The 258120-nt window shown below is 47.3% G+C and overlaps 6 protein-coding genes, 3 long non-coding RNA genes, 1 other non-coding gene and 1 pseudogene across 36 annotated transcripts; 5 read left to right on the forward strand and 6 right to left on the reverse strand.

Moving 5' to 3' along the window:
- Positions 1-28338: 28338 nt before the first annotated feature.
- Positions 28339-46959, forward strand: LOC130149673 (aprataxin and PNK-like factor; annotated as a pseudogene).
- A 23224-nt stretch (positions 46960-70183) lies between these two features.
- Positions 70184-71140, reverse strand: LOC130149674 (olfactory receptor 14A16-like). The gene has a single exon (XM_056339574.1). It carries the CDS (start codon positions 71123-71125, stop codon positions 70184-70186), a length of 942 nt encoding a protein of 313 aa, XP_056195549.1. The 5' UTR covers positions 71126-71140.
- A 7879-nt stretch (positions 71141-79019) lies between these two features.
- LOC130149675 (T-cell activation Rho GTPase-activating protein-like) lies at positions 79020-87406 on the forward strand. The gene is made up of 4 exons (XM_056339575.1): positions 79020-79099; positions 86755-86821; positions 87047-87181; positions 87266-87406. Exons 1-4 carry the CDS (start codon positions 79020-79022, stop codon positions 87404-87406), a joined length of 423 nt encoding a protein of 140 aa, XP_056195550.1.
- An 8904-nt stretch (positions 87407-96310) lies between these two features.
- On the reverse strand, positions 96311-216480 carry LOC130150571 (butyrophilin-like protein 2). 4 transcript variants are annotated; one of them, XM_056341655.1, is made up of 9 exons: positions 216270-216480; positions 212956-213090; positions 211887-212225; positions 210235-210498; positions 209347-209601; positions 207735-207788; positions 207551-207571; positions 207164-207196; positions 204833-206389 (listed from the first exon to the last, which is right to left on the reverse strand). In XM_056341655.1, exons 2-9 carry the CDS (start codon positions 213038-213040, stop codon positions 206262-206264), a joined length of 1179 nt encoding a protein of 392 aa, XP_056197630.1. In that variant the 5' UTR covers positions 213041-213090; positions 216270-216480; the 3' UTR covers positions 204833-206261. The 4 variants fall into 4 exon arrangements, with proteins under 4 accessions (XP_056197633.1, XP_056197630.1, XP_056197631.1 ...); XM_056341656.1 differs by having other exon boundaries at positions 212956-213108; positions 216270-216479; XM_056341657.1 differs by having other exon boundaries at positions 206297-207196; positions 212956-213108.
- LOC130150574 (uncharacterized) lies at positions 105551-109669 on the forward strand. The gene is made up of 4 exons (XR_008822280.1): positions 105551-105742; positions 107098-107192; positions 109417-109470; positions 109634-109669. It is a non-coding gene; the product is annotated as an uncharacterized LOC130150574 (long non-coding RNA).
- LOC130150572 (butyrophilin subfamily 1 member A1-like) lies at positions 110921-128376 on the forward strand. 23 transcript variants are annotated; one of them, XM_056341660.1, is made up of 15 exons: positions 110921-111002; positions 113608-113628; positions 114388-114408; positions 116239-116259; positions 117013-117033; positions 117793-117813; positions 119644-119664; positions 120418-120438; positions 121198-121218; positions 123049-123069; positions 123823-123843; positions 125813-125833; positions 126246-126266; positions 127319-127345; positions 127689-128376. In XM_056341660.1, exons 1-15 carry the CDS (start codon positions 110996-110998, stop codon positions 128213-128215), a joined length of 813 nt encoding a protein of 270 aa, XP_056197635.1. In that variant the 5' UTR covers positions 110921-110995; the 3' UTR covers positions 128216-128376. The 23 variants fall into 23 exon arrangements, 3 of the variants coding, with proteins under 3 accessions (XP_056197635.1, XP_056197634.1, XP_056197637.1); XM_056341659.1 differs by lacking the exons at positions 110921-111002; positions 113608-113628; positions 121198-121218; positions 123823-123843 and having other exon boundaries at positions 114273-114408; XM_056341662.1 differs by lacking the exons at positions 110921-111002; positions 113608-113628; positions 114388-114408; ... (2 more) ...; positions 121198-121218; positions 123049-123069 and adding an exon at positions 118997-119017 and having other exon boundaries at positions 117678-117813.
- LOC130150576 (uncharacterized) lies at positions 116481-123802 on the reverse strand. The gene is made up of 3 exons (XR_008822283.1): positions 123722-123802; positions 120317-121073; positions 116481-117668 (listed from the first exon to the last, which is right to left on the reverse strand). It is a non-coding gene; the product is annotated as an uncharacterized LOC130150576 (long non-coding RNA).
- On the forward strand, positions 156376-156460 carry LOC130150900 (small nucleolar RNA SNORD45). The gene has a single exon (XR_008822425.1). It is a non-coding gene; the product is annotated as a small nucleolar RNA SNORD45 (small nucleolar RNA).
- Positions 194689-204833, reverse strand: LOC130150573 (butyrophilin subfamily 1 member A1-like). Its single transcript, XM_056341664.1, has 9 exons — positions 204776-204833; positions 203584-203604; positions 202940-202960; positions 201735-201755; positions 199239-199259; positions 197234-197254; positions 196801-196821; positions 195720-195746; positions 194689-195376 (listed from the first exon to the last, which is right to left on the reverse strand). The coding sequence occupies exons 5-9, from the start codon at positions 199243-199245 to the stop codon at positions 194850-194852; spliced, it is 603 nt and encodes a 200-aa protein (XP_056197639.1). The 5' UTR covers positions 199246-199259; positions 201735-201755; positions 202940-202960; positions 203584-203604; positions 204776-204833; the 3' UTR covers positions 194689-194849.
- Positions 216481-225625: 9145 nt separating the features above from the next.
- Positions 225626-232538, reverse strand: LOC130150575 (uncharacterized). 2 transcript variants are annotated; one of them, XR_008822282.1, is made up of 7 exons: positions 232514-232538; positions 231922-232010; positions 231688-231765; positions 231376-231605; positions 230581-230787; positions 230097-230226; positions 225626-229654 (listed from the first exon to the last, which is right to left on the reverse strand). It is a non-coding gene; the product is annotated as an uncharacterized LOC130150575 (long non-coding RNA). The 2 variants fall into 2 exon arrangements; XR_008822281.1 differs by lacking the exon at positions 231688-231765 and having other exon boundaries at positions 231376-231485; positions 232514-232535.
- Positions 232539-246026: 13488 nt separating this feature from the next.
- Positions 246027-258075, reverse strand: RUSF1 (RUS family member 1). The gene is given in 16 exon segments (XM_056341654.1): positions 246027-246286; positions 246639-246716; positions 247909-248038; positions 248040-248071; positions 248924-248994; positions 249097-249154; positions 250803-251044; positions 251951-252000; positions 252002-252022; positions 252498-252599; positions 253658-253763; positions 254129-254161; positions 254577-254622; positions 256445-256559; positions 256957-257034; positions 257799-258075. Coding segments are annotated over 16 exon segments (1494 nt in total). The 5' UTR covers positions 258006-258075; the 3' UTR covers positions 246027-246161.
- Positions 258076-258120: the final 45 nt, after the last annotated feature.

Consider the following 258120-nt stretch of genomic DNA (forward strand, 5'->3'; position numbering starts at 1 on the left):
CTTCTTTATTTCCATAGAAATGTTTCTCAATAAAAATAAGAAAACAGAGCATTCTACAGGAAGAGAAAGGCCTTCAGGATAGATTTTTCAATCATTAAGAATGGATAAATTATTACCTTCTGATATTGCATCCAGCTCCTTTATTGTCTCCGCATCTGACATCCTCCTGAAAAAGGCAATGTTGTCTGGATATCTAGTTGGATTACCACACCTAAAAGGCTGCACTTTTTAATGTCGAAGTGATTCAGTTACATGCTCTTTCCTTAATGCTGCACTGAAAGAAAACAGACTTTCTCAAAAAAATGGAACAATTTCAATATTTTAAAAGCAAAAGTTTTATGGATCAGAAACATGTTTTTCTTGAAGAAGTATGTAATAAAATCTTTAATGCGTTCAGAACAACAGCCTGTACGTAAATAACTTTTGATAGAGTTGAGAACATAGACGTGTCTAATAGGTATGGAAAATGATAATCACTGTAAATATAATGGCATTTTATACTGGCATAGTTGTAGGTTCTACCTCTCTCTAACCATTCCCGAAGACTTGGCCTCACAGCCAGAGCTGCCCGTGACCAAAGATCCAAGGCCCAGGTCAGGTACAACCAGGTGTGTAACCTTAGCTCTAACTGCTGAGCAAATTACAATGTGAGAAAGCAATGAGAGGATCTGTAGAGTAAAGCCAGGCACGACAGGAAAAGTAGAACTGTAAATAGAGGGTTGCTGAGATAAGGATCCTTAGCAGTTAAAGGGGAAAAGAAAAACAACATATAAAGGTATAAAAACTTTCAGGAAAAAACGGGGAATTGGAGGATGACAACTCAGTACCATCAAAGATCTCTTCCAAGGAGGAACAGAAATCAGCCTTCCCCAACTGACTGACACGTGTCTGGCCAGCAAATACTCTTCAGGCGGGGAAATACTGATGCTTGGCTGGGTAGCTTGTTAATCCTAGTGACCTTCTGTGTGTTCTAGCCAACAAGAAACTGATTTCTGCACTTGATTTGGATGTGCTCTGTATGCAGCGTGCTCTTAGTGTGTGGTAAAACGTGCCCAAACAAAGTGAATCCTCTGCAATCACGGAGGGAAAATAGCTTATGCAATAGGGGGTCTACAAGTGCAGTACACAACCTGGCTGCAATAGAAGTGAAGAGGTCTGGCTATACACAGTAGAAATATCCGAGTTTAAAATATTGAAGGGGTGTTCTTTGGACAAAAAAATGAAGTTTTACCTTCAAGGAAAGGAAGCTATTTCTTCTTTAAAACAATAGCAAATATATAATCTATATTTTGAGGTCTGCAAAAAATCTTAAGATAAACCAAAATGTTACATGATGTAGATACTTGCAATTGCAAGAATTCTAATTCAATGACCCAAGACATCCCCTTCAGTCTTAAGTTCATATTTTTGTCATATCTGGTTCTGATTTATGGTCAAACAAACCAAAATCCACAAGCTTTGCAACATTCGTCCACCTTACTCCTCTAAATTTTATACTATCCATATCCATTTTTGCCTTGGCCTGAAGTTCATCTACACAAAAAGGGCCTAAAAAGGAACAGACAGGTCAGGAAAAGACTATCAATCATAGCTGTTTTTTTGAAAGAATAAACAGAAGATGTCATTAATTATTCTTAATTCCTAAATGTAAAACATTATTGACGTATAGCTGATTGATATATGTCTGATTAGCAGACAGATAGTATAAAGATTACAAAGCAGGAACCCAGTGGTGAAATAAATGAATAAAAAGTCAGGTAATTCAAAATTAATGTCCCAATTAGACTTCCAACAATTTGGAAGTATGGACATGCACAAATAGCAGTAACTCAAACATTTTTATATTGCTTTTTGGCAATGCTTGAGTATCTTATTTTATTTTAGTTTCTTTGAAGTAATTATAAATTTTGGTTCAGGAATTATTTCTTTAAGGGCCCTTTATTGAAAAGTTACTGCAGCAAACCATATGTAAGCACAATCCTGCTTAATAATTTTTCATAAAGATGATGACTGTAGAAACCTAAATTGGAAGATACCATGCTTTTACAGCCTGAGAGGGGTATTAGAAATGTGTTAGCACTGCTTTTGTAGCTGGCTTCATAACATATCTTTTCCTGTACCAACTCTGAAACTATTGCCAAACCAGGCATTCATGCAAGTACCATAACTTCCTAATTGGAAGTATCAGGTATATAATCTCAATTGTATGAAATCTGTTTGCTGCATAGAGAGGTCCCTGTTCCATGGGCATGGAATCTGCCATGGAGTTGACACATGACTGTTTTTTCTTCATTAGAAATAAAAGAATATCTGTAGCTTTCACGACCCATGTACGAACGTGCTGTGGATCCACACAATAGTATCACTGTACATTTTCAAATGCCTTAAATGACAGCAGCAGCAGCCAGAGATTATAATTTCAATACCAATGTTTTTAACTGTTCCACTACTGATAACTGTTAGCAATGATCTAATTAGTGCTAAAGTTTAGTGGACAATCACAGTTTCTCACTCCCACCCACCCAGAGGCAAAAACCATACCTAGCCAACCTGCCAAATCTTCAACTATGGCTGATAACAACATTTCTACAGTTAGTTATTTTCAATATAAAATCTACAGTATGTCAAAAACCTCAGGGTACATAGAACATCATAAACTGATGCAAATTAAGTGTGAAATCAGATGATGAGGCCCCCGTAGATGTTTCCACATTTAATTCAACTAAGTTATCCTGAATGGCCTGTTGCTGTATATTTCTCCAGCTGCAACTAAAAATGCATCTAAGTAGCTACAACATAACCATTAAAGTGATGCCATGAAGATCATGAAGTACATGTCTTGTCTGACAATGTGCTTTGGCCCTGAAGTTGAATGTTAATGAAAATGCCTTTGATGCCCTATTTGTTTAATGTGGCACTGCATATTTTTCCCTCTTGCATCTATCTTAAGCCAGTACTTGTAAAAATCAAACAGTTGAGGCCAATGAGTAAATCAATTTTTGTTATAGCTGAAAAGGAAACAATCATGCCAGGGCTGGGTCCTTGATTCTCATGGCAATTAAATGGAAAAATGCCTGAGTATCCTCTTTAGAAAACAAAGGGAAAATATAATAAATACCTTAGAGATACTTCCTCTCAGTATGAGTAACTTACTAGAAGTCCACAGAACTCATTTTCCTTTTGAAAGCCGTCAGGGCTGATGAAGTTTGTACTGATGTCAATGCACACTAAAGAAGAAGTGGTCTGAGCTGATTAATGAAGTTAGATTAAATTAGCCATTTAGATGGAATTCAGTTGCTTTGCTGCCCATTATTAAATCATAACAGACCTTACAGAGGAGCTACGTAACTGCTTCCCAGGTCAGAATGCCTCTAAGCCATCCTAAGGTACTGAAACTTTGTAAACCACAGTAGTGAAATGAAAACACTTGATTTCATTTGCCTCCACAGCTAGGCAATGCCAGAGAACACTCATACAATCTGTCTGAGACTTGACTTCCTAACAGTGAGATACAAGTAAGATCCAAAAGGTATGGGCAGTGTGATTCTGCCCCCAGGCCTTGAATCCAAAGGGACTAGGAGATGCTTCTGTAAGCGTGTAAAGGCCCATCATTCACTGGAGAGACATCACCAAGTAAAGATGTGTTATTTGCAAGTTCAAATTCAGGAATGAGGACAGCACTGCCTGGGGTACTATGCCAAGAAATAATGACCACACAATTCAAGAACAACAAGCTGTAGTCTCGACCTTTTATTTCCTATAATATATATCCTGCAGGATACATGTTATTGATGGAACAAAACATAGTTGTGCTGCAACTGTTGAAAGAATCCAATGGTAAACCAAGAGATCAATACCTAAGTAATAGAGATGATTCATATATTGGTATAGCTAAATTGTAAAAGAGGAGTATTTTAGGTTTTGATATTTACTATAAGATGTTTTGCAAAATACTGTGTGAACTGTATTTTAATGGTGGTTTTATTTACCCCCAAAGTGATGCTTGTGTGCCTTGGTTTTTGTGTTACTTGTTTTTTATAAAGAGCATTATTTATAAGCTTTTCTCAAATACAGGGAGAGAAACGTGTAATTATTTGGATCAACATTAAAACCATGGAATACTTATTCCTAATTCATCTTTATTGTAATTGTTCACAATCTTGCCATAGTTTCTAGATTAAATGGTAGCCATAGCAACTACATATCAAGTGTCAGATAGAAATCAGTACCAAATCCATGCACCATAAACAAAATTTAAGATAGAGCTAGGAGAAAAAACTGAGGAATATTCATGCATCATATTTGTCATATTGAGAAGTTAAATTCATATACATTACCTCAGCAAATTATAGAATCATAGAGTCATAGAATTGTTTAGATTGGAAAAGACCTTTAAGATCAAGTCCAACTTAGCACTGCCAAGCCCACCACTAAACCATGTCCCTAAGTGCCACAACTACAAGTCTCTTAGATACCTCCAGGGTTGGTGACTCCACCACTTCCCCGGGCAGCCTGTTCCAATGCTTGACAACCCTTTTGGTGAAGAATTTTTTCCTAATATCCAATCTAAACCTCCCTTGGTGCAACTTGAGGCCATTTCTTCTTCTATCACTTGTTACTTGTAGAAAAGACTGACCTTCACTTCACTACAAGCTTCTTTCATGTTTTATATATAAGGAACCATTGCAACATGTTACTCTGATGATCAAAATTCAGACCTGAGAACAACTCTGAACAATAAAGGGTAATAGCTGTGTACAGAGCTTCTCTTCAGGATAAAACAGCATCTGTCTCCACCAAGTGACCGTTTTACAGAAAAGTAATTTTACGTATGTAAAAGCATTGTCACATAGACATGAAATAAGACAAACTAATTCAGCCTCAGTGTAGCAATATATGTATTTAAAAAAACCCATAAAACAAAAAGAGGGTTTACCTCATTCTGTTCTCAATAAACAAGTGCTACAATATCAGTTTCAGAGAGTTATGACTACATTTAAGTTCAGCATAGTGGTAAAGGCAATCTTGCTGTAAATACTCAATTTTCTGAACAGAAATTCTCAGTCATGGGAAGCATGAAAAGAACAGTCCATTTAAACAGAACAGCTTCCAAGACTGTTCTCAAGGCACAAAGGACACTATTTTTACCTAGCTCTATAAAATGACTTTTTATCACTCTCTGGCATAAGCAAAAGTCTAACCAATTCTTAAACCCTTGCTAGTGTAACAGCCTGGCCTGGCTTTTTTTCATAACACTATTCCCATGGGAGATCAGAACTATTCATTTTGCAGCCTCGTTTATGGCCTTTTAGCACAACAGAGAAAATACAGGAGTATTAACAATCATTCCCTTACTGAACTTTCATTTAAAGATACCGATTAAGCAGCTTTCATAGTTAGTTATTTATATATATAGTTAGTTGAGAAGTGTGCTTGTTCTCAAAGAAATAATGAATTTTACCCAGCTAGGCAGCTATACAAAAATCCAGCTCTGAATCAGGACTCAGTATCTCAAAAACTGAAAGACCAGTTCTGACCTGTTGTAAGAACTGAAGATGCTCACAGCCTTATTTCACCACTCACTACATTTGCTTATCTAATGGTCTAACTGGAATTACTGAAATGCAGAGCACAGCCACACTGAAAAAGCAGGCTATTAGCAGGCCAGCAACCTAGTTTATCTCATCCTTCTTTGTTGTGTTCATTTCTAATCCCAACACACATATGTGATGGGTCAAACTCCTTGAGAACCAAACTAACAAACCAAACAAGCTGACACAATCTCAGTCTAAGCACATTAATGTTGGGAAAGTTCATCACATCAGCTCACAGGTGGTAAGTTGAAATGAAAACTTTTATAATGAAAACTAATAGTTTTTATCATAACATCAAAGATAGGTTTTTAAAATTTAATTCCTGATTATAGCATGCATTTTCACGTCTTTGAACTCAAATCACATTGGGACTGGTACTTTTTGAAAAGCTTTGGAAAAATATACCAGCTTAAAGCTAATGTTAGTTAAGGATACTGCTAATTTCAGAGTTGACATTAATCTTTTTCAGGGAGAGAAGAAATTTTGAGAAGTTACTACATGTCAGCTCAGCAGCAATTAATAGAGTGTCCATTTCCATTTGAGTTTATGACAGTCATGTAGAGCTAGGTTTCTACCCCTTAGACTCACTGCTTCATCATTAACATCTACCTGCTCTCAGAAGAAATTTTAGATAACCAGTTTCACTGAGTTTTCAATCGGTTAGTCTTTCTCTGTGTCAACTTGCCTAATATTATGGCTGTATTGGTGCCATTTGATTAGTTTATTCATCTCATTAATTCAAAAGACACTATTAGTAGGGGGCTGGCATGCAGATCATTCTTTTTTGTGGGGTAATGTTTACCCCAAAAAAGACATATGGCAAGGGGTCTGAATATTCTTTGGGTTTTGTTAGAGGTCTGCTCAATTAGCATAATCCTTTCTCCTGCATCCAGTAAAACACCAGCATTCCTCATTCTGCCTCTTAGCACTTTTGTAGGGGAAATTCCCATCATAAAAGAAGATCTGTATAGGCAAAGGGTGAATGATCTTCTTCAAAAATACTAAAAAATTGTTTATAGCACCGAAGTCATATCTCTTTGGCTTCTCACAGGTATATCCTTAGCCCTTGATTAGCCACTGCCGGACCTGCAGTGGAGAAAAGTAGTCCTATGAAGTTTGCATGTGAAAAGTTTTCTACAGAGATCCCAGGGGGGAAAAAAATCCTGTAGGTGATTCTACTATGACAACTGCATGGCCACTGGGAAAAACCCTAGAATAATCAGGGGTTCTTATTGCCGAAAACCAAAACCATAATAAATCAAAGCTTGTTCTGACGAGTCATCTCAGATAAGCTCTTTACTTCTCTGTACAGTCAAATGAGTTATCACTTACCATAGAAATATACCATAGACTAGGAAGTCCTCCACATCAAAAAAACGGTGACTTTTCTCAGACAGTTGAAAGGCCTGTTAATAGGAAAAGAACATAAATTTTGACTAGATTATCAGCAGTATGGGATTAAATGCATAATAACATAGCAATGATTCCTTGAGTAAGCTCAAGCATGGGGAGAAGCTACAGATACCAGATTCCAAAAACTCCTGATTCCTTGAGGGATTAATAACAAGAAATAAGTGTCCACCTGGCCAATGTTAATACACATGATGTCAGTGGTGAACAAGATTCATTTAACCTAACCTGTGAAAACTAGCTCAGTGCCTGAGCAAATCTTACAGCCTTAAGCAAGGGGTCCTCACACTGCACTTGCACTTTGAGTCTCAGCGGTACCACTAAACAACTACGAATGCTAAGTGGACCTTACATCTCCAAATCTTTTGCCTCCAGACCAAGGACAAAGCATAAGGGAAAGGCATTTTTTGAGAAGGCAGAATACATGCTACTGTGATACATCTGTTCTGTGAAATAACAGAGGATTCTCTACAAATTTCTGTGCTTTCATAGAGCATTAGAAGTAAAGTGTCTGTTTACTAATTGCACATTAATTACCAGAGTACTTATAACACAATCCTATACTGTAATCAGCAGCATATGAAAATTGCAAGCTATCTAGCAAATGAACTTGAAACACTCCAGATGCATGTGTTAAAGTCCAATTGCAAAAGATTAGAGTTAAAAGATTCATTCCAGGGAGCATATAATTAATTTTAAGTCACACTGAATTCTATAAAATTGCTTTTGTGTTTAAAATTAAACATATACTTCAGTGTTGCTCCTTCGCAGCTTTTAAGTCTGATCATCCAGTTTGCTTGGCAAAACTCTTTGAAATCATATCTTTGATTCCGAGCCAGCAAGGTGACTTCATTCCTTTAGCTTTAAAGAGTCATTAATTACATTTCAGATACTTGGTCATCATTGGACACATTGGTAGCATAAAACCTGATACTTTCACATGTCCAGTGTAGACACTAACAATCTCATAAAAATAATTTCAGATGGAAAAGGTTTATCTTGCTGTTGGAATGCCATGATCTGTCTTCTAAGATCTGCTTGTAAGAACTATTCCAAAAATCAATTATTCATGTAGTAAAGCAAGTATAATCTTCTAGCTTGAAGTTTTCCTGAGGGACTTTCCAAATTTTCATTTAGTGTGTTTCATATAGATCCAACTTGAATTTCTCACCTGCAAAAATCTCTATTATGTTATAATATTGTCCCATGCTGAGACCCCTTTGCATCTAATACAAACCCAGCCGAAAAGACCGATGAGACGTCAAAATGCCAAAGAAAGTGGGGGAGGGGGGATGCAGTAAAGATTGATCCTCATTTATTCATTTATTTCAAAACATGCTTTCTTTACTGATCTTCAGATGTGTCATGAGGTGATAAAACTTAACCCAGCTTTGATACTTTACTGATCAAGAGTTTCATTCTGTGAAATGAAACATTGTCCAGAACTGTTCCACTGATGCTGTATTATTTTTATTATGCACACAAACTGCTCAGTAACCATAAATCTTCATATTTCTTAATAGTGCTCATTTTAACCCTAATGACAATGTTCCATCTATCTGTAATTACTTTTTCTCCTTAAAACCAAAATACCATATTCAGCCATACTGCAAGAAACAAAAGACATTCCCAATTCTTTGGCAGTTTCAATTTCTTTTCATCCTACTTTTGCCAGTATTCTCCCAGTCAGCTCTAAAACAATTGCAACTTTAGAAAATATTGTGTGCCACCGTGGAAGGTAGTATCAGAATGACAGTTCTCTTTGGACTGGCATTCTTTCATCATTGATATTACCTCAACTTTTCAGAGGCTAATTGGCTCAAATTTCAATGTCTCATCACATCAGTATATCCTGGGAAATCACTGTAATCTTCCCACTGATTTCAAAACATAATCAACATTTGCTTGGTCCTTCTGAAGGGCTACATTCACCGTAAAATTTCCACTGGTATACCTCCTCTGAAGGACAACTGTTTTTGGAGAATGCCTGTGGTAATAGGAAAACATTTATTAAACAGGCAGATTACAGTGAATAAAATGGAGGTCAAAAAGCAGATAATGATGGTCAACAGTCAGCTAATTCAGTACAGCCCTCCATCAGTTGCTATATATTGCCTTTCTGTTCTTTTATTCTATGCATGTTTTTATACCACATTTATCAGGGTAGTATCTGAATTCCTTCCAGTGTTACACAGAGCAATGTGACGGGCATCTGTCAGATATTGTTTGTTCCCTCATCTTCTCCCTGGGGAGAACTGTATGTGCTGAGGAGCATTCTGCTTTGGGAAGGCTTGATTTTTTTTAATCAAGCACCACTAGTTACTGCAGAAAGGATGTGGAATAATGACTAAAAGGTGATCCAGGAACAAAAGCTGTTAAACACTCCACAATATAGGAAGATTAGAACAAATCAAAACTCAAGAACCAAAAGTGTTTGAGGTCCATTTCAACTTCAGTGTAAACAGTGGCTTAGAAAAGATACACAAGTGCTTAAACTAAAGCCTAATTTGTTTCATGTTTCATTTTTTTAATTTAATTTAAATTCATGTTTCCTTGTTTTAAACACAGTATGAAAAGCAAAACAAACTAAAATTTCTATACCTTTTCATGGTCTTAATTTTTTTTTCTAAAGGCTACAGGCTCCCTTTTGTCATAAGACTATCTACGATGCACCCCCCCACATCACCTTATGATTAAAACGCAGACATGAGAAGGATTGAGCCTGAGGCTATAGCCTAAATCAACATCTTTACAATACGCTGCAGAAGAGCTCAGGTACAGTAGTACCCTGTAAAACAAAGGATAACAGCAGGCAAAGTTTGCTTCATTCTGAAGGTAAGGATTATTTTGCAGCACCTTTCTTGTGTGCAGACTGAAGATGTAAAGATGCCTCTGAAGCAGACGGAAGCCTCAAAGAGCACCATCTAGCAGGTTCTTTTTAGTACATGAGTAGGAGTTAACAGAGCCAGCTATGGTTAAAAACAGTATACATCTGGCCGGTGTGTACCAAGAAGCTTAGTGTCACATTTCTGACACCAAGAAATGTGACACCATCTATTACACCTGTTTTTACTTAAATAGTAATATTACTATAAATAATAATATTATTATTATAAGTATTAATAATACTTAAACATTACTTAAATAGTAATATCCCAGACCAATTCTGGATGCTTTCTGGATGCCATCCTAGTGTTTCTTGCCATAACTGCTCAGGCAGTTATCATGCTTGCTGTGTGACTGGGCCACTATTAATCTACATCAGTAAGCCCATTTCTTATGTGACAGTGTCACTCAAAGTATGCCTGCACCACAAACTCTTTTATGACTTTGTACACATAACTCTCCAGGTATCTCTAGTACTGGAAGAAGTTAAGCTGTGCAACTCAGAGCTCAGTAGAGGCTGGTGATGCAAAAATATACTAATCTTCTGAGTTTATGTTAAACCATGGATTTTCGTGTGTTTTTTCCCAGCACCCAAGCTCAGTAGTCTGAAGATGATTTTTAACAAATCTACACTACATAACCATGTTGATACATGTAAGAGGAAAAGTCTTCCCTTTACATGGAAAATCTGAGATATAAGAATTTAAATCTGCAAATATTTCTCTAGCAAGGTACAATTTTCCCTATTTCAAAATATCTTACATAATAAAATATTTTACAATAATATAACTAGGCTTATTTTGATTACAGTGCCACTATTTAAAAGCTAGTCAAAGTAGTGCTCTCTTATAACAACTACAGTGGACTAGATTAATCATTTCTAGGAAATCAGTAACAGCTAAATAAACAAACTTGAGCACTAATAGAAATCAAGTGCTAAAACATACAGTTTGTACTATGATTACTTACAGGGTTTGCAGAGTCCAACTGGAAAGCCTTATTAGCATCACCTATTGCTTCTTTCCAGTTTTCTATTACCAATGCAGAATAAGTGAGAGAAAGCAACAAATAAAACTGCAGACATTTTTCTTATGATCAGATGTTTTTTACAATGAAGTCAGAGCATTTAATACATACCGTTCAAGTATACAATATTGGCATTTTTAACAACAAGGTTTCCTTGATAGCACCTGAAAGTTCTTTTCTAAAAACCTTGTTTGCTTTACCCTAATGAAAACTACTTCTACTCTTTTTCCTGTGAAACCATTATATCTAAGCATGTCTACTCCAAGTGCCTCCTCTAAGACACTCCCAGTTAGTGTCTTAACACAATCCTTTCAGATGCCATTTCCTTACCCAAACATGAAGTTGTACAATATGTTCCAAACGACTTATCAACTTACTGCTGCCAAGAGCCAAGGTCCCATTCCTGTCACATTCTCCCACCTGGTCTCCAGTTAACTCATCTCTTAACTGAAGCATACAAAGTCCCCTAAGTGAGTTTAATCCATAGAAGACAATACAAAGTACCAGACTGAGAAGTGATGTTACAAATGCAGAAAATGCTGCAACCATAGCTTATGCCACGTTAGACAGCAGAAAATCTATACAGAAACGAGGTTTTGGTAAAAATGATGTTATGGTGTGCAAGACCCAAACTCTAGGTTTAACTTCTGTTGAAGTTGGGTACTCGTCTTTCTCTGATGTCTTTCTCCCACGCCTAATAAAGGTTACACTTACAATGCCACCTTAGAGTCCATTAATTCCACCAGCCTAGTTTCATGACATTTGTGGGAAGTGAGGCTCTGTGAGTTTCTGACACTTTGACCCTTGGCTGAAACAGGCCAATAGGATCAAACTCCTAGATCAAGATGTGGAGTGTAATTGCATGAGCTGCTTTTCCTTTTGGAAACAAGCTACAGGTGTTACCGAAACCTTGGAATAAAGAACTTATCAACACCAATGTGATGTAGATAAGCAGACACTTCTTCATTGACGGCTGGGTGCATGAGTGAGTCCTCTCACGATCCACGCACACCGAGTTTCAAAATCATACACCTTATATAGAACTTATTCGTACATATTCATTAAGTATTCATGCATAAACATAGTATTTCCCCAAAATCATTAACATACTCTCCTCCCATATCCGATTCTGTGCAGTAAAGGTTAGAAAGGTCTGGAAATGGGTCTGGGGTATTATTCGGGTAGGTGGTACATGAGTCAGTGGTCGCGATCTCCCCCTGCCGGAATTACCTTTCACTTAAGGTAACTGTTTCTTGGCAGGTAACTACGAGTTGCTTCACTCGACTCTCCCCAGTTCCCATTAATTCTACATTTTGACATTTTAGTACGTTTTCCTAGGTTACATATAAACAATCATCTTTAAATCTTAAGTCTGTTATCTAAAACATTCCTACTAGGTGATTCTGACCAATTCCTTCAGCCTTGGTACGGGGTTATACAGAGGATTTCATAGCAGCTGTTGCTGTACAAATACAAGTTTCATTAAAATATTTCTTATAACTCTATATTCCTATTAAAATAATTCTACATTCCTAATCAAATGTGGTTAACTAATTCTAAATATTGGCAGATATTTAACACAGGTACTCTTGAAAGAAGACAGAAAATAAATGAACCACAGCTGACAGACATCAGTCACACTGCCTTCTGTAATACTGGTAACAGCTTATGCATAACACTGGCAGGACAGCCCACAGCAGAACTTGTACATACCAGAGCAGAAGATGCCCAATTTTCACTGGCACCCACACCAGGCATACTGTGGTTCCAACAAGATGGCATTACATACACTTGCTGCAAATCTTTACTGAATTCAAATTTCAAAAGTTAATTCTGAGGCAATGCTCATGGTGGCATTGCTCACTGCAAAGTAAAATCCAGAAGTAAAAAATCAGGCATGTTTGAGCCAAACTTATAACCCGCACCTTTTTAATAAGTTGTGACCGCTAGCAACCAATATGGCTCAATAAATACTTGGTCTACTGCATCAGAGATATGGGAAAACAACACAGAGAAAATGCACGTTGTTCTTACCACTAACGCCTACAGTTCAAAAAGAAAAAACAGACAGCTGGAAACAAAACAAGAGACCCAGAAAAACGCAGCTACACTTTCACAGTCCCAAAATAAACTGAAAGACAATGGAGTGCAGAACTTCCAAGCCCCAGTTTCGAAGTCTTTGGAAAGGAGAACCACTGGTGTTGCAATGGAGTTTTTTCACTGATGTATGGTTGTCCCTGACCACCCATCTAGCTACTGATACCCTTCTGAGAAGGGGAGTACTCCCTTCTCTCTCCCCATTGCACCTTCTGCACATCTGCAATGACTTATAAAGCCAATATATAAAAAATACCTCATTTTTCATCTTTACTTGATCTTCCCAGTTATTATTGTCATTATTATTGATTTTAGATTTTAAAAATACACTTCATAAAAACACAAGTAGATTTATATAGTATTTTAACTTAATTAAAAATATCAAAAGATCATGCTGAATAAGGACAGCAAACATAATGTAAAAATGAAGAGAATAAAATCTAAAACCTGGCATATGAATGCATGTTATAGATAGCAAATACACCTATAATATATATTCGATTATGAAACAATATGGAAGTAATACTTAAAATGCAGACATTTGTAAGAAATTATTTGTACAATTTAGTCAAAAAGTTACATAATGCCTTTCTGAAAAGGACTACTATCTGCAGTAAACACAGACACGTCTATACTGATAGTCTTTGCTACTGTAACACTAAAGGCTTGGTGAATGGCACAATATACTTCATGTTCATGAACCCTCTGACCTAAATAATCCCGAAATTCATATGTGGAGCCAGCCAAATAAACATACTTAACAAGATCAACCATGGCTGCAAACGTTAGCGTCGTTTTGATACCTGTAGATTTGAGTCCTGAGAGCACAAGTAGAAATGACAATTACATGCATGCACTACTGTATTGCCTAAGTATGTGAGTATTTAAAGCTGAGACTTTTAATATCTGTTTGAGCCTTGTCCAGCCCATTGGAAAAAACTGGTAACTGTGTCAGTCAGATCTATACCATTGTCCAATCTGTACATCAACATTTGAAAATTAAACTGTATTACTGTACACATGTATTCAACAAGAAGAACAGAACTCACTCAAAACCCAAAGTAGACTCTAAGGAAAAAGTTTTGCCACTTGTAACAATTGTTGGTAATGAAATGTTTCTGTTTATGAATGAGAAAAAGCTGCATACAATCAGTCAGTCAAGATTACCACAAGAAATTCCATAAAAGAGCTGCTATGCTTATATACAGTAACAGAAGCAGATACCTCCAAGGGAGGATGAGGACAGACAGACTGAGAGCTTGTGAGCCTTTTCTGCAGACATTCTTTATTTCTTTAATTCCCCTGTATAACCCTTTATCAACATTGTAAAACATAACAAAAACTTATAAAAAGGTCTGTTCAACAAGATTCTCATATAAACTATTTTTAAGTTTTATTATTGCTTAAAAACAAAAGGCAAAATTAAGCAGAAGTGACTTTTACTTTCAAAAGGAACCCATGCCAATTTAACTTGTCCAAGCTGCACCAAAGTCCCTGCTGTCAGAAGCATTTCTTCCAGAAACTTTCAGACCCTGGACTGATAGCATTTATATCACTGGAAAGCAGTGTCCTATCTACACTTGCAGCACATAAATCTGTGTTACAGACTGCACAAAGTCTAATCTTTTTCCAAGGTTGGTTCTGAAATTATTAAAAGTTAATAACAACAAATTTTTAAAAATGTGTTCTTAAAGATTTAGCTGTGTTTACACAATGAACATTTTGCATTCATTTTTGCATAAACACAGGATGCTTTCAACTACAAAAGTTGCTTTACATGCATCTGCAAAAAACAATCTAATAGAAGATCAATTTCTACTTTAAATATTTATTGCATTTAAAAAAAATAATATTTATTATACTTTTACTCATATGATATTGCTGAGTTTAATCTGAGGGAATGAATTTTCTGTTAAAAGATCATATTTTTAAAGTATTTTCTCCTATGTAATTTGTACACATTAGAAATATAAAGATTAACAAAAATCCCTAGAGTAGTTCCTTTTCAGATTAACTGTCTTCCCTTTGTATCTTAAACTCATACTTTAATTCTCTTGTGGGTAAAACAATAGCTTGGAGTATCAACAGAATTACCGACTGGTAAAGAAGTTACTGCAAGAGGGTAAGCCCACCAGGCTGCCCAGCTGCCCAATTCACACTGTGCTCAAGTACAAAGTGGTCTAAGACCCCTTTTGGAGACAAACAACAACACTGCTGTATATGTGGATGAATGTCAAATGAAAATATTCTTATTACCTAATTTCCCTACTCTTTTTAACACTCTGGCTATGGTAAGAAACAGGAAAAATTGAATGAAATTATCCCCTTAAGCATATTCTTGTACTTGGAATTTCAATATTTGTTGGCTAAATTTAATCAAGGTTCTAGAGAATCTTACCACATTTCACATGTGCATATGCTCTTTGACAAAGTGCTGGTGTTTGGAGGATAGATGTGGAAACACCGCCAACTTGACATACTCTCTGAAGAAAAAAAGACAGGATCATGAACTATAAAGTTATGATTTAAGCAGCAACATTACACTACATCCAATATCATTACACCAAGTAAACATTGTCATTACAAACTTAATGATATTCTTGAGATATCCACATTAGCACCATTGGTCTTTTATTTATTTCAAATTACTGTTCTTATTTACCTCAGCAGGGCTTTATACAATTACTCCCCAGACTGCTTGGACTCCTATGGGGATGATTTATGTTGTCATTCCAATATAATGTTTCTCATAATTGCACTGTGTTTAAAAGCATTAGAACCCAAGGGGCTAGACAAGGAGTTATAATATTAACAGCATGCTCATATAAATCAATTTACTCCCTTGGAGGAGGCAGGGGCCGGGGGGGGGGGCAGGGGAGAAAAAAGAAGTTAGTAGGATTACAGAAGAACTGCAAAGCCAATGCAAACCTACCACTTAATCAGTAACTGTAAATGCATCACAGCAAATTCTGGAAATAAAAACATAAGCAGGAATCCATTTCCACATGTGAGGTATTATGTTAATAACGTTAGTAGACTGATCACAGAAAGTAGGAAAAACATCCTTTCACTGAAAAGATTCAATCCCAGAAAAAGGCAAGCACCCCAAACACTGTAAATGCACAATATTTTTAAGACTTCTCAGACTCCTGTAAGGTCAACCTAACATTAGTAGCAGACATAATTTCATAATTGCATCATTTTAAAGATTCTAAGTATATTGCAGGGATCAAGAAGTAACCCATGAGTTCAGAAACACTGACCACTAAGGATAAAATCTAACGATAAGGGTTATGTGGGTAGAAACCCAGGAAACTTTAGCCTCTCCTTTCCATTACCTACTAAAATATCTCATTTTATTTAAAAAAAAATCTTAAACAATTTTTATGAAGTCAGTTTTTAATATTCTTAATGCAATGTGCAAGCATAAGATAACTTAATATGTTCAGAAGATGGATTACTTGTAGCTCAGTCTGATCTGAGCCTCCAAATGCAGTATTGTTTATTATATTTACTGGTCTGATTTTGCTGTACTGTAGCTATATTCTAAGATGCAGCTGTCAATCACTTGAGGACAAATTTAGTGTAATAAAAAACTACAAGACTGAAACAGGACAACAAATATTAAAAAATATTATTCTGATATACTCCCTGATCGAAAATGTAGCAGCTCACTAAACCTAGGATATTCTTTTCCCCACAAGAGCAGGCTATTATGCAACATCCATAAATCCCACTGCAGATGTACCTTAGGGATAGATGAAACTTCTGTTGCTTTAGTGAGTTCATCCAAACCCTCTTTATGGTGATTCTGTTTTTGTGAGGCTACAGCTAAATTATCAGAATGACAAACTAGTTTTTGCAGTTTCAGTCTCGCCTTTACCTTTTACTTTTTCCTGTGCAGCCATTATATCCAAGCATCTGCTTCAGACGCCTCCTCTAAGGTACTCTTAGGTTGTGTCTATCTCAGGACAGACTCTTAACCTTCTGTAAAGCAGTCTGCTCTACAGGATTAGATGGAAATACGCTGCTTCACAGCAGCTGAAGATCTAACCCCTCAGTCATTAACTAGAAACTTGCTGCTGCTGGGAGAACTATGTTATTGTTTCACATTACAATATCTTCAGTCCTTCTAATAAGAAAGGAGATGTTTCATAAACCTCACAATCTGATTTTAAATGCTGCAAACTTATCACAACACTAAGCCAGAAAAAAATGTATTTCATGCTTAATAAAAAAAAAAAAAAGAATCAGTATTTTTATTTCCAACATCAAATCACACATAAGCTGCAAATTGAACTGCTTAGGTAAACAGGGGTGTTGTCGTGGTTAAATTTTGGCACCTGGGAAATTAGTAGTGTGTTGGATCAGGAATGGTATTACAAAAAAAAAAAAGTTTAATCAGAAAACATTGGGTTGTTCAGCACAAAGTATTTCATTTAAGCAGCTACTCTGGAAGTAGGAAATCTGAAAAATCCAGAAAATATACTGCATGACAGGTTACCTGAAGATTTTGTCCTGGAGCCAAAAATTCCTGCAAGCACAGACACTGTAGCAATTGAAAATCTGCTGGTGGGAACTGCATCAGAGGCAGGAGCTGAGAACATTCCAAGCTTTAAACTTACAGGAAAATAAAAACCAAGGAATACAACTAATTCCCTCAGGAACAGGAAGACCCATAGCTGGAGCTTGGCTATTGATTGCAACGCAATCAGACGTTAAGACTTTTTAAAAGATGTGAGAAGAAGGAAGGTGAAGACTTGGAGGGAAATCTGAGAAGTAACGTGAAAATTAGTCTTCATGCTTTTTAAATTTACAGCCAGGCCTTTTGTAAGAATTTTCTGTTGCACACAGGAGGGGTGTCCTGCCCATTTATACCAACTTTGGGGACAATAGCATTGCCAGCGGTGCTGGCTGTATCCCTCTGAATTGCTATTTATCAGTCAGATCAAAGTTCTCCTCCTTTTCTCCTGTCAGCCGCAGCACACGTCCTCCCAAATTTCCTAGCAGCTCTCCAAAACACTGTTTTTACAAAATACCACTTGTTCAGTATTTTTCCTTTCAGACTCCAGGATCACAGGCCAGTTTCCCTCCTCCGACAACATGGCATTTAAGACCGCCAGACTTCACAGAGCAGTCAAGATTTTTTTTCCACCTTATGGGTTTGGGAGTCCTCAGAGATCACTTTAGAGTCATTGGGTTTTTTTGGTTTGTTTCTGAGGATGGGAGCATCTGGGGAACATCACACGTCACGCAGAGGAGCTTCCAGATGTTATAGGGCAGAAACCACTGTTTTCATCCAAGCACATGGTACCAGGGGGTGAAGCCAGGAACTCTGGTCTCCCGCTTGTCCTCTATTAAACCACTTGTGGGTTACAACTGCGAGCAGCCACCATCCCTCGCACAGCTGGAGAGAGATGCCCCCCGCAGACTCCCAGCCACCTGAGAGTCAAATATAAATGGGCAAACAAGGGGAGGGCCGGGGGGAGGATGGACTGCGTGCTGTGAACTGCCACTGCCGTGCAGCCATACTGCTCTCTGGAGCTGGGCACAGCAGAACACTGCAGAGGATGACACAGGCCTGCACTCCAGCCACCACAAGACATGGCAGCGGGTAGCAAAACCCTGCCCGGGGCACGGCCTCCCAGCTCCAGAGGGCACCCCTGGCAGCGGTGGGAGTTACGTCCACCAGTCATGGCCTGCGCTGGTGGCAGTGGCAGGGCGGCCATGGCAGGGCCACGGGCACTAATGTCCCTGGCAGTGGCAGAGGGGTGGGGGCAGCCTGCAGGGCCGCAGTGTGCTCCCCTGCATAAGAAATAGGTAGAAATAGTCCGTCTTAACTGCTTTGTATCGGCTCATCTCTCCTTACGTGAAGCAGAAATAGACAATCGTAAAAAATCTTCTTTATCTGTTACTATTATTCCTTTTTTGTGCTTTAATACTTGTGTTTTAATGAATGAATATATTATTACTCCCATAATGCTGAAATAAAGTGTTGAAAGTTAATCCATTTTGGACATTAAATCAACAAACATGTCAATGATTTACTCGTGTAATTGAAAATATCATAAATGTTCTAGGATTTAAAAATTATCCACCCCCATTTAATATTCTAAAAATGGTATTTGACGCAAAAAGGCATTATTGTGACATTGCTTTTGCATACTATTGTCATTTTTTCAACTCATCTGGTCTCGTGGCTGGTGCATTTCGGTGTTTGCGAGACCTTCAGAGTACAATGGTAGAAGTGACGACTGAGGGAACAGCCCTAGACCTCCTAGACCTAAGGTAGGAGGTAAATGGGGATGGAATGAAAGCAGCATCAGGCAGAGGGTGGGATTAAATTAATTTCCCTGCAGCCCGTCCACTGGGTGTCAGTTGGTATCAGGTGGTATGGGAGGAAATCAGAGTTCTTTCCTCCTGCCCAGCTGCCTTCTGAAGTCCAGTTAAATATTTGGCTTGAGTAAGTTTGTCCTTCTGAACAGCCATAAGCATCACTGCGATCTGTGCCTGTTTCAGACTGGCAGTGCCCTGTCTTAAGAAAAATGAAAGAACAGCACAAGACTACTAATTGTCACACAAAGAATGTTATGCATATGTTGATGGCTCGGCCATGTTACCTTCCTTAGGAAGAAACCAGGTAAATCACATGAATTAAACAGATATGACATTTATCCCAGTCTTTTCATAGCAGGATTTTAATTTCTTCCCAAACTAGTTTTTAAAGTTAAATCCATTTATGAGCAGGGCCCCATTCCTTGGAAAATACAGTTGTTCAGTGTTAGCTGTGTGGTTTTGTAACTCCTGGCATCTGATTTCATTTTAAAAGAATGAGTTCATCTTAGCATGACGACACATAACAGATAATTTAAATATTGTCTGGATAATTTAAAGGACATAGACTGTATTTAAGTTTGGTTTAGATTGCTACAGTGAATTACATTTGCTTAATCATAAACACCTCAAAATTATTCCCTTTATTTTGTTTTATAAAGGAGCAAAAAGCTCAAAAATTCTCTACAGTGAGGATGCCAAGAGGTTAGAAGGATAGAAAGAAATACCATTTTTCCTTTTTTTTCCTTTTTTTCTCTTGCTTCATGTTAAGTGTTGTATGCTTAAGCATCAGGCTGCCATGGGTTTCCCAAGTGCAGCTGCACACTCCTACAACAAAGAGCTGCCACATTTAAAAACTCAACAAAACAAGTAATTTCAGAGAAATTATTGCTATTCATTCACTAGTCACACATTAATTAGTTCTGGCAAGTCACGAATACGTCTGGTCTCTCACCCTTGTACATTCTTAGCCTCTGTAAATATGCTATATCCTGGGCACGTACAGAGACCACAACACATCCAGGTGTGACTGTTCACAGCTAACTGTCCTGTGTAAGTTATCTGGGTAATGCAAGAGGTCCTGCACAACTGATGCGGTTCTCTCTAGCAACTGGATAGTTAAAATTAGAGTTTGGCATGGCAGGAACACAATTCAAAACCCCATATGCTGAAAAAAAAAAAAAAAAAAAAAAAAAAAAGCACTCTGGGAATACATCTAAGGCATCTAATATCTATCTGCTGCCAAAAGGGGCAGTCCCACTGCTTTTCCCAGACTGAGCAGTCAAACCTCTCACTTGCCCCAATGCTGCCATTTATCTGACACCATGGTAAGGCAGTTCATGGAGGTGGCTTGCCAGAATATTGGAACCATTTCCCTGCAGGACCAGATACACACCAGTGCCAACACAAGAGAGACAACTGGAGCAGAGGTGGGAAAACAGATCTGGCTGGGTTTTGCAGCATCTGGTTCAGTTTAGCGGTACGGTAATACCACCCTGGAAGCGACAGAGTATCTAACACTAACAGGAAATGCTAAATTCAGATTAGCAAATCCAAAATCCCATTACCTCTGCAGAGTTTATGTTCCTGAACTAGCTTTAATCCATATAGGAAGCAGAGGCTAAAGCATTCCCCTAAGAACTGGCACTTAAAAATGCTATTAACAAGAACACAGAAGGACTTACTATTATTTTTCTTTAAATCACAGTGAGAGAGATTTATTAGTGACAGCAGGCCTGTAGTATGTGGGAGACCAATATGGAAATCCATTTTGAGCATGAAGAGGTTCAGACCACATCTTCCATTTTCTAAATAGTACCCTCTCCATCAGGCCCTATTCAGATCAGCAGCATCTACAGCTTACAATTCACAGTGCCTAACCTTTCAGGCCTTAATAACATGCACAAGAAAAAACACATTTTCTTCAGTTGGCCAGAGTAGCAACTATAATACACAACAAGACAGTTCAAAACTATTACCACATCTAGGTTCAGAATAATACCACTGAAATGGCAAAATATGAGTCCTTTCAAACTCATGCTGTAGAATACATGGGTCTAACTCACAACAAAATGCCATTGTATGAAAAATAACCTTCATTTTAGCTGTAATTTTCCTGTCTGTAGGTGCTAGAATTACTCACAGAAGAGGTAGTTCAAATAGAATTAATAAAAAGTGAGCAGTTGTATACAGCAGCCACCTTTAAAGATTAAAATCCTTTTGCCTGTACCAAAGACAGGATCTGTAGGAGACTCACCTTCCCCCAAATTGTAATGTAGATCTCCAGAGCACAGAAACAGGTTGCTGTAAAACTTGGAGGCAATTTGCCTTAGAGCAAAACTGCTAGCCAGTAATGACAGTCCATTTTATGCCCCTGTGACTGAAGAGGTGATTAAGTAAAAAAAAAAAACCCAAGTTATAGCATGGTTAACAGAGACTCTGAGACCCGAACTGTACTTCAGGATATTGAAAAAAACTGTTGCTAGGTTCTTTCAATTATCTTTTCTGTACGCCATTCATATTATTCCCACAGAGAACAAAGGGAGACAGGCAAGTCCAAATGTTTTATGCTTCTTGCAGTATTCTGTGATCAGTGCTCCCAGTACTAAGCAAAGACATGGCTGAAATGGAATGAGTATTCAAAATTCTCATTTGCAAATAAGAGGAAGGAACATTAGATACATACTTTTTCCAAGAATTGAAGTTGGGTAGGGAAAATTCAAATCTGTTACCTTATATAAATGAGGAGAAAATTTTCATTGTTCCAATTCTAAATTGCTGACAGTTGATGAATCTGTAAGTATATTTTCAGTTAAAATTCTCTGCTGAGATTTCAGGTAAATCCAGAAAGAGGATATGGGCACTAAAGTCTGTCTACCCAGCAAGCCACAAGGAAAGTGGTAGAGGTACTCTTTTCACTATCCACCATTCCTCTTGAACAAGTATAAATGTGCAGCAAATTCATAAAACCAGAGCTGGAGGAGATGGGATGAGCGTGACTCTCTAAATGACGGTTAGCAAAGCCATTTTTGGAAGAGGAGTTCATGTCTGTGCTCATTGCAGCTAAAGTTTTTAGGTATTTTATATTAAGTATTAATCAGATATAAGCAAAGCACCCGAGGTGCAGAGACAAAGAATTTGGAATAGCATCTGTCTAGAGAAAGTCCCTTGAGAGCCTTTCCTAGAGTTGCACTTGCTTGATTACTCAGGGAGTTTGGAAGTTTTCTCTTGATGACAGCAGAGTTTCAATGAACAAAATAGAAGAGAGCCATGAGCAGGTGACTACGCTTTTTTTTGGAGATGAGAGATAAGGTTTTAACATCTTTCATGCCTCAGCTTGGAGGGAGACGTGGAATAGATCTCAGCTGCTAAACACACATCACTTGTGCTTCAAAATACAGTATGGTGGTTCTGATTACCTCTACAGGCATGCAGCAGCACCAGATGCAGGCATCCTCTTCCCAAAACACAGACTTGTGCTTAGGTGCCTAAATTCTCCCTGAGTCTCACTTCCAGCCTCTAAGTCCCCTCTCTGATCTAGCAAGTTGTGCTACAGAGACTTATGGCCATAAAAATATTTACCACAAAAATAACCCATAAGTTTATAAAAACAAGAGTTATTATGCAAGTTATTTTTTAAATTTACAAAATCATTCTAAAAACTACAGAGTGCGTTTACTTACAAAATCAAGTATTTTAAGTCCTACAGTTCAGCTAAAATTTGAGCATCTCTGATTGGCTGCCTGCAGCATCCTCCCTCTTCCACCCCAGAATTAAGATAATCAGGCCTCAGAGACAGAATCCAGAAAACATAGAACCTACCAGAATTAAAAAAAAGCTAATTCATATTCTGCTTGAAAAACAGCGTAATAGGGCCTTGTGTTCCTTTCGATGGATCAGCATGTTCTCCTATTAAGTGTTAAGCAATTGAATACTGGTTCTGTCATATAAAATAGACTGAAAAATTACAATTTGTATAAGGGAGAGTAGACAGTTAATTTAAAAAACTGGAAAACAGTACCTTCATCATTTTGAGAGATCTGGTACTGTACAATCCAGTATTAGGCATTGTATGCTTTTGCTTTAAAAAACATAAATACCTTCCATCCCTACATGATGTGATTTGGTATGCTTCCTTGTCAGCTTTCAAAATAGATTTCCATAGCATGTACCGTTGATTTATAGAAACCTGGTCTGGGGTGTGGTGAACATGATGTCTAGCCTATTTTCTGTATGAATTATAACTGCAAGAGCAGGGAAAATGCTCTTACAGCTCTCATCAAACAATACACAATAAACTTTTAATTCCTTCACTTTTCTTGAAAAAAAAAAATGCAGAAGAGTGTTTAGATTGCCATTGTCCACACAGACCCTGGAAGTGCTGCCAGAGGCAAAAGCCATCTGTCCAGAGACCTTGTGTTTCCACACAGCTGCTCTGAACATTCTTTACTCAGAATTAGAGGATGTAAGAGGTACTGTTATAGGTTCTAGGCTCCCTTGCCTTATAACAAAGGAATCACAAAGGATAGGGAAAACATTTATCCCTCATCTCAAGCATCAAGTAGCAAAGGCCTCGAGCTGAACTAATAGAACTTTCTCTCCACCACTAACTGTCACTGGATGTTGGTATTTTGCTCCCAAATGGACCCCTACTAATGAGGAAAAGAATCAGGTTACAAATCTGAGAGCCCTTTGCAGAAAACTCTCAGCTGGCAGCAATTTGTCTCTCTCACTGTCCCAGCCATTCCAGTACTTGAATAAGGACACAGAGAAAAGTCCCAAGCTGTCTCAGGAATTTTTTAGATCAAAGCCAATGTCTCAAGCATTGGAAATAAATGGACATTATGCATGGTGAAGCACTTTTGTTGTATGGTTTTGGAAAAAAGTAGGCTGCTCATTTCTTCACAGTGCCACTTTCTTTTTCAAGACAACACAGTAAACAATGCATCACATACCAGTATCTAATGTTAAGAGCTGGGCACCGACACCCTCCTCTAAAACAAATATTCATATCTTACTGGGCAGCAGAAACAGAAAATTCCTGCATAAAACCTGCCATGCTTAGCTAAGAGCAGCAAGCAATATGCAGATCTCCATAAATTTGAACTTTAATCGCAGCTGGCAGTCACACATTGTTAAAATGCAGATGTATTATTTTCCATGCCTTCCAACAGGTTTCCTCAACCTCATACCATTGCCTGAGTCTGAAGTATTGAACTGCATCCATTTCCCAGCTCTGTCCTGGTCAAAACCAGGTAATGGTGAACAGCAGCATTCGCATAATGTTATATAATGCCTTACGAAGGTGACATTAACCACCCACTCTCAGTACCGGCTATCCTCCCTAGTGAAAAATGGAAGAATAGCTGTTTCAGCCACACATACTGCACAGCAGTGACTGGTCTGAAAATAGTTCAGCACAATTAGCTGATGAAATTGGGAGAAAATATAGAAAACTGATGGTAAAAGCCTTGTTGCAGCTGGCTGTTTTTGATAGTGCTGTGACAATTGGTGCCCCATGTCAGGCATGAACTCACAACCTTCAGATTATGAGATTGAGTGTAATGAGCGGCGACAGCGGTGACAGCTGTGCCAGGGGACATTTGAAGTTTTAAACAGTGATGGCGGTGCCCAGCATAGTGGAGACAGGCAGGGATAGCCTGCGATGCAGATCACGTTGAGATAGGCGGGAAAAGCCTGGGAATCTGGATCAGACACCGGTAAAGGTGAGCCGTTGGGATCAAAGAGAAGGAAGCCCGACTGCCGTGGAGCTGAGAGACTGAGTGTAACGGGCGGGTAGCGGCGGAGTGCATGGCCAGACGTGGCAGCAGCCCACAGCGGCGGCGGGTCCAGAGCGGGTCCGGCCAGACAGTGGTGATGGCTGCGCTGGGGGAAGGCGTGGGAGCAGCGTGGTGTTGCGGGCAGCTCCTGCTGTTGCTGCTGCTACTCGGCCTGGTGGTATTCTTGCTGGCGTTTATGTGCTCGTTGAAGGTGTCTCCACTTGTAGTGCTTCTGTTTGCTCCTGTTGTGGGTTGTAGGTGAAGTTTACTAGTTGCCACCAAGCCTGGTGATCTTTTTCAAACTGAGTGGTGGGGCTTTTTTTGCCTATTATTTCCCTTATTTCTTGAGATAGTACTTCTGATGTTCCTTCCCTTAATATTCCCGCGGCTACAGATTGTACCCACTGCTGAGTACTGGATAGCAAGTGCAACCTTTTTGCTAACGCCCCCAATCTGATGAGATTACTGCTGGAACCCCAAATCTCGGTACTATTTCTTATAATAGTACTTTGGTTACTTCTTTAGCTTTATTGGTTCGGCAAGGGCGTGCTTCTGGCCACCCTGACAAGGCATCCATCATGACCAGCAGGTATCGAAACCCCCCTTTTCTTGGGAGTTCTGAGAAATCAGTTTGTCACTGTTGCCCTGGATAATTTCCTTTTCCAGTTGTCCCCGTTTGATTCATGTTCTCCCTACAATTTTGTCAGTCTAAATATTTATACTATGAGTCAGTGCCCCAGTGGGTCTTATGATGTTCTTCCTTCCTGGGTGACCCTCTTATAACAGAGGGGGCCATTCCTCACATCAAGGTCTGGCACGGCATATGTTCCCACCGCTCAGCGCCTACTGGCTTGCAGCCAACAGCGGAGCTCAAGATTCTTCTTGGTGGCAAACAGAGAGGCCAACCCAGTCTTGCCCTTGACTATGGTAGGAGGCACCTGACCAACCTTATTCCTTGTACTTAGTTGTCAATGCAGAGTTTCATCTGCACATCCCATAACATGTCACTGCCATGGCAAAACACACAGATTTACATTGGTAGTAGAACTACTACAGAGTGCGTTTTATTTCAGTTTTCGTGCCAATATCCCCTGCAGCCCTGCTGACCAAGGGGTATTGTTTTACCTGAACTGGGCAGGCCTCCCTTTTCATTTCTGCTGTAACAGGCAAAGCTTTTTTTGCCTTACTCAGAATTTACTCCTGGATATACGTGGTTAAAGATTTCTTTTACTTCAGGGAGGTCCTCTCTTCCACTTTTCTGTTGAATTAAAGATAAGCTCAAGATTTCAATTAATTGATCATCTTTAACTTCCATTTCTCCTTCTCTAAACTTCTAGATGCTCTCTCTCATCCCAACAAAGATTTAGGTGAATTTGGCATTCCTATTTATTTTCTTATTTGTACTTTAAAGGTTTCAGAATGCTTTTTCCTGGTGGCCAGTAGCTCTGTAACAAATTCTTTCCTCACTGAAGTTTAACACCAAATAAGTTGCTTCTGTGTCCACTAAAAATTCCACCCCGTTTTTCTCTAGACCCCAGCTTTAATTTAACCAGTGGATCTGCTAGGGCAGATTCCCCAGGTCCCTCAATCTAATTCTAATCCAGTCACTGGAACCCCCTGATGGTTCTTCAGCTTTGGGCAATCTGGCTGCCAGTGGCCACTTCCCTACAATATGCCCACAGATCCGGGCCCGCAGGGCAGGGTTTGCTCTTTCACCTTGGCCAGACATCCCTCCTCTGCCTCTGCCTCTTCTTCTCATGTTAGTCCCTCTGCCAGTTATCACTTTTCCCGAAGCCACCGCGGTAGCTGTGACTACAGCACGACCCAGCTTTTCTTCTCTGACCTGCTGTGCATGTGCTGTGCTGCTTCCTGTCAACTTTTCTACATCACGATCACCCAGTAACAATCAACTCAAACCTTTTTCTACTCCTGTTGGGTCGTCCTGATAGTCTTTCACAACCGACTTCCAAGCATCTAAATCTCCCATCAAAGATTCACCTTTATTCTCGCCCGCCCCCCCGCCCCCATTACCTGGGGGCCAGTTCCCGGTCCTGTTGTGCTGCAAATGCTGCGGCCATTGGGATGACATTGTCGGGTCCTTCAGCTCTGTTGTGTCAGCAACTGCAACCCCCTCCTCCCCACTCTCAGAAGGATTCGGGGCAGGAGATGCTCTCCCTGCTCTGCAGCAGTTACAAGTGCCTGCCTCTGCAACAGCACCTCTGCTTTAACCCTTTCGTACCCTGAATGCAAATCTGCTCCTTGTTGCTTTAAGTCTGTGTCCTTACCTATGGTGCCTTTGCAGGCAAACAGCAAACAGCCTGCCATGCGTCCAGCATGGCTCAGCCGCACCTCCCAGCGGGTATGGGGGTTTGTACAAACTCACCCCAAGACTTTAACCCTTCCCTGGGGTCCTTGACTACCCCCACCCCCACCCACCCCCCCACCCACCCCCGCTTCAGGTCCTACATTAGCGCAAGTTTTTATCTCACAACGTGCTTCACCACTGGAGGAGCCACAGCCTAAGGCTCTCTGTCTTTACAATGTAAACACAGCAATCCTATATTGCACAAAAAACTTCAGCAAGAACATCTTTCTAGTTTAGGTCTCATTTTTCCCGATCCTTTTCTAGAGCCATAATCAAAGGATCAGGTGGTATATTAATCCCACCCTCCTGCCACACTCTGTATAGCTTCTCAATGTGCAAAACATATCTGCATACATTACTTCATCCCATTTCCCTTGTCATCTTAAAAATAACATTAACTGTAGCAAGGTATTACAATTTCCTGATCTTCTAAGATATGTAAAGGCCACCATTGATTATAATATTTTATCAATGTTTTCTTATTCACACTCCCACCCAGCGGTCCTCCTATATTCTTCCAGTGAGCCACAACCAAAAGGGCTCACATTCACTATTTCCCCACTCTGTTGACCTCCCATTTCAACTTTATACAATACAGTAAATAATAAAAAATATTACAAGTTGCAGGTTTCAGCACTAGCTTCATAGCTGAACTACGTCTCAGTTGCACAAAACACTCGCAGAAAAGGGCCCGTTACACACTCACTGCTCACTCAGATAGATAGCAACAATACCATTTTATGAGGGACATTCCGACCTCAAACACTGTTATGCCATTCCAGAACATCAAATATCAATAAGAGGTCTCAAATAATACCCGGTACTGAATTTTACAACAGATGACAAAATGGCCAAAACACATTCTCAAAGAGAACGCAAGTTACCACGGCCAAAACACACCCCTCCGGAGAAAACCTGTTACTCCTCAGGAGGCCCCTTCCCACTACCACAGAAAGGAGAGCACCCAAATTCCCACCCCCAGCCTTTCCAGGGGCGAGCACCAGCGCTCTTTACCTCATGTAGGACATCTCCTCACGACTTACAGGTATCCCCAACCCAACTGCAACATACCTGGTCTGCTGATGATGGTCCCTGTTGGTCCCCGCGGTGATCTGGGTGAGTAGGGGAGTCCTCCCGAGAAATCTTGGGGGCACCCAGAGGAGTCCCATCCTCAAGCAGGTTCTGCAGCCGGACAGAGAGGGTCCCACCTGGGTCGCCAAACTGACGTGCAGAACCGAACTCTACAACATGAGGGGAGTTACAAAGAGGTATGTTTATTACGGCGTCAGGTGCAAGGGGATTGCTCCTCCCAGTTTGCACACTCTTTCAACAAGCCGACGATTATTTATTATACAAAGTCATGCATATACGTAAGGTTTCCAAAAATTCATTATTATAACCTCCTCCCTCTGGCGCCTCTTCAAGATGTACTTTTCATCTTCTTGGGCAGTTGCCTAGAGTTCCTGCTTACCTTTGCATACATTAGCAGTCTGTTGTTTAGTTTCTGTTATCTACTAGAATTCTTTACACCTCATCCATCATCTAACCTTTTGTTCAAGTATCTAACCTTTTGTTCAAGTGTGACACATCTGCTGGCTAACGATTAGCCCTTCCTTACTGCCCACTCTGTCCGCGGGGCTGGTTTTAATCTATATCAAGGTCTTTTCCAGCCTGGGCTCTTCTGTGATTCTCTCACTTTGAAAAGAGGAATGATGAGGCAGAGTTTGACTTTAAAGCTTTTAATTCTGAAGAGTGTACATTTTCAGGTCTTTCAAAATGTAACCTGGTTCCACAGAATGCATCTGGAATTTCCTCCTGAGAATACCATGAGAAACATGGAAGGGAATGGCAAGACTGGAACAAAAAACCTTGGAAGTTCTCTGGGAAAAAAAAAAAAAAAAGATAGGCAGCGGCATAGTAAATTGTCTAAAAGAGTAGGTCAGATCTCCAGTAAAGGAAATAGAATCAAGGAAACAAAAAACAAAGAGCAGATTACTGGTTCTACAAGGCAACAAACTCACTGGGGCAGGACTTCCTGATCTTTTGGTGCCCAGGAGGGGATTCTTGAGCCTGATGCAAATCTGGATTACAAGACAGACTTCTGATTCAACCAGAAGTGCAGATACTTCAGAAAGCTCCAAACAGAACAAGCATGAGAGGACACCTTGAGTGTATAGAACAGGCTGTTACAAGTAAAGCAAAAATAAACCCATCCTAAGCTAGCTTGTTATTAAGAAGTACTGTATTAGCTACAGAAGAGAAAACAGTAAAGTCATTACAAGCTTTGATTTGAAAAAAACCTTTTGGCAAACAGGGACTGATGAGAAACCAATGGCATAACAAGAATTTTAAAAGTATAAAAGGAGGAATCTGGATGTTTTGCTAATTGCCAATATGACCTAAACAACGGGTGATGTACTTCAGCAAGTTAAACGATGCAGTGTTCTAGGAAATAAGAAACAAAGGTCCACTTTAAAAAGAAAAGAAATAAAGTCCCCTGTGTGTACAGTACATGTACCGGCAGGGAGAAGAGATCTAAATGATTGAAATGCCCAACATTGTTATAATTGAATTTAAAAAATTGAGTCCGAAATGGATTCACTAAATATTTATTAAGGTAGGAAAGCAAAAGCAGCGCTGGGCGGCCAGGGAGTCGCAGCTCCACCAAGGGCTCGCAAATTCAAGCAAGCTGAGCAGCTCTTTTTATCTTCACCGAGGTCGCTTCTGAGATCTTCGGTACGCCCCTCTGCTTCTTCTGTTATCGTGGTTTCTTGTCAAGTAGGACGTTCCCATGTTTGGTGTAGCAAGATAACATTGTGGACATGTCTCAGGAAGTTCTCAAGACCACCACAGTGGGTTCATTCCTCTTGCTTAACTTGTTTGATCAGCAAATTACCCTTAGTTACTTATTACAACATAGACCCTGTAGGCTTATTTTATTAGCAGCTGAAACTTTTATGAAAGATGAAGTTATTGCATGCTTTGTGATCTGAATATTTTAAATACTTATCATTTGTTATGCCTAAATAATGGAGAATTACTTTTGTTGTAACTTGGCCGATCTGCACTTTCTTTTTTTTTTTTAAAAAAAAAGTATTCAGTCCCCTCTTAAAACCACAACGAGTCACACTTATAAACTCTCTGTTAACCCTTATCTGGTCAGTGTCTTTGGTGATACTTCAATTGAGGGACATTTTTAATTTTTTTTTCTGCTACTCATATCCTCTCAATTCACAGTGAAATATCTGTTGTACAAATGTTTTGTGCAATATAAATGTTCCAGCAAAGTCCCAAAACCCCAGTGCTGAGTTCCTGGTCTCTTGCTAGTTCTTTCTGCCAAGAAAAGATCTGTAATGCCATGTGTTAATATATTGAAGGGAAGATAGGCATCTAGAGGTGCTCCTGAGGCTAGCAAGTGACCAGTGACCTAAGAACTCCATTTAGGAGAAGGTTTTGAGCACTACATAAATCCAGGTACACTGTAAGCACAAAAGATAAGGCTAATCCAGGAAACAGGGGGTCCTGTGATTTTTATTTTTTTAAAAAATATTATCACTATTATTACTTTTGTATTTTTTTTCCTCTTCCCCCAAGGGGCTTGAGCAACAGTAAAAACTTAGGTTGTTCAGCAAACAAGCGAGCACAAGTAAATGGGTTCTTGTGTATATTTGGTGTGCCTATTGCTGCAGATAACTGTGTAAAGCTGTTGTGTTCATTGAGCGCATCAGACTTCCAGTTTTCACATAGCATTCTTTCACATGTCTCAATTTTTGCCCTTCATGGTTATGAGGAAGACATGCTTCATCGGGCATGCTGATCCAGTAGTACAAATGCAGCCCTTAGTTTCCTCCAGCTACTTTTCATTTTGCTCAGACAAGTTTTCCCCACTGTGGGGATGAAGCTGATTTAATGCTCTGACGTGCTGAAGGATTCCTAATGTTTTGGAAGGCAAGTTTTAGTTACAGGTCATGTGGAATAGGAGTCTGCATGTGCACATTTCTTCTTGGATCTTTATTCTAAAACATTTGGCGTCAGTACTTTTGGGAAGTGTTGCTTTATAAGAAAAAAGAATGCTCTGAAATAGCACATAACAAAATCGTACTTTGTTGGAGGAATTTGTAAATAGGAAGTATCAAAACCATCAGCTTTGATCTTCAGGAAATGTGATGAGACTAAACCTGCTTGTTTGCAGCAAAGAAAGGTGCTTTATAGTTTGTCCTAGTATTTGCTTTTAATGCAAGACCACCAAGTAGTCATTCTGCATCAATGAGATAGCTATGTTGCAGTAAAGCAAGCCATTGCAGTTACCCATATTTTTGTCCAAAATGTACAGAAGTGTGATGTGAATGGACACTCTGAAGAAACACGTTGATAATGTATTCAGTTTTTCTTTGTCTGGTGTTTTCCTTGAGGAAAAACTGGGTTTTAGAGTTGCTAAGGAAGAGGAGCTGTTTTGAGTGCTCTTTTGAGTACAATGAGTCCTTCCATTAACCTTATGAAAGGTGTCTTTAGCACTATGTGCTGTAGTGTATGTCTTAAATGAGGACTGTTTTGGTAACCATAACATTTCCTTACAGTGTTCTTTCTAGGTGAGGTTTCATATTCATAAAATGTCGTTTTTGCAATAACTAAATGCTCTTCAGTTTTCTAATCTGTATTTTGTAAACTCCTATTAAGAGATACTTGTCTTCTGTATATGACAGGCACCTTTGGTAGGTGCCTGGTAGAACAGCACAAATTGAAAAGATGAAATGTTAGTTTAGTTGATTTTATTAGACTAACACATAGCTGAAACGTTTAGGGAATAACTTTGTAACCCATAGCTCATTTATGAATTTGAAAACACTGCTTTTGAAAGAATCAAGCTTGATTCACACTTCTCGCTGCAGAGACTCTTCTTATTATCCTCCGTCAGTGTGAGATTCTCTTCCTGCTCTTCCTGTGGTAGTCTGAAGCTTTTACCAAATCGAAAGAAACTGCTGTTACCACTAGGAGGCAAGTGCTCTGTGTATGTTATATCTGACTATATTGATTGTCGAGGAACTTACTCTTTGAATAATGTCTTGTGCTCATTTTCTTGTCTGCTGCTTGTTTTTCAGAAGTTAGAAGAATAGGGAGTTAAAAATAAAAACAAATCCAAACCCACCCCCCCCATTTCAAATTGCATAGTAGGGGTGTGGTACAGCTGAACTCTCATCTCTGAAACTGTAATTCACAATTTTCATCCACAATTCTATTCTTTGGCTAGCCTGTGATACAATTCTGTGCTGACTGGGTGTGTGTGAATCTTTCCTATAACTGTCAAAACCGGGCATGCTCAACCAGCCTTTGGATTTGTATGTGCATTCTTCTAATTACTGTGCTCTTTGTTTATGGAAAGAAGTATTTTTCATTTCACCTTCAGCTTGTAAATCCGACAGCTACAGACTTGCATCTGTCTTTTTATGAGACCTGTTTTCTAATAAGACTTACAATTTAGAACTTATAAACATCTTACACACACTTGTGGCATAACTTCAGGCTTGAATTCTATGGCTTTATAACCAGTGCTGGTAAGTCATTATGTTTTCCCTACCAGTTTCTTAGTAGGCTGAGAAAATAAGCCCTTGAGATGGCAGGGGTCTCCTGCATGTGATTATGAAGAGCCAGGGATTCTGACCTTACCACTTAAATTTGCTTTAGGAAAAGCTTTTAAGATGGAGCTTTTTTGGGGAGCTGCATAGATGAAAACTGTCTTGAATATTTCACTGAGCAATACTCAGCTACTGCTTGAGATAACTGCATTGATTCTGAAGAACTTTGTAAGTTCTACTTGCGTAATTTTTATTTGCATAATTTTCTGCATCACAAAGTGCAAGTACACAAATTCAGAGCTTCTGCGTATGAGAAGGCAACTCTCCTAAAACTTTCTTCTTAAAATAGGCTTTTAATTGGTTGATTTTTGTGCAAGTAAAGCTTAATGATTTTGTTTTGATCAAATTAATAACATATTCCTGTGCAGCAAGGTTTTGTTGTAAAACTAACTTTGGAGTGCAGCTTCCAGCATGAGAGGTGCTGTGCTCTTACAAATCAGATCTCTTGTATTCAAAAAAACCCCCAAACAACCCTCAAACAAACCAAACTCTTAATAAAAGGAAGATTTTTGCAAGAAGGGGTAATGTTTGCTTAATATTAGCTATGCACTTCTCTGCTTCTATTATTTTGCTGGATATTGTTGCACAACATCTAGAAATGGAGTAAGTATAAATTATCCACATAAAGGTAAGATAAACTGTGATGTTTTTACTAGTCCTGAGCATCTGAGGTAGGACATGTTTAAGGTGCTTCACAGGTAATGTATAATTTGAGGAGCATCATCCACTGGCCCAAAGAGTCCTGAAGCCCAGTGATAGGGAGCATACATCAGGACCCTTCCCTTTCTCTTGCTGCTTCCTCCTATACTGCTTTTTTATTTTTTATTTTTTCCCTTTTTTTATTTTCTCTCTTTTTTCTCTTTTCTTTATTCTTTTTTTTTTCTTTTTTTCTTTTTTTTTTTTCCTTTTTCCTTTTTTCTCTCCTGCAATAAGGGCTCTTTGGTATTGGCCAAATAGCTTTTGAAGTAAATTTATGAAAGGAACTGGCTATCCCCTAAAACAGAATAGGTTAGCTGACTGACAGCTCTTAGGCCTTCTTTCCTTCATGACTATGATGCTACATGTATCTTATTGTAGGAGTAAGTATTAAAATGATTTCACAGAGCATTAGCTGCTTCTGTGTCCCTTTGAGAAGATGAATTGTGTTTCAAATGACTGAACTCAAATTCTGGCTAATATTGCTAGTAAGATAGTTCTGTGCATTTAGAAAACAAAGCAAGTAGCCTCTAAAATGACTTGTTTTCATCCCATTTACTTTTAAATGGCAAAAGAAGTAGGCAGCCAGCCTGAACGTGGCCTAAGAAGTGATGTTTTCTGAGAACTTGTCGTAGAATAAAAGACTCTAAATGCAGCCTTGCAATGATGTCTAGTGAAACAGTATTTACTTACCCTACAGTCTGCAGAAATCAACAGAAAAGACCAGAAGGAGGCGTCTGTCACCTGTGTAAATAAGTCTAAGGGACACTGGATCTCTGATGTAACTCCTGGAAGAGTTTCATCTGTAGCTTGCTTGCTGAGTTTCCTGAGTGAAAGGTACTGGGCAAATGGAGATTTAAAGTATTAATACTAAATATCTAATCCGTTTTTGGTGCCTGAAAGGAGGCCTGAATGGTTAGTAGGGCTCACGGTGCTTAAGTAATCATTTTGCAAAAGCTGTAACAGAAGTTTTTTTTTTTCTTATGGCATTAGTTGAAATGCTGAAAATAATCCTGACTGTTCCCTATAAAGTTCATAAGAGGCCGCTGTGGATTTAAAGGAAAGAATGCCTGTGGTCAGTGAGGAAGCTGCTGTGTATGTAGCTAGCTGCATACATGTTTCTGACTTTGTGTTTCTAAATGCAGCTGTAACAAGTACAAATTACAGCAGTAATCACTCTGCAGTTTAAAGTTATCATTTCTCTTGCTTGAGGCAAGCAGTTCACTTTTACAATTTGCACAAACATGTTGATTATGTATACTAGGAATTAGTGGTAAATCACTGAAGTATATGTATATCTTTTGGAAAATCATTTATTAAAACATCTCACATTTCTTGCTTTCAAATATGCTTGGAAAAAAGTGTCTCTGAAACAAATCAGAGGGAAAAAGTAGATTTGCTTTTAGTACAGTATGTTCATTATGACATAATTTTTTGTAGTGTCTTGATCTACCCCATAAATTTCTCCTGAAGTCATAATGTATTTTTCTGTGTTCTTTTTAACATCACTTCTTCACTAAGTGATGTTGTTTATAGCTGCCTTGTCTTGTATGGTGTGTATGCAAACCTGTTGCCTAGAAGCAGTAGAGAAGTTCTTTGAATTATTCACATATGTGTATTCACTACTTGCTCACCCTGGATTCAACTAAGTGTTGTAGAGCAGAAAGTCATGGATGCTGGTAACGTGCTCTCATCACTAACATTGGTGTGGCTCAGCTACACACAGAGTTATGTATTACGATACAACTTCATGTCATCATTGTGATTTGGTATTTCAAATAAAATGCCACAGTAGCCAAGGCAAACCTGAGAGCATAATCAATGTATCGTCCAGGAGACTGCTCCATTGTTTTGCCAATTGACAGGGTCAATAGATAGCACACAGACACCAATACAGAAAATACCCTTGATGTACTGTTTGTTTCAAATTAATGCAGAAAATAAGGCAATATGCACATACAGAAGGATTAGCCTACGATACCCTGATTCAAACAATAAAACAGATAAGCAAGGCAATGCACTTAATCATTACTATTCACAGTTAGCTGTAGTGGTTCAGAAAGATACATCACCCGTTGCCCTAATACGTTGCCATGCTCCAGATCCGTTGCTGTCCTCCAGATCTGCAGTCGCTGGGGAGGCCCTGTTGCATGAGGATCTGGAGAGCCTGTCCTGGCAGCTGGAAAGTCCTACTCAGGGCATCTCCTGGTAGGTGAGGTCTGCAACGTTGCTGCAAGAGGGTCCAGCTTTTATACTATTGAACAAACAAGCTCACATAATTCCGAATGCGGAAACATCTGGTTTCACTCTCCTGTCAGATGCCACCAAAGCCTGGCCAGGGGTTGGGGAGGAACCGAGGGAGTTCCCTTTATCGACTGGATTTTAACCACTGGTTTCCAGACGAGGCCAATCAGCTGGACTCATGGCTTTGACTGCCTGCCTCTAAGCAAGGAAGGATGTGCTGTCTCTTCTCTCGTGATTATAGTTTATCTAAGATACATCTTTTGCTAATGGCCATACATAGTTCACTAATGATCATGCATATTTTGCTAATGATTGGATACTAAATACATACATTTAACGCTGGGTTGTTGGGTTCATCTGGAGGTCAGCTTTGGCTCAGGGCCTGTTGCTCAGGCCCCAGCACTTCATCCCTCTGGAATAATACGCTGGCATTTGAAGTGTTCAAGTGAGTAGTAACTTGCATACGGAACAGAAGTAATGATTGAGACATCCAGCCTGAAGCTCACAGGTGATCGCCAGAGAGCGTGGGAAGGCTTCAGGACTGCAGTTGCTTGGCTGCCATGGGTTGGCCCTTGCAGCTTGAGCTCAGACTTTGCGAGAGGTTTGTGTAGCACTTGGTAACTCCAGAGGGAGTCATGACGGAGCAAGCCACTGAGCAAGATTCATGCTATAGGACTATATCAGTAGTGTATGTGTTGGAGGTCTGAAACTTAAAGCTGATGATGGCAGATATGAGAATTCACGTTTTAACCTCTTGTGGCATGTGCTGAAACAAAACTTTTCTTCTGTTATCCTGAAAGCAGGTCTTACATGCTGCATCAAGTTAAACATTAAAAGCTTCTCTTTCTGTAACCACCAAAAAATGAGTTGTCACTGATTCAGTAACACCTTTCTTACCTCCACTTCTCCTGTTTAAATGGAATAGTCAGTTCTTGATCTATATTTGTCTTTTGCAGGAAGAATCCCGTTCACTTTCAGCCGTTCAGTTCAGCAGTTCAGTCTCCCTAATGACAATGACAATCATGAAACAGTGATCGTAACTCAGGATAACAATGATAACTGTCCTGAATGTCCGTATGGAATGGCTTGTTTTAGGTAAGAAGCACTGTATAAAATGGCTTTTCTTGTTTTACAGGTTAAGAATGTTCTCCCCTGGAGTTGCAAAATGACAATAGGATAGTGATGTTAAATCTTGACTGTGGCCTTCCAAATTTACTGTGGACAGATTGCTACCTTTATGGCACCATGGTCTGTGCAAAATATTTGTGATTTCAACTGGTAAACATGAAGCCTTGATTTTTTGAACTTGTTCAGTGGCCTAGAGATCAAAACTTTTTTATTTTTCAACCTGTAGTAAACTGTTCTTCTTGTATAGAAACAATAATTTATTGTTATGTGTTGTTCTTGATATGTAACTTTTAGTTTAGATTTTGACAAAATATTTGTTGAGATTTTGTACAAAGCCTCTATCTTAGTCAGTATTTGATTTGTTAGAAAGCATAATTTAGGTACCAGCAAGAAAATCCAGTTTATGGCTGACTGCTGTTTCTTTTAGCAGCTGTCGATTTTCTTCAAAAGATCCTTTTGTTCCATTTGTTTCTCAATATCTAGGTTTTACACCTGTATTTAGCAGAGTTTAATGACTGATTTGTAATTGATGCAGTGGACAAAAGGATATATTTTGAGGCAACAGCCCTTCTGTGGGGGCATATTGAAACTAACAGCTGCTGTTAAAGATTGTGCTTGAGCAGAAACATTTTCTCTCTCTCCCTGGAAGCAGGATGATCCTAAAGAGTGTGCTCCTTATAAAGTGTAACAAAATGAGAGTAGCTTTTAAGAAAAAGCCATCTTATGTTCAACTAATGCAGAAGAAGCGTTTCTTTTCTCAAAAACCATCTGTGAGATTAATTTCTCATATCAGGGTGAGAAATCTAGGTTTATACCGGTCATCATATACTTTTCAGGAGTACAACGGACACTGTCCAACACTAAAACTGTCTCTCCCTGCAGGTAAGACAACTCCTGTGCTTAGTTGATCATTTATTAATCAGTGTTTCATTCTTTTTGGGGTAGAAGAAAGGAGGCACCCACAAAGCAATGTTAATTCTTTCCACAAAGCATCAGGTGTCATTTGTAGGGTTTTCATGTTATTTTTGTTGCCTTTATCTGCTGGCTAATACTTGAATACATAATTGTGTGATCTAAATGCTGTGCCTTGAGTTGGGAATCAAATGCTCTGATGCTGACAATACTTGCAGAACATTGAATTAGGCAACTGTTTTTGTTTCAGTACAGTGTATTTAATAGAAAGCTGTACTTGCATGGTTTTATTCAGATAAGTATCCCTTCTAATGCACATGTCATGTACTTTGGGACAGCAGTAGCTATAAAACTAAATCAACTTGAAGTATGTGAATTTGTCACAAGTTATTTGACATAAAAATAATTTTTTTCTACTGAAGAGCATTGTGTTTTTGAAGAATAAGAAAACATAAATAAACTAGTTTTACAAGGCAGTCTTCACAGCAAGGGTATTTCGTGAAATATTCAAAAAGTTCTGCAGTTACAGAAATTAATCTTGTGTTTCAAGCAATGTTGCATGGTATGTCATTCTTAAATAGTGGGCTTTAATTGTTGCTTCTTTTCAGAAGCAGAAATTAGGGCAACTTGAAACAGTTTGCTTCCAAAGTTAGAATTTTTAAAAATTTTCTGCACAGAAGTAAATTAAGCTGAAACTATTTTTACATGCGGCCTTGAATAAAGCCTCTATTACACTAACACAACAGATCAGCATAGTGTAAGTGGGAGCAAGATAAACCTTTAGAATAGCATTGGATAACTGCTTGGGGGGATAGCATAAATCAGTGTGTTCATGACCTGGATCACAGCCTGAATGAGGTGAGCATTTATTGCAGATCCAAGAGTAAGTTGACTTTAATTTTTTTTATTTTCATTGCATTGATGCTGTTTTTTAATAGAAGACATACACACTTGTATATTGAACTTTCTGGATTGCAGCAGCATATTGCAGAAATGAGTGATCTCTCTTTAACAATCCTTCTGTGGCCTTTCCCTGTGATACTTTGAGACAAGCGATTCTTTCCAAATTCTTTAATTTTCCCAAACTATTTGATCTGTAGCCTTATGTTGCAGAATATAGAAGTTATGCCTGGGTATCTCAGACTTGTGATGCACTATGTGTGCATTGCACTTTATGCACCAGAGGTTATGTTCTGGTTTTGGTTTTAGTGAGAGTAAATAATTGAATCCGTTCTTATTATGCTGAACAAATGCATCTCCTCTTACAAATTTGGAAACTATCTCATCTCTTGGTTTTGATCAGCTGTCTTTTTTTTTTTATATAAGGCTGAAACAAAAGGAACTCTTATTGAACTTTTTTTTTTTTTTCACCCTACATTGTGTAAGCTGAGACACTGCAGTAAGGCACTGGTCACAGAATTTTATTTTAAAAAGAAATGAAAATTATTCACAAAATACAAAGGAGTTCTGGGAACTTGTTAGGTTCTTGTTAAGCGTGGAACAAGGTGGCAAATCAAGCTTATACTGTTTTCTTCTTTGCAGGAAGAATCCACAGCATAAGATAGAATACAAGCACAGAGCACCTCCAGGTAAGCTGAATTGTTCAGTATAGCTCAAAGGAGGACGGGGACGGGACGACAACGACCCCCAAACCCAGTAATGGATGCCAAAACCTTGGAATAAAATGCTTTCACTGAGTGAGTAACGCTGCATTTGCAGCTTGCTCTGTATTGCCCTGTACCCTTGCTCTTCGTAAGCATGAGGTGTTGCCATTGTCTGTGATAAGGAAGGTAAGGCTGCTTGGCCGCTGCACACTTACATTCACTTCTTCAAAAGTTTTTCAACTGAAAAAAGATGGTCTGGGTCAGACACCATTGACGTAGTTTGTATGCTTTGTATCTTAGGATTTGACAAAAATGCCAGGTGGCAAGTGGCTGTTTTCATGAGTTTAACAGGTTTTCTTGAAAACTAAGCATGGTATAGTGTGGTCTTACCAGATCTCCCTCTTCTGCTTCCTCCATTTGGAGCTGGAGTATTACAGTGAAAACAGGGAATATACTGAAGTATTTCTCAACATTTCAAATGGATACTGCAGTAAATTATTTCTACAGCTTTTTTTCCCATCCCCATAGCATGTATGTTCTGTTGAGGCTTGGAGGGAATATAATTAAAACTGATTCTGAGCTTATATTCTAAAAATATTTTTATATTCCAGTAACTAGACTTCTTGAAAAACAGAGGGGAATGTACTGTTTACATTTTGTCTGTTCTTAGAGAATTCAAAGATATACTTTGCATTTTTTTGTGCTTTTTCTTAGTTATTGGACTTGGAAGTTTTTTTTTCGATTTAATTCCAATGCAAAGAACAATACTTTAGAGCAGAACAGTTATGGAAATTTAATGATAATGCATTTTACTTTAAAAAATCAGGATTATGACATTCTCCCTGCCCATGGCAGGGGGGGTGGAACTGCATGACGTTTAAGGTTCCTTCCAACCCAAACCATTCTATGATTCTATGGTTATTAAGAAGAAATTGCATTTATGGAAACAATGGTATAAAATATTTAAATGCTTTGAAATCCTGCAATTGTCTGCTTTAAAAACCCCAACCAGTATTGATGACATTTGTCTACAGGTGGCATGGTTCCTAATTGTAAGAACTGTTCATCTGCGTAATCTTTCAAGAATCATTTAGTGCAAAAAAAGGTCTTTTGGGGGTAGCAGAGTAGTTTTTACACTTGTAAATACAGTACAACCATTGCAGCATTTCTTTTAATAAGTCAGACTTCTGTTGTAGCGACCTTTCCGAATAACCCTTATTGCTAGGTTGTACTCTGTCCTGGCTAGTAACATTTCTTTCTTTAGTAACTGAAAGAGGAACACGACAACGAACTTCAAAAAATGATATATTCTGATGTTATGAATGGGCCCATCAGCATGGGATGCAACCAATCTGCTTTGGTTTTGGAGCATTTATTAGTGCTAGAGATGCTTGATAATACCTGAGGAGAAGGTAGCCATTATTTTAATAAAACTCTGCTTCCTTTTTTACAAGTAATAGTGCTGGAATTGAATTTGTGCCAGGCGTCCTGGCTGAGCACACCTGTACTTCCCTGGAAGCAGGCAGCAAAAAACCAAATGTTTTAAGGACAGACATGTGTGACCAAAACAATTCTTCCTTCCTTGAATAGGGTTCATAATAGGATGAAAGGAGCCAATAGTTCATCCACAGCTAGTTAAGGTTACCCCATGAAGACTGATTGCTCTTGAAACATTGAGATATTCCTTCTGCATTGCATTGACCTCTAAATAACTTTCAAATTATACCTGTGCATGTGGTGATGAGCTTTTCTTATATTTACTCTGAGGTATTGATGTTACAGACTTGTTAGGACTAAAGTGTAGAAGAAGGGTAATGCCTTTCAGCTGGGGGCAGCGTTCCCTGTGAACTACATACGTATCCTTCGAACTTTAGTTTCTAGACATCAGTGAGGATTATGTAGTATCACAGGCAAGCTGTAGTCTCTCTTGATAATGTAACCTGTAATACTGTGTACGAATATCTCTTCCATTTACCAGTAGTACACCTAGCTTGCTTTGCTACTGCCAATAATATTAACTTACATGTTGCAGGTGCATGGGCTCCAGTTTTAAGTATCCTTTAGGTCTGGTTTCCAGGCATATTTTGTGTCTCAGTTTCAGCTTCCAAATGTGAAGCTTCCTGTTATTTCTAAAATAATTTAAAAGTGAGCTTTGAAGAGCAGTCTGAAAGCCTGATGATATGCCGTCTTTACTTTCACTGGCCTGAACAAGGCATGAGGATGTGGAACTGCTGCATCTTGAGTGGAAGTGGGAACTGACTTGTCTTCTTTGAGATCACCAAGGTGTGGTTGGGCATTTCCTAAAGAAATCTTCAAAATAGAAAGATCTGCCTTCTAGAGAAAGTAAATTGAAGTGCAAATAGCTGTAGTTTTCTAGACAAAGTGTTTTGGCCCCCATTCTGTTCTGTGACCTACTTTCCACTGAGAAATGTCTTTCCCATCCCATTTCCTTCATCATATATGTGTGTACTTTTTTTGTCACTGAATGCTTGATATGGTTGTATCTGTGCACTAGCATATTCTGAGGCATATTTGTTAGCTGTATGCTTTGCCACATCCCATGATGCAAGTACAAGCCCCATCTTGATCACCACTCCCTTGCAGAAATGTGTGTTACAGCGTGGCCAGAATTGTTAGCACCGTTGTAAGTGCAGCGAGCAGTTAAGATTTTAATAACGAAGCAAGCTGGACTGTGTGCATATCTGAAGTTTAAAGCTAATCTTGAAGGTTTTAAATTGCTGCTGTGTCTTTCATAAGAACACCTTCCTTACCGGAATTGTAGATCCTGTGTGTGCAGCTCATGGCAGGTGGTCAGCCAGGCATGGCTATGGATGGAAAAGTGCTTCTTTTGTAAACATGTAAAACTTTGACACAGAAGTGAAATTCAGTCTGTTAAATTCAACTCCTCTTCCTTAAGAACAAACCAGGGAAAAAACCTGATATTCCACACACAGTGGGAAGAAGGGAATTCATTAATTAAAGTTCTGTTCATATTTCATGATTTCTTTTAACCCCCTCCCCCCCCCCCCCCCCCCATCCCAAATCTTGTTGACTGGCTTGCTTAGTTCTCTTGAGGGCAATGCTTGTAAAAGGTTACACTCAGCAAGCTCACATCTGAGGTGGTCATACCGAGCCATGCAAGATCACACAGGCAGGGTTCCATTAGCCTTTATTTTGTGCTGTTTGGCACAACTGCACTGTTAAGCACAGCAGGATTAATTTCTGTTCAAGTGCACTGAAACTCCACTGGTACTTGCCATGTTTAGTTTTTAACATCATTAGTCTAACTGCTATGAGATGGATTGCAAATTGCCTATAGAGATGGATTGCAAATTGCCTATAGAGAATGTGGTCTATTTTCTGAGAAATAGTCTAAGGCTAATCACTGGGCGAATAACTGTATGGGAAGAAGGAAAAATACTGGAGAAAGGCTAGAGTTATGTTGTCATTACATTGTCACTACTGAATGACCTCAGTACCTTGTTGCTACTTGGATGAATGATCTGCTGTGGCTATGGACTATGCATAATTCTCCTACATACTTCTGTGTATGTTTTCTAGCAAGCTGATCAGGTCACTTCCAAACAGAACCCTTTGTAAAGGGGTGGTCAGCAAGCTTTTTCTCCCCACATGAAGGAGATACTTTCAGGGAATGTTTCAAGGTCATCTTTGTAAATATGGTACTAGGGGAAAGGCAGAATTGTGTTTAAAGAGCAGTTTCAGGGGCTGTGGAGCTAAATTCAACTATAGCAGAAAGAGATGGAGTGGGAAGACATGGAAGAAAGCGTATCATTCGCTGCTGAAGTCTAAAAGCATTGGTGGATGAAAAATATTGTATGCTCCTCGTACATTTGTAGGAAAAATATGGAAGTAATCAGTATTTTTCCAGAATTCCTATTTCTGTTGTAAAATACCCCCTGCAGTGCTGTGAAAGTGAAGAGCAGCTTTTCTTTGCTAAGCAGGTCTTTGGCTTATTATTCTCACAGGCTTAAGCTGAGAAAAGAGATTTTGTTCTGAATGTATTTAGCATCTTTGTTTCGAGCTCTCCCTCCGAGACGTAATTCCTTCTGCACGACCATAGTCCGTGATTCTTAGAAGAAATTCTGCTGTTATGTGTAAACATGGGCATGATTACTTTCCTCTAAAGCCTGGTAAACAGTAAACTAGCAAGCATCATATGGGATTACAGCTGAAATTGACAGTTGACATTTTCAGGATTTTCTGCTAGGTGGTGCACAGTATAGATTGCTACCCGTAGGGTATTTCTCAGTTGTAGTATTGGCTGTGTCATGCATGGCTGACTTTATTCTAGGAAGTCATTCGGTGCCTCTGTAGCACAGTTCACCCGTAAAATTGTGTATCTTTGAGGAACTTGACTGCTGCTGTAAATGCTTTTGAAAACCTTGGGTGAAAATTGCTATAGAGTATAAAATGTTAATCAGACCCTAAGATAATTCTGGAATAGTAACATTCCCACTAGCAGAAAAATGTAACTGACAGAGGATGTGATCTGACTACACCAGATACTGGTGTTCTCGCTTGTTCACCACACGCGTAGCTTGAGTGTCTGGAGCTCTGACCTGAGGTTTCAAGAAGCTGCTAAGAAATACTTGAAGTTAATATAAACATGGATGATTTGGACTTGGTTCTGTAGCTGAGAAGAAAAGACAAGTTTCTAGTTTCATATAAAAGATTATAAGACCTGCTCAACAAATAAATAACTTGTACGAGATCATTGACAGGTTATCTCCAGATGAGATAAGAATGCAGAAACTGGAGGCTGGGAAGAAAAGGAACAAATACAGCTTTACTCAGGCGTATGACTTAAGGGCTGGAATATTAACAGACTGTGGCTAGTTGGGAATTGTGGGCCTGTAAGAAAAAGGGAGGTAGCGTAGGCTGGTAGAGCAATGGTCGTGCACATCTGCCAAAGTCCAAAATAAACTTGTTAAAGGTTCTCAACTACCGATAAGTAAAAGGAGAAGGCAATGCTGCTATGGCAGCAACTTTGCATCGATGCTACCAAGGCAGGTAGATAAGGCTTCTTCAAAAATCAGGATTTCCCTGTCTCTGGGAATTGGTTTAAATATGCCAACATATTTGAGCAATTAAAAGACTACTGCAAGACAAGCTGCCTAAAAAAGTTTAGGAACATGTGGCGAGCAGCATCCATTTCTTGTGAATAGAGGTTCCCAAGTCTTTGATTCCTGCCAATACATAGTATTGTGACATACTGTGAAGACAGAAGGCAATTTAATCACAAAATGTAAGTTGTGCAGAAGATGGACAGGCAGCAGATTGGACAGCAGTGCAATAGACTGAACTAGGAAACGGGTAGCCTGCATCCAGCTCAGGAAAGAAGTGTTCAGCATTTGTTGTTTCCTTAACCTGTGTTCAGAAAGGAAGCACAGACTACTCAGCACAGATCCAAGTTGAGAACATAGGAGGTGAGTGATCTAGCAGATTCTCCTTGCTCACCTGAAGCTCAGAAAGAAGTGAATGGGAATTCAAAGCCATGTCAGATTCCAAAGAGCAAGAGTATAAAATAGCCCTAAGTAAATATGGATGGGTGACGGCAGAAAATTTAGGGTCAGAATAGCTGTCTAGAAAGAGCTAGGGGCTAAATGGCAAGAAAGATGCCTTGTTTAGATAGAGAAGTAGCAGAAAGATGACCAGGAAAATTGTGTATGCCACTCCTTCAGGAAAGGAGAGTTGCCAGAAGACGTTATCTGATACTGTTTTCTTCTGATATCAGAAGATGTTATCAGAAGAGGCCTGGTAACTGTCCTCCAAGTACTGGAAGAAAAGCCACTAAGGAGAACTTTCTTAATTGATCAGACTGGTAAGCCTTGCAGTAGTGGTCAGAGAGGGATGGTACAGCTTTTCGTGAGAGTCTTGAAAATTAAACACAAAATTGTCAGCATTGGATAGAGTGCTTTAGCTGAACCTTTCTCCTGCTGAGGAGAGAGGATAACTAGATGGCCCCTGCAAGGTCTCTTTAGTTCTGTATTTATTATTCATGAATATATGACATTTTTGTCCCTAGAGGAAAAAGGGCTGTGGAGAAAGATGGTGTCAATGGTGACGAACCAAATGATTATGACCTTAATGACAGCTTTAGAGATGATGAGGAAGAGGAGTGCGAACCTACAGACAAAGACTCTGACTGGGAACCAAGTTCAGAAGACAAAGATAATGAAGATGTTGAAACGCTTTTGCAAGAAGCATCTAGATTTGTTAGAAGCAAAAAAGTAGCCACATGGGGACAACATTACAAATGCCCAAGCTGGTTATGTTAAAACATGGATGTGTAAGGAGGGGAATTGCTTTGAAAGCTGCTTTTTCCTCAGTGAAGTAGGCACTGCAAGAGGATTTTAATGGGGGTGAGGGGATTCAGCAATGCCTTTCTATTCCATATGCGGTTTTTTGTTTTATGAAGTGGTGGAGCCAGAGGACTGAGCTCTGAAACTTTTTTGTGATTTTTTTTTTCTCCTCATCTATTTCTTATGCAACACCATTGGTGTTTCATAGTTTGAAATACAATTGTAAAGGTTGTTAATGCTTCATCTTCCTGTGCTTGAAAGAAATACTGGCATTAGGAAAGCCTTTTCTTTTGCTGAAGCACAGTATTATACTGTGTTGGATGAAGGGGAGTTACACTGCACACCTGCAGTATCGCAGACTAATTCTTGGCCATTGCTGGGGAGTTTGTCTAAATTTTTTTTAATGTTCTTTTGAGTTAGTGCAGTGCTACCGGCTTTCCTCTTCGCTGTCATTTCTTTGATTCTCTTGCTGTGCAGGAGTTAAATACAGAATGTGTAAATCACTTCAGAACAGTATATCAGTGTATGAAACGACTTGGTAGTCTAAACAATGGTTATGGTGTATTTGCTGTAATTACAGTAGGACCTCTTTCCATGCCTGTACCTCACTGGAATTGTGTTCAGTCCACAACAAAGCTGAAGTCTTGATGACTGTATTTTTGCACATTTAATCTTGCAACATACTGCGGGAAAAACATCTGCCTGTGTCTCTGTGATTTCTAAAGACTACTGAAGGATCTTTTCTTCCATGTGTTCACAGCATGCCTGAGCTTTCAAGAAAGTAAGTTAAAAAGTTTTATGTGTTTCAGGACAGGTGACTGGAGCTGTGTGAATTTGGCACCTTCTTGGACACAATCTGGAAATTCTGCAGGGGAATTATTCTTGTGTGGCTCTGGCTCCCCTGGGAACATCTGCCCAATGGCAGTTGGAGACAGACATCCAAATACACTCAAGCTTTTCAGCTGGGTGGTTCAATGTGCTCTGCTTAAAATGAAATGGCCATTGCTGCAAGCTGGCATTGGGTGCTTTTGGATGCGGGGACCATCTTCTGCCAATTGTGTGTCAGAACCTTCCCTCAAAAATTGTAGATGTCGAAAATACAAACATTTACGATGGGGAACTGTTGCAAATTTGGAGAACATCAGCTTCTGTTGGCCAGCAGCTTACTGTTCGCTGAAGTTATTCCATACAGAAAGAATCCATTTGTTGTTTTGTACAGTGTCTGGTGATTTCTGTGACCATAACCTTCCTCAAGTTAAAGCATTCTGTATCACAGCATTAGTCTGTGAATGGCTATTTAAGCTGCTCACAGGAGCTACTAGCCTTTACTTTGAAAGTAGAAATAGCTTTTTATTGCTGGAGGCTCCCAGTCAGATCTGTAATCCCAAAACCACATTTGGAAGTGAATTTTGATGTTACATGATAGATCAAGTTTTATTACTGGTACATCAGGACTGAAAAACTTGCGTATGACCAAAGCAGCACACTGGGACAGTCAAAGCTGTCATTGAGCTGCTCTGTGCTGGTAGGTTGAAGTTCTCTCTGTTGAAGTGCATTTCCCTGTTCTTATATTCTTTCTTTAACAGCAGGATGCATTTTTATTCTTCTGGCAGGATGAACTGGTAACTCCAGGATACTGGAATACTGATCAAAACCACTCTGTTGGAGATACAGATGAGACTACTCAGGCACTCAGCAGACCCTCAAATGTCAAGTTACCCAGTATTTGCTCAGTGAGTCAGGAATGCAGCTCAGCTTAGTGAGCTGGGTCTGGAGGTAGTCCTATGATGACACTCTCTCTGGCTATAGTTTATTCTGTAAATATATTGGTGAACTAATAAAAGGCACATTCTGACAGTCTTGTGCCAATTGCCTCCAAAAGGCAGAGGGTAACATTTCACCGCGTAGACTCTGCATCACAATACCCTGTACTACACGCTTATTTGCTCTGAAAAAAAGTGACTGGTGAAATCTTTACCCCTTGCCCCCTCCCCAGAAAATACATTTTGAAATACTGTACTTCAAATGAAGTGAATAAGAAGTGCTTCTCTTCAGCTGTCACCTAAGAGGGTACCCATCTGTTTTAATAATATGGCTAAGATGTGTAAGCCTCTGTTCCCTGTGTGATGGCGCGCAGACCGTAATTTCTCCCTCCTTTTAACTCGTGGTGCTACAGATCCCTCTCAAACTGCCCCCAAATTCTCGTTCCATAACTCCTCAAATGCATCTCCCTTGCTTCATTTAAAGCCTGGTCAACACAGAGTGCCCTCAACCCAGAGCATGGGGAGAAGTTAATTACCTTTTGATTTGTAGCATCCTTTTAGATATTTAAAGGCCTTTAGACAGATCTTATGTTAAGAAGATGCTGATGTTAAACAAGTCCATTCACCCTATGATTAATCCTGTGAGACCCTGTTTCCTGAAGTCCTGATCCTTCTTAGCCATAGCCTCTGGCTACTTTCTCTTTGGGTTATGTCTTTCTGGAAGAGTGATCCTCAGACACTGTTTCAGGTGAGAATGACAGGAGACCCCAGCCCAGGCATGATCCTAGGAGGGGTTTTCCACCAACCGTCAGTGATTGCATTGAGACAAACCTCTGCTGGCCTGTTCATGGGCACGGCAGGTGAGGGGGCACAGAGGCCATCTGGGGTCCGTGTCCAGGTACCTGCCCTGGAAAGGGGCTTAGAGGAGGGAGCTGCTCTGTTGCTCCTGTCACACAGTCCCCTCTTTATTGCCATTTTTTGTTGTGGTTGTCTGAATACACACAAACTCTTGGATAATGACTTAATCTTGGAGTGGGACCTGAAATGGAGTTCTTTAGTTAAACTGTGATTTCATTTTTGAACTAAATTAATTAATTGTCAAATGAATTTAATTCTCTGCTTTTCTTGCCTCTTAATTCTTCACCATCCTGCCGTGACATCTGGGCAGACAGCAAGGGAGTAAGAACTTTCCATAGGCTCAGCTGTGGAATCTCACAAAGTTTATTGCAGGTTTGTAATCCAAGTTTATCCCCCAATGGTTTTGCTGAAGGAGTCAATGTGAGCAGTGTTGATGCTGACAGGGAAGCACGTTACAGGGCTTGGCCGAGTCCCCTCTCCCCGCAGTGGGGTGAAGGCCTGCTGTCCTCTCTGTGGCCACCTGAGGAGGCCTTTGTGGATGAGGTGCCCTCTGCAACACCGCTCCAGTGTTTTTTTACCAGCTCATGTGCCGGTCCCCTTGTGACCAGGCTCCTCTCAGGGAAGGCATCGAAGGGGACTCAAACCGGGCCCTGAGGGGGCCCCTCCGCTCCCGCCCCGAGCTGTGCGCGGCCTCCGCAGCCCCGAGCCTGCCGCCCCCCGCGCTGGGCCTGCGCTGGGCCTGGCCGGGCCCGGGGCTGCCGGCGGGCGGGCGGGCGGGCGGGCGGGCGGGCGGGTGGCCAGGGCGCTCGCCATCGGCTGCGCCCAGAGGCGTCGAGGCCGCCGGCCAATGGGGTGGCGTCTTGCCATAGGAGAGGGAATATGAGGGGTTCCCCGGAGCGCGTCTGCCTGTTGCCAGGGCACTGCGCCTCAGCGCCTCCCCGCGGGCGGCTGCGGCCGGCGGGCGCTGCTCCGCCGCTGTGGCCGAGCCCCCTCGGGGGGAGCTGCCGTCGGCGGGGAGCTGCCGTCGCGGATGGAGCTGCCGTCGCCACGGCAGCGGCTCTTGCCGCGGTGAGGCTTGGCCCGTCCGGTCTGGGGAGAGCCGGCCGGAGCCGGGCTGTGTCAGGACGGAGCTGCCTCAGCGAGTCCTCCCCGGGAGAGGCAGGAGCTGGTCTGCGGCTTGGGACTGGGGCTTGCCCCAGGCTTGGCTTCAGGTAGGGTTTGGCCGGGGCTGAGGTGTGGGGTTACGGGGGCTGGGTAGGAGCGGGCGGGCGAGCCCTGCCCTGCCAGGCGGGCTCTGCCTCGGGCGCCGTTGTGACTCCCCTCCCTCGGCCCGCCAGAGCTGCGGGCGGCTTTGGCCTCCCGCCGGGGCTGTCGGCTCCCGCTCCCCTCCGCTCCGGCCCGGCCCGGGCCCGGCCGCCCCTCCCCTCCCATTGGTGGGTGCGAAGCACGCGCGGCTTCGGGAACCGTCGGGCGGTACCGGCCGGCGCGAGGTGCGGCTCCTGGCGCGCGCGGAGCTGCCGTTAGGACGCGGCAGCGCCCGGAGGCGGCGGCAGTTCCGGGGAGCACGGCCGGGTGAGCCAACACCTTGTCCTGGCGACGGGAGAAAGGCGCTTTTGCCCCGGAGCGGGCGGCGGGCAGCCTGCCTGCGGGTCTGGAGCCTGTGCCCGGCCCTGCCGTGAGGAGCCGGCGCGGTGACGGGCCCCGAGTGTGCGCCGGGCTGTGGCGCTGTGTCACGCCGGGTGGTTTAGCATCAGGCCCCGCAGTTCAGAGGCTGAGCACTGGAGGTAGGGGCCGGGGACCTCTGTTGCTGCCATTTTCCACCTCAAAAGAGGCCGTTGAACACACGCACCCCTTGGCATTTGAAAACTAACGAAGTTGGCTGTGGATGTGCTGTTGATGTGAGGGGCGGCTTAGATGGTTCATGGGTGCCAGCCCATTCAGAACCTGTTCTTCAGGCAGTTCTTCATGTGGAATAAATGAAGCCTGGCCCATGCCCTGAGCTACACCCTGGGGGGGGTGTGCAGAAACGATACAGGGGTTTTGTGCTCGGGGAGCTCCAGTCTTCCAGTGCTGGCTGTTGGGGGAAGGGTATGTGGATCACCCCTGAGGCAAGCAGGAGCTGCCTGAGCAGGCTGAATTCTAGCGCTGCCCAGCTTTGTGGTGCTCTGTGTGTGTTGAGTAGGAGGTGTGGAGTGGTCTTTTCCAAGCAGTGTCAGAAAGACGTCTTTGCTTACGTGAGTGCTTGTTGCTCTTCCACCCCTGCTGCTGGCAGGTGGAGTAGGTGACTTGCTTCCAGGGAGACCCCCCTGCCCTCGTATGCATAAAGGTCTTGCAGGAACCTCATCTAAAGTGCGCTGGCTTGCTCACTGCTTTCCCTTTAAGTCTGCATTTACAGGATATGCTGGATTGTGGTGTTTGGCAGCCCGGAAATGAATGTTGCTACTTTATTTTTCTTCTGGAACAGACTGTTAAATGCCATGCAGGGACAAGCCCTTCCTCCCTTGGCCTTGAAAATGTCTGTGTTCCCTTTAGAGGTAGTACATATTTAATATAAAGACTGAAGAGGATAGCTTCTCCTCGACTCTGTTGCCCATAAAGTTCACTGATCCCTGTGCAACAGCAGTGGTCCAGGAAGAGATGGAGCATTTTGTGTCCCTGTGGGGTGTAGCCTGGCTAAACACAGGCAGCATTTCCATTCTGGGAATGGTGTAGTACAGTTCTTTAGCACAGTAAAACCAGTGAGAAATGAGGAATTTCCCAGGAAGGCCTAGAAGGTGATGAATGTGGATGCATTCAAGAACTTTCCTGCAGCGTGCTAGGCATTATCTCTGTACGGTTGTTGGCTGGGTATTTCTGACTGAGGATAAGAATAGCTATTTCAGTACTGTTTTCTAGAACTGCTCACAAGGGTTTTGAAGGATGTAAGGAGTGCATCAGCATTAGGCCCTGGAGGATGCTTGAATGCCCAGCTAGTCCTTCACAGAGTGGCTTTGTTGGGTTCCTCCACTGCCTGGCTTTCCTGGGGAGTTCACCACCTGGATTTTTTGGGGAGCTCCACTGTGTATCTGTTTAGCAGTGCTTCATCATCAAGCTTTTATTAGAGTGCATCACCACACAATTCTGGTGGAGGGCATCGCTGCATGGCCCCGGGAAGAGCCATTCTCTTCCTAGTTTCTTTGGGGTGATTCCCCAGCTGGTGTTTTTTGACAGTTCCATTGAGTTTCTTGGCAGTCTTGGAGCCCTTCAGTGTACTGTGCCAGAGGGATTTGGTGTGGTACGGGATATGGTATGGAACTAGCTATGGTACTGTGTTCTATGCATAACTACATTGAGCGTTATGTTGCAGTTTGTATTGCCTTTAGTGTATGTATGGTGTTTTGGTTTGGATGGTAAGGTGTATTTTCTATGGCATAGTATGTGTGGTATGGTATTGTGTGTATGGTAGGTTATGATATTGTACAGTGTTTAGGGTATGGTGTTTAGGGACTGTTATATGGTATGTACTGCATGGTATGCATCGTATTGTATAGTAGTGTTTGGCATATATTGTATGGAATATATGTCTTGCATGTATGGTATCCCTTATATGGTATGGTATAGTGTGGTATGGTGTTTTCCATTGTAGGTGTTATATTTTCTATTCTATGGTATGGTATTTATTTTGTATTTTACTGTATGTATTCCATGTATTGTTTTTATGTACTGTATTGTGTGTATCTATATGTATTGTATGTGTAGCATCACATTGGATTGTATGTACTCTTTTTATGATATTTTTTCTGTTAGTGTATTGTTGTTCCATTGTGTTGTATAGTACTTCTACTGTATGTGTTGTATTTTTATTGTATGTATTGGGTGGGCATTTTGTTATTCTTTTGTTATTAGCTGTACTGTATTCTCTTGTGTGTTCTATTGTATTTTGTGTTTTATTGTATACTGCATTTTCCATTCTGTGTTTTCTTGTATTGTGTTGCATGGTATGTACAGTGTAGTAGATACTGTATGGCCTGTCTCACAGGGTATGTACCATATTGGACTACAGGTTGTTTTGGATTGTGTATTGTATTGTGTATTGCCTGTGTTATGTAGAATTCTATGCGTTGTGTTGTGTGGCATAGTAGTACACACACTGTAATATATATGTATTGTATTTTGTGGTCTGTATTTTATTGCATGGTATGTGTTGTATTTTGTATTGGGCTGTATTTTGTGTTGCATGCGTTTTCTGTTGTACAGTTTGGTATTGCATAGATTGTATTTTGTCTTGTTTATCATGTACCTTTGTGTGTACGGTATGTGTAGTATTGTCTTGTATTCTGGGGTGTGCCCTGTATTTTTTGTTGGATGGTTTATAATGCCTTGTCTGTATGGTATTTGATTAGTATTTCCCGTCTCCTGTTGTGTAGTGTTGTATTCTATGTGTTGTGATGTATTTTTTAGGATGATGTGTATTGTGTTGTGGTTTGTATAGTGTGGTATGTGTGGTGCTGTGTGATTTCCTGCGTGGAGTGGTATGTTTTGTATGTACTGTATTTTATGTTGGGCTCTTGCATTGTCTTGTATGTATTGTACTGTACTTCAGTTTGTGCCATCTTGTGTGCTGTTACTTGTGTTGTAGTGTGTATTTTCTGTATTGTATGGTATTTATGTATGTAATCAGTTGGTTTTATTGTAGTTTATAGGTTGTACAGTATTATATTCTAGGAATTGGACTGTATGTTTTGTATATTGGGTATGGTATGGAATGTCTCATGTGTATCTTATTTTGTATTGTATTGTGGGGTGTGTATTGCAAGTTGTGTGAGGAGTGGCAGAGGGAAGTGGGGTTCTATAGCTCAGTGGAGCCCCTCCTCATGCCACCCTGGAGAGGCCCTTTGTACCAGTGCGGTGGAGGAGTCCTTTGTCGCTTGGTAGTGGAGGAGCTGGTTCTTGCACACACCCCGCCCCCCCCCCCCCCCCCGGAGGAGCCATTCATTGTGGTGCATCAGAGGAGCCCTTCATCACAGCACCCTTGAGGAGCCCTTTGTTTCTTTGCATGGGAGGAGTCCTTCCTTGTGCCACCCCAGAGGAGATCTTCATCACACTCCTGTGGAGGAGCCCTTTGTTGCCCCATGCCTGAGGAGCCCTATATTTTGGCTCCTTCTCAGAGCTGTTCATCATACCGCCCAGGTCTTCTTGCAGCCCTCCACTGTGCCGCCCAAAAAGCATTGGCTGTGGTATGGGGTGTGTTTTGGCATTGGATATGGTATTGTGTTGTCTGCGTTGTTTTATGTTAAATGTGGTATTGCATTTTGTATTGCATTTCCTGTATTTGCAGTATGGTATGTATACTGGGTTTTTTAGTATGGGAAAGTATATTTTTTACAGTATAGTATGGCATGGTATACTAATACAGGGTATTTGTGGTATGCTTGGTATTTAGGCGATGGTGCTTGGGGAACGGTCTGGTATGTATTGCTTGATATGCATTGTAATGTATGGTATAGATGTTTCTTTAAGCAAGTGTGGTAAAATTTGGAATGTATTGTGTGGTATATATTCTAAGTCTGGTATCTATGGTATCATATTGTAAAGTATTGCATTTTGTATGTATTGTATTCTCTATTACATTTACATTGTGTATTGTAGTGGATGTCTTACGTGTATTGAAGTGTAGTTCTTGTACAGTATGTACTGTATTGTATTCATTAAATGGAAAGGATTGTGTTTTCTGTTGAATTTTTTGTTATACTTTTTCAGTATTCCGTGAGTTGTACTTTATATTGTGGGGTGGTTTTTATTCCATTGTATGTTTTCTCTTGGTTGTATGGCATTTACTGTATGTTAATGTGTTCTATTCCAAAGACTTATTTACGTCTTGTTTGTGTTATGCACCATGTAGTATTTTGTATTCTATTCTGTATTTAGTATTTTATTTTGAAATCTCAGGAGTATGTCTTGTATTCTATATTCCAACGTACTTTCACATATTGTACCATAGATTTTGTGTGGTGTATTCCATGGAACGTGTGGTATTCTTAGGTACGTATAACATTGTCAACTGCACTGTATTTTGTGCTGTATGTGTTGTTTTGGTTTAGCATGGTTTAGTGTTTCTTGTACTGAGGGTCTCCTGAGTTGTATCTTGTATTTACTGCCTAGTGTGTATGGTGTGTGTAGGGTTGTATTTTGTATCCTATGGTGCATCTTGTGTTTTCTGCTGGGCTGTCTGTAATACGTGGTATGATGTATTGTATTTCAAGTCTGTTCTTTCCAGCGTGGTATGAGTTGCGTTGCATTGTGCTCACGGCACCCCGGAGGAGGAGCTGGTAGTGCTGCTCTTGGAGCCATGGCCCTCACGGAGCCTCCTGGCCAAAATACTTCAATCTTGAGGGAAAAGGCTAAAGAGTGCATGAAAGTGAGAGATACACATGAGCAAGCACTTTTCCCACCTTGTAACATCACTTTTTGGCATCTTCTAATCTGATCCCAGGCTGCAAAGGGTTGCAGCTCAGCTTGTAAGTTACTGGGTACCATTACAACGACATTATAAAGCAAGGAACAACGTTAGAGTAGCAAAAAGACACAGCTTTGCCCTCGGGTGGGAAGGCACACTGGAACAGTCTCCAGTGCCAGACCATTTTTAGTAAAAGTAATCACAAATACAATTAACTCCTTAGCTGACTTGTCGACAAAGAGGGAAAGGCTCCATACGATAAGCAGCACTCATTATTACTCTGCTGCAGAATTTAGTTCTTCTAGAAGTAATACACTGTTTTGCCAGTATCTAACAGCAAACCATATAACATGAAGGTGTACAGTTAAGGTATCTGTAAATGCACTGGTTTTGTTTCCTGGCTTTTGTGCTTCCCAGGGTTGTCCTTTGTTGTGCAGCTCTGATACTTTCAAATTTTTTTTGTATTTGGATATAGTAATTGCTAACACAGAGTCTAAGGCTAGAAATCATAACATGTATTTTACAACATGCACACTGGCTGTGTGCACGTATTCCACTAGCTTCCCATTTGCTTCAAACATGTCAGTCTCCCTGAAGACATATTTAATGAGAAACCACCCCCCTACCCGGCAAAGCCCTGCTTTATTTGCTGCCTAGTCTCCTGCATCCCCCTGTATAGATTATTTTTGGAAGGCTGACCAGGGAATATTTACCAGCTATTGAATCAACAAAGCTCAGCCACATGCAAACATTTCATTCTGTTACCTAAATGGTGTCAAAACTCTCAGAACTCCATCAAAACAGAAGTGATTTGCACTTAGGTATTAAAAGTTATGTCCAGGCCTGAACACCTAGTTGAGAGCTGGGCAACGCAGCAGGCTCCTTTGGGCAAAGATTTCTTTTCTAAGCAGCAGTTATGCAAGTACCAATCTGTGAAAAAATTTTGAAACTCAAAGAAAGAGAACCTTGATTTGACATAGTGCTCTTGCTGCATGTCCCTTAGGAGGAAAGTCACCCATATCTTTAGATCTAGCAGAAAGTAGGAAAGAAGCACCAAGTGCAAGGTTCTGCATGTGGGCTGGGGCAATACCAAGCACAAGCACAGGCTCGGCAGAGAATGGATGGAGAGCAGCCCTGAGGAGAAGGACTGTGGGGTGTTCATGGACGAGAAGCTCAACTTGGCCCAGCAATGTGTGCTTGTAGCCCAGAAAGCCAACTGTGCCCTGGGCTACATCCCCAGCAGGGCGAGGGAGAGGATTCTCCCCCTCTGTGCTGCTCTGGTGAGACCCTCCCTGTGTAGTGCTGTGTCTTCTCTGAGGCCCTCAACATAGGAAAGACATGAAGCTGTTGGAGCAAGTCCAGAGGAGGCCACGGAGATGCTCAGAGGGCTGGAGCCCCTCTACTGTGCAGACAGGCTCAGGGAGTTGGGATTGTTTAGCCTGGAGAAGAGATGGCTCCAGGGAGACCTTAGAGCAGCTCGCAGTACCTGAAGGGGCTAACAGGAAAGCTGGAGGGGACTTTTTACAAGGGTCTATAGCGAGTAAAGGTCCTTAGTAAAGGTCAGAAACCAGCATTAATTTCACTTACAAAAATACATGGTGGTGACACCACAGGCACCACTGTATAGGTAAAACACAACTTCCAGGTACAGGCAACACACAAGGTGAGAACTAGCAGGGTCAGTCATTCTGGTGAGGGAAGTCTGGATGTGTATTTCAGCTGTAACAGAAGCCCAGTAACCCACATCAGTGTGTGTAAAACCTTACAGATTTCACCAAAAAAAAATAAATCATGGTTTCTGTCAGATGTTTAGCGTCCCAAGATGACTCTACACATTCAGCTTTATAACATCAATTAAGATACGCAATAATCTTCATGGAATCGACCGACCACATCCAAAATTCAACATTAACACAACACAGCTACAGATTGCGACCAAATGAAGAGCCAAGCATGTGCACCATCCCCTCTCCCTCACCGCAGCCTGCAGGGCTGGGGGGCAGGCACAGGTGGACAGCTCACATGGCTATAAATCTGCAGCCGGGAAATGAAACCAAACGCATTGTGCTGGGAGCTGAAGCAGCAAGGAGGGCAAAGAAGGGAGAGGAGCGGGAAGGCAAGGCAGGTGGAGCTGGGTAACACGCAGCTGCTCTTCCCTGGAGCAGCTTTCCTTTGGCTGGAGTCACCTCCGCAACGTTTGCAAACTCCCCTTCCAGGACGATCGGCTCCACTTTGAGGGGGATCACCCTGATGATGGCTTTCTGCGCTGCCGACCTCTCCAACTCGACCGCCAGCACCAGCCCTGTATGGCCCAGTGCTGCCTGCAGCGTCGCCATGAGCAGCCAGGGCCAGAGGACAGCCAGCTGCAACTGGGGGCCAGCACTCATGCTACCAGCTGCAGCAGCAGGCTCCTGCGCCACACATACTGCTCAGGAACACGTCCTCACCCTGCGGCAGGCTCCGGCCATCGGTGAAGCTCGTTGGCTTGCCGAGCATGCGGTCCCAGCGGCAGGGAGGCAGGAGAGCAGGGACAGAGCGCCTCAGTCACTGCCAGCACTGCTTACTGCACAACTTCTCCAGTCCTCGCCATCACAGTTTCTCTTCCTTGGTGCCACATGCTCAAAGGCTGCTGGGCGCTCAAAGGCATATTTTAAACAACAACAACAAAAAAAAATATCCTGAAGTATGAGTCCCTCCTCCAGCAGATAAATCCAGAAAGATCAGCGGAACAGGTTGCAAGCAAGAAATCAGTTCAGCTCTACAGGAACACTGGGGCATGTTAGGAACATGTCAGTCCCGCAGAGATGAGGCACAGGGAGTTCTCCCCATGGACACGGTGTCCTCATGCCCAAGGGTTAGGGAGATCCACAGGTTCAAAACATCCATCTCAAATAGCCTTGAGAGACACCTCACCTTCTCACCAGCACTTCCCACCACATAAGCTCAAGCTCTTCACCCTGAATGTTACCTGCAGTTACCAGCGGCCTTCTCAGAAGTTATGCTGGAGGTATTGCTTGAATTTATGTTGAAAAGAAAGTTAATAAAGCTTTGGTACTGTTTTCCTCCAAATAGAGTTGATCCCTTCCACCCTGCTCATGCCAGAAGTGCTTCATTCAAGTCTGGAGATCAGCTTTACTTTTCTCCAGGTAATCCACGTTCCGAGTCTTGCTCCGGGTGCAGTTCTCGAGAACAACTAATAAAGCATGGAGCTTCTCTTCAGAGTTCCAAGTTCCCAGGAAATTAAAAGGCTCCAAAAGACTTTGGAAGTTTAGATACCACACCAAAGAGGTAGCAAGCAAAAAGTTACAGCATCTCTGGCTTCTCTCACACTTTTTCTGCACGCGCCCGCGTTCCGGTATGACCGCTTCCATGCACACAAGAAGATCCCGACTGAAGGCCCCATAAAATAAAATATAATGTTCCATGGTCCGCCTAAAGGTCCCATGAAAGGTATCGAGGAGCCTTCATAATGGGGAGAACTCAGGCAGAGGCTGTTTTCAACTAAACCCAAAGCTACGGTCGTTGCACAGCTATGAGCAGAAAAAATGATTAAAAATCTGCAAACCTGTTAGGCGGTGCATGCCTGCTGGAGTCTGCAGGGGCCGGGGTGGGTGGAAACTGAGCTGTAAATCCTGGGCACGAGTTATTTCCAGCAGCTTAAGAAAACTCTGTGGGTCTGGTGATGTCTGGTCACAGTCTTTAAAAAAAACTAAAACAACCCCCCAAAGTTGGTGTTTATAATAAAAAAAGGTTAAAAGAAAGCAGGCCATCCCTCCAGCATGCAGGCAGCAGGCAGGCAGGTGCAAGCGGAGCTGAGAGCACCCAAGTGCACTGTCCCCCCCGCGGGGCGCCCTCGCTGCCAAGGCTGCGGGCACCAGGCACCGGGAGCAGGTGGGCAGCGGTGCTGGGCACATGGGCAGTGCGGCAGCCCCCCCTGCCCAGCCCCCCCCCCCCCGGGCCCGACCCCCAGCATGGTCAGGTGTTCTTCTCCAGAGTCCTGCCTGCAGCCACAGAGGCCTGGGAGAACTTGCCGGGGAAGGCAGAGAAGAAGACGACAGAGACAACCTCAGCTGTGCCCACACCTGCCCTTACTCAATTCAGAAGCAACCACACATTATCCCTGTTTCTTCTGTAACTGTTCCTGGAGGAGGGAATGCGCCTTAGCATTCCCTGGAATTGCCTCACGGGTCTAAAATCCGTTGTGGATGACTGGACTGTTGGAGGCTGCTGTCCTTGCAGAGCAGCTGTGCTGAGCTCTGCCACCTGCCTTGGCACTTTGTTCCCCCAGTGTCACAGCTCTGTCTGCAACAGGACAGGCTCCAGTTGCCTCTGCGTGGGCCCCTGACTGAGGGCACTGTTGCACATTTGGGCTGAAGCCCCCCAGCTGTGGCACCAGGCCAGCTCTACCATAAGGCAACCTGGTACCAAGTGTCCCAGAGCCCGTGGGTGCAAAGGCTTTGCTTCAGAGCAGAGACATGGCATGGGCAAAGGAGAGCTGAGTCTTTGTAGCCCTGAGAGTACAAACCCAGAATGAATTGCTTTAACTTGGGTAACTGAAGACATCCCACCTGTCAGCCTGGACAAAATCTAGGTACTTTGCTATAAACTTCATTGTGTCCTGCCTAATGATGGGTTAAAAGGTGATGATTCTCATGCTCAAATCTTTTTCTAATAGGAAAAATGCCACTGCTGGATAGAAGTCTCACTAGAAAGGTGAGAGACCAAACATCAGTGATTGCCTCATCCTGTTTCCCAGCAGGTTCCCTGCAGCGCCAGGGACACCTGGAGGGAGCCCAGAGAAGCAAGGCATGGAGAACTTCAAGGCAGAGGAGGATGCTGTGACCTCACTGGGGGAGAAATCTTCACAGCCCTTGACCCGGTAAGTCTGCGGCTGCAGGGCAATGCCTCTGCGGTTCCTACACGGGTCTGCAACAGCTCGGGCACCCCCAGCCTGTGGGACCGTGTGGGAGCATTTTGCTGCGGAGGAGGCCAGTGTGCTGCAGAGCAGGGCTTCCCTGCTGCAGCGTGGGAGGGCCAGGGCATGTGGGCTGCCTTGTGCCAGGGCCGGCTGCAGGACTGTGAAGGTGGGTGAGCAGCCAGGGGTGCCCAGGGCTGTCCTTGCCAGCAGGGTCCCTGCAGCCCAGGGGGCTGTGTGCTGGGGCAGGGGCTCTGCCGCCTGCCAGGGGCAGCTCTCAGCCTGCCGGGGAGCTCCCAACAGTGTATGGAGTGAGCCCCGGTAGGGAAGGATCCTTCTGCTGTTGAGTGGGTGCTGCATGTGTCAGTGCTGTTCACAGGTGTAGGTTACCCTGAGGACATGTCTGGGCGTGGCTTTTCATAAGGAAGGTCAGTGCAGAGATTACTACCATAAAAAAGGGCTTTTCTCAGTCTGTGTCTTCAGTTTCCTGCTCTTGAGGGAAGGAGTGGCAAGGGAGAGATGGAAAAGGAGATCTCAACTTTGAAGAAGTCACCAAGACTCCTACATGTAACTGTGAGTGATCAGTAGGTCTGACAGGAAACTCCTGAAGTCCCTTCAGCCACTCCTCTGCCTATGAACAGCAGCAGCCGTAGCACCTTTGCTGGACACATCAGGGTGGCCCTGACCTGCCCTCTTCCCCCTGTGGACAGGACCCTGCACTGAGCCAGTGCCCTGCAGACAGGCAGGTTTGTGTAGGGCCAGTGCACAGAGGTTGGAATGGGATCTGTGAGCACTGACAGGGAAAGACCTGGCACAGAGACACACATCCCACGAGGAAAATCTCCTGGCAGCCAGGATATGAGAAGGACTGATAGAAAACTTCACACAGAATTGTTGTGGGAGGAAGAAACGGAAAAATCTTTATGATCTGCAGTGCAGACCCCTTTTTCTGAGCCAGTCCCCTGGCCTGCTCTCCCCCACAGCAAAGCCTCTGCCCTCAGGGCTGGAGGTCCCGAGGCGCGTGAGCCACCACCTCTGCAGCCAGAGCTCCAGCAGAGCTCGGGGCAGCTCTTGAGCCACGTGCCCTGGTCCCTCTGCAGAGCACAGGGGGTGAGAGCAGCTGCCCGGCAGTGTTGGTGTGTGGGAGGCGGCAAGCAGATCTGGGCAAGGGCAATGCTGCCCTCAGTGCCCGGCACGCTCTCCCTGGCCTCTCTCAGCTGCACCCTCCCTGTATTTTGCCTTGTTTCTCCACTTGTCTCCATTATTTCTTAACTGTTCCATTGCTCTTGCTGTCAGGCTTTCTGGGATGGGTGCTTCAGCTGCAGACTCACACGCTGATCTTGTGGGTCCTCTCCTGCTGGTGTGTCCATGGGAACAAGTGTCCCAGCTTTCCTCTCACTTGTGGTGCTGTGGGCAATTCCCTCTGTGGGGCTGGGTAATGTGCTGGTTCTGTCTTACTGAGATGCTGATATGAGGACACTTGACTATGCCTTGGGGTGTGCTTCAATGCTGTGAGTTGCCCTCCAAGATGCAAACATATCGCAAGCACCTTGAATTTATCTGACAGTGCAGAGAAGCACAAAGATGCTGTGACGGAGAAAATGCTGTTGGTTGGGTGACATGAGCCATGTGTGTCCTTGGCTACAAGTGGAGTCTCAGATCTTATGAAAGACTCAAATCTTTATTGGTCAGTCTGCTTTCAGCAGTGCCTGCTGGTTTTTCAGGGTAACATTTGAGTGTGGTCACCCTCCACCTCAGGAAGGTGCCAGACCAGAGAAACTGGGAACCAGATGGACAGACCACCTCCCCTCGCTGTGCACTCACACAGGCAATCCTCTTGACTCGCAGACCTCGCCCTGTTCCACCTGAGGGAAGCAGAAATGCTCGGGGTTTCTGACATCCAAGAATACTCTGCAGGGGAGATGAGGGGGGGAGCTCTGAAAAAAATAAAATTCCCTTAAACTGCCTTCACCATTCCCGTTCCTAGCACTAGCACTGGCACTGCAGACACTGACAGGCCCTTCTGCGTTGGCACTGGTTTCACAGGACAAAGCTGAACACCAGCACTGGTCCCTGCCCCCATCCACTGCTGCAGAGTGGGGTTGGCTGATCAAGAGCCCGTGGGCAGATGCCCTGCTCTTCATTGCCCACACGGCCAGCTCCAAGCAGGGCTCCAGACACATAACTGAAGGAAGGTCTCCCAGAAAAGAGAAGGATGCCTGTGTGTGACAGGGGGATGGTCTATGGGAAATTGCTTTGATTTTGCTCAGAGAAGTCACCCCTTAATTATCACTGTATTTTTCTCCTATGACAGGACCCCATGCCCAGAGGCAGCAGATGTCCAACAGCAGCTCCATCACAGAGTTCCTCCTGGCATTGGCAGACACACGGCAGATGCAGCTCTTGCACTTCTGGCTCTTCCTGGGCATCTACCTGACTGCCCTCCTGGCCAATGGCCTCATCATCACCACCATAGTGTGCGACCACCATCTGCACACCCCCATGTACCTCTTCCTCCTCAACCTGTCTCTCCTTGACGTGGGCTCCATCTCCACCACTCTCCCCAAAGCCATGGCCAACTCCCTCTGGGACACCAGGGACATCTCCTACCTAGGATGTGGTGCACAGCTCTTCCTGATTTTCTTTTTCCTTTCATCAGAGTGTTCTCACCATCATGGCCTATGACCGCTACGTGGCCATCTGCCAACCCCTGCACTACAGGACCCTGCTGGGCAGCAGAGCTTGTGTCCACATGGCAGCAGTGGCCTGGGGCAGTGGGTTTTTCAACTCTCTCCTACACACGGCCAGTACACTTTCACTGCCACTCTGCCAAGGCAATGCCCTGGACCAGTTCTTCTGTGAAATCCCCCAGATCCTCAAGCTCTCCTGCTCACACACCTACTTCAGGGAAATTGGGCTGCTTCATTTTAGTGCCTGTTTAGTGTTTGGGTGTTCTGTTTCCATCGTGCTGTCCTACGTGCAGGTTTTCAGGGCTGTGCTGAGGAACCCCTCTGAGCAGGGATGGTACAAAGCCTTTTCCATGTGCCTCCCTCACCTGGCCATGGTCTCCCTCTTTCTCAGCACTGGCAACACTGGCACGTTTGCCCACCTGAAGCCCCCCTCCATCTCCTCCCCATTCCTGGACCTGGTGGTGGCCTCGGTACTCGATGGTGCCTCCAGCAGTGAACCCCCTGATCTACAGCATGAGGAACCAGGAGCTCAAGGATGCACTGAAGAAGCTGATGCAGTCAGGTGTCTCTCAGCAGCAATAAGCTGCCTGTGTCTCTTCACAGAGCATTTTCAGGTCATCTCTGAACCATCCTATATATTCAGCGGTTTTTTTCGGTGACAGTCCTGTTTCTCTTAGAATGTCTGCATCCACTGCACTTCCTCAAAGGCATGAACCCAGCCTGTGTACCCTGGAGGACTTTGTACATGTGCCTGGGAGGACAGTGCATCTGGACTCATGTGTGTCATCTCTGTAATAAAAGAGGGGTTTTTTTTCTAAGTGCCCATTTCTGGATGTTGCACCCTTCTTCCAACACTGAGCTCAGGAACAGGCTGAAGGTATTGCCGCCAGGAGTGTGCTGCTGGGCTTGGTTTCTCCATGGCTCAGGGGAGGAGGGCATGGGGCAATGGTTAGGGAACAGGCCTGTGTTGAGCCTTTGCATGTGGGTGCCTAGTACCAATGGAAATGGTGGGTGACCAACGGGATGTGCCTGGGACCATCTCCCTGGGCTTTCAGGCACCGCTGCCCTGCACAGCAGCCCCGCCTGCTCAGGGCCATGCCTGAGACCACATCCTTGGGCAAGAGCAGATGTCTCTCTGCACGCCCCAGCTGGGGCAGGCTGCTGTGTCACTGATGCAGCAGGAGGTTCCTGGGGGGCCCCCAGGCCAGCAGTCTGGTGCTGGGGACAGGGACTGGCCCAGAGGGGCTGCCAGTCATGGGCAATCAAGGTCTCTGTGAGAGAAGAGCAACAGACAGAGGGAGACATTGGCCTTTGTCATCTCATGCCATGGCTGGTGCTATCCCCGGGGCTGAATGGGAGGCCGAGTCCCCTCTCTGCCCACCAGCATATGCTGTGCCCTTGCGAGGGTCTGTGGCCATGGGGTGAGTGCCCAGAGCTCTGCAGCCTTTGGGTGGGCAATTGTATGGGGCCAGCCCAGCGTGGGCTGCTGTGTCTGCCCGGGCTGAGGAGAGGGCAGGGGAGGTGGGCAGAGCTGTGGGGGGCTGGGCTGGGAAGCGCGCGGGAGAGGGAAGCACCAGTGTAGAGCTCAGCTGTGTGAGTGTGCAGGGTGGGGGCACACAGCAGGGTGGTCCTGGGGCAGACCCAGGGGTCATGGTGAAGGAAGCAAGGCACCAAAGGAGCAGGACTGAAGGGCCTGCTCTGTGCCGTGTGCCCTGGACACCATGGGGAAGCTGCCACGGGGAATTTTTTTCCCATGAAGGTCCAAACACTGCTCATTTCCATAGCTAGTCATATATCCCAGCCACAATGGGGGACCTTTGCTGCATGGTCACCTCTGTTCTCCATGACTCACGGATACCCAACTTCATCAGCCTATTTTTAATATAAAGGGAGCCAGTTTCCTACTGTCACTTGTTACACACAAGTCCCATAGCTCTTGCCACAGTTGGTCACTCACCCAAGGCCATGGTCAGACACCTCCAGCCAGATCAGGTGCTCATGGCCTTGTTTTGACAAATACTGAAACAGGCCATGGACTGAGATCCCACCAACTGGCCTGGGCCGAGTGCTCCAGTCTTTCACTCTAAATGTTTTCTAAAATAAAACTCCCAACTGTCTCAGCCTCTCCTTGTCCATAATGTGCTCCAGGTTCCAACCATCCTTCTAGCCTCTGCAGGACTTGTTTTGAAGTATCAGGGTCTTTCTTGTGTAGGGGAGCCCATTCTGTGTGCAGCAGTCCCGGTGAGGTCCTGTGGTGGGTTAAGCTTGGCCAGCAGCTAGCCAGCCTCCCAGCTGCTCATCCACTCCCCTGACTCAACAGGACAAAGGGATAAAATAAAGTAGCAATGCTCATGGGTCAAGATAAAGCAGAGATATCAGTAACCAATCCTCATCATGGCAAAAGATTTGTTGCCTTGCCAAAAATAAATTAATTTCCAATTAAAAAAATTTTGGGTTGTGAGATACTATGCAGGAGAAACAATGGTTGAGATAGTCTGGTTTATTCTGGGGGAATCAGTCTCCTTGGTGTTCACTGCACAGGTAAGCAAGGATGCCAAGGGCCCAGGGGCTTGTGGGCAAGTTCCCCAGATGAAACAGGCCACCCACTTTGATGCTTATTTGCACCTGGGACTCTCCAAAGAGGAAGAGCTGCTCAGGCATGTGAAGACCAGCGCCAGATTTGGTTGTAGTGACTATGAAGGTGTGGTCTCCCTGATCCCCTGGCGTGTGGGGAAGGAGAGCAGCAGAGCACAGCCCTTGGACAGGAGGGAATGAGAACTTGGCCTGCTGAGGGCACTGCAGGTGGGTTCCCATGGGGGCAGGGGCAGGGCCCTGAGAGCATCCCTAGGCCTTCCTGGCCCTGACCAGCCTCACCTGGGGCCTCCACCCCCATGGCTCCAGGAGGCCACTGAAGCTAGGCAGGAGATTCAGCCCCGGTGTGATCTGTGCTGTAGGTGTGTGGGTCTCCAGGCACAACCATAGGCACAGCCTTGCCTGTCCATGGACCTTGTTGATTTGGAATATGAGGCTCACTTCCCAGCTTGATTCCTGATGGCGTGGCCAATGAAATGACAGCATGGTCCTCCAAGCCCTAGGACTTTTCTGCTTCCTTACTTCCCATTCCTTGGTCAATTGTTGGGAGGAGAGGAAGGAAAAGCAGGTGAGGCTTCTGTGTGATAGTGACAGAAAGTGGAGAGCAAAACTCTAACCTTCAGCTCTTTTCTTGGAGGCATTAAATCTTCCATAGGAACTGGAAAGTGCTGAGATTCCTCTACCTCCCCTACTTTTTTTGTGCAGATGCTGGTTGGTCACCACCCATGGGATGATGAGGGTTTTCCCAAAGACAAACACCATGTAGGTCATGAGACACTGGAGGAAGAGATTTGAGATGGGACTAGCAACATTCTTCATTACGGGAGGGGCGAACTCCGTGATGGCCCCATTGCCTTTTCTCCACAGATGGTCTTAGCTCCTCTTTTTCCCCTCTAACTTGGTAGGGAACTTAGGAGGAAGAAATTGTGGTTTTCTTGTAGTTGCTTGTGTGTCAGGTGGGGAAGTCACTGCAAGTACCTTTATTTTGTTTAGTTAAGGAAGGGCTCTAGCTCCTTGTTCACATTGTTGCTGGGTCACACTGGTGAGGGAGATAATGAAGTAGAAGTGGGGTGTCCACATTTCTTCGGGCCAGCATTATCACAAGGGAAAAAAAAGCAGAAAAGGGAAAAAAAATCACTGGAAACCATTGACAACAATGAAAACTCATGAAGTCTGAGCTTTTAATGAATTACATTATGAGTCTTATGCTGAAGAACATGGGCACTCTACAGCTTCTGGAAAAGAGAGTCATGTAATTTCCAAGCTGCATCCTTAAGTTCCGGGATCTTCATGCTGCATATGAAAGGGGTTTACTACTGGAGGCAAAACTTTGTATAGCACTGCCACAAACAGACTAAGGGAGGGGCAGGAGACAGAGGTGAACTTCAGGCAGGCAAATGTGACAGTGCTGAGATAGAGAAACTTCTGAGAGCTTCCAGAAACAGACCCTATAGCTCTGCAAAACAGAGTGACATTAGGTATGAAATTGGCATCTTAAGGCGGAGTCTGTACTATTGTTAATACCAGTTGTCGCATATATGTAGATCAAAGTAGAAGATTTTCTACTGACTCACAAGAGACTTAGAAACATAGAAATATTTCACATGGGATCCAGAATGTCGACACCTCGTATGGATTTCAAGGAGTTTCAGATAAGTTGACATCTGGTTTTCTGACATACAGCTATGGATAAAGAAGTTAATCTTCAGATGCCTTCCTCCTCTTCCTCTTTGAACATACCTGTCCTTCTCACCTACCTCGTTTCTGCTTTGTCCTTCAGAAAGGTAAACTTTGAACTGTATTTCAGTACTCTCTCTAATAATCTCTATGGACAACTCTTCACTTACTGATGATGGACCTCATGAGGATCTGCTTGAACTAACCATAACACAGCTGAGAAGTGAATTTTTGTATTTATTAAATTGTATTTGAGTTGTTGTTGTCCCCCGTTCGCCATCCCATTAAAAGAAAACCAACCTTTTCTATTCCTATTTACACACAGGTCTCTAAGGGAAGCAGGTAGTAATTGCTGCAAAGAACCTGCAGTATTCATCTCCAGAGCTGGTTGGAGAAGTCTGATGTCAAGTGAAGGAAGTGCCATGGGGCTGAGGAGAGAAATAGCGGGGCTGGAGAGGTGAGGAGCAAGGCTGTCCACGCAGTGTTTAGCTCCAGGGACTGCTTTTCCCACCTGGCCACACCTCCTCGGGGGACACTCTGCATCAAGAGCAATTGGACAAGTCTTCTGTCTCTTCATCAAAGTGCTCATTGCCTGCCTTCCTCTTTAACTGTACTGCTGAAACTTACCTCATGAAGTGCAGGAGCCCTGAAGAGCAGATGTCCCTGACGGAAGAGACATGGCTTGTCAGGTCTTTCTGCCTCGTCATGAGCCCAGGGTGTCTGTGGTGCTGTGCACTTCAGGTTGTGAGAGGCGGCTAAGAAACCTCTCAAGAACACCAAGTCAGAAGCAAACCCCAGAGTCCCTGGAAGCGATAATTGGCCCCACTGAGGGCCATGGCTGAGAAAGCCTCCCCATGGCCTTGTTAGAGCCCATCCTTGGAGGCTGTGATTGCAGGTAGGCAAAGGCACTGTGCAGGCCACTCTGCTGCTGAGAAAAGCCTTGGCTTGCTTGAAGCGGAAAGGCCAAGCCATGACCTGCAGCCTGTGGGAAGGTCGACGCTGTCCCTCACACAGGGCTCAGGGCTCTTCCTGAGGACCATGGAAGGTGGGGATCCAATGCCCAGTGAAGGACAGCAGTGGCACAACAACTTCCAGCTTCCCTCAGCCCTCACCCTCCCCATGGCCCAGCACCCAGCAGATAAAGGGAAGCTTCTCTCACCCAATTTATCTCACAGATTTCCTACCTACAGTTTGGGTGGAGAAACATTCCTCAGGGGAACTGCTCTGTTTCTACTGGACCATGTTTTGTCTCTGCTTCTGCGCCTGTTTTTCCTTCTTCCTCCTGCTATCACATCCTGATTTAGCTCTCCATGGAAGTGAGTGAATGAATCCTAGAATATATCAGGTTGGAAGAGGCCCCTGTAAATCCCCTTGTCCAGCTGTCCTGCTCAAGGCAGGTTGAACTGGATGGCATCTCTCAAGGGCTCTGCCCACTTTGGCGTCATCCACAGAAGGGTCTGAAAAGCCACTTTGTCAACTTGTACTGGGAGACAATAAAGACATTCAACACAGTTGGCCCAACTGCTTGCACTGAAAGATGCCACTAGTCAGTGGCCACCAGGAGGACTTGACCACTGGTGACATTTGGCCTTGAGCCCTTGTGGCGTATGATGCACAGACTCTGGGAGCGGATCGAAGGCATGAAGACGCTCGAAGACACCTCAGAGACACCTCGGAGACACTTTATTAAAGTCAGGCAAGCCTTTTATACCTTTACAGGGGACAGACATGTCAGCCCGTAACTGTGCTCAGTAATTTTCCACTCTTAGCTCTCTTTTTATTATAGACACAGCAGCTTAGCAATTCCCTTTATCTACAAGGCCACAAGCTCTGCAGACTACTCCGTATCTTCTTGATCCCATGGCTTCCTTCCAACATGCATAACTGTGTCTCTCTCCCAAGGTCGGTTTTCACTCCCTGACGCCGCTGAGCTAGCTCGAGACATAGCCACAAGCCCCCAGCCAACTCCCCACGCACAATATCCTCCATTTCTTCACTCCAGAAGTCACCAATCTACCTATAAAGAAACTGCAGGAGAAAAAGTCAAAAACCTTGCAAAGGTCCAGGTACAAACCATCCCCTTCTTTCCTCAATACGTATGGGTGCAGCGATCCCTTTAATGTCCCACAAGTAGCTGGAGATGGCTGCAGGAGTATTTCCCCCATCATTTTCCCAGACACTAATGTGAGGATGACGAGCCTGTATTTCTCCCAATTGTCCTTCTTGCTTTTCCTGATCAAAGGTTGGGTGTCTGCCTTCTGCGAGGACCCCAGAACCTCTCTAATTGCTCTGACACATTTGAGGGCACCGTCTCAAAAGGGTGCCGTGATCAGACAGAGCCACTTGCAATGAGCCCGTCCAAGGCGGGTGAGATGAATCTCCCTGGGACAGTGGCCTTTGTTCCTGGAGTCACACACAGGAACGGCCAGGCCCTGGGAGGTGTCCCCACCTCAGCTGGCCTCATGCACTGCTGGTGTGGTTGAACCCCAGCTCATGCACACAGCGGTGTTCAGAGGCACGTGCGGAGGCAGAGCACTGCAGCAGGCACAGTGACTGCCTGGCCTCCTGCTGCCCCTGCCAGAGGCTGGCAGCACCTCAGCCCGGGGGTGTAGCACCCTGCTCGGCACCTCTCGGAGATGGCCCTCGTCGTGATGAAGGGACACAGGGACCTCGGTTCAAGGAAGCACATCCCAGTGCTACATTCAGGTGGTTTCCATGAATCAGTAACATTTTACGGAGGCCAGCACCGTCACAGAGTTGTCCATTGCCTGTCCCTGCCTGTGGTCACAGGACTGCCACACAGCACGGCCGTGACCAAGCTGCAAGAGCAGTCAGGCCTTACAACAAGGCAAGGGGTCAGAAAGAGAGTGTGTTAAGTGGAAGGAGGACAGCATTGGAAAGTCAAGGGCTGGTGTTCCCTGGCAGTGCTGCCATGCCAGGAACCTTTTCCCCTCCGTCTCTGCACACAGGAACTGTCCCTGCAGCTCCAGAAAGGCCTTGGAAGAAAGAATCCCACTAATAAAATAATAATAAGCAAAATAAAGTTGCTTAATGGCCCTTTGGTTTTGTTAGTCAAAGAGAGAGCAGAGCAACTTCAGAAAAGAAAATCACAGAATGAATTAGAATGGGGACGACAACTTTATTAGAAATGAAATAACACAAGCAACTACAAAAAAATCAGAAGACAGGCTGGGTCAGTGATGAGTTATTATAAATGCTATTCATAATTCTATTGCTTCAGAATAATACCCAGCTATCAGTTTGCACATTGCAACCTTGATCTCCTCATTTCTCATGCTGTAGATGAGGGGGTTCACTGCTGGAGGCACCACTGAGTACAGAACTGCCACCACCAGGTCCAGGAATGGGGAGGAGATGGAGGGGGGTTTCAAGTAAGCAAATAAGCCAGTGCTGACATAGAGAGAGACCACGGCCAGGTGAGGGAGGCACATGGAAAAGGCTTTGTGCCGTCCCTGCTCAGAAGGGATCCTCAGCACAGCCCTGAAAATCTGCACGTAGGACAGCACGATGGAAACAAAACATCCACAGACTAAACAGGAACTGATCACAAGAAGCCATACCTCCCTGAGGTAGGTGTGTGAGCAGGAGAGCTTGAGGATCTGGGGGATTTCACAGAAGAACTGGTCCAGGGCATTGCCTTGGCAGAGTGGCAGTGACAGTGTATTGGCCGTGTGCAGCGCAGCATTGAGAAACCCACTGCCCCAGGCCGCTGCTGCCATGTGGACACAAGCTCTGCTGCCCAGCAGGGTCCCGTAGTGCAGGGGTTGGCAGATGGCCACGTAGCGGTCATAGGCCATGATGGTGAGGAGAGAACACTCTGATGAAAGGAAAAAGAAAATCAGGAAGAGCTGTGCGCCACACCCTGAGTAGGAGATGTCCCTGGTGTCCCAGAGGGAGTTGGCCATGGCTTTGGGGAGAGTGGTGGAGATGGAGCCCATGTCAAGGAGAGACAGGTTGAGGAGGAAGAGGTACATGGGGGTGTGCAGGTGGTGGTCGCACACTATGGTGGTGATGATGAGGCCATTGGCCAGGAAGGCAGTCAGGTAGATGCCCAGGAAGAGCCAGAAGTGCAAGAGCTGCATCTGCCGTGTGTCTGCCAATGCCAGGAGGAGGAACTGTGTGATGGAGCTGCTGTTGGACATCTGCTGCCTCTGGGCATGGGGACCTGCTCAAGGAGGAAAGATAGCAAGAAGACAGAGGTTACTTCTCTGACCAAAGTGAAAGCCCTTTCTCCTAGATCCACCCCCGCCGCCCCATGTCACCCCCTCTCCGGTTCCTAGGAGAGCTTCCTTCAGAGCCGTGGCTGGAGCTGTGCTGAGTGCTGGCCGAGTGTGCTGTGAGGAGCAGGGGCTGTGCCCGCTGGCTGCCCAGCAGTGAGCCCTGCTCTGCAGCAGGGGCTTCATGGGAACCCTGGGGGCAGGGGCCAGTCCTGGCCTTGGGCTGGCTCAGCCCAAACTGCTCCCAGTGCAGAAGGGCCTGTCAGCATCGGCTCTGCCCATGCTGAGGAACGGGCATGGCCAAAGTCAGTTCAGGAGGGTTTTGTGCTGTGCTCAGGGAGAGCAGAGTGAGTGCTGAGAAGCAAGGGGACTGTCTGTGCCTTAGGGCAGTCAGGGAATCTGCTCTGTCCCTCAGGATCCTTCTCAGCTGCCCAGCTCTGCTGGTAGAGGAGTTGAGTAACTGCTTGAACCCCTCCACCTGAAGGCTGTGCTGGCTGGGAGAGGAGACCAGAGGTGTGCTGCTCAGCGAAGGCACCTGCACAGCAGGGCATGGCCAGGAGGTGCCCCTATCTCCCCTGCATCAGGGTTCCCCTCAGCATCTCCCCCCCTCCCTGCCCAGGGCTCTGCTGCCTGCAGCTGTCCCTGCCAGCAGCTCTTTCTCTGCCCCCTTGGCTCTTCCCTGCCAGCGCTCACAGAGCCCAGCTCAGCCCCTGTGTGCCCAGCTCTGCCCTGCACGCCTGAAAGAACAGGTCCCCCAAAGGCAGAGGGAAAAGGAAAGCTGATGCTGGTTTGATCTGCAGGCTGGTGGGGAGGGAGGGCACTTGCTGAGCTTCCTGGTCAACCTCACTCTGATGCTTTAAGCATCTCAGCCCCTGCTCTGACCTGCACAGCTGAGTTTCCATTGCCACCAAGCTGAGCCACAGAAGAGTGGCAGCAGAGATTCAGGCAAGCACAGAGCCAAGCAAGAAACTCCTGTCGTGAACGTGGTCATAAAAAGTCCCCTTGGAAATGACCTGGGCATGAGCTGGAACTGCGAGTAGCTCTCACCCATGCAGCACTCACTCAACAGCAGCAGGACCTTGTCTTAACCAGGGTCAGTCCTTCCACCCACAGCTTCACAGTGCAGCACCATGAGAAGCTCCCCGGCAGGCTGAGAGCTGCCCCTGGCAGGCGGCAGAGCCCCTGCCCCAGCACACAGCCCCCTGGGCTGCAGGGACCCTGCTGGCAAGGACAGCCCTGGGCACCCCTGGCTGCTCACCCACCTTCACAGTCCTGCAGCCGGCCCTGGCACAAGGCAGCCCACATGCCCTGGCCCTCCCACGCTGCAGCAGGGAAGCCCTGCTCTGCAGCACACTGGCCTCCTCCACAGCAAAATGCTCCCACACGGTCCCACAGGCTGGGGGTGCCCGAGCTGTTGCAGACCCGTGTAGGAACCACAGAGGCATTGCCCTGCAGCCGCAGACTTACCGGGTCAAGGGCTGTGAAGATTTCTCCCCCAGTGAGGTCACAGCATCCTCCTCTGCCTTGAAGATCTCCATGCCTTGCTTCTCTGGGCTCCCTCCAGGTGTCCCTGGGGCTGCAGGGGAACCTGCTGGGAAACAGCCTGATGCGATCACTGATGCTCCCTGCCTCAGCTGGGCAGAGACACTTCTGTCCAGCAGTGGCATTTCTCTTAGGAGAAAAAGTTTTGTGCATGAGTATCAACTTTTGTTAACCCATTACTAGACAGGACACCAGGAAGTTCACAGCAAAGGATCTAAGTACTCGTAAACAGTATGTGTATATGTGTGTGTCTGGTGGTTCTACAGGCAGGGTGGGGAGGATGTCTTCAGTGCTTCAGTAAGCCCTGCAGAGTCCATTTCAGCTTTTCATTGCATAGTCCTAGGGCTAAAGACTCAGCTCTCCTTTGCCCATGCCATGTCTCTGCTCTGAAGCAAAGCCTTTGCACCCACGGGCTCTGGGACACTTGGTACCAGGTTGCCTTATGGCAGAGCTGGCCTGGTGCCACAGCTGGGGGGCTTCAGCCCAGATGTGCAGTAGTGCTGTCATGTTAAGAGGGGTTTTTTCTTCAGACTCTTTGTATTTAATCAGCCTGGCAGTTTCAAAGACAGATGAGACCCTTGGGTCTGACCAACCCGCCTACTATCTGTGCTTTGACAGCCCACTGTACCTGAGGGTGACTCTACCAACCTGCCCAGGGACCCCCACTGACAGCATCACTTAGTCAGAGCCCTTAAAATAACTACTCACATCTCCAGAGACTTATACATAATGAACTTCAGCTGAAGATTTGTATTATGCAAGTTTGTGACAGAGTAAGGTGCAAAGAATGCCAGTAATGATAGACTGACCGCAAAACACGCTTAAAACAACACAGTGAGCAACAGCTACCGTGAGTTAGTGCTAGAATGAAGTTCTTACCCTATAGGCGTCCCTAGGGGGAATGACAGGTTCAGCCCATCGACTGATCCAGAAGTTACGATGAAGTCTCCCTTCACTTCTCCCCTCATTGTCCATTTTTATACTTCATAGTACATTGCTTATTCATTTATCATACACAGGATAGGTTACAAGTTTCTCACTGCTGATGTAAATTAGTGGTCACCCTCAGGCAGCACTAGGAAGGCTTTCACTAACTGCACATGCCCCCCAAGCGGGGTTTTGCCCTCTTTTGAGGGCTGTTTGAGGTTGCAATCTGTGACTACCACAGTTACCTTTGTCTTACTGTTGACTGATATTTATTTATTTATTTTAGTATGTATGAGGGTTGAAACACCTTACCAGCTTGTCTTCTGCTGTGGCCAGAACTTCCTTGCTTGAATGCTCCTTCCTTTGGCAATGGTGTTCTTTTCACCACCTGTTCTTTGTCACTCATCCTTCCCAAGGCTGACTCCCTTGGTCAGAAGTCCCTTCATTCGCAGAGAGTGCGTCAGCTTGACCTAACTTTGTTCATAGAGATGTTTATCAGATAGTTAAACACTAAATCAGTGTGGTAATTCAGGAGTTCAGAACACCCACAACACTCACCACCCCCAGACTTATTTCAGTACTGACCCTGTTAATTTTATTGACATTTAGGTGGAGCTCGAGTGACTCCAGTCATACATATTGTTGTTACTGTTTGGTATCCCGTGCCCAGGGAGGTGTAGTAGTACCTTGGAGGTGGGTAACTTTGGCATGGAGGTGTGCCTTGGTATTACAAGGAGATTATTTCATCTGAGGAAAGTCACATCGCCTCAGTGGTTGGCTCAGCAGTTGACATCCTCTCGTATCTTCTTCATGTGACAACTGCTCTGCAGCTTATCAGCTGTGTGGTACCATCAAGTTCCCCTTTCTGCAGGGAGCACAACAGAGTCTGGCCGTGGGGTCTCCCCTTGTTCCCCCCTCCATTACTCCTATCAGCAGGTGCTGAGATGGCAGGGTGTGTTGCTTAGGGAGCTGTGGTAGAGTACATTTCATCCATGCCAATTATCCTAAGAGTGATGGATTTATTTTAGCCTAGAAATCTTTCTATAATACTATGCTTTCTTTGGGTCCCAGTTTTCTCTAATTCCCTGCAAAGTAATTTTCCCAGAGGCAACTGAAACAATATACACAGAAAAAAATTCCCTCAACTCCACTCTGTAGTGGGGTGGACTGGGGGTGACAATGCTGGAAAGCCCTTTGATGCCATGAATAGGTTTAATCTTTGATCACCCCAAGTTCCTATTTCCCTATTGCCATAAGGCAGGACAGACACCTCCAGAGCCAACAGCATAGTCCCTTGTTCCTTGGAACACCCTCAGCCAGGACCAACCACAGCTCATGAGACGGACATCCAAAGGTCTTCCAAAAATCAGAAAAGCCTTTTCAGTGGGTTTTTTATGAGAAAAGTGTTAGGTTTTGTGCAGAGAAGTCTCCCCTAACTTGTCAGTCTTTTCCCTCTTGGATAGGTCCCCATTCCCAGAGGTAGCAAATGCCCAATGGCACCTTCATCACCCAGTTCCTCCTCATGGCATATGAAGACACAAGGGAGCTGCAGCTCTTGCACTTTGGCTCTTCCTGAGCACCTGTCCTGGTTTCAGCTGGGATAGAGTTAATTTTCTTCTTTAGTATAGTGCTCCGTTTTGGCTATGATGTGAGAACAATGTTGATAGCACACTGATGTTTTCAGTTGTTGCTGGGTGATGTTTATACTAAAGGACTTTTTTGTTCCTTGGGCCCTGCCAGCGAGAGGGCTGGAGGGGCACGGGAAACCAGGAGGGGACACAGCCAGGACAGCTGATCCAAGGTAGCCAAAGACGTTTCCATACCATATGACGTCATGCTGAGTATATAAACTGGGAGAAGAAGAAGGAAGATGGGGACATCCGGCATTATGGCATTTGTCTTCCTGAGTAACCATTACATGTGATGGAGCCCGGCTGTCCTGGGGATGGCCAAACACCTGCCTGCCCGTGGGAAGTGGTGGATGAACTCCTTCCTTTGTTTGCTCGCATGTGCGGCTTTTGCTTTACCTATTAAATTGTTCTTATCTCAACCCCTGAGTTTTACATTCCTTTTCGATTTTCATCCCGATCCCTCTGGGTGAGGGAGGGGTGAGCATGTGGCTGCGTTTGTTGCCGGCCGGGGTTAAACCACGACAGCACCGACCTGGCTGCCCTCCTGGCCAACGGCCTCATCATCACTGCCGTAGTGTGAGATGCTCACCTCAACACCCCCATGTACTTCTTCCTCCTCAACCTCTCCCTCCTCGACCTGGGCTCCATCTCCACCACTCTCCCCAACACCACAGAGGACCTGTGGTGCAGGTGAAGCTGATGTCCAGGAATGACAAGGTGCTTTGGAAAGTGTCCTTGGCTATGGTACCTGTGATCCAGGAACACTGAAAAACATTGGTCTGTTCCTCAGTTGCATCAGCACAGGGATGACTATCAAAAGTCCTGGATAACTGTGGAGGCCCCAGAAGGCTGGGGGTTAGTTGACGTGGTGCCCACCTACAAGAACATAGAAAAGAGGATCCTTCCTAGGACTGTCAACCTGATCTTAGTGCCAGGGAAAGTTGTGGAACAGATTATCATGAGTACCATCACACAGGATGCGCAGGAAAAACAGGTCAGGATCAGCCAGCATGGGTTTTTGAAAGGCAGGTCCTGCTTGATCAGTCTTGCCTCCTTCTGTGTCAAGGTGACCTGCCTAGTGGATGAGGGAAAGGCTTTGCATGTTCTCTACCTGGACCACAGGGAAGCCTTTGACAGCATCTCCCACAGCATTCTCCTGGAGAAACTGGCTGCTCATGGCTTGGATGGGTGTTCTCTATGCTGGATTAAGGGATGGCTGGACAGCCAAGCCCCAAGAGGGGTAGTAAATAGAGTGACATACAGGTGACGACCCATAAGGAGTGGTGTTCCCCAGGGTTCAGTGTTGGGGCCAGTCCTGCTTCAGAACTTTATCAATGATCTGGACAAGGGGATTGAGTGCACCCTCAGACAGGTTGGACCATTCAACTGAGTCCAGTTGTATGAGATTCAACCAGGAGAAGTGCCAGTTCTGCACTTGGGTCACAACAACCCCATGCAACGCTACAGGCTTGGGGAAGATGGCTGGAAGGCTGCCTGGTGGGGAAGTACCCTGAGGGTGCAGGTTGATGGATGGTTGAGCATGTGCCAGCAGTGTGTGCAGGTGGCCAAGAAGGCCAATAGCATCCTGGCTTGTATCAGAAACAGTGTGGCCAGCAGGACCAGGGAAGTGATCAACCCCCTGTACTCGGCACTGGTGAGGCCACACCTCAAACAACGTGTTTCTGTTTTGTGCCCCTCACTTCAAGAGAAACGTTGAGATGCTGGGGCGTGTCCAGAGAAGGGCAACAAAGCTGGTGAAGGGTCTGGAGCTCTGCTTGGGTGAAGAGCAGCTGAGGGGATTTGGTTTGTTTAGTCTGGAGAAGAGGAGGTTCAGGGGGAACTTACTGCTCTCTAGAAGTACCTGAAAGGAGGTTGTAGACAGCTGGGGGTTGGTCTCTTCTCCCAGGTAACAAGTGACAGGACAAGAGGCAACAGCCTCAAGTTACACCAGGAGAGGTTCAGATTGGATACGAGGAAAAATGTCTTCACTGCAAGGGTAGTCAAGCATTGTAACAGGCTGCCCAGGGAGCTGGTGGAATCACCGTCCCTGGAGGTGTTTCTAAAATACATAGATGCAGTGCTTAGAGACATGATTTAGTGATGGAATTGGATGGCCTGTGGTAATGGCTGGATCTGATGATCTTTATGTTCCTTTCCAACCTAAATGATTCTATGTTTCTGTGCTTCTATGATGTTGCAATGCTACCTAGACAAGTTGCTGAGCAAGCTGCTCTAGCTGACCCTGCCTCAGCTGGAGGGGTAGACTAAATGCTTTCCAGAAGTCAGTCCAACCTGAAAAAACACCATAGAGCTATAAAGGCATATATAAAATGTGTCAACACAAATAGAGGAGCTCATCTGAAGAATGCTTCTCTACTAAAATGGCTTGTGGGAAAGATATTTGACAAATTTGATGGAACAAGCATGCTTTTCTCTGGTCAGGTCCTGAGCCATATGGAGGGTAATGGAGGAGTATGGTATTATGAGGGCAACTGGGTCTCAGAAACTCCTCATGCAGAAGGACGTGCATGGCTGTGAGGGGCCTGTAAGGCCAGTTCTGTCCCTGAAGGTGACAGGCCAGAAACAGGAACGTGGCTGGGACAGTCCCTCTGCAAAGGTACCCCATAGGCCCTCTCCAGGAGAAGGGCTAGGATAGGGGATGTCATGTCCATTTTGCATAGGGACAGGATAGGACAGAAGCAGGCACATGGCTTGGTCATGCCTGTGGGAGAAGCTGAAAGGCCAGCAGCAGTCACGTGGTTCAGAAGACCATGTGGAGGTTCCTTCTCTGTGCTGGGGGGAGAGACCGAAAAAAAATGGGTTGTATTCCCTGCTTCAGGGGTAGTTTCTCAGATGGTAAAGCTTTCCTGGGCAGTGAAAAAAGCAGAAGAGTAAAAAAAAATGTGAGAAAGGGAAAATCTGAAGGTTGAGAGTGGGTATCAGGAAGAACAACTGTCACTCCAAGGGTCCTGCTGTGGTGCAAGAGCTCAGCCAGAGGGAGTCTGGATCAGCCCGTGGCTTTGTGTTTCAAGGAACAGCCAGTGAGAGCGGAGGTACCTCAGTGAAGGTATGGAAATGTTGGGGTGAGAGCAAGGCAGGGCAGCGAGATGGTGCCTACAGCCTGCAGGGGAACAGGGGAAGGTGTCCAACCATATAGGACAGCCTGCAGTGGAGATGGCAGAGGGCACTGGCAAGGCTGGAAGTCACCAAGAGAACCCAGGTCTGTGTCCCCTTGGCTATGGCAGCTGTCTCTGGCACAGAGGCCCGTGAGAATACATGTTGTCCTCATGGCACCGGGGCATTGTTGCCTCCTTGCAGCACCATGGGGAAGCTGGAAGTTGTTGTGCCACTGCTGTCCTTCACTGGGCATTGGATCCCCACCTTCCATGGTCCTCAGGAAGAGCCCTGAGCCCTGTGTGAGGGACAGCGTCGACCTTCCCACAGGCTGCAGGTCATGGCTTGGCCTTTCCGCTTCAAGCAAGCCAAGGCTTTTCTCAGCAGCAGAGTGGCCTGCACAGTGCCTTTGCCTACCTGCAATCACAGCCTCCAAGGATGGGCTCTAACAAGGCCATGGGGAGGCTTTCTCAGCCATGGCCCTCAGTGGGGCCAATTATCGCTTCCAGGGACTCTGGGGTTTGCTTCTGACTTGGTGTTCTTGAGAGGTTTCTTAGCCGCCTCTCACAACCTGAAGTGCACAGCACCACAGACACCCTGGGCTCATGACGAGGCAGAAAGACCTGACAAGCCATGTCTCTTCCGTCAGGGACATCTGCTCTTCAGGGCTCCTGCACTTCATGAGGTAAGTTTCAGCAGTACAGTTAAAGAGGAAGGCAGGCAATGAGCACTTTGATGAAGAGACAGAAGACTTGTCCAATTGCTCTTGATGCAGAGTGTCCCCCGAGGAGGTGTGGCCAGGTGGGAAAAGCAGTCCCTGGAGCTAAACACTGCGTGGACAGCCTTGCTCCTCACCTCTCCAGCCCCGCTATTTCTCTCCTCAGCCCCATGGCACTTCCTTCACTTGACATCAGACTTCTCCAACCAGCTCTGGAGATGAATACTGCAGGTTCTTTGCAGCAATTACTACCTGCTTCCCTTAGAGACCTGTGTGTAAATAGGAATAGAACATGTTGTTTTTTAAGTAGTGGAAAAAATAATACTAATTAATAAATAATGAACTACACTTCTCAGCTGTGTTATGGTTAGTTCAAGCAGGTCCCCATGAGATTCATCACCACAACTGAAGTGTTGCCTATAGGGAGTATTAGGGAGGCTACTGAAAGGCAGTCAAACTTTAACTCCTTGAAACTCAAAGCAGAAACTAGGTAGGTGAGAGGGACAGGTGTGTTCAAAGAGGAAGAGGAGGAGGGCATCTGAAGATTAACTTCTTTATCCATAGCTGTAAGTCAGAAAACCAGGACATCAGTCTATTCCAAACTTCTTGAAATCCATAGAAGGTGTTGACCTTCTGGATCTCATGCAAAATATTATTATGTTTCCAAATCTCTTGGAAGTTGGTATAAATTCTTCCACTTTCATCTACATACACGCAACTGGGGTTAACAATAGTACAGAGTCCACCTTGATATGCCAACTTCATATCTAATGCCATTCTATTTTGCACAGCTATAGGGGGCATTTCTGGAAGGTCTTCCTGCAAAACATTTATGGCATCTGCAGTGTCCTTGGCCATCTCTTCCATTACTTCAGATCTCTTTATCACTGCCTTTCCCAATTCAGTAGCCCCTAACCAAGGAATAAACCCCCAAGCAAAAGAGTGAAACCCAGTGAGTCTTTCTGTAAGGGGTGGTTGAATCTGCCTATATCTCCGCAGGTAAGTTGTTCACCACCGATTGTTGTCCAATGTCTCAGTTACAGGCATATCAGGAAAAATCCCTCCCCACTTGCCTGACCATCTCAGTGGCAACGCTTTTTGTGCTACACTGCCACGTACCCAACACCACCCAGTGCCCAGTGGAACATTTCAGTAGTTACTCATGGTTAGTTCTGACAGGTTCATTAATGGCATTGAGTGATCACAATGTGGGTAGGGCCCCACAAAGACCAGGGTTCCATTTTGGTGTGTCACGGCTTCATTGGTAGTAACACACTTCACACTGAGTGTGGATTCAATATTGTCCAGGTCTGGAGGTCAGTCTCATTCCAATGAATGTATTTTGGTCTTACCCACAAGTTATTCCCACTAGTGTCAGATGGGGTGGGGATACCAGCTAGAGGAATTCCTGCATGAGCGTATTTAGGGAAATGGGTACATACCCAACAATCACTCTTCTTAACAACATTAATCGATCCTTCCACCATTTTCAAATGAGTATTCCATGTCCATGAGTCCTCCTGATCCCACCCAAGTTGAGAATTCAGCATATCACATCACAGGCCAAATTCTATATATCTGTAAAATATGTTTCAACATATATCTACAAAGGAGAGACAAGTAGCAGACTCCAACTTCCCTGTAGACAGCTCAATCTTACCTAGGGTCTTATTTCAGTCATTCACTTTTATATTGTCTGGCAATAATGCAAGATACCAAACCTAGAACTTCATGACTCTGGAGGTAGTTTCAAGCATAAAGGTTTTTCTTGCTTGACGTTTCATTCTGGTGATGTGACTGGTCAAACCCTGCTACGGCACACCATGGAGTGAGTACTTCAGGCTTGACAGCAGTGTAGGTGGTGAGAAAAATCTGGAAGGGTCCTTTCCACTTCTCTTTCAACTGTTCATCCAACCACGTCCTCATAAACACCCAAATCCAGGTTGGTATTGATGTACAGTTATGTCCAGGGACAGGGGTGTGCTCACAGTGTCATACCTGTGGAGAGAGGACAGGAACTTTCCTAGAGAGAGAACATACTCTTTAAAATCATGTTTCCTAACTTATTTCGGGATTCACTCCTGTTTCTGTCACCTGGCAAGGTTTACCATATATAATTTCCAAAGGACCAACTCTCTCCTTACTTTCAGGCTGGATCCTGTATCCGTAGCAATGCTGAGGGAAAAGCATGACTGCTTTATCTGAGGTTCATGGCAAATTTTACTCATCTGTCTCTTCAGGCTTTGCTTCATTTTTTCTACTTTCCCTCTTGATTGAGGTCTCCATGGGGTGTGGAGATCCCATTTTACCCCTCCTAGTTTAACTAAAAGGTGAAGGGCTTCTGCTACCAAGTGTGGACCCCTGCCCGAAGAAAGTCCTATGGATATCCCAAATCTCAGTATTATCTCTTAACTAACACTTATGGTACTTCTTATTGGTGCAGCGAGGGAAAGCTTTTGGCCAGCCTGAAAAGGCATCTGCAATTACTCTGACACCATTTGGCTGCAGTAATTTGGAAAAGTCTATTTACCAGTAAACTCCTGGGCTGTTTCCTCTCTTTGTCACCCCTGGAAAAGGTCTTTGGGGTATGTGAGTATGACTAAAAAGTCCTTGACTTAGTATAAACATCACCCAGCAACAACTGAAAACGTCAGTGCGGTTATAGCATTGTTCTCAAATCAGAGCCAAAACAGTCTTAGGGTTAAGTCTTAAGGTTAAGCCTTAGGGTTCAGCCTTAAGATTAAGTCTTAAATTTAAGTCTTAGGGTTAAGTCTTTAGGTTAAGTCTCTAAGGTGTAGTCTTAGGGTTATGTCTTAGACTTAAGTCTCAGGGTTAATTCTTAGGGTTAAGTCTTAAATTAGGATTCAGTCTTAGGGTTCAGTCTTAGGGTAAAGTCTTATTGTTAAGTCTCAGGGTTAATACTTAGGTTTAAGTCTCAGGGTTAAGTCTTAATGTAGAGTCTTAAGGTTTGGTCTTATGGTTAAGTCTTAAATGTAAGTCTTATGGTTAAGTCTTAGGCTTAAGTCTTAGGGTTAAGTCTTAGGGATAAGTCTTAGGGTTAAGTCTTAAGGTTAAGTCTCAGGGTTAAGTCTTGGGGTTGAGTCTTAAGGTTTGGTCATAGGGTTAGGTCTTAAAGTTAAGTCTTAAGGTTAAGTCTTAGGGTTAAGTCTCAGGGTTAACTCTCAGGGTTAAGTCTCGGGTTAACTCTCAGGGTTAAGTCTTATGGTTAAGTCTCAAGGTTAACTCTCCGGGTTGAGTCTTAAGGTTGAGTCTTATAGTTGAGTCTTAGGGTTAAGTCTTAAGGATAATTCTTAGGGTTAAGTCTCAAGGTTAAGTCTTAGGGATAAGTTTAGGGATAAGTACCAGGGATAATTCTCAGGGTTAAGTCTCAGGGATAAGTCTGATGGATAAGTCTCAGGGTTAAGGCTCAGGGTTGAGCCCTAAGGTTGAGTCTTAAGGTTGAGTCTTATAGTTGAGTCTTATGGTTGAGTCTTAGGGTTAAGCTGTCTTAAGGATAAGTCTTAGGGATAACTCCCAGGGATAAGTCTCATGGTTAAGTTTCAAGGTTAAGTCTCAAGGTTAAGTCTCAGGGTTGAGTCTTAGCGTTAAGTCTTAACGTTAATCCTTAGGGTTAAGTCTCAGGGTTATGTCATAAGGTTATGTCTTAAGGTTAAGTCTTAGGGTTCAGTCTTAGGGTTAAATCTTAAGGGTAAGATTTAAGGTTAAGTCTTATATTTAAGTTTTAAATTTAAGTCTTTGGGTTCAGTCTTAGGGTTAAGTCTTAGGGTAAAGTCTTAAGGTACAGTCTTAGCGTTCAGTCTTAGGGTTAGGTCTCAGGGATGAGTTACAGGATTATGTCTCAGGCTTAAAGTCTCAGGGTTACGTCTCAGGGTTAATTCTCAAGCTTAAGTCCCAGGGTAAAGTGTCATGGTTAAGTCTCAGGGTTAAGTATCAGGGTTGAGTCTTCATGTTTTGTCTTAGGGTTGTCTTAAAGTTAAGTCTTAGGCTTAAGTCTTAGTGTTAAGTCTCGGGGTAATGTCTCAAGGTTAAGTCTTAAGGATTGGTCTTAAGGTTGAGTCTTAAGGTTTGGTCTTATGGTTAAGTCTTAAAGGTAAGTCTTATGGTTAAGTCTTAGGGTTATGTCCTAGGAATAAGTCTCAGGGTTAGGTCTTATGGTTTGGTCTTAGGATTAGGTTTTAATGTTAAGTCTTTAGGTTAAGTCTTAGGGTTAAGTGTCAGGGTTATGTATAGGGTTAAGTCTCGGGTTAAGTCTTATGGTCACGTCTCAAGGTTAAGTCTCAGGGTTGAGTCCTAAGGTTGAGTCCTAAGGTTGAGTCTTAAGGTTGAGTCTTATGGTTGACCCTTAGGGTTAAGTCTTAAGGATAAGTCTTAGGGATAACTCCCAGGGATAAGTCTCATGGTTAAGTTTCAAGGTTAAGTTCCAGGATTAAGTCTCAGGGTTGTGTCTTAAGGTTTGGTCTTAGGGTTAGGTCTTAAGGTTAAGTCTTAGGGTTAAATTTTAGGGTTAAATCTCAGGGATAAGTCTCAGGGATAAGTCTCTTGATTAAATCTTAAGTCTTAGGGTTAACTCTCAGGGTTAAGTCTTAAGGTTGAGTCTTAAGGTTTGATCTTATGGTTAAGTCTTAAAGATAAGTCTTATTGTTAAGTCTTAGGCCACTCTCCATAACCTTTGAACGATCATGATGGGCAGAGGTGCTTGAGGACTGCAATACAGCAAGTCCACCTAGACTAGAGGCTTTCCAAACTGCCTGACAGAAGATGTGTATGGAGAACCTAAGGATGCCTAAAGAGAATGAGCAGACAGGGGGGTGCAATGAAAACTGGTTGAACAGATGGGCCCAGAAGCTGCTGGCCTGTGGCACCAAGTCTGGGGGGAGGCCAGGATCCAGTGGTGAAGCCCAGGGCAAGGGGCACTGCCAGCAGGCGGAGGGAGATGGTCCTTGCCCCCTGCCCTGTCCTGCTCAGGGCTCCCCCGGGCAAGGCAGGGCCGGCCATACTGGAGAGGGCCCCAGACCCGCCCCCCCAGGCCCCGCCCACTTTCCGTTGGTCACGGGGAGCCCACGGCCACCACAGGCAGCAGGGCAGAGCCGTGCTGGCACGCAGCGGCGCTGGCAGGAGGCAGCCTCTGGCCCAGCAGCGCTGCCACAGCACCAGCACCCCGCTTCCCAGCCTCGCCATCGCCGGCTGGGCCCCCTCCTCGCTGCACGGCCAGGGCCCTCCTCTCCCGGGCAGGATGGGCCAGGCCAGCTGCTGCTGCGGCTCCAGGTGGGCTCCCCCCGGGCTTGGGGACACGCGGGCACAGCTGGGCCACGCAGCACTGGCGTTGCTCACGCCCGCCGCTCTCTGCTCTGCAGGGAGGCTCTTAGCAACGCCGCGCCGGTGCTGAGCACAGACGTGCGGCTGACCCGGGGCCGCAAGAGGAGCGAGAGATGCCTTCTGCTCCTCCATGAGGAACTGGTGGTGGCCAAATTGCAGTAAGACCCTGAGAGCCCAGATCCTTCCCCCCAGCCCCAGCCCATTGACCAGGGCAGGGACACCCTGGCACCAGCCCCAGGCCCCGGTCCCTCAGTGCTGGAGGCACCAATGTCCATCCCAAGGGCAAGTGGGGGACAGGGCTCTGCGCGTGGTGACCCAGCCCAAGGAGTCCCCCTCCAGCTCAGTGCCCGCCTCTGCTTTCTGCAGACATGGCACCAGCTCTGCCTGGTGCTGGACCAGCTGTGGGTGCTCAGCAGCGGGAAGGAGGCTGTGGGGCAGGATGGCCAGGATGAGGAGGAGGAAGGCAGCCGTGAGGGCAGGCCCTCCGTCATCCTCGCCTGGCCCACCGGCTCCTGCATCACCACTTTTGGGTGAGTCGTGGTGCCACGTCCCGTGGTCGGGCAGGAGAAGTTCCCAGCCATGCCGACGCCATCCCATGAATACTGGCCTCTGCCTTGCGTGCAGAGCCTGGGCAGGGAGCAGGCAGCTCGGCGGCAGGGAGGGAGGGATGGGGGGGCCTTTCCCCGTCTTGCATCCCCTGGCCACCTTTTGGTCCCCAGAAGGGAAGGGCAAAAACAGCTGCTCAGGCAGGACAGAGTGACCCAGGGCTTGGGCAGCAACTCTGTCCCATCCCATGCGGCTTCCTCCTGCCCCTGTGTCCTTCCCCATGGGGCAGCGCTATGGAGGCACCTGCCTCTGCCCAGGGCTGGGGGCAGCAGGGCCTGACGCTGTGTCTCCTCTCTTTCTGCAGCTCCCAGACACTGAAGGAGCTGTGGGTGGCCACACTGCTGGGGTAAGCCAGGGGAATGCTCCAGGAGCAGCTGGACGGATAGGGGAACACAGCCCCCAGCTGGGGACAGGTGCCCCTGTGGCTGCAGGCAGCTCTCGGGCACAGCTGCTTGACAAGAGAGAAGCAATGGCTTGGGGCTCACCCAGCTCTCTCCCTCTCGCTTCCTGGTTCACAGGCCACCAGAAAGAGACAAGAGAGCCTGAGTGACCCGTCTGCTATCGATCAAGCTCCTGGAGAAGGAGCTGAGCTGCCACCCCGTGAGTGTCTCTCTGCTCTGGGCTCTGTCCCTGAGCACTGCTCCTGCAGCTGAGCATCAGAGCCATCACTGCTCATCTTCTTTGCCTCCTTCTCTGTCACCCAGTGGAGGACACTGCCTGCCAGGAGCCTGGAGAGGCTGATGGAGGCACAGGCAGAGGTGAGAATGGCTGCCTTTCACCCATCTCTGGCTGTGCTGGGACGTGCAGCGAGTGGGGTGACCGTGTGCAGGAGGGAAGGGGGGTCCCACAGTACCACTCCACAGCAGAGGGGGTTGGGGAGACACCAGGAACGCTGGTATGTACTGGCTGGCTGGCAGAGCTGGGAGGAAACCTGCTGCACGGGGCAGAGAGCCTGGGAGGGCATAGGGTCCCGGCTCTGCCATGCTCAGGCTGCTGGTGCCAGGAGGCAGCTCACCGGTGGCCCTTTCTGCTGTGGGGCTGCTCTGCAAGTGCAGCCTGATTCTTGGTTCTTGCAGGCTCATCCCAAGCAAGGGCCTCCAACAGCCCCATCTGCAAATGCAGGGGGACTTTGCCGCATGCCAGGTGAGTTTGGGAAAGAAAGGCAACCTCCTGCGATGGATTGAGCTGTGCTCGCTTGTCACCTGAGTGTCGCCATGCAGGTTGGGCACCCCACGGGAGGGCACCACCTGGACCAGCAAGGACACCCACTGGACAGCAGCTGCTGGACAAGCTTCTGCAGGACATGGAGTGCCTGCTGCTGCCCACAGCTTGCAGGAGGGCAGGGCAAGGGCTGGGACAGGCTGTCCTGGTGGCACACCAGCTCTTGGCAGCCTCCAAGCCACAGCTGCTGAGCCGGAGCCGCGGTCCCAGCTGCTGGCTCCCTGCCTGACCTGCCACACCACACAGCATCATGCTGTGGGCAGGACAGAGCAGGGCAGGCTCTGGGACTGCTGGCCTGGGGGACTCCATTGATGGTGTCTTACTCTGTTTTCTTTTGCAGCAGGAGGGAACAGCAGCAGCAGGAGAAGCAGGAGGATGGGGCTGCCCTGGCCCTTTGCTCTACGGCACACCCCGGCCGCTGCCCAGGCACCAGGGCAGGCAGGCTCTGGCTGCAGCAGGGCACTCTTTGGGCAGCCTCTGGCAGCCCTCTGTGGGGAGGACAACACGCTGCCCCGGCCCATCCAGGTAAGCCAGCCTGGACACAGGGTCCCCAGCCCCCCACCCAGTCCACAGGCAGTGTCCCCTGGCTCCAGGTACCAGGGAATTGGGCTCTTTGCCCATGGCTCACGCTTTTCTGCTCCCAGCCCCTTTGCAGGAGGACAGAGCCCAGTCTGGGGAAGAGCTCTGGCCCTGGCCACTGCTGTTGCAGGGCAGATCCTCAGCCAAGCCACTGTCCTGCATCTCTTGCAGGAGCTGCTGGCTGTCCTGCACCAGGAAGGACCGATGACGGAGGGGATATTCTGCAGAGCTGCCAGGGGCACAGAACTTCGGCAGCTACAGGAGGCCCTGGACCGCGGCACGGACGTCGACATGGGAAGCCAGCCTGCACTGCTGCTGGCCGTCATCTTGAAGATGAGCGCTTCTGAGCTGCAGCTGGAGTAGGTCCTGGCTGGCCTGCAGCGTTCAAAGGCTCACCTGGAGCCCTTGGCATTGCAGGACTTCCTGCGAAGCATCCCCAACAAGCTCCTTGTCGTCGACTTCTACGAGGACTGGATGTCAGCCATGGAGAGGGCCAGCAAGCAGGCCAAGGTGGAAGAGCTGAAAGCGTAAGTGTGGGCAGCAGCCTGCCTCTTGAGCAGGGACCGGGAGAGTTCTGGGACCTGCCTGCAAAGGCACGGGCCCCTCAGAAAGCTGTCTTTTCGGGCAGCTCGCTGTTGCTGGCGTGGGGTTGCTTTTCAGGAGAAAGGGCATTGACAGGGAGCCTTCCCTTGCGTGGCCTTGGGTGCAATCAGGAGCTGGGAAGCAGCACTGTGCTTCCTTCCCAAAGCTCAGGAGCCCTGGCCGCTGGATGAGAGCACCTGCACAGCTCACAGCACGACCCGCCTGGGGCCAGCTGCAGGGAGGGCTGTGGGCACCCTCTGCTTCATCAGCCTTGTCTTCCTCAACCCTCAGGGTAGCAAACAAGTTGCCTGCGGCCAACCTCCTCCTCCTGAAGCAGCTGATGGCCCTCCTGCAGCACATCAGTCACAATGCAGCCACCTGGCATCTGTGTTGGGCCCAACCTGCTGAGCCCACCCAACGAGGACCTGCTCCCACTTGACCGTACCGGCAGTGACCCAGAAGGTACGCTGCATCCAGCAGCTGGCTGCTGCCTTCGTGGCCCATTGGAGCTTGGCTGTTGAGAGGTCCCTGGCTGCCTCCTCCCTTGAGCCAATGCTGGTGGGCTGGGTGCCTGGAGGAGCAACCCCCCAGCCACAGCGTCTGCACAGACGAAGGGTCAGCAGTGGGAAAGGCTGCTTGACACGTCTGCAGGCACCTGGCTTGAGACCAAAGCTTTGATATCTGCAGGTGAACGTGCTGGTGGAGTTTGTGATTGAAAACTGCGGGGACATCTCTGGGGAGGAGGCAGCTGGCCTCTCACCTCCATCAGCCGAGGAGGTGCCAGCACCCATGGACAGGTGCACAGGTATGAGGAGGGGCTGAGGCTGGTCACAGACACTGGGGCTTGTGATGCTAGAAACATCAATGCTGAAAAGACAGGTGGTGTAGGGCTTGGGTGGGCTTTTCTTGAGATGTTCTTGACTTCCAAGAAGTCACTTTGCTGAACCTGCTTTTGCTTTCCAGAGCTGCAGTTGGAAGAGCAAAGTGGCCCTGCAGGCACAGCAGAGACCCAGCATCCAGCATCCTTTCTGGAGGCATCCACCTCTCTGCTGGATGTCAACACAGCAGCTGGGGGGAGACACAGGGGCAGAGCCCGAAGTGGCAGAGGTACGGCAGCTCCACAGACACTGGGACAACATGTCTCAGGTGGGACAGTAGTTTCCCAGGAGGCCAAGCAGCTGCTGGGCCTCCTCCATGCAGCTGCTCTCTGGTGCCTTTGGGGTTCCTCATCTCCCCCCCAGACTGGTATGTGTTAAGGAAAACTGGAAAGGTTTTTTCTTTAATGCATTAGGCATTTGCTTAACCAAACAAAATACCTAGAAATACCCACAAAAGGACAGAAAGGAGTAGCTGCCAACTTGAGAGGGCTTTTGCTCAGATCCTACTCCATCGCAGCTTCAAGTCTAGTCTGGGTCGGGTGGCCTGTGCAAAATGTGGATGATGCAAACCAGCATCTCCTCTGTAGAGCTAAGATGGCAATTTGGCAATCAGGCCCTTACTACCCCAGGCTGTCTCTTGCCACCTGTTACCTCCCAAATTTCTGGTTTAGGCACCTCGAGCTCTGCCTCCAGGCACCCCCGAGGGTACGGCAGAGTCCCTGGCATGCCTGCAACAACCGACCAGCCTGCCCGAAGAAACCAAGTAGGAAGAGCTCCCTTCTGAGAGCTCACTGCAGGGGCTTGTGGCTTTCCCCATCTCATGACGCTGTGCGATGGAAAGTATTGCAGGCTCCCACCAGGAGAAGGAAAACTCAAGGAAAAGAAAGAGAAAAGAAATCCGGGCAGAGGAGAGGGAAAGCAAAGCAGAAAGAAAAAGGAGAAGAGAGGAAGTAATTTTGCTGACCGAAACCGGAGAAAATGCAGGAAGGTGCAGCAGGTCAGGAAGGCCACGTGCGTACCAGGCACTGCTGCCCATCTTTCCCAAGTCTGAACACGGCCCTAAGTCAGCCCAGCTGGCTGGCAAGGGCTGGCAAGGGCTGGTGCTGAGCAGGGTTTGGGATGAGCCCCCCGGCAGCTCCCCAGAGGCTCCCCGTCGAGCCCTGCTGCGTGGCATAGGGGGACTGTCAGCATCCCTGTGCGCGCACAGCTCTCTAGGGGCATTACCCTTGGGGATAAGGCCCCTAGTGGAGGCCAGCAAGAGCTGTCCCTTCTGGGCCATGAACAATTCCTCAGAAACAGTGTTCCCCAAAGAGGGGGGAACCAAATCCTGCCTCTTCCTGCCTCTAGGGGTTTATCAGAGCTTTCTGACTCTGTCTTTGCAGGGGCTCACTGATTTTCACCGGCTGAACAGCTGTGACTCCTGGGCCCTGCAGCTGGTGTTGACAATAAAAGAATCTTTTCCCTCTCCTGACTGTGTCTGCCATAGGGTCTTCTGGAGTGGGGAGCACTTGTGCTGGGGTGGACCCTCGGGGAGGAGTTTGGGATCGTCCCTTGCCCCAGCACCCTTTCCAGCGGGCATTGGGGCTGAGCTGAGGGGCTTTAGGAGCGAAAGCAAAACACAGAGCCACACAGGAGGGGGGGTGGAAGGGACCTGTGGAGGTCCTCTGGGCCAAGCCCTCTGCTCGAGCAGGCTCACCTCGAGCAGGTTGCTGAGAACTGTGTGCCCTTGGTCTTTGAAGATCTCCAAGGACAGAGACTCCACAACCTCCTTGGACAACCTGTGCCAGCACTGGACCACACTGAGAGGGAAAATTTGTCATTTCAATCTCTTCTTTCACTGTACCACATTCCAGAACAGCCATGACATGAAAAGCTCAGACTTGAAATCAAGTGCTGTGGCTGGCCTTCAGGGCCAGCAGGGACTGGGGGCGAGGGGCAGTGTTTTGGGGACGGACCGTGGGGGCCGGAGGGAGGGATTTGAGGGACGGATGCCGAGGAAGGCCTCATCCCTGCAGAGATGGCTCAGGCCCAGGGCAGGGCCCGCAGGGCTCCTCTCTGGATGCCACGGGGTCGATTGCAAAGGACCAGGCTGCCCCATGCAGGGAGCAGGTGCGTGCCGGGGCTGCCAGGGGCCCTGCCTGGCTGTTCCCAGCCCAGCCCCGGCTGGGGCCAGCCCTGCGCTGCAGCCCTGGGGCCGAGGCGCGAGGAGCCGGGCATTGCTGAGGGTGCTGCACCCTGACGGGCCCCGCCGCTGGCTGCCGGCTGCCCTGGGCTGCCCCTCGCTCCCCCAGCTCTGCCTGCTGCCAGCGCCGGGGGCACCGCCACGGGGCTTGCCCCCTGCCCACAGCTGCCCTGACCCACAGCTGCAGCTGTACGTGGTGCCCACATCGCACAGCTGGGGCGGGGGTGCCAGGTCTCTCTGGTGGCAGCCTGGGACTGGGGGCAAAGCCAAGCCCATCCCTCGCTTGCGGTCTTTGTCCCCAGAGAGAGCCGGTGCAGACGTGTGCTACGCTGGAGAGTGTCGCGCAGGCAGGTGACGGCCGACTGCAGAGCAGCACTGAGACCCGCGCGACAGCAACGGCAGCCGGTGGCCGCAGAGCAGCCCAGGGGAGCCGGTTCCCTTGGCGGGCCCCAAAGCAGCCTTCCTCAGCCCCTGCTTTTGGTGACACGTGGAGCAGCGCAGGGATGTCTCTCAGGCTTCCAGGCCTGAGGAGGCTTTCCCAGCGCCCCTGTTAGAAATCCTGCTCCCAGGATTAAAGCACCCCTCCCCCCGATGGATCCGAGGCTGTGTATCCAGCCTCCTGGAGCTGGGTACAGGTGCCCTGAGTGGTCTCTCAGGGAGGATGGGGCCATCTGCCTGGTGGCTCTGACACAGAAATTATGAGCTGAAGCCCTGTGATGGTGACTGGCCGGTTCAAAGCCTCCGAGTGCCTCAGCCTATCTGCCCAGGAGCATTTATCCCAGGCACTGTTTCAGGGTGTGAAGATGGATGCTGGTGATGTCCTGGTGCCTCCATCTGGCTCCCACTTCAAGGTTGTGATGCCTGCGGTCAGGGACCACCTGGAGGCCCTGGCAGAGATCTCCAGGGACTTTGTGTTCCATTTATTGTTGCCTTAGGGCTACAGTGTGCAGGGGTCTGGGGGGAACAAGGTTATGGTATGCCAGAGGTCAAGCGAGTTAGTGTTAAAGCATGTTATTGTTATAGACAGAGTCTGGGTTTGTTGGCCCTGGGTTCCTGGGGTTATGGCATTTTTATCTTATCTTGCGTTCTGTGTGTGGGTTGTTTTTTTTGTAGAGAGTGCCTTTTTTTCAGCTTTTTGGCCTTTGCAGGGTTTGGAGGGGGGCCTTTGGTTTGTGTACGATGTTTCTTCTGGTTGTTTTTCTCCTGTGCTGGTGGATGGTGGTGTTTTTTCTGTCTTGAAACCATCATTACTGGTCGACTATATCTCTTGCAGGTCAGGCAGTGTCACTTCTGGTGTGGTCTGACTCATTTCTGGTGAGTTGGTAGGTAGGTATGGAGGACTTGTGGTAGCTCCGTGGAGAATGACTGCTAGAGGACTAACAGGAGGTTATGAGGAGGGGTGAGAAGACTGCTGGCCCGTAGGTAATGCCTGTCAGAGGACTAAGTGTACTTTGAATTTACATGGGCTTCCAAATTCAGTTATTTCTCCTGCCTTGAGGAAGAGCCATGGGAAGTCATCAGCCACACGGAAGGACAAGGGGTTTCCCAAGGCTACGTGGCTTTTTGGTTTTTGTTTTTGAGTAAGATACCTACCAAGAGGCTGCTTGAAGTTTAGGGACATTTTGTAAAGTCCTGCCCTCAAGTATTGTGTGACTTGAAACATTGTTGACAAAGTGGTGGACGTTTGTCTGCACATTCTGGATGCTTTGGGGTTGGACATCTGCTCATGGTGGTGACTTCAAGCAGGACTTGGCTCCTGTCTCAAGGCACAATCTCTGCTTCGGGCGAGGTTCATCATCCATGATTGTGAATGTGAACCCGTATTGCAAATAGGTTTCTTGATCATTTTGGATTTTAAGGAGGCAATTTCTTGTCAGATCTGTTTCAGTCGTCCTTGGTTTTGCCTCTTCACAAGGTATGGAGGACTTGTGGTAGCTCGGTGGAGAATGACTGCTAGAGGACTAACAGGCAGATCTGTGGAGGGGTGAGAGGACTGCTGGCCCATAAGGAATGCCTGTCAGAGGACTAAGTGTACTTTGAATTTACATGGGCTTCCAAATTCATGGTTATTTCTCCTGCCTTGAGGAATAGCCATGGGAAGTCATCAGCCACGCAAAAGAACAAGAGGTTTCCCAAATCTATGTGGCTTTATGGATTTGCTTTTGAGTAAGAAAGACTTGTCTCTACATGAGTACAACTAAAATGGTCAATTTTGCTCACCACAGAAATCAGGGAGCAGAATTTTTGTGCTGTGCCTCGCATGGCTGCCAGGGCATGGTGAGAAGCAGCAAAAGAATTCATTCCTGGCACCTTCTCCAGGGGAGCCGTGCTGCGCTTTCCCAAATGTATTTTTTTGGCTCTGCATGAGTGCAAAAGGTTTTGGTCAATTTTTCACCACAGAAAGCAGGGAGCAGAACTTTTATGATGTGTGTCACATGTCTGCCAGGGCAAGTTGAGAAGCAGCAAGAGGATTCCTTCCTGGCACCTTCTCCAGGGGAATTTCCAAGTTCCCAAGAGACTCCTGGTGCCAGCTACAAGGGGGCTCCCAGCTAAAGGGTGGTCCTGTGTGATGCTGGAGTTGGAATTGGTGCTGTCTCCTTCCCTTAGTCTCGTTAACGCTTTGCAGTAACAATTTGGTGCTTAGCTCCTATTGCTCTTTTATCATATCACTCACAATAGCTACTACTGTTTCCTTTTATCATATTGCATGCTATTTTCTTTTATTATAATATAAGAAACTACCTTCGATATATTTCATTGTTTGATATATTTGATATATTTGATTGTATTTGATGCGGAATTCATCTTTGCTGGGTATCCAGTCAGTCAGCAAGACATAATTTGGCATAGTCGGCAGCATACGAAGCAAAAAAGTCTTTATTTAGGAAAAAAAAGTGTTCCTTGACTATCTATTTGCAGGTGGGAACCATTGCCTTATGGTTTTTGGGCCAGAGTGGTCTCGTGGTGCTGGGCAGTTGGGCCATGCCAGGGACAGAGGGACGGGGGCAGGGGAGGGGGGCATGGGGAAGAGGTTTTGTGACAGATGGATGGGAGTTGATGAAGGATTTTAGGGATGGACCGGTGTGTGTGTGTGGGTGCAGGTGTTTGTGGGTATGGGGGTGTGTGTGTGTGGGGCGGTGTGTGCCCCACCCCGCAGCTCCCATCGACTGCTTCCTCCTCACCAGCACCTGCTCAGCACCCCAGAGGGGCTTCCCGGAGAGTTCCGGGAGAGCCGGGGAAGGGGCTGTCCTGCACCACCCCTCCAGACAGGGGCTGCACAGGCGGACCCCCGAGCCCCGCTGAGGGAAGGCAGTGCAGCTGGCTGCCCCCCTCCCATCGCGTCTCCTCACCTGTGCCCCGCACCTCGCACAGACAGCGACCCCAACCGCCACTCCCACATGCGCATGCAGCCAGCGGGAAGAGGCGGGCCCCTTGGCCTCGTGCCCAGCATAGGTTTCACTGCAGGCCTACGAGAGGTAAAGCCGGTCCTGGGGCACCCGGTGGACTGGCCGCGCTGGGCGGGCAGCGGGGGTTGGGGGTATAGCCTCAGCTATAGTGGGAGGAGGGCACAGGCCCGCCTCTGCAGCCAGGCAGGTTCCGCTGCCTCAAAAGATAGACTTACCCCTAAGACTTAAACATAAGACTTAACTTTAAGACTGAACCCTAAGACTGAACCCTAATAATTAACCCTAAGAATTAACCCTAAGAATTAACACTAAGATTTAACCTTAAGACTTAACTTTAAGAATTAACCTTAAGACTTAAACTTAAGACTTAACCTTTAGACTCAATCCTAAGACTTAAACCTAAGCACTTATTCCTAAGACTTAACACTAAGAGGTTTCCCTAAGACTTAACCTTAAGACTTTAACCCTAAGACTTAACTCTAACACTTAACCCTAAGACTCAACCTTAAGACTCAACCTTAAAACTTAACCCTAAGACCTAACCTTGTGACTTAACCCTAAGACTAAACCTTAAGACTTAAACTTTAAGATTTACCCTTAAGGCTTAACCCTGAGACTTACCCTAAGACTTATCCCTAAGACTTAACCGTAGGAGTTAATCCTAAGACTTAACCTTAAGACTTAACCACAAGACTTAGTACCAAGACTTAACCTTAAGACTTAACCCCAAGACTTAACCATAAGAGTTAACCATAAGAATTAACCCTAAGAATTAACCTTAAGACTTAACCTTACGACTATAACCCTGATTTGACCTTAAGACTTAACCCCAAGACTTAACCCTAAGACTTATTCCTAAGATTAACCCTAAGAATTAACCTTAAGACTGAACACTAAGACTTAATCCCAAGAATTAACCTTAAGACTTAACCTTAAGGCTTAACCCTAAGACTTAACCTTAAGACTTAAGATTTAATCCTGAGACTTAACCTTAAGACTGAACACTAAGACATAAAATTAAGACTTAATCTTAAAACTTAACCCAAATACTTAACCCTAAGACTTAACCCTAACACTTAACCTAAAGAATTAACCTTAAGACTATAACCCTAAGACTTAACCCTAAGGCTTAACCTTAAGACTTAACCCTAAGGCTTAACCCTAAGCATTAACCTAGAGACTTAAACCTAAGACTTAACCTTGAGATTTAACCTTGAGTCTTAACCCTAAGAGTGTAACCTTAAGACTTAACCCTAATACTTAAACTTAAGACTCAACTTTAAGACTTAACCTTGAGACTTAACCCTGAGAGATAACCACACGACTTATTCTCAAGACTTTACTCTAAGACTTTACCTTAAGACTTAACCCTAAGCAAATACAAGACACAAAAAGGAAAAAAAAAAACCAAGGGTGAGAGAAAGCAAATTCAAAACATTGACTGGAAAAAATTTCCAACTCCAAGCTGAGACATCCCAGGCTGAGACTAAACTCTGCAGGTTAACGGATGCTCAGATTCCCTCTTGCCCTCTCCAGCGCTGTGATTACCTGTGGGGGCTGGAGAAGGATCTGAGGCTGGGCTGAGTTTCCCGCCTGGGGACTACTTTCTCTCTCAGGTCCCACTCTGCCGCCTTGCCAGTGTTTTGGGTGGATGTCCCACCTGCCACACTGCACATTTCACAGCATGTGAGACCCCTGGTCAGCACCCCGGAATGTCCAGAGACACAGAAAGGGACCAGTCCCCTTTGTGACACTCCGCGGAATAAATGTCAGCCACTTCTTGTGGATTTCTCGGGTGGGGTTGGATACAAAGGAAGAGCTTGGGGGAATTGTCAGTAACCCTCTGAAGAGAGGAGACACTGCGTTCCCGGAGAGTTTCTGGGTACGTGCAGCCGTGGCAGCTTTGTACCTGAGAGGGTGGGCAGGGAAGGAAGGCAGGGGAGATGTGGCAGGCAGAGAGTCTGCTCTACAAACCAAGCTGCTGAGAAGTCAGATCGGACCCAGTAAACGTTAAATAATCGAAAGAGCCGAATCAGCCGAGCTTGTGCATTTCTGTATGGATGTGAAAAGGCGACCCAGCAGGGCAGGATCGTGAAGTCCTGACACGTGAGCTTAAGGGGTTAGCTCCAAGGCAGGCATTGATGCTCCCTGAAGCTGCATCTGACATGCTACTGATTCTGGCAGGGATGTCTTCCCTACCCCATCATCATGCACCATCCGTGAGCCCCCACGTCTGGTTGGTGGCCCAGGCTCTGCAGTCCCATCAGCCCCAACACAGCCTCCCCTCAACCAGCACGGGCCAGCCGTGAGTTTTCGCAACACTCTCAATGGATGTCACTATGGCGTGTGGTGGGAAACTCAGTGAAATAATCCACAGCGTTTGGCCCCACCTTCTCACTTAGTGGAGGATGATGCAGTATGCGAGTGAGGAGAGAGTAGCTTTGCTTGCTCAGAGGATGCCAAGGTACATGAGTCTTAATTGCTGCTTACCTGACTGTTGAGGCACCTGTAGACTGTGTTCCCTTTCAGCGGTCACAAACAAAGGTGGTGGTTGTGCACAGGGTATCTCAATGGAGCTTTCTATTGCAACACTATTGTCCGTCTCCTGTAGAAAGCTTGTCAGGGCCAGTGAAGATAGGTCTTCTCCTTGGGAATTAATCCACATCACTTTGGGCTTTACAAACGAACCTGTTATTCTGCCCTTGTACGCACAAGTGCCTCCCACAGTCATGTCATTCAAGGAACCTGGAAAAGAGGCAATTTAACACCACCACATCCGGCACAACACAGAATCACCAAGTATGCCATGAAAGAGATCTCACGGAACACCTGCACTTTTGTTGTTGTTTCATCTCTAATCAAGCATTTCATTTTCAGTAATTCTACACTTGAAAGCATCCTATGAGCTTTCTGTGTGAAAGAGTGAGACTGCTGAAATAAACAAAAAGAGGCAGAATTGTGTGCAAGAAGCTCTTCCCAAACCATGAATGATACAGCCTGTCATTCCAGGTGAGAAGGTAAAACCCAGAAATTATGCCAAAGAGATAACAATACTCAGGTTCAGACCATTAAAAATACAGGTAAGCTATGGCTGAACGCAGCCCAAAGAGGCAGGGCAGTAGGAAGATTGCTCTCAGCACTTCCCTGGATCATCATTCCATGGTGTTGCCCTGAAGACGCCACAAGGCCAACTCAAATGTCTACCACCCAACAGAAAAAATTTCTCCTGCATGGGCAGGCTCTGCAGGATGCTTGGTCTTCAAGGAAGGTGCTGAGACCTGCCCCATTGCAGCTCTTCTAGCAATAATGGAGGGCTCTGATTCCTCCAACAAAGCAGATGCAGGGGAAAAACTGTGGCCTACCTGATTGGCTTGCCTTGGTTTTGTTGAGTTGGACTACACACACCACATCTACTTTATCACAAGGCACTGTGATGATGCTTTGCACCGTGAAATGGTCTCTCTCACTCCACGTTACATTGGTGTTGGCCTCCACATCTGCCATGTCTCCTCCATAGTTCGTCCAAATAACTTCAGGCTTTGGGTACCAGTTTTTTGACTTACACGTGTAGCGACACATATTCTCCTCTTGCTGATCCCTGTACAAAGTTGGCTTGGTACCAATTGCTGTAACGGAGTTAGTCAATGAGTACAAGGCAGGGTTAGAGTTACTGCAACACCACTACAGTCACAGCAAATTGAACCAACACAACCCAGAAGGCCTCAGTATGTTGCGCTAGAAATTCATAGCTCATAAAAACAACCACAGCTGGTCAGATCAAATGGGCCGGTTACCTGGACTACAGCAACACTGAACACTAGGGCATCTCACCCCAGAGTCACAGTGAACCCCAGCAAGCCTGGATGATCAAAGGTCAGGAAGAGCATCTGGGAGTTTGCAAAAGAGATGAGCACTCTCTACGTGACTGAGGGGGGTGATACAGGTCCATAAAAAAGGAGCGGTGTGGAGGGGAAGAAGAGCAAAGAATTGTTGCCTGTCTTGTCTCACACCAAAACAGGCGGCATCAAGTCAGCCTAGCACATGATCAGTTCAAAAGAAAAGAGGTGAAAAGGGCCTTCACACATAGCATTGGCCTGCAGAATAGACTGACGCCAGATTTGTGGAAGCTAGATGTTTCCATGCCCTCAAATGAAGCTCCAGAGTGTGACTTGTCCATCAGCAGATCAGATCTGGTAAGGTGCTTTTTGCAAGTACTTCCAGGTTTGCATTTCAGACAGGTCAACTGAGATGGGGGATTTCTAAAGAGGAGGGAGAAGGGGCCTTTACCATATCATTAGGTGCACGGCACGTTGGTGAATACCCTCCCTAATAGCTCTGAGTAACTATTTTTTTCTTTTTACAAGGCAAACCAGCCCTAACTGGAGAAGCTGAACATTCATAATCCCAGAAGAGGATTTAAACAAATTATTTAAAATAAAACACCCCTTAAACAAACTCTAGTTTATTTATATGGGGATATTGAGCACCTACATGATGATATTCAGCATCTTAATGCAGTTCCCTGTTACACTATCTACCCCCTTGACAAGCCACGTGACCTTTCCCACTGAGCATCTTTAGATACTCAGAATCAAAGCAAGTCGTTCCAGCTGCTTCCCGCATCTTTGCTCATTTCTCCATATCTCCAAGAAACTGCTACATGTGATGGATCCCTGCTTCCCTGCAGATGGCTGAGCACCTGCCTGCCCCTGGGAAGCAGGGAAGGAATTCCTTGGTTTGATTTTCTTGCGTGCATGGCTTTTGTTTTACCTATTCAACGGTCTTTATCTCGACCCAATCTTTTCTCACTTTTACCCTTCTGATTTTCCCCTCCATCCCACCAGGGCAGGGAGCTAACAGCGGCTGTGTGATGCTTAGCTGCCTGCTGGGGCTAAACCTTGACAAGGTCTCAGCTGTCCAGCAAGGAATAGGCAGAGCCGCAGAGCCACAATGGGAACTGAACTCAGCATGGTCATAGCAAGTCGCATTTCACTGTGAAAATCTCCCTGCTTACCTGTAACATCAAGGTGCATAGTAGCCTTTGTGACAACGCTGCCGTTCACTGCGCAAACATATGTCCCCTCCTCAGCTACTTGCACTGCCTGGATAACCAGGAGAAGTGCTCTTCTCTTCCAGTGACACGCCATCCTCTTCCGTTCTTCATCCTGGCACTGATCCACCACCCCACCCAGGCTGGATGAAGCACACAGTGGAGCATCCTTCCCCTTTTCCAGTTTGTACCAAAGCACACTCGTGTTAAAGGGGACACTGTCTGTCAGCTGGCAGGACAGAGTCACTTGCTCTCCAACAGAGACAACTGACGGTTCACTGCTGACGGTGACAAGCACTTCGCCTGAAAGGAAGAGGTGGGAGCAAATGCACTGCTTTTCCCTGCAAGTGTAATCTTTCCATAGAGAGAAGAAAGCTACATGTGTTAGCTGAATCCAAAGCAGAAAGCCGAGCTCTAAGTTAGTCTCACAGTCCCATAGAATAGGGAGGTCAGGGTCCTGAGTCGTTGCTAGCACCTCCTCCAGGCACAGACATGCCTTACAGTTACCAGATGTCATGGCTTATATACGCCAGCTGTGTTACAGACTCATGGACCATACTCGTGGGCATTACGGGCAGTGATTTATTCAGGAAGACAATAGGTACACTGGTGCAAGTACTGCAAACCAAAGCTCGCTGAGCTACGAGCAAGTTACCACACGTGATGTGCAAAGAGCTGTACAAAGAGCTATGCACTCTGCAGATCTACAGCCCGCAAAGCAATCTGCACAGGCTCCTGCCCCCCACAGGCCCTGGTTCTGTCCCAGCAGAGACTGAACGTGCCGCCCTCATGTCTGTAGTAGGATAACACACCTGCGGCGCTTCCCTGAAGTCGCTGACACCTTCCCTGAAACAGCAGGGCTGGGGTGTCTCACGTCATCAGGATGGCTGGTGTTGTCCCATACTTGAACTTGGAGGTGTCAGACACCACATACGATCTACAGTGTGTTTGTTCCTCCAGGGTCTATGAAATGAAGCGCAGGCATGATATCTTAGGGTAACCGGCTAGCCGGGTACAGTAAGGAGTCTCTTACCTGTAAGCCACCTTGTAATTAAAATATATATTAGAAGAGCAAAGGACAAGAGCAGTATGAGCTTCATTTTGAACACTTCCTCCATAAATCCTCCAGAACCATCATGTGGGTAAAGTCAAATTGCTTGTATTGCCCCTGGAAATGGATGATGTGCTGTGAAAATGAGAAGGAATTCCCGAGAGGGAGGAGTGAACGGAAAGTAATGGATCTTGCTAAAGGCAGAGGCACAAAGTCAGCACCTGGCTCTGCCTGCTGTCCTCAGACCCTGCGGGACTGCGTCGCGTTAGTGGAGTCCCCCACAGCTCCCGCTTCTTTTCTCTGAAGGAGAAGTTGCTCGTTCCCGTTCCCTGACCGTGCCTGTTCTCGGGCACAGAATTGTCTGACCAAACCGATTTGGAGGGCAGGCACGAAGTCCAGGGTGCCCACCGCCAGCCCCGTACACATGTCACTAGGTCTCACGCAATGACTCTCTTGCTGGATGTGTCTGGGAAACTGGGCTGTGCTTCACACTTGCCAGCCTACTTGGATTCTGCAGCAATGTGTACCCTGGCTAAGAACACTGCCCTGGAAAAGGATGTGAGAGGGAATCACAGAAAATTCTGCTGCTTTTGCTTCACTGCAGATGAGCAGCTGTGGTCCTTCATGCCTGAAGGAGACAGATTGGGAGCAACTGCCTGGTCTGCTTCTCCCACAGTCTCCTTGGAAGCTTTTCTAGGGTCCCGTCTCGGAAGGCTTGAGGAAAGCCGTGTACCCCAGAGAGAGGCGACACTGCAGCTCAACTGTGTCCAGTCAGTTGTGACTTCACTCCCACCAGCCACTCTCTTCTGCCTTTTACAGTCCCTCGTGCAGCCTGGCTAAATCAATCAGCTCAGCCCGTTCCCTCTCTCGACGGCTGCATTATCTCACACCTGCAATCTCTCTTTTAACTTCCAACACCCTTGTACTCTTGTCCTCGCTTAGCAGAAAACATTGGTGAACTGCTGAAGGGCAGAGGATGTGTTGTTTGTCGCGGCAGCAAACCTGGAGTGTGGATAACTGGCTAGCTGAAAAGGGTCACATAGACATAGTCCAGCTGGCTGGACAAAAATGCACATCGCTCTCAGCTTATCTGAAGTAAAGCAAAATACACTGTCTTTGGCTGTTCTTGTTACACAGTAACAGGAAGATTTTGGTGGGAAAAGAATGTTGCAGGTGGGAACAGATAACTACAGAAGAGAAACAAGGGGCGGGCTTGGTATTTAGGCAACTAACCAATAATGAGCTTAACTTTTGTAATATGTATGAGCTAATTATAAGAAGGCATAAAAGGTGACTGTAAGGTACAATAAATGAAGTCTGCTGATCACTCATATTGAGCGACTGTGTCTTCCCTCCGTCGCAACACTGGAGGAACCGTCAGTGCTCTGAGGAAGCACCGGGGGAATACACCATGGCATGTGAGGGTCAAGCGCTTGCTCTAGAGGCACAGAGGATGAAGAGGGAGGCAATGCAAGCACCGTTCAGGAGAACACAGGCATCACACTCATCCCCTCAAAGGTAGGTAGAGTGCAATAAGGCATCCCCAGGAGAGACCCCTCCCTGAGTCACACTGAGATGCTTGGCACAAAAGCTCAACTATGTGTCAAAATGAAAAACTACTCACGTTCTGAGTACCAACGGTTATTTACAACATCTTTTCAACACAGTCTATTTGAGGGGCAGAGTTTTAACATTGATGTCTCAACCATTCCACGGGGTGAATGAACAAAAACAGAAAAACATGGGTCTGGCTGGACCAGGTTTGTAGATTTTTTTGCATTCTTCGTCTACGGCCCTTAATTCCCTGCTATGCTAAATATTTATACCTGTATTAAAGAGACCATTTTAATAGATGTTTACCATTCCAAAGCAGAGGATGGTACATTTTTAATCAACCACATTGGAGGAACATTCTATGTCAAGAACTTCCCAGATCATTGGTATGATGTAACTAAAACTATGGTACAAATCTCAGCACGGTTCATGATTAACTAACTCATTAATGTTGGGAGACCCCACGTGCAGTGCTGCATTCATCTCTGGGGCCCCCAGCATAAGAAGGACATGGACCCTTTGCAGTGAGCCCAGAGGAGGACCACAAAGATGAACAGAGGGCTGGAGCACGTCTCCTGTGAAGGCAGGCTGGGAGAGTTGGGGTTGTTCAGCCTGGACAGAAGGCTCTGGGGAGAACCTAGAGGAGGCTTCCAGTACCTAAAGGCACCCACCAGAAAGCTGGAGAGGGACTTCTTACAAGGGCACGTAGTGACAGGAAAAGGGCGAATAGCTTTAATTTGAAAGAGGGTAGTAGATTTAGATTAGATATTGGACAGAAATGGTTCACTCTGAGGGTGGTGAGGCGCTGGCACAGGTTGCCCAGAGAAGCTGTAGGGTAGAAAGGGAAACTAGAGATGGATGCTGCAGAATGCCAAGACCCTTGTCCCAGCCTGCACTCATTTATTGATCTTTCTGTGGAATGATTAACTACTCTCCCCAATGCCGTCAGCTTTTCCAACATATAGAAAGAAGGAAGGAAGAATAAAAAGAATGTTAAAAGCTGCAGCAAAGTTACGGAGCCTTGGTTGGTTTGATTTTCTTTTTTTTCCTGTTCACACTTCCCCATGTAAAGCTACAAGCTCTCAGGCACAGGCCACAACCTGTTTTTCAAAACGGAAAGACAAAACAAATGCCACAGGTTTGCATGATTCACCAGCTGGAAAAGCTAGCAAAGGTGTACTGCTTGTACACACATGTGTAAAAATCTGTATCCTTCCTAAGTCAAATCAGGGTGTTTCATGAGCAGGATGATTTGAAGTTACAAGTAGGAATATACGGGACACAGCTGCACCAGGAAATTTAGAAATTGCGCAGTTTAGAACTTCAAAGTGCAAAGCCTTACGATTCAATTCCCCCAGGCTTATTTAGGTTGGGGGGAGAGGGAGAGAGGAAGTTCAGATCACAGGTGGGACACAGACCCCAAACCATTTCCCTCCTCCTGCCCAGGCAGCAGCAAGTTCTGAGCCACGAGGCCGATAGCGGTGGCGGAGCTCTGCTTTCCCGGCGATGGCTGGGCACCTGCCGGCTGATGGGAAGTAGTGAATGGATTCCTTGAGCTGCTTTGCTTGCGTGTGCAGCTTTTGCTTTACACATTAAACTTTCTTTATTTCAACCCACAACTTTTGTCGCTTTTACACTAACGATCCTCTGCCTCATCCCAGTGTGGTGGTGAGGAGTGAAGAAGCGGCTGTGTTGCCAGCTGGGGTTAAAGCCCAACAGCTTTAACAGAAACAGGAGGGAACAAAAGACTGAGAAACAACAGAAGGTGAGAGGAGGAGGAGGGCTGCATGAGCAGGCACCCCCTGAAGGGACTGCAGGCAGCGGATAAGCCCCCGCCAGAGCAGGTACGCCTCTGAAGGCAGTGCAGCCCATGGAGGACCCACGCGGGAGCACAAGAAGATCGTGAGAAGGAAGGAGTGACAAAGAGCAACCACTCTGGCATGACCGCAACAAGCCCTCCCTGGAGAGACTCAGTGTAACCTTGGGTGATAGAAAGGTGGGGGGAGATGTGTCTGGAGTGGAGCTGGGGCTGGGTGTGAAGCCTGGGAAATTGTGACAGGAGATGAAAAGTACCTCTGTTTTTCATTTCCCAATACCCAAACCAGTAACTGAATATTTCTGCCAGCTTGCAGCAAATTGAGCTAAGTTCCCCAAGCCTAATCTCTCTTGCCCATGACACCAATTGGCGAGTGATTTCTCAGTCTTCTCTTCTACACATGAGTTTTGTGCCTCCAGTTCCTCCTGTTTTCTCCCCATGCCTCCCCGTGAGGAGGAGGTGGAGAGCACCTGTGCTGCTGCTTGGCTGGTAGCAAGGGTCAACCCTCCACAGACATGCAGAGAGACAAGGCATGCTCAGTACCCTGCCAAATGTTGGCCCATTCTTGGGAAATCCAATGTCTCTTTTAACTCCTCCTACCAGCGTTTTTCCAATGAGCTTAAAGTTTAAAAGTTTTTAAAACACACTCTTCTCATTGAAAATACTTTAATTTCCTTTCTTGAGACAACAGTGGCAGAATTTGGCTTGCCTCACTTTAGGGGTGGCATTCAACCAAATGTAAATACAGAACAGCGGGTACAAGTCAAGTTGCCTAGACAAGAAGGAAAGACAGGCTACATAACGTCACCTAAACCGCATTTCTGTCTTGAAGCAACTGAAACCACTGATGTCCTGGTAAGACTTTCATGACCTGTGATGGGACTCAGACTCCTGCCTTGCTTTTTCTGAATCTGATCCCAATCTTCTTTCAACTAGCTAATTGGTTTTTTTCTTTCTCAATGTTTTTTTCCCTGTTTAGCCTCAGGTGTCTTCTTTAATTTTACATTAGTGATGTCTGAGATTTAACTTTTCCCTTCTTCTTCCCACTGAACTGTCTTTCCTTCATCCATTAGATCATCCAATTATATTTGACGAAGCTTTAATGGGAGAGGGACTAAGAGCAGGTGGATAGAAGGTGTGAGTGTCCCTTCCCTTTTGGATAGAAATGGGTAAGACCTTCCTGCAGGTCTCTTTCCAAGCCTTAGAGGCATTCATTCACACCACGATGGTCATCTGCTCTACTTTATAAAAGTTCATCTGCCCTTTCTCCGGGTCCAGAAGCACACCGGTCACCGAATCACTTATTTGCTGCTTCTCACTGCTGCGTCCTCCTTCGCTAGAGAAAATGTCCCCCTGGGAGCTGTGCAGCACCCAGCAGTCCTCCCCAGACAGTGCCCCTTCCTCCCTGCCTCCCTTTCTCGCTCCCCCCCCCCAGCACCCAGTCCCGCTACTGGCCCACCTCCACCTCCCAGTAGTGCTTCCCAGCTGCAAACCCTTCCTTCCCCACCAGGACAGGGGCTGTGGAGCGAGTGGTGGTGCCGGCAAACAAAACAAACAAACAAAGAAAAAATGAAAAAAGAAAAAGAGCATTACTGCATTACTGCCTGGCCAGTTGGTTACATTGAGAATTGTAGAAAGCATGAGATGTGCTTTTCAATGATTTAATTTTCCTCGATTTCTAAAGCTTATTGGGAAATGGATCCTTTCTGAATTTATAATCAAACTTGAAAACAGGCCAAACAATGTTAAAGGGAACAGACTTATCAGAAGTATTTCATACGACAGTCTACTTCTTATTTGCTCTTTCAGCGTGTGAGGTTGTTCTTAGACATTAAACTGAGTTAATGACTTCAACAACTCCAAGCGCAATTTCTAAATTTCCTGCTGGGTCTGTGTCTTGTATATTCCTACTTGTAACTTCAAATCATCCTGGTGAGTAACAGGCTCATGCAACACCCCGATTTGGTTTCTCTACCTCCCGTTCATGCTGTTGTCTCAATTCCAGGTCGTTGTCAGAAAGCCACACTCAAAAATGAGCTGCAGTGCTCAGGTGCAGAAAGGCTTGAAACATAATCCTCTTACTGTACCTTGGATCTAGGCGTGCCGGCAATTCAGGCCCTTGGGTTGTTCCTGCTACAGGGGTTGGTACGTGCAGGCACGGGCTGGACTATTGCACTCAAGAGCAAACAGTTGCTCCTGGTGAACGTTCAGGTTTCAGCGCCTGTAAGCTTCCATCAGGAAAGGAGCGAGGTCAACTCCCTTACCTCCGGGTAATACAAGCCAAAGGCTCCTCACTTCCATAATCCACGCCGAAATTCAAAGGGGTTCTTTGGGTCCTGCTCTTCAGGTAAGGAATTAAAACCTGGCTGAAAGAGAATTGTGCGTGATGAGGTTTTTGGAGGGGTTTGCCTGATTATTGAGCTGGTAGTTTGCTATCGACAACCGCCAGGGCATGATTCCAGCCTGGAATTAAAAAGGCTTCTTTCTTTGCTTCCTTAAGCGTGAAGAATGAAGTGTAAATCTGATGGATGATTTGGATTTGGAATCAGAGGCTATCCGCCAGCAATTTTATTAAAGAAAGAGGTCACTGAAATGCTAATGGTTATTTGCGAGGTTGCTCCACAGAGAGAGTTTGCTGAAAATGTTGTGATGCGTGGGGCTGGTTGGAGGACTGCAATGTGCTGGTTCTGAAACACGTTCCCGCTTCAGAAAGCAAATGCATGTGCTCCCTTTGTGTCAGAAATACAGGCTTGCTCTGGGTTAGCCTGCTAGGTATATACCAATATGACGTCTATATACACCCCATGACATAGATAATCTGAACTGATCAAGTCTAACTGGGGTATAAATTTATTCTGCAGATAACGAATAGGAAGGATACAGATTTTTACACTCGTGTGTACAAGCAGTACACCTTTGCTAGCTTTTCCAGCTGGTGAATCATGCAAACCTGTGGCATTTGTTTTGTCTTTCCATTTTGAAAAACAGGTTGTGGCCTGTGCCTGAGAGCTTGTAGCTTTACATGGGGAAGCGTGAACAGGAAAAAAAAGAAAATCAAACCAACCAAGGCTCTGTAACTTTGCTGCAGCTTTTAACATTCTTTTTATTCTTCCTTCCTTCTTTCTATATGTTGGAAAAGCTGACGGCATTGGGGAGAGTAGTTAATCATTCCACAGAAAGATCAATAAATGAGTGCAGACTGGAACAAGGGTCTTGGCATTCTGCAGCATCCATCTCTAGTTTCCCTTTCTACTCTTTGATGCTTCACCTTCTCCTTTGTTAGGGAAGCAAAGGTGCACAGAGTTAGCCCTCGCAGGGAAGGGAGCACCAGGTGTGTTCTGCAGACTTTGCACAGGAGCAGAGATGCCTCTGGGCTCTGAGGAAAGCTCTCCCCACGTTGAGCTTAGTGACGCGGCAGTCTAGGTTGGTCTAACTTTTTCAGTGTTCACATGAAAATCTCTAGGTGGAGCAAAATACTAACGTTTTACTCTAAAAACCCTCTTGAAACATTGGGTGAGACTCTGTGCACCTAAATTTACACTTTTTTACCATAGGGGGAACCCTTGCAAAGCACTACTACCAAAACCTGGCCGCAGACACCCAATACACCCAGAAAAAAAGTCTCTTATATTTACCTATCATCTTCTATCAGACTTTGCGGGGTCACCAGAAGGTGAAAGGCATTTCTTACTGTCTCCCCAGGACTGCAGAATTGCTCCTGCGGCAGTGGTCACTTGAGCCATCTTGTTCCTTCCTGTATTTTTAAAAATATCTAGCCAAGACAGTCCTACCAACAGGTAAGTGCACAAGACTTTTTTTAATGCCACAAAGGATGCATAATGAAAATGGCAAAACAGTATTTGTAGCCAAGCCATATTGGTTGTAACTTTATTGTGATTTTATACTTTAAAACATTTTATTTTCACGTGCCTTTTTGCAAACAGTGACTATCACCGGCAATCCAAGAACATGTCTATCTGTTGCTAATAAAACTTCCCTGTTAAGTAGCTGGTCGTCGCAGTTTCTCAAGGAACATGACCAAACCCTAGAGTGTGGCAGTGCTAGTCCATGACCACGGCTGGCCTGGCAGTGCAGACTGCTATCAGTGTATCCAGGCCCTTGGTGGTTTAATATACATATTAAACGTGACTGGACTGATGGTGGTAAATCAGACATCACCTAGAAGTTAAACCTAGATGCACCCAACTGCCCACCTCAATGAGAAGAGATGGAAGGTGGGCAGGAGTGGGTTATTTCCTGCTAAATCGCTCCAGCTCCTTTAAGGCAACAGGGTGTATCATATATGGTTTGGGAAGACCTATCTTCACTGGCCCTGACAAGCATTCTACAGGAGACGGACAATAGTGTTGCAATAGAAAGCTCCATTGAGATACCCTGTGGACAACCACCACCTTTGTTTGTGACCGCTGAAAGGGAACACAGCCTACAGGTGCCTCAACAGTCAGGTAAGCAGCAATTAAGACTCATGTACCTTGGCATCCTCTGAGCAAGCAAAGCTACTCTCTCCTCACTCGCATACTGCATCATCCTCCACTAAGTGAGAAGGTGGGGCCAAACGCTGTGGATTATTTCACTGAGTTTCCCACCACACGCCATAGTGACATCCATTGAGAGTGTTACGAAAACTCACAGCTGGCCCGTGCTGACCAAGGAGAGAGGCTAGGATGCAAAGGGTAGAATTGCAAGATCAAGTATTCTATTCATGTGCAGGAGGTGTCTCAGCCAGACGGGGTAACCCACGTGTGGTGTTACACATGGTTCTTACACCTTTCAAGCGTTCAGTTACAACATGATTTGACTCATTGCTACTTAACACACACACAGAGACTACGGTTTGCAACGAAAAGACAATGCCATGGTGTCATCATCCACCTGACTCTTTGATGATCTAGACGTCCCTGGAGTCCATCTTCCTACGGTTGCTTATGTATGACACCAGGCAATGGGAGGGTTTGACAGAGGTGTTGGGGGGGCTAGGATGCTGGCAATGTCTCCATAGTCCAGGCATATCCTTTATCCTTTCTGGACAGCTTTCAGATTCTCAGAAACAAAGGTCCTTACCTCCAGATGGAGCTGCCCTGCTCCTTGCAGTGAGCTGGGCTCCTTCAGTCATACTTACTTAAGCAGGACTGTTCAGTATACAATGCAGACCACATACCTCTGAAGAAAGTTGAGACAATCTCATACTATATAGACTAAACGGGTACAAGAGTTCGGGAACGGGGTTTTGCCTAAGAACAGTCTATTGCTCAGTGCTTTGAGGAAGTCACTGAACCCAACTGCCAGGAGTGTGGCCGCAATGAGAAGAGCGTCTGCTGACCCCAGGAAAGCCAGGAAGACAGTGGGCCCATGAGATAAGTGCACACTAGCCTGTCTCCCAGCATGAATCTCTGTTTTTTGATGCTGCAGAGAAGTTTTTGTGAGAGCTCTTCAGGGTGCCAGCTGCTGAGAGTTGTACCGAGAAGGAAAGACTTTGGCATGAGGCTACTAGGGGGCGATTCTGCCTGAAAGGTGATGTTAAGGCCGAGCTGTCCTCTGAAATTTCTTCTGAGTGAAAGCTTTGGAGGACAACTTGTCGTAAGCTAATGTATTTTGATGGTATCACTCAGAACGATATTGCTCCCTTCAGAGACAGTGGCCTCAAATAGAATGAGAGACTAGAGACCAACTGCAAAAGCAAAAGACAGTAAGAAACTTCCCAAGGAAAAAGACAAATAGTTGCCAGTTTATGTCGAGTGTGGTTTTCAGCGTGTGTCTGTGGAAGACTCTTGGACACAAGGCAGTGAATATAAAATGCAACTATCAATGCTCATTTCAGCTTTCTTTGAGAACTTTTTTGCTCCTCTTCACATTTCCCGAGGAATGATATGGCTGAAAGTGTTCTGCTAGCCACGTTCAAATGCTGCAGATCATGTGAATATACAGCCACTGTGTGTGCGCGTGTGCTATACCGCAAGAAAGCCGATTCATTTTTTCTATTGCTTGTTCTCCTTTTTTCAGAAAGCGGTGATTTCTTCTGGGTTCCCTGCCTCCTTGTCCTCCTTATTTTAGCAGGTAAGCTATTTCCCCCTGCCAGAGATCACATGAGCCAGTCCATCTTGGCAGTGAAGATTCATTTCCAGAGCCAGTGATGGGCTGCACTTTGGCTCTTCGTACTGTGTGTGGGTTACACAGTAGTTGTGGTGGAGTTACTAATTCTGGTGGTTTTGCCTTTCAGAATTGCCTTGCTGGAAGATTGCAATGTCTTGCTTTTCTAAGAGTAAGTGTTGAAGTTCAGGGCATAGAGACTTGGCCTGCTCATGGCGCGAGCTCGTTAGTAGAATCTTGACAGTGCAATATTTGTTCTGTTCATGAGGTTCCTTCTCTTCATGCCTACCCTGCATTTGAACAGAATGGTGTGATACTGTAACGACTGGGGGGCTTTCTAACTGACTGGGCTCCATTGAAGGAAGGGCTGTGAGTGTTTATGGCTGGTGGCAAAAATCCCAGTCAGGGCCAGGTGATGAGTAGCTCCAAAGGAGCATGAACTGTCCCCCATGCCAGAGCTGTTGTTCTTCATTCCCTGGAGTGGGCAGTATTTGAGGGGTCTGGCTTGCAAAGACCTTGTGGTTCTTGTCCTGACTTCATGTCTTCTCCTCCAGTGACAATGGTGACACATCAGGGAAACGGCATAAAAAAGCTGCGTCTTTCTCACTTCCCCACTGCCATAAATCTTTCAGGAAGGTGGGGAGGGATGCTCCAGCAATGACAACTGCTCCCCAAGTGCCATGTTGAGAGAGCCTGCCAATGTGCAAGGCTCAACCTGGCAGCTGGTGCTCCCTGGCTTTGGCTTTGCCAAGATAGTGCCCCATGGCCAGTTGTGGGGTGATTGTAACCCCTCACTTTTGTGGGGTGCCTTGCAAGAACTAGTGTGGAGTTTCTGTTTAGGAAGTTTTTGCCTTCAGTATAGATTCAGTGGCAGATTAGTAAAGGTTTAGCGTGCTTACCTGCTCAAGCTGCAAGGTTATAAATGGACACATGAAAGTGAGAGGATGGTGCTTGTCCCTTGGTTCTAGGCAATTCTCCTGGCCCAGCATATATTCCGCATGATTGGTGGGATATTCTTGTGCCTGGGGGCCCCCGTTACTGCGTCCATTAGCAGGCTCTGTGTTCTTTGCTATTCAGACAAGGGAGGAAGCAGTGGCCCAAGTCACAGGATCCATCCCCAGGGAAAGGGAATACTGTTGTCCTGGGAAGCGGATAACTGCCAGGCTGAATTCCCAGTGTGAGCCAGAAAGAAAAGTCAGGTGCTTGTGTTGGGGCTACTCTGGATTCTGGCTTGCTGGGTACTGGTCAAGAGGTGCCACTGTGTCCCTCAGCACCTGACATGCCAAGGAGGGCATATGGCTGTGATGCTGGTGAAGGTGGCAGCCAGTGAGGGTGTCCATGCCACGCAGGGGCAGTGCTGTGAGTGGATGGGAGTGTGTGGGAGGTCAGTGGGTGTCATCCTGTGCAGGCTTGTAGGGATCCTGTGGGTCCTGTCCTGACTTCATGTCTTCTTCTCCTGTGACCATGGTGACTTGCAGATGAACTGCGTGCAATGAATGGTGAGTGTTTCCGCTTGTGCAAGCGCTGTCCTTGCCTGAGTTAGTGCCCTGGGCTGGGAGGGGAGGGATGCTCCAGCAATGCCAGCAGCTCCCCGAGTGCCACGCTGAGAGACTTTGCCAATGTGCAAGGCTCAACCTGGCAGCTGGTGCTCCGTGGCTCTGGCTCTGCAGGGGCGGTGCCCATGGCCAGCTGTGAATTGTTTGGACTCTTCCTTTTTGTGGGGGATCTTGCAATCGCTTCTGCGGCATTGCCATTTCCAGAGCCTTTGCCTGTCAGCACAGTCTCAGAGGCAGCTCAGCAAGGATGCAAATTCAGGGTGTCGTGCACTTTACCTGCCCATAGTGCAGCTCATTAGTGATGCCTTGAACAATGTCCGGTCTGTGTTAATCCCATGGTCCTTGGCCATTCTCCTGGACCAGCACGCATTTGACATGAGTGATTGGATGTCCTTGTGCCTGGGGGTCCTATTATGGACTTATGACCATTGTGAAGGCTCTGAGTTCTTTGCTATCTGGTCAAGGATAGAAGCAGTGGCCCAAGAGAGAGGACCCATCCCCAGGGAAAGGGAATACTGTTGTCCTGGGAAGCAAGAAACTGATAGCTGAATTCCCTGTGTGAGCCAGAAAGAAGGGGCAGGGTGGTGGGGCTACTCCTACAGCAAGTTTCTGGCTTGCTGGGTGCTGGTTGAGGGGAGGTGCTGTGTCCCTCAGCACCTGACATGCGAATGGGGTCCTGTGGTTGTGATGCTGGTGGAGGTGGCAGCCAGTGAGGGTGTCTGTGGCAGGCAGGGGCAGTGCTGTGAGCGGTGGGGAGTGGGTGGGAGGTCAGTGGGTGTCATCCTGTGCAGGTATTGGGTGCTGCTGTGTCCAGAGCAAGGGAGCCCCTGCCCCCACGGCTGGCAGCAGCTCGTGCCTGGGAAGCCCTGATTGCTCTCCCTTCGTTCTGCCAAGCCCTCACGTGCAGAGCAGCCTCAGCTGCAAGCAGGGGCAGCCCTGGGTGCTGAGAAGGGGGACTGCGGGCAATGCGCTGCCACCACGGCTCCGTGCCCGGGGGAGCTCTGGCTGCATGTGGGTTTGGAGGAGAAGGGATCTGCTTTGCTGAACGTGTCCCAGGATTTACAGCCATCTTCACTGGAGGTTGGGTGCTAATCAGTGTGTCCTCTTTTCACCCTTTCTTCTTGCAGAGCTACAGAAGAAGGAGATTGGTGAGTGTCGCTGACTCCCTGGGGCCCGTGTGTGTGAGCAGTTTGTGGGATGGGGCGCCAGGGTGGGAGGAGAGTGGAGGACAAGTCAGCCCTCACCCCACAGGACAGCCAGGAGAGTCTGCACCATGAAGCGTGACCGGTGTCAGGAATGCTGAGAGACACCTGGCTTGGAGGCCATCTCTGCTGGCTTTCCCTCCCCTTCCTGTCACCGACTGTCCCTGGGGAAGGGGCCTCTAAAGGCACCCATGGCCCTTGCCACAAGGCAGATGGGTTGCCGTGGCGGGTGGCTGGTGATGCCCAGGCTGTGGGAGGCTCTGTTGGGGGCAGGAGCATGAAGGAAGGAGATGCTGAGGGAAGGCCACAGTGTGTGTGATGGGGCAGAGAGCCCATGTCCCTGAGGAACCCTGGCTACTTATAGGGATTTGGGTCTGTGCCGTCGTTGGTAAAAATGCTTCTGAGGGCCACATGATGAGGAGCTCCAAAGGAGCATGAACTCTCCTGCATGCCAGATTTGTTGTTCATCACTCCCTGGGGTGGACAGTCCCAGAGGGAGATGGCTTGTAGGGATCCTGTGGGTCCTGTCCTGACTTCATGTCTTCTTCTCCTGTGACCATGGTGACTTGCAGATGAACTGCGTGCAACGAATGGTGAGTGTTTCCGCTTGTGCAAACGCTGTCCTTGCCTGAGTTAGTGCCCTGGGCTGGGAGGGGAGGGATGCTCCAGCAATGCCAGCAGCTCCCCGAGTGCCACGCTGAGAGACTTTGCCAATGTGCAAGGCTCAACCTGGCAGCTGGTGCTCCGTGGCTCTGGCTCTGCAGGGGCGGTGCCCATGGCCAGCTGTGAATTGTTTGGACTCTTCCTTTTTGTGGGGGATCTTGCAATCGCTTCTGCGGCATTGCCATTTCCAGAGCCTTTGCCTGTCAGCACAGTCTCAGAGGCAGCTCAGCAAGGATGCAAATTCAGGGTGTCGTGCGCTTTACCTGCCCATAGTGCAGCTCATTAGTGATGCCTTGAACAATGTCCGGTCTGTGTTAATCCCATGGTCCTTGGCCGTTCTCCTGGACCAGCACGCATTTGGCATGACTGATTAGATGACCTTCTGACTGGGGACCCTGTTACTGTGTCCATTGTGCAAGCTCTGTATTCTTTGCAGTTCAGTCAAGGGGAGAAGTGTTGGCCCAAGTCATAGGTTCCGTCCCCAGGGAAAGGGAAAACCATCCCCTGGGAAGCAGGAATCTGCCAGGCTGAATTCCCTGTGTGAGCCAGACAGAAGGGGCAGGGTGATTGTGGTGGGGCTACCTCAGCTTCTGGCTTGCTGGGTGCTGGTCAGGGGAGGTGCCGTGTCCCTCAGCCTCTGTTGATTTCATGTCTCTTCTCCTGTGACCACGGTGACTCAACAGAGGACCTCCATGCAAGGAACGGTGAGTGTTTCTGTTTCTTAAATGCCTTTAGCACAGTGATAGGGCCATGAATCAGGTGAAGAGAGATGCTCCAGCAATGCCAAATACTCCCTGTGTGCCACATTGAGAGAGCACAAGGCTCAACCTGTCAGCAAGTACTCCCTGACTTTGGCTTTACCAAGAAAGATCTTCCCCAATGGCCAGTGGTGGGGTGGACATTGACTCTTCCATTTTGTGGTCGGCCTGCCATTGGCTTTTTGGGAATTAGTATTTTTGGACTCTTTGCCTTTCAGCACAGTTCAAGTGGAAGATTAATAAAAGCGAATGTTTAGTGTGTTGTGGTGGTGCAAGCTCTTTCATAGAGCCTTGACACTGGCAGAGAAGTACTAATTATGGTCCTTGGCCATTCTCCTACTCCAGCACACATTTGGCATGACTGATGGGGTGTTCTTGTGCCTGGGGGTCCTATTATGAACTTCTTCCCATTGGAAAGGCACTGTGTTCTTTGCTATTCAGTCAAGGGGAGAAGCGATGGACTAAGACAGAGGATCTATGCCCAGGGAAAGGGAAAACCATCCCCTGGGAAGCAGGAATCTGCCAGGCTGAATTCCCTTTGTGAGCCAGACAGAAGGGGCAGGGTGGTTGTGGTGGAGCTACTCCAGCTTCTGGCTTGCTTGATGCTGGTCAAGGGAGGTGCCGTGTCCCTCAGCCCACTACAAGGACGTTATCTGTCTTCTCTGATTTCATGTGTCTTCTCCTGTGACCACGGTGACTCAACAGAGGACCTCCATGCAAGAAACGGTGAGTGTTTCTGTTTCTTAAATGCCTTTGGCACAGTGATAGGGCCTTGAGGCAGATGAGGAGGGATGCTCCAGCAATGCCAACTGCTCGCCAAGTGCCACACTGACGGACCCTGCCAATGTGCAAGGCTCAACCTGGTAGCTGGTGCTCCCTGCATTTGGCTGTACCAAGGTCTTCCCCGAAGGCCAGTGCCTGGGTGGGTTTTGACTCTTTTTATTCTGTCGTGGGACACCCAATAGATACTGTGGCATCACTGTTTACGGATTCTTCTCCTATCAACACATTTCAGCGACAGATTAGTGAGGGTGAATGTAAGGGTGCAGTGCGCTTCCCTGCCCATGGTGCAAGCTCTTTCAGGGACCATTGACAGTGGCAGGACAGCCCTAATCCCATGGTCCTTGGCCATTCTCCTGGACCAGCACGCATTTGACATGAGTGATTGGATGTCCTTGTGCCTGGGGGTCCTATTATGGACTTATGACCATTGTGAAGGCTCTGAGTTCTTTGCTATCCGGTCAAGGATAGAAGCAGTGGCCCAAGAGAGAGGACCCATCCCCAGGGAAAGGGAATACTGTTGTCCTGGGAAGCAAGAAACTGATAGCTGAATTCCCTGTGTGAGCCAGAAAGAAGGGGCAGGGTGGTGGGGCTACTCCTACAGCAAGTTTCTGGCTTGCTGGGTGCTGGTTGAGGGGAGGTGCTGTGTCCCTCAGCACCTGACATGCGAATGGGGTCCTGTGGTTGTGATGCTGGTGGAGGTGGCAGCCAGTGAGGGTGTCTGTGGCAGGCAGGGGCAGTGCTGTGAGCGGTGGGGAGTGGGTGGGAGGTCAGTGGGTGTCATCCTGTGCAGGTATTGGGTGCTGCTGTGTCCAGAGCAAGGGAGCCCCTGCCCCCACGGCTGGCAGCAGCTCGTGCCTGGGAAGCCCTGATTGCTCTCCCTTCGTTCTGCCAAGCCCTCACGTGCAGAGCAGCCTCAGCTGCAAGCAGGGGCAGCCCTGGGTGCTGAGAAGGGGGACTGCGGGCAATGCGCTGCCACCACGGCTCCGTGCCCGGGGGAGCTCTGGCTGCATGTGGGTTTGGAGGAGAAGGGATCTGCTTTGCTGAACGTGTCCCAGGATTTACAGCCATCTTCACTGGAGGTTGGGTGCTAATCAGTGTGTCCTCTTTTCACCCTTTCTTCTTGCAGAGCTACAGAAGAAGGAGATTGGTGAGTGTCGCTGACTCCCTGGGGCCCGTGTGTGTGAGCAGTTTGTGGGATGGGGCGCCAGGGTGGGAGGAGAGTGGAGGACAAGTCAGCCCTCACCCCACAGGACAGCCAGGAGAGTCTGCACCATGAAGCGTGACCGGTGTCAGGAATGCTGAGAGACACCTGGCTTGGAGGCCATCTCTGCTGGCTTTCCCTCCCCTTCCTGTCACCGACTGTCCCTGGGGAAGGGGCCTCTAAAGGCACCCATGGCCCTTGCCACAAGGCAGATGGGTTGCCGTGGCGGGTGGCTGGTGATGCCCAGGCTGTGGGAGGCTCTGTTGGGGGCAGGAGCATGAAGGAAGGAGATGCTGAGGGAAGGCCACAGTGTGTGTGATGGGGCAGAGAGCCCATGTCCCTGAGGAACCCTGGCTACTTATAGGGATTTGGGTCTGTGCCGTCGTTGGTAAAAATGCTTCTGAGGGCCACATGATGAGGAGCTCCAAAGGAGCATGAACTCTCCTGCATGCCAGATTTGTTGTTCATCACTCCCTGGGGTGGACAGTCCCAGAGGGAGATGGCTTGTAGGGATCCTGTGGGTCCTGTCCTGACTTCATGTCTTCTTCTCCTGTGACCATGGTGACTTGCAGATGAACTGCGTGCAATGAATGGTGAGTGTTTCCGCTTGTGCAAGCGCTGTCCTTGCCTGAGTTAGTGCCCTGGGCTGGGAGGGGAGGGATGCTCCAGCAATGCCAGCAGCTCCCCGAGTGCCACGCTGAGAGACTTTGCCAATGTGCAAGGCTCAACCTGGCAGCTGGTGCTCCGTGGCTCTGGCTCTGCAGGGGCGGTGCCCATGGCCAGCTGTGAATTGTTTGGACTCTTCCTTTTTGTGGGGGATCTTGCAATCGCTTCTGCGGCATTGCCATTTCCAGAGCCTTTGCCTGTCAGCACAGTCTCAGAGGCAGCTCAGCAAGGATGCAAATTCAGGGTGTCGTGCGCTTTACCTGCCCATAGTGCAGCTCATTAGTGATGCCTTGAACAATGTCCGGTCTGTGTTAATCCCATGGTCCTTGGCCGTTCTCCTGGACCAGCACGCATTTGGCATGACTGATTAGATGACCTTCTGACTGGGGACCCTGTTACTGTGTCCATTGTGCAAGCTCTGTATTCTTTGCAGTTCAGTCAAGGGGAGAAGTGTTGGCCCAAGTCATAGGTTCCGTCCCCAGGGAAAGGGAAAACCATCCCCTGGGAAGCAGGAATCTGCCAGGCTGAATTCCCTGTGTGAGCCAGACAGAAGGGGCAGGGTGATTGTGGTGGGGCTACCTCAGCTTCTGGCTTGCTGGGTGCTGGTCAGGGGAGGTGCCGTGTCCCTCAGCCTCTGTTGATTTCATGTCTCTTCTCCTGTGACCACGGTGACTCAACAGAGGACCTCCATGCAAGGAACGGTGAGTGTTTCTGTTTCTTAAATGCCTTTAGCACAGTGATAGGGCCATGAATCAGGTGAAGAGAGATGCTCCAGCAATGCCAAATACTCCCTGTGTGCCACATTGAGAGAGCACAAGGCTCAACCTGTCAGCAAGTACTCCCTGACTTTGGCTTTACCAAGAAAGATCTTCCCCAATGGCCAGTGGTGGGGTGGACATTGACTCTTCCATTTTGTGGTCGGCCTGCCATTGGCTTTTTGGGAATTAGTATTTTTGGACTCTTTGCCTTTCAGCACAGTTCAAGTGGAAGATTAATAAAAGCGAATGTTTAGTGTGTTGTGGTGGTGCAAGCTCTTTCATAGAGCCTTGACACTGGCAGAGAAGTACTAATTATGGTCCTTGGCCATTCTCCTACTCCAGCACACATTTGGCATGACTGATGGGGTGTTCTTGTGCCTGGGGGTCCTATTATGAACTTCTTCCCATTGGAAAGGCACTGTGTTCTTTGCTATTCAGTCAAGGGGAGAAGCGATGGACTAAGACAGAGGATCTATGCCCAGGGAAAGGGAAAACCATCCCCTGGGAAGCAGGAATCTGCCAGGCTGAATTCCCTTTGTGAGCCAGACAGAAGGGGCAGGGTGGTTGTGGTGGAGCTACTCCAGCTTCTGGCTTGCTTGATGCTGGTCAAGGGAGGTGCCGTGTCCCTCAGCCCACTACAAGGACGTTATCTGTCTTCTCTGATTTCATGTGTCTTCTCCTGTGACCACGGTGACTCAACAGAGGACCTCCATGCAAGAAACGGTGAGTGTTTCTGTTTCTTAAATGCCTTTGGCACAGTGATAGGGCCTTGAGGCAGATGAGGAGGGATGCTCCAGCAATGCCAACTGCTCGCCAAGTGCCACACTGACGGACCCTGCCAATGTGCAAGGCTCAACCTGGTAGCTGGTGCTCCCTGCATTTGGCTGTACCAAGGTCTTCCCCGAAGGCCAGTGCCTGGGTGGGTTTTGACTCTTTTTATTCTGTCGTGGGACACCCAATAGATACTGTGGCATCACTGTTTACGGATTCTTCTCCTATCAACACATTTCAGCGACAGATTAGTGAGGGTGAATGTAAGGGTGCAGTGCGCTTCCCTGCCCATGGTGCAAGCTCTTTCAGGGACCATTGACAGTGGCAGGACAGCCCTAATCCCATGGTCCTTGGCCATTCTCCTGGACCAGCACGCATTTGACATGAGTGATTGGATGTCCTTGTGCCTGGGGGTCCTATTATGGACTTATGACCATTGTGAAGGCTCTGAGTTCTTTGCTATCCGGTCAAGGATAGAAGCAGTGGCCCAAGAGAGAGGACCCATCCCCAGGGAAAGGGAATACTGTTGTCCTGGGAAGCAAGAAACTGATAGCTGAATTCCCTGTGTGAGCCAGAAAGAAGGGGCAGGGTGGTGGGGCTACTCCTACAGCAAGTTTCTGGCTTGCTGGGTGCTGGTTGAGGGGAGGTGCTGTGTCCCTCAGCACCTGACATGCGAATGGGGTCCTGTGGTTGTGATGCTGGTGGAGGTGGCAGCCAGTGAGGGTGTCTGTGGCAGGCAGGGGCAGTGCTGTGAGCGGTGGGGAGTGGGTGGGAGGTCAGTGGGTGTCATCCTGTGCAGGTATTGGGTGCTGCTGTGTCCAGAGCAAGGGAGCCCCTGCCCCCACGGCTGGCAGCAGCTCGTGCCTGGGAAGCCCTGATTGCTCTCCCTTCGTTCTGCCAAGCCCTCACGTGCAGAGCAGCCTCAGCTGCAAGCAGGGGCAGCCCTGGGTGCTGAGAAGGGGGACTGCGGGCAATGCGCTGCCACCACGGCTCCGTGCCCGGGGGAGCTCTGGCTGCATGTGGGTTTGGAGGAGAAGGGATCTGCTTTGCTGAACGTGTCCCAGGATTTACAGCCATCTTCACTGGAGGTTGGGTGCTAATCAGTGTGTCCTCTTTTCACCCTTTCTTCTTGCAGAGCTACAGAAGAAGGAGATTGGTGAGTGTCGCTGACTCCCTGGGGCCCGTGTGTGTGAGCAGTTTGTGGGATGGGGCGCCAGGGTGGGAGGAGAGTGGAGGACAAGTCAGCCCTCACCCCACAGGACAGCCAGGAGAGTCTGCACCATGAAGCGTGACCGGTGTCAGGAATGCTGAGAGACACCTGGCTTGGAGGCCATCTCTGCTGGCTTTCCCTCCCCTTCCTGTCACCGACTGTCCCTGGGGAAGGGGCCTCTAAAGGCACCCATGGCCCTTGCCACAAGGCAGATGGGTTGCCGTGGCGGGTGGCTGGTGATGCCCAGGCTGTGGGAGGCTCTGTTGGGGGCAGGAGCATGAAGGAAGGAGATGCTGAGGGAAGGCCACAGTGTGTGTGATGGGGCAGAGAGCCCATGTCCCTGAGGAACCCTGGCTACTTATAGGGATTTGGGTCTGTGCCGTCGTTGGTAAAAATGCTTCTGAGGGCCACATGATGAGGAGCTCCAAAGGAGCATGAACTCTCCTGCATGCCAGATTTGTTGTTCATCACTCCCTGGGGTGGACAGTCCCAGAGGGAGATGGCTTGTAGGGATCCTGTGGGTCCTGTCCTGACTTCATGTCTTCTTCTCCTGTGACCATGGTGACTTGCAGATGAACTGCGTGCAATGAATGGTGAGTGTTTCCGCTTGTGCAAGCGCTGTCCTTGCCTGAGTTAGTGCCCTGGGCTGGGAGGGGAGGGATGCTCCAGCAATGCCAGCAGCTCCCCGAGTGCCACGCTGAGAGACTTTGCCAATGTGCAAGGCTCAACCTGGCAGCTGGTGCTCCGTGGCTCTGGCTCTGCAGGGGCGGTGCCCATGGCCAGCTGTGAATTGTTTGGACTCTTCCTTTTTGTGGGGGATCTTGCAATCGCTTCTGCGGCATTGCCATTTCCAGAGCCTTTGCCTGTCAGCACAGTCTCAGAGGCAGCTCAGCAAGGATGCAAATTCAGGGTGTCGTGCGCTTTACCTGCCCATAGTGCAGCTCATTAGTGATGCCTTGAACAATGTCCGGTCTGTGTTAATCCCATGGTCCTTGGCCGTTCTCCTGGACCAGCACGCATTTGGCATGACTGATTAGATGACCTTCTGACTGGGGACCCTGTTACTGTGTCCATTGTGCAAGCTCTGTATTCTTTGCAGTTCAGTCAAGGGGAGAAGTGTTGGCCCAAGTCATAGGTTCCGTCCCCAGGGAAAGGGAAAACCATCCCCTGGGAAGCAGGAATCTGCCAGGCTGAATTCCCTGTGTGAGCCAGACAGAAGGGGCAGGGTGATTGTGGTGGGGCTACCTCAGCTTCTGGCTTGCTGGGTGCTGGTCAGGGGAGGTGCCGTGTCCCTCAGCCTCTGTTGATTTCATGTCTCTTCTCCTGTGACCACGGTGACTCAACAGAGGACCTCCATGCAAGGAACGGTGAGTGTTTCTGTTTCTTAAATGCCTTTAGCACAGTGATAGGGCCATGAATCAGGTGAAGAGAGATGCTCCAGCAATGCCAAATACTCCCTGTGTGCCACATTGAGAGAGCACAAGGCTCAACCTGTCAGCAAGTACTCCCTGACTTTGGCTTTACCAAGAAAGATCTTCCCCAATGGCCAGTGGTGGGGTGGACATTGACTCTTCCATTTTGTGGTCGGCCTGCCATTGGCTTTTTGGGAATTAGTATTTTTGGACTCTTTGCCTTTCAGCACAGTTCAAGTGGAAGATTAATAAAAGCGAATGTTTAGTGTGTTGTGGTGGTGCAAGCTCTTTCATAGAGCCTTGACACTGGCAGAGAAGTACTAATTATGGTCCTTGGCCATTCTCCTACTCCAGCACACATTTGGCATGACTGATGGGGTGTTCTTGTGCCTGGGGGTCCTATTATGAACTTCTTCCCATTGGAAAGGCACTGTGTTCTTTGCTATTCAGTCAAGGGGAGAAGCGATGGACTAAGACAGAGGATCTATGCCCAGGGAAAGGGAAAACCATCCCCTGGGAAGCAGGAATCTGCCAGGCTGAATTCCCTTTGTGAGCCAGACAGAAGGGGCAGGGTGGTTGTGGTGGAGCTACTCCAGCTTCTGGCTTGCTTGATGCTGGTCAAGGGAGGTGCCGTGTCCCTCAGCCCACTACAAGGACGTTATCTGTCTTCTCTGATTTCATGTGTCTTCTCCTGTGACCACGGTGACTCAACAGAGGACCTCCATGCAAGAAACGGTGAGTGTTTCTGTTTCTTAAATGCCTTTGGCACAGTGATAGGGCCTTGAGGCAGATGAGGAGGGATGCTCCAGCAATGCCAACTGCTCGCCAAGTGCCACACTGACGGACCCTGCCAATGTGCAAGGCTCAACCTGGTAGCTGGTGCTCCCTGCATTTGGCTGTACCAAGGTCTTCCCCGAAGGCCAGTGCCTGGGTGGGTTTTGACTCTTTTTATTCTGTCGTGGGACACCCAATAGATACTGTGGCATCACTGTTTACGGATTCTTCTCCTTTCAACACATTTCAGCGACAGATTAGTGAGGGTGAATGTAAGGGTGCAGTGCGCTTCCCTGCCCATGGTGCAAGCTCTTTCAGGGACCATTGACAGTGGCAGGACAGCCCTAATCCCATGGTCCTTGGCCATTCTCCTGGACCAGCACGCATTTGACATGAGTGATTGGATGTCCTTGTGCCTGGGGGTCCTATTATGGACTTATGACCATTGTGAAGGCTCTGAGTTCTTTGCTATCCGGTCAAGGATAGAAGCAGTGGCCCAAGAGAGAGGACCCATCCCCAGGGAAAGGGAATACTGTTGTCCTGGGAAGCAAGAAACTGATAGCTGAATTCCCTGTGTGAGCCAGAAAGAAGGGGCAGGGTGGTGGGGCTACTCCTACAGCAAGTTTCTGGCTTGCTGGGTGCTGGTTGAGGGGAGGTGCTGTGTCCCTCAGCACCTGACATGCGAATGGGGTCCTGTGGTTGTGATGCTGGTGGAGGTGGCAGCCAGTGAGGGTGTCTGTGGCAGGCAGGGGCAGTGCTGTGAGCGGTGGGGAGTGGGTGGGAGGTCAGTGGGTGTCATCCTGTGCAGGTATTGGGTGCTGCTGTGTCCAGAGCAAGGGAGCCCCTGCCCCCACGGCTGGCAGCAGCTCGTGCCTGGGAAGCCCTGATTGCTCTCCCTTCGTTCTGCCAAGCCCTCACGTGCAGAGCAGCCTCAGCTGCAAGCAGGGGCAGCCCTGGGTGCTGAGAAGGGGGACTGCGGGCAATGCGCTGCCACCACGGCTCCGTGCCCGGGGGAGCTCTGGCTGCATGTGGGTTTGGAGGAGAAGGGATCTGCTTTGCTGAACGTGTCCCAGGATTTACAGCCATCTTCACTGGAGGTTGGGTGCTAATCAGTGTGTCCTCTTTTCACCCTTTCTTCTTGCAGAGCTACAGAAGAAGGAGATTGGTGAGTGTCGCTGACTCCCTGGGGCCCGTGTGTGTGAGCAGTTTGTGGGATGGGGCGCCAGGGTGGGAGGAGAGTGGAGGACAAGTCAGCCCTCACCCCACAGGACAGCCAGGAGAGTCTGCACCATGAAGCGTGACCGGTGTCAGGAATGCTGAGAGACACCTGGCTTGGAGGCCATCTCTGCTGGCTTTCCCTCCCCTTCCTGTCACCGACTGTCCCTGGGGAAGGGGCCTCTAAAGGCACCCATGGCCCTTGCCACAAGGCAGATGGGTTGCCGTGGCGGGTGGCTGGTGATGCCCAGGCTGTGGGAGGCTCTGTTGGGGGCAGGAGCATGAAGGAAGGAGATGCTGAGGGAAGGCCACAGTGTGTGTGATGGGGCAGAGAGCCCATGTCCCTGAGGAACCCTGGCTACTTATAGGGATTTGGGTCTGTGCCGTCGTTGGTAAAAATGCTTCTGAGGGCCACATGATGAGGAGCTCCAAAGGAGCATGAACTCTCCTGCATGCCAGATTTGTTGTTCATCACTCCCTGGGGTGGACAGTCCCAGAGGGAGATGGCTTGTAGGGATCCTGTGGGTCCTGTCCTGACTTCATGTCTTCTTCTCCTGTGACCATGGTGACTTGCAGATGAACTGCGTGCAATGAATGGTGAGTGTTTCCGCTTGTGCAAGCGCTGTCCTTGCCTGAGTTAGTGCCCTGGGCTGGGAGGGGAGGGATGCTCCAGCAATGCCAGCAGCTCCCCGAGTGCCACGCTGAGAGACTTTGCCAATGTGCAAGGCTCAACCTGGCAGCTGGTGCTCCGTGGCTCTGGCTCTGCAGGGGCGGTGCCCATGGCCAGCTGTGAATTGTTTGGACTCTTCCTTTTTGTGGGGGATCTTGCAATCGCTTCTGCGGCATTGCCATTTCCAGAGCCTTTGCCTGTCAGCACAGTCTCAGAGGCAGCTCAGCAAGGATGCAAATTCAGGGTGTCGTGCGCTTTACCTGCCCATAGTGCAGCTCATTAGTGATGCCTTGAACAATGTCCGGTCTGTGTTAATCCCATGGTCCTTGGCCGTTCTCCTGGACCAGCACGCATTTGGCATGACTGATTAGATGACCTTCTGACTGGGGACCCTGTTACTGTGTCCATTGTGCAAGCTCTGTATTCTTTGCAGTTCAGTCAAGGGGAGAAGTGTTGGCCCAAGTCATAGGTTCCGTCCCCAGGGAAAGGGAAAACCATCCCCTGGGAAGCAGGAATCTGCCAGGCTGAATTCCCTGTGTGAGCCAGACAGAAGGGGCAGGGTGATTGTGGTGGGGCTACCTCAGCTTCTGGCTTGCTGGGTGCTGGTCAGGGGAGGTGCCGTGTCCCTCAGCCTCTGTTGATTTCATGTCTCTTCTCCTGTGACCACGGTGACTCAACAGAGGACCTCCATGCAAGGAACGGTGAGTGTTTCTGTTTCTTAAATGCCTTTAGCACAGTGATAGGGCCATGAATCAGGTGAAGAGAGATGCTCCAGCAATGCCAAATACTCCCTGTGTGCCACATTGAGAGAGCACAAGGCTCAACCTGTCAGCAAGTACTCCCTGACTTTGGCTTTACCAAGAAAGATCTTCCCCAATGGCCAGTGGTGGGGTGGACATTGACTCTTCCATTTTGTGGTCGGCCTGCCATTGGCTTTTTGGGAATTAGTATTTTTGGACTCTTTGCCTTTCAGCACAGTTCAAGTGGAAGATTAATAAAAGCGAATGTTTAGTGTGTTGTGGTGGTGCAAGCTCTTTCATAGAGCCTTGACACTGGCAGAGAAGTACTAATTATGGTCCTTGGCCATTCTCCTACTCCAGCACACATTTGGCATGACTGATGGGGTGTTCTTGTGCCTGGGGGTCCTATTATGAACTTCTTCCCATTGGAAAGGCACTGTGTTCTTTGCTATTCAGTCAAGGGGAGAAGCGATGGACTAAGACAGAGGATCTATGCCCAGGGAAAGGGAAAACCATCCCCTGGGAAGCAGGAATCTGCCAGGCTGAATTCCCTTTGTGAGCCAGACAGAAGGGGCAGGGTGGTTGTGGTGGAGCTACTCCAGCTTCTGGCTTGCTTGATGCTGGTCAAGGGAGGTGCCGTGTCCCTCAGCCCACTACAAGGACGTTATCTGTCTTCTCTGATTTCATGTGTCTTCTCCTGTGACCACGGTGACTCAACAGAGGACCTCCATGCAAGAAACGGTGAGTGTTTCTGTTTCTTAAATGCCTTTGGCACAGTGATAGGGCCTTGAGGCAGATGAGGAGGGATGCTCCAGCAATGCCAACTGCTCGCCAAGTGCCACACTGACGGACCCTGCCAATGTGCAAGGCTCAACCTGGTAGCTGGTGCTCCCTGCATTTGGCTGTACCAAGGTCTTCCCCGAAGGCCAGTGCCTGGGTGGGTTTTGACTCTTTTTATTCTGTCGTGGGACACCCAATAGATACTGTGGCATCACTGTTTACGGATTCTTCTCCTTTCAACACATTTCAGCGACAGATTAGTGAGGGTGAATGTAAGGGTGCAGTGCGCTTCCCTGCCCATGGTGCAAGCTCTTTCACGGACCATTGACAGTGGCAGGACAGCCCTAATCCCATGGTCCTTGGCCATTCTCCTGGACCAGCACGCATTTGACATGAGTGATTGGATGTCCTTGTGCCTGGGGGTCCTATTATGGACTTATGACCATTGTGAAGGCTCTGAGTTCTTTGCTATCCGGTCAAGGATAGAAGCAGTGGCCCAAGAGAGAGGACCCATCCCCAGGGAAAGGGAATACTGTTGTCCTGGGAAGCAAGAAACTGATAGCTGAATTCCCTGTGTGAGCCAGAAAGAAGGGGCAGGGTGGTGGGGCTACTCCTACAGCAAGTTTCTGGCTTGCTGGGTGCTGGTTGAGGGGAGGTGCTGTGTCCCTCAGCACCTGACATGCGAATGGGGTCCTGTGGTTGTGATGCTGGTGGAGGTGGCAGCCAGTGAGGGTGTCTGTGGCAGGCAGGGGCAGTGCTGTGAGCGGTGGGGAGTGGGTGGGAGGTCAGTGGGTGTCATCCTGTGCAGGTATTGGGTGCTGCTGTGTCCAGAGCAAGGGAGCCCCTGCCCCCACGGCTGGCAGCAGCTCGTGCCTGGGAAGCCCTGATTGCTCTCCCTTCGTTCTGCCAAGCCCTCACGTGCAGAGCAGCCTCAGCTGCAAGCAGGGGCAGCCCTGGGTGCTGAGAAGGGGGACTGCGGGCAACGCGCTGCCACCACGGCTCCGTGCCTGGGGGAGCTCTGGCTGGGGACATGTCCTGATGGATGACATGTCAGCCTTCCTAAAGGAGGTGTACACATGCTGTTTGCCATGTATCCCACGGAGTCATGGCACTAATCAAGGTGTTTTCTCTTCCCTCTCTAATCTTGCAGGGAACCAGAAGAAGCGGATCGGTGAGTGCTGCTGAATCCCTGCGGGCCATGTGAGCAAGACAATCATGGGAGGTGATTCCAGGGTGGGATAGCGGAGGGGAAGTCACCCCTGACCGCACAATAGTGTGAGCCATCTACCATGCCAGAGGAGCTTTTCCTCCATTCGTGGGTTGGACTATTCCAGAACGGACTGGCTTTTGGAGGCAGAATAATAAGTGCAGATGTGCAGGTTCAGTTTCCTTCCCTGCCTGTGCTGTAGGCTCAGTAATGGGGAGTTGACTTTGGTAGGGTTGTGCTATTCCTGGGCTCCTTGGAATGTCTTTTCCCCCAGCGGGCATTCAGAAGGGCTGGTGGGATGTTCTTGTGACTGGGGTGCTCCAGTGTTCCTTTGATTCAAGGTGCTAAGCAAGGTGTTCTCCCTCTCTTCTTGCAGAGCAGCAGAAGAACGAGATTGGTGAGTTCCGCTGCCTCCCTGGAGGCCTTGCGTGCCACCCAGTTGTGGTATTTAAGGGGTTTTCACAGGGTGTTGCTTGTGGTGTTGTGGCTGGTGGAGCCTTTGGTGTTGGTCGGAGAGTGAAGGAAGGGTACGTTGAGGGAAGGCTGTGATGGGTTGATGGGGCTGCAGAGCCTGGGCCACCAACCAGACGTGGGGGCTCACGGATGGTGCGTGATGATGGGGTAGGGAAGACATCCCTGCCAGAATCAGAAGCATGTCAGATGCAACTTCAGGGAGCATCAATGCCTGCCTTGGAGCTAACCCCTTAAGCTCACGTGTCAGGACTTCACGATCCTGCCCTGCTGGGTCGCCTTTTCACATCCATACAGAAATGCACAAGCTCGGCTGATTCGGCTCTTTCGATTATTTAACGTTTACTGGGTCCGATCTGACTTCTCAGCAGCTTGGTTTGTAGAGCAGTCTCTCTGCCTGCCACATCTCCCCTGCCTTCCTTCCCTGCCCACCCTCTCAGGTACAAAGCTGCCACGGCTGCACGTACCCAGAAACTCTCTGGGAAGCGCAGTGCCTCCTCTCTTCAGAGGGTTACTGACAATTCCCCCAAGCTCTTCCTTTGTATCCAACCCCACCCGAGAAATCCACAAGAAGTGGCTGACATTTATTCCGCGGAGTGTCACAAAGGGGACTGGTCCCTTTCTGTGTCTCTGGACATTCCGGGGTGCTGACCAGGGGTCTCACATGCTGTGAAATGTGCAGTGTGGCAGGTGGGACATCCACCCAAAACACTGGCAAGGCGGCAGAGTGGGACCTGAGAGAGAAAGTAGTCCCCAGGCAGGAAACTCAGCCCAGCCTCAGATCCTTCTCCAGCCCGCACAGGTAATCACAGCGCTGGAGAGGGCAAGAGGGAATCTGAGCATCCGTTAACCTGCAGAGTTTAGTCTCAGCCTGGGATGTCTCAGCTTGGAGTTGGAAATTTTTTCCAGTCAATGTTTTGAATTTGCTTTCTCTCACCCTTGGTTTTTTTCCTTTTTGTCTCTCCTATTTGCTTTCAGAATTCATAAAGGCTCGTGGCTATACAGGTAAAACACTGCACTTACTCATGTCTGTACTCAATGGCGTGACATCTGTGACTACTGCAGAAGCAGTGCTGAGCATGGGCTGGACCGTGAGTCTACAAATGCCTTTTATTGCACTGGTGCATAGGTATTTCACTGGGCTGTGACATAGTTGAGAGTGAAAGTGTAATGCGTGTGCCTGAGAGCAGTCCTTCCCTGGGGGTAAGAGGTCTTTCCAGACCGTTACAGGCAGATTTTCAGAATGACGTTGTAGGCAGATTTTCAGAAGGAATTGCAGTGCAGCACCCTTTCCTTCTCTTCTCTTTAGAAAAGTGTTTAGAAAGCCCCAAATACCTGTTTTTTACAGATGACATCGTGGTTGATTGGGACACAGCCCATCCATACTTGTCTATTGCTGGGGACAAGAAGAGTTTCACGTATCAATCACAGGTCCAGAAAGTGACTCTCCATGAGGGCAGTTTTGATTCCTCTGTCTGCGTGCTGGGCTCAGAAGGTTTCTCCTCCGGCAAGCATTACTGGGAGGTGGACGTGGGAAAATGCAGTGACTGGGACCTGGGAGTAGCCAGGAAATCCGCCCCAAGGAAAGGAAGAATAACTCTGTCACCTAAAGAAGGATTCTGGGCTCTGGGCTTAAGTGTTAAATTTTGCTGGGCAAGAACCGATCCATGGACACAGTTAGAGGTGCAGGAAAATCCCAGGAAAGTTGGGGTTTTCCTTAACTGTGAAGAGAAAACTCTGACTTTTTTCAATGTCACCAACATGTCTGTGATGTTCACGTTTCAAGACTGTGCATTCTCCGAAGCAGTTTATCCATTCTTTAAAAACTCACACAGAGAATCAACCATCAGGATTTGCTCAGTTGAAGAGGAATAATGTGTGTTTTAATGTAGTAATTTTGTTGCGACATGAAAGAGCATATTATTTTCTGAGACAAATTTAATGCTTAATTGCGATTTATGTATTACGCGTTCTTGACCACAATCTGTATTATGCATAGTGTAACACCTTTAGCTTAAAATATATTCCTTACCCCAGCCTTTTCTGCATGCATTTTGTCCAATACTTGCGGCATGAATGTAGACACGAGCTATCACGTGCCGTGGTTTTAGGAATCGTATGTTTAACTCAAGAACAGTTTCCGTAGTCTTTCCTTCTGAAAATCATGTCAGCCCTTATGATGCATTTCGGTCATCATCATTCTCTGAGGTTTAGTTCTGCCCTGCTGCACTGTGTAATTTGCATTTACATACAAAGTTCAACTTGACATCGTGAATTCAAATACACACACCTTGATAAATGCACAGCACCCCATAAAGGTAACCTCTCTTCATCACTCTTCTGGATGGAATTGTCAGAAATTTGGAGGAAAGGAAAAAAATTAATCCAGAGTAATTAAAAAGAGAGTAATGTGTCTATACTTCACTTCTTGAGTGGAGAACGTGCCATCTGTGCTTGAAGAAGAGTCTGAGAGGCAACGTAAATCAACGTACTGGGTTTGATGCTGGTCAGCCTGTGTCAGTAAAGATGTCCCAAACTGAAATATGACCAATGGTACTAGTCATGCCTAAAAATCTCTACGCCAGGGAAGCAAGAGATTGCTCAGGAAAAAGACCCCGAATCACTACTCAGTGGGTTTCTTCCTCCTCTTAATTAATTCTGCCGTTTGTACTTCCAACCGAGCACATTTCCTTTTCTGTCCTTTTTTACAGGAATTCGGGATGAACCACACATGGATGGATGAAGCAGCCTGTCGCTCATCGTGACCATAACACATTTTTGTTGTATTTGATCATTTGCAGCCTTAGGTTCAAAGGATATCACCCTTGAAAGGTAGATCTGTGATGTCGTTTTACCAGCGAAAGACATTTTGTCTCCACCAATATCTAACATTGGACTATATATGATCCAGTACACAGGCCAACAGCGGCTGTTGTTTAACCCACCATGGTCCCTCAAAAGAGTAGAATTATCAATGCTAACTAACATTTCTGCAGTCCATAGAATAGCTCGTGCACCATTCCTGAAGTGCTCTTAAAAGTGATGGATGGCACGGCTGCATAAACAAACCCTCTTCCCCCCAAAACAAGCAAAAAGAGATGGGACTGGTATCCTGGGAACAGCATTGGGAGTTCTAAATAGCACAGACTCAGAAGTCTTCATGAACAAATTAGTTACAGTAACCAGTGATTTGCACAAATTTATAACATCCTTTATGATCTTCCCTTTTTGCTTTAGGAACTAATCAATGGCTTTTGTCGGACCTGTTGCCTCAGTGGGAGGGAACTGATCAAAGACCAGCAGTTGATGGTAGATGCACTTGGTGTAGTCCAAGGTAATGCTTCTTTCACTCTTTGTTGTACCCAAGCTCAAGTGTGGATACAACCGATGACAGCTGCAGTTACCAGAGAAGGTGGTGAAAGGTCCTTGCCCACTGCAATTTGAAAGGAAATCTGGGATAATGCAATTGAACTTGAAAAGAAATTCCTGTCCTGGTGGTATTTGTTCAGGTTCACCTGTGACTCCATCAGCAACATGGCCTCTGACTATCCACAATGCTTCGGTACGTACCACATCCCCAGTCATTGCGTTAGGAATGAGCCACAAAGGAGCAGGGCTCTACCCACTCACGCACAGAGGATGGGCTCATTTGAAGTGGCAATAAATGGCAAAGCGATGATGTGAACACATGCGTGTCAATGCAAACACCCCTCCCCAAATCCGTCATAGGAACTGTTAGGACATTACCTGCCAACAGTACTGGCAGGTTGTGAGTGGGCTATTTGAGAATTCAACAAGCCCTTTTCAACTGGAAATTAGGAAGAGAACGCAGCCTCCTCAAGTTTAGTTCACCAAAAGCAAGAACAGCAGTCTACACCAGGTGTGGAAACACAACCTAGTCCACCCCGGGTGGAATTCTTTCACAAGCTACGTATCCTTCCCAGTTTTAGTTGGCATTGCTTAACGTCTGGCTCCATTGACAACTGTACCTGTAGCAAGAAAACAGCCTACTTCAGGATTAACAAAATTGAAATTGGACTTACCTTGACCCCATAGGAATCCACAATCACTGGCTGTGTGAGAATCCCCATTGCTTTCTCCACACCCATCCGCTGTTGCTCTTCTACCCGAGAACGTCTTGCGCGAGCCATACAGTGTCCCCACCAACCTGGAATGACACACATTTCTGAAGTCAGGGGTTCTGTTTCTCTGGAGTACAGGATCAGTGAAGTCTCCTGTATCTGTAACACGGTCTCTCTTTGCCATGACAGAGACACAACTGTTGCTGTTATTTTTTTGACTGAGAAATGTTTGCTTTGACTTTCTTTCTTCCTGGGAAAAGTCACAGCTCCCTAAAAATCAGAAACTCAGGCGCACACACACACCCCCCAACACACACACACACAAGAAGCACTCGAGAAAACAGGAGGGCAACAGCAGGAAAAGAATACAGTCCCGTTGCGATTACAGCACTGCACGGTCAAACTCCAAAGTCATTTAGGTCAGGAAACACATCTTCCATGGCCAACATGAATGAGGTGAGGTAGCTGGAGCCAGAGGTGCCGGTTTCCTTGCTCGGACCGTGAAAGGAGCCTCATGGCTGGTTCAGATGAGGACATCTCTGCTTCTCTAGATTATTCCCGCCTCAGAAAGTGGAAGTAAAGGGAAAGACAAGTCAGTGGACGCTGAGGGGAGCAGGACTTTGCTGAACTGCAAAGCTCTATCAACATTTCAGCTGACTGAAGTACACGGCCCTGGCTTAGGCTTATTCCATACATTAAATGAGAAAAGGAGACATCCAAAGTGTACGGGACAAGGAAGAAAGCACACAGGCCTTATGGCTGATCTTACGCTGAGGAGCAGCCCCCGGTGAAACAGAGAATAGACTTAACATTTACGTTGACAACTGCTGCTTCTACTCCTCTTCTCACAGAAACCATTGTCAGTCAACTCAAGAGCTCCAGGCTTTATGAGAACAATCCTAGAGATACCGTTTCTAATTAGAAAGAGAGAGATCTCTCTGCTTTTCGGGCCTGCCACATGCCTACACGTCAAGGCCTTGCCATGAACCAGCGGTGCTGGCATTTGGTCTAACTGGCAGCGGAACGAGAGGATCGCTGTAGGTCCCTTCCAACTGGAATATTCCCACGTTTCACACAATAAACATTCAATAAATGTTTTCAGAAGGAACCTGGGGCTTTCAGTGAATACTCAAGTAACACACGTTCGAGAGCCTCTAGGAATCGCCAAAAGTAAAAGCAAATTCACTTCCTGGTGCTAAAAGCCAAGAGAAAGCTTCCTACGAAAAGCACACAAACCCTGAGAAATAGACACAGAGGGAAATTATGAAGGCCCACAGATAAAATGGTCTTAGAGATCGACATTGACCTCCTCTGGGCCAGCAGCCTTTGCAAATGCTCTGAAACGCCTCTCAACGACAAGTCTAACGGTCACATCCCTTTAGAAAATCCTAACTCCACGCAACGTATCCCCCTCCTGCTCCTCTGGCGCTCTTATTTCTTCCTCAGTCCGCTGTCAAGGCTCAGGCAGCAGGGTGACAGGCAGTACTTCCAAGGGCCACTGTTGCGACGGAGGGAAGACACAGTCACTCAATATGAGTGATCAGCAGACTTCGTTTATTGTACCTTACAGTCACCTTTTATGCCTTGTTATAATTAGCTCATACATATTACAAAAGTTAAGCTCATTATTGGTTAGTTACCTAAATACCAAGCCCGCCCCTTGTTTCTCTTCTGTAGTTATCTGTTCCCACCTGCAACATTCTTTTCCCACCAAAATCTTCCTGTTATTGTGTAACAAGGACAGCCAAAGACAGTGTATTTTGCTTTACTTCAGATAAGCTGAGAGCGATGTGCATTTTTGTCCAGCCAGCTGGACTATGTCTATGTGACCCTTTTCAGCTAGCCAGTTATCCACAGGCCACCAAGCTTCGTTTAATCAGAAACTTTCAATGTATGGCACTCAGGCACAAGCATATGAGAAATTCTTGATAGAAAATGGCCACCAAAGCACATTCTGGATAGCTGTTCTCTTACAGTTAGCAAAGTTTTCGATGTAGAGGAGGTTATCCTCACCTGCTTTCTCTTTTGGCGCAGGAGGTTGAACAGCTTGATTTACAACTAAGGCCTCAAAAAAAATTCCTTCTTTCTTCCTTATTAGGCAACTGGATTTTGAAAACTGTATCATAACCACCAACAAAGAATTCTTCTACTTGATAGGAGTTTGCTAGTTTGAATTTATAGCTGTTATTGCTGGTTTGCTACTAATCAGTAGGTTTCTGCGCCTCCCATGGGGCTTGCTTTCCTCACTGTCTATTAGAGTCTAGTGCTCATTAGTGGCTGCTTCTTCCTTTCACTGCTTGCTGTACTGCTTATCACCTTCCTGTGCTGCCCAGGAACATTTTAACGAGCCATGGTGGTGCGCCTGGGCTGGCAGATGGCTAGGGCACGGCTGCTGTTTCTGTGCTGCTGCACTGGACAGGCTGGAACTCCGGTGTGAGCTCAAGTTGAAGGGATTGTGACCTGTGGGTGAATCCAAATGGGAGCAGGGCAGCCCAAAGCATCGGTGGCCATGAATAAGTCCATGCCAGAGCAGGTATATATCACAGCATCTGTGGCCGTGGTTATGTCCATGCCGCAGCAGGTATTGTGGCCCAAGACAAGTCCATGCTGGAGAGGGTACACCTCGAAGCATCTGCAGCTGTGGGTAAGTCCATGTTGCACCAGGTACACCTGGAAGCATCAGTGCTGTGCATGAGGTCATGTTGGAGCACCTCAAAACGTGTGGTCATAGATAAGCCCATGACAGAGCAGGACAGCCCTGGAGAGACAGCAGCCAGGGATAAGGCCATGCTGGAGCTTTTTTATTTCTGAAGGGACTGTGGCTGTGGGTAAGGCCACGCTGGAGCAGGTCTATGGTCATGGCCCATGCATAAGGCCATGCTGGAGCAGGTGCACCTCAAAGCAACTGCGGCTGTGGGTAAGTCCGTGCTGCAGCAGGCATACCCCTGCAGGGGCTGTGGCTCATAGCTGAGGCTCCACTTGGAGCAGGTACAACCCTAAGGGACAGCAGTCTGTGGGTAAGTACAAGCTGGAGCAGGGGCAAGGGGAGGACTTCATTGCAATGTTAAACCCTACAGGCTGGTCCAAAGGGAACGGGGTGGACATTGTAATGGCTATACCTTTCAATTGTTGTAAGCCATGGTTTGAGTTGCATGTTCTAGAAATTACTATAGCAGGAACCTCCTGAACCATTGGAGGACAAGCCTTACAATAGCACGGCAAGTGCAGTAGTGACCCGACCGGAGCTGGCCCAGTAACCCCACACAACACACAAACTCTCCTCTCCTGAGTGACCAGCATAACAGATCATCTTCATGGACTGAATGAACACAATGGACATTTTCTGGACATTTTTACAGTGGTGGTCCATAGACTAGGGCAGGGGTCCTCAAACTTTTTAAACAGGGGGCCGGCGCGCGGATTAAGCGGCAGCAAGTCACCTTTGGCTGCTTGGTTTCCCCCCCCAACCCCTGGCGGGGGTGGGGTGGGTGGGGGTGGATCTGTAAATACGGGGGTCTGGATTGAGGACCCTGGGGGGCCATATCCGGCCCACGGGCCGTAGTTTGAGGACCCCTGGACTAGGGGAATGATATCTATGTATTATATCAAAGGATGGGAAGGGTGGTGGTGGTGAATGTGGTTGCATTGGGAAGTGTGGCATGATGTAAATGGAATGGAACAAGGGGTGGATAGTGCCCTGGTTTCAGCTGGGATGGAGTTAGTGTCCTTAGTAGCTGGCACAGTGCTGTGGTTTGGGTTTGGTGTAAGACCAGTGTCGATAGCACACTGATGGTTGTGGTTGTTGCTGGGTAATGTTTATGCTAAGTCAAGGACTTTTCAGTTCCTTGGGCCCTGCCAGTGAGAGGGCTGGAGGGGCACGGGAAACCAGGAGGGGACACAGCCAGGACAGCTGACCTGAACTAGCTGAAAGGCTGTTCCATACAATATGGCGTCATGCTGGTTATAGAGCTGGAAGAAGAAGAAGAAGGAAGGGGAGGAGCACTGGGCATTATGGCATTTGTCTTCCCAAGTAGCTGTTACACATGATGGATCCCTGCTTCCCTGCAGATGGCTGAGCACCTGCCTGCCCCTGGGAAGCAGGGAAGGAATTCCTTGGTTTGATTTTCTTGCGTGCACGGCTTTTGCTTTACCTATTCAACGGTCTTTATCTCGACCCAATCTTTTCTCACTTTTACCCTTCTGATTTTCCCCTCCATCCCACCAGGGCAGGGAGCTAACAGAGGCTGTGTGATGCTTAGCTGCCTGCTGGGGCTAAACCTTGACAAGGTTGTGGTGACGCAAGTCGAGGAGGACTGAAAAAACCACTATGTCTGCGTTGCTGGGTTCGGACAAAATGGCCTTTATTCTTTATACAAACTATTTATATATCTTAGACAGTGCAGGTGTTAGACCCTGATAGGTTTTTGTGTCCTTCTTCTTGCTTGCTATTTGCTGTTGCTGTAGGTGCCCGTATGCTGCGGCTCTAAGTTCCGATCCTTCACATCCTGTTTACATACCTGACAATTTGTGGCTGTCTTAAAGGTACACGGCTAAGTCTTTGAAGTCAACTAACTTGTCTGCAGACCCGCTGCAGACCCTAACAATTCCCCCTTGTTGTTTTTTGAACAGCTAGTACCAGGTTTGTCATGTTCTGCAGGGCCCTTGCAAACATGACGGCAACCAAGGCAACAGCAAACAAACAATACTGCCAATTGAGTGAATTGATGCCCAAAAGGATGACATTTTCTCAGATTCTGATAACGTGTTGCTGCAATGGGGCGCCTAAAATCCATAGCAGCACATACCATCACAATCCTCACAGCCATGTCCTTGAGCCAACAACAAAAGGGCAATAGTTGCTCTCTTTTGTATGTCATAGTGGCAAATTTGACTCACATTCTTAACTGCCTAACAAACAAGGTGATTTAACTCTTGAATGCTTTCCCTGCGGTTGCGCCGGATAAGAGAAGAACCACTGCAATACGTTCCCATCAGTTCCATTAATCAACTACATCGTTACATGCTTCATCCAAAGTTATATTGCGTTTGAGCACATTATGCTTATCAACATGTTCACGTGTTGATTTATGCGGGTGTCATGGTCCCATCATGGCCTCCTACTACATTAGCATCTCCATAAAAACAACTATCGACATTCAAAGTGCAAACAATATCAACTTCTTTTGGATTAACATTAGACAGAGGTAATCATCCCAAATATCAAGGCTTTCAGTAACATTCTTCATTCCCCACATCCTTTGTCAAAATCGTACATTCACTTTTTTGCAACAATGTCTGCGAGTCAGTTTTGAGGAAGGGCACACCAAACAAGACTGGTTCAGTAAGGAGACCACACATTAGTTGTTGCGTTGACTGGCGGCAGCAGTGCTCCCACGGTCTGGCACGCACACAGCGAGCAGGTATCCATCGTGGACCTTCAACTGTAGAAACACAAGCATAACTCTCCCCCAAGTTAACAATTCACGCGGTCCCAACCAATGCCCGGTACGAGGGTCTTTCATGCATACTAAGACGCCTTCGTGCTTTTGCTGCTTGTCACCAATTGACACCAAGTGCCAAACAAGAATGGGAGGCACCACACGGTCAGCAGAGATTTTCAGAAAGTGCAAAACATAACATGCTTTCTCTAATCATGCCTCTGGGGTCATTCCCTTCATTCCCCTTTTTTGTTTTTCAAGCTGGCATTTAAGAGTACCATTCATGCGTTCAGCGATGGCTTTGGAATTTGGAATTTGGAATGGAATTTGGATGGATGGTATTTGGAATACCAAATTTGTGGGAGATCCCCCATTGGGAAAGGAACTGACTGACGGGCCTGGAACTATAGGCAGGTCCACCGTCCGTTTTGATTTCAAGAGGGACACCGAGCAGAGAAAAAGCATGTTGCCAGTGCCAAATGACGTCACAACTGGTCTCACCTGTGTGGGCAGTAGCAATCATTGCAGTAGAATATGTATCTGTTGTAACATGGACATATTTTTGTCTGCCAAACTCATTGTAATGAGTTACATCTGTTTGCCAAAGCTGTAAAGCTTGAAGGCCTCTAGGATTTACTCCATAATTTGGCACAGAAGTAACATTTTGACAGTCTGGACAGGCTGCAACAATACTGCGTGCAGCAGCCTGAGAGAGACCCTTCTGGCCAAACTGATGATACAAGGATCGCCAATTCTGATGATAGAACTGGTGGGCTAACACGGCTTGCTGATGGACATCAGGAACAGGCACCGACAGAGCCACAGAAACTAGAGCATCAACTCTAGCATTGCCTTCAATTACAAAACCCGGTAGGGAAGTATGGCTATTAACATGCATAACATAATACGGAGAATGGCGTTTCCGAATCTCTTCCCAAACTAAAGTCAAAATTGCAAAAAGCTCGGGAATGTTGACATGGCCAAGGACAGCCGTGCCTAACTAGGGAAGGAGGGCTGCCACATATGCCGAATCAGTAACAAGATTAAGAAGGCCTGGAAAATACTGAAATGCCAAAGCCGCAGCCTGTAACTCTACGACTTGCGGGGATCCTTCCTGATATACAGTTCGGGAATGTCATTGCCCATTTTTTTTCCAAGCGACTGCGGCTTTTCCCATTTTTCCAGACCCACCTGTAAATACTGTGTCACCTTTGACTGGTCGTCTCCGACTTCGTTGCCGTGGCCGTAAAGTTAGATTTACAGTCATTTTCAAAAGTGGGTGAGGTGGATGGTGGTACTGAACTTGCCCTTGAAAACTGGCAAGAGCCACTTGAAGGGCAGTAGAGTTTAATAGCGCCCATTCAACATAGAATTGTTGTACAGGGATAATTACAGTTGCTGGATTAACTCCAGTCAACTCTAAACATCTTTTTCAGATTTTTATGATCACATCGACAACAAGTTTGTACAATTCGACAGCGCTTTTCTTAGGCTGCAAAGGCAGAAACAACCATTCAAGTACATGCAGTGGATCTTGCCAAGCCTGGTTCCACTGGGCCAACATAGCATAAGGGGAAGATTGGTCCATTAAAATAAAACCACTTAAAGGAAGCGTGATGTCTAGACGCCACGCATGCCGTGAAGAGATCAACTGTTTGACTTCTTTCACAAGTGCCAAGGCTGCAGGCATTAAATACCTTGGGGCTAAAAGATCTGCGTCTCCTTTTAAAAGCTGCAAAAGAGGATGCATTTGTTCATTAGTAAAGGCCTAAATAAGGCCGTAGCCAATTTAGCATTCCTGCAAGTTTTTGGACATCGTTCAAAGTCTTTACATCCAGTTTCAATTTGATAGGTTGTGGAGACACAGTTCCCTTCAGCACATTCATGGCCAGATATTTCCAGGGCCCTTGCCTCTGAACTTCTTCAGGAGCTACATGCAATCCAAACTCTGCTAAACTGTGCCTGGCACCCTTCTCAACTGTCTCCCGCAGCTCTTTGGACGGTGCTGCTAGCAAAATGCCATCCGTGTCATGATAACAGTAAACATCTTGGTATTTGTCTCTCGCTGAGCTCAGGGCTTGGGCTACAAACAAACCATTGACAAATGGTTGGTGAGTTTCTCATGCGCTGAGGCAGCACGGGCCAGTGGTACCTTTTTGTGGGTTCAGAGTTAGTTCTAGTTGGTACTGTAAAAGCAAACTTTGCTTTGTCTTTTGGATCTAAAGGAATGGTAAAAACCCCAGTCTTTCAGATTGATAACTAAGATGTCCCATTCCGTTGGTATCATGGTGGCAGGTAGCAGTCCTGGCCGTAAGGCCCCCATAGGGGCCATCACTGCATTGACTTTACGCAGGTCACGCAACAATCGCCATTTACCAGACTTCTTTTTTATCACAACTACAGGGGTGTTCCACGGGCTATGTGATTCTTCAATGTGGCCCGCGTCTAACTGTTCCTTACACCAATTCATGCAGGGCACACAGCTTTTCCTGGGGCAGGGGCCACTGCTCTCCCCGTACTGGTTTGTTGACGCGGATGTCTCTCGGACACAACTTACACGGCCAATGTGATCAAGTTAGCGCTGATTTATTAAAAGGCTTACAGCAATTTATACTCTTAACAAAAGATACACACGCCACGCATGCGTTGTTATTCAGAGGTGATGGGCTAAAACTACTTGTCCACGCGTACTCTAGTCATCTAGGATTGGTCCTGGCGCGGTGTCCACATGCTGCTCTCCTGTCACGTAGACATCCTGTTTCACATCTTAGCTCATCATTTTTCAGTCCAACTTCCTTATCTTCTTGCCACAGACGCAGTTTCACAATCTCCTTGTCCTTGTACACAGTTTCTTTGTCTCTCTTAGCCTTGCACGTGTCCTTCACGACAGCTGCAACTTGCTACAACTTCGGCCTGCTGTTACAATAAAGTTACTCGGTCTGGATTGCTCATAATGTGCCCATTGTCTTCTAGCCGCTCCACAAATCCCCCTTTTTGTTTTTGAGCGATCCAGACCCCTTTTATCATTTGGTTCATAATTCTCATAAAGCAATTCCACACAGAGCCCGATATCATTAAAAAGATTACAATGGCAATTAATACCGTTATCCCGTGCAGAAACACATCTTTTAACCATCCAGTAACTCCTAGGTCAGGTTGGGTCGTTGTGGAGATAGTTCTTGTGTCCAAGGCACTTGAGGTATTCCTGTGGAGCCGAGTCCTTCCTCACCCCGCCATCTGGGCTCTGCTCGGGGAACACAACTCGCAAAAGGCACAAGCTGAGCAAGGCGTGTGTTTTTTGGAGTTGTAACAGGAGGCACAGGTGTGGAAAACAAGGCACATATTTGACCTGTAAAGTTAAGGGGGTTTAGGGGTTTTAGGGTTATGTGTTTTTAGACTTAATTATTTTTAGGGTTTAGGGGCTTTAGGATTTTTAGGGTTAGAGGGGATTTTGGTTTGCAGGGTTAAGTGTTTTGGGGGTAAAGGATTTTTGCTGTTAATGGGCTTTAGGGTTAAGGGTATTTAGTCAATTTTTTTTCGGGTTAGCGTTTTTGGAGTTATGCATTTTCAGAGATAAGTGTTTTTAGGCTTTAGGATTTGACAATTTTTAGGTTTAAAGAGGTTTTGGGTTTTTAGGATTAAGTTTTCTGGGGTTAAGGGTTTTAGGGTTTGTAGGGTTAAGTTTTTTAGGGTTTTTAGGGTTTGTAGGGTTAAGGGGGTTTTGGATTAAGGCATTTTAGGGGTTTGGGGGTTAAGGGTTCTTAAGGGTTTTATGTTTAGGCGTTTTTATGGGTTTTTAGAGTGAAGTGGTTTTAGGGATTTTACAGTTATTAGGGTTTAGAGTTTTTAGCAGTTTTATGTGGGTTTTTTGCATTAAGGTTTTTTAGGTTAATGTTTCTTATGGTTTTCAGGGTTTTTAGATTTAATGGGGTTTAGGATTAAGAGATTTTAGGGGTTTTACTGTTAAGGGCGTTTAGGTGTAAGGGTTTTAGGATTACGGGTTTTTAGGCTTAGAGAGTTTTTAGGATTTTTAGGGTTAAGTGTTTTTAAAGAATTTTTAGGTTAAGAGTTTTTAGACTTAAGTAATTTGGGTTATTTTAGGGTTATTGGTTTCTAGTGTATTTAGAGTTAGGTTTTTTAGCATATTTAAGGGTTTAGGGTTTTTAGGGTTAAGTGTTTTTAGGGTTTTTAGGATTAAGTGAATTTAGTTTTTTTTAGTGTCATAGGTGTTAACGGTTTTTTAGGGTTAAGAAGTTTCAGGAATTTTAGTGTTAAGGGGTTTTAGGGTCAATGGTTTTTAGGGTTTTTAGGGTTAAGGGTTTTAATGGTGAAGGGTACTAGGGTTTAAGCATTATTAGGGTTTTTAAGATTAAGGGTTTTAATGGGTAAGGGTTTTTAGGGATTTAAGGGTTAAGTGTTCTTAGGGCTTTTAGGGGTTACATGCTATTGGTTTTTATGGGTTTTAAGGTTTTGAGCCTTAAGGTGTGTTAGGGTTAGGGATTTTAAGGTTTTTAGGGTTAAGCTTTCTTGGGGTTAATGCTTTTTGCCTCTGAAGTTGTTTTAGGGTTAAAGGGGTTTTGCGTTTTTAGGGGGTTTGGGTTAATTTTTTTTTAAGGTTATGGGTTCATATTGGTTTTAGCGTTTAGGTTGAAGTATTTTTAGGGGTTTTAGGTTTAAGAGGTTTTAGGGTTATAGGTTATATAAGGTTAAGTGTTTTTAAAAATTTTAGGGTTTTTACGTTTTTTAAGGTCAAGGCTTTTGAGGTTGAGGGTGTTTAGGGGGGGTTGGTTTAAGGGGTTTTAGGGGTTTCATGTTAATGGGGTTTAGGATTTTCAAAGTTTTTAGTGTTAAATGGTTCTAGAGTTAAGGGATTTTGGGGGGTTTTAGGCTTAAGAGTTATTGGGGTTAAAGGTTTTTACTGCCAAGGGAGTTTAGGCTTAAGGGTTTTAAGGATTTTTCGGTTTAAGGGTTTCTATGGTTAAGGGGTTTTAGGCTTAAGCATTTTTAGGGGTTTTAGGGTTTAGTATTAAGTGATTTTAGTTTTTTTAGGGTTATGGGGGTTTATTGGTTTTAGGGTTAAGGAGTTTTAGGGGGTTTAGAGTTAAGGGGGTTTAGGGTTAATGGTTTTTATTGGTTTTAGGGTCAAGGGTTGTTAGGGTGTTTCTGGTATTTATGTTAAAGTTATTTAGGTTTTTGACAGTTTTCAGTGTTATGGGGTTTTAGGGTTACAAGAGATTAAGGTTTTTAGAGTTTAGTGCTTTTGGGGTTAAGGATTTTTACTGTTATTGGGGTTTAGGGTTAAGGGTTTTAGTGGTTAAGGGGTTTTAGGGCTAAGCACTTTTACAGTTTTTAAAACCTAAATGTTAAGATTTTAAAGGTTAATTGTCTTTTAGTGGGTTTAGGTTTCAGTGTTTTTATGGTTTTTAGGGATATAATTTCAACAGGTTTCAGGGGGGTTGGGTTAAGGCTTTTTAGGGTTAAGGGGTTTTATAGTTGTTAGGGTTCAATCTTTCTAGGGTTTTTAAGATTAAAGGATTTTAATGTTATGGGGTATTGGGGATTTTAGGGTTAATTGTTCCTAGGGGGTTTAGGGTTTGTATGTTATTGGGGTTCAGGGTTTTTAAGCTTTTCAGCGTTAAGGGGTTTTAGGGTTTTTAGGGTTATGTGCTTTCAGAACTAAGCATTTTTAGGCTTTAGGGGGTTTAGGATTTCTAAGATTAAAGGTGATTTTGTTTTGTCGGGTTCAGTGTTTTGGGGGTCAAGGCTTTTTAACTGTTAATGGGTTTTAGGGTTAATGGTATTTAGCTTTTTTAGGGTTTTTTAGGGTTAAGCGTTTATAGAGCTAAGCATTCTAAGTGGTTTTTGGCTTATAGGGGGTTTATGATTTTTGGGTTTAAAGGGGATTTTGGTTTATTAGGGTTAAGTGGTTTGGGGTTAAGGGTTTTAGGGCTTTTAGGGTTAAGATCTTTATGGGTTTTAGGGTTTGTAGGGCTAAGGGTTTTTTGGATTAAGGCATTTTAGGTTTTAATGTTTAAGGATTTTAATGTTTAATGTTAAGGGTTTTAATGGGTAAGGTTTTTTAGGGCTTTTAGGGTTATTAGTTCTTAGGGTTTTTAGGGTTTATACGTTATTTGGTTTTAGGGGTTTTAAGGTCTTGAGCGTTAAGGTGTGTTAGGGTTAAGGGATTTTAAGGTTTTTAGGGTTAAGCTTTCTTGAGGTTAATGTTTTTTGCCTCTGAAGTTGTTTTAGGGTTAAAGGGTCTTTGCGTTTTTAGGGGGGTTTGGGTTAAGGGTTTTTTTCTTTTTTAAGGTTAAGAGTTTTGAGGGTATGTGGGGTTAAGGGCTCATATTGTTTTTAGCCTTAAGGGGTTTTAGGTTTAAGTATTTTTAGGGGTTTTAGGTTTAAGAGGTTTCAGGGTTATAGGTTATATAGGGTTAAGAGTTTTTAAAAATTTTAGGGTTAAGGGTTTTTACGTTTTTTAAGGTCAAGGCTTTTAAGGTTGAGGGTGTTTAGGGGTTTTTAGTTTAAAAGGTTTTAGGATTTTTAGGGTTAAATATTTTTAGAGTTAAGCATTTTCAGGGATAAGTTGTTTTAGGCTTTAGGGTTTTGACAATTTTTAGGTTTAAAGAGGTTTTTGGTTTTTTAGGATTAAGTTTTCTGGGGTTAAGGGTTTTAGGGTTTTTAGGGTTAAGGTTTTTAGGGTTTTTAGGGTTTGTAGGGTTAAGGGGGTTTTGGATCAGGGCATTTTAGGGGATTTGGGGTTAAAGGATTTTTAGGGGCTTTAAGGTTTTTAGGTTTAAGCGGGTTTAGGTTTTTTTATGATAAAGTGGCTTTAGGGATTTTATAGTTATTAGGTTTAAGGATTTCTAGTGCTTTTATGGGTTTTTTAATTTTTTTTAAGGGTTAATATTTCTTTTGGGTTTTAAGGTTCTTAGATTCAATGGGTTTTAGGGTTAAGAGATTTTATGTTTTTTACTGTTAAGGGATTTTAGGTTTACAAGGTTTTAGGTTTAGAGGGTTTTTAGGATTTTTAAGGTTAAGGGCTTTTAAGGAATTTTTAGGTTAAAAGGGTTTTGAGTTATGTAATTTTGGGGGTTTTAAAGGGTTAAGGTTTCCTAGCATTTTTAGAGTTAGGGGTTTTTGCATGTTTAAGGGGTTTTTATGACTAAGATGTTTTAGGACTAAATGATTTTAAGTTTTTTTTAGGATTATGGCTGTTTATGGGTTTTTAGGGTTAAAGGTTTTATGGTTTTTAGGGTTAAGGGTTATTAGGGTGTTTCTGGATATGTTAATTTTTTTAGGCTTTTTAAAGTTTTTAGTGTTAAGTGGTTTTAGGATTAAAAGAGTTTAAAGTTTTTAGAGTTAATCAGTTTGGGGTTAAGGATTTTCATTGTTAATGGGTTTTAGGGTTAACAGTATTTAGCATTTGTAGGGTTAAGGGGGTTTAGGTTTTTTAAGGTTCAGTGTAGATTTAAGTTTTTTTCAGGGATAAGGGGTTTTAGGCTTTAGGTTTTTTAGGATTTTTACGTTTAAAGGGGATTTTGGTTTGTTAGGTTGAAGTGTTTTGGGTTATGTGTTCTTACAGTTTTAGGGTTATGAGCTTTTTATGGGTTTTAGCGTTTAATGGAGTTCTTAGTGTTAAAGATTTTTAGCTTTTTCAGGGTTAAGGGGTTTTAGGGTTTGGTGTTTTAGTGTTAAGTGTTTTTAGCGTTGGTAAGGTTTTTAAGATTTAGGGGTTTAATGGTTAAAGTCTTTTTAGCATACTTACTGTTGGGGCTCTTGCTGTATTGAATGATTATACTGAACTCTGAAGCAAGTGGAAAAATACTGAAGAAATAAGACGAGGTTACGGCCAGAACAGTGGGATGAAGAAAAAGGAGCAAATTGCAGATGTTTGCTCAAAACCAAGGCCAACGGGACGTGATAAGAGGAGCTGGGAAACCGCAGAAAGGAGCCTACATGCCAGAACAAGCAGAAACAGAAATCTTCCCAGTAAACAATTGTTAACCAATCATATTATTATACGCTTGTAAAATAGCCAACCACATTATTGCACGCTTATAGAATGCCTTATAAAAGTCTACCTGGTTTGTACAATAAACGGATCAGATCTTGAACTCTGTGGGTATTTGAATCTGACTCCCGCTCGCCCGAAATGCCCGCAGCAACTTACGGTTAAGGTTTCTTAGCGATTTTAGTGTAAAGGGTTTTTAGGGTTTTTAGGGGTTTTATAGTTTAAGGTTTTTTAGGATTAAGAGTTTTTTAGGGTTAGAGCATTTTTAGGGGTTTTGACTTTTGTAGCGTTTGTAACTTTTTTAGGCTTAAGGGTTTTTTAGGCTTAAGGGATTTTTGGGTTTTTCCGTGTTTAAAGTTAAGCGGTTTTAGGGGTTTTACTGATCAGGAGTTTTAGGGTTAAGGATTTTTTTTAGAATTAAGGGGTTTGAGAGTTTTTAGCAGTTTTAGGACTATAGGTTTTTAGGGTTAAAGGATTTTAAATGTATGGGATTTTAGCGTTTTTAGAATTAACGGGGGGGGGGGGTCAGTTTTAAGGGTTAAGTGGTTTTGGCATATTTAGGGTTAAGTGTTTTTAGTGTTAAGGCGGTTTAGAGTTAAGATTTTTAGCTTTCTTAGCGTAAAGGTTTTTTAGGGTTAATGGTTTTTAGTGTTAAAGAGTTTTAGGGGGTTTAGGGTTAATGGGTTTTTAGGGGCTTTATGGTTTGGTTTTTTTTAGGGATAAGGGTTTTGGGGGATTTTAGGTTTAAGGGGTTTTTTTCGATTAAGGGTTTTCGGGTTTTTAGGGTTTTGGCGGTTTTAGGGTTAAGGGGTTTTAGCGCTTTTACGGTTAAAGGTTTTTCATATTAAGGGATTTTATGGTTTTTAGGATTAAGGGGTTTTAGGGTTTATATAGTTAAGGGGTTTCATCGTTAAGGGACTTTAGGGTTAAATGTTTTCAGAGTTTTTAGGGTAAAGAGTTTGTAGGGTTTGTAGGGTTAAGGGTTTCTAAAGGTCTTATGGTTAATGTTTTTTGGGTTAAGTGTTTTTAGGGTTTTTAGAGTTTTTAGCATTTTTAGGGGTTTTAGCTTTTTTATTGTTAAGAATTTTTATCGTTAAGCGTTTTTAGCCTTTTAAAGGTTTTTAAGGCTCAGAGTTTTAAAGGGTTAAGAGACTGTAGGGTTAAGGGTTTTTTTTTTATTTGTGTTTGTTTTTAGAGTTAAGCTTTTTAGGGTTTCTGTGGTTAAAGGTTTTAGGATTAAGTGTTTTTAGAGTTCAGGGCTTTAGAGTTTTTACGGGTTTTAGGGTTATAGGTTTTTAGCATTAAGGGATTTTAGGGTTAAGGTTTTTTTAGGGTTTTTAGACTTAAGGGCTTTTACGCTTAAGTGTTTTTATCTTTAAGGTTTCTTAGAGTGAAAGTGGGTTTAGGGTTAAGGGTTTTTGGAGTTAAGGGGTTTTAGTGTTTTTATGGTTAAGGGATTTTAGGGTTATTCCTTTTAAGCATTTTTAGATATTTTAGGGTTAAAGGGTTTTCAGGGGTTTTAGTGTGAAGTGTTTGTAGGGTTAAGGGGGTTTAGATTTTGTGGGGTTTTTTTTGGGTTAAAGGGGTTTAGAGTTTTTAGCGTTACAAGTCTTTAGGGTTACGGGATTTTAGGGTTTTTATAGTTAAGGAGGTTTAGGGTAAAGTGTTTTTAGCATTAAGGGTTCTTAGAGCTAAGGGGTTTAACTGTTTAAGGGTAAAGGGGCTTTAGGGTTAAGGGTTTTTAGAGTTAAGGGGTTTTAGTGTTTTTATGGGTAAGGGGGTTTAGGCTCAAGAGTTTTTAGAGTTTTTAGGGTTATGCCTTTTTAGCTTTTTTAAGTTTAAGGTTTTTTAGGGCTTTTTAGGGTATAAGGGTTTTCAGGGGTTTTAATGTTAATGGTTTTAAGGTTTAAGGGGTTTTTGTGTTTTTAAGGCTTTTAGGCCTCAGCATTTTAAGGGTTAAGGGATTTTTGAGTTTAGGGGTTTTAGAATTTTTTTCAATTATTATAGGGTTTTTTTAGAGTTTTAAGGGTTTTTAGGATTTAAGGGCTAAGGGATTTTAAGGGTTTTAGAGTTACAGGGCTTTAGGGTTAAGGTTTTTTAGTGTTAAGGGTTCTTAGAATTAAGCGGGTTTAGCTTTTTAAGAGTAAAGGGGTTTTAGGGTAAAGGGGGTTTAGGGTAAAGGGGGTTTAGGGTAAAGGGGGTTTTAGTGTGTTTATGATTAAGGGGGTTTAGGCTTAATGGTTTTTAGGGTTGTGCCTTTTCAGCGTTTAAAGGTTTAAGGGGTTTTACGTTTTTTAGGATATAAGCGGTTTTAGGGGTTTTAGCATTAAGGCTTTTAAGGGTTAAGGGGGTTTAGGGCTTTCATTGTTAAAGCTTTTTAGGGTTTTTTTTTCAGTAAGTGTTTTTAGGTTTAGGGATTTTTATGGTGAAGTGGTATAGGATTAGAGGGGGTTTAGGGTTTTTACGGTTAACGGAATCTAAGGGTTTTAGTTCTTCAAGGGTTTTTGCGGTTAATTGTTTTTTAGTGTTAAGTGTTTTTAGGGATTGAAGGTTTACGGTTTTTTCGGTTAAGGGTTTTTAGTGTTGTGGTTTTTGTGGTTTTACAGTTAAGGGTTTTTAGCAGTTTTAGATGTTAAGGGTTTTTAGTATTAAGGGATTTTAGGGGTTTTAGGGTTAAGGGGTTTTAGCCTTGTATGGGTTAAGGGGTTTTGGGGGTTTTAGGGTTAAGGTTTTTTACGGTTATGAGTTTTAAGGGTATTTAGGGCTAAGTGTTTTTAGGGTTTTTAGGGTCAATCTTTTCTAGCATTTTTAGAATTAAGTGTTTTTAGCGCTAAGGGGTTTTAGGTTTATTGTTTCAAGGCTTAAGAGTTTTAACCTGTGTTAGGGTTAAGGGTTTGTAGCATTTTCAGGGTTAAGGATTGTTAGAACTTTTAGTTTTAAGGGGTTTTAGGGTTAAGGGATTTTAGGGTTACTGGTTTTTAGGTATTTTATGGTGAAGGGTTTTTTGAATCAAGGGGTTTTATGTTTTTTAGCATTAAGGGGGTTTAGGGTTTTCAGGTTTAGGTTTTTTTGGGGGGGATGTTAGGGCTAAAGATTGTTGGGGTTTAGTTTTTTGGGGGTTAAGGGGGTGTAGGATTTTTAAGGTTAAGGGTTTTTCAAGGTTAAGTGTTGTTAGAGTTACAATGGTTAAGGACTTTAAGAGGTTTTAGCTTTTTTACTGTTAAGTGTTGTTAGGGTTAAGAGCTTTTAGCATTTTTAGGGGGTGTAGCATTAAAGGGTTTTAGGATTAAGGGATTTTAGAGTTGGTAGGGTTAATGTTTTTCACAGTTAAACTTTTTTAGGGTTAAGGGTTGCTGGGGTTAAAGTTTTTTAGGATTTTTAGGGTTCTGTTCGGTTCTTCTTACATATACTGCTCTCTCCTCTCCACTGCTCTCGGCTTTCCTCTTTCATTTTCTCCGCTCTCCTCTTCCCTCCTGTCCGCTCTCCACTCCGCTCTTCTCTTACCTCCTCTCCACTTACCTCTTCCATCACCGTTGCTCTTCTCTTCCCTCCTCACCGGTCTCCTCTTCCATCCTCTCCAGTCTCCACCTATGTCCTCTCCGCCCACCTCTTCTGTCCTCTTCTCTGCTCTCGTCATCCATCTTCTCTGATCTCCTCTTCTCTCTTCTCACATATCCTCACCCATCTTCTACGCTCCCCTCTTACCCCTTCTCCGCCCTCCTCTGACCTCCTCTCCGGTCTCCTCTTCACTCCTCTCCACTTACCGCTTCCATCTGCTCTCCTCTTCCCTAATCTCCGCTCTTATCTTCCCTCCGCTCTGCTCTCCTCTTCCTTCAGCTTGCTCTCATATTTACTCCACATGGCTCTCCTTTTCCTATGTCTCTTCTTTTCCTTTTCCTCCTCTTCCATTTTCTCTGCTCTTCTCTCCCATCTTCACCGTTCTTCTTTTATATACTGTGCTCTCCTCTCCATTCATCTGCACTTTCCTCTTTCCTCCTCTCTGCTCACTTCTTTCCTTTCCTCTGCTCTACTCTTCCCTCCTGTCCGCTCTCCTCTACACTTTGCCCTCCTCTTTACCCCTCTCCACTTTCTGCATCAGCTTTGCTCTCCTCTTCCCTCCTCACCACTCTCTTCTTCCGTCCTCTCCACTCTCCGCCTATGTCTTCTCCACCCTCTTCTTCCATCCTCTTCTCTGCTCTCATCATCCATCTTCTCTGATCTCCCCTTCAGTCTTCTCCACTCTCTACTTACTTTTATCTCCTCTCTCATCTTCCCTCCTCTCAACTCTCCTCTTCCCTCCTCTCTGCTCTCCTTTGCACTCGACTCTCCTCTCTGCTCCGATCTCCTCTTCATTGTGTACAACTCTTCCCGCCTCTACGCTCTCCTCTTCTGTATTTTCTTTTTCCGTTCTCCTCTCCCCTGTTATCCATCTCCCCTGTCTGCTCCCCTCTTCCATCCTCTTTGCTTTCGTCTTCCCTCTTCCCTCCTCCCTGCTCTCCTCATGCCTCCTTTCCGCTCTACTCTTCCCTTTTCCCCGCACTCTTCTTCCCTCCTGTCCACACTTCTCTTCCCTCCTGTCTGCACTCCTCTTCCCTTCTCTCCGCTCTCCTACCTTACCTCTGTTCTCCTCTTCCATCACCTTTGTTCTCCTCTTGCCTCCTCTTCCGTCCTCTCTGCAATCCTCTTCCAACTTCTCTGCTCTCCTTTTTCAGCTTCTTTGTTCTCCTTGTCATTCCTCTCCGCTCTCCTCCTCACTCCACTCTCATTTACCCTCTTCTCCCCTCTCTTCTTTCTTCTCTCCTCTCCGCACTCCTCTCCTGTCCTCTCCGCTCTTCTCTTCCATCTGCTTTGCTCTCCTCTTCCCTCTTCTATGTTCTCATCTTCCATCTTCCCTCTTCTCCACTTCCCTCCTCACCGAACTCATCTTCCATTTTGTCCTCTCTCCTCTTCCCTCCTTTCCAATCTGAACTTTCTTCATCTCCACTCTTATTGTCCAACCTCTCCGCTCTTCTCTTCCCTCCTCTCTAATCTTCAGTAGGCTTTTGCTTCATTCCTCTCCGCTCTCCTCTCCGGTCCACTTCCTAAGTGTCGGTAGTCGTCCTCCCTCGTCTCATTACTAGTCTTACACTGACTCTCCTCTTCCCTCTTCCCTGCTCTCATCATCGTTCCGCTCCGCTCTCCTCTTCCCTCTGCTTTGCTTTCTTTTTCTCTCCACATTGCTCTTCTCTTCTCTCATCTGCGCTTTCCTCTTCCCTCTTCTTCCATTTTCTCCACAGTCCTCCTCTTTTTATCCACTCCCATTTTCCCTCCTCTCTGCTCTCAGTTTCCCTCCTCTTCACTCTCCTCTTTCGTCTTAACTGCTCTCCTCTTCCCTCCTATAAGCTCTCTTCTTCCTTCCTCTCTACGCTCCTCTTCCATGCTCTCCGCTCTCCGGCTACCACCTCTCCACTCACCTCTTCCTTTTTCTCCATTCTAATTTTCGCTCCGAGAGCAGAGGGCGAGAACCTGGCTCAAAAGGGCCCCGAGGAGCCCTGCCCAGGGGCTGTGCCCAGTGCTACAGAGGAAAAGCAGCAGCCCACGGGGGCTACACTGGCAGCCCCGCCGGGAGCCTTGAAAGGTTCCTCCCCCCAGATGCGGGGCACGAGGGCCACCTTCCTGGAGCACGAGCAGCAGGCACCTTGCCAGAATGGCCCAAAGCAGCCCTGGCCAGGGGCCCTGCTCAGTGCTTCAGAGAAAGGCAAAGGAACCCTGGGGAGGGACACATGCTAGCCCACCGCGGGGGAAAAAAGCCTTCCTCTTGCCAGCTGCAGGGCACGAGAGGCCATCTTCGTGGGGCACAAGCAGCAGGCGGTGACCTGGCCCAAGGGACCCGTGGAGCCCTGGCAAGTGGTCGTGCTCAGTGCTGCAGAGGAAAGCAAATAACCCCCGGGGGCCAGTGCCCATGTGCCCTGGGGAAAATTCCCCCTGACCCCAGCCCTGGCAATGGGCTGCTCCCTGAGCATGTGAGCGAGACCTGCCTCCTCGTCCCACAGGCTGGTCACGCCTCCTGGGAGATGCCAAGCCTCTCCCTCTGACCCAGAGCCATCTCAGGGGCTTCTGAGAGTGGCCAAATATCCCTGGTCCCATTGACTTCAGGGGCCAGAATCCTTCCTGCACCTGCAGGGCACCAGTGGGTGCTCCAAAGCTCTAGGATCCCGCCAACGTCTGTGCATCTCATAACTTATGGCTGCTGCCCCTGGCTCCACAGAGGATGAGGATGGTGAGCTCTGCAGTGCTTCTCAAGAAGGCATTCCCTTGGTCTTGCCATGGTTGTCCAGCTGAGAAGGATTTCCAGACCTCAGCTGAGCTTTGGATGTGGCCCCACCAGCAGCCTCATCCAGGTTCCAGTCTCCCTCCCTCACCCCGCCCAGGGAATCCCACCGGCCCCTCGAGGACTACCTCTCAGGTGTCTTCAGGCTGGTGCCAGGCCAGCTCTGGCCGCGGGACACAGACGATGCCCCTTTTATACTCCCCCGGGGCACTGTGACTGCTGCGTTGCCAAGTGACGGCACTGTGACATGGGGTGACACAGGGGTGACACGCGCAGCCCCGCCCCTGCCCAGCACCCTTGGGAGGAAGGGCTTTGGGGTGCCGGCCCCGAGGCAGCCCCTGTGCCCAGCAGGCCCGGGGGGCTGTCCCTGACCTTGGTGGCCGTGCACGGGGCACAGCTGCTGGGCATCCCTTGCGCCTCCTCTCCCACTCAGCTCCCAGGGACAAACCTCGTGCTGTTCCTCCTCTCTCAGGCCGTGGCATGGACCATCCCTGCAGCCCAGCGCCCACCCTGTGAGCCGCCCCCTCTCTACCACAGGTAACGTCCATGACGTTGACATGTGGAATCGTACCCTACAACTCGAGGAGAGTTATAAAGCAGGTGTGGTTATTGCGGCACAGGGTGCAAGGGGGATCGCTCCTCCCAACCTGCAAGCTGAATTTTACTCACAATACATATTTATACAGCAAAGTGATTAGTTCGTGCAAAATCTACACCTACTACCTCATTATTGGTGAGTTGCTTTCTTGCCTCAATTTAAAGGTACAGTTCATTTTAAATTCACTGCGCGAGCTCCTGAGGTGGTAATCCACCCTTTTCGGGGGCAAGCGCGGGGCTGGGGGGGTGGGGACGGACACACACATTTGAGTAGGAGATCAGGATCCCCCACTACCACAATTATTTTACCCTGGTTTCCTTGAGTCTTACCGCTTCAGCAGTTTGTTTTCTTTTAGCAGTTAGGACATCCTTATCAGGAAGCTCCTTCTTTATGTTCTTGTGGAGCTCACCTACATCTGTATTAACCGTCCCTTCTTGAAGTGCTGTGGGCCAAGCTCCAGAGCTTCCCTCGCAGACTGTGAGGCTCTTTCTCGCGTGTTGATGGCTCCTGTTATCTATGCAGCTCCTGCCTGCAGCAGAGTTTTAGGTTTTTCATTATGTTTTCTGCCATCACCAGTAGCTTACTTCTCCAAGCAATTGGATGAAGTCGGAGAGGGTCCCCCGTGGAGAGTCAGCCGGGTCACGACAATCACACCAATACGGCTACATGCCGTGCTCACTTTATTAAACAAACAGGTCATATTTATAACTTAAGCCAACCGCTCACACGACTTTACACAAAGGTGATTGGATAAAAGTTTCTGGTCACACGGGCATCCGTGTCGCTGACTGGTGAACATGCTGCAGGTGCCTGACCAGAGTGTGCCGATGAGAGTGTGCTGATTTCACGGTTCCTAGGACTTGCTCTGCACCTGGCCTCTTGTTTGTGTATAACTTGTTTTCTTTCTCCCACTGCTTGTTCCCAGGACAATTTAAAGTTGCTCTGCAGCTTCAACGAACAGGCCTGGGTTGTCCAACCCGGACGATGGTAACATATGTCCTCGGTCTTTTAAAAATCCCTCTACATATCCCCCTTTTTCTTTTTGGACAACCCATGTCTGTTTCACAATAGATGTTAAACCTTTCTTCAAACAAGAAAATAAACAGCTAAAAACGAAAAACATTACAGCAATGATTATAACAAAGCGTATTCCTTCCATCAATAACGTCTTTAACCAACCTGTTATCCCCAATCCTCTCAACCATTCATCAAAGGGATTATCATCAGCAAGAATATGCTTCATGTTTCCCTGCAGTTGTGACAACTTCTTGTGCATAGATATGGAATGATCGGAAAGGTTCATACACCACATCCCTTCAAAATCCTCACAACCGTGTCCATGTGCTAATAACAAAAAATCTATTGCAGCCCTATTTTGTAACATAGCATGCCTAGTACCATCTACATCAAGCAATAACGAACTTAAAATCTGTGACGTAAGATTAAATAGTTTCTCTCCCCAGCACGCTCACTTTCGTATATTCTTAGCATTTAATGCTGCCATTTGGACTCATACATGTACATTTCTGATTGGGAGTCAGATCCACTGTTTTAACATTCCAAAAGCCATCAAAATTTGTTTCATTCTCTTGCAGGGGGATACCAATTAAACAAGTTCTAAAGGGGTTGTCTGCCTTTTGCAGACTTAAACAAAAGTCTGTTATTCCCGTGATATTTGCCCATGTCACCCGCATGTTTGTCCTAGGCAAGATGTCAAAAATACTTTGGCCAATGGGTAAAAAATTCATCAAGACCATAAACCAAGTCCACCACTCAAACATGTTTACTTCTACAATTTCCACACTTTCCTTTCTCTCTCTTTTTGGTTTTTTGGGGGGTTGTTTTTTTTTGGGGGGGGGGGTGTTGTTGTTTTGTTTGCTTGTTTTTACATATTCCACCCCACAAATCCGTGCTTTCACAGATTCTGATGATGTATACTGTCTCCAATCAGCATGGTATTACACTAGCCGTATGCTTTCCCTTGCTTCATGCCCGGTTACTAATCAAACACATACACTTTTTACACAATTTACATCTAAGCTTTGGCTCACAGTACCGTTTTACCCCACATAGCATACATTGGCATAATACCCGTGGGTTACATCCCTTACAACATAGACAGTTTATTCTGTCTGCTCGCTCTGAGTCTTCTCTTCAGTCTTCTGATCTTGACATACAGGTCGCACAAACTTGCTAGGGACCCAAATAGGTCCTTTACCTGTGGAGATACAAAAATAACCTTTACTGATAAATAACACCGGATTAGGTCCTTCCCATACGCCTGAAGCCATATTTTTATACAAAACATTCAAACCAGGAACTGTAGTTGTTCCGTTCCCTCGCACCGTTTGGTGACGTATAACAACAGGTGGTCCCTCTCTATCCTCCGTGGCAGGGGGGTTTCGGCCGGGCACCGGCGGGTTACAGAAAAGCGGTGCCTCGTAGAAGCAGAGTATCACAGAAAGCTTTCTTCGGGGAAAGTACGGGTTCTGCTTTCAGGATGGCTGCCAGGCAGAGAATCGATGATTAAAGGGTTTTTTCGCTATTACACGCTTTCTCAGATAAGGTCATTCGCAGAGTTCGTTTGGTGGTGGAACCTGACAGTCAGTTAATAACCCAGTTTGGCAGAGGATTTGTCCCAGGTTTGGCAGCTGCAGAATGAGTCCTCTGATACTGCTGAAAACACTGAACAGAAGCTTGTGGAGGAGGTGAGATGAAGTGACAGTGAGTTCTCAATGAAGCAAAAGCATGGAGTTTTGTCCTTGTAGTATACCTTACCTACTCAGATCTTTTTTGGATAAGATCCCCAATTTTCATCCATTTTCCATTTTCATCTTTTGATTCTCTCTGTTTTTTGCCTGTGTTGCACAACTGCATGCAGCTGGCTGGGGAAAGCTGGCAGGCCTCATGTACAGGGAACAGCACGCGTCCCTCCAGCTCAGCCAGCAGTACTGATTTTCTGCAGCAAGGGGAATGTTTGTCGCTTCCTGGAGAAGAAAATGGGTAAAGTAACCAAAATTCCTTAGGGAATGTGGCGAGGCTGTTAGGAGGCATTATGGGATATGTTGGGGCATTACAGGGCATCATGAGATACAGGAGAGTGTCAGGGGTCTGCCTGGGAGCTGACGGCGTGGGGAGTGCCACGACTGTGGATGAGGTGAGTGAGCTTCTGCGGTGGGTTGGGGGGGTCTCCTGCCCGCTGGATGCCTCGAGGGGGACGGGGGGGTGACACGGGAAGCTTCAGCCACTCATGATCCGTGTCCGGGCAGCCCTGGAGGGCTGGGGGCTGAGGGGAGGGAGGAGGGGAAGCAGGAGGCCACCCCACAGGCGCAGGCACCAGCCCCGGGTACCTCCCCAGCTCGCCAGACTCCCGAGCCTACCTCGGCCCCACTCGCCCCTGCCGCTGCCTGCCCTGCTGCAGCATCTCCCCCGCAGCCTGGCCCCCAGCCCCAGGCTGTCCCCCAGTGCCGCCATGAAGGTGGCCAGCCGGACCCCTGCTGCCGCTCAGGAAGGCCCTGCGGCAGGAGGGGCTCCAGCCAAGGCCGAGCGACGCCGATAATGGTCACTTGTGCTTCTTTCCCTCTGCAAGGGGCTGTGCTGAGGACGCTGCGGGCTGTTCCTCCCCTGGGGATGCCGTTGGCTGCACCTGCCTTGGGCTGGCAGGGATAGTCTCTACCTGGCCTTGCTCCCTCCACAGTGCAGGTGCTGGAGGGGGCTGGGGGGCACGGCCTGGCTGTGTGCAGGAGCTGCTGCGGCAGGAGCTGGACAGGCCAGGGAAAGGTGAAGGGGAAGAAGTCCAAGGCCATGTGGCTAGCAGCTGCCTCCTGCTGCAGGCACCAGAGAGCCTGCTCCTGCGGGTGAGGAAGGATCCACCTCTGCAGCCCACAGCAGGCCTGGCTGCCAGCGTGCACAGCAGAGTCTGTGCGTAACCCAAAGCTTATTGTGGCTTCCTGGCATACAAGGGAGCGTTACGTGTCTAGGAGGCCTTGTCTTGTGAGGAAGAGCTTGAGACACCCACAGGTCACCATAAGTGGAAGACAGACGAGTGATCGGGAGGAGAGAAGGAGAAAGAAGCATCTAAAATGTTACATTTTCACAGCGGTACCAAAAGTGAGAGCTGTGAGTCCCAGGTCCGTGGAACCCTGTCTCCTCTCCGTTGTGTCGCCGGCCCTCCCTGCCACTCCTCTGTGCTGCTGTGATTTGTGTGTGTGTGTGTGGTGGGGACCAAAGCTGCTCTTACTGCTGCCCCTCCTCTGCTGGACAGGGAAGACAAGATACAACAAAAAGCTCAGGAGTTGGCGTAAGGAAGGGGAGGTCACTCGGCCATTACCTTCATGGGCATAACAGGCTGAACTTGGGGAAATGAGTGTGACTGATCAGCAATCAAATCAGAGCAGGAAAATGAGCAATAAAAGCATTTCTTCAAAACACCTTCCATCCAGCCCTCGATTCTACTGGGCCTAACTTTACTCCCCATTTCCCTGTCTTCTCCTCCCTGCAGGGGGATGGGGAACGGCAGCTGTGGTCATTGATCACACATTGTTTCTTCTTGTTTCTTCTTTCTCCTTCTTTTCCTCCTCCTTCCCAAACCTTGCCATACAAACCCGTCGTGTTTTGATTCCCTGTAGCTCTCCATCCTATTATTCTGTCCTGCTTGCTCTTCCATTCTGCCGTTATGTGTCCTTCTGTTGCTCCCTTCTCTTTTACTCTCTCCACTTCTGTCTTGCTCCCTCTCCTTCTCCCCTTTCCTTCATCCTCCGTCTCTGTCCTGCAGCCCAGCGTTGGTTTTCCCTTTACATCTCTGTCCTCATCTGTATCCGTATCTTTTTTAGGTTTTCTTCTTTTTTTCTCCCCCTCACGCCTGCCTCCCCCCAATTTCTTTGGTCTGTTCCCTGGCGTTCTTTTCCTCCCTGCACCTGTACATGCTGCTGAGGGTCCAGGGAGATGTCTGGAGGTTGGGGGGGGGGGGGGGGCACCTCAGGAAAATCTGTGTCCAAAGAGGTACTTACTACTGTGGAATTCCTGACTGCCCCCAGGCATGGGAATCTCCCAAGGCAACGCCCCAACTGACCTTTTCTTGGTGGTTTTTAAAGGCGACACCGTGAAAGGATGGGGTAAGAAAACCTGATGCCCTGAGCACATCATTTCCAGAGAAACATGTTGCTTATACACCTTCATTTGGGGGAAGGACAGGTGCGTACATTAAGTGTTGACTTGTTTCAGTGCAGCTGTGCTTTGATTAAGAGGAACAACCTTCTTTTTCTTGTTGAGAGTTAGGGGTTGCTTTTTCTGAGAATTCTGCATGTCTGTTCAACAGTCATTGATCTGCTGCATGCTTTTCCCTCGAGGAAAAGGACCATATCTCAGTCTTATTTATTCACTGTTGCTCTCTCCATTGTAGAACAAATGTCTTGCCATAGGGCTCTGGTGCTTCCAAATGGCGGCTTGGTTGTCTGCATAATGTATCTGTAGTCCCGTCTCACGGAATGCGTTAATGGTGTTACAAATTATAAATACGGTAGCTTCCTGCCATAGGAAGACAGTGTGTTGGGTTTGAAACCTTTGGGTAGGACAGAAGGAGGTTGCCACGCTGGGTCAGTAGTGAGTGTTGGCACATATTGTCTGATCTAGAGTTGATGTCTATCACCACTTTAGCTCTAGAATTGCTCTGAGACCCAGGGAACTCCAGTTCCCTTAAGCTGCAACCTTGGCACTTTTCCAAGCAGTGGAATGAAATTCCTGTCACAAGCTCTAAGGCAGCTTAAGGACAAGGGGGCACAGTTTGAGTTTTCTTCCATGTAGGCGTCAGGGAGGTACAGTTCTGAGCTTAATACTTAATACTGCTACTAGGAGATGCTTTCAAGTGAGCTGAGTGTGGCTCTGGATACCCAGAGCTGGACAGGGTTAGCAAATGCTGATGTAGAGTTTTGGTGGTAAACTTGACCAGCCTGTCTTAAGGAGCAGGCATGTTCTTTGTTCACAAGCACTGTTTGGTCCCACCTAGGCATCTTGAAATTTTCAAGGGCTGTGGTCCCGTGGTCACATCTTGCTTTGGTCACAATGAACTGTGTGCGATGTGCAGATTTGCTTTTTAAGGAACATGCTGTGGTTATATTTTCTCTGTTTGGCTTTGCGTTGGGGAAATAATGTAACAGTTACAGCTGAACTGAAGGAGTGCAATACCTGATGTGGCAGAGAAGGAGATGTGTTTTACTACTTTTTTGGTGTGCGTCAGTTTGACCCCCAAATGACAAAGCTTGTGGCCAGGTTCCACTGTAGATGTTGACTTGGGGTATGAATGACTCCAGGTGTGCTTTAGGAGAGCTCTGTTAGTGTAGATGTGCTGAGCAATTGTTCTGCTGTGTGTGCAGCTGTTCTGGTTTGGCTTCCAGGTGAGAGCACGCAAAAGAAAACTGGCAAGTGTGGTAAGCCTTGCTCTAAAATGAGACCGGTTTCTACTGCTGCCTGGATATCTGAGAGCCTCCTGAACATTTCAGGCAGGCCAAGTGTTGTGCACTGGTATTTCTGAGTCCACAGCTCTGCAGTTCTCTAGGAGGTGTAAGACACTGCACCGGTGAGACCCACCATCGCCACAGCAGATGTGTTGTCTCAACGTTGCTATGGCAGGAAACTCATGCCATCACCACAGTGAAGGATCTATCTATATGTTGTTAAGGCAGGAGGATAACACCACTGCCACAGAAGAGATTTCAGGCAGGAAGATAACACCACTGCCACCACAGAGATGTATCTATACATTGTTAAAGGATGAGACAGACTGGCACCATGGAGCAATGGGGGGGGGATGCTGATCCTGCAAAACTTAACCAAACCCCTGTGCATGCGCCCAGACCTGGGGTCAGGGGGACCAAGGTGCTTGGAGGCCCCTGAGGATCAACTGATGATGTTGGGCATGTACACCATTGCTGGGTGGAAGGTGTGGTTAAGCAGAACAGCTTGTAATGACTCTATAAAAACCGGAAGCAACTAACATCGGACGGAACGTTCCCCCACCAGACTTGGAAACGAATCAGACTGTTGGGACGCCACAGCTCCGGGGTGGTAGCTATTGCTGTGAACTCTTTCCTTCTTTCCTTCCTTCCTCTCTTTATCTCTCGCTCTCTCTCCCCCTTTGCATTCGCAAATTTCTTGTTGGGAAAAAAAAGTTCCTTGACTCTTGACTCCATTTTGAGTCTTCATTCTGTTGCTGAGAATACAAACAGAACCATGCTCCGGTCTCAGACCCGCATGTGACGTCTGGGCACAGGCACCCCAACTACCAGAGCCCCCCGCAGCCGCCCTGGCATTTGTAGTTCCTGCAGTAACAGGGGTAGTGTGTTTTTCTGCTGACTCTGGCAGGGCTCTGGTTACACACGCCCTGACGAGGGATAGGGAATGTTCAGCTGCCATGGAAAATCACCAGCTAGAGTATGAGTACGAGTGTTCACGGCTGCCTGGGAGTATTTCTTATATCCCACGAAACTAAATGCAAAGCTTCAGGCCATTTTAACCCAGTCTGTTTACAAACTTTGACTGATTTCTTTTTGAGAATTTTATTCATTACCTGTCCTGAGGATACTGGATTATAAGGAGTATGTAATTGTGATGGACTTGCTAATGAATGATACATCTGTATTCGTATAGCTGCAGAAAACTGAGCTTCCCTGTCAGAATCAGTTACACTTAGGAATAATTTCCTTTAGAAGAGCTGTAACAACTGCGTTTGCGTCATGTTTCCAAGTAGGGAAAGCTTCTGCCCACCCTGATAATTGATCAACAATAACCAGTAGGGATGTGAACCCCATGACTTTTGGCATTTCAGCATAGTCAGTCTGAAGCTTTTGGTAGGGGTGTGTCGCTGGAGGACACTTTCCCAGCAGTGTCTTCATTCTTAAAGAGGCGTATTCTTTACATAGTTGACAGCTCTCAAAATTCTTTGGGCTGCTGCATAAATTGCAGGTGCTGCCCAGAATAACTGGATTTTGAGAGTAATACTTTCTGGTCCTTCGTGAGACCTATCGTGCTGCCAGCGAGTGAACGGTAGTAAATACCTCTTTGGAAGTAGCGGTTTACTTCCTTATAGCCACTGTCCATGACATTGTTGTGTTCCCAGTTTCTCCAGGTTTGTCTGTCTTCTTCAGGTAGATCTTTGTAGAGATGAGCTACGTCTGAGAGTTCAGCCTTATCCTGTTCAGTCAGAATCGGAGTCATTGCTCACATGACTTGCCGTGCAGCACCTTTTGGTGCTTGATCAGCCAAGGCATTTACTCAAGATACACTGTCTCGGTGGTTGGTCCGAGCCTCTACATACATGACTGCCAATTCTGTGGGCAGTTGTATTGCCTCTAACAATTCTTTCATTAAAGTTCCATGTTCTATGGACTTACCTGAGGAGGTTAGACATCCACGCTCCTTCCATATCATACCTGTAGCATGACAAGCTCCAAATGCTTGTTTAGAGCCCGTGTAAAGATTGACTCACAGTCCAAGTGTCTATTTTACAGCCTAAGTGAGAGCAACAATTGCTGTACCTTGTGCGCCTACATTGGGAGATAAAGGTCCAGCCAGTAAAACTTGAGTCTCTGTGGAAACTGCATATCCAGTACAGTGCCAGCCGTCTTCATAGTGTGACGATCCATCTGTAAAAAGACTGAAATCTGGATTATCTCAAGGTTGATCCATTAAATTATCTCATGGCTTACTCCTCGTGGTTGCCACTTGTTCAAAATCGTGATCATTTTTTCCTCCTTCTGTAGGCAGTGGTGTTAAGACAGCTGGATGAAGGTTATTACATCTTTCAAGTTTCCCATTGTCTGCAGGTAAAAGCACTGCTTCGTATCGATGCGCCCTTTGTGGAGTAGGTGCTTTTTCTGCATATTGTTTCACAAGTATTGTCACTTCCTGGGGTATACATAGTGCCAGGGGGTGTCCCAGGACAGTAGTCCAAGTTCTTTCTGCTAACTCAGCAGCAGCTGCTGTAGCCCGTACACAAAGGGGAGTTCTTTTAATTGCTGGAGCTAGAGTACGAGACTAATACGCTGTCATAGAGAAAGTCGCAATTTGGATAGATGCAGGTATCCCTTTTTTACAAGTTGTATGCACAGGTCTTTAGTGTCTCTCCTATGTGCTTCTGTATGACTAGGTAAAAAGGCCATCCACATACTGAACCAAAGTCGAATGTTTTAAATTAGGCTCTGGAACTATCGGGTGAGGTGAGATCACATGCTCATTCACCACACGGAGATCCTGAACAAACCTACACTCTGGATCCCCATCTTTATCTATTCTGTGCTTACTTACAGGTAAAATTGGGGTATGATGAGGGCCTTGGCGTTCGCTGAGAATTCCTTTTTTCAGGCAAAATTCAAGTTGTTTTTGAATGCTTGGGATTGACTTGGCACCAATAGGATATTGTTTAATAGAGGGGGGAAACTGTCCTGTTGTTTCTATTCCCGCCAGCTCTGCCAATAGCTGTGACCTCACGTCCTCACTCGAGGTGCACTCCGCAGTTCTTGGGGAATTGCTTCCAATCCCAATGGTATTTCAAAATGAGTATCTTCGTTTTTTAAAAGATGCACAATTTCAGAACCCATAAGGATTAAATGGACCTTGAAAGGCCCTAGAGATATCAGAGTCCCAAATTCCTGCAAAAGGTCTCTCTGTAATGAAGATTAGGAGGAATAAAGGGGAATTAGGAGAAATTGTGACTCTTCCCCATGCAATTTCCCAGCTAAAACAACGGAAGGGGTGTTGAAAGGTATTTCACTGTAGAGCGATTTTTGAAGGACCGAGGACATATGTTACCATTGTCCCTCTTCATCTGGCACCCGAACAGGGACCCATTTAATCGCTTAAATGTGGTTTGCTTAAATGCTGTTCACTTAAATGTGGAAGTCTCCGTGCCTCTGACCCGAAGGAAAGTTGTCCGATTAGGGAGCTGGAGGTCGGAGGCGGACGGAACCTGGAAGGTGAAAAGCGGAGTCCAGAGTTCGGTGTAGAGCTGCAGATCGCACCCCCGCCGGAGGTAAGACCGCGACGAATAAAACGCGGCAGGGCTCTCCACTGATACCCTCTCTGAGAGAGGGGGGAGCACTAAGGAAGACGTGACAAAAAAAAATCAACAACTCTCCCCCCAAAAACAAACAAACAAACAAACAAAAACGCAGCAGGGCTCTCTGCCCATACCCTCTCTGTGAGAGGGGAGAGCACTCAGGGAGACAGCGATGGAATTAGATGCGGCAATTAAGCTCTTAACTAGTATCCTCTTTAAGCGAGGTGAGAGCACTAAAGAAACAGAAGTGGAGGCTTTAGTTTGCTGGGCATGAAAAAAGGATAAGATTCCCGAGCCTGCGTTATTGTTTAGTATTACAGAATGAAGTGGGAAATTGCCTCTGGGATACTACGATCGAGGGAGGCAAAGAAGGAAAAGAAGCTAAAGCATTAGGAACTACGTGGTGGTCTATAATTAACACTCTGAAAACTATGAAGGTGGGAAAGAAAGTAGCGGCAGCAGCTATTGAAACATTGGGAGATGTGGTAGAAAAGCTAACAGAGCAGAAGGGTGATTCACCTAAGCCAGGGGTCCTCAAACTTCTCAAACAGGAGGCCGTCGCGTGGATTAAGTGGCAGGAAGTCACCTGCGGCTGCTTGGTTTGCCCCCCAACCCCCAGCAGGGGAGGGGGTGGGGGGTTCTGTAAATACCGGGGGCTGGATTGAGGACCTGGGGGGTCGTATCTGGCCCGTGGGCTGTAGTTTGAGGACCCCTGACCTAAGCCTTCTCTCTTGGCTACATTTTGCGGAGTTGGGCATACTCGTCCTATGAAGGGTATGTCAGCCTCTGCGTGTTCAACAGTACAGGAGAAGACAGCGGACAAACCGGAAGTTACTCCTCGGGCGGTCTGTTGTAATTGAGCCAAAACCGGAAGAGGCTGTTGAGCCTCCCCAGGAAGGAGGAGCAGTGAGTCATGCTGCACCAATTGGAGCTGTGGGTGGAGCAAGGCCAAAAAGGAGGGTGGCTACAGCTCGTAGGTCACGTCAAGGGGGGCAAAAGTACCGTCCGATGTCGTATCCTCCTCTTCCTGAAACATCATCGGACGAATTTGAGGAGGAAGGCAGGGAGAAGCTTTGTGATAAAAATACAGAGAAATCTTTACAGGAGGTAATAGATAAATTAAGAACACTGGAAAAGCGAGTTGAAAAGAACCTGCCTACTACTTCAATACCTGTAGTTCCTCCAGTTAACCCAACTACCACTCCAATGCTGAACTTGAGAAAAGATCCAATTCTACAGCGTTGGTCCTGTGTTGTTCGTGATGCTGTTTTGGAAGGTGACTGGCAGGTGACTAGCTCATTAGCTTGTCCAGTAGTGGTTAATAATCTTGGAGCAAAATGGGAGCCACATGATTGGAAAATATTGCAACAGGCAAAGCAAATGGTCACTACTCATGGTCTGCATTCAGAGGCTGCGCAACAGATCATACATTTTATTACATGATTTGCGGAAAGTTAATGATCAGGTGCTGGCGATGAGAGTGTTGTAACCTGGTCTTCCAACTCCTACGATGATCCCTCAGAATTGGCAAATTGTTGCGATAGACTTGAAAGACTGTTTCTTTTAAATCCGACCACAGAAGGTAACTCTTACTACACAAATAACTAATCTGCATGATGCTCAAAGGCTTTTAAGAGACCTACAGTGGGTTCGTAATATAGTTGGCCTCACTAATGATGATTTGCAACCGTTCTATTCCTGGTTGCATGGTACCGAAGCCCACAGTCCTCGAACTTGTTCACCAGAACAGCGAGCTGCCCTAGAAGTTGTGTCCCGCAAGATTCAGACTGGCTGGTGTGGTCGCCGAATGGCGAATCATCTGTTATCTTTTTTGGTTTGCAATGTTGCCACTTCACCTTTTGCCTTTATTTTACAATGGCAAAAGAAAAAGGGGGGAAATACGGCGATCGTTTTAGAGCGGGTTTTTTTGCCATTGCAACCCAGAGATCATATTTTAAGTCATCCTGAGGCAGTAGCAGCCTTGGTGAGAAAAGGAAGAGATAGAATTGTTGAAATTGATGGGACTGAACCAGCAGATATCAGTATTCCAGTCCGTGGTGATGATTATGAGTGGTTCCTGAGTCATTCAACAGCCATACGGGAAGCCTTGATGGGTTCTACAGGTGTTGTACACAAAACCGACCAAAAGGACCTCTCTGGACGATGTTAGAACATTACCAGTGGATTACGAGACCGTTATGCTCAAAAAGACCAGCTGAAGGGCCAACGGTGTTTACAGATGCAGGACAAAAGATGAAGAAGGCTGCGTGTGTTTGGCAATCCGATAATCAGTGGCAGAAACACGTGATCACCAGTGAACCATTGGACAACCTTCAAACTTTAGAACTGAAAGCAGCGTGCTGGGCATTGGGAAGCTGGAACGACACACCTGTAAACATAGTATCAGACTCTTTGTACATAGTTGGTGTAGTACAGCGCATTGAAGATGCCTTGTTGAGAGAGACAAAGAATCAACATCTTGGTGAAATGTTTATACAACTGCGTAGTACTCTTTGACAGAGAAAACATGAATTTTATATTATGCATATTAAAAGTCATCAGTGGACCGTTGGGTTGGGCGAAGGTAATGTTAAAGCTGATGAAGCAGTCAGCTGTCTAGCAATAAATCCTCCAACAAATAAGTTTGAAGAAGCTCGTAACAGCCACGAGATGTTTCATCAAAATGCAAAGTCTTTACATCGACAGTATCAAATACCCATAGCAGATGCAAAAGGTATTGTTTGCTCCTGTCCTCAATGTAGTCATCATGGACCTGGTTTAGGGGTGGGCACTAACCCAAAAGGTCTGAAGGCACTTCAGGTTTGGCAAATGGATGTAACACATGTACCTGACTTTGGGAAGCTTAAGTATGTGCATGTCATAATTGACATCTATTCTCATTTTATACGGGCCACTGCACAAACTGATGGAAAGGCATTACATGTGGAGAGACACTTAATGCCTTGTTTTGCTGTCATGGGAGTACCTGTAGAAATAAGGACAGACAATGGTCCAGCATATAATAGTCAATGAGTCGCTAGATTTATGACAACTTGGGGAATTAAACACATTAAAGGGATTCCTCACTCCCCAATGGGGCAAGCAGTTGTTGAAAGGGCAAACCGTACTCTGAAGGATTATCTTCAGAGACAGAAAGTATTGCAGGACATAGACGTAACTGAACGGTTGACTAAGGTGTTGTTTACCTTAAACTACCTCTCCCTTACGGAGGATAGAGAGGGACCACCTGTTGTTATACGTCACCAAACGGTGCGAGGGAACGGAACAACTACAGTTCCTGGTTTGAATGTTTTGTATAAAAATATGGCTTCAGGCGTATGGGAAGGACCTAATCCGGTGTTATTTATCAGTAAAGGTTATTTTTGTATCTCCACAGGTAAAGGACCTATTTGGGTCCCTAGCAAGTTTGTGCGACCTGTATGTCAAGATCAGAAGACTGAAGAGAAGACTCAGAGCGAGCAGACAGAATAAACTGTCTATGTTGTAAGGGATGTAACCCACGGGTATTATGCCAATGTATGCTATGTGGGGTAAAACGGTACTGTGAGCCAAAGCTTAGATGTAAATTGTGTAAAAAGTGTATGTGTTTGATTAGTAACCGGGTATGAAGCAAGGGAAAGCATACGGCTAGTGTAATACCATGCTGATTGGAGACAGTATACATCATCAGAATCTGTGAAAGCACGGATTTGTGGGGTGGAATATGTAAAAACAAGCAAACAAAACAACAACACCCCCCCAAAAAAAAACAACACCCCAAAAAACCAAAAAGAGAGAGAAAGGAAAGTGTGGAAATTGTAGAAGTAAACATGTTTGAGTGGTGGACTTGGTTTATGGTCTTGATGAATTTTTTACCCATTGGCCAAAGTATTTTTGACATCTTGCCTAGGACAAACATGCGGGTGACATGGGCAAATATCACGGGAATAACAGACTTTTGTTTAAGTCTGCAAAAGGCAGACAACCCCTTTAGAACTTGTTTAATTGGTATCCCCCTGCAAGAGAATGAAACAAATTTTGATGGCTTTTGGAATGTTAAAACAGTGGATCTGACTCCCAATCAGAAATGTACATGTATGAGTCCAAATGGCAGCATTAAATGCTAAGAATATACGAAAGTGAGCGTGCTGGGGAGAGAAACTATTTAATCTTACGTCACAGATTTTAAGTTCGTTATTGCTTGATGTAGATGGTACTAGGCATGCTATGTTACAAAATAGGGCTGCAATAGATTTTTTGTTATTAGCACATGGACACGGTTGTGAGGATTTTGAAGGGATGTGGTGTATGAACCTTTCCGATCATTCCATATCTATGCACAAGAAGTTGTCACAACTGCAGGGAAACATGAAGCATATTCTTGCTGATGATAATCCCTTTGATGAATGGTTGAGAGGATTGGGGATAACAGGTTGGTTAAAGACGTTATTGATGGAAGGAATACGCTTTGTTATAATCATTGCTGTAATGTTTTTCGTTTTTAGCTGTTTATTTTCTTGTTTGAAGAAAGGTTTAACATCTATTGTGAAACAGACATGGGTTGTCCAAAAAGAAAAAGGGGGATATGTAGAGGGATTTTTAAAAGACCGAGGACATATGTTACCATCGTCCGGGTTGGACAACCCAGGCCTGTTCGTTGAAGCTGCAGAGCAACTTTAAATTGTCCTGGGAACAAGCAGTGGGAGAAAGAAAACAAGTTATACACAAACAAGAGGCCAGGTGCAGAGCAAGTCCTAGGAACCGTGAAATCAGCACACTCTCATCGGCACACTCTGGTCAGGCACCTGCAGCATGTTCACCAGTCAGCGACACGGATGCCCGTGTGACCAGAAACTTTTATCCAATCACCTTTGTGTAAAGTCGTGTGAGCGGTTGGCTTAAGTTATAAATATGACCTGTTTGTTTAATAAAGTGAGCACGGCATGTAGCCGTATTGGTGTGATTGTCGTGACCCGGCTGACTCTCCACGGGGGACCCTCTCCGACTTCATCCAATTGCTTGGAGAAGTAAGCTACTGGTGATGGCAGAAAACATAATGAAAAACCTAAAACTCTGCTGCAGGCAGGAGCTGCATAGATAACAGGAGCCATCAACACGCGAGAAAGAGCCTCACAGTCTGCGAGGGAAGCTCTGGAGCTTGGCCCACAGCACTTCAAGAAGGGACGGTTAATACAGATGTAGGTGAGCTCCACAAGAACATAAAGAAGGAGCTTCCTGATAAGGATGTCCTAACTGCTAAAAGAAAACAAACTGCTGAAGCGGTAAGACTCAAGGAAACCAGGGTAAAATAATTGTGGTAGTGGGGGATCCTGATCTCCTACTCAAATGTGTGTGTCCGTCCCCACCCCCCCAGCCCCGCGCTTGCCCCCGAAAAGGGTGGATTACCACCTCAGGAGCTCGCGCAGCGAATTTAAAATGAACTGTACCTTTAAATTGAGGCAAGAAAGCAACTCACCAATAATGAGGTAGTAGGTGTAGATTTTGCACGAACTAATCACTTTGCTGTATAAATATGTATTGTGAGTAAAATTCAGCTTGCAGGTTGGGAGGAGCGATCCCCCTTGCACCCTGTGCCGCAATAACCACACCTGCTTTATAACTCTCCTCGAGTTGTAGGGTACGATTCCACATGTCAACGTCATGGACGTTACCTGTGGTAGAGAGGGGGCGGCTCACAGGGTGGGCGCTGGGCTGCAGGGATGGTCCATGCCACGGCCTGAGAGAGGAGGAACAGCACGAGGTTTGTCCCTGGGAGCTGAGTGGGAGAGGAGGCGCAAGGGATGCCCAGCAGCTGTGCCCCGTGCACGGCCACCAAGGTCAGGGACAGCCCCCCGGGCCTGCTGGGCACAGGGGCTGCCTCGGGGCCGGCACCCCAAAGCCCTTCCTCCCAAGGGTGCTGGGCAGGGGCGGGGCTGCGCGTGTCACCCCTGTGTCACCCCATGTCACAGTGCCGTCACTTGGCAACGCAGCAGTCACAGTGCCCCGGGGGAGTATAAAAGGGGCATCGTCTGTGTCCCGCGGCCAGAGCTGGCCTGGCACCAGCCTGAAGACACCTGAGAGGTAGTCCTCGAGGGGCCGGTGGGATTCCCTGGGCGGGGTGAGGGAGGGAGACTGGAGCCTGGATGAGGCTGCTGGTGGGGCCACATCCAAAGCTCAGCTGAGGTCTGGAAATCCTTCTCAGCTGGACAACCATGGCAAGACCAAGGGAATGCCTTCTTGAGAAGCACTGCAGAGCTCACCATCCTCATCCTCTGTGGAGCCAGGGGCAGCAGCCATAAGTTATGAGATGCACAGACGTTGGCGGGATCCTAGAGCTTTGGAGCACCCACTGGTGCCCTGCAGGTGCAGGAAGGATTCTGGCCCCTGAAGTCAATGGGACCAGGGATATTTGGCCACTCTCAGAAGCCCCTGAGATGGCTCTGGGTCAGAGGGAGAGGCTTGGCATCTCCCAGGAGGCGTGACCAGCCTGTGGGACGAGGAGGCAGGTCTCGCTCACATGCTCAGGGAGCAGCCCATTGCCAGGGCTGGGGTCAGGGGGAATTTTCCCCAGGGCACATGGGCACTGGCCCCCGGGGGTTATTTGCTTTCCTCTGCAGCACTGAGCACGACCACTTGCCAGGGCTCCACGGGTCCCTTGGGCCAGGTCACCGCCTGCTGCTTGTGCCCCACGAAGATGGCCTCTCGTGCCCTGCAGCTGGCAAGAGGAAGGCTTTTTTCCCCCGCGGTGGGCTAGCATGTGTCCCTCCCCAGGGTTCCTTTGCCTTTCTCTGAAGCACTGAGCAGGGCCCCTGGCCAGGGCTGCTTTGGGCCATTCTGGCAAGGTGCCTGCTGCTCGTGCTCCAGGAAGGTGGCCCTCGTGCCCCGCATCTGGGGGGAGGAACCTTTCAAGGCTCCCGGCGGGGCTGCCAGTGTAGCCCCCGTGGGCTGCTGCTTTTCCTCTGTAGCACTGGGCACAGCCCCTGGGCAGGGCTCCTCGGGGCCCTTTTGAGCCAGGTTCTCGCCCTCTGCTCTCGGAGCGAAAATTAGAATGGAGAAAAAGGAAGAGGTGAGTGGAGAGGTGGTAGCCGGAGAGCGGAGAGCATGGAAGAGGAGCGTAGAGAGGAAGGAAGAAGAGAGCTTATAGGAGGGAAGAGGAGAGCAGTTAAGACGAAAGAGGAGAGTGAAGAGGAGGGAAACTGAGAGCAGAGAGGAGGGAAAATGGGAGTGGATAAAAAGAGGAGGACTGTGGAGAAAATGGAAGAAGAGGGAAGAGGAAAGCGCAGATGAGAGAAGAGAAGAGCAATGTGGAGAGAAAAAGAAAGCAAAGCAGAGGGAAGAGGAGAGCGGAGCGGAACGATGATGAGAGCAGGGAAGAGGGAAGAGGAGAGTCAGTGTAAGACTAGTAATGAGACGAGGGAGGACGACTACCGACACTTAGGAAGTGGACCGGAGAGGAGAGCGGAGAGGAATGAAGCAAAAGCCTACTGAAGATTAGAGAGGAGGGAAGAGAAGAGCGGAGAGGTTGGACAATAAGAGTGGAGATGAAGAAAGTTCAGATTGGAAAGGAGGGAAGAGGAGAGAGGACAAAATGGAAGATGAGTTCGGTGAGGAGGGAAGTGGAGAAGAGGGAAGATGGAAGATGAGAACATAGAAGAGGGAAGAGGAGAGCAAAGCAGATGGAAGAGAAGAGCGGAGAGGACAGGAGAGGAGTGCGGAGAGGAGAGAAGAAAGAAGAGAGGGGAGAAGAGGGTAAATGAGAGTGGAGTGAGGAGGAGAGCGGAGAGGAATGACAAGGAGAACAAAGAAGCTGAAAAAGGAGAGCAGAGAAGTTGGAAGAGGATTGCAGAGAGGACGGAAGAGGAGGCAAGAGGAGAACAAAGGTGATGGAAGAGGAGAACAGAGGTAAGGTAGGAGAGCGGAGAGAAGGGAAGAGGAGTGCAGACAGGAGGGAAGAGAAGTGTGGACAGGAGGGAAGAAGAGTGCGGGGAAAAGGGAAGAGTAGAGCGGAAAGGAGGCATGAGGAGAGCAGGGAGGAGGGAAGAGGGAAGACGAAAGCAAAGAGGATGGAAGAGGGGAGCAGACAGGGGAGATGGATAACAGGGGAGAGGAGAACGGAAAAAGAAAATACAGAAGAGGAGAGCGTAGAGGCGGGAAGAGTTGTACACAATGAAGAGGAGATCGGAGCAGAGAGGAGAGTCGAGTGCAAAGGAGAGCAGAGAGGAGGGAAGAGGAGAGTTGAGAGGAGGGAAGATGAGAGAGGAGATAAAAGTAAGTAGAGAGTGGAGAAGACTGAAGGGGAGATCAGAGAAGATGGATGATGAGAGCAGAGAAGAGGATGGAAGAAGAGGGTGGAGAAGACATAGGCGGAGAGTGGAGAGGACGGAAGAAGAGAGTGGTGAGGAGGGAAGAGGAGAGCAAAGCTGATGCAGAAAGTGGAGAGGGGTAAAGAGGAGGGCAAAGTGTAGAGGAGAGCGGACAGGAGGGAAGAGTAGAGCAGAGGAAAGGAAAGAAGTGAGCAGAGAGGAGGAAAGAGGAAAGTGCAGATGAATGGAGAGGAGAGCACAGTATATAAAAGAAGAACGGTGAAGATGGGAGAGAAGAGCAGAGAAAATGGAAGAGGAGGAAAAGGAAAAGAAGAGACATAGGAAAAGGAGAGCCATGTGGAGTAAATATGAGAGCAAGCTGAAGGAAGAGGAGAGCAGAGCGGAGGGAAGATAAGAGCGGAGATTAGGGAAGAGGAGAGCAGATGGAAGCGGTAAGTGGAGAGGAGTGAAGAGGAGACCGGAGAGGAGGTCAGAGGAGGGCGGAGAAGGGGTAAGAGGGGAGCGTAGAAGATGGGTGAGGATATGTGAGAAGAGAGAAGAGGAGATCAGAGAAGATGGATGACGAGAGCAGAGAAGAGGACAGAAGAGGTGGGCGGAGAGGACATAGGTGGAGACTGGAGAGGATGGAAGAGGAGACCGGTGAGGAGGGAAGAGAAGAGCAACGGTGATGGAAGAGGTAAGTGGAGAGGAGGTAAGAGAAGAGCGGAGTGGAGAGCGGACAGGAGGGAAGAGGAGAGCGGAGAAAATGAAAGAGGAAAGCCGAGAGCAGTGGAGAGGAGAGAGCAGTATATGTAAGAAGAACCGAACAGAACCCTAAAAATCCTAAAAAACTTTAACCCCAGCAACCCTTAACCCTAAAAAAGTTTAACTGTGAAAAACATTAACCCTACCAACTCTAAAATCCCTTAATCCTAAAACCCTTTAATGCTACACCCCCTAAAAATGCTAAAAGCTCTTAACCCTAACAACACTTAACAGTAAAAAAGCTAAAACCTCTTAAAGTCCTTAACCATTGTAACTCTAACAACACTTAACCTTGAAAAACCCTTAACCTTAAAAATCCTACACCCCCTTAACCCCCAAAAAACTAAACCCCAACAATCTTTAGCCCTAACATCCCCCCCAAAAAAACCTAAACCTGAAAACCCTAAACCCCCTTAATGCTAAAAAACATAAAACCCCTTGATTCAAAAAACCCTTCACCATAAAATACCTAAAAACCAGTAACCCTAAAATCCCTTAACCCTAAAACCCCTTAAAACTAAAAGTTCTAACAATCCTTAACCCTGAAAATGCTACAAACCCTTAACCCTAACACAGGTTAAAACTCTTAAGCCTTGAAACAATAAACCTAAAACCCCTTAGCGCTAAAAACACTTAATTCTAAAAATGCTAGAAAAGATTGACCCTAAAAACCCTAAAAACACTTAGCCCTAAATACCCTTAAAACTCATAACCGTAAAAAACCTTAACCCTAAAACCCCCAAAACCCCTTAACCCATACAAGGCTAAAACCCCTTAACCCTAAAACCCCTAAAATCCCTTAATACTAAAAACCCTTAACATCTAAAACTGCTAAAAACCCTTAACTGTAAAACCACAAAAACCACAACACTAAAAACCCTTAACCGAAAAAACCGTAAACCTTCAATCCCTAAAAACACTTAACACTAAAAAACAATTAACCGCAAAAACCCTTGAAGAACTAAAACCCTTAGATTCCGTTAACCGTAAAAACCCTAAACCCCCTCTAATCCTATACCACTTCACCATAAAAATCCCTAAACCTAAAAACACTTACTGAAAAAAAAACCCTAAAAAGCTTTAACAATGAAAGCCCTAAACCCCCTTAACCCTTAAAAGCCTTAATGCTAAAACCCCTAAAACCGCTTATATCCTAAAAAACGTAAAACCCCTTAAACCTTTAAACGCTGAAAAGGCACAACCCTAAAAACCATTAAGCCTAAACCCCCTTAATCATAAACACACTAAAACCCCCTTTACCCTAAACCCCCTTTACCCTAAACCCCCTTTACCCTAAAACCCCTTTACTCTTAAAAAGCTAAACCCGCTTAATTCTAAGAACCCTTAACACTAAAAAACCTTAACCCTAAAGCCCTGTAACTCTAAAACCCTTAAAATCCCTTAGCCCTTAAATCCTAAAAACCCTTAAAACTCTAAAAAAACCCTATAATAATTGAAAAAAATTCTAAAACCCCTAAACTCAAAAATCCCTTAACCCTTAAAATGCTGAGGCCTAAAAGCCTTAAAAACACAAAAACCCCTTAAACCTTAAAACCATTAACATTAAAACCCCTGAAAACCCTTATACCCTAAAAAGCCCTAAAAAACCTTAAACTTAAAAAAGCTAAAAAGGCATAACCCTAAAAACTCTAAAAACTCTTGAGCCTAAACCCCCTTACCCATAAAAACACTAAAACCCCTTAACTCTAAAAACCCTTAACCCTAAAGCCCCTTTACCCTTAAACAGTTAAACCCCTTAGCTCTAAGAACCCTTAATGCTAAAAACACTTTACCCTAAACCTCCTTAACTATAAAAACCCTAAAATCCCGTAACCCTAAAGACTTGTAACGCTAAAAACTCTAAACCCCTTTAACCCAAAAAAAACCCCACAAAATCTAAACCCCCTTAACCCTACAAACACTTCACACTAAAACCCCTGAAAACCCTTTAACCCTAAAATATCTAAAAATGCTTAAAAGGAATAACCCTAAAATCCCTTAACCATAAAAACACTAAAACCCCTTAACTCCAAAAACCCTTAACCCTAAACCCACTTTCACTCTAAGAAACCTTAAAGATAAAAACACTTAAGCGTAAAAGCCCTTAAGTCTAAAAACCCTAAAAAAACCTTAACCCTAAAATCCCTTAATGCTAAAAACCTATAACCCTAAAACCCGTAAAAACTCTAAAGCCCTGAACTCTAAAAACACTTAATCCTAAAACCTTTAACCACAGAAACCCTAAAAAGCTTAACTCTAAAAACAAACACAAATAAAAAAAAAACCCTTAACCCTACAGTCTCTTAACCCTTTAAAACTCTGAGCCTTAAAAACCTTTAAAAGGCTAAAAACGCTTAACGATAAAAATTCTTAACAATAAAAAAGCTAAAACCCCTAAAAATGCTAAAAACTCTAAAAACCCTAAAAACACTTAACCCAAAAAACATTAACCATAAGACCTTTAGAAACCCTTAACCCTACAAACCCTACAAACTCTTTACCCTAAAAACTCTGAAAACATTTAACCCTAAAGTCCCTTAACGATGAAACCCCTTAACTATATAAACCCTAAAACCCCTTAATCCTAAAAACCATAAAATCCCTTAATATGAAAAACCTTTAACCGTAAAAGCGCTAAAACCCCTTAACCCTAAAACCGCCAAAACCCTAAAAACCCGAAAACCCTTAATCGAAAAAAACCCCTTAAACCTAAAATCCCCCAAAACCCTTATCCCTAAAAAAAACCAAACCATAAAGCCCCTAAAAACCCATTAACCCTAAACCCCCTAAAACTCTTTAACACTAAAAACCATTAACCCTAAAAAACCTTTACGCTAAGAAAGCTAAAAATCTTAACTCTAAACCGCCTTAACACTAAAAACACTTAACCCTAAATATGCCAAAACCACTTAACCCTTAAAACTGACCCCCCCCCCCGTTAATTCTAAAAACGCTAAAATCCCATACATTTAAAATCCTTTAACCCTAAAAACCTATAGTCCTAAAACTGCTAAAAACTCTCAAACCCCTTAATTCTAAAAAAAATCCTTAACCCTAAAACTCCTGATCAGTAAAACCCCTAAAACCGCTTAACTTTAAACACGGAAAAACCCAAAAATCCCTTAAGCCTAAAAAACCCTTAAGCCTAAAAAAGTTACAAACGCTACAAAAGTCAAAACCCCTAAAAATGCTCTAACCCTAAAAAACTCTTAATCCTAAAAAACCTTAAACTATAAAACCCCTAAAAACCCTAAAAACCCTTTACACTAAAATCGCTAAGAAACCTTAACCGTAAGTTGCTGCGGGCATTTCGGGCGAGCGGGAGTCAGATTCAAATACCCACAGAGTTCAAGATCTGATCCGTTTATTGTACAAACCAGGTAGACTTTTATAAGGCATTCTATAAGCGTGCAATAATGTGGTTGGCTATTTTACAAGCGTATAATAATATGATTGGTTAACAATTGTTTACTGGGAAGATTTCTGTTTCTGCTTGTTCTGGCATGTAGGCTCCTTTCTGCGGTTTCCCAGCTCCTCTTATCACGTCCCGTTGGCCTTGGTTTTGAGCAAACATCTGCAATTTGCTCCTTTTTCTTCATCCCACTGTTCTGGCCGTAACCTCGTCTTATTTCTTCAGTATTTTTCCACTTGCTTCAGAGTTCAGTATAATCATTCAATACAGCAAGAGCCCCAACAGTAAGTATGCTAAAAAGACTTTAACCATTAAACCCCTAAATCTTAAAAACCTTACCAACGCTAAAAACACTTAACACTAAAACACCAAACCCTAAAACCCCTTAACCCTGAAAAAGCTAAAAATCTTTAACACTAAGAACTCCATTAAACGCTAAAACCCATAAAAAGCTCATAACCCTAAAACTGTAAGAACACATAACCCAAAACACTTCAACCTAACAAACCAAAATCCCCTTTAAACGTAAAAATCCTAAAAAACCTAAAGCCTAAAACCCCTTATCCCTGAAAAAAACTTAAATCTACACTGAACCTTAAAAAACCTAAACCCCCTTAACCCTACAAATGCTAAATACTGTTAACCCTAAAACCCATTAACAATGAAAATCCTTAACCCCAAACTGATTAACTCTAAAAACTTTAAACTCTTTTAATCCTAAAACCACTTAACACTAAAAACTTTAAAAAGCCTAAAAAAATTAACATATCCAGAAACACCCTAATAACCCTTAACCCTAAAAACCATAAAACCTTTAACCCTAAAAACCCATAAACAGCCATAATCCTAAAAAAAACTTAAAATCATTTAGTCCTAAAACATCTTAGTCATAAAAACCCCTTAAACATGCAAAAACCCCTAACTCTAAAAATGCTAGGAAACCTTAACCCTTTAAAACCCCCAAAATTACATAACTCAAAACCCTTTTAACCTAAAAATTCCTTAAAAGCCCTTAACCTTAAAAATCCTAAAAACCCTCTAAACCTAAAACCTTGTAAACCTAAAATCCCTTAACAGTAAAAAACATAAAATCTCTTAACCCTAAAACCCATTGAATCTAAGAACCTTAAAACCCAAAAGAAATATTAACCCTTAAAAAAAATTAAAAAACCCATAAAAGCACTAGAAATCCTTAAACCTAATAACTATAAAATCCCTAAAGCCACTTTATCATAAAAAAACCTAAACCCGCTTAAACCTAAAAACCTTAAAGCCCCTAAAAATCCTTTAACCCCAAATCCCCTAAAATGCCCTGATCCAAAACCCCCTTAACCCTACAAACCCTAAAAACCCTAAAAACCTTAACCCTAAAAACCCTAAAACCCTTAACCCCAGAAAACTTAATCCTAAAAAACCAAAAACCTCTTTAAACCTAAAAATTGTCAAAACCCTAAAGCCTAAAACAACTTATCCCTGAAAATGCTTAACTCTAAAAATATTTAACCCTAAAAATCCTAAAACCTTTTAAACTAAAAACCCCTAAACACCCTCAACCTTAAAAGCCTTGACCTTAAAAAACGTAAAAACCCTTAACCCTAAAATTTTTAAAAACTCTTAACCCTATATAACCTATAACCCTGAAACCTCTTAAACCTAAAACCCCTAAAAATACTTAAACCTAAAACCCCTTAAGGCTAAAAACAATATGAGCCCTTAACCCCACATACCCTCAAAACTCTTAACCTTAAAAAAGAAAAAAACCCTTAACCCAAAACCCCCTAAAAACGCAAAGACCCTTTAACCCTAAAACAACTTCAGAGGCAAAAAACATTAACCTCAAGAAAGCTTAACCCTAAAAACCTTAAAATCCCTTAACCCTAACACACCTTAACGCTCAAGACCTTAAAACCCCTAAAACCAAATAACGTATAAACCCTAAAAACCCTAAGAACTAATAACCCTAAAAGCCCTAAAAAACCTTACCCATTAAAACCCTTAACATTAAACATTAAAATCCTTAAACATTAAAACCTAAAATGCCTTAATCCAAAAAACCCTTAGCCCTACAAACCCTAAAACCCATAAAGATCTTAACCCTAAAAGCCCTAAAACCCTTAACCCCAAACCACTTAACCCTAATAAACCAAAATCCCCTTTAAACCCAAAAATCATAAACCCCCTATAAGCCAAAAACCACTTAGAATGCTTAGCTCTATAAACGCTTAACCCTAAAAAACCCTAAAAAAGCTAAATACCATTAACCCTAAAACCCATTAACAGTTAAAAAGCCTTGACCCCCAAAACACTGAACCCGACAAAACAAAATCACCTTTAATCTTAGAAATCCTAAACCCCCTAAAGCCTAAAAATGCTTAGTTCTGAAAGCACATAACCCTAAAAACCCTAAAACCCCTTAACGCTGAAAAGCTTAAAAACCCTGAACCCCAATAACATACAAACCCTAAACCCCCTAGGAACAATTAACCCTAAAATCCCCAATACCCCATAACATTAAAATCCTTTAATCTTAAAAACCCTAGAAAGATTGAACCCTAACAACTATAAAACCCCTTAACCCTAAAAAGCCTTAACCCAACCCCCCTGAAACCTGTTGAAATTATATCCCTAAAAACCATAAAAACACTGAAACCTAAACCCACTAAAAGACAATTAACCTTTAAAATCTTAACATTTAGGTTTTAAAAACTGTAAAAGTGCTTAGCCCTAAAACCCCTTAACCACTAAAACCCTTAACCCTAAACCCCAATAACAGTAAAAATCCTTAACCCCAAAAGCACTAAACTCTAAAAACCTTAATCTCTTGTAACCCTAAAACCCCATAACACTGAAAACTGTCAAAAACCTAAATAACTTTAACATAAATACCAGAAACACCCTAACAACCCTTGACCCTAAAACCAATAAAAACCATTAACCCTAAACCCCCTTAACTCTAAACCCCCTAAAACTCCTTAACCCTAAAACCAATAAACCCCCATAACCCTAAAAAAACTAAAATCACTTAATACTAAACCCTAAAACCCCTAAAAATGCTTAAGCCTAAAACCCCTTAACCATAGAAACCCTTAAACCGAAAAATCCTTAAAACCCTTAAGCCTAAACTCCCTTGGCAGTAAAAACCTTTAACCCCAATAACTCTTAAGCCTAAAACCCCCCAAAATCCCTTAACTCTAGAACCATTTAACACTAAAAACTTTGAAAATCCTAAACCCCATTAACATGAAACCCCTAAAACCCCTTAAACCAACCCCCCCTAAACACCCTCAACCTCAAAAGCCTTGACCTTAAAAAACGTAAAAACCCTAAAATTTTTAAAAACACTTAACCTTATATAACCTATAACCCTAAAACCTCTTAAACCTAAAACCCCTAAAAATACTTCAACCTAAACGCTAAAACCAATATGAACCCATAACCTTAAAAAAAAATTAACCCAAACCCCCTAAAAACGCAAAACCCCTTTAACCCTAAAACAACTTCAGAGGCAAAAAGCATTAACCCCAAGAAAGCTTAACCCTAAAAACCTTAAAATCCCTAACCCTAACACACCTTAAGGCTCAAAACCTTAAAACCCATAAAAACCAATAGCATGTAACCCCTAAAAGCCCTAAGAACACTTAACCCTTAAATCCCTAAAAACCCTTACCCATTAAAACCCTTAATCTTAAAAACCCTAATAATGCTTAAACCCTAGTACCCTTCACCATTAAAACCCTTAACCCTAAAAACCCTAAAAACCATTGACCCTAAAACCCCTTAACACTAAAATTCCTGAAACTTCTTAACCCTAAAAAACCGTTAACACCTATGACACTAAAAAAACTAAATTCACTTAATCCTAAAAACCCTAAAAACACTTAACCCTAAAAACCCTAAACCCTTAAATATGCTAAAAAACCTAACTCTAAATACACTAGAAACCAATAACCCTAAAATAACCCAAATTACTTAAGTCTAAAAACTCTTAACCTAAAAATTCTTTAAAAACACTTAACCCTAAAAATCCTAAAAACTCTCTAAGCCTAAAAACCCGTAATCCTAAAACCCTTACACCTAAACGCCCTTAACAGTAAAACCCCTAAAATCTCTTAATCCTAAACCCCATTAAATCTAAAAACCCTGAAAACCATAAGAAACATTAACCTAAAAAACCTTAATGCAAAAAACCCACATAAAACTGCTAAAAACTCTAAACCCTAATAACTGTAAAATCCCTAAAACCACTTCACTCTAAAAACCCATAAAAACGCCTAAACATAAAACCCTTAAGAACCCTTAACCCCCAAACCCCTAAAATGCCTTAATCCAAAACCCCCTTAACCCTACAAACCCTAAAAACCCTAAAAAACTTAACCCTACAAACCCTAAAACCCTTAACCCCAGAAAACTTAATCCTAAAAACCCAAAACCTCTTTAAACCTAAAAATTGTCAAATCCTAAAGCCTAAAAACACTTATCTCTGAAAATGCATAACTCCAAAAACGCTAACCCGAAAAAAAATTGACTAAATACCCTTAACCCTAAAGCCCATTAACAGCAAAAATCCTTTACCCCCAAAACACTTAACCCTGCAAACCAAAATCCCCTCTAACCCTAAAAATCCTAAAGCCCCTAAACCCTAAAAATAATTAAGTCTAAAAACACATAACCCTAAAACCCCTAAACCCCCTTAACTTTACAGGTCAAATATGTGCCTTGTTTTCCACACCTGTGCCTCCTGTTACAACTCCAAAAAACACACGCCTTGCTCAGCTTGTGCCTTTTGCGAGTTGTGTTCCCCGAGCAGAGCCCAGATGGCGGGGTGAGGAAGGACTCGGCTCCACAGGAATACCTCAAGTGCCTTGGACACAAGAACTATCTCCACAACGACCCAACCTGACCTAGGAGTTACTGGATGGTTAAAAGATGTGTTTCTGCACGGGATAACGGTATTAATTGCCATTGTAATCTTTTTAATGATATCGGGCTCTGTGTGGAATTGCTTTATGAGAATTATGAACCAAATGATAAAAGGGGTCTGGATCGCTCAAAAACAAAAAGGGGGATTTGTGGAGCGGCTAGAAGACAATGGGCACATTATGAGCAATCCAGACCGAGTAACTTTATTGTAACAGCAGGCCGAAGTTGTAGCAAGTTGCAGCTGTCGTGAAGGACACGTGCAAGGCTAAGAGAGACAAAGAAACTGTGTACAAGGACAAGGAGGTTGTGAAACTGCGTCTGTGGCAAGAAGATAAGGAAGTTGGACTGAAAAATGACGAGCTAAGATGTGAAACAGGATGTCTACGTGACAGGAGAGCAGCATGTGGACACCGCGCCAGGACCAATCCTAGATGACTAGAGTACGCGTGGACAAGTAGTTTTAGCCCATCACCTCTGAATAACAACGCATGCGTGGCGTGTGTATCTTTTGTTAAGAGTATAAATTGCTGTAAGCCTTTTAATAAATCAGCGCTAACTTGATCACATTGGCCGTGTAAGTTGTGTCCGAGAGACATCCGCGTCAACAAACCAGTATGGGGAGAGCAGTGGCCCCTGCCCCAGGAAAAGCTGTGTGCCCTGCATGAATTGGTGTAAGGAACAGTTAGACGCGGGCCACATTGAAGAATCACATAGCCCGTGGAACACCCCTGTAGTTGTGATAAAAAAGAAGTCTGGTAAATGGCGATTGTTGCGTGACCTGCGTAAAGTCAATGCAGTGATGGCCCCTATGGGGGCCTTACGGCCAGGACTGCTACCTGCCACCATGATACCAATGGAATGGGACATCTTAGTTATCAATCTGAAAGACTGGGGTTTTTACCATTCCTTTAGATCCAAAAGACAAAGCAAAGTTTGCTTTTACAGTACCAACTAGAACTAACTCTGAACCCACAAAAAGGTACCACTGGCCCGTGCTGCCTCAGGGCATGAGAAACTCACCAACCATTTGTCAATGGTTTGTTTGTAGCCCAAGCCCTGAGCTCAGCGAGAGACAAATACCAAGATGTTTACTGTTATCATGACACGGATGGCATTTTGCTAGCAGCACCATCCAAAGAGCTGCGGGAGACAGTTGAGAAGGGTGCCAGGCACAGTTTAGCAGAGTTTGGATTGCATGTAGCTCCTGAAGAAGTTCAGAGGCAAGGGCCCTGGAAATATCTGGCCATGAATGTGCTGAAGGGAACTGTGTCTCCACAACCTATCAAATTGAAACTGGATGTAAAGACTTTGAACGATGTCCAAAAACTTGCAGGAATGCTAAATTGGCTACGGCCTTATTTAGGCCTTTACTAATGAACAAATGCATCCTCTTTTGCAGCTTTTAAAAGGAGACGCAGATCTTTTAGCCCCAAGGTATTTAATGCCTGCAGCCTTGGCACTTGTGAAAGAAGTCAAACAGTTGATCTCTTCACGGCATGCGTGGCGTCTAGACATCACGCTTCCTTTAAGTGGTTTTATTTTAATGGACCAATCTTCCCCTTATGCTATGTTGGCCCAGTGGAACCAGGCTTGGCAAGATCCACTGCATGTACTTGAATGGTTGTTTCTGCCTTTGCAGCCTAAGAAAAGCGCTGTCGAATTGTACAAACTTGTTGTCGATGTGATCATAAAAATCTGAAAAAGATGTTTAGAGTTGACTGGAGTTAATCCAGCAACTGTAATTATCCCTGTACAACAATTCTATGTTGAATGGGCGCTATTAAACTCTACTGCCCTTCAAGTGGCTCTTGCCAGTTTTCAAGGGCAAGTTCAGTACCACCATCCACCTCACCCACTTTTGAAAATGACTGTAAATCTAACTTTACGGCCACGGCAACGAAGTCGGAGACGACCAGTCAAAGGTGACACAGTATTTACAGGTGGGTCTGGAAAAACGGGAAAAGCCGCAGTCGCTTGGAAAAAAAATGGGCAATGGCATTCCCGAACTGTATATCAGGAAGGATCCCCGCAAGTCGTAGAGTTACAGGCTGCGGCTTGGCATTTCAGTATTTTCCAGGCCTTCTTAATCTTGTTACTGATTCGGCATATGTGGCAGCCCTCCTTCCCTAGTTAGGCACGGCTGTCCTTGGCCATGTCAACATTCCCGAGCTTTTTGCAATTTTGACTTTAGTTTGGGAAGAGATTCGGAAACGCCATTCTCCGTATTATGTTATGCATGTTAATAGCCATACTTCCCTACCGGGTTTTGTAATTGAAGGCAATGCTAGAGTTGATGCTCTAGTTTCTGTGGCTCTGTCGGTGCCTGTTCCTGATGTCCATCAGCAAGCCGTGTTAGCCCACCAGTTCTATCATCAGAATTGGCGATCCTTGTATCATCAGTTTGGCCAGAAGGGTCTCTCTCAGGCTGCTGCACGCAGTATTGTTGCAGCCTGTCCAGACTGTCAAAATGTTACTTCTGTGCCAAATTATGGAGTTAATCCTAGAGACCTTCAAGCTTTACAGCTTTGGCAAACAGATGTAACTCATTACAATGAGTTTGGCAGACAAAAATATGTCCATGTTACAACAGATACATATTCTACTGCAATGATTGCTACTGCCCACACAGGTGAGACCAGTTGTGACGTCATTTGGCACTGGCAACGTGCTTTTTCTCTGCTCGGTGTCCCTCTTGAAATCAAAACGGACGGTGGACCTGCCTATAGTTCCAGGCCCGTCAGTCAGTTCCTTTCCCAATGGGGGATCTCCCACAAATTTGGTATTCCAAATACCATCCATCCAAATTCCATTCCAAATTCCAAATTCCAAAGCCATCGCTGAACGCATGAATGGTACTCTTAAATGCCAGCTTGAAAAACAAAAAAGGGGAATGAAGGGAATGACCCCAGAGGCATGATTAGAGAAAGCATGTTATGTTTTGCACTTTCTGAAAATCTCTGCTGACCGTGTGGTGCCTCCCATTCTTGTTTGGCACTTGGTGTCAATTGGTGACAAGCAGCAAAAGCACGAAGGCGTCTTAGTACGCATGAAAGACCCTCGTACCGGGCATTGGTTGGGACCGTGTGAATTGTTAACTTGGGGGAGAGTTATGCTTGTGTTTCTACAGTTGAAGGTCCACGATGGATACCTGCTCGCTGTGTGCGTGCCAGACCGTGGGAGCACTGCTGCCGCCAGTCAACGCAACAACTAATGTGTGGTCTCCTTACTGAACCAGTCTTGTTTGGTGTGCCCTTCCTCAAAACTGACTCGCAGACATTGTTGCAAAAAAGTGAATGTACGATTTTGACAAAGGATGTGGGGAATGAAGAATGTTACTGAAAGCCTTGATATTTGGGATGATTACCTCTGTCTAATGTTAATCCAAAAGAAGTTGATATTGTTTGCACTTTGAATGTCGATAGTTGTTTTTATGGAGATGCTAATGTAGTAGGAGGCCATGATGGGACCATGACACCCGCATAAATCAACACGTGAACATGTTGATAAGCATAATGTGCTCAAACGCAATATAACTTTGGATGAAGCATGTAACGATGTAGTTGATTAATGGAACTGATGGGAACGTATTGCAGTGGTTCTTCTCTTATCCGTCGCAACCGCAGGGAAAGCATTCAAGAGTTAAATCACCTTGTTTGTTAGGCAGTTAAGAATGTGAGTCAAATTTGCCACTATGACATACAAAACAGAGCAACTATTGCCCTTTTGTTGTTGGCTCAAGGACATGGCTGTGAGGATTGTGATGGTATGTGCTGCTATGGATTTTAGGCGCCCCATTGCAGCAACACGTTATCAGAATCTGAGAAAATGTCATCCTTTTGGGCATCAATTCACTCAATTGGCAGTATTGTTTGTTTGCTGTTGCCTTGGTTGCCGTCATGTTTGCAAGGGCCCTGCAGAACATGACAAACCTGGTACTAGCTGTTCAAAAAACAACAAGGGGGAATTGTTAGGGTCTGCAGCGGGTCTGCAGACAAGTTAGTTGACTTCAAAGACTTAGCCGTGTACCTTTAAGACAGCCACAAATTGTCAGGTATGTAAACAGGATGTGAAGGATCGGAACTTAGAGCCGCAGCATACGGGCACCTACAGCAACAGCAAATAGCAAGCAAGAAGAAGGACACAAAAACCTATCAGGGTCTAACACCTGCACTGTCTAAGATATATAAATAGTTTGTATAAAGAATAAAGGCCATTTTGTCCGAACCCAGCAATGCAGACATAGTGGTTTTTTCAGTCCTCCTCGACTTGCGTCACCACAACCTTGTCAAGGTTTAGCCCCAGCAGGCAGCTAAGCATCACACAGCCTCTGTTAGCTCCCTGCCCTGGTGGGATGGAGGGGAAAATCAGAAGGGTAAAAGTGAGAAAAGATTGGGTCGAGATAAAGACCGTTGAATAGGTAAAGCAAAAGCCGTGCACGCAAGAAAATCAAACCAAGGAATTCCTTCCCTGCTTCCCAGGGGCAGGCAGGTGCTCAGCCATCTGCAGGGAAGCAGGGATCCATCATGTGTAACAGCTACTTGGGAAGACAAATGCCATAATGCCCAGTGCTCCTCCCCTTCCTTCTTCTTCTTCTTCCAGCTCTATAACCAGCATGACGCCATATTGTATGGAACAGCCTTTCAGCTAGTTCAGGTCAGCTGTCCTGGCTGTGTCCCCTCCTGGTTTCCCGTGCCCCTCCAGCCCTCTCACTGGCAGGGCCCAAGGAACTGAAAAGTCCTTGACTTAGCATAAACATTACCCAGCAACAACCACAACCATCAGTGTGCTATCGACACTGGTCTTACACCAAACCCAAACCACAGCACTGTGCCAGCTACTAAGGACACTAACTCCATCCCAGCTGAAACCAGGGCACTATCCACCCCTTGTTCCATTCCATTTACATCATGCCACACTTCCCAATGCAACCACATTCACCACCACCACCCTTCCCATCCTTTGATATAATACATAGATATCATTCCCCTAGTCCAGGGGTCCTCAAACTACGGCCCGTGGGCCGGATATGGCCCCCCAGGGTCCTCAATCCAGACCCCCGTATTTACAGATCCACCCTCACCCACCCCACCCCCGCCAGGGGTTGGGGGGGGGAAACCAAGCAGCCAAAGGTGACTTGCTGCCGCTTAATCCGCGCGCCGGCCCCCTGTTTAAAAAGTTTGAGGACCCCTGCCCTAGTCTATGGACCACCACTGTAAAAATGTCCAGAAAATGTCCATTGTGTTCATTCAGTCCATGAAGATGATCTGTTATGCTGGTCACTCAGGAGAGGAGAGTTTGTGTGTTGTGTGGGGTTACTGGGCCAGCTCCGGTCGGGTCACTACTGCACTTGCCGTGCTATTGTAAGGCTTGTCCTCCAATGGTTCAGGAGGTTCCTGCTATAGTAATTTCTAGAACATGCAACTCAAACCATGGCTTACAACAATTGAAAGGTATAGCCATTACAATGTCCACCCCGTTCCCTTTGGACCAGCCTGTAGGGTTTAACATTGCAATGAAGTCCTCCCCTTGCCCCTGCTCCAGCTTGTACTTACCCACAGACTGCTGTCCCTTAGGGTTGTACCTGCTCCAAGTGGAGCCTCAGCTATGAGCCACAGCCCCTGCAGGGGTATGCCTGCTGCAGCACGGACTTACCCACAGCCGCAGTTGCTTTGAGGTGCACCTGCTCCAGCATGGCCTTATGCATGGGCCATGACCATAGACCTGCTCCAGCGTGGCCTTACCCACAGCCACAGTCCCTTCAGAAATAAAAAAGCTCCAGCATGGCCTTATCCCTGGCTGCTGTCTCTCCAGGGCTGTCCTGCTCTGTCATGGGCTTATCTATGACCACACGTTTTGAGGTGCTCCAACATGACCTCATGCACAGCACTGATGCTTCCAGGTGTACCTGGTGCAACATGGACTTACCCACAGCTGCAGATGCTTCGAGGTGTACCCTCTCCAGCATGGACTTGTCTTGGGCCACAATACCTGCTGCGGCATGGACATAACCACGGCCACAGATGCTGTGATATATACCTGCTCTGGCATGGACTTATTCATGGCCACCGATGCTTTGGGCTGCCCTGCTCCCATTTGGATTCACCCACAGGTCACAATCCCTTCAACTTGAGCTCACACCGGAGTTCCAGCCTGTCCAGTGCAGCAGCACAGAAACAGCAGCCGTGCCCTAGCCATCTGCCAGCCCAGGCGCACCACCATGGCTCGTTAAAATGTTCCTGGGCAGCACAGGAAGGTGATAAGCAGTACAGCAAGCAGTGAAAGGAAGAAGCAGCCACTAATGAGCACTAGACTCTAATAGACAGTGAGGAAAGCAAGCCCCATGGGAGGCGCAGAAACCTACTGATTAGTAGCAAACCAGCAATAACAGCTATAAATTCAAACTAGCAAACTCCTATCAAGTAGAAGAATTCTTTGTTGGTGGTTATGATACAGTTTTCAAAATCCAGTTGCCTAATAAGGAAGAAAGAAGGAATTTTTTTTGAGGCCTTAGTTGTAAATCAAGCTGTTCAACCTCCTGCGCCAAAAGAGAAAGCAGGTGAGGATAACCTCCTCTACATCGAAAACTTTGCTAACTGTAAGAGAACAGCTATCCAGAATGTGCTTTGGTGGCCATTTTCTATCAAGAATTTCTCATATGCTTGTGCCTGAGTGCCATACATTGACTGAAAGTTTCTGATTAAACGAAGCTTGGTGGCCTGTGGATAACTGGCTAGCTGAAAAGGGTCACATAGACATAGTCCAGCTGGCTGGACAAAAATGCACATCGCTCTCAGCTTATCTGAAGTAAAGCAAAATACACTGTCTTTGGCTGTCCTTGTTACACAATAACAGGAAGATTTTGGTGGGAAAAGAATGTTGCAGGTGGGAACAGATAACTACAGAAGAGAAACAAGGGGCGGGCTTGGTATTTAGGTAACTAACCAATAATGAGCTTAACTTTTGTAATATGTATGAGCTAATTATAACAAGGCATAAAAGGTGACTGTAAGGTACAATAAATGAAGTCTGCTGATCACTCATATTGAGTGACTGTGTCTTCCCTCCGTCACAACAAATGGCGCCCGAACAGGGACCCTAGAGAGGGCTGAACCTGCGAGCCACGGTTCGACGGAGATTCGGGTACTGGTCCTGAAAGCAGCGCAGGAGGCGGAAGGGCACAGTCCCCGCACCCGGGAGCACCTACAGAGGGTCCCGCCGGCCACACGTCGCCGAAGTCTCGCAAAGGCTGCAACAGCGCTGACGACGGTATGGAGAGACAAGCGACGTATGATTTGCTCAAAGGCTTTTTAGAAAAGCGGAGCATTCGGGGCATAGATTGTAAAAAGGAATTACCAGGGTTATTAGCTTATGGGGTAGCGAGGGGTCATTTTGGGAATCCAGATACGGTTTTCGAGCATGCAGAGTGGCGTAATTATGGGGACACGCTGTTTGCCGAAGTAATAGCCGACAATAAAACTGCCAAAAAACTGATGAAACCGTGGCAGGCTGTCACTAATGCCCTTTTGCAACATCGAGCCGAACAGAGAGCGGCTGCTGCTGCCTCTGAGCGGCTGGGAGTTGCAAGCGGGACTGCAGTAGCCGCACGGCAGGGGGAATCGTTTTCCCCCCCCCCGATTGCCCGCTGCCTCCCTCGGTGCGTACGCTGACGGTTCAGCAGGGGGCTGTGGGAAGCTGGGACCAGTCGCCCTTCCCGTCTCGCCGCCCTCCTCGAATCCCTCAGCTCCCCCGTCGGGGAATGATGACGTAAGCGAGGAGATAGACCGTAAAAACCCCGTAGAGAGTAGGGAATGTAGGAATCCTTTTGCAGAATGTCTTCAGGTTGCCCAAAATAGGCAAAAGGTCTGGAAGCAGATAGCAGATAGTGCTATGCTTGAGGGTGAACGCGATTTTGCCGCGGGAATCGTGCATGAGGCTTTCCCGGTCACGTATTCACAGCCAGATGCGCAGGGGAATATCATGGTTTCTCTCACTAACTTAGATTGGAAATTATTAACTCAGCTACGGGCTACGGTGAGTGAGTCAGGTTTAAAAGGGGAACCCACCAGACAAATGTTGGATTATCTTTGGGGAACTAATATCTTACTCCCGAGTGACATACGCAGTATAATGAAGTTAATCTTGAGCCAACATCAGCAGCTTCTGTTTAACGCTCATTGGCAGGCTGCTTGTCAGGAATCGGTAGCAGTGGTTGGACAGCCAGGGACCCACTGCATGGGGTTACTTTACAGGAGCTGATGGGTTTAGGACCCTATTTTCGAACCGAAGCGCAGGCACTGATGGGACCGGATAAGGCCAAGGAAGCGATGAGGCTAGCTAGACTAGCGCTTGACCGTATAAAGGAGCCCGGGGAAATCCCTTTCTATATGGGAATCAAGCAGGGAAGAGAGGAGCCATTTGGGTTATTTATTGATCGGGTAGCAAACGCCATACAGGCGGCTGGGGTGCAAGACTATCTCAAAGGCTCCATTTTAAAGCAGTGTGCCATACAGAATTGTAACCCAGCCACACGTAACATCCTAGCTACGCTACCAGGGACATGGACCATAGAAGAAGCTTTGGAAAGAATGGCACAAGTGCCAGTCGGGCCCCAGGCTATGTTAGTCGAGGCAATAAAAGAACTAGGGAGTGCTTGAAAAGAGCAGGCGCAGTCTACCCAGAGTCAGGTCTTAGCAGCCCTTGCTCCTTTGCAAGCCTTTGCTGGGCGATCAAATGACCGCGGCCCATCTCGTCTACGGTGCTTCCGTTGCGGTGCCACCGGACACGTGAGACGGGACTGCAATGTCAACTCCGTATGGTGCCGAAACTGCCGCTCGGACGCTCACAATGAAGCTGCTTGTCGTCGATCGGGAAACGGGCGACCCAGCGGGAAGAGCCGCCCCGCGCTGACACAAAAAGCGGCTGCCTGCCCAGCAGCACAAAATCCTTTCCTCTCCGACCTGCAACCAGCGGAAGCCTCGGCTTGGACCTGGCAACAACAGTAGATTGTACCCTCTTGGACTCAAAGCCTACAAAACTTGCTACTGGCATACAAGGCCCAGTTTGTATAGGCGGGCAAGCTGTTGGAGCATTACTCATCGGGCGTTCATCAGCCACCATGTTGGGACTCAATGTTTTGGTGGGACTGATTGATAAGGACTTTCATGGAGAAATTCATATTATGGCTCAGACGCTGTTTCCCCCACTCTTTATACCTAAAGGGACCAAGATAGCCCAGCTGATTCCACTACCGCATCTTGCAGGCACCCTCCAACCACTGCAAGAACAACCTCGAGGACAAGGTAACTTTGGGTCTACAGGGCAAATGGCTTTATTGACTATTGGCTTGCGTCAACGACCACGGGGATCGGTCACAGTGCAGTATGGAGACCAGACACTCTCGATTACTGCGCTGTTGGATACTGGCGCTGATGTCTCTATAATCAGTGCACAGAAATGGCCGGCGCATTGGCCAACCTGTACGACCAATGCCACGGTTGCAGGAGTGGGGGGATTGACCCTCGCTCGCAAATCCCCCCTTCTGCAATGGACTATAGCTGACAAAGTTATAAACTGTTGTGTCTCGATTATTCCATTGCCTGAGGAGGTGCATGCTTTGATAGGCCGCGATATCTTGGCCCAAATGGGGATGGTCCTCACTTCAGACCTCCCTTTCTAGGGGCGGCCATTGCTTGGACTTTCCCGATCCCACTCCGATGGAAGACAGAGGAACCAGTGTGGATAGAGCAGTGGCCGTTAAAAAGGGAAAGTCTAGAACAGGCGCATGAACTGGTTAAAGAGCAGTATCAACAAGGTCATTTGCGTCTGTCAACGAGCCCCTGGAATACCCCCATCTTTGTTATCAAGAAAAAGTCTGGAAAATATCGATTGCTTCATGATCTGCGAGCGGGAAACAAACAGATGCATGATATGGGGGCCTTACAACCCGGTTTATCCAACCCAGCTATGATACCGGAAGGGTGGCATTTACTCATTGTACATTTGAAAGACTGCTTTTTCACAATTGCTTTACATGAAGATGATCAGTGCAGATTTGCCTTTACCTTACCCGCGATCAACCGGGAGGGACCGGACCAACGCTTTGAATGGACGGTCCTCCCGCAAGGAAGGAGAAATTCGCCCACCTTGTGTCAACTCTATGTTGCTGCCACACTACAACCTTTGCGACAACGCTGGGCTAAGACTTTAATCTACCATTATATGGATGACATCTTGTTAGCCCAGCCAACACCCTTCTCTTTACAACAAAAACAGGTTTTAACTGAACAACTCAAGCTTAGGGGCTTGGTAGTAGCACCCGAAAAGGTGCAAGAATCAAGCCCCTGGAAGTATCTGGGGTGGCGCATCACTGATACAACAATTCAGCCTCAAAAGTTGTCACTCCACTTGGATATCCAAACCCTTCACGACGCCCAACGACTGCTCGGTGATCTGCAATGGCTCCGGCCTGTAGTGGGCATCCCCAATGAACTGTTAAATCAACTACGCCCCCTGTTGAGAGGGACAGATCCCTCAACCCCAGTACAGCTTACTGAACAGCAAGAACAAACGTTACAACAAATAGCTTCAATGGTGACTACGCGCTCCACGCATCGGCGTGTTGTAGGGTTACCCATCGATTTGACTATCTTATGTGGCACTCAGTACCTCATGGGTGCTCTAACACAGCAAAAAATAAAAACGGGGGAGAAAGGGGTGTACTCCACCATCGTATTGGAATGGATAGCTCCCGCACTGCAACCACGACGCACAATACAAGACAAGATCTCGACGCTGACGGAGCTGATCAAGAAAGGTCGCTGTCGTATTTTACAGGTGGATGGCACTCCACCTGGCACGATATGGGTGCCGATGAGACAGATCGACTTGGAGTGGTACTTGCAGAACTCCGAGGAACTGCAGGCTGCATTACTCCACGATGGAGCAGCGATAATAGTGAAACCACTCCCATCGCCCATCCTGTCGTGGATGGAGAACATGGGCTGGATTGTTAAGCCAAAGCGATCCAGCCAGCCTATCCCGCACACTCTCACGGCCTTTACTGATGCGGGTTGGCGCTCTAGGACCGCTGCCATAACATGGAAAGATGAGCAAGGGTGGCAACACCAAATTCTACAAGCGCAGCCAAAGGATTCTCTACAGACGCTAGAACTCTATGCAGTGGTCTGGACATTTATTAGATGGAGAGATGTCCCACTGAACGTAGTCACAGATTCTCTCTATGTTGCCGGCATAGTCAGCCGGATTGAAGATGCAAGCGTGCATGAATTACAGAATCAACGCTTGACAGAACTGCTTGTGAGCTTGCAGCTTGCCATCACACAGAGATCGGAATCGTATGCGGTGGTCCATATCCGAAGCCACCAGTGGGAAGAAGGCCTCGGAGAGGGCAATGCTCGAGCTGATCGTCTCGTCGCAATCACTACTGAACCCCCATTAGCACCACATTGTCGAGCCCGAGAAGCCCATTCGATCTTCCATCAAAATGCGAAGGGGTTGGCACGAGCCTACAAACTGTCTATGGAGGAGGCTCGGGCCATTGTGAAGGCTTGCCCTATATGTAGTCACCATAACTCAGGCTTGGGGCTTGGTTGCGGGGTCAACCCGCGAGGACTACAGTCTAATGATGTTTGGCAGATGGATGTTACTCATGTTCCTGCATTCGGTCGATTGAAATATGTGCATGTTACTATAGACACCTATAGCCATATGTTATGGGCCACACCACAGCCCGGGGAAAAGGTCCGGGACGTGCGCCGGCATTTAACTAGTTGCTTTGCTGTTTTAGGGGTGCCTATTACTATTAAAACTGATAACGGTCCTGCATATGGTAGCGGATTACTTAAACGCTTTATGCAAATGTGGAATATTAAACATGTTACTGCAATCCCTCATTCTCCAACTGGACAAGCAATTGTAGAGCGGGCTAACGGGACACTAAAACGTTATATAGAAAAGTTCAAAGAGATTCAGGATGTAAGAGAAAGGGTGGAGAAGGCCCTTTTTGTGCTTAATCATTTGTGTGTGTTTGGGGACAGTAATGAGCTGCCTATAATAAGGCACCACGCTGGCTCAGAACCCCCCAGGCCACCACACATGAAAGTACTGTATAAGGATGCAAAACCAGGACAATGGGTAGGTCCTGGGGAGGTGATTTATGTGGGGCGTGGTTATGTCTGTATTTCTACCAATTCAGGCACTATTTGGGTTCCCAGCCGTTGGGTAAAACCTGCTGTAGAGCACGCTGGAGGAGCTCGACGCGAGAACGCTGCTTTGCCTGCACTTTGCGATAGGCCCTGTTCTGGAATCTATTCGACATCTGTTCCAATCCCACACACAGAGGACCATGCGTGAAAAACTCGAACTTTTGACAGCAAAGATACAATCTCATAGCAAACGGGATTATTTATTTTTTTTTATCATTATGGTAATAGTTTTAGTAGTGCTTAGCTATGTAGTTTTCCTGTGTTAAAACGCCGTTATTGAAAATGGTCAACCAAGCCTATGTCGCCCAAAATAAAAATGGGGGAATTGTGGATAACTGGCTAGCTGAAAAGGGTCACATAGACATAGTCCAGCTGGCTGGACAAAAATGCACATCGCTCTCAGCTTATCTGAAGTAAAGCAAAATACACTGTCTTTGGCTGTCCTTGTTACACAATAACAGGAAGATTTTGGTGGGAAAAGAATGTTGCAGGTGGGAACAGATAACTACAGAAGAGAAACAAGGGGCGGGCTTGGTATTTAGGTAACTAACCAATAATGAGCTTAACTTTTGTAATATGTATGAGCTAATTATAACAAGGCATAAAAGGTGACTGTAAGGTACAATAAACGAAGTCTGCTGATCACTCATATTGAGTGACTGTGTCTTCCCTCCGTCGCAACAGTGGCCCTTGGAAGTACTGCCTGTCGCCCTGCTGCCTGAGCCTTGACAGCGGACTGAGGAAGAAATAAGAGCGCCAGAGGAGCAGGAGGGGGATACGTTGCGTGGAGTTAGGATTTTCTAAAGGGATGTGACCGTTAGACTTGTCGTTGAGAGGCGTTTCAGAGCATTTGCAAAGGCTGCTGGCCCAGAGGAGGTCAATGTCGATCTCTAAGACCATTTTATCTGTGGGCCTTCATAATTTCCCTCTGTGTCTATTTCTCAGGGTTTGTGTGCTTTTCGTAGGAAGCTTTCTCTTGGCTTTTAGCACCAGGAAGTGAATTTTGCTTTTACTTTTGGCGATTCCTAGAGGCTCTCGAACGTGTGTTACTTGAGTATTCACTGAAAGCCCCAGGTTCCTTCTGAAAACATTTATTGAATGTTTATTGTGTGAAACGTGGGAATATTCCAGTTGGAAGGGACTTACAGCGATCCTCTCGTTCCGCTGCCAGTTAGACCAAATGCCAGCACCGCTGGTTCATGGCAAGGCCTTGACGTGTAGGCATGTGGCAGGCCCGAAAAGCAGAGAGATCTCTCTCTTTCTAATTAGAAACGGTATCTCTAGGATTGTTCTCATAAAGCCTAGAGCTCTTGAGTTGACTGACAATGGTTTCTGTGAGAAGAGGAGTAGAAGCAGCAGTTGTCAACGTAAATGTTAAGAGTCTATTCTCTGTTTCACCGGGGGCTGCTCCTCAGCGTAAGATCAGCCATAAGGCCTGTGTGCTTTCTTCCTTGTCCCGTACACTTTGGATGTCTCCTTTTCTCATTTAATGTATGGAATAAGCCTAAGCCAGGGCCGTGTACTTCAGTCAGCTGAAATGTTGATAGAGCTTTGCAGTTCAGCAAAGTCCTGCTCCCCTCAGCGTCCACTGACTTGTCTTTCCCTTTACTTCCACTTTCTGAGGCGGGAATAATCTAGAGAAGCAGAGATGTCCTCATCTGAACCAGCCATGAGGCTCCTTTCACGGTCCGAGCAAGGAAACCGGCACCTCTGGCTCCAGCTACCTCACCTCATTCATGTTGGCCATGGAAGATGTGTTTCCTGACCTAAATGACTTTGGAGTTTGACCGTGCAGTGCTGTAATCGCAACGGGACTGTATTCTTTTCCTGCTGTTGCCCTCCTGTTTTCTCGAGTGCTTCTTGTGTGTGTGTGTGTTGGGGGCGGTGTGTGTGCGCCTGAGTTTCTGATTTTTAGGGAGCTGTGACTTTTCCCAGGAAGAAAGAAAGTCAAAGCAAACATTTCTCAGTCAAAAAAATAACAGCAACAGTTGTGTCTCTGTCATGGCAAAGAGAGACCGTGTTACAGGTACAGGAGACTTCACTGATCCTGTACTCCAGAGAAACAGAACCCCTGACTTCAGAAATGTGTGTCATTCCAGGTTGGTGGGGACACTGTATGGCTCGCGCAAGACGTTCTCGGGTAGAAGAGCAACAGCGGATGGGTGTGGAGAAAGCAATGGGGATTCTCACACAGCCAGTGATTGTGGATTCCTATGGGGTCAAGGTAAGTCCAATTTCAATTTTGTTAATCCTGAAGTAGGCTGTTTTCTTGCTACAGGTACAGTTGTCAATGGAGTCAGACGTTAAGCAATGCCAACTAAAACTGGGAAGGATACGTAGCTTGTGAAAGAATTCCACCCGGGGTGGACTAGGTTGTGTTTCCACACCTGGTGTAGACTGCTGTTCTTGCTTTTGGTGAACTAAACTTGAGGAGGCTGCGTTCTCTTCCTAATTTCCAGTTGAAAAGGGCTTGTTGAATTCTCAAATAGCCCACTCACAACCTGCCAGTACTGTTGGCAGGTAATGTCCTAACAGTTCCTATGACGGATTTGGGGAGGGGTGTTTGCATTGACACGCATGTGTTCACATCATCGCTTTGCCATTTATTGCCACTTCAAATGAGCCCATCCTCTGTGCGTGAGTGGGTAGAGCCCTGCTCCTTTGTGGCTCATTCCTAACGCAATGACTGGGGATGTGGTACGTACCGAAGCATTGTGGATAGTCAGAGGCCATGTTGCTGATGGAGTCACAGGTGAACCTGAACAAATACCACCAGGACAGGAATTTCTTTTCAAGTTCAATTGCATTATCCCAGATTTCCTTCCAAATTGCAGTGGGCAAGGACCTTTCACCACCTTCTCTGGTAACTGCAGCTGTCATCGGTTGTATCCACACTTGAGCTTGGGTACAACAAAGAGTGAAAGAAGCATTACCTTGGACTACACCAAGTGCATCTACCATCAACTGCTGGTCTTTGATCAGTTCCCTCCCACTGAGGCAACAGGTCCGACAAAAGCCATTGATTAGTTCCTAAAGCAAAAAGGGAAGATCATAAAGGATGTTATAAATTTGTGCAAATCACTGGTTACTGTAACTAATTTGTTCATGAAGACTTCTGAGTCTGTGCTATTTAGAACTCCCAATGCTGTTCCCAGGATACCAGTCCCATCTCTTTTTGCTTGTTTTGGGGGGAAGAGGGTTTGTTTATGCAGCCGTGCCATCCATCACTTTTAAGAGCACTTCAGGAATGGTGCACGAGCTATTCTATGGACTGCAGAAATGTTAGTTAGCATTGATAATTCTACTCTTTTGAGGGACCATGGTGGGTTAAACAACAGCCGCTGTTGGCCTGTGTACTGGATCATATATAGTCCAATGTTAGATACTGGTGGAGACAAAATGTCTTTCGCTGGTAAAACGACATCACAGATCTACCTTTCAAGGGTGATATCCTTTGAACCTAAGGCTGCAAATGATCAAATACAACAAAAATGTGTTATGGTCACGATGAGCGACAGGCTGCTTCATCCATCCATGTGTGGTTCATCCCGAATTCCTGTAAAAAAGGACAGAAAAGGAAATGCGCTTGGTTGGAAGTACAAACGGCAGAATTAATTAAGAGGAGGAAGAAACCCATTGAGTAGTGATTCGGGGTCTTTTTCCTGAGCAATCTCTTGCTTCCCTGGCGTAGAGATTTTTAGGCATGACTAGTACCATTGGTCATATTTCAGTTTGGGACATCTTTACTGACACAGGCTGTCCAGCATCAAACCCAGTACGCTGATTTACATTCCCTCTCAGACTCTTCTTCAAGCACAGATGGCACGTTCTCCACTCAAGAAGTGAAGTATAGACACATTACTCTCTTTTTAATTACTCTGGATTAATTTTTTTCCTTTCCTCCAAATTTCTGACAATTCCATCCAGAAGAGTGATGAAGAGAGGTTACCTTTATGGGGTGCTGTGCATTTATCAAGGTGTGTGTATTTGAATTCACGATGTCAAGTTGAACTTTGTATGTAAATGCAAATTACACAGTGCAGCAGGGCAGAACTAAACCTCAGAGAATGATGATGACCGAAATGCATCATAAGGGCTGACATGATTTTCAGAAGGAAAGACTACGGAAACTGTTCTTGAGTTAAACATACGATTCCTAAAACCACGGCACGTGATAGCTCGTGTCTACATTCATGCCGCAAGTATTGGACAAAATGCATGCAGAAAAGGCTGGGGTAAGGAATATATTTTAAGCTAAAGGTGTTACACTATGCATAATACAGATTGTGGTCAAGAACGCGTAATACATAAATCGCAATTAAGCATTAAATTTGTCTCAGAAAATAATATGCTCTTTCATGTCGCAACAAAATTACTACATTAAAACACACATTATTCCTCTTCAACTGAGCAAATCCTGATGGTTGATTCTCTGTGTGAGTTTTTAAAGAATGGATAAACTGCTTCGGAGAATGCACAGTCTTGAAACGTGAACATCACAGACATGTTGGTGACATTGAAAAAAGTCAGAGTTTTCTCTTCACAGTTAAGGAAAACCCCAACTTTCCTGGGATTTTCCTGCACCTCTAACTGTGTCCATGGATCGGTTCTTGCCCAGCAAAATTTAACACTTAAGCCCAGAGCCCAGAATCCTTCTTTAGGTGACAGAGTTATTCTTCCTTTCCTTGGGGCGGATTTCCTGGCTACTCCCAGGTCCCAGTCACTGCATTTTCCCACGTCCACCTCCCAGTAATGCTTGCCGGAGGAGAAACCTTCTGAGCCCAGCACGCAGACAGAGGAATCAAAACTGCCCTCATGGAGAGTCACTTTCTGGACCTGTGATTGATACGTGAAACTCTTCTTGTCCCCAGCAATAGACAAGTTTGGATGGGCTGTGTCCCAATCAACCACGATGTCATCTGTAAAAAACAGGTATTTGGGGCTTTCTAAACACTTTTCTAAAGAGAAGAGAAGGAAAGGGTGCTGCACTGCAATTCCTTCTGAAAATCTGCCTACAACGTCATTCTGAAAATCTGCCTGTAACGGTCTGGAAAGACCTCTTACCCCCAGGGAAGGACTGCTCTCAGGCATACACATTACACTTTCACTCTCAACTATGTCACAGCCCGGTGAAATACCTATGCACCACTGCAATAAAAGGCATTTGTAGACTCACGGTCCAGCCCATGCTCAGCACTGCTTCTGCAGTAGTCACAGATGTCACGCCATTGAGTACAGACATGAGTAAGTGCAGTGTTTTACCTGTATAGCCACGAGCCTTTATGAATTCTGAAAGCAAATAGGAGAGACAAAAAGGAAAAAAACCAAGGGTGAGAGAAAGCAAATTCAAAACATTGACTGGAAAAAATTTCCAACTCCAAGCTGAGACATCCCAGGCTGAGACTAAACTCTGCAGGTTAACGGATGCTCAGATTCCCTCTTGCCCTCTCCAGCGCTGTGATTACCTGTCGGGGCTGGAGAAGGATCTGAGGCTGGGCTGAGTTTCCCGCCTGGGGTCTACTTTCTCTCTCAGGTCCCACTCTGCCGCCTTGCCAGTGTTTTGGGTGGATGTCCCACCTGCCACGCTGCACATTTCACAGCATGTGAGACCCCTGGTCAGCACCCCGGAATGTCCAGAGACACAGAAAGGGACCAGTCCCCTTTGTGACACTCCGCGGAATAAATGTCAGCCACTTCTTGTGGATTTCTCGGGTGGGGTTGGATACAAAGGAAGAGCTTGGGGGAATTGTCAGTAACCCTCTGAAGAGAGGAGGCACTGCGCTTCCCAGAGAGTTTCTGGGTACGTGCAGCCGTGGCAGCTTTGTACCTGAGAGGGTGGGCAGGGAAGGAAGGCAGGGGAGATGTGGCAGGCAGAGAGTCTGCTCTACAAACCAAGCTGCTGAGAAGTCAGATCGGACCCAGTAAACGTTAAATAATTGAAAGAGCCGAATCAGCCGAGCTTGTGCATTTCTGTATGGATGTGAAAAGGCGACCCAGCAGGGCAGGATCGTGAAGTCCTGACACGTGAGCTTAAGGGGTTAGCTCCAAGGCAGGCATTGATGCTCCCTGAAGTTGCATCTGACATGCTTCTGATTCTGGCAGGGATGTCTTCCCTACCCCATCATCACGCACCATCCGTCCAGCCCCCACGTCTGGTTGGTGGCCCAGGCTCTGCAGCCCCATCAGCCCCATCACAGCCTTCCCTCAACGTACCCTTCCTTCACTCTCCGACCAACACCAAAGGCTCCACCAGCCACAACACCACAAGCAACACCCTGTGAAAACCCCTTAAATGCCACAACTGGGTGGCACGCAAGGCCTCCAGGGAGGCAGCGGAACTCACCAATCTCGTTCTTCTGCTGCTCTGCAAGAAGAGAGGGAGAACACCTTGCTTAGCACCTTGAATCAAAGGAACACTGGAGCACCCCAGTCACAAGAACATCCCACCAGCCCTTCTGAATGCCCGCTGGGGGAAAAGACATTCCAAGGAGCCCAGGAATAGCACAACCCTACCAAAGTCAACTCCCCATTACTGAGCCTACAGCACAGGCAGGGAAGGAAACTGAACCTGCACATCTGCACTTATTATTCTGCCTCCAAAAGCCAGTCCGTTCTGGAATAGTCCAACCCACGAATGGAGGAAAAGCTCCTCTGGCATGGTAGATGGCTCACACTATTGTGTGGTCAGGGGTGACTTCCCCTCCGCTATCCCACCCTGGAATCACCTCCCATGATTGTCTTGCTCACATGGCCCGCAGGGATTCAGCAGCACTCACCGATCCGCTTCTTCTGGTTCCCTGCAAGATTAGAGAGGGAAGAGAAAACACCTTGATTAGTGCCATGACTCCGTGGGATACATGGCAAACAGCATGTGTACACCTCCTTTAGGAAGGCTGACTTGTCATCCATCAGGACATGTCCCCAGTCAGAGCTCCCCCAGGCACGGAGCCGTGGTGGCAGCGCATTGCCCGCAGTCCCCCTTCTCAGCACCCAGGGCTGCCCCTGCTTGCAGCTGAGGCTGCTCTGCACGTGAGGGCTTGGCAGAACGAAGGGAGAGCAATCAGGGCTTCCCAGGCACGAGCTGCTGCCAGCCGTGGGGGCAGGGGCTCCCTTGCTTCTAGACACAGCAGCACCCAATACCTGCACAGGATGACACCCACTGTCCTCCCACCCACTCCCCACCGCTCACAGCACTGCCCCTGCCTGCCACAGACACCCTCAAGGGCTGCCACCTCCACCAGCATCACAACCACAGGACCCCATTCGCATGTCAGGTGCTGAGGGACACAGCACCTCCCCTCAACCAGCACCCAGCAAGCCAGAAACTTGCTGTAGGAGTAGCCCCACCACCCTGCCCCTTCTTTCCGGCTCACACAGGGAATTCAGCTATCAGTTTCTTGCTTCCCAGGACAACAGTATTCCCTTTCCCTGGGGATGGGTCCTCTCTCTTGGGCCACTGCTTCTATCCTTGACCGGATAGCAAAGAACTCAGAGCCTTCACAATGGTCATAAGTCCATAATAGGACCCCCAGGCACAAGGACATCCAATCACTCATGTCAAATGCGTGCTGGTCCAGGAGAATGGCCAAGGACCATGGGATTAGGGCTGTCCTGCCACTGTCAATGGTCCGTGAAAGAGCTTGCACCATGGGCAGGGAAGCGCACTGCACCCTTACATTCACCCTCACTAATCTGTCGCTGAAATGTGTTGAAAGGAGAAGAATCTGTAAACAGTGATGCCACAGTATCTATTGGGTGTCCCACGACAGAATAAAAAGAGTCAAAACCCACCCAGGCACTGGCCTTCGGGGAAGACCTTGGTACAGCCAAATGCAGGGAGCACCAGCTACCAGGTTGAGCCTTGCACATTGGCAGGGTCCGTCAGTGTGGCACTTGGCGAGCAGTTGGCATTGCTGGAGCATCCCTCCTCATCTGCCTCAAGGCCCTATCACTGTGCCAAAGGCATTTAAGAAACAGAAACACTCACCGTTTCTTGCATGGAGGTCCTCTGTTGAGTCACCGTGGTCACAGGAGAAGACACATGAAATCAGAGAAGACATAACGTCCTTGTAGTGGGCTGAGGGACACGGCACCTCCCTTGACCAGCATCAAGCAAGCCAGAAGCTGGAGTAGCTCCACCACAACCACCCTGCCCCTTCTGTCTGGCTCACAAAGGGAATTCAGCCTGGCAGATTCCTGCTTCCCAGGGGATGGTTTTCCCTTTCCCTGGGGACGGAACCTATGACTTGGGCCAACACTTCTCCCCTTGACTGAACTGCAAAGAATACAGAGCTTGCACAATGGACACAGTCACAGGGTCCCCAGTCAGAAGGTCATCTAATCAGTCATGCCAAATGCGTGCTGGTCCAGGAGAATGGCCAAGGACCATGGGATTAACACAGTCCGGACATTGTTCAAGGCATCACTAATGAGCTGCACTATGGGCAGGTAAAGCGCACGACACCCTGAATTTGCATCCTTGCTGAGCTGCCTCTGAGACTGTGCTGACAGGCAAAGGCTCTGGAAATGGCAATGCCGCAGAAGCGATTGCAAGATCCCCCACAAAAAGGAAGAGTCCAAACAATTCACAGCTGGCCATGGGCACCGCCCCTGCAGAGCCAGAGCCACGGAGCACCAGCTGCCAGGTTGAGCCTTGCACATTGGCAAAGTCTCTCAGCGTGGCACTCGGGGAGCTGCTGGCATTGCTGGAGCATCCCTCCCCTCCCAGCCCAGGGCACTAACTCAGGCAAGGACAGCGCTTGCACAAGCGGAAACACTCACCATTCATTGCACGCAGTTCATCTGCAAGTCACCATGGTCACAGGAGAAGAAGACATGAAGTCAGGACAGGACCCACAGGATCCCTACAAGCCATCTCCCTCTGGGACTGTCCACCCCAGGGAGTGATGAACAACAAATCTGGCATGCAGGAGAGTTCATGCTCCTTTGGAGCTCCTCATCATGTGGCCCTCAGAAGCATTTTTACCAACGACGGCACAGACCCAAATCCCTATAAGTAGCCAGGGTTCCTCAGGGACATGGGCTCTCTGCCCCATCACACACACTGTGGCCTTCCCTCAGCATCTCCTTCCTTCATGCTCCTGCCCCCAACAGAGCCTCCCACAGCCTGGGCATCACCAGCCACCCGCCACGGCAACCCATCTGCCTTGTGGCAAGGGCCATGGGTGCCTTTAGAGGCCCCTTCCCCAGGGACAGTCGGTGACAGGAAGGGGAGGGAAAGCCAGCAGAGATGGCCTCCAAGCCAGGTGTCTCTCAGCATTCCTGACACCGGTCACGCTTCATGGTGCAGACTCTCCTGGCTGTCCTGTGGGGTGAGGGCTGACTTGTCCTCCACTCTCCTCCCACCCTGGCGCCCCATCCCACAAACTGCTCACACACACGGGCCCCAGGGAGTCAGCGACACTCACCAATCTCCTTCTTCTGTAGCTCTGCAAGAAGAAAGGGTGAAAAGAGGACACACTGATTAGCACCCAACCTCCAGTGAAGATGGCTGTAAATCCTGGGACACGTTCAGCAAAGCAGATCCCTTCTCCTCCAAACCCACATGCAGCCAGAGCTCCCCCGGGCACGGAGCCGTGGTGGCAGCGCATTGCCCGCAGTCCCCCTTCTCAGCACCCAGGGCTGCCCCTGCTTGCAGCTGAGGCTGCTCTGCACGTGAGGGCTTGGCAGAACGAAGGGAGAGCAATCAGGGCTTCCCAGGCACGAGCTGCTGCCAGCCGTGGGGGCAGGGGCTCCCTTGCTCTGGACACAGCAGCACCCAATACCTGCACAGGATGACACCCACTGACCTCCCACCCACTCCCCACCGCTCACAGCACTGCCCCTGCCTGCCACAGACACCCTCACTGGCTGCCACCTCCACCAGCATCACAACCACAGGACCCCATTCGCATGTCAGGTGCTGAGGGACACAGCACCTCCCCTCAACCAGCACCCAGCAAGCCAGAAACTTGCTGTAGGAGTAGCCCCACCACCCTGCCCCTTCTTTCTGGCTCACACAGGGAATTCAGCTATCAGTTTCTTGCTTCCCAGGACAACAGTATTCCCTTTCCCTGGGGATGGGTCCTCTCTCTTGGGCCACTGCTTCTATCCTTGACCGGATAGCAAAGAACTCAGAGCCTTCACAATGGTCATAAGTCCATAATAGGACCCCCAGGCACAAGGACATCCAATCTCTCATGCCAAATGCGTGCTGGTCCAGGAGAACGGCCAAGGACCATGGGATTAACACAGTCCGGACATTGTTCAAGGCATCACTAATGAGCTGCACTATGGGCAGGTAAAGCACACGACACCCTGAATTTGCATCCTTGCTGAGCTGCCTCTGAGACTGTGCTGACAGGCAAAGGCTCTGGAAATGGCAATGCCGCAGAAGCGATTGCAAGATCCCCCACAAAAAGGAAGAGTCCAAACAATTCACAGCTGGCCATGGGCACCGCCCCTGCAGAGCCAGAGCCACGGAGCACCAGCTGCCAGGTTGAGCCTTGCACATTGGCAAAGTCTCTCAGCGTGGCACTCGGGGAGCTGCTGGCATTGCTGGAGCATCCCTCCCCTCCCAGCCCAGGGCACTAACTCAGGCAAGGACAGCGTTTGCACAAGCGGAAACACTCACCATTCGTTGCACGCAGTTCATCTGCAAGTCACCATGGTCACAGGAGAAGAAGACATGAAGTCAGGACAGGACCCACAGGATCCCTACAAGCCATCTCCCTCTGGGACTGTCCACCCCAGGGAATGATGAACAACAAATCTGGCATGCAGGAGAGTTCATGCTCCTTTGGAGCTCCTCATCATGTGGCCCTCAGAAGCATTTTTACCAACGACGGCACAGACCCAAATCCCTTTAAGTAGCCAGGGTTCCTCAGGGACATGGGCTCTCTGCCCCATCACACACACTGTGGCCTCCCCTCAGCATCTCCTTCCCTCATGATCCTGCCTCCAACAAAGCCTCCCACAGCCTGGGCATCACCAGCCACCCGCCACGGCAACCCATCTGCCTTGTGGCAAGGGCCATGGGTGCCTTTAGAGGCCCTTTCCCCAGGGACAGTTGGTGACAGGAAGGGGAGGGAAAGCCAGCAGAGATGGCCTCCAAGCCAGGTGTCTCTCAGCATTCCTGACACCGGTCACGCTCCACGGTGCAGGCTCTCCTGGCTGTCCCATGGGGTGAGGGCTGACTTGTCCTCCACTCTCCCACCCTGGCGCCCCATCCCACACACTGCTCACACACACAGGCCCCAGGGAGTCAGCGACACTCACCAATCTCCTTCTTCAGTAGCTCTGCAAGAAGAAAGGGTGAAAAGAGGACACACTGATTAGCACCCAACCTCCAGTGAAGATGGCTGTAAATCCTGGGACACGTTCAGCAAAGCAGATCCCTTCTCCTCCAAACCCACATGCAGCCAGAGCTCCCCCAGGCACGGAGCCGTGGTGGCAGCGCATTGCCCGCAGTCCCCCTTCTCAGCACCCAGGGCTGCCCCTGCTTGCAGCTGAGGCTGCTCTGCACGTGAGGGCTTGGCAGAACGAAGGGAGAGCAATCAGGGCTTCCCAGGCACGAGCTGCTGCCAGCCGTGGGGGCAGGGGCTCCCTTGCTCTGGACACAGCAGCACCCAATACCTGCACAGGATGACACCCACTGTCCTCCCACCCACTCCCCACCGCTCACAGCACTGCCCCTGCCTGCCACAGACACCCTCACTGGCTGCCACCTCCACCAGCATCACAACCACAGGACCCCATTCGCATGTCAGGTGCTGAGGGACACAGCACCTCCCCTCAACCAGCACCCAGCAAGCCAGAAACTTGCTGTAGGAGTAGCCCCACCACCCTGCCCCTTCTTTCCGGCTCACACAGGGAATTCAGCTATCAGTTTCTTGCTTCCCAGGACAACAGTATTCCCTTTCCCTGGGGATGGGTCCTCTCTCTTGGGCCACTGCTTCTATCCTTGACCGGATAGCAAAGAACTCAGAGCCTTCACAATGGTCATAAGTCCATAATAGGACCCCCAGGCACAAGGACATCCAATCTCTCATGCCAAATGCGTGCTGGTCCAGGAGAACGGCCAAGGACCATGGGATTAACACAGTCCGGACATTGTTCAAGGCATCACTAATGAGCTGCACTATGGGCAGGTAAAGCACACGACACCCTGAATTTGCATCCTTGCTGAGCTGCCTCTGAGACTGTGCTGACAGGCAAAGGCTCTGGAAATGGCAATGCCGCAGAAGCGATTGCAAGATCCCCCACAAAAAGGAAGAGTCCAAACAATTCACAGCTGGCCATGGGCACCGCCCCTGCAGAGCCAGAGCCACGGAGCACCAGCTGCCAGGTTGAGCCTTGCACATTGGCAAAGTCTCTCAGCGTGGCACTCGGGGAGCTGCTGGCATTGCTGGAGCATCCCTCCCCTCCCAGCCCAGGGCACTAACTCAGGCAAGGACAGCGTTTGCACAAGCGGAAACACTCACCATTCGTTGCACGCAGTTCATCTGCAAGTCACCATGGTCACAGGAGAAGAAGACATGAAGTCAGGACAGGACCCACAGGATCCCTACAAGCCATCTCCCTCTGGGACTGTCCACCCCAGGGAATGATGAACAACAAATCTGGCATGCAGGAGAGTTCATGCTCCTTTGGAGCTCCTCATCATGTGGCCCTCAGAAGCATTTTTACCAACGACGGCACAGACCCAAATCCCTTTAAGTAGCCAGGGTTCCTCAGGGACATGGGCTCTCTGCCCCATCACACACACTGTGGCCTCCCCTCAGCATCTCCTTCCCTCATGATCCTGCCTCCAACAAAGCCTCCCACAGCCTGGGCATCACCAGCCACCCGCCACGGCAACCCATCTGCCTTGTGGCAAGGGCCATGGGTGCCTTTAGAGGCCCTTTCCCCAGGGACAGTTGGTGACAGGAAGGGGAGGGAAAGCCAGCAGAGATGGCCTCCAAGCCAGGTGTCTCTCAGCATTCCTGACACCGGTCACGCTCCACGGTGCAGGCTCTCCTGGCTGTCCCATGGGGTGAGGGCTGACTTGTCCTCCACTCTCCCACCCTGGCGCCCCATCCCACACACTGCTCACACACACAGGCCCCAGGGAGTCAGCGACACTCACCAATCTCCTTCTTCAGTAGCTCTGCAAGAAGAAAGGGTGAAAAGAGGACACACTGATTAGCACCCAACCTCCAGTGAAGATGGCTGTAAATCCTGGGACACGTTCAGCAAAGCAGATCCCTTCTCCTCCAAACCCACATGCAGCCAGAGCTCCCCCAGGCACGGAGCCGTGGTGGCAGCGCATTGCCCGCAGTCCCCCTTCTCAGCACCCAGGGCTGCCCCTGCTTGCAGCTGAGGCTGCTCTGCACGTGAGGGCTTGGCAGAACGAAGGGAGAGCAATCAGGGCTTCCCAGGCACGAGCTGCTGCCAGCCGTGGGGGCAGGGGCTCCCTTGCTCTGGACACAGCAGCACCCAATACCTGCACAGGATGACACCCACTGTCCTCCCACCCACTCCCCACCGCTCACAGCACTGCCCCTGCCTGCCACAGACACCCTCACTGGCTGCCACCTCCACCAGCATCACAACCACAGGACCCCATTCGCATGTCAGGTGCTGAGGGACACAGCACCTCCCCTCAACCAGCACCCAGCAAGCCAGAAACTTGCTGTAGGAGTAGCCCCACCACCCTGCCCCTTCTTTCTGGCTCACACAGGGAATTCAGCTATCAGTTTCTTGCTTCCCAGGACAACAGTATTCCCTTTCCCTGGGGATGGGTCCTCTCTCTTGGGCCACCGCTTCTCCCCTTGACTGGATAGCAAGGAACACAGGGACTTCAGAATGTAAAGAAATTCATAATAGGACCCGCAGGGACAAGAACAACCCAGCAATCGTCCGAAATACATGCTGGGTCAGGAGAATTGCCAAGGAGCCTGGTATTAAAACTGCTCTGCTGATGTGAAGGCTCTATGAAAGAGCTTGCACCATCACAACACACTAAACATTCACTTTTATTAATCTTCCACTGGAAATGAGCTGAAAGGCAGAGTCCATAAATACTAATTCCCCAAAAGCTAATCACAGGCTCACAACATAAAATGAAGAGTCAAAAACCACCCCACCACTGGCCATTAGGGAACATGTTGGTAAAGCCCAAGAACAGGGAGCACCAGCTGCGAGGTTGAGCCTTGCACACTGGCAGGCTCTCTCAATGTGGCACTCGGGATGAAGGTGGCATTGCTGGAGCATCACTCCACACCTGATTCAAGGCCTTATACCCATAGGGAAGGCATTTGGGAAGCAGAAAGACTCACCATTCTTTGCATGGTGTTCCTCTGTTGAGTCTCCGTGGACACAGGAGAAGACATGAAATCAGCAGAAGACCCATAATGTCCTTGTAATGGGCAGCTCCCACGATCAAGACCCAGCAAGCCAGAAGCCAGAGCAGCCCCACCACAACCACCCTGCCCCTTCTGTCTGGCTCACACAGGGAATTCAGCCTGGCAGATTCCTGCTTCCCAGGGGATGGTTTTCCCTTTCTCTGGGGATGGATCATTTCTCTTGGGCATTCGCTTCTCCACTTGACTGAATTGTATAGAACACAGAGACTTTATCTTGGTGAAAAGTCTGCAACAGGGCCTCCAAGGTGCAAAAACATCCCATCAGTCATGCCAAATGTTTTCTGGGCCAGGAAAATGGCCAAGGACAATGGGATTATGACCACCCTGCCACTGTCATGGCTTCACTAATAAGCTTGCATAATGTGTAGGTAAGCGCACAAAATTCTTATACTTGTACCCTTACAAATCTGACTTTGAGACTGTGCTGAAGGGCAAAGACTGTGTAGAACGTAATGCCACAGCAGTTATTGAGAGGCACAAGCAAAAAAGGAAAAGTCAAGACCCCCCCTAGCAATGGCCATGGGGCACCCACTAGGCAAAGCCGTAGCCAGGGAGCACCAGATGCCCAGGTGAATCTTGCACATTGGCAGGGCCACCCAAAGTGACGCTCGGGGAGCATGTGGCACTGCTGGAGCATCCCTCCTCACCCTCCCCAAGGCTCCCAACCAGTGTGGAAGGTATTTGGGCAAGCACAAAATCTCACCGTTCCATGCACGCAGATGCTCTGTCAAGTCACCATGGTGACAGGAGAAGAAGACATGAAGTTAGGATAGGACACAAAAGGTACTTGTCAGGTGCTGAGGGAAAAGGGCACCTCCCCTCGAGCAGCACCCAGCAAGGCATAAACTGGAGTAGCCCCACCACAACACCCTTGCCCCTTTTTCTGGCTCACACAGGAAATTCAGCCTGGCACCTTCCTGCTACACAGGGGACGGTATTCACTTCCCCTGAGGATGGTTCCTCTTTCTGGGACACTACTTCTCTCCTTAAGTGAATAGCAAAGAACACAGAACTTTCACAATGGACTGAAGTCCATAATAGGATTCCCAGGCACAAGAACATCCCATCAGTCATGCCAAAAGTGTGCTGGACTAGGAGAATGGCCAGGGACCACGGGATTAGGGCCCTTCTGCCACTGTCAAGGCTCCGTGTAAGGGCCCGCACCATGGGTAGGTAAGCACACTACACCCTCAACATTCTCCCTGACTAATCTGACACTGGAAAAGTGCTGAAAGGTGAAGACTCCATAAATACTAATTCCGCAGCAGGTATTGGGAGGCCCCCGATCAAAAGGAAGAGTCAGTACCTATTCACAGCTGGGCATCTGGTACTGCCTTGCAAAAGCCAGAGCCAGGGAGCGCCAGCTGCCAGGTTGAGCCTTGCACATTGGCAGGCTCCGTCAGCGTGGCACTCGGGGAACAGCTGGCATTGCTGGGGCATCCCTCCTCACCCGCCCGAGAGCTCTATCCCAAGAGGGAAGGTGTTCGAGCAAGCAGGAAGACTCACCATTCTTTACATTCAGTTCCACTGCCAAGTCACCGTGGTCACAGGAGAAAAAGACATGAAGTTAGGACAAATGCACTGGGTCCTTGTCAGCTGCTGAGGGATATGGCACCTCCCCTCACCCAGCACCCAGCAAGCCAGATGATGGAGTAGCCCCACCACTTGCCCCTTCTGTCTGGATCACACAGGGAATTCAGGCTGGCACTTTCCTCCTTCCCAGGGGACAGCATTCCCTGTCCCTGGGATGAGGCCTCTCTCTTAGGCCACCGCTTCTCCCCTTGGCTGAATAGCAAAGAACACAGAGCTTTCACAGTTGGTACGCGGCAGCAATAAGTTCCGTGATCATGTCAACATACCACCAGCTCTGCCAAATGCTTTGTAGGCCAGGAGAGTGTCCAAGGACCATGGCATTAGACAGACCCTGCCACTGTCAAGGCTCCATGAAAGAGCTTGCAGCATGGGCAGGTAAGCGCACTAAACCCTGAACATTCACCTTTACTAATCCACCACTAAAACTGTGCTGAAAGGAAAAAACTCTGTAAATACTCATTCCATGCAGGTATTGGTAGTCCCATGACAAAAAGGAAGACTCAAAATGCACCCCACAACTGGCCATGGGGCACTACCCTTGCACAGCCAAAGCCAGGGAGCCCCAGCTGCCAAGTTGAGCCTTAAACATTGTCAGGGTCTCTCAGCACAACACTCTTGGAGCTGTTGCTATTGCTGGAGCATCCCTCGTATCCCACCCCAGGGCTCTAAGCCAGGCAAGGACAGAGTATGCATAAGCAGAATACTCACCGTTGCTCACACACAGTTTTTCTCCTGAGTTACCTTAGTAACAGAAGAAGACATACATCAGGGTAATACCCACAAGGTCCTTACAGTCCAGGGAATGATGAACTCCACTGGTATGGGGGACAGTTCATGCTCCCTTGGAGCTACTCATCACCTGGCCCTGACTGGGATTTTTTCCACCAGCCACAAACACTCCCATTACTTCAGTGGAGCCCAGTCAGCTGGAGAGTCCCCCATTCATTATAACATACAACAGCCCTGCCAAATGCATGCTGGGCCTGAAGAGCCAGGGACCCCATCAACAGGACAAGCATTGCACTGTCAAGTCTCTGCTAATAAGCTCACGAAACGGGCAGGGAAGGACTCTAAACTGTGAATTTTCACACTTACCAATCTTCATGCAAGGCGTTGCTGAAAGGCAAAACCACCAGAATTAGTAACTCCACCACAACTACTGTGTAGCCCACACACAGTACGAAGAGCCAAAGTGCAGCCCATCACTGGCTCTGGAAATGAATCTTCACTGCCAAGAGGGACTGGCTCATGTGATCTCTGGCAGGGGGAAATAGCTTACCTGCTAAAATAAGGAGGACAAGGAGGCAGGGAACCCAGAAGAAATCACTGCTTTCTGAAAAAAGGAGAACAAGCAATAGAAAAAATGAATCAGCTTTCTTGCGGTATAGCACACGCGTACACACAGTGGCTGTATATTCACATGATCTGCAGTATTTGAACGTGTCTAGCAGAAGAACACTTTCAGCCAAATCATTCCTCAGGAAATGTGAAGAGGAACAAAAAAGTTCTCAAAGAAAGCTGAAATGAGCATTGATAGTTGCATTTTATATTCACTGCCTTGTGTCCAAGAGTCTTCCACAGACACACGATGAAAACCACACTCAACATAAACTGGCAACTATTTGTCTTTTTCCTTGGGAAGTTTCTTACTGTCTTTTGCTTTTGCAGTTGGTCTCTAGTCTCTCATTCTATTCGAGGCCACTGTCTCTGAAGGGAGCAATATCGTTCTGAGTGATACCATCAAAATACATTAGCTTACGACAAGTTGTCCTCCAAAGCTTTCACTCAGAAGAAATTTCAGAGGACAGCTCGGCCTTAACATCACCTTTCAGGCAGAATCGCCCCCTAGTAGCCTCATGCCAAAGTCTTTCCTTCTCGGTACAACTCTCAGCAGCTGGCACCCTGAAGAGCTCTCACAAAAACTTCTCTGCAGCATCAAAAAACAGAGATTCATGCTGGGAGACAGGCTAGTGTGCACTTTTCTCATGGGCCCACTGTCTTCCTGGCTTTCCTGGGGTCAGCAGATGCTCTTCTCATTGCAGCCACACTCCTGGCAGTTGGGTTCAGTGACTTCCTCAAAGCACTGAGCAATAGACTGTTCTTAGGCAAAACCCCGTTCCCGAACTCTTGTACCCGTTTAGTCTATATAGTATGAGATTGTCTCAACTTTCTTCAGAGGTATGTGGTCTGCATTGTATACTGAACAGTCCTGCTTAAGTAAGTATGACTGAAGGAGCCCAGCTCACTGCAAGGAGCAGGGCAGCTCCATCTGGAGGTAAGGACCTTTGTTTCTGAGAATCTGAAAGCTGTCCAGGAAGGATAAAGGATATGCCTGGACTATGGAGACATTGCCAGCATCCTAGCCCCCCCAACACCTCTGTCAAACCCTCCCATTGCCTGGTGTCATACATAAGCAACCGTAGGAAGATGGACTCCAGGGACGTCTAGATCATCAAAGAGTCAGGTGGATGATGACACCATGGCATTGTCTTTTCGTTGCAAACCGTAGTCTCTGTGTGTGTGTTAAGTAGCAATGAGTCAAATCGTGTTGTAACTGAACGCTTGAAAGGTGTAAGAACCATGTGTAACACCACACGTGGGTTACCCCGTCTGGCTGAGACACCTCCTGCACATGAATAGAATACTTGATCTTGCAATTCTACCCTTTGCATCCTAGCCTCTCTCCTTGGTCAGCACGGGCCAGCTGTGAGTTTTCGTAACACTCTCAATGGATGTCACTATGGCGTGTGGTGGGAAACTCAGTGAAATAATCCACAGCGTTTGGCCCCACCTTCTCACTTAGTGGAGGATGATGCAGTATGCGAGTGAGGAGAGAGTAGCTTTGCTTGCTCAGAGGATGCCAAGGTACATGAGTCTTAATTGCTGCTTACCTGACTGTTGAGGCACCTGTAGGCTGTGTTCCCTTTCAGCGGTCACAAACGAAGGTGGTGGTTGTCCACAGGGTATCTCAATGGAGCTTTCTATTGCAACACTATTGTCCGTCTCCTGTAGAATGCTTGTCAGGGCCAGTGAAGATAGGTCTTCTCCTTGGGAATTAATCCACATCACTTTGGGCTTTACAAACGAACCTGTTATTCTGCCCTTGTACGCACAAGTGCCTCCCACAGTCATGTCATTCAAGGAACCTGGAAAAGAGGCAATTTAACACCACCACATCCGGCACAACACAGAATCACCAAGTATGCCATGAAAGAGATCTCATGGAACACCTGCACTTTTGTTGTTGTTTCATCTCTAATCAAAAGCATCTGCTTTTGAGCATTTCATTTTCAGTAATTCTACACTTGAAAGCATCCTATGAGCTTTCTGTGTGTAAGAGTGAGACTGCTGAAATAAACAAAAAGAGGCAGAATTGTGTGCAAGAAGCTCTTCCCAAACCATGAATGATACAGCCTGTCATTCCAGGTGAGAAGGTAAAACCCAGAAATTATGCCAAAGAGATAACAATACTCAGGTTCAGACCATTAAAAATACAGGTAAGCTATGGCTGAACGCAGCCCAAAGAGGCAGGGCAGTAGGAAGATTGCTCTCAGCACTTCCCTGGATCATCATTCCATGGTGTTGCCCTGAAGACGCCACAAGGCCAACTCAAATGTCTACCACCCAACAGAAAAAATTTCTCCTGCATGGGCAGGCTCTGCAGGATGCTTGGTCTTCAAGGAAGGTGCTGAGACCTGCCCCATTGCAGCTCTTCTAGCAATAATGGAGGGCTCTGATTCCTCCAACAAAGCAGATGCAGGGGAAAAACTGTGGCCTACCTGATTGGCTTGCCTTGGTTTTGTTGAGTTGGACTACACACACCACATCTACTTTATCACAAGGCACTGTGATGATGCTTTGCACCGTGAAATGGTCTCTCTCACTCCACGTTACATTGGTGTTGGCCTCCACATCTGCCATGTCTCCTCCATAGTTCGTCCAAATAACTTCAGGCTTTGGGTACCAGTTTTTTGACTTACACGTGTAGCGACACATATTCTCCTCTTGCTGATCCCTGTACAAAGTTGGCTTGGTACCAATTGCTGTAACGGAGTTAGTCAATGAGTACAAGGCAGGGTTAGAGTTACTGCAACACCACTACAGTCACAGCAAATTGAACCAACACAACTCAGAAGGCCTCAGTATGTTGCGCTAGAAATTCATAGCTCATAAAAACAGCCACAGCTGGTCAGATCAGATGGGCCGGTTACCTGGACTACAGCAACACTGAACACTAGGGCATCTCACCCCAGAGTCACAGTGAACCCCAGCAAGCCTGGATGATCAAAGGTCAGGAAGAGCATCTGGGAGTTTGCAAAAGAGATGAGCACTCTCTACGTGACTGAGGGGGGTGATACAGGTCCATAAAAAAGGAGCGGTGTGGAGGGGAAGAAGAGCAAAGAATTGTTGCCTGTCTTGTCCCACACCAAAACAGGAGGCATCAAGTCAGCCTAGCACATGATCAGTTCAAAAGAAAAGAGGTGAAAAGGGCCTTCACACATAGCATTGGCCTGCAGAATAGACTGACGCCAGATTTGTGGAAGCTAGATGTTTCCATGCCCTCAAATGAAGCTCCAGAGTGTGACTTGTCCATCAGCAGATCAGATCTGGTAAGGTGCTTTTTGCAAGTACTTCCAGGTTTGCATTTCAGACAGGTCAACTGAGATGGGGGATTTCTAAAGAGGAGGGAGAAGGGGCCTTTACCATATCATTAGGTGCACGGCACGCTGGTGAATACCCTCCCTAATAGCTCTGAGTAACTATTTTTTTCTTTTTACAAGGCAAACCAGCCCTAACTGGAGAAGCTGAACATTCATAATCCCAGAAGAGGATTTAAACAAATTATTTAAAATAAAACACCCCTTAAACAAACTCTAGTTTATTTATATGGGGATATTGAGCACCTACATGATGATATTCAGCATCTTAATGCAGTTCCCTGTTACACTATCTACCCCCTTGACAAGCCACGTGACCTTTCCCACTGAGCATCTTTAGATACTCAGAATCAAAGCAAGTCGTTCCAGCTGCTTCCCGCATCTTTGCTCATTTCTCCATATCTCCAAGAAACTGCTACATGTGATGGATCCCTGCTTCCCTGCAGATGGCTGAGCACCTGCCTGCCCATGGGAAGCAGGGAAGGAATTCCTTGGTTTGATTTTCTTGCGTGCATGGCTTTTGCTTTACCTATTCAACGGTCTTTATCTCGACCCAATCTTTTCTCACTTTTACCCTTCTGATTTTCCCCTCCATCCCACCAGGGCAGGGAGCTAACAGCGGCTGTGTGATGCTTAGCTGCCTGCTGGGGCTAAACCTTGACAAGGTCTCAGCTGTCCAGCAAGGAATAGGCAGAGCCGCAGAGCCACAATGGGAACTGAACTCAGCATGGTCATAGCAAGTCGCATTTCACTGTGAAAATCTCCCTGCTTACCTGTAACATCAAGGTGCATAGTAGCCTTTGTGACAACGCTGCCGTTCACTGCGCAAACATATGTCCCCTCCTCAGCTACTTGCACTGCCTGGATAACCAGGAGAAGTGCTCTTCTCTTCCAGTGACACGCCATCCTCTTCCGTTCTTCATCCTGGCACTGATCCACCACCCCACCCAGGCTGGATGAAGCACACAGTGGAGCATCCTTCCCCTTTTCCAGTTTGTACCAAAGCACACTCGTGTTAAAGGGGACACTGTCTGTCAGCTGGCAGGACAGAGTCACTTGCTCTCCAACAGAGACAACTGACGGTTCACTGCTGACGGTGACAAGCACTTCGCCTGAAAGGAAGAGGTGGGAGCAAATGCACTGCTTTTCCCTGCAAGTGTAATCTTTCCATAGAGAGAAGAAAGCTACATGTGTTAGCTGAATCCAAAGCAGAAAGCCGAGCTCTAAGTTAGTCTCACAGTCCCATAGAATAGGGAGGTCAGGGTCTTGAGTCGTTGCTAGCACCTCCTCCAGGCACAGACATGCCTTACAGTTACCAGATGTCATGGCTTATATACGCCAGCTGTGTTACAGACTCATGGACCATACTCGTGGGCATTACGGGCAGTGATTTATTCAGGAAGACAATAGGTACACTGGTGCAAGTACTGCAAACCAAAGCTCGCTGAGCTACGAGCAAGTTACCACACGTGATGTGCAAAGAGCTGTACAAAGAGCTATGCACTCTGCAGATCTACAGCCCGCAAAGCAATCTGCACAGGCTCCTGCCCCCCACAGGCCCTGGTTCTGTCCCAGCAGAGACTGAACGTGCCGCCCTCATGTCTGTAGTAGGATAACACACCTGCGGCGCTTCCCTGAAGTCGCTGACACCTTCCCTGAAACAGCAGGGCTGGGGTGTCTCACGTCATCAGGATGGCTGGTGTTGTCCCATACTTGAACTTGGAGGTGTCAGACACCACATACGATCTACAGTGTGTTTGTTCCTCCAGGGTCTATGAAATGAAGCGCAGGCATGATATCTTAGGGTAACCGGCTAGCCGGGTACAGTAAGGAGTCTCTTACCTGTAAGCCACCTTGTAATTAAAATATATATTAGAAGAGCAAAGGACAAGAGCAGTATGAGCTTCATTTTGAACACTTCCTCCATAAATCCTCCAGAACCATCATGTGGGTAAAGTCAAATTGCTTGTATTGCCCCTGGAAATGGGTGATGTGCTGTGAAAATGAGAAGGAATTCCCGAGAGGGAGGAGTGAATGGAAAGTAATGGATCTTGCTAAAGGCAGAGGCACAAAGTCAGCACCTGGCTCTGCCTGCTGTCCTCAGACCCTGCGGGACTGCGTCGCGTTAGTGGAGTCCCCCACAGCTCCCGCTTCTTTTCTCTGAAGGAGAAGTTGCTCGTTCCCGTTCCCTGACCGTGCCTGTTCTCGGGCACAAAATTGTCTGACCAAACCGATTTGGAGGGCAGGCACGAAGTCCAGGGTGCCCACCGCCAGCCCCGTACACATGTCACTAGGTCTCACGCAATGACTCTCTTGCTGGATGTGTCTGGGAAACTGGGCTGTGCTTCACACTTGCCAGCCTACTTGGATTCTGCAGCAATGTGTACCCTGGCTAAGAACACTGCCCTGGAAAAGGATGTGAGAGGGAATCACAGAAAATTCTGCTGCTTTTGCTTCACTGCAGATGAGCAGCTGTGGTCCTTCATGCCTGAAGGAGACAGATTGGGAGCAACTGCCTGGTCTGCTTCTCCCACAGTCTCCTTGGAAGCTTTTCTAGGGTCCCGTCTCGGAAGGCTTGAGGAAAGCCGTGTACCCCAGAGAGAGGTGACACTGCAGCTCAACTGTGTCCAGTCAGTTGTGACTTCACTCCCACCAGCCACTCTCTTCTGCCTTTTACAGTCCCTCGTGCAGCCTGGCTAAATCAATCAGCTCAGCCCGTTCCCTCTCTCGACGGCTGCATTATCTCACACCTGCAATCTCTCTTTTAACTTCCAGCACCCTTGTACTCTTGTCCTCGCTTAGCAGAAAACGTTGGTGAACTGCTGAAGGGCAGAGGATGTGTTGTTTGTCGCGGCAGCAAACCTGGAGTGTGGATAACTGGCTAGCTGAAAAGGGTCACATAGACATAGTCCAGCTGGCTGGACAAAAATGCACATCGCTCTCAGCTTATCTGAAGTAAAGCAAAATACACTGTCTTTGGCTGTTCTTGTTACACAGTAACAGGAAGATTTTGGTGGGAAAAGAATGTTGCAGGTGGGAACAGATAACTACAGAAGAGAAACAAGGGGCGGGCTTGGTATTTAGGCAACTAACCAATAATGAGCTTAACTTTTGTAATATGTATGAGCTAATTATAAGAAGGCATAAAAGGTGACTGTAAGGTACAATAAACGAAGTCTGCTGATCACTCATATTGAGCGACTGTGTCTTCCCTCCGTCGCAACACTGGAGGAACCGTCAGTGCTCTGAGGAAGCACCGGGGGAATACACCATGGCATGTGAGGGTCAAGCGCTTGCTCTAGAGGCACAGAGGATGAAGAGGGAGGCAATGCAAGCACCGTTCAGGAGAACACAGGCATCACACTCATCCCCTCAAAGGTAGGTAGAGTGCAATAAGGCATCCCCAGGAGAGACCCCTCCCTGAGTCACACTGAGATGCTTGGCACAAAAGCTCAACTACGTGTCAAAATGAAAAACTACTCACGTTCTGAGTACCAACGGTTATTTACAACATCTTTTCAACACAGTCTATTTGAGGGGCAGAGTTTTAACATTGATGTCTCAACCATTCCACGGGGTGAATGAACAAAAACAGAAAAACATGGGTCTGGCTGGACCCGGTTTGTAGATTTTTTTGCATTCTTCGTCTACGGCCCTTAATTCCCTGCTATGCTAAATATTTATACCTGTATTAAAGAGACCATTTTAATAGATGTTTACCATTCCAAAGCAGAGGATGGTACATTTTTAATCAGCCACATTGGAAGAACATTCTATGTCAAGAACTTCCCAGATAATGGGTATGATGTAACTAAAACTATGGTACAAATCTCAGCACGGTTCATGATTAACTAACTCATTAATGTTGGGAGACCCCACGTGCAGTGCTGCATTCATCTCTGGGGCCCCCAGCATAAGAAGGACATGGACCCTTTGCAGTGAGCCCAGAGGAGGACCACAAAGATGAACAGAGGGCTGGAGCACGTCTCCTGTGAAGGCAGGCTGGGAGAGTTGGGGTTGTTCAGCCTGGACAGAAGGCTCTGGGGAGAACCTAGAGGAGGCTTCCAGTACCTAAAGGCACCCACCAGAAAGCTGGAGAGGGACTTCTTACAAGGGCACGTAGTGACAGGAAAAGGGCAAATAGCTTTAATTTGAAAGAGGGTGGTAGATTTAGATTAGATATTGGACAGAAATGGTTCACTCTGAGGGTGGTGAGGCACTGGCACAGGTTGCCCAGAGAAGCTGTAGGGTAGAAAGGGAAACTAGAGATGGATGCTGCAGAATGCCAAGACCCTTGTCCCAGCCTGCACTCACTTATTGATCTTTCTGTGGAATGATTAACTACTCTCCCCAATGCCGTCAGCTTTTCCAACATATAGAAAGAAGGAAGGAAGAATAAAAAGAATGTTAAAAGCTGCAGCAAAGTTACGGAGCCTTGGTTGGTTTGATTTTCTTTTTTTTCCTGTTCACGCTTCCCCATGTAAAGCTACAAGCTCTCAGGCACAGGCCACAACCTGTTTTTCAAAACGGAAAGACAAAACAAATGCCACAGGTTTGCATGATTCACCAGCTGGAAAAACTAGCAAAGGTGTACTGCTTGTACACATGAGTGTAAAAACTCTGTATCCTTCCTATTGGTTATCTGAAGAATAAATTTATACCCCAGTTAGACTTGATCAGTTCAGATTATCTATGTCATGGGGTGTATATAGATGTCATATTGGTATATACCTAGCAGGCTAACCCAGAGCAAGCCTGTATTTCTGACACAAAGGGAGCACATGCATTTGCTTTCTGAAGCGGGAACGTGTTTCAGAACCAGCACATTGCAGTCCTCCAACCAGCCCCACGCATCACAACATTTTCAGCAAACTCTCTCTGTGGAGCAACCTCGCAAATAACCATTAGCATTTCAGTGACCTCTTTCTTTAATAAAATTACTGGCGGATAGCCTCTGATTCCAAATCCAAATCATCCATCAGATTTACACTTCATTCTTCACGCTTAAGGAAGCAAAGAAAGAAGCCTTTTTAATTCCAGGCTGGAATCATGCCCTGGTGGCTGTCAATAGCAAACTACCAGCTCAATAATCAGGCAAACCCCTCCAAAAACCTCATCACGCACAATTCTCTTTCAGCCAGGCTTTAATTCCTTACCTGAAGAGCAGGACCCAAAGAACCCCTTTGAATTTCGTCGTGGATTATGGAAGTGAGGAGCTTTTGGCTTGTATTACCCGGAGGTAAGGGAGTTGACCTCGCTCCTTTCCTGATGGAAGCTTACAGGCGCTGAAACCTGAACGTTCACCAGGAGCAACTGTTTGCTCTTGAGTGCAATAGTCCAGCCCGTGCCTGCAGGTACCAACCCCTGTAGCAGGAACAACCCAAGGGCCTGAATTGCCGGCACGCCTAGATCCAAGGTACAGTGAGAAGATTATGTTTCAAGCCCTTCTGCACCTGAGCACTGCAGCTCATTTTTGAGTGTGGCTTTCTGACAACGACCTGGAATTGAGACAACAGCATGAACGGGAGGTAGAGAAACCAAATCGGGGTGTTGCATGAGCCTGTTACTCACCAGGATGATTTGAAGTTACAAGCAGGAATATACGGGACACAGCTGCAGCAGGAAATTTAGAAATTGCGCACTTTAGAACTTCAAAGTGCAAAGCCTTACGATTCAATTCCCCCAGGCTTATTTAGGTTGGGGGGAGAGGGAGAGAGGAAGTTCAGATCACAGGTGGGACACAGACCCTAAACTGTTTCCCTCCTCCTGCCCAGGCAGCAGCAAGTTCTGAGCCACGAGGCCGATAGCGGTGGCGGAGCCCTGCTTTCCCGGCGATGGCTGGGCACCTGCCGGCTGATGGGAAGTAGTGAATGGATTCCTTGAGCTGCTTTGCTTGCGTGTGCAGCTTTTGCTTTACCCATTAAACTGTCTTTACCTCAGCCCACAACTTTTGTCGCTTTTACACTAACAATCCTCTGCCCCATCCTAACGCGGTGGTGAGGAGTGGGCAAGCGGCTGCTTCCTTTCTCTGTTTTGGAGTAATTTTTCAACTGAGTGCAGGATTTTCAGCAGCATGTCCCTGAAGTTACACTACATTCTTAGGAGAAGTGGTAGGGGGGAAGGATGGCAGAAGATGTGAGAGGCCTCTAGTTACAAAACTGCTTGCACATGCTTGCTCGTATGGACCTACAGAGATGTGAACAGATTACTGTTTCAGGCTATCTCCCTCTCCAGCCCTCTTTTCCCATCAGTCTCTGCCTGGTAAACCAGCCTTTGCAGTGGGAGGTTATGGAACTTGCTCTTGAAAGAACATCCTGGTTGAGTGTTGCAGAATGGCTGTGTGATCATGGCCATGACTCCCTTAAAGATCTTTGTGAAACAAAGTTAGCATAAGTTAGCTGAAGCAGGCCTTGCAGCTATGCTGAGGCATGCTGATAAGGAAGCTGAGAAAAACACTGACCTTGTGCCTAATGTTGTAAATAACTTTGAGGAATTCGCGTAGACAAGAGAGGAAAAAAAAATATGTAGCTAGCTATCCGCAGAAACCGCAAGTAGGAGGACGTATGAAAATGTAACCCTTTAGAGCTTAGCCAATCAGCAGATGACTAGTAGGCATAATTAACTGGAACTGTATATAAGACATAATCTCGCCGTAATAAATCGAAGCTTGCTTTATCACTCATATTGAGTCGGCCGTGTGCTTCCCCTCGCTCGTCGCAGTTCAGAGCATTTTCTAATTTACTGATTTGTACCAGATTAGGATAGCTCCTTTTCCTTGCATTCACATCTCTGTGTGCACTCCAGTTTCCTACAGGAAATGCTAATGAGAGCATTTGCCACAGTACTGCATCCAGCCCTGGAGTCCTCAGCAAAGGAAACACATGGACCTGTTGCAGCAGGTCCAGAGGAGGCCACAAAAATGATCAGGGGGGTGGAAGACATCTCCTGTGAAGACAGGCTGAAAGTTGGGGTTGTTCAGCCTGGAGAAGGCTCCAGGGAAACCTTATTGCAGCCTTTCAGTACTTAAAGGGGGCTTCTAAGAAAGATGGGGACAGGCTTTTTAGGAGGACCTGTAGCAACAGGTCTCCACAGAGTACAGAGTTCAGACATCTCCCTCTGCATACCTGGAGCCACAGGCACTCGCAGCTCCAGGACTCGGCCATCAGGATTCACCATAACAGGAACTGGAGGGGAAATGGGAATCATCTGATGAGCAGCATGGCTCAGGGACCTCTCTCCACATGGGGTTATGGGCTGAAGCGTTCCAGGCTCTGAGCAGTCCTGGCATGATTCAACAAGTAATTTATACATTCCCTGGAACAGGTCATGCAATCACTGGTGAACCGAGAGTCACCTTGGAGCTCTCACAGCCATGTCCTCTTCTGGGGTGCAAGTCCACACACTTTACAATAAATCTCCTTCTCTGCTCCATGCATTGCTGCGTCCTCTCCAGAACTGTGTCCACATCCCACCCCCGCATCCGATACCTATCAGCAACTCCTTTTCTCGGTCTTCCCAAGAGCTGCATTACAGCCTCTTTTCCTGTTAACCAAGCCCAGCATGTTCCTGTGACTCCAGCTTAGTTGGTGTATCTCTAACATCATGCCATTGTAATTTCAGGGTGACTGGTGTTGCCGTTTCAAGGTAGCTTGGACATTTGGCCATTGCATTTTCACCGCCCTCCTCCTGCCTGCTTACCTGGGTGGCATCTGGCTTCCCAGAAATCTACAGAAAGGAAGCAGAGGTTAGCGTTTTATGAATAGTTTCAGTTGGAGGGGACCTTTAAATGTGATCTAGTCAACCCCCCCTGCAGTGGGCAGGGACATCTTCAACTAGATCAGGTTGCTCAGAGCCCCATCACACCTGACCTTCAACATTACCAGGGATGGGGCATCGACCACCTCCTACCAACACGGCAACCTGTTTCAGTGTTTCACTACCATCACCATCAAACATTTCTTCCTTATATCTAATCTGAATCTAGCCTCATTTAGTCTAAAAGCATTACCCCTTATCATTTAAATTCACTGCATGGTGTCTAAGAGATTTCCATGGACACACACTGAAAACCAGATTTGGCATAAACCGGGAAGTTTGAGTTTGGTTTTTTTTCTTGGGAACTTTTAAACTGATTTTTGGCTTTGCACTTGGTCTCTAAATTTATTCAAGAGGCTAATAGCTCTGAAGTAAGCAATATTTTTCTAAGTGGTACTGTAAAAATACTTTAGCTTAAGACAAACTGACCTTCGAAGCTTTCATTGAGAAGAAATTTCGGAGGGCATCTCAGCCTTAGCCTTGCTGCTCAACATCACCTTTCAGGCAGAATGCAACTATAAATGTCTCCTTTTATCTTCCTTTTGTAATAATTGTGTTCCTCATCACATTTCCAGATGAATTATTTGGCTGAAAGTGTTGTTTTGCTAGCTATATTCAAATGCTGCAGATTATGTGACTCCAAGGCCATGTATGCATGTGCTTTTTTAATTATTTTTCTCCATTTTTCAGAAAAAAAAGTAACGTCTTCTGGGTTCCCGACCATCTTTTCCTCCTTATTTTAGGAGGTGAGCTACTTCCCCCTGCCAGAGATCCCACGAACCAGTCCTTCTTGGCAGTGAAGATTCATTTCCAGAGCTAGTGGTGGGCTGCACTTCGCCTCTTCACACTTTGTGTGCAAGTCACACAACAGCTGCAGTGGGGTTACTGTTTCGGGTGTCTTTGCATTTAAGCAAACCTAAGGAAGAATATTGAAGTGTGAAATATCAGGATTTAGAGATCTTCCCTGCCTGTGACATGAGCTCATTAACAGGGACTTGACAGTGCAACGTTTCTCCTATACAGGAGGACCCTGACTCTTCATACCCTACATACATTTGCAGGGCTGGCAGTATATTCCAGGGTCTAGGGGGGCCTGTTACTGGCTGGGCTCCATTGAAGGAAAGTGGACGTTTATGGCTGGTGGCAAAAATCCCAGTCATGGCCACATGATGAGTATCTCCAAATGATCATGAACTATCCCGCATGCCAGAGGAATTTTTCATCATTTCTTGGTATGGAGACATCCAGACAGGACTGGCTTGGAAAACCTTATTAGGTCTCCCCTGACAGAGGACAGTGGACCTGAACCTGTTCAGGCACTGGGTGCTGCTGTGTCCAGAAGCAAGGGAGCCCCTGTCCCCACGGCTGGCAGCAGCTCGTGCCTGGGAAGCCCTGATTGCTCTCCCTTCATTCTGCCAAGCCCTCACGTGCACAACAGCCTTGCACGCTACCCAATTGTGCCATTTAAGGGGTCTTCACAGGGTGTTGCTTGTGGTGTTGTGGCTGGTGGAGCCTTTGGTGTTGGTCGGAGAGTGAAGGAAGGGTACGTTGAGGGAAGGCTGTGATGGGGCTGATGGGGCTGCAGAGCCTGGGCCACCAACCAGACGTGGGGGCTCACGGATGGTGCGTGATGATGGGGTAGGGAAGACATCCCTGCCAGAATCAGAAGCATGTCAGATGCAACTTTAGGGAGCATCAATGCCTGCCTTGGAGCTAACCCCTTAAGCTCACGTGTCAGGACTTCACGATCCTGCCCTGCTGGGTCGTCTTTTCACATCCATACAGAAATGCACAAGCTCGGCTGATTCGGCTCTTTCGATTATTTAACGTTTACTGGGTCCGATCTGACTTCTCAGCAGCTTGGTTTGTAGAGCAGACTCTCTGCCTGCCACATCTCCCCTGCCTTCCTTCCCTGCCCACCCTCTCAGGTACAAAGCTGCCACGGCTGCACGTACCCAGAAACTCTCTGGGAAGCGCAGTGCCTCCTCTCTTCAGAGGGTTACTGACAATTCCCCCAAGCTCTTCCTTTGTATCCAACCCCACCCGAGAAATCCACAAGAAGTGGCTGACATTTATTCCGCGGAGTGTCACAAAGGGGACTGGTCCCTTTCTGTGTCTCTGGACATTCCGGGGTGCTGACCAGGGGTCTCACATGCTGTGAAATGTGCAGTGTGGCAGGTGGGACATCCACCCAAAACACTGGCAAGGCGGCAGAGTGGGACCTGAGAGAGAAAGTAGTCCCCAGGCGGGAAACTCAGCCCAGCCTCAGATCCTTCTCCAGCCCCCACAGGTAATCACAGCGCTGGAGAGGGCAAGAGGGAATCTGAGCATCCGTTAACCTGCAGAGTTTAGTCTCAGCCTGGGATGTCTCAGCTTGGAGTTGGAAAATTTTTTCCAGTCAATGTTCTGAATTTGCTTTCTCTCACCCTTGGTTTTTTTTCCTTTTTGTCTCGTATTTGCTTTCAGAATTCAGAAAGGCTCGTGGCAATTCAGGTAAAACACTGCACTTACTCACGTCTGTACTCAATGGCGTGAATTGCAGTGCAGCACCCTTTCCTTCTCTTCTCTTTAGAAAAGTGTTTAGAAAGCCCCAAATACCTGTTTTTTACAGATGACATCGTGGTTGATTGGGACACAGCCCATCCAAACTTGTCTATTGCTGGGGACAAGAAGAGTTTCACGTATCAATCACAGGTCCAGAAAGTGACTCTCCATGAGGGCAGTTTTGATTCCTCTGTCTGCGTGCTGGGCTCAGAAGGTTTCTCCTCCGGCAAGCATTACTGGGAGGTGGACGTGGGAAAATGCAGTGACTGGGACCTGGGAGTAGCCAGGAAATCCGCCCCAAGGAAAGGAAGAATAACTCTGTCACCTAAAGAAGGATTCTGGGCTCTGGGCTTAAGTGTTAAATTTTGCTGGGCAAGAACCAATCCATGGACACAGTTAGAGGTGCAGGAAAATCCCAGGAAAGTTGGGGTTTTCCTTAACTGTGAAGAGAAAACTCTGACTTTTTTCAATGTCACCAACATGTCTGTGATGTTCACGTTTCAAGACTGTGCATTCTCCGAAGCAGTTTATCCATTCTTTAAAAACTCACACAGAGAATCAACCATCAGGATTTGCTCAGTTGAAGAGGAATAATGTGTGTTTTAATGTAGTAATTTTGTTGCGACATGAAAGAGCATATTATTTTCTGAGACAAATTTAATGCTTAATTGCGATTTATGTATTATGCGTTCTTGACCACAATCTGTATTATGCATAGTGTAACACCTTTAGCTTAAAATATATTCCTTACCCCAGCCTTTTCTGCATGCATTTTGTCCAATACTTGCGGCATGAATGTAGACATGAGCTATCACGTGCCGTGGTTTTAGGAATCGTATGTTTAACTCAAGAACAGTTTCCGTAGTCTTTCCTTCTGAAAATCATGTCAGCCCTTATGATGCATTTCGGTCATCATCATTCTCTGAGGTTTAGTTCTGCCCTGCTGCACTGTGTAATTTGCATTTACATACAAAGCTCAACTTGACATCGTGAATTCAAATACACACACCTTGATAAATGCACAGCACCCCATAAAGGTAACCTCTCTTCATCACTCTTCTGGATGGAATTGTCAGAAATTTGGAGGAAAGGAAAAAAATTAATCCAGAGTAATTAAAAAGAGAGTAATGTGTCTATACTTCACTTCTTGAGTGGAGAACGTGCCATCTGTGCTTGAAGAAGAGTCTGAGAGGCAACGTAAATCAACGTACTGGGTTTGATGCTGGACAACCGGTGTCAGTAAAGATGTCCCAAACTGAAATATGACCAATGGTACTAGTCATGCCTAAAAATCTCTACGCCAGGGAAGCAAGAGATTGCTCAGGAAAAAGACCCCGAATCACTACTCAATGGGTTTCTTCCTCCTCTTAATTAATTCTGCCGTTTGTACTTCCAACCGAGCACATTTCCTTTTCTGTCCTTTTTTACAGGAACTCGGGATAAACCGCACATGGATGGATGAAGCAGCCTGTCGCTCATCGTGACCATAACACATTTTTGTTGTATTTGATCATTTGCAACCTTAGGTTCAAAGGATATCACCCTTGAAAGGTAGATCTGTGATGTCGTTTTACCAGCGAAAGACATTTTGTCTCCACCAATATCTAACATTGGACTATATATGATCCAGTACACAGGCCAACAGCGGCTGTTGTTTAACCCACCATGGTCCCTCAAAAGAGTAGAATTATCAATGCTAACTAACATTTCTGCAGTCCATAGAATAGCTCGTGCACCATTCCTGAAGTGCTCTTAAAAGTGATGGATGGCACGGCTGCATAAACAAACCCTCTTCCCCCCAAAACAAGCAAAAAGAGATGGGACTGGTATCCTGGGAACAGCATTGGGAGTTCTAAATAGCACAGACTCAGAAGTCTTCATGAACAAATTAGTTACAGTAACCAGTGATTTGCACAAATTTATAACATCCTTTATGATCTTCCCTTTTTGCTTTAGGAACTAATCAATGGCTTTTGTCGGACCTGTTGCCTCAGTGGGAGGGAACTGATCAAAGACCAGCAGTTGATGGTAGATGCACTTGGTGTAGTCCAAGGTAATGCTTCTTTCACTCTTTGTTGTACCCAAGCTCAAGTGTGGATACAACCGATGACAGCTGCAGTTACCAGAGAAGGTGGTGAAAGGTCCTTGCCCACTGCAATTTGAAAGGAAATCTGGGATAATGCAATTGAACTTGAAAAGAAATTCCTGTCCTGGTGGTATTTGTTCAGGTTCACCTGCGACTCCATCAGCAACATGGCCTCTGACTATCCACAATGCTTCGGTACGTACCACATCCCCAGTCATTGCGTTAGGAATGAGCCACAAAGGAGCAGGGCTCTACCCACTCACGCACAGAGGATGGGCTCATTTGAAGTGGCAATAAATGGCAAAGCGATGATGTGAACACATGCGTGTCAATGCAAACACCCCTCCCCAAATCCGTCATAGGAACTGTTAGGACATTACCTGCCAACAGTACTGGCAGGTTGTGAGTGGGCTATTTGAGAATTCAACAAGCCCTTTTCAACTGGAAATTAGGAAGAGAACGCAGCCTCCTCAAGTTTAGTTCACCAAAAGCAAGAACAGCAGTCTACACCAGGTGTGGAAACACAACCTAGTCCACCCCGGGTGGAATTCTTTCACAAGCTACGTATCCTTCCCAGTTTTAGTTGGCATTGCTTAACGTCTGGCTCCATTGACAACTGTACCTGTAGCAAGAAAACAGCCTACTTCAGGATTAACAAAATTGAAATTGGACTTACCTTGACCCCATAGGAATCCACAATCACTGGCTGTGTGAGAATCCCCATTGCTTTCTCCACACCCATCCGCTGTTGCTCTTCTACCCGAGAACATCTTGCGCGAGCCATACAGTGTCCCCACCAACCTGGAATGACACACATTTCTGAAGTCAGGGGTTCTGTTTCTCTGGAGTACAGGATCAGTGAAGTCTCCTGTACCTGTAACACGGTCTCTCTTTGCCATGACAGAGACACAACTGTTGCTGTTATTTTTTTGACTGAGAAATGTTTGCTTTGACTTTCTTTCTTCCTGGGAAAAGTCACAGCTCCCTAAAAATCAGAAACTCAGGCGCACACACCCCCTCCCCAACACACACACACACAAGAAGCACTCGAGAAAACAGGAGGGCAACAGCAGGAAAAGAATACATTCCCGTTGCGATTACAGCACTGCACGGTCAAACTCCAAAGTCATTTAGGTCAGGAAACACATCTTCCATGGCCAACATGAATGAGGTGAGGTAGCTGGAGCCAGAGGTGCCGGTTTCCTTGCTCGGACCGTGAAAGGAGCCTCATGGCTGGTTCAGATGAGGACATCTCTGCTTCTCTAGATTATTCCCGCCTCAGAAAGTGGAAGTAAAGGGAAAGACAAGTCAGTGGACGCTGAGGGGAGCAGGACTTTGCTGAACTGCAAAGCTCTATCAACATTTCAGCTGACTGAAGTACACGGCCCTGGCTTAGGCTTATTCCATACATTAAATGAGAAAAGGAGACATCCAAAGTGTACGGGACAAGGAAGAAAGCACACAGGCCTTATGGCTGATCTTATGCTGAGGAGCAGCCCCCGGTGAAACAGAGAATAGACTCTTAACATTTACGTTGACAACTGCTGCTTCTACTCCTCTTCTCACAGAAACCATTGTCAGTCAACTCAAGAGCTCTAGGCTTTATGAGAACAATCCTAGAGATACCGTTTCTAATTAGAAAGAGAGATCTCTCTGCTTTTCGGGCCTGCCACATGCCTACACGTCAAGGCCTTGCCATGAGCCAGCGGTGCTGGCATTTGGTCTAACTGGCAGCGGAACGAGAGGATCGCTGTAGGTCCCTTCCAACTGGAATATTCCCACGTTTCACACAATAAACATTCAATAAATGTTTTCAGAAGGAACCTGGGGCTTTCAGTGAATACTCAAGCAACACACATTTGAGAGCCTCTAGGAATCGCCAAAAGTAAAAGCAAATTCACTTCCTGGTGCTAAAAGCCAAGAGAAAGCTTCCTACGAAAAGCACACAAACCCTGAGAAATAGACACAGAGGGAAATTATGAAGGCCCACAGATAAAATGGTCTTAGAGATCGACATTGACCTCCTCTGGGCCAGCAGCCTTTGCAAATGCTCTGAAATGCCTCTCAACGACAAGTCTAACGGTCACATCCCTTTAGAAAATCCTAACTCCACGCAACGTATCCCCCTCCTGCTCCTCTGGCGCTCTTATTTCTTCCTCAGTCCGCTGTCAAGGCTCAGGCAGCAGGGCGACAGGCAGTACTTCCAAGGGCCACCAAGCTTCGTTTAATCAGAAACTTTCAATGTATGGCACTCAGGCACAAGCATATGAGAAATTCTTGATAGAAAATGGCCACCAAAGCAAACTCTGGATAGCTGTTCTCTTACAGTTAGCAAAGTTTTCGATGTAGAGGAGGTTATCCTCACCTGCTTTCTCTTTTGGCGCAGGAGGTTGAACAGCTTGATTTACAACTAAGGCCTCAAAAAAATTCCTTCTTTCTTCCTTATTAGGCAACTGGATTTTGAAAACTGTATCATAATAGTCAACAAAGAATTCTTCTACCTGAAACATGAGGAGAAAAGACACACCAGCTGTAAGGCCACAGAAATTTATATTCTATTCCGAAAAGATGAGCACCTCTCTAAATTCAACTCAAGAACCATCTGGTAAGACAGACTGTTAAAAGTTGTCTTCTTGTCCTTAAAAGGCTAGGTGTTCCCAGGTTAGCACAGCAAATTAAATTACCTTCTCTAAGGAACACCTCTAGATTTAAAGCTCAGTGGAGGGACCGTGTGATACACTGATAAAGTGGTGGCATTCACCACCTCCAAGATTACTTATCTGTTATTTACCCAGCTTTCTGTCCTTCAGTTTGAAGCTTTATGGCAGCTATAGAGGGAACAAGCAGAGTTCAGCAGTCAAGGGCAGGCTTTTTGTTAAGGTGGTCATTTGGCATTTGTTTTCATGTTTTATTAATTCGCATGAGGTGCCTGAAGTTGCAGAATTCCAAGGTTTGCTTTGTTTTATCAATCTGTACTACCAAAAGGGACGGAAGGAATTTTAGTACTTATTTTAGAAGGAACTTATTAACAATCTAAAAACCTCTGTAGAATGTTAAGCTCTTTCAAAGCAGTTGATAAATGCATCTAGGTAAGCCCCTTCTCCTCCCCCGCAGTAACTGACAAAAAATAATCAGAGCAGCAACTTCGGGTTTTGAACACCTTTCTTAAATGCACACTCTCAGATGCCTAGAAAGCTAGGCATGTACTCTTACTGAGTGTTGTTAAGGAATACAAGGTAAAATTCATTTCCAAGTTACTTAAATGGAATTTATAAAGTTTTCACCTCTATGGAGAAAGAAATTAAAATTTTTATTAAAGAATTTAAATTTGTAATTACATTGCATCACTAACAGTGTGATCACCTTCCTTTTCCAGTAAAAGTCTCTTTTTTCCCATTTACATTTCAAGCACCGTATATTCTTAATGAAGTACACACCTAACCATCTTGAAGTCACTGGAATGACTGCCTGAAGTAAGTTTATACAGCCGTCTAAGCAGCATGAGTGTGTGGCGAGGGAGAACAAGTTGGGACAAAATCAGTCTGTTGCCTCGGAAAACACTTGAGCCAAATGTTTTCAGCGTTGTTTTGTCTAAGCTAGGGTGCCTGAGGAATAACAGTAGGAATTTGCTTCAGAGTGCACAGTACTCCAATGCTTAAAGGATCGGTAAATTAACAGGAATCGTATAAAAAAGTAAGAAAAGTATTGAGAGAAATACCTCTTCTGGGAGATCTGCGTGACACACACCAGATGTTGCAAGCAGCAAAACTGGAGCAAATGCCGAAATGTTCCACAGTAGCATTGTAAAAGCAGCTTTCAATGGAGCTCCAACAGCCTCCCACCACAAATGGATATGTGGGATATAAATTATACTTGGTGCTGTCATTTGAGCTTCTCGCACCAACTGGGAACATGAAAGCTTGGGGAGGAAAACCAGACCATGTAGAAGAGGCTAAGAAAGAATTACGTATCGGTCAAACTACCTTACGGAAAACAAGCATGTGAAGCCAAAAGATCAAACCAAACCAACGAAAGAACAACTCCTTCACAATAAGGTAACATTTTCACTCTGGCTCCAATACAGGCATTTCTATGCAGGCAGAAGTAGACCTGAATCTCTCTTCATTTCCAAACCATTTAGGTGCAAGGTACCTCCTAAAAAGCCTCACAACTCAGCCGGTGTAGTGTTGTGCCTGGAAAAACGAGACTAACCCTTCAGCAAGATGCATTATTGGTCTGGATAAATGGCTACACGACTGAAACTCCACCATTTTCAGTTCAGAGGGGACACATAGCCAAGTCAGCCTGGAGCACAGCCTGCACAAAGAAAGACCTATGTGGAAAGAGGAGGGCTGATGTTGTAAAAGAAACCTGGTCACAATTCATAATTTCCAGGACATTTCAGAAGAGATGACCAGTCTTTAGCCTGCCTGAAGAGCTGAGTCACTCCCAGCCTCTCGTTACCAGAGGATCCATCAGACCAGATGACATGCTTTGGAAGACCACAAGCCATTGCCTCAATCGCAGAAGACAACGTGCATCTACTGCATGAGGGAAGTGGCAACAGTCCTTTCACATGACAAATCTCTCCGTGCACCCTTCCAGATTATCAAGATCCGGAGAGTTCCTGTCACAAGAAGGGATGCTCATGTGGGATATGTGGGCAGTGACTAGACGTGGCAGGTATACAACCATAGACGCAACCACCACATCACAAAAAAGGAATTGTCCCTCCTATGTGACAAATGTGCCTTCAGTCGTGTCATGTGCCTGTGCTTACTTGTGTACAGCTCTCAAATGCTGCTGCTTAAGGTCAAAATATGTTAATAGAGGGATGCCAAGCAACAAAATGGATTTCCTGCCTAAAAGCAAAAAGGAAAACACCACTAAATCTGTTTAGGTTTAATGTTCCCAGTTAAGAAAAACACAGCAGTAGTCTAGGACTAGTGAGTCAAAAATACACAGACCAACACATCTTCTAGATCAGGCTCCTCAAAGATCACCACAGGAAGAGATAATGGGAAAAAGAGAGGGGGTGAAATGAGCAGTCCCCCAGTGTCCCTGCTTTTATGTTGGTGGTGGCTTTCTGCCTCTGTTTTACCAACACAAACCATCCACCAGTTCTGCTGGGAGTAATACTGGTAGGATATTCTTCAGAGATTAGCACCATAACTATTTACGGATCTCCATTAATCAGGAATTGAGTGAGCTGCTCCATTAATTTGTTCTCAACAAATGACAGATTCAGTCTTGGAAGGGCTGCCGCAGTCAGGAGCGTGAGCTCACATATGCTGTGCAAGCCCAGTCCCGAACGATACACTCCTAAAACATTCAGATCTCATGTGCAAGTGTGCAGTGTGATCCACAAACACATCAATTCAGAGACTATGGTTAAAAGTCACAATAGCTAAGCCAGGATTTAGCTTCAGCCACTTGTGCTGTGGTCCTGACAGGCTTCAGGCAGCAATTAGAAGCACTGATGTAAAAACACCCTTCTCCCCCCATTTCAGTATTGAGGTGCCTCATACATTCAACCTTAGATCCATCTCTACCAATGATAAATACGATGTTAGCTACTGTCCAAAACAGGGTGCTCAAGTAGAGAATGCAGAGCTCCCTACTGCGTACTGCGGGTCACTCTCAGCTTCCAGCCAGCGCTGTACACGTACGTTATAAAATCCTACTGTCACTAGGGCTGAGAAGTCTGAGTGTGTTGATTGCACAAATCCAAAGGTTTTGCTTTGGCAGAATTTTAAGGAAGTCCGTGGTGGTGTTGTACCTTGCCGTTGGTCCTTCTTTAGCACAAGCTCGGCGTGGGGAAAGACTCCCTGCAAGGCCTGCAAAATTCTTGCTGGTGTCTTCTCAAGCAGTGGGTTTACAACAGGTGACCACGCTCGCCCAGGTGAAACCACAGCCCTCTGTGAATCTGGAACAGTTTTCTGCACAGCCAGGACAAAACTCTTTGCTGTTACGTTAACAGAAGCAATATCCAACTGCAGTTTCTCCCTGGTTTTGTATATCTGAGGATAGTGGTGAGGCAAAGCACAGCTCGCAGCTTCAGCACATAAGGATTTAATAACAGCACCGACCATATTCCTAAAAAACAAACCAAGAATCAAATGTTAGGTCCATCTTAGGCAACACAGAAGTCGAGGCCAAGGTTTCTAAAGTACAGCACTGAAAGATTTTGCACGCAACCAAAAATTTAACAGGATAAGAGAGAACTGAAAAAGAGTTACAGCACTGCAGAGCAGTTTTGTTACATGGCTCGCAGCCTGACATCCTGCACTTACGAAGCAGCCTCCCAGTTAAAACTTGGCTGCCGAGGAAGATGCCCAAACCCCACCTGACGTCCTGAGAGATGAAAAGAAACTGAAAAGAAGCATCAAATTTTCCTTTCTCCCAAGATGTGCCAGCTGCCTCCCTGCCTCCCTCTGCAGCAAGGCACAAGAGCTTAGGAACTGCCTGGAGCAAGACCAGATGCTTTAGGACTCAGTCACGTGCAGTTTTCTGTTTCCCACTCTGTTTTCCAACTTACCAACACATTGTTCAGCTTCTGCATCCAGAAATGTGACTGGTGGCTTAGGGGTCCAGTCTCGGGTGTGAATCTTGAAAATCCCTTTCCTAGCCCGCAAAGTGGTTGCATTTTAGCCCGTCCCAAGAGTTCTCTTTAAAACAAAATTAAAAAAAAAAAATTACAACCCCCACCCCAAACCCTCACACTAATACAAACACTTTTCTTATCTGCTAAACTTGTCAGTATTTGAAAGTTCAGTTGAGATGCTCTTTGCTTTTTGAAGCAGAAAACACAATCATTCCCAACTTGTTACATTAAACTCTTTCTGGGGGGCTGCAGTGTGAGAAAAGGCATTTATAGATTCCATAAAACAAGGATTAGACCTAATGAGGAACAAGATGTAGCTGAAAAAACTTACGGAAAACAACTTATCTGTAACCAGATATTTTTCGTCAGAGAAAATTCTCTCCTATTTAGCAAAATGCTGAACACTGCCCATCCTCACCTCTGACTTAGCAAGACTTTCAGTTCGGTATTTCCTGGCACACAGGTTAACGATGGCAGATTTCTAGAATTCTTCCCCAGTAAGGAATCAGTGTTAGATCTGCCTCTCCTGTTGCTGAAAGCAGATCAAAACTGGAGACAACCATCATTTATGTCAGATACACTCTTCAGTGCACTTTCACCTTCAATCCAATCCAAGCATTTCACCCTTTTTCCAAAAAGAAAAAGAAATATCAGTCATAGCCAGAGAAAAAACACAAAAGCAGGGTTCCTGTTCTGCGTGCTATCTCCCCACCATCACCACTCTACCCCACCCATCCCCTACCCCAATATTTTTTGGTGGTTACAGGTTGTTATATACCTGTTTTTTTCATTTCTTAGCTATTGCCATTGAACCAACAGCTTCCCGAGCCCTGCACCTGTGCAGTGTGCAAGTCCCTGTTAATAAGTTCCAGTAATAATGTCAGATCCCAAAAAACTTAGAGGCATCCCTTGGGATTCCCAGCCTGGGAACGGTCCAACACAGACACTTCCACTGCCCATTCCTGAACCAAGAACTGAGAGCAAGAGCACTTCAAGAAGAAGCAAACGTGAACTTTCATGAATATTCACACACTCATTCTTTCTTCAACATCTCTGTGACTAGCAGCATGCCATTTTCTGGGATGGTCACTGTGAAATCACAACTAATTCTAGAACCACCTGTTAAAATCATCCTCATCATATCTGTTCAGCACCACAACTGCCCTCCCCAGTACAATGCAATCTCTCCAGATTTTGCCCTATTGTAGAATACCAATTTCAACTTGAACTGCTCCGTGATACTGTGTTGATACATCGTTTGGTTGTAAAGACGGACTTTGCCACGTTAGCATGAAAGTGGGGTTTAAGTTCTGACCTCTTCATCTGGCAAAACAAAGAGGAGCTCTTGATCAAAGTGCCCGGGTTTTCGTAAAGCAGGATCTACAGCATCCAGCCCATCGGTGGCCCCAATGACCACAGTGTCTCCTCTGCTCCCTACGCCATCTATATGTGCCAGGGACATAGATATGATCGAGCTAACAGAAAAAAAGTAATTGTCATTCACTGGTTTAGAACACTGTGTTACATTCCACATGACCTTCTCCAATGATCGCTCAAACAGGACAAGCTTTTATTCATGAGATGCCGCTTAGTGAAACATTCACTTTAAGACATAAAGAAACAGAGAAGGTAACACAGACCTTGTGCTGATATCAAGCGTAGGGAATTGTTTTCAACTGTTGTTTAAAAATCACTTGAAGTTTGTGATCTTTTCACAAAGATCAAGTAACCTCTACGTAGATACAAGAGAATGTACTACCTGTGAATTTGGTCTTGTTCACTGGATCGCACGGGAGCAATACCATCTCTCTCATCCAGGAACATAAGTGAAGGTTGCATCTGGTAGGCCTAGAATGAAAACACAGGTATGTTGACAGAAGTAAACCAGCGCTATTTTAAAGTGAAAATGCACGAAAAACATTATGGTTGGAAAGTTACTGGAACTCAAGTTTTCAGACTAGCATCAGGCATTCAATTACTGGTTCTGGAGGCAAGCTTGCATTGAGAATTTAAATGACCATGCTTTCAGCCTGCATCTCCTTCCCTCTCATCTAAAGCCACTGGTTCTTGCCTCCAGAAACCTTTTTTGTGGCTGTTTGGGGTTTTGTTTTGAGTTGGTGATGGGGTTTGCTTTGCAACTTTTTCTCATTTGTTTTACTAATCTTTCCCAACCCATCTCAAGATGTCAAGCCCCTAAACAATCTGCTGAAAAAGGAAACACTGGCAATCCCGTTTCAGTGGAAGAAACTGACAAAATAGCAAAAACCAAGAGTGAGTTCTTCTTAAAAATACTGACCGCAGAAAATCACAGTTACAATTCGGACAGAACACATGGCATGTTTCAACTTTACCTGATCAAATAATAAACGAAGCTGACGTTCAGATTCCCCTGCCCACTCATTCAGGCAGTCAGTACCTTTTCTCATGAAAAAGGCAATTCTCTTGGCACCTTGGCTACATTCACTAGCAAGTGCAGGAGCAACCAGTGTCTTTCCAGTCCTTGGTGGTCCATAGAACAGCCAGCCTCTGCAATTCAAAGAGTCTCACAAGAAAAAAAAAATCCTGGAAAAGTACCTATGACAACCCCCATCCCTAGACACACCACTCTTCTCTCCTAAACCAAACGCTTCATGTGGAAGAGAGTGGTAACAACTCACGTGTGAGAAAAGTCAGAAGAGATGGAAGTTTGGTGTTGCTGCACAATTCAACAAGGCAGCAAACAAAAGGGACGACGCAGATGTGCAAAACCTTGAGAAAACCTTGTCATGTCCCAGAAGGACACTTCCAAAACTGTCAAGAGTGGTTCCAAAAAATGTTATCAATATGGTGATAGGTGCTTTATATATATAAATATCCAAAACTGCTGACAAACTGGCAGGGGTGCTTACAGCACAGCAGAGCCAAACAAGAACAAACGTCAGCGCAGAATCCAAGGCTGGGCTAACACAGGAACCACCAGTTCCTTTTTCAGTGATAACCCTGCATATTTATTCTTGTTTTCACAAAAGGCAAGATTTGATAGTAAAGCATTTAATTCTCCCTTTCAAAAGCTTGAAGTTACTGGATCTGGTCTCCCATTGCCCATGATAAACGAGGAGGAAGCCTAAAGCTGGGAAGGTATTCTGCATTTCCAGATAAATATAGCCATCAACTAGAAAAGCCAATGCGCTGCTGTTTCCAAATGAATTTCCATGAATAAAACAGCAAAACATGGAAAGATTTTCTTTTCATTAGTTGTAATACTTTTAACGTTACTGAAAGCAAGGAATATAAAGTCCTATTTCGACATACCATGATTGAGTTTTGCTGACCAGAATATACAAAGCCACCAAATCTCTAAGAATTTCATTTCACCTGTCTGAATGTTTAGTGGAAGACACCTGATTTGAATGAAGGAGAAAGAGAAAAGGGCTTTCCAACTTCAGATGCAGCCAGAAGGTTTTTGCTTTTCTAATGATAGTGAGCAAATGCAGAAGACTTAAAAATGAGCATAAACTTCCTGAAGAGTTAAATATTCATTCAAGTTGGTTTACATTTAATGTCCATGAGTAAATAAAGGAAGGGGGTGGCTCCAGACATTAAACTGAGTTAAAGACTTAAACAACCCCGAGCACTTAATGCCAGTCCACGCAGCACACATATGAATGCAAACTTGGAACAAGTCCTTCCATAAGTGGAGACCATGAACTGACCCTGATTTGTGTGATGGAAGAATCCCCCAAAACACACTGACATCTTTCAAATATTTTTTTTCCTTCTCCATTCAACAAGTTACAACCCAAGGGGACACTTCTTTCAGTGGGGATTAATGTTATAAAGGCTGCCCACCACTGCTGCTCCTTCCCGAGGACTTTGGTATGTGTGTGCCAGAAGACACACGTCTCTGAAAGAAGAGTTGGGTTGAAAACTTGCTTGGTTATTAAAACAGTTTTTCTACAGCATTTGTTAAGTAACAAAACCTCCATAATTTCCTCTGTTTATAACATTTTCTGTTATGGGTGTTTCCTTTCTGACAAAACTACTGTAAAGCACAGGAGCAGTAGAATCTTACATTAAAAAATTACATCGAAGTGTCACTATTATTGCAATCCATCAGTTAACATTTCATTTAGCTTTTCTCCCGTTTAAGGGTAGTTTCATAAAGAAACATTGATTCCAGAGGGAAACCAGAATCACCATTTGAGTGATTAAAATAAAAACCCATTGAAACTTCCATACAGGCTCTCCCTCTAACTGAATTATCTCCAGGTGTAAAAAAATAATTGGTACCCTTCAATGACAAAAAGTGTGAGATTTTCAGAGGGAGATTCTGGCTTCAGTTCCAGAGGAAATCTCATACACAACCTTCATCATCATCTTATCAGTGACCCCAAATACTGCAGTTTAAAAAAGCTAATGACTAATACAAAGTACAGTGTCCCCCCCAAATATTTGTTTCCTTTATACCCTCAGACTACCACGGCAATCATCATACTATTCATCTGTAATTGCCACCAATCCAAAACCCCTTGAAAGCATTCAGTGTCATGACAGACAGCAATATTGATAAATAACAACTATCACTAACCACACACCAACGTGTCGGCTCGTCTGCAGCAAGAGCCTCGTGGCTAAGCACTTATGCATCAATCTCCCTGTCTGACAGGTGAAGATCAGCCCAAAAAGTCTCTCTTATGGTTTCCATGGACAAAAAAAAAAAAAATAGAATAATGTTACAGACAAGTTAAAGACAAAGCAGGAGAGTCAAGGAGGCAGAAGACGTGATGTCTTTCACTCATCTCTAATTTGAAAAGGAGTGATTTCAAGTTTATTTTAAAATTAAATTTTAATTTAATTTTAAATAAATAAATTTTTTTTGTTTATTTTTGTTGTTTACATCAGTACACAGTAGAAGTGAAAAACCACACACCTGTTTTTTAACAAGGACAGTTGAAAACTTGCAGAATGAAGGTAAGAAAGTTAAATAGAAGTTGTGTGTGTGTGTGGTTTCTTTCAAAAAAACCCCACACTTACGTGCAAGAAAGTAGCTCTTCAGAGAAACTGTGCACAGAATCTACTTTCCCAGGGAGCTTGATAGCGCTCAACAGTCTTCCTCTGTTGAAGGTTGTAACCCTTTCAAGTGTCTTCACCATCTTCTTTTGCTTCACATTCTTCTGATGGAACTACCACACATCAACATAACATTAAACGGTTTAAGTCCAGTTGCAAATGACACTAAATTCAAAATGCACCATACAGATGCCTATAGGTTTTACTGTTGCCTGCATGTGAGTGACACAACAGAGCTGAAAACCTGTAAAATGTTAAGACCAATGTATGGAAGAGACATTCAAAAAATGATAAAACACAGAGGAACGTACACGTAGGTGTTGTTCTGTCCTGGCTGAAATGGCTGGGTGGCTTCTCATCAGTCTTAGTAACAACCATTCCGTCACCTTGCTTAGCTCAGCTCTAGCTCTGATGAAAACCACTATTCTATCTGATTTTGTTTGCTGGATTTTTGTCTCTGTTGGATTTTGTTGAAGTGTTGGGTATTTGTGATTTTGAAAACTTTGTAACATGGGGACTGGCTGTTCTGCTGGGAGGGGGTTCTCCGCTGGGCTGTACATTAAGATATTGGAGCAAATTTGAAATTAAACCACTCAGAAAAAAATTAGCACAATATTTTAATCACTGGTGGCCCTTTTATACCATAGATGATCAGGAGAAATGGCCCAAGAACAGAAGTATAAGCTGTAATAAAGTATTGCAATTAACATTATTTTGTAGACGCAAAGGAAAATGGGATGAGATGCCATATGTGAATTTGTTCTTTGCATTAGGGGATAATTATGATATATGTAAGGAGTGTGGCTTGATTGCTGGAAATAGGAAACCACCTAAGTGGTGTTGTTCGGTGCATAGCATCAGTAAGCGATGCAACAAGTACAAAGAGAGGTTGGTAGAGGAAGAAGAGTAGGATGTTGACATGTTGGTCAGCCCAGGAAGGGGCAATGAGGCAAGGAGAAATGAGCAAGAGGATTCCAGTGAGGAAGAAGGCATCAGTGCAGTGGCAAGTAGGACTAGGGGAAACGCTCAGAACATATAAGCACCCCTCAGGCAAGCAGCAGGACCAGAAATCTGGGTAAAAGTGCTATTTTCAGTATCAGATTTAAAAGCCTGGAAGGAGATGGCAGGTGTACATTGAGAGGACCCCGAAGAGTCGTGAAGGTTTTGGAAGCTGTAGTTGAAAATCAGAATCTGGACTGGAAAGATCAGCAAGTTATTTTAAACAACTTCTTGTCTTATGAAGAAAGAACAATTATTATAGCTAAAAGTAAAGAGGGTGCAGAGCAAATGCACATCCAAGCTGCACAAGCAGGATGGATAGGGGTCATTTTCCCTTCAACAACCCTAACTGGGATCCCAACATCCATACTCAAAGTACCAAGGATTGATTTTCATAGATTCATTCGGAATGCTGTTCCAAAATCAAAGAATTGGTCTAAATGACAGCAAGTCGTCTGAGGAAAGAACGAGAATCCCTCTTTTTTAAAAATAAAAAATAAAAATAATGGAGGCTGCAAGAAAATATACTGATTTGAATCCAGAAAATGAGGTGGATTCTGTCCCATTAGTTCACATATTTGTGGGACAATCTAGCACAGACATCAAATCAAAGTTACAGAGGCCAGAGGGGGCAGATGCCCACTCATTGGGCAAAATGTTAGAACCTGGGAAGTATATAATAATGGAGAAAAGGTGGAAGAGAAAAAACAGAAAAATGAAAAGTTGAAGTAAGATCGTGGCAGCAGGCATAGCCCAGGAAATGAGTAGGGTTAGAGGGCTGAGCCCAAGAGGGAGAAGGTTTCCTGGTGGAGTGCTATGCATTCTGCAAGCAGAAAGGGCACTGGAAGAGGGAATGCCCACAGGTAGGTTGGCAGGACCTTGAGGAAATACTGAAGTGGGCTGATGACATGATGACAGTAGAGTCGGACTGAAGGGGACTGGGGGAAGAATTAGAACTTAACCCTGCAGCACCCCTGGTTACAGTAAAATCAGGGAATGAGAAAATAGATTTTTTTTCAGTAGACACAGGAGCTTACCTATTCATTATTGAATACATGCAGGGTAATTTGAGCAAACAAAGCACGTCAATTATTGGTGCCACACGGCAGAAAGAAAATCAACTGTTTTTCCAGCCTTTGAAGTTTGGAATTAGAAAAAAAGGGTGTTAACCCATCAATTTCCCTACATACCAGATTGCCCTGTGCCGCTATTAGGATGGGACATACGAAGTAAATTGAATGCACAAATTTCATTTGAAAAAGGGAGAATCCAGATCCAAATTCCTGAAAATAAAAGCTTTGGATGCCCAAGTTTTTACGCTACAGAAGGAAGCCAAGTTAGAGAAGATACCAGGAGAAACCGAAAGCGCTGTAACACCTCTTGTATGGGGTTCAGGAACACCAGGGCAATCCCCAGCAGTGGAACCAGTAACCATCCAGTTGAAACCAAATGCCAGACCGGTAAGATGAAAACAGTAATCAGTTAAATTAGAAGTCAGGAAAGGATTAGATCCATTAATGGAACAATTCCTAAATTTTGGGTTACTAAGAGAATGCCAGTCAGAATATAACGCTCCAATATTACCAGTCAGGAAGCTGAATTCAGAAGAATATAGACCGGTCCAAGATTTAAGAGTGATAAATCAAACTGTGAAAGATGTCCACCTGGTGATGGCAAACCTGTGTAACCTCTTGACAGCCCTGAAGGAAACAGATAAATGGTTTAGTGTATTAGATTTAAAAGATGTATTCTTTTGCCTTCTGCTAGTGGCCACAAGCCAAGAATTGTTTGCTTTAGGATGGGAAAGCCCTAAGACTGGCAGAAAAACCCACTTGTGTTGGATCGTGTTACCCCAAGGATTTAGAAGTAGATTCCTACAGTCTATGGAAATCAATTAGCCAAAGGAAAGGGTGTATGAAAACGTCACCTTGCTACAACATGTAGGTGATACACTGCTAGCAACCCGTCATAAAGAAGGATCCATACAAATGACAGTAAACCTCCTCAATTTTCTGGGGCTAGGGGGTACAAAGCGTGCAGGAAAAAGGCACAGATCACCCAACGTATTTGGGATTTACAATTTCCCAGGGCCAGCGTAGTCTCAGAACCAAAAGGAAAGAGGATCTCTGCCAAGTCGCAGAACCCAAATCAAAACAAGAGCTTAGAGCATCCCTTGGGATGGCCAGGTGGTGTTCCTTATGGATAATGAATTTCAGACCTATTGCCAAGCCTTGATATGAAGCTGCATGAGGAAACAGAAACCTCTTTGCCTGGACTCAGGAACGCAGAGATGCATTTACTAAATTGAAACGGCCTTCAATGAGGGCTCCAGCTCTAGATTTCCCAAATTTAGGAAAACCATCTGAACTGTTCATGCATGGAAGGCTACACATTGCCTTAGGAGTGTTGGCCCAGAGACTGGGATCATGGAAAAGACCCATGGGGTACATTTCAAAACAACTAGACAATGTCAGTAAAGGACAGCCAACCTGTCTCTGAACAGTGGCAACTACAGTGCTACTCATCCAAGAAGCCTGGAAATGGATATTTGGGCAAAAATTACCTGTGCTTGTACCCCACGCAGTTATGGCAGTTCTGGAACAGAAGGGAAGACACTGGTTGTCCCGAAGCTGAATGCTGAAGTTTCAAGCCATCCTTTTACAACAAGATAATGTGGAACTGAAAGTGACTGCAATCCTGATTCCCTCAGTGAGGAACACTACTGATCCCAGTGGAAAAGAAGAACTAACTCATGGTTGTTCACAGATGATGGAACAGACATACTCTAGTTGAGTGGACTTGGAAGACACCAGTAGAAAACATGGACTGGAACTGGTTTGTAGATGGCAGTAGCGTTGTGTGAAGTGGGACCCAAGGAGGAGGAGGTTATGCAGTGTTAACTATCAAAAAGACCATAGAAACCAAAGCCCCACCGTCCAACACATCGGCCCAAAAGGCAGAGCTCATCATCTGTCTAAAAGCGTTGGAGCTGTCAAAAGATACAGCAGTTAATATACGAACAGATTCGAAATTTGCTTTTGGCGTGGTCCGTGCTCATGGAGCCGTTTGGAGAAAGAGGACTCTTGACCCCTCAAGGATCCCCAGTCAAATACAGGCCAATGATCCAATGATTGCTACCGGTAAAAATTTACCTAGACTGGTGGCAATTGCGCATTGTAAAGCGCATCGATATGGAGATAGTCCAGCACGTACAGGAATGAATGCAGATAAAACAGCAAAAGAAGCAGATGAAAATCAAATATTGCTGGTCCTGCCAGATACAATCCAGGAATTAGGACACAAGAGCCCACAATATACAACAGAAGATGATCAGTTGGCTGATCCACTAAAGGCAATCAAAAAACAAGAAGAATGGTGGGTGACTCCTTCACATCAGGCAATAGTTACAACAGAAATTATGGTGAACTGGTTAATAGTAAACACCAAGACACTCACCAGGAAATCGAGAAGATGACAGAAGCATTGGAAGGGCACATACTAAGTGTACAAATGACTAGGATAGCTAAAAGCGTAGTGAAGAAAAGCAAATTAGGCATGAAAAATAATCCTCACACACCCCAAAGACTTTTACCAGGGGTGACAAAGAGAGGCAACAGCCCGGGAGATTATTGGCAAATAGATTTTTCTGAATTACCATGGCAAAATGAATATTGGTATCTTTTAGTAACGACAGATACCTTTTCAGGCTGGCTGGAAGCTTTCCCGTGCCACACCAATAAGGCAAAAGCAGGAACAGAAGTATTACTTAAGGAAATAATTCCAAGATTTGGGGTACCCATAGGACTCGCCTTGGAGAGGAGCCCGCACTTTATAGCAGTAATCTAAATTTTAGCTAAAATACGAGGGGTCAAACGAGATCTCCATACCCCACGGAGACCTTGATCAAGCAGGAAAGTAGAAAGAATGAATCAAAGCCTAAATAGACAAGTAAAAATTGCCAAGAAGCTCAGATAAAGCGACCAGATGCTTTACCCTCAGCATGGCTACAAGTAACACCCAGCCTAAAATTAAAGAGTTCTTTGGAAATTATGCGCAGCAAAACTTACCCTGTGAAACAGGAGCAAATCCCAAAATCGTAGGGAGACATTCCCTAAAAGTATGTTATTTTGCTAGGAAAGGTCCTGTCACCTCTCCACAGCAAGCGCATCACTATCCCCGGACGTGCCCGTCCATCAATACCAAGACAGAGACTGGATGTATCTGAGACCATGGTCAGATGAACTGTGGAAAGAGAAGTTGGAAAGGGCCTTTCCAGATGTTACTCACCGCCTACGCTGCTGCCAGGCTTGTAGGATTTCCTCCATGGATACATCACAGCAGGGTGAAGCCAGCCACAGCGCCAGAATGTCAAGAAGGACCTTAACGCTTGAAGCCAACTCAAAGATCTTGAAGTTCTCGGTTGGGTCCGTTGCAATATCGCCAGGCAGCAGGAAAGTTAATGACTCAAATAAGACCCCACAGAGGATGGGATTGTGTACAATGTTGTACAGACCTATAGAATTCTGCCCGTTAGGTGGTAGGATAAATTCTCAAATTCAGTGGGATCAGGAGGGCTCATGGAGATGGAATATTGGTTTGAAAATGGAAAGGTGGAAAGGTGGCGAGGGTGGAAAGATCAATGAAGGTCATTAATAAGAGCCAGCGTTGGGTATGTACCCATTTCCCTGAATATGTTTGATATTCATCTATTATCAGATATTCATAAAATGAATATTTATGAATTCGTAAGGGGATTCCTCCAGCTGGTATCCCCATCCCATTCCGGACTAATTGGAATAACTTGTGGGTGACCCCAAGACACACTAACTGGAACGAGACTGACCTCCAAACATGGACAACATTGAACCCACACTTGTCCAACGTGTTTTACGACCAAGAAAATGTTGGATTTGGTTATTTTGAGATGTTTTTTCTTGGCTCAGAAAGGAGGTAGCCCAAGTTTTGTGGTGACACTTCCATGGCTACCAAGGGAAGAGGAGGGCTAGCCACAGAATTCCTTCCCAGTGCCTTCTCCATGGGAGCAGTGGATGGATGTTCCCAATGTGTTTGGGCTCTGGTAGAGTGCAGGAGCGAGGACGGCGACTGGTTCCTTGGCTCTGAAAGGAAGTAGCCCAAGTTTTGTTGTGTTGGTTACATGGCTACCGAGGGGAGGGGAGGGCTAGCCACAGAATTCCTTCCTGGTGCCTTCTCCATGGGAGCACTGGCTGGATGTTCCCAACGTGTATTTGGGCTCCAGTAGAGTGCAGGAGCAAGGAGGGGAACCGGTTTCTCGGCTCAGAGAGCAGGTAGCCTAAGTTTAGTGGTGACACTTCCATGGCTACCAAGGGAAGGGGCAGGCTAGCCACTGAATTCCTTCCTGGCACCTTCTGCTGTTGTGTTTTGAGCCAAACGGTCCCCTCAGGGTCCCACATGCTCTTACTGTAATGGAGCAGGGCTCCTGTATAGGGTCCCTATAGGGATGGGGGGTTCTATGGTTTTGGAGACATCTTCATGGAGTTTGAGGGGTCTCTGTGGGGTCTGCGGTCCCTGTAAGGACGGAGGGGTCCCTCTGGTGTCTGGAGGTTCTGTGATGTTTGGAAAATCTCAATAGGGTCTGTAGATTTCTATAGGTACTATGGGGTCCCTATAGGGATGGAGAGGTTCCTATGGGCTTTGTGGGTCCCTATAGGTGCTAAGGTGTCCCTATAGGGATGGAGAGGTTCCTATGGGCTTTGTGAGTCCCTATAGTGTCTAGAGGTCCTTATAGGGGTTTGAAGGTTCTTACGGGGTCTTGGGGTCTCTATGTGGTTCGGCAACTCCCTATATGGTCGGGGGGGTCTCTATAGGGATGGAGGGGTCCCTATTGGTTTGGAGGGTCCCTATGGGGCCTTGGGGTCCCTTTTGGGTTTGTGGGTCCCTATAGGGATGGAAGAGACCCTATAGGTGACACCCCCCACAGGTGGACATGTACTTGGAGACCATCTTCATCCACGAGGCACTGGGCTGGGACCTCTCCACTACCATGGGGCCCTGCTGGCTGTCACCACCAGGATGGGGGCAGAGGGGGCGGAGCCACAGGAGGCGGGGGCAGAGCGGGGGGGAGCAGGGGCGGCCTAAGGGGCTCGTGTTAAGTGGGAGCTGGGGGTGCTCAAAGCAGGGGGCGTGGCCAAAGAAGGGCGTGCCTTGTGTGGGTAGGGCAAAAGGTAGGCAGGGCTTAAGGGTGGTGCCCAGGGGAGGGTCACAGAGGAGGGGCGTGGCTTGTGTGGGTGGGGCCTGTGTGGGCATCTGTCAAAAAGAGGGGCAAAGGGGGTGTGGTCTGACGGGGGAGGGGCCCAGGGGGGTTGGCATGCTGGTGGCACCCAGGCCAGGGGGCAGGGCTAAGGCGATGGGACATGTCCTGAGCTGGTGGGCATGGTCACAGGGTGGGGCTCATGTGGGTGGGGCCAATGGGGTTATGTGGGGGTGGGACCATGTGGTGCTAATGGAGTAGGGGCAGGGCTAAGGGGAGTGGGTGTGGCCTGATGTGAGCATGGTCTGATGGGGGTATGGCATGACAGGGTGTGGCCAAGGGGGTGGGGTCCCATGCTGATGGGACCTGGTGGAACCCAGTGCAGGTGGGTGGGGATAAGGTCTGGGGGCGTGGCCTGAAGGAAAGGGGGTGTGGTCTGATACTGGGGGCGTGGCCCACAGGGGGGCTGGCAGCACTGACGGACATAGTGCAGACCCTTATCATCATCACAGAGGCCTCCATCCTGGCCCCCTACAGTAGGACTGGGAGCATTGGGAGGGAACTGGGAGAAGACTGAGGGAGAATGGGAGGCGACTAGGGAACACTGGGAGGGGATGGGAGATACTGGGAGGCAGCTGGTGGCACTGGGAGGGGACTGGGCAACACTGGGAGGGACTGGGAGGGCACTGGGGTTGCATGGAGGGGCTGTGGAAAGCACTGGGAAGGATTGAGGTGCATTGGAGGGAGACTGGGAGGCGGCACTTTAGTGCCATATTGGTCTGTACTGATTGATACTGGTCTACACTGGTCCTGGGCCTTCCGGGCGAGCGCTGGAGGAGGTACTGGGCTCTACTGGGAGGAGACAGCAGGAGCCCTGGGAAGGCACGCTATACCTCACACACACACATGCTGGTCCTTACTGGGGACCACGCAGCACTAGGTGCCACTGGGGGCTACAAGGGGCTGGTGGAGCGTTACCCCCCGGTGCTGCCCCCCAACATCACAGGTCCCTGCCCCAGCACCCCCCACCTCCTGCAGCACCCCAGTACCAGCGACCTGCCATGGCCCAGCCTGCCCCCAGGAACAGGCATCATCTCCTGGTACTGGTGTACAGACCAGGTGGGACTGGAAGACACGAGGAAGGAACTGGGAGGCACTGGGAGGGACTGAGGGCAGTTGGGAGGGGATTGGGGGATGCTGGGAGACACTGGAAGGGGACTGGGAGGCACCGATAAGGTATTGAGGGGCACTGGGAGGGGACCAAGGGGAGCTGGGAGGCACTGGGAGAAACTGGGAAAGGGTGGGGATGCTGCTGGGAAGTACTGGGAAACACAAGGAGGGCAATGGGGGGAAATTAAGGGGCACTGGGAAGGACTGGGAGTGGAACATGAGGTGTTGGGAGCGGACTGGGGGCCATAAGGAGGGACTGGGACGTGACTGGGAGGGCACTGAGAGGGATTGGAAATGGACTGGGAGGCAGTGCAGCATAACTGGGACACACCAGGGTGGCACTGGGAGCACTGGGGAGGGTACACTGCGAGCGAATAGGGGGACTCTGCCCCCCCGTTGCCACAGCAATCCCCCCAAATCCCCCCAACAGGTGATGGCGCAGCAGCCACATGGCTGCGTTGCCTGTGGCACCTCAAGGTGCTTCCCAAGCTCCTCACGGTGCTGCCCGGCATGGCCACCCCCATCCCCTCGCCTGGTCACCCACCCCGGCATCACCCCACACCCACCCTGACCTGCCCAAGGCGGCCACTGCGTCTTCTTCCCCTGGGAGACCGACTGTCACCCAAAACTACCTCCACAGCTACCCCATGGCCACTCTGGTGCCCACGGGCCCACCTTGGCCAGCCCATGATGGTCACCCAAGATGGCCACCATGTCTTCTTCCCCTGGAAGACCGACTGTCACCCAGAACTACCTCCACAGCTTCCCCATGGCCACTCTGGTCCCCACGGGCCCACCTTGGCCAACCCAAGATGGTTGCCCAAGACAACTACCATGTCTTCTTCCCCTGGAAGACTGATCGTCACCCAGAGCTACCTCCACAGCTACCCTATGGCCACCCTGGTGCCCACGGGTCTTCCTTGGCCAACCCAAGATGGTCGCCCAAGATGGCCACCATGTCTTCTTCCCTTGGAAGACTGATTGTCACCCAGAGCTACCTCCACAGCTACCCCATGGCCACCCTGGTGCCCATGGGCCTTCCTTGGCCAACCCAAGGTGGCCACCATGTCTTCTTCCCTTGGGAAACTGATCTTGACCCAGAACTACCTCCACAGCTACCCTATGGCCACCCTGGTGCCCATGGGCCTTCCTTGGCCAACCCAAGGTGGTCGCCCAGGATGGTCACCATGTCTTCTTCCCTAATAAGCCCCATCTTGACCCAGTCTCCAGCCCCACCCTGTGAGGACCCAGTAGGGAACCACATGGTGGACATCAACACCCTGATCTATATGGCCATCGCCAACTTCCTCCAGGGGTACTTCATCCAACATGCGCGAAATGCACTGAAACGCCCAAAAATGAGCCCAGAACAACCCCAACACTGCCCAAAACAAGACTAGAATGCCTCAAAATAAGACCAAACTGCCTCAAAACTGCCCCAAATGAGCCTGAAACCCCCCAAAATGGGGATTTTGGAGTCAAAACACTCCAAAACAAGTCAAAACTGGTTCCAAAGACTAAAATGCCCCCAAACGAGCCCCAAACAGCCCTCAAACACACCAAAATATGCTCCAACCCCCAAATCAGCCATAAAATGACACCAAAATGCCCCAAAACGAACCCCAAACCCACAAAATACCAAAACACCCCAAATAATCCCAAAATGGCCCCAGACGAGCTTGAAATGCCCCAAAATGAGCCAAAAACACCCCAAAAATGAACCCCCCAAAATGAGCAAGAAATGCCCCCACATGAGCCCCAAAAAACCCTCAAAGGAGCCCAAAAAGGACCCAAAAGAGCCCAAGTTTCTTGAAAAGGCACCAAAACGTCTCAGAACCACCAAATTCCACCAAAATGTCTCAAAATCCCCAAAGTTGCCCCAGAATCTCCAAATTCCCCTCAAATGCCCCAAATACCACCAAAAATGCCTCAAAATCCCCCAAATTCCCCTCAAATGCCTCAAAATTCCCAAAATTGTCTTGAAATTCCCAAATGTCCCTCAAATGCCCCAAATTCCACCAAAAATGCTTCAAAAAACCCCAGATTGTCCCCAAATCCCCAAATATCCCTCAAATGCCCCGAAGTCCACCAAAAATGCTTCAAAAAAACCCAAATTGTCCCCAAATATCCTTCAAATGCCCCAAATTCCACCAAAAATGCTTCAAAATCCCCCAAGTACCCCTCATAATCCCCCAAATTGCCCTGAATTCCACCAAAATGCCTCAAAATCCCCCAAATACCACCAAAATGCCTCAAAATCCTCCAAATTCCCCTCAAATGCCTCCAAAGTCCCCCAAATGCCTCAAAATCCCCAAATTCCCCTCAAAATGCCTCAAAATCCCCCAAAATGTCTCAAAATCCCCCCCAAATCACACCAGAACCCCCCACCTGGCCCCAAACCGCTGGGAAACGCCTCATCAGCAGAATGTACATTTTTACAAATAATGGAAAAATGGTTTTTTTGGACCCATTGTCAAAAATATGCATTTTGGCCCTTCCCCTGCCCCATTTTGGGCCGATTTTGGGTAAATCCGGAGCTGGGTGGAGCCGGTTTACTGAGGGTGGGGTGAGGGGCAGGGCTTGCCTGAGGCCCCACCCTCTGACCCTGCCCACTCGAGCTGCCATTCATCGGGGGCCAGGAGGTGCCGGTGCGTCTCCCAGCCAGCGGCCGTCAGCCCTGCGGGACAATGACGTCACAGGATGACACATGTGCCACCACACGCCACCAGGTGTGAGGTCACATGGTGACACGTAGCAACAGGCACAGCAGGGTCACGGGGTGACATGTGATGACACAGGGTGGTGGCACATGACACACATGACGTGATGTCACTGGGGGGGGCTTGGAGGTCACACGCATGATGTCACAAGGGCATCCAACGACAGGTGGGACCCAGATAGTGACATGTGATGATAGCAGAGGTGACAATGTGTGACATCACAAGGATGCACGCTGCCACATGTCATGACAAGCAACACAGTGATGACATGTGATGACACGCAATGATGACACGCGTGATGACACGTACCACGCAGGAAGGCGGGGCCAAGCGTGCGCCACAGGCGGGAGCTCTCAGCCACGACTCCCCACGGCACCATTCCCGGCGCTGCGGGGGAGGGACACCCCGTTACTGCCCCATGGACCCCAAAACCTCCCAGGGTCCCCCCAAATCCCTCCAAGACCCCCTGAAACTCCCCCAGGGACCACAGAACCCCCAAGGAACCCCCTAAACGGTCCCTAGTGTACCCCCAAATGCCAACACCCCCCACTGTGCCCCCAAACCACCCCAGGGCCCCCAAAACCCCTGCGGAGACCCTCCAAACTGAGACCAGACACCCCCAAACCACCCCAGAGACCCCCAAACACTTCCAGGAACCCCAAAATCCACCCAGGGTCCCCCCAACCCCCCCAAAACCCTCCAGGGACCCCCAAACCCCTCCTAGGGATCCCAGACTCCCCCCCAAGAAACCCTCTAAACCGTTCCTAGGGGACTCCCAAAAGCACCCCAGGGTACCCCCCAAACTCCTCTAGGGACCCCAAACCCCTCCCCAAGACACCCAAAAACCCTCCAAACCACCCCAGGGACCACCCAGATCCTCCTGGGGACCCCAAGACCCCTCTAGGGCCACCCCAAAGCATCCCAGGGTCTCCCCAAATCCCCTAGACCCCAAAACCCCACCGGGGACTGCCCAAACCAACCCCTGACACCCCCAAACCACCTCAGGGCCCCCCAGCTCCCCCCTAAACACCCCTAAACTGACCCCAGAGACCCCCCAAACACTTCCAGGGACCCCAAAACCCATCCTGGGTCCCCCTAACCCACCCCCGCAAGACCCTTAAACCCCTCCAGGCAACCCCAAAATCCTCCTAATGACTCCAGACACCCCCAGGAACCCCCTAAACAGTTCCTAGGGATCCCCTCAAAGCATCCCAGGGTCCCCAAAAACCCCTCTAGTGACCCCCAACCCCCCCTCCCAGAACCCCCAGGACCCTCCAAACCACCCCAGGGACCCTCCTAGGCACCCAAAAACCCCTCCAGCCCTCCCTCAAACCAACCCCAGGACCCCCCAAAATGATAATAATCCCAGAGGCTCCCCCAAAGTCCCCCCTAGGACCCCCCAAACCACGCTAGCCCCCCTCAGACACCCTAGGGACCCCCAAACCCCACCCCAGAAACCCCCTAAACTCTACCTACGGTCCCCCCAAACCCCTCCATGGCCCCCCCAAAGCATCCCAGGGTCCCCACACTCCCCCCCTAGGGACCCCAGATCCCCCAGGGCACCCCCCAGACAACTCACGGCAGTGGCGCAGGCGGCGTTGGAGCGGGCGCAGGGCAGCACCCATGGGTGCCCCCAGGGGCAGGTCAGGGCCCAGCAGCTCCTCCAGCAGCAGGGCCTGGGCACAGGCTCGCAGGGGGGTGTCAGGGGGGGGCCCCCTGCCGTAACCCCACCCCCACCCACCCTAGTAGGGGGTGGGGGTCACCTGGATGGCTAGGTCCCTTCCTGGGTCCCTCCCAGGCACATGGGTCCCTGTGACCAGCCCCTCCCTGGGGTCCCCTAGGATACCCCAAACCCCAGATGCCTGGGTACCTGGGAACCCACCCACCCACCTGGGGAGCTGGGACCCACCCCCACCCACCTGGGTCCCTGGGATGCCCCCCAATCAACCCCAGACACCTGGAGCCCTGGGACCCCACCCCCCTCGCAAACTCAGACTCCTGGGTCCCTGGGAGCCCCCCACCCACCTAGGGCATCCTCTACTGAACCCCGGGTCCCTGGGACCCCCCCAACGACCCACCTAGGTCACTGGGACACCCTCCACCCAACCCCAGAAGCCTGGATCCCTGTGACTCCCGTTCACCCACCTGGGCCACTGGGACCCCCCTCCACCCAAACCTGAACATCTGCGTCTCTGGGATGCCCCCACCCAACCAACCCCAGGAGCCTGTGTCCCTGTGACCCCCCACACCCATACGACACGCCCTGGGACCCCCACCCAACCTACCTGGGTACCCCCCAGAAGCCTGGGTCCCCGGGACACCCCCCCCCCATGCCACACATCCAGGGACCTCACCCACCCACCTGGGTCACCCCTGGATGCCTGGGTCCCCGGGACCCCCACCCACCCTGGGGACACCTGAGTTTCCCTCGGATCCCTGGGTCCCCGGGACCCCCACCCCCCCCCGGGGCACCTGGGTCCCGGCTGGACACCTGGGTCCCGGGACCCCCACCCACCCCGGGGACACCTGGGACCCCCCCAGACACCTGGGTCTCTGGGACCCCCCACCCACCCAGCATGCAGGGGGGGTCCCACCTTGGGAGGGCCGCAGCACAATGATGTAATCCTCGGTGCCACATTCCAGCGCCTTCTTGAACTCTGCTTCGCTGCGGGGGAGTGGGGGGCGGGAAAGAGGGGAGACTCGGACACCGGGGTCCCCCCCTTCAGACGCTGAGGTTGTCCCCCCCTGGACACTGGGGTCCCCTCACCTCTTGACCAGCCGGTGCAAGGGGGCACCCAAATGGAGGTTCAGGCGGGTGCTGAAGCCTGCGGGGACAGCGGGTGACGTCAGAGTGACATCAGGGTGATGTCACAGGGTGACACCAGACACAGACACAAATGGGGGTGTACACAAAGTGATGTGGGGGGATGACACCAGGCGAGACCAGATGACACTGGTGACACCTGGTGATGCTGGGTGACATGGGGGTGACACTGGGTGGCAGTAGGGGACATCAGGGAGCACTGGGTGGCACCAGGTGGCATAGTGGGGTGACAACAGGTGACGCTGGCTGACTTAAGAGTAACACTGGACAACACTGGGTGACAGTGGAGCGACACTGGGGGTTGCTGGGTCACATGGAGATGACACCAGGTGACACTGGAATGATACCATGGGGTGCTGGGTCACATAATGCTGACACTGGGTGACGCAGAGATGACACCAGATGATGTGGGGGTGACACTGAACAACGCTGGGTGACAAGGGTGACACTGGGGGTTGCTGGGTCACATGCAGGTGACACTGGGTGACACCAGGCACCACTGGACAATGCTATATGACACAGGAGTGATACTGGGGGCGTGGGGTAACACAAAGGTGACACGTGGGTGATGCTGAGTGACATGGACAGCTGGGTGACACCAGGGGGTGCTGTGTGACATGAGGGTGACACCAAGCAACATTTGGCTGATGCTAGGTGACAAAGTGACACCAACTGACACAGGAAGTGACATGGGGTGACACCAGGTGACACTTGGCGACAGTGATGCTGGGTGACATAGAGGTGACACAGGGTAACACCAAGTGATGGCGGGGATGGCAGCAGGTGACACTGGGTGACACAGAGGGTGACATCAGATGACTGAGAGTAACACTGGGTGATGTGGGGTGACACCGGGTGACACAAGGGTGACCCAGTGGTTACACTGGAGAACATGTGGGGTGACATGGGGGTGACAATGAATTACATGGGGTGACATTGTGTGACATGGGGTGACATCAGGTGACACCTGGGGGTTAGCAGGGATGGGTGACCCACAAGGGGGGTGACACTAGGATACAAGGATGTGTGACACCAGGGCGGTGGACAGTGACAAAGGGTGGGTGACACCAAGAGGAGGGGGGCACGGAACAGAACAACAGTGAGGGATGATGGTGGGGTGACACCTGGTGGCTGTCAAGAGGTGGGTGACATGGGGAGGTGACATCGAGGGGGAATGTGACACAAGGGGAGAACGTGACACGACGGTGACACGACAGTGACACAACAGTGGGTGACACTGAAGGATGACACGAGCGTGCGTGACACCAAGGGGTAACACAGGGGAGGGGGGGTGGGGGGGGTGGGGCGGAGGGGGGTGTGTGTGCCACCTAGTGGGTGTCAGAGGTGGGTGACATAGCAAGGTGACACTGAGGGGAAACGCAACACATGAGGGTGACACCAGTGTGGGTGACACCAAGGGGTAATACTGTGGGAGGGGCGTTGACACCGTGGCAAGGGGGTGACATCTGGGGGTGACACAGTGGTGGGTAACACCAAGCGATGACACCGGGGGGGGTGACACCAAGGGGTGACACTGGGGGAGAGGGGTGTGACACAGGGGCAGGGGGTGACACCTGGTGGGTGCCAGGGGTGGGTGACATGCGGGGGTGAGTGACACAGGGGGTGACCCCAAGGTGCCTGTGACTCACCGGGCAGCAGGGGCTCACGGGGGTTGACATCCTCGGGGCTGGGGACGTTGATGACGCCTCCGTCCTCCCAAATGGGGCGGTGGGCCAAAGCCCCACCCCCCCGGACCACACCCCTCAAGGCCCCGCCCAGGGCGAGGCGCAGGCGGGGCCGGTTGAGGGTGGGCAGGCACAGGGCCCCCACCGCCCCCACGTTGGCACCCAGGTGGGTCACCAGCAGCAGCGTCACCACCAGCCCGGTCAGCCTGGGCCCCAAAAACTCCCATCAGCCCCTGGGGCACCCCCAAAATCCTATCAGTCCCTGCGGGAGGGGGGGAATCCCATTAGCACATGGGGCACCCCCAAAATCCCATCACCCGGGGGGGGGGGGGGGGGGGGGAACTCCCATCAGCCCTGGGGGCAGGGGTGCAAAACCTCCCATGAGCCCCTGGGGGGGCCCCAAAAACTCCCAAGAGGTCCTGGGGGAGGAGAAACACCTCCCATCAGCCCCTGGGGGAGCCCCAACATCCCATCAGCCCCTGGGGGTGCAAAATGTCCCATCAACCCCCCGGGGGGGTGGGGCACAATGTTCCATGAGCCTTTAGAGGATCCCAAAATCCCATCAGCCCCTGGGGGAGCCCCAACATCCCATCAGCCCCTGGGGGGGGCCAAAAACTCCCATCAGCCCCTGGGGGGCAAGCAAAATCCCATCAGCCCTGAAGCGGGAGGGAGAAAAGTCTCCCATCAGCCCTGGGGGATGGCCCAAAATGTCCCATCAGCCCCTTGGCAGGGGGGGCGGGGGGCAGGGCAAAAACTCCCATGAGCCTTTAGAGGACCCCAAAATATCCCTTCAGCCCCTGGGGCATCCCCAAAATCCCATCAGCCCCCTGGGTAGCAGCGTGTCAAAATGTCCCATCAGCCCCTGGGGGGGCTTCAAACTTGCCCAGGAGCCCCACACCCAAACCCCGCCCCCTCTCGCTAAGCCCCGCCCCCTCTCTTTGAGCCCCACCTCCCCATGAAGCACTAATCCCCTCCTGGAAACCCCGAGGCCCCACCCCCTCTCTTTAAGCCCTGCCTCCCCATGAAGCACTAATTCTCTCCCTGAGCATCCCAGAGGCCCCGCCCCCTTTCCCAGAGGCCACTCCCTCTTCCCAGCATGCCCCGGGGCTCACCATGGCCGCCCCTCCAGCAGTGGCAGCAGCAGCAGTGCCAGCAGCAGCCCCCGCCCCGTTCACCAGCGTCTCCTGCCCAGTCCCACCAGTACACACCAGTAACACCAGTAACCCCACCTCCTGCCTCCCACTGCCCCCAGTACAGCCCAGTTGCCCTCCCAGTCCCTCCCCACTGCCCCTATCCCAGACCCTCCCAGTGCTCCCAGTACAGCAGTTGCCCTCCCAATTGCCCGCTATCCCCCTTGCAGTCCCCTCCCAGTGCTCCCAGTACAACACAGCTGCCCTCTCAGTCCCTCCCAATTGCCCCCAATCCCCTGCCAGTCCCTCCCCAGTGCTCCCAGTAACACCCAGTTGCCCTCCCAGTCCCACCCCATTACCCTCAGTTCTTCCCAGTGCCCCCCATTCCCCTCCCAGCCCCTTCCAGTCCCTCGCAAAGATGTCCCAGTCCCCGATCAGTCTCTTCCAGTACTGTCCCAGTCTCTCCCAGTCCCCCCCAGTGATGGCCCGGTCCCACCAAGTTCCCCTCCCAGTCCCTCCCAGTGCCCACCTGGCTGCTGTCCTTGGCGGCCACGTCGGCCATGTTGTCCCTCCGCGCCTGGTGCACAGCCAGTGCTGCCCGCGTCGCCCCACCTGCCACTCCCACAATGCACTGCGGCAGGGGCACCTGCGTCACCCACTGCCTCCCAGTGTCTGCCAGTATCCCCCCAGTGCATTCCAGTGTCCTCCAGCATCACCCCCAGGATCCCCCCGGTGCCTCCCAGTATCCCCAAGTATCACCTGTCTCCCAATATCCCCTAGCATCACCCCAAAATCCCCACACTGCCTCCCATTATCCCCAGCAGCACCCCAGTATCCCACCAGTACCTCCCAGTATCACCCCAGTGCCTGCCAGTATCCACAAGTGTCTCCCTGTACCCCTCAGCATCACTCTGTGCCCTCCAGTATCCACCAGTATATTCCCAGCACCTCCCAGTAATACCCTCAGCAGCATACCCAGTGCCTCCCAGTAACCCCCAGCATCACCCCTATGTCCTCTAGTGCCTTCCAGTATCCCCCAGTATCTCCCTAAGCACTTCCCAGTATTCTCACAGTACCACCCAAATGCCTCCCAGTATTCCCCAGCATCACCCTGTGTCCCCCGGTATCTCCCCAGCACCCTCTAGTATCCCCCCAGCACCTCCCACTACTCCTGCACAATCACACAAACTCCTCCCAGTATCTCCCAGCATCACCCCAATGTCCCCCAGTATCCCCCCAGCACCTCCCAGTATTCTGGCAGTATCACACAAATGCCTTCCCGTATTCCCCAGTATCCCCCCAGCAGCTCCCAGTACTCCACAAGTACCACCCAATTGCCTCGCAGTATCCCCCAACATCACCCGTGTCCCCCAGTGCCTTCCAGTATCCCCTCAGCAGCTCCCAGTATTCCCACAGTCACTCAAGTACCTCACAGTAGCCCCCAACATCACCCCAGTGTCCCCCAGTGCCTTTCAGTATCCCCTCAGCAGCTCCCAGTATTCCCACAGTACCATCCAAATGCCTCCCAGTATCCCCCAGCATCATCCTGTGGCCCCCAGTATCCCCCCCAGCACTTCCCAGTGCTCCCACACTGTCACTTAAATGCCTCCAAGTACCCGCCAGCACCACCCCGTGTCCCCCAGCGCCTCCCCCATCCGCTGGGGGCGGGGAAGGGGGGCGGGGCATTACCTTGACAGCAGCCGCCAGCGTCAGGAGGGCGGGGCCGGTGGGGGGCCAGGCAGGCGCCAGCAGCTCCAGCACCAGCGCCAAGTCATTGAGCACGTCAGCAGCCAGCCTGGGCGGGGCCACGCACATGAGGGGGGGCGGGGCCGCGGGGAAGGGGGGGGCGGGGCCCGCGGGGAAGGGGGGGGGCGGGGGCCGCGGGGAAGGGGGGGGCGGGGCCGCGGGGAAGGGGGGGGCGGGGGCCGCGGGGAAGGGGGGGGGCGGGGCCGCGGGGAAGGGGGGGGGCGGGGGCCGCGGGGGAAGGGGGGGCGGGGCCGCGGGGAAGGGGGGCGGGGCCGCGGGGAAGGGGGGCGGGGCCGCGGGGAAGGGGGGCGGGGCCGCGGGGAAGGGGGGCGGGGCCGCGGGGGAAGGGGGGCGGGGCCGCGGGGAAGGGGGGCGGGGCCGCGGGGAAGGGGGGGCGGGGCCGCGGGGACTCACCGCCACTGCTTTGCCTCACAGTCCAGGCGGGTCCTGCAGGTGGGGGGGGGCCAGTATCTACCACTAAGTCCCACTGACACCTCCCATTAAGGCCCAGTAGCTACCAGTAAGGCCCAGTGCCACCTCCCAGTAAGGTCAAATAGTTCCCAGTAAGGCCCAAGTGCCACCTCCCAGTAAGGTCAAATAGTTCCCAGTAAGGCCCAAGTGCCACCTCCCAGTAATGACCAGTAGCTCACACTAAAGCCCAGTAGCTACCAGTAACACCCAATACCTACCTCCCAGTAACGCCCAGTGACTCCCAGTAACACCCAGTACCACCTCCCAGTAGGGTCCAGTAGCTCCCAGTAATGCCCACTGCCATCTCCTAGTAAGGCCCAGTTGCGCCCGGTAGCTCCCAGCACAGCCTCCCCATGCTCCCAGTACACTCCCAGTGCATCCCAGTGCTCACCCCTGGAGCCAGGCGAAGGCGATGCGTGTCACCATCCCCACCCCATCTGCAAGGGCACCAGTTTGGGGTGAAACTGGGCAACTTTGGGTATGGGGCAATTTTGAGGGTGAAAATAGAGGATTCTGGCTACAGCAGGATTTTGGGGTGAAACAGGGATATTTGGGGTGCAGGGGTTTTGGGGTGAAAATGGAGGATTTTGGGTGTGGAATGTTTGGGGTAAAATTTGGGGGTGATTTGGTGTGGGGGCATTTTGCGCTGAAAATGGGGGATTTGGGGGTGTGGAGTATTTTGGAGTGAAATTTGGGGATTTTGGGTGCGGGGGCAATTTTGAGGTGAAAACGTGAGGGTTTGGGTGTGAGGATGAAAACAGAGGATTCTGAACATGGGGAGGTTTGGGGAGAAATCGGGAGTATTTTGGGTTTAATTGATTTTGAAGTAATATCAAGCCATTTTGGGTGATAGTGAAAAAATTTGGGAGATGGACAATTTGGGGTAAAAAATGGTGAATTTTGGTGCGGGGGGGAATGAAAATTAAGGATTCTGATGTGTAAACTACAGCAGTTTGGTATGATAGAATTCTGGGGTGAATATAGTAATTTTGGAAAGACTTTGGAGTAAAATTGAGGGATTTTAGTTAAAAAGGGATTTTGGGGGTGAAACCAGGGGGTTTTGGTGTTGCCAGAGCAGGTTTTGGGGTCAAACTGGGGGATTTTGGAGCCAAAGGGGGAATTTGGGGATTAAACTGGTGGGGTTTGGAGGTGCTGGAGAAGACTTTGGGGTAAAACTGGGGGATTCTGGGGGTCGCAAGGGGTTTGGGGTGAAAATGGTGGATTTTGGAAACGTTTTGGGGTAAAATCAGCGGATTTTAGTTAAAAACAGTATTTTGGGGTGAAACTGAACAATTTTGAGGTCCTAAGGGGGATTTTGGGGTGAAACTAGGGGATTCTGGCATTACCTGAGCATATTTTTGGGTCAAATTGAGAGATTTTTGGTTAAAAAATAGGTTTGGGGATGAACTCGGGGAATTTTGAAGTAAAACTTGAGGATTTTGGGGGGCAGCTTTGCATTCTGGATTACAAAAAGGATTCTGGGGTTAAACTGGGGGGAAGGGGGTACCAAAGCATATTTTTGGGTCAAACTGGGAGATTTTTGGGGTCCAGCTGGGATTTAGGAGGGGAAATGGGGGATTTGGGGGTTGCTGGATCAGATTATGAGCTAAAACAGGCACATTTGGGTGATTCTGGAACACATTTTGGGGTCAAACTAGGAGATTTGGGGTTTAAAAAAAGATTTTGTGGTGAAAAATGAGATTGGGGGGGCACTGGGGCTAACTTGGGGGTCAAACTGGGAAATTTGGGGGTTAAACTGGGAGATTTGGGGGTCAAGGAGGAGAATCTTGTGGTAAAATTTGGTGATTTTGGGGACAGGTCTGGCTTTTGGATTCCAGCTAAGATTCTGGGGCGAAAATTTGGGGGTTGGGGAGTGCTGCATCAGATTTTGGGGTGATATTGAAAGATCTGGGGGGTTCTGGAGAACATTTTAGGGTCAAATGGGAGCTTTTGGAGTCCAAGAGAAATTTTTGGGGTCAAAGTAGTGAATTCTGGGGTGAAACCGGGGATGCCCAAGCAGATTTGGGGGTAAAACTGAGGAATTTTTAGATTCAAGACAAATTCTGGAGCGAAAAATGATTTTTTCGCAGGTGCTGAAACTGATTTTGAGGTCAAACTGGGAAATTCTGAAACAAAAGATGGGCTTGGGGGTCAAACAGATGAATTTGGGGGTAAGACTGGGAGATTTGGGGTTCAGCCATGGATGTGGGGGCCAAGGGTGGTTTTGGGGTGAAACTGGGGGGGGTTGGGGTTACTCACCACGTAGCACCCAGGTGAGGGTGGCCCCCGTGACGGTGGCAGCGCTGTCCCCCACCCCCACGGCCTGGAGCACTGCCCGGGTGGCCAAGGCGCCCGTCAGGGTGCTGCACAGCGCCTGCCCAGTGTTCCCAGTTACTCCCAGCCCATCCCGCCTCCCTCCCAGTTCCCTCCCCATCCCTCCCACTGCCCTCCAGATCCTCCCAGTAACCCACACTAACCACCCAGTCCCTCTCAGTGTCCACCTGCCCAGCCACCCCCATTCCAGTGCCCTCCCAGCCTTTCCCAGTACCCCCCAGCCACTTCCCAGTGCCTCCTAGTTACACGCCAGTGTCCCCCAGCCCATCCCAGTGCCTCCCAGTTACCACTCAGTCACCTCCCACCAACCCCCTGCACAGCCACCTCTTTCCCAGTTAACTTGCCAGTCCCTCCCACTGGCCACCAGGTGCTTCCCAGTAGCCCACAATCCCCTTCCAGCACCTCCAAATCCCTCCCAGTACCCCTCCCAGCGGCACCTGGAGCGCATCCCAGCACTGGTACTGGAGGTAATCCGGGCTGACACTCTCGGGGTACCCCTGGGGCAGCAGCACCCGCTGGAAGGGAAATGGGGTGGGGGGAGATCAGGGACCCTGGGACCCCCCAAACCCACTCAGCCCCCCTGACCCTTGCAGCACCCTAGTATTCCCTCAAGGACTCCCCAGGTCCACACCTAACCCCCCCAGACCACCAACAGCCCCCCCCCCCCAGAACCTCAATCCCCCTCACAGGATTCCCTAAAACTCCTAGACCCCCCTCAAAACCCAAATACCCCCCCCAGACCCCCCAACCCCCATCCAGGACCCCAGGATCACCCCAACGACCTCCTCAGGTCTCATTACCCCCACCCAGGACCCCCTGGACCCCAACAGCCTCCTCCAGAACCCCCCAGCCCTCATTAACCTCCCCAAGACCCCAACAGCACCCTCAGGTCCCCCCCAAACCTCATTATCCCCCCCCCCCCTCAGAACCCAAATAATCCCCCCGGGCCCCAACACCCCCCTAGAAGCCCAGTACCCCCAGTAACTCCCCCAGACCCCTCCAAGACCCAAGTACCAACCCAATGACCCACCCCGGACACCGACAGCCCCCCCAGGACCCAAACATCTCCCTCAGGACACCCCCAAACCTCATGATCCCCCACCCCGAACCCAAATAACCCCCCAGGACCACCCTCCCCAGACCCCGTTATCCCCCTCAGGACCCCAACAAGCCCCCCGCAACACCTGCCAGGACGCCTGTATCTCCCCCACGACCGCCCCCCCCGAACTCATTAGCCGCCCCCCGGAGCCCAAAGCCCCCCCCCAGGGCCCCCCCTCACGGCGGCAGCGCGGCGCAGGCCGGAATGCGAGCAGGCGCCGGGGGGGACGAGGCGCTGGAGCCCCCCCCTGGAATCCCCCTGGTACCGGGCGGCTTCGCGGGGACCCCACAGCTCCCGGCAAAGCGGGGGGGGCGCGGAAGGGCCGGGGGAGACACGGGGCGGGGCTGGCCACCCCGTCCCCGTCCCGCCACCCTCCGGCCCCACCATTCCGCGTCGCCGCGTAAAGGGGTCGGCTCGCTTCCGAATGGCGGGCTGGGCTGACAGTCCTCAGCTCTCTATGGTCTCTATGGGGCGGGCTGGGAGGGCGGTCCGCCAACTCTAT

The sequence above is a fragment of the Falco biarmicus genome, chromosome 5 (genome assembly GCF_023638135.1).
Source record: "Falco biarmicus isolate bFalBia1 chromosome 5, bFalBia1.pri, whole genome shotgun sequence".
Taxonomy (NCBI): Eukaryota; Metazoa; Chordata; class Aves; order Falconiformes; family Falconidae; genus Falco; species Falco biarmicus.

What these genes read in the sequence shown, in the direction of transcription:
- LOC130150572 (XM_056341659.1), top strand. Translation starts at nt 114,285, where the DNA reads ATGCTGGTCAAGGGAGGTGCCGTGTCCCTCAGCCCACTACAAGGACGT. An exon ending in GGACCTCCATGCAAGGAACG is followed by an intron (nt 117,034 to 117,792) that starts GTGAGTGTTTCT and finishes GTGACTCAACAG; the next exon opens with AGGACCTCCATGCAAGAAAC. An exon ending in TGAACTGCGTGCAATGAATG is followed by an intron (nt 119,665 to 120,417) that starts GTGAGTGTTTCC and finishes GTGACTCAACAG; the next exon opens with AGGACCTCCATGCAAGGAAC.
- LOC130150573 (XM_056341664.1), bottom strand. An exon ending in GCAGCAGAAGAACGAGATTG is followed by an intron (nt 195,747 to 196,800) that starts GTGAGTTCCGCT and finishes ATTTGCTTTCAG; the next exon opens with AATTCATAAAGGCTCGTGGC. An exon ending in AAAGGCTCGTGGCTATACAG is followed by an intron (nt 195,377 to 195,719) that starts GTAAAACACTGC and finishes TGTTTTTTACAG; the next exon opens with ATGACATCGTGGTTGATTGG.
- LOC130149675 (XM_056339575.1), top strand. Translation starts at nt 79,020, where the DNA reads ATGACGAGGCAGAAAGACCTGACAAGCCATGTCTCTTCCGTCAGGGAC. An exon ending in GGGCTCCTGCACTTCATGAG is followed by an intron (nt 79,100 to 86,754) that starts GTAAGTTTCAGC and finishes TGGCTGCAGCAG; the next exon opens with GGCACTCTTTGGGCAGCCTC. An exon ending in TCGACATGGGAAGCCAGCCT is followed by an intron (nt 87,182 to 87,265) that starts GCACTGCTGCTG and finishes CAGCGTTCAAAG; the next exon opens with GCTCACCTGGAGCCCTTGGC.
- LOC130149674 (XM_056339574.1), bottom strand. Translation starts at nt 71,125, where the DNA reads ATGTCCAACAGCAGCTCCATCACACAGTTCCTCCTCCTGGCATTGGCA.
- LOC130150571 (XM_056341655.1), bottom strand. Translation starts at nt 213,040, where the DNA reads ATGGAGGAAGTGTTCAAAATGAAGCTCATACTGCTCTTGTCCTTTGCT. An exon ending in AATTACAAGGTGGCTTACAG is followed by an intron (nt 212,226 to 212,955) that starts GTAAGAGACTCC and finishes TCTTCCTTTCAG; the next exon opens with GCGAAGTGCTTGTCACCGTC. An exon ending in AAAACTGTGTGTGAGCAACG is followed by an intron (nt 206,390 to 207,163) that starts GTGAGTATTCTG and finishes GTGACTTGGCAG; the next exon opens with TGGAACTGAATGTAAAGAAT.